Raw genomic sequence first — 288,358 nt, forward strand, 5'->3', positions numbered from 1 at the left:
AGTAAAAAAATTTTAAAAAATGTATATATATTTTAGGTTTATATTAAAACATTTGTTAAAAATCATATTTATTTTATTATTAAATTTTGTTAATATTTCAAATTTAAATAATAAATAAAATATAAATAATTTAATATCCATTCAAGATAAAAATAAAAATAAAAAATTAATAACTCCTATCTATTTGGTTAAGTGGACGGGTTTGAGCTTTGAAAATATTTTTAGGACTGAATTTGAGATAGCTAGATTAGACCTGAAGTTTTGTCGGGCCAGCATTAGGATGACACATATCATCTTGTTATATTGCATAAGCTCAGTCCGAACTTGGCCCAGCTCGGTTCGAGATTTGTTCATGCCTGCTTTTATTCCACATAGGCCCCTTTTATACCACATTTGAAAGATGTGTATTTTTAAGATTGTCATAATTGAGGGATTAATATGTACCGATTTATATTTGGAATGTTCTAAATAAGTGCACTTTTTGACTTTTTATGAAATAAGAGTTGGGTTTGAAGTGGCTATCCTAAGTTTGGCATCTTTAAAAAAAGCCAAAAAATCAAAAAGTCACTATCTTATTTAAGTCGCATCATCTTATTTAAATCACATCACCTCTCTACTACATCACATCACTTCAAACCCAACCCATATTTCATAAAAAGTCAAAAAGTACATTTATTTAGAACATCCCAAACAACCCCAGCCTAAATGAGATAAGTGATATTCGCTAATAGTTGAAGGGGGTCTTAGTGTAATTATTCTTAAACATATTAATGGCCTTAATGATTATTTATCTCAATTTATATATAAAAAATATTTGTAATATTTAAAAATAAAAAATTCTAAATACTCATAATTTAAATTTTACAATTCATTTATAATGACATGGCAATAGAATTGAGTCTTATATAATTAAATTTATAATAAAAAATAACATATATAGCTATGTTATTATTAATAGAATTATGAAATTTAAATTGTCAGTCTCAATTTCTTATGTAAGAACATGTAAAAGTATGTTTAATATATAAAAAGTATATTGAGTGTTTTTAATATTTTGTATTCCATCTACTTCATTAGCATGACTCATTCAAATTACTTACTCAAAAAAATGACTCATTTAAGTTTTCGTGGAAAAAAATTAATTATTCTAATTTTTTGATTAATTTAGCTTGATAAATTAGTTTTATTTGGGAATAACTTTTGGCTTTTTTTGGTTTGGATGTGATAGTTGTGAAAAAAAAGGTAAAATGATTATGATTTGGATGTGATATTTTATCTGATTAACTTATTTAGCCTATTTTATCTGTTTATATTTATTTAATCAATTTAACTCTTGTGAAACGAGGCTTAAATTGTATATACAAAATATAATAAATGAAGATTTTGTCAGATAAATAATCTTAAAATAATTAGAAAAAAATTAGTGATATGTTTTTGTTCAAAAGTATTTATAAGTATTTAAACTTTAGAAGTTTAAGATTCATCTTTAAGTAATTTTTAGTAGTGTTACTTTAATTAAAAAAATTAGTTTTATTTTTCAAACTCAATAATATAGTAGTCTATTAGAATATTTAAGGCAAACTCTCTTTCTTAGGTCTTTCTCTTTTCTAATTATCAACTAATCATTTTTTTTACACATCATTAAGTATAGCAAGTTATTTAAAAAGTAGATTTAATACCAATTTTCTTTTTTTCAATTTACATTTATAGCTCAATGTTTCACCACTTCTTATATATAAACACTACAGTTTTTTAGTTCATGAATTTAGAGAGGAATTTGAAAGTAAAAAGAGAAAAGTGTGTGAAACTTAAGTGAAATATAATTATATTTCACTCACATTTTACTTATTTTTTTTCTTTCTCTTTCCAAATTCATAAACCAAACTGTACGAGCACGTAATAATCTTCTCGTATAGTCTTGTTGATCAAGTTTGCACTCCTCCAAACGTTGTCGTTTTGTTACTTGAAAACACACGTGAGCTAGCCGACAGGTATGTGCAAGAAACCCTCTAATGCCTAAGTCAACAAGTAGACAATAGACAATAAGCTCTGTGTATTTGTGAGTGGGAATTGTCATACCTCAAACTAGATGTAGTAATGAGCTTTTATAGATTCCATGTGACACAATCCTAGTAGGACTCTAGCTCTCCTTAGCAGAGTCCTCATAGAAATCACATCTTTAAGGATAATGCCCATCATTAAAACACATTTCTCACTGCTTGCCAAGTGAGATGGAACAGTTCGCCCTGTTAGTTATACCTAACTGAGCTATTCTACTTCATTCCACAAGTGACCGGGCTAAATGTAGCTCGGCCTTCATCATTTACTTAACACGTTATCTCGACCCGCACACGGATAGAGGGGTCCAAACCCACTGACCGTCCTAACAACTGCCAGCCTAGGACTGAGCTAACTGGGAACCTTGCTCGGCCAAATGCGCGGCCCAACATCAAAAGACGACCTTTCCTAGCTCGGCCCAATTGGCAAACAAATTACCCTCTCAATTGCCCCTTAATTCTATCTGCATAGCATGATTGGGATTGTTATCCTCTCACCAAGCTAAGAATGCTCAAATCAGCTGAACTAGAAAAGTTGCTTGGTTTCATTGTTCAGTTCCAAGAAGTCATTGTCAACCGTACCACACATTCCTCCATTACGTTCCTCCATTTGCTTAGCACATTTGACACAACACCATGCCTGAGATACGTAGCACACCTCTGTTGGCGCCTTATCTCTATCACAGCCATCGAGCACTGGTCTCGAAAATTTGAACCGTCCCACCATTTGCCTCAATTACATATATACAACCCATATACTCGAATAGTCACACATACTGTTCATCATTTTCAAACCTCCCTGCAACTCAAACTTCACACTTCCATTTTCTGCAGGTTTCTTGTCTGACATTGCTGTTATGCCGGACTTTACTGTGGCACGAGCACCATCTTCGTCTACCCTAATGTGCTAGTGCACTCTCCCCATTAGGGCTTCCATAGTGAGGGTCGGCGTCATTATCACTGAATCCCTCAGTTTATGGCCTACTGGCAAACCCTGGTTATATCGCACGATAGCTAGGTTGATGGGGCAATCACTTATCTAGTTGAAGGTCTCCCAATATCTGTTATTATAGGCCTTCAATATTTCATTCTCGCCTATGTCGATGGTGAGCAATTGATCTATCTCAATAGGCATCTTGGTGTTTGTCTTAAACCTGGTAACAAACGCCTTCGCAAGTTGCGCCCAAGAAGCAATATTACCTTCTGGCAAATTTTCAAACCAAGTCAAGCCCAAATCCCCAAGGCTAGATGGAAACATAATGCATATCAGAGCCTCATTCCTTTGGTGTATGGTCATAACTTGGTGAAAGTAGCTTAAATGCATGTAAGGATTTGACTTCCCGTCTTAGATCGTGAACTTAGGCTGGTTGAAGCCCAAGGGCAGTGGTGCGTTCTCTATCGCCAGAACGAACTTCTAGCTATACAACATTGCCGATGCCTTATCGGATGGTCCGTAGGCAATGCGCGATACTGGCATTCTAATCTCGAAGCTTTCATGTGTCCTAGGTACCAATCGCTGCAGAGTCGAGATCCTTTGAGGGTCATGGATCTGGGCGTCTTCTCTACTTCGCGCCCTTCATTCTAGAACAAATCACAGATCCACTAATTTGGGTAGCTCAGTGTATCGAGAGGTGGTTTGGTGAATATGTGAGGGTCGGTAATTGCTTCCCTCCGTGCAAGACCTTTCAGTCCTTATTCTTTTAGACCTGGAGTAATGAGTCATCGAGGTCCTTGAGCGTGTATCGCTTGTCTAGAGGCTTCTCCTATTGGAATATATAGGTATGGCCTGTCTCTTTTGATCTCGGAGCGACAAGAACGAGTTCTTTCTTCTCGATTTTCCACCACTGTCGCACCATTACCCTTCATCTGGCGTTTCATGGCCTCCATGTTAGCTGTCATTCTCTTTATCAATTTGTCTTGCTCCCTTACATGATCCTTCAAAACCTGGGCATCCATCATTCCCACTATCCATTTGGGCTTTGAAAGCGACGAGAACTTAAGCCCCATTTTTCTCACATGCTCCTATGTGGGTTCCGTCGCTGGAGGTCCAAATCCATCATGGGTAGAACAAAAGGCAGATCATCGCGTCTCTTGTTCCCTTCAAGAGTTTGTCCATCGATGGCAGACTAAGGCAAGTTTTCGTTGTGCGCCATTGAACTTAGTTGAAGGAAAGCTCAATCAAAAGATTAGTTCTCTGTAAATCCTTTCCACGAACGGTGTCGATTGTACAAGCATGAAATAATCTTCTCGTATAATCCTGTTGACCAAGTTTGCACTCCTCCAAACGTCGTCACTTTGCTACCTGAAAACACACGTGAGCTAACTGGCGGGTATATGCTAGAAACCCCTCCGATGCCTAAGTCAGTAAATAGACAATAGACAATAGACAATAAGCTCTGTGTATTTGTAAATGAGAATTGCCATACCTCAAACTAGATGTAGTCATGAGCTTTTTATAAATTCTATGTGGCATAGTTCTAGTAAGACTTTAACTCTCCTTAGTAGAGTTCTCATAAGAATCACATCTTTAAGGATAATGCTCATCATTACACCTTTCTCACTGCTTGCCAACTGAGATAGAACACTCTGCCCTGTTAGTTATACCTAACTGAGCTACTTTACTTCGTTCCACAAGTGACCGGGCTAAATGTAGTTCGGCCTTCATCATTTACTTAACACGTTACCTCGGCCCGCACACGAATAAAGGGGCCCAAACCCACTGACTGTCCTAACAACTGCTAGCCTAGGACCGAGCTAACTAGGAACCTGGCTCGGCCCAATGCGCGGCCCAGCATCAGAAGATGACCTTTCCTAGCTCGACCCAATTTGCACACAAATTACCATCTCACAAACACACCTATTATTACAAGTTCTGCAACTTTCCAGTGTCCTTCTTTGAAGTAATCTCGTTTGTGTATGGACATTGAGTTCACCAACCAACACATATACAACATGCATAAATAACTCCAACAAACATTTTATAGCAACAACTATGATAATATAAAACTAGCGACTACTTGAGTTTTGATTTATGTTTGACTTGTTAAAAATTCATTTAATATTGACTCATTATGTAAACAAGTGATGCGTGAACACTATTTTAAATTTGTTAAGTTTCAAGCCAAAATTGAATAGCTTACTACTCGACTCAAGAAACTTATATGTACTATATAAAAATCAAGCTACTCAAATTCTACTTATATTTGACTCATTAAAAATTGACGTGCTTTGTGAAAAAACCAAACTCGAACATAATTTTAAGCCCAAGTTATCAAATCAAACTTAAATAACATATTACTTGACTCGACTCGACTCATTTTTTAGCCCTCTATAAAACTTGCAAACTTTAGTGATTTGAAAAAAATATGTAAAAGTAATCAAGGCATTTGGTCTAATGGTTGTGTAACATTTATTGTGGTATAAGATTTTGGATTCAACTCTTATAAAAAGGCAGTTTGATATTCTTATTTTGGTGGTGTAGTAGTAGAGAAAGTGTTAGGTTTAGGCTTACCTTAATTTGATATTCTTATTATGGTGGTGTAGTCGTGGAGAGAGTGTTAGGTTTAGGCTTACTTTTGTTGACTTTCGAGGTCATTTAGTTGCTCTTCTATTGATTTGACCTTAAAAAGAAAAAAAAAATTTAAAAAAAAGTGAAAGTGGATGGTTTTATTTTGTTGTCCTCAATTTTGTAATTTTTAAGTCATAAAAATTTATTTATTAGAAAATAGTGAAAGTTCATTACTTTGCACCAGTTAATTTTTTATTTTGTTGTTTCAAAGGCCTCAAATTGAAATTATTAGCTTTAAATCCAAAAAGTATCCCAATTTTGTAATTGGCCCTTAATTTTTCAATTATTAATTCTCAATTGAAATAGTGTTTTTAAAAAGGTGAAGCACTAATAAATGTTAAGTAATGATGATGAACTGTTTGGATCTCATTTTTTTTTTTATAGACTCAAATGTCTCATTCTAGTGTGAATTATATAAAGGCCAAACATAAATGCACATTTGAGTGTTATGTGTTGAGAGACAAATGTGAGTTTTCTTATAATATTGAAGTTACCAAACGTAATGCTTCAAAAAAAAAACTCATTATTGTACTTTTTCTAAACGTAACTCTCCAATGTAACACATTAAAAAACTCATTAGTGTACTTTTTTTCAAACATAACTCTCCAATGTAATACTCTAAAAACGTAACACTCTAATGTAACACACTAAAAAAATTCCTTAGTATACTTTTCCTAAACGTATCAACGTAACCTTCAAAAAAAAATTCTTAGTGTATTTTTTTCAAGCGTAACACTTCAATGTAACACGCTAAAAAAATTCCTTAATATACTTTTCTCAAACGTTACACTTCAATGTAACACACTAAAAAGCTCATTAATATACTTTTCTCAAATGTAAAAATGTAATATTTCAAAAAACTCTTTAGTATACTTTTTCCAAACGTAACATTCCAATCAATGTAACACACAAAAGCTCCTTAATGTACTTTTCTTAAACGTAATAACATAGCATTCCAAAAAAAATTTAGTATATTTTTTCTAAACGTAACACCCCAATCAATATAACATACAAAAACTTTTTAGTGTACTTTTTTCAAACATAGCACTGTAATGTAACATTCTAATATAACATTCTAATATAACATCAGAAAATCACATTAACAGAAATGTAGATTTTCACACTTAAAAACCAACACTTTAGTTACTAATCCCTCCAAAAAGAATCTTTCAAACCTTACCTTTCTATTTCCATCCCAAAAAATGAATGAAAAAATTGAAAAAAAATAAATCATAAAAGGATATTCACTTAAACTCAAATGACACAAAGTCAAATAAATATAACTTTCCAAAATAAAAGGGACTAATTGATTCATAAGAAAACTCTTAGGACTAAACATTCCCTCATATGGGATTTATGAATAAATTTTCTTTTTTAAAATAGTGAATTTCATTGTTTCAAATTAATGAATTTCACTATTCAAATATTGCAGATTCAGTCAAAAAAATAATTAAATTTTACATCTTATAATAATCTCAGACAAGAGAATTTCAAATATCTGAATTTTTTGAACAAAACATACATTTAGATTATAATTTATTAGTTTTTAAGTTTTAAAATCATCGAAAAATAACAAAACAATACTAATTATTAGTGTTAAGGGTATTTTGGTCTAAAAATGATCTCAGAAAATTTGGAGCACTTGAACTATGAAACTTTATACTAATAAAATCTTATATTGGAGATCTAACCTTATCTCTCAAATAATTATACATTTTTTTTAATGAAAAGAATCAGAAAAAAATGTAAAATATGTAAAATGCTTTTAAATTTTATTTAATCAATATTTTTTTTCACATGTATTTTAATCAATGTTTTAAGAATTCTTATTAACGATACATATATAATTAATTTTTTAAAAAATGGTATCATTGTATAAGGAAAATGCTTTTATTCACACGACACAATAAAAAAACACAGTAATACTAACACTCACAAATTCAAACAATTTGAGTAAACTGTGAATGATTATTTTTCAAAAAATCATTACACTGAATTATTTGAGATTTACAAAGCCACCCATTAATAGTAATGGAACTATATGAACAAAATTGCAAAGTTTCTTTATGTTATATGAGTTATTGTTTTCTGATCATACTGTCTAAACATCTTATAACATTTTCTAACTAAAATATATTGCATTTTTTGTTCAAAAAAAAAATTACATTTTCTAATTTTTTTAATATTTTAAGTAATTTTTAAAATTTTTAGACACACTTAACATAAATATACTTAAAAAGTATAATATTTGTAAAAAGAATCTTTAAAAAAATCCACTAAATACCAAAAATACAAAAAATACGAAAATTCAGTATACTTTTCATATTTTTATGTATTTATTAATTTTTTAAAATATTTTTTTACAAATATTTTACTATTTAGATACATTTAAGTAGAGTACATCTAAAAAAGTAAAAAAATTACTTAAAATTTTAAAAATATTCACTAAAAACAAAAAAATACGAAAAGTAAAAAACTTAATTTTTAAAAAATTGAAACCAAACACACTTAATATTATTACCGAAATTGCATCCTACATTCAGAATAATCACATAATAGTCACATGACATATTTTCCCTCCTCCAAGTTCAAGGAAAACAAAAATCAAGATTGCTTCATCCCGTATCAAACAAAAATTGGCCAATTTATTGGTTAATATTAGAAAAATAATTGATACACCAAATTTGAACTCGCCCAAATAGCTTGGATTATATAATTCAGATGATCGTTCGGATGACTGGAGTTACCCTTGTCAACCAACATGTCAATTAGCATCTGACAGATGACCGGTCGGATGACTGACATGCACAAAATTAAAAGCTTCGGGTAAGTCCAAATTCGGTGATTTAGCATTGATGTTAATATTATATGCATAAACTCTGTAATTGTTCATAAAATATAAGGTTAATCACATCAATATTTCATCAACTATTAGTGACTATTACTAGACTCATGAGCGTATTTGTATAATTTTTAAAATTAAAAAAATTAAGTTATCTGAATTCATAAATAATAATAATAAAATAATATTTATTAATAATTGAAAGGGTCTTGATATAATTATTTCTAAACTATATACATATATTAAGTTTGGAATATATACTCCATGCGATGCACCGAAAGTATGAGGATATGGTATCGGACAACACAAAGGAGGATGCTTTAGAAATTGGAGTTATAGATTAGATGATTGGGAATATAAATTAACATCACATTCCTTATTTTTCGAATATGTAAAACAAAAAGATGATGGATATATATAAATTAGACTTTTTTTTTTTTTGTTTATATGTACACTTTAATACACAATTTTAATTTTTTTTATTGAATGTGTTCAGGGTCCAGATTGATTGGGGTATGTGGAGGGGAATATATTATTTTGATCGGATATATAAGGATAAAACAAAATTATGTGGGTCTCTATGTGTATCCACATTTTTCACACTATAGCCTTTTAGGGTTATTTTAGGAATTGTCATTTTAATTAATTTTTTGACTTTTGCCAAGGGAAATACTATTTGCACATGATACAAATTCTCAATACACATTACAAGTATGTTTGGATATAAATTTCTAAACAAATATCAAATGTTCAGATTTAAAGTTATAAACAAAAATAAATTATTCAAATATATAACCCATTTAATTATTTATATCTAAACAATTGCTTTATGTTCATAAATCTAAATCCGAACATTTGATATTTGTTTGAAAATTTATATCCGAAAATATTTGTGTGTGTACTGAAATCTTGTATGATGTGCAAATAGAATTATCTTTTTACTAAAAAACATATAAAAAATAAAGAAAAAAATTAATTTTTTCATAATAATTTTTTAAAAATTATTTTATCCTATTGCCATAACATGTCTCAGTGTGCTGAGCCCACATTTGGCCAATTAATGGCTTTGATTAAGCCAAGTATTTAGTGGAGCTATGGTAGAGGTGTAGTGCTTGGCAAAATTATTTGGTGGGTCTGAGATAACTTTATATGGTGTTCTAATTTAATATTTATTGATTAAAATAATAAGGCTTGATATTTTTTGTTAAATTTTTTTGGAGTAACTTAACTCGTATCAAGTATAAATAACATGAAATATAGTTTCAAGGTTATCAAATAACTTTTAGTAGATACTGCTACTTCAAGTCCAATTCAGATCCTTTGTAGTATATTGCCTATAGTATACATTGTAATGTCCTAAAATAATGTGTTTTGGGACAGAAGTTTAAAAAAAAAATGAAAGAAAAGAACTTGTTGCTTTTTCCTTTTAAATTTTGCCTCAAAATAACGAAGTTTTGAAACATTACATAATGCAATACAAGCAATACACGGTCATGTTTGATTCACAAGACTAATAGTGAAATATTAATAATCCTATTAAATTAGTGTGACATTCATTATCCAATTTGATTAATATTCATTAGATTAATAATTTCACCCCTACCCTATTACTAATATCTTACAAATTTGTTGGATTAATTATCCATTGGATTAATAATCCTAAACCAAAATGTTAAAACAAATATAGGATAATTGGCCCACAGATTAATAATCCCAATCCCATACTCTAATCCACCCAATCAAACATGCCATATGAGAATTCCTTCAAGTTTTGCTCACAATTTTCCACCTCCACAATTACCTTGTGTAAATCCAAAGCTCCTTTTTTCTTTTCTTAGAATGTAATACAGACAACACACTACAGATGATCAGAATTCTTTCAAGTCTTCCCCTCAATTTTCCACCTCCACAATTAACTTGTGCCAAAGCTCTTTTTTCCTTTTTCTTTTTTTTTTTTCCTTTTTTTTAAATTTTTTCTTTTTTCTCTTCTAAACTTTTTTGCAATAGACAATATTATATCTATAATCTGTTCAACTTTAACTAAGAAAAATAATAATGAAAAGTTCTCTTGTACCATACTGAAAATGTAAATTTCTAATTTATCTCCTAAGAGTAACTCCAAGACTCTTCCAATGAAATTTACTAATTAAATTAACCAACCCTTAACATTCTTTTTCCGACTCCAATAGAACTCTAAAAGGATTGAAATTTTGCATATTGTCAATTTGACTAGTTACATTTGATTAGTTGTTAAAGACTAGCTAAATTGATTAGTCAACTCCCGCCTTTGATTGTCACTGTCGCCACCTTTCGACCACCAACCTCTTATCATTTCCCACTCTACTGACAACCTTCATCCCTTGTTGTGACTCCATTTCTTGTTGGGGTATATCTCCTTATTGGAGTTTGAGACCCAATTGGTTTGTTAAAAAAATTTTAATTTGGTTTGGTTTAGGTATAATATATTTTATATATTATATCTAATTTGTGGAGACCCAATTTAATTTGGTAACAACTAAGGTTTTGATAAAAACCTAAGATTCAATAATTATATATATACATATATATATTGGTTTTAATTCTTCGAAAAAATAGCGGCAGCAAATTGATTTCTGGGAGATAGTGCTTCGGGTGTAACTTTTCGATGAGACAATGGTTGCTGTATGGATTCAATTTCCAAGGGTTTGTTCTTGAACCATAGCATCTCTGATGTGATGCTAGTTTGATTTAGATTTTGGGTCTATTATTTTGGATCTTCTACATTCTGTTTTAAAGATTTTTGTTCATCTATTTGGTGAGGTCTTTCCTTTTGTTTATTTGTGATTATTTGAAATTCACTTAAGGGTGGTTTTGTGAGACCGTTCGTGTCTCGTTTGTAATCGTTTGGAAACTCTTTGGTTAATAGTGGAATCGGATTTCGATCCCGTGGACGTACCTCACATTGAGGGAACCACGTAAAAATTCTTGTGTTGCTTTTGATTTAATTTTTCCCCATTAATTTTTATTTTCATTGATTGATCTACTTGTGGGAAATCATATTTTCCCTAACACTTCCCAACTTCTATCCCTACTAGTGGCTCTCATTCCTCACAATGACCCCCACTTTGCAACCCCCTACTCCAACCCCCCTCCTCTATTACAACCCTATCCCTAGCCCCCGCCACTACGATCCCCCTCCCCAAATCAAGGTTTTGAACACTTTTTTTTTAATTAAAATTAAATTTGATGGGAAAAAAATGAATAATTAAAAATGCTCTAGAAATTGAAAAATAATATACAAGCTCACTTCTTAGATTTAATGATGTGTAAGTGATATGATTGATTAATAATTGGAGAAAATATGAGAGAGAGTGCAATTTCCTAATTGATTGTCATATTACTTGGCTTAAAAGTTGAGTATAACTTTTAAAAGTTGAGTATAATTTTTAATCTTGAATAACAATGCTCTAAGTTTATTCCTATTTTTATTTGCATTTATTTATTTATTTTGAATTGCAAATTAGGAGGATCGTGGATTTCAAAGTAAAAGTTGACATTTTGGATAGAAAGAAAATGAAGGGACCATAACCCTTTTATTAGTGGAGGAGGGTTGTCCCAATGTTGAATGCAGGCAAAATTCCAATTAGTTGTTAATAGAATATTATTATTACCTATATATATTGATTGGATTTGTGTACTTATTGGCATGGTGGCCTCTAAACCTAACTTAGAAGAAACAGATGCATGTGCAAGTTGGTTACCATCCAATGAACACCAGACTTGGCCAGAGACTAGTGTAATTAATTGATAATTGAATTAGAAGAACTTTTGTAAGTTGAGGGGTAGGCAAATATAGGTCTGACCCGGGTTAAGACTGTATTTAGATTATGCAATAAGAGGACGTGTATTATTTGAAATTTGGCCTAATTTAACCATTTAAAGTTGAATTTTATTTTATTTTTTTAATTTCAAACTTGACCACAAAACTCAATAGATATGAGCTATTATTATTATTATTATTAAATTATACTGAATTTATTAGAAAATAAATAAATCATACAAGTTTTGTATAATTATATAAACTTCTCTATTAATAAAACTAAAACAATCAAAACTAATATAAATAATGGATACATATATGGATAAATAAAAAATATATATATCAGCGTAAAAAATATAATAATATTATTTTTTCATCTGTAAGACTAAGAAAATACTAATGAAAAGTTAATTAATTATTATGTGAATTAAAAACTTAATAAAATTCAATATAATTATGTTAATCGTGTGAGATATAATGCATTTTTTCTAACTCTTATTGGAAGTTGATGTAATTTAATTTTTTGGTCAATCTATTTATTTGCAAGTTTTTTTCTTAAAAAACGTACATTACAAAATAAATGGAATTAATGTTGGAAATGTGAAATTGGATGGATATTGATATAGATGGTAGAGTTTGATATGCATTATCACTCACCTTGAAATTCAGAAAGTTTATCTGTCTTGGAGATTTTATATATTTGTTTAGAAATATCTGTTTTGGGCTATCGATGGTGGATAACTATGATTGTTGTAGAAATTGCATGAGAATTAGATGAATTGAAACTAATTTCTCATCCTTGTGCTTTGAACATTGTTGCTCATTTAATACATTGCATATGTAAATGAAATTGAGAAAATGGCTGAATGTTGGAAAGGTGCGTGTATCACCAAACTAAGTTGGCCTATGTGTCAAGGGTGAAAGTCTTAAAAAATGCGCGTATACATGGATGTCAATTCCCCCAGACGAAATGTCCGTAAAATGGTAATAGTAGTACTTGTATAGACTATGTTTACATGGGTGCCGCTTGACGGTTTTCCACGGACGAAATATCCATGAAAGGTTGTACCGATTTGAGAATTCCCCCTTGTTTTCTATTGTAAAGAGCATGACTTTGAGAATTTTGATATAAATTGAACATGGCATTGTTTTTGGAAAGAAAATGTAAAACATTTTGGTCATGAGCATTGTAGATGCGTTTTACCCTTATATCTTTGTTAAGATTCATATATTGTGTTAGATTATTTATATTGGATTTTGGCTCACCCTATTTGGGGAAAACCATTTTCAGGTACTGGTGACATGCCTCCACCAAGGCAATAGCTTGGGAGGAGTTGGAGCAAGTGCTTCTTTTGTTGCATTCATTTTGTACAGCCAAGGGCTTTAAATATATTGGACCTAAAGTCCACTTTTGTGTAACCAAGAACTATCTTGGAAAGTTATAAGCCTTTAAGGCATTTCTTATCTGTTTAACTTCCGTTCTTTTCTGTCTAACATATGCTATATATTCAGGGTTAGCCATTATGAATGTATACTGCATATGTTTCCCTTTTGTAATCCCAATTAGATTCAATAGAAGATAATTACTCTATTATTATTGTCGTTTATGAATATTGTGGAGTGATTATGGTAATAAATTTTGGGGCGCTACAATAATAATATTATTTTTTCATTTGTAAGATTAACAAAATACTAATGAAAAGATAATTAATTATTATGTGAATTAAAAACTTAATAAAATTCAATATAATTATGTTAATCGTGTGAGATTTAATGCATTTTTTCTAACTCTTATTGGAAGTTAGTGTAATTTAATTTTTTGTCAATTTATTTATTTGTAAGTTTTTTTCTTAAAAAACGTAAATTACACTAACCTACCTTAAGGTTTGGAGAAAATATTGCAAGTCTTATAATTTTTGCATAATTATCATGACTTTCTTTTTAATAAGGACAAAAGGGATCGGAAAACTTACCCAAAAGAAAAGAAGATTGGAAATGATTCAGATGGTGTGAAAACACAAAGATGAATAATAAAAAAATAAATATTTAAACGTAATATAACAATATTATTTTTTTCATTTATATGATTAATGAATTCTTGATGAAATGTGAATTAAAACCTTAAAGGAATCTAATATAGTTATATCAAAATTGTGAGACTTTATGTATCTTCTTTAAACTTCAAGGGGGTCAATTTAATTTACCCATTAAAAAAATAAAAATAAAATAAGCATAAGCTTCTATCTAGTCTTGATCTAGACTAGAAAGCACTACAGGAAATTACACTTTTGGCGACTAACTTTGTTGATTAAAATAAATTTAATCACCAAAAGTTGTACAATCAACAACTAAAAATTACTTTGGTCGGCGTTATTTACGGTTTTAGCTACTAATTTTTTTTAGTAGCCAAAAAATTATTATTGGAAACTACGAATAAATTTAGTCGCTAAATATGCCACAATAGGCGACTACAAAAATATTGGTCGGTGGTAATTTTGGTTTTAGGCTACTAAAATTTATTTTAGTCATGGTGTACTATTTTTTGCCAACTACAATAAATTTAGTAGCCAAATAACTAGCTTAATGTTTGGGTCCGTGAGACTTATCATGGGTTGCATTTCAATTAAGGGTGAGAATTTTCAATACAACTTGAACTATATATAAAGTTAGCATGTTACGGTTGACCATTTCCAACAGACACGTATATAATACTATCTGATATCACAAAATATTAAATAGGTCGGGTTAGTGTCAATTCTATATAATACAAAATTGACACAGATAACATGTACAATGAAGAATTAATTACATATTTTAATATTAACTTTTATGTAACTCCATCAAATTTGTTAAAAAGTATATAAAATAAGATTTTAAGACTAATATAAATTTTGTTGAATAGATTATTTTAATAACTTTTTGATTTTTTATGAAAATATATAAAGAAAAGTAAAGAGATGATGTGACCTAAAAAAATATATATATATATATATATTATTTTATGTTAACCCAAACAAAGTGTAATTGAAGATAATATATTTTGTCTACTATTTGAGTTAACTTAGTAAAAAATAATAATAATATATCATTTTTATAAAATAAAATTGAGTTTAAATCAAATATTCTTATGAATAACTTTATTAAATAGAAATTAGTTGTATTGAATTTAACTTGAGATGAAAAAAATAATTTTTTATACACTTGATTTTTTTAGTTGATAGATTTTTAAAATTTTTTTTGACATAACATGTTAAAACGATAAAAATTGGACCAAGACTGAAAATGATTTGATATGAAATAATAAACGATTTGAAATGTTGAGGTAATTCTAATATGAATCCAAAATGAACATGATCCAACACAACATGACACGACACCCACTCCTAATTTCAATGATCTATTATTTTGGGCACTCAGGTTAAAAGTCCATTTCTGAAATTCTTGGGCCAATAGGTTGAAGCTTTTCTTCTTTTTCTTTTTCTTTTTTTTTTTTGGGGGGGTGTGGCCAACATGACATTATTTGTTCAAAAGAATATCTATTTGTTCAAACTTTACCTGTCTATTTATCTGTTCAAATGTCACTTATCTATACACGTGTCACCTATATGTGCAAATTATCTATTCAAATGTCACTTATCTATACACGTGTTTAAATTTTTAACTATTTGTATATGTGTCACCTATCTGTTCAAATTATTGCCACTTACTATTGCCGCTAACTATCACCACCGACGATTTTTCCGATGCTAATGATTTTTCTAATAACTTTTCAATGGGTGTCCTTATTACAAGGAAAAAAAAAAAAAGGTTTAAACTTTAGACTAAATGACATATGGCCGGAATAACCCATTATTTTGTAAGATCTTTAGTATGTATCATTATTAAAAAAGTTAAATTTCAATAAGAACACTCGGGTGATAGATTTAAATTTGAATTTTAGTTTCCCAAAGGTCTACACACTAAAATATCATGTATATAAGGACAAGTTTCTACAAAATGATGAAAATACTCATTCATACAGATCTGTTGAAATTGATGTTGTTTGTCCACTCTCTCTCTCTCTCTCTCTCCCTCCCTCCAAACCCTTTTCCTCTCTTTACCTCTACTTCTCTCTCTCTCTCTCTTCAAACCCTAGACCCGACGAAAACACCATTGTAGCCCAACTGTATTATCAAAGTGGCGTTAGTGGAGATGGCAACGTCGCCGACGATGAAGTGGGCCACCGAAAAATGCCACAGTAAGTAGACCCTCTCTGTCTCGGAAATGACGAAGAAGATGAGGAGAAGAGTACCAGAGGTTCTATGGAGGCTATCCACAACCGCAGTCGCACTCTTGCCGATACCATCATCTTTTTGATTCCACCATCTCTGTCGTCGCCTGAGTGTCGTTACCAAGGATGGCAATGCCTCGGTTGTAGTGGCGATTGTAACGCCCTCCAAATAACACATAATACCCATCAATCAGAAATGCAGTAATATAAGAAAACCAACACATTTCCATTCATCAGAGTAGTTCTTACAACAGTATTACATGTTAACAACAAAAGCAAATGCCCTACGGGCTTACACCTTTCCAAGTCAACACTTGGTTACACAAAAGAAGAGTACTAACTCTATACAAAATAAGCCCTTGGCTTGATATACATGTAATACAAACAAAATAATCAAAAGGAGTCTTCAACTCTCATAACCTTCCAAGCTATGTCCCTGGAGGTGGCATGCTACCTGTACCTGAAAATAATGTCCCATATTGGGTGAGCCAACGCCCAGTAGAGATATGCTAAACACAATATGAGTAGTAACTAAGACATTAGCAATTGATAAATGTTTAACTCCCATAAATCAATTCATAAACCATTTCCATTACGTGACCACAATGTCTATGTTTCATTTCATTTTCCATTTTTTATCCAATTTCCAAATTTATACCCGAGGCTCAGAACATGGCCACACACACTCTAAACGAAATAATATTTCATATTAAACGTTTCCCATTTCGCAATAGATAAGCATACAAGCTGTCTCAACACCTCATCAGATAAGCATATGAGCTGTATAAACACTTCAATAGATAAGCATATGAGCTGTATAAACACTTCAATAGATAAGCATATAAGCTGTATAAACACTTCAATAGATAAGCATATGAGCTGTATAAACACTTCAATAGATAAGCATATGAGCTGTATCAACGTAACACAATTTCCGGTCTAAAGGTCCAGCCCCTTTCTTCCAATAGACCTTCCGGTTTAGAGGTCCAGCCCCTTTCTTCCAATAAACCGTTCGGTTTAGAGGTCCAGCCCCTTTCTTCCAATAAACCGTGGAGTACAGCCCCTTTCTCCTCCCACACAAAACAATGTATATACACATAGATCCTATACACAATCAATCAACACATAACGTTAATATATTCTATCAGCCATCATAGTCTATGACACATCCAATTGATTAGTTTTAGTTTACCTAATCATCATGCATTATCTATAACAATCATAGCTACCCTCCACCGGTAGCCCAAAGCATTTATTTCTAAACAGATAATAAAAGCCTCAACAGATAAAATATCAATGTTCTCAAAAGTGAGCGATTTATAAATCCAACTCCACTATTTCACAATATAATGAATCTATTTCATTAATTCCAACTCAATTTCATATAATCACAACCTTTTTCAAATTAATTATACCAATTAATTCATATAACAACTTAGCGTTCTTTACCCCAATTCCCAACATTGACCCAATGGTGTAAATATCAACAACCAACAACAATAACCTCATTTTGAAACCCAATATACATTTTCAAGAATCAAAATGACAAAACCCCCATTTAACATTTTGAAACCCTAAGTCCCAAAATGCCCAACTTCAACACTTTATCAAAATAACCAAAAATCTATATCAAATACCATAGGAGTGAGTAGGAATCCCTACCTCAAAAGTTGACACCCAACGAAGAAGATGATGAAAACGAAAATGCTCTAAATCACAAGTTTCTCGGATCAAAAGATAACCCTCGACGATCAACCCAACTCTTACAAAGGCCGAAGGAAAGGGAAACACTCTAACTAGATCAAACCCTAGAGAGAAGGGAGTTTCTAGATAGAGGAACTCTCAAAAAGTCTTTTTAGAAAGTAAAAGAGAGAGAGAGAATGTAAAAAGTGATTTTAAAAAGCCCAGCTGCCAACTGATATACGACATTCTCGCTCGAGCGGAGAACACAACGCTCGAGCGTCAAGAACAAAAAACTAGGTTCGCTCGAGCGCAATAAGGCCCGCTCGAGCGCCAAGACACATGAAAAAAGTACATCCACTCGAACGTGAAAACCAGTCCGCTCGAGCGTAGATTTCCCCCTCCCAGAACTTACACCCAAAAGTACTACCCGCTCGAGCGCCACCGCTCGAGCGTAAAAATCACACCTGCAGAAGTTTTGCAGGGACACGAAAAACTGGGAGCGTGCAATCTCCGCTCGAGCGCAAGAAGACCCGCTCGAGCGGACCTCCTAAAAACTGGGCAACAAAGAATTGAAACCAAAGCCTAACCAACCTGTAACAACTCTGCCCAATACATCCTAAAACTCAATCAAGTGGAATTAAAGGATGACAACAAGGTATACTACCACCAACATCACGGAACCGAGTCCGGAATACAACAGAACAGAAAAGGGACAACCGGGATCGCTATAACCTCCTCCCCTTAAAGAATTTCGTCCCCGAAATTAAACACAAGTTTTTCAGAAACAAGATTTTTCTCAATTCCTAACATTAACACAACATAATATTAAACAACCCGGCCAATTACCGGCCAATCACATCTCTTTTCAAGAGGCATAACACATTATTCATAACAACCTGCATTATCAACATGCATTCTTTTGAAATTTAGCAATTTCAACTCATTTTCCACAATTCCATAATACATGCAACATTATCATCATGCTTGCATTTCCACAATATACTTAACATACACAATGCTAAAACAAACTTCCATTAACCAAAACATTCACAATGTTTTACAACTTAAGACACATACAATATTCTTAAAGTTCAACGATATTACAAAATTACCAATACATGGTTACACATCAACAAACAAGTCTGGATATTTCTCGCGGACTTCCAACTCACGTTCCCAAGTGGCTTCCTCCACTTCGTGATGTTTCCACAAAACCTTCACCAAAGGAATGGTCTTGCCACGCAGGACTTGATCCCGCTTATCCAAGACCCGAACCGGTCTCTCCTCATACGAGGCATCCTCATCTACCTCCAAGTCGGTCTAATCTAACACATGGGATGGATCCGGCTCATACTTCTGAAGCATACTCACATGAAACACGTCATGCAGTCCGGACAACTGCGGCGGTAAAGCTAAACGATAAGCAACCTCACCAATCCTCTCAAGGATCACAAAGGGACCAATAAACCGAGGGGATAACTTCCCACTCTTCCTGAACCTCATCAAACCTTGCCTAGGTGATATTTTAAAGAAGACATGATCACCTACCTTAAACGCCAAAGGCCTCCTCCTACGGTCGGCATAACTCTTTTGGCGACTCTAGGCTGTAACAAGCCTCCTACAGATAAGCTCAACTTTCTCCATCGTCTCCCTAACCAACTCCGGACCCAACAAAGGTGCATCACCCACCTCGGCCCAACACACTGGAGACTTACACGGTCGGCTATACAAGGCCTCAAACGGTGCCATACCGATACTAGACTGAAAACTGTTGTTGTAGGCAAACTCCACCAAGGGCAAGTGCTTCTCCCACATCCCACTGAAGTCAAGGACACAACCTCGAAGCATATCCTCAAGGATTTGAATGGTACGCTCGAACTACCCGTCAGTCTGAGGATGATAAGCCGTACTAAAGGTCAACCTAGTGCCCAAGGCACTCTGCAAACTCAGCCACAACCTAGCAGTAAAATAAGGATCACTATTTGAGACGATCGTCACTGGGACCCCGTACAATCTCACTATGTCCCGAATATACAAGTCGGCAAGATGATCTACCGAATCTCTCATGCGCATAGGAATGAAGTGCGCCGACTTAGTCAACCGGTCTACAACCACCCAAATGGCATCATTACCCCGCTGAGTCCTCGGAAGACCTACAATGAAGTCCATAGTGACATGCTCCCACTTTCACTCGGCAATAGGCAAGGGTTGCAACAAACCCGCTGGCCTCTGATGCTAGGCCTTCACTTGCTGGCAAGTAAGGCACTTCGATACGAAAACAGCCACATCTCTCTTCATACCTCGCCACCAAAACTGGCAACCCAAATCCCGATACATCTTAGTGCCTCTCGGATGCACTGCAAGACGTAAATGATGGAACTCTCGGAGTACTTCCTCTCGGCAAGACTCCGGCACAAACAAACGGTCTCGGTATCTCACACTCAGGTCGGGATACACCGTCAAACCCTTCTCAACCTTCCCATTTGAGATTTTCTCTCGGAGGGATTCTACCTCAAGGTCACCTCTCTATGCCTCTAACACTCGGGTCACAAGTGTAGGCTGCGCAACAACAGAAAACAAGGCCGCAGCCTCAGCTGATTCACTTAGAAGCAAGTCAAACTCGCCAAGTGCACTCAACATCTCCCATTCTCGGATGGCTATACAAGCTACATCACTAATTTCCTACTAAGGGCATCGGCCACAACATTGGCCTTTCCCGGGTGATAGTGCAACTCAAAATCATAGTCCTCAATGAACTCCATCCATCTCCTCTGCCTCAAATTCAAGTCTCTCTGTGTAAACAGATACTTCAAACTCTTGTGGTCCGAGAACACCTCGAACCTCTCACCATAAAGGTAGTGTCTCCAAATCTTCAAGGCAAAGATCACTGCTGCTAACTCTAAGTCGTGTGTAGGGTAATTCTTCTCGTGTACTTTCAACTGACGTGAGCCATAAGCTACCACTTTCCCCTCTTGCATCAACACACAACCCAAACCCTCTCGTGAGGCATCACAATAAACCGCATAACCCAACCCTCTCTCCGGAATAATCAAAACCGGAGCGGGGGTCAATCTAACCTTCAACTCTTGGAACGACTTTTCACAAGTCTCACTCCACACAAACTTGACCACTTTTCGCGTCAATCTAGTCAACGGCGCAGCTAGCCTGGAGAAATCTTTCACAAACCGACGGTAATACCCAGCTAATCCCAGAAAACTGCGGATCTCAAACACACTCTTAGGCTGTGCCCAATCTTGCACTGCCTCTACCTTGGATGTATCAACAGACACCCCTTCACCAGATACCACATGGCCTAAGAATTTGACCTCTCCTAGCCAGAACTCACACTTTCCAAACTTGGCATACAGCCTATGGGCTCTAAGCAATTCAAGCACCACTCTCAAGTTTTCCTTGTGCTCCTCCTCAGAAGGCGAATAGATAAGAATGTCGTCCACGAAAACGACTACAAATCGATCCAAAAATTCCCGGAAGATCCGGTTCATCAAGTCCATAAAGACTGCCGGTGCATTGGTAAGCCCGAATGGCATCACCAGAAACTCATAATGGCCATACCGCGTACGGAATGCCGTTTTAGGAATATCCTCCTCCCTGACCCTCAACTGGTGGTAACCCGATAACCCTTCAACTGGTCAAACAAATCATCTATACGAGGCATAGAGTACTTATTCTTGACCGTAGCTCGATTCAACCTCCGGTAGTCTATACACAATCTCAAGGCACCATCTTTCTTTTTAGCAAAGAGGGCCGGTGCTCCCCACGGCGAAGCACTAGGGCGAACAAAACCCTTATCTAGCAATTCCTGGAGCTGAATCTTCAACTCACTCAACTCGGCTGGGGCAAAACGATAAGGTGCCATAGAAATCGGCGCTGTGCCGGGCACTAAATCAATAGAGAACTCTATCTCTCGGTGAGGTGGCAAACTAACGAGATCCTCGGGAAAAACATCCGAATACTCACAAACCACCCTCGGCAATACAATCTGGGTCTCGTCACAGTCACCACTCATAAAGCTAGCAAGTAGACCACTAAGCTTATTCCGCCCTCACGGATCATACATCGGTGGCAACACACTACCAACCCGATCCCCCAAGAAATGGAAACACTCCCTGCTCAAGGTACAAACTGTGACCCTCTGGCGGTAGCAATCAATAACTGCCCAGTATGACGATAGCTAGTCCATACCCAAAATAACATCAAAACCCTTCATGGGCATGACCACAAATGGAAAAGGAAGCCTATGGTCGGCGACCTCTATATCACAACCTCTAACACCTTGTTTCAAGATCAACTCACCACCAATAGGCGATACCACACATATAGGAGATGCTAACTGTGCTAACTCCAATTCCAAAACAGATGCAAATGCAGCAGACACAAAAGAATGAGATGCACCCGTATCAATCAATACACTAGCAACTGAGTTACAAAACAGAAAGGTACCTCTCACTACTGATGGAGCCGGTACTAGATCCTGCGTGGTAACAGCATACACGCGCCCTGTAGGCCCCTGATCTACCTGCTTACCTCTAGGAGCAAAAGATTGCTGCATTGACTGGGATGACGAAGCTCCCGGATTGGCCCTTGAGGCCTGCACAGACTGAGCTGGCTGAAAACCCTGCGTCTGCCTAGAACCAGACGCTCCTAAAGTGGCACTCAACTGTGGGCAATACCTCTTCAGGTGCCCAGGCTGACCACACTGATAGCAAGACAAAGGCTGGCCCCTGCCATGACTTTGGCCCTGAGGTCTAGCTGAAGAAGAAGCAGCTCTCTGACCCCCTCCCTTCTGCAGGCAAACCGAAGACTTGTGACCCAGCTGGCCACACGCAAAACAAGTCAGGCCTCCCTGACTACCTCTCCCAGAGCCCGCGCTCGGTACTGGAAAGGTCGATCTAGCCAAACCACCTTGAGACTGCTAAGGGTTAGAACCCCTCTGTCTCCTGCCGTCACCCTGACCATCTTAGCTCCTCTTGGAACCTCTCTGCCCCTCGTCTTCCTCCTGCATCATAATCTCCATATGAGCAGCAGCATCAACCAAACGCCTGTACTCTCGAATAAAGGACCCTCCAACCCTCAACTTGAGTCCACACCTCAACTTCCGCTCAAACTCAAAACAACGGCGTTCCTCGGACGTCACCAGTTCAGGTGCAAATCTGGACAGACTAGTAAAAGTAGCCTCAAACTCGGCCACTGACAAGCCTTGCTGTCTAAGCTGGCAAAACTGCTCCCTCAGCTTCTCCCTAGTAGCTGAAGATAAAAACTTCTCCTGGAAAACATTCACAAATGTTAATCATATTATTTAATTTTGATGATGTCTAAAATATTATTTGTAACAATTTGGATTTTTTTAATATACATATTATTTGACACAAAATATTATCTTTTTAAATATATATATATTTGTTAAATATTATAATAAAAATATTTTTGAAAACTTTACTATTCACTTTTTGAAAATTTAGGTTGATCACTATTCACTTTTTGACAAAATTAAAATAAAAATATTTTTGAAAACTTTACTATTCACTTTTTGAAAATTTAGGGTGATCACTATTCACTTTTTGACAAAATTAAAATTGATTAAAATTTTTGATTAATTATATTATTTTGACAAATTTAATATTGATGGGTTGTCTTGTGTTGACAAAATTAATATGGAGTGGTAGAATATATTTAGTTTAAAATCTCTACAACTTATACAATATTTTAAAGAAGGCATATATTTTCAGATTCATCATAAATATTATTAAAGAGATTTTTTTATGCAAATATTTGATTAGAACATTATATATATATATATATATATATATTGCATATAATATAAATAGAATACATCACGTGCGCTATTAAAGTTTTTACATTACATTGATTATATCATATTATAATCAAACAAGAAGAAAAAGATGGAGTTATATATATATATTATAAACTAGATGGAGAAAATTATTTGTTTGTTTGAAAGTTGTGAACTTTGTATTAAATTGTCTACAAAAATAGTGGCTCTATGTTTGAAAAAAACAAAAAGAAAAAATCAGTCTTATTTTTTATCTTTTTACTGACTATTCAAAATCAAGGAGTGTGCTTATGTAAGCGATGACATCAAAAGTGTGCTTATGTAAGCCATGACATCAGGAGCGTGCTTATGTAAGCCATGACGTCAGGAGCGTGCTTATGTAAGCCATGACGTCAGCAAGGAGCGTCCAACGGGTATATTTTTGTGTATAAATAGAAGTGTTGTGTGTGGAGAAAAAATAAAGAACTTGAAGAGAAAATATTTCTGTGAGCTCCAAAATTCTGAGTATTCTGCTCTTCCACTTTCAGATCTAAGTCTAGCTTTTGTTCTTACACTTTCATATCTACTCTTTGTGAGAGAATTATTGTAAAAGTGGGTTCAATTACCACTTATTCTTATTCCTTATTTTTGTGAGAGATTTTGTAAGGGTAAGGCATTTATTGTTGACTGAGGCTCAATAGATAAGAGTAAGTCCTGTGCCAAATCCACAAGCTTGGTGGTGTATTTATTCAATTGATAGTAAAGAAATTCTCAAGGAGGTTCCTTGGGGAGTGGACGTAGGCCTGGCGTGCCGAACCACTATAAATCGCAGTGTTTGATTTTCTCTCTCTATCTCTTCTACTTTTATATTGATAATTATTATTCTGTTTTTATTTATTTATTAAAATCTGAATATTGTATTATTTTTAATATTGTGAAATTTTTAATAACCCAATTCACCCCCCCTCTTGGGTTGCCTATCTGAGATAATAACAAACGCCTCCCATGCACCACCAACACTGCCCTTCTCGTACTTCCACCACTGACCCGCATCTCCCTTCAGCTGGAAGGATGCCAAGGTCACCTTCAAAGCCCCGTCCTCGATGCCAAGCATCTCGAACGTCTTCTCCATCCGTTCCAACCACTCGTCAGCCTTAAGTGGCTCCTTCGGATCCCCAACAAATTCGTCCGGATTGGGCCGGAAGAATTCCCTCTTCAAGAAGGAAGGCCCTGCCTCAACAACCTGGGCCTGAACTAGAGCCTGAGCTCGGAAAATACCCACAGACTCCCTCAAAGCATCGGCTATCCCTCGGGCTAAAGCGCCCATAGCCTCCTGACCTGCTGGCTCGGCCACATTGGCCTGGCCAACCCCTTCTTGCTGTGCCGGAATATCATCCGGTAAAGGCATCTCCTGCCTACCACGTCTGCCTCGTCTACCACGTCCTCGTCTTGACATTCTAATAAAGGTAACGAAGAACGTTAGCACATTCATAAATGTGCCAAAACTAAACACTCGCGTCCTAATACATGGACAACTGTAATTCACTCCACGTAAGCACATAAACACATAAGCACTTACGAATTTCATTTCTGGATAATTATAGTCCCGAGGCGTTACTAGAGTTTCGGTTATAAACAGCATTGATCAAGTGATTTTCCAACAAGACTCCTAGAAACCCAAGGATCCAATCAACATCCTAGAAACTAAATCCCATACCTATATAGTCACATAAGCATGTTATCAATTCAGCACATAGCATATGACACTACATCTAAGTCTCAATCAAGCGAGACAAACCCATTGTGATCCCAATCACTTCCCACGTACCCAAAGTATTCGAACCCGGTACGCTCTGATACCAAGTTGTAACGCCCTCAAAATAACACGTAATACCCATCAATCAGAAATGCAATAATATAAGAAAACCAACACATTTCCATTCATCAGAGTAGTTCTTATAACAGTATTACATGTTAACAACAAAAGCAAATGCCCTACGGGCTTACACCTTTCCAAGTCAACACTTGGTTACACAAAAGAAGAGTACTAACTCTATACAAAATAAGCCCTTGGCTTGATATACATGTAATACAAACAAAATAATCAAAAGGAGTCTTCAACTCTCATAACCTTCCAAGCTATGTCCCTGGAGGTGGCATGCTACCTGTACCTGAAAATAATGTCCCATATTGGGTGAGCCAACGCCCAGTAGAGATATGCTAAACACAATATGAGTAGTAACTAAGACATTAGCAATTGATAAATGTTTAACTCCCATAAATCAATTCATAAACCATTTCCATTACGTGACCACAATGTCTATGTTTCATTTCATTTTCCATTTTTTATCCAATTTCCAAATTTATACCCGAGGCTCAGAACATGGCCACACACACTCTAAACGAAATAATATTTCATATTAAACGTTTCCCATTTCGCAATAGATAAGCATACAAGCTGTCTCAACACCTCATCAGATAAGCATATGAGCTGTATAAACACTTCAATAGATAAGCATATGAGCTGTATAAACACTTCAATAGATAAGCATATAAGCTGTATAAACACTTCAATAGATAAGCATATGAGCTGTATAAACACTTCAATAGATAAGCATATGAGCTGTATCAACGTAACACAATTTCCGGTCTAAAGGTCCAGCCCCTTTCTTCCAATAGACCTTCCGGTTTAGAGGTCCAGCCCCTTTCTTCCAATAAACCGTTCGGTTTAGAGGTCCAGCCCCTTTCTTCCAATAAACCGTGGAGTACAGCCCCTTTCTCCTCCCACACAAAACAATGTATATACACATAGATCCTATACACAATCAATCAACACATAACGTTAATATATTCTATCAGCCATCATAGTCTATGACACATCCAATTGATTAGTTTTAGTTTACCTAATCATCATGCATTATCTATAACAATCATAGCTACCCTCCACCGGTAGCCCAAAGCATTTATTTCTAAACAGATAATAAAAGCCTCAACAGATAAAATATCAATGTTCTCAAAAGTGAGCGATTTATAAATCCAACTCCACTATTTCACAATATAATGAATCTATTTCATTAATTCCAACTCAATTTCATATAATCACAACCTTTTTCAAATTAATTATACCAATTAATTCATATAACAACTTAGCGTTCTTTACCCCAATTCCCAACATTGACCCAATGGTGTAAATATCAACAACCAACAACAATAACCTCATTTTGAAACCCAATATACATTTTCAAGAATCAAAATGACAAAACCCCCATTTAACATTTTGAAACCCTAAGTCCCAAAATGCCCAACTTCAACACTTTATCAAAATAACCAAAAATCTATATCAAATACCATAGGAGTGAGTAGGAATCCCTACCTCAAAAGTTGACACCCAACGAAGAAGATGATGAAAACGAAAATGCTCTAAATCACAAGTTTCTCGGATCAAAAGATAACCCTCGACGATCAACCCAACTCTTACAAAGGCCGAAGGAAAGGGAAACACTCTAACTAGATCAAACCCTAGAGAGAAGGGAGTTTCTAGATAGAGGAACTCTCAAAAAGTCTTTTTAGAAAGTAAAAGAGAGAGAGAGAATGTAAAAAGTGATTTTAAAAAGCCCAGCTGCCAACTGATATACGACATTCTCGCTCGAGCGGAGAACACAACGCTCGAGCGTCAAGAACAAAAAACTAGGTTCGCTCGAGCGCAATAAGGCCCGCTCGAGCGCCAAGACACATGAAAAAAGTACATCCACTCGAACGTGAAAACCAGTCCGCTCGAGCGTAGATTTCCCCCTCCCAGAACTTACACCCAAAAGTACTACCCGCTCGAGCGCCAAAGTACCCGCTCAAGCGCCACCGCTTGAGCGTAAAGAAACTCGCTCGAGCGTAAAAATCACACCTGCAGAAGTTTTGCAGGGACACGAAAAACTGAGAGCGTGCAATCTCCGTTCGAGCGCAAGAAGACCCGCTCGAGCGGACCTCCTAAAAACTAGGCAACAAAGAATTGAAACCAAAGCCTAACGAACCTATAACAACTCTGCCCAATACATCCTAAAACTCAATCAAGTGGAATTAAAGGATGACAACAAGGTATACCACCACCAACATCACGGAACTGAGTCCGGAATACAACAGAACAGAAAAGGGACAACCGAGATCGCTATAGCGATGACGCTATGTCATTTTTTCTTAGGCTAGATGACCCTTCTAACTATCGCAAACTTTTAACTCAAAGGGTCGTTGTCATCTCTAACAATGTTCGTCCTCTCTCAACTTTCCATCTCTACTATTGTTTCCAAGACGAGGTCTCTCTCTACCTTTACTCTATCACGTGAAGCTTTGGATCTTTTTCGACGGCATAAGTCACATCCACCACTGCTGCCGCTGCAAAGAAGTTTCTGGCAAACGGAGATCTGTATACTGGCAGATCTGAGAAAAAAAAAGTAGGATATATTTGTACACTAGCAAATCTGTATATACAACATATGTGTGTGTGTGTGTGTGTAGAGAGAAAGATAGAGCAGAGAGAGAAATAAGGAGAGTCAAAAAGAAAAAAAATTCAAATAAGATGATGAGATTTGAAGAAGTGATTGTTTCTCTTTCTCTACTCTCTCACTATATTACATAGATAGAATCAATCTCTATTATTTGTACAAATAAAAAAAAAAGTATAGATAAAAGATTGGATAGATAAAATTTGAACAAATAAGAGAAAAAATTAAACATATAGGAAAAAAATTAAACATCCAAAACGACCAAATGACTTCTCACCAAACTATTTCATAAAATGTGGGCTTCTCACAAACAAAAAATATTCACTAGATTTAATGTATTAAACAATTGTTAGATTAGACTTTTCAACAGTTTTCTCTTTAAATAAAAAAAAATACTCATAAAAATCAACCCATAATCGATCCTATAAAAAATAAATAAATAAAAAGAAGGATTAATTTCATTTTATCCCTTTATCATTTAGCTCAAATACACGTTACCCCTTTCAAGTTTAGAAATATACACATAACCTACTTGTGTTTTGAGGTAAATTGCAAAATTTAACTCTGTTAATGATTTTTGCACAAGTCAATATTACCTTTATTTTTATTCCCAATTTTCTTCATATGCCATTATCACCATAACTTTCTCTCTCTAAAATTGGACTACACACCCCTTCTAACTGTTGGAAAATTGGTTTTATATAGGCTTATTTTAGGCCATCTTTGAGCCTAATTTTGAATGGGCCCCAAACGTCTTTCGGGGTGGGTCCGAAGAAGTGACGTGTTCCTTACTGCATGGTAAGTCACATGGTGAAGATGATTCGTCAAAACCATTTATGAGTGAATGAGAACTTGACGTCGTTTTCGGGTTCATGGAATAGACATTTAAAGAATTAAATGTGGGTTTCCTTAGAATGGGTTGTCCCATATTGAAACTTTAAGACAGCTTGTGTATGTATATAAGCTCTAGATTGCAACACTTGGGTTGGACCCCAAGGGGCATCCCAAGTTTGTAGAAGGGAAGAGTTATGGACAAAGTGAACCTTAGCCTAAACCACTATACGCACACGCGCCGCCGCCATCCGACCGGCCGAGCCGTACCGTGCGGGGTGTGGGTTGGGTCGGTTCTAATATTAATTTTTTGGACAAAATTTATTTGATTTTTTTTTTTCCAAAAATTCTTAATGAAATTAAATTTCAATTTTTGTGCCATAATTGAATTAAATTTTCTGTCCAGATTATTACCTTCTTCAGTCCGAAAATTCCTAATAGATCCAAACTGTTTTACAGTTTTAAAACTGCTAGAAACTGCCTAGCAGTTACAGATTTAATCCAGCAGCAGTTATCTGTTTGAATCTGCCTTAGATCTGTTTGAATAGAAACTGCATCTGTTCAATTCAAAATTACACCTGTTCAGGTTGGTTTCATACCTGTTCGGGCAGTTTGGTTGCCTATAAATAGAGTCATTTTCCAACAGTCTAGTACATCTGAAAATTGACTGAAAATTTTATTTTGCTATCCTATTTTGCTTCTTTGCATAAATTATCTACATATTAGTTTTAAGGAAAATTAAAGAGAGTATAGAACATAAGGTTTTTGTTTGCTGTACAAATTGTTTGGAGTGCTACTACAATTTGTGAAGATCATTGTATCTTGGGAGATAGACGCCTTTTATCCGTAAGCATCGTAGCGAGGCGAATCTGTCTTAAGAACAGAGTGTCACACACTCAACTTGATCTTTTAATTATTTATTTGGTTCGGTAAAATAAATTCGGTAAGTATTTATTTTATTTGTTTGATTTGGTTTCAATTATTTATTTTACACAGAAGATTGTTCCAACAATCTTAAGACAGATTCGAATTATTCTGTTTACAGAATTTTTCGTTTGTTTCATTTTCTCTTTCTTCTTCTTACATAAATTTTTTTCTGTAATTTTATAAAATAATATTCTGGTTGGAAAACAAATAGTAGTAATATACTGTTTGATAGATAGTAGTAATATACTGTCTATTTTCTTTGACAACTAGTAGTAATATACTGGTGTCATTAACAATTCAAAATATTTATTTGTGAAATTTGTCAGAAATTAATTTTGGTTTTCAGAAATAATTTATGAGTGTTCATTAATTAAAATTCTGTTTCAGTATTTTAATTATTGAAGTGTTATTGAAATTTAATTTTTTGTGTAGAATTAATTTGGTTAAATAAAATTTTATTTTATTTTCAAATTAATTGAAAATAAAAGTTACAATTTCAGTTGCTTTTATTTTACATAATTTAATTCTGTGATCTTGGTTTAAATTTTTTGTATAGTATAAAATTCTAATTATAATTTTGTTTTATAATTTAGAATTCATGGCTACCGAAACAGGGCAAACTAATGCCGAAACAAGTACTAGTATGGTGGTTGCAACTACGTCAACCCCTCCTCCTGTTGTGACTGTACCAGTCAATTATGGTGAAAAACCAGAGAAGTTCGGAGGAACTAATTTTAAAAGATGGCAAAAGAAAATGCTATCTAAAGGAGGGGAAACTAAGAAGTACAAGTTTAATGGCAAGTGTTACATTTATGACAAAGAGGGACATCGGGCCAAAGATTGCCATTGCAAACGCAAAGGCAAAGAAAGATCAAACAAGAAGCTTACTCAAGCCTATATGACTGAAATTGACAAAATTTTCAATAGAGATGACATAAATCTTTCTGCAGTTGTTTCCGAAGAAAATCTTGTCGAAAATCCTAAAGAATGGTGGGTGGACACTGGTGCTACTCGCTATATCTGTGCTGACAAAAAGATATTTACATCTTATTCTATAATTGACAACGGTGAATAACTTTTTGTGGGCAACTCTTTGACTTCTAAAGTTGAAGGATAAAGAAAGATTATTCTAGAGATGACATATGGAAAGGAACTCACTCTCAACAATGTGCTGCATGTACTGGACATTCACAAGAACCTTGTTTCCGGATCTTTGTTGAGTAAGAATGGGTTTATGCTAGTTTTTGATAGTGACAAGTTTGTATTTACCAAAAACGGGATGTATATAGGAAAATGTTACATGTCTGATGGCCTTTTCAAAATGAATGTAATGATTGTTGTACCCTCTGTTATTAATAAAAATACATTTTCTTCTTACTTACTTGAGTCTTAAAATTTATGGCATGGTAGACTTGGACATGTTAATTATAGATCTTTGCGTAGATTAATTAATATGGAATGTTTACCTAAATTTGACATTGATTCAAATCATAAATGTGAAATTTGCGTTGAGCCAAAATTATCCAAAACTCTTTTTCATTCAATTGAAAGGAGTACGGAACCACTTTAATTAATTTATAGTGATATTTGTGATTTCAAATCAATTCAAACTAGAGGTGGGAAAAAATATTTAATCACTTTTATAGATGACTATATTAGATATAGTTATGTTTATTTAATTCGAACTAAGGATGAAGCTTTGAAAACTTTCATTCAATATAAGAATGAAGTTGAAAATCAACTTGGTAAGAAAATTAAAAAACTTAGAAACAATAGAGGTGGTGAATATGAATCACATTTTGGTGAATTTTGTAAAGAACATGAAATAATTCATCAAACCACCGCTCCTTACTCACCTCAGCAAAATGGAATTGCTAAAAGGAAAAATAGGACATTAAAAGAAATGATACATGCCATGTTAATAAGTTCTGTATTACCTCAAAACTTGTGGGGGGAGTAATACTTTCTGCTAATTATATACTTAACAAAGTACCCTGAAAGAAAGTGAATCAAACATCTTATGAATTGTGGCATGGGAGAGTATCATCCTACAAATACTTAAAAGTGTGGGGGTGTTTGGCTAAAGTGACTATTCCTAGTCCTAAAAAGACTAAGATAGGTCCTAAAACTGTTGATTGCATTTTCATTGGTTATGCCAAGAATAGTAGTGCATATCGGTTTTTGATTCATAAATCAGAACATTCTGAAATGCATGTAAATACTATTATTAAATCTCGGAATGCATCTTTCTTTGGACATGTGTTTCCAAATAAAATTGGACAAGAGACTAGTAATAATAAAAGATCTCATGATGCTATTACTAGTCAAGATCAAAAACATGATCAAGAACAAGAGCAAGAGATAGATCAAAATGAGGAAGAGGAACTTAGGCGTAGTAAACGTGCTAGAACCTCAAAATCTTTTGGTCTAAATTTTTTAACATTTTTGTTAGAAAATGAGCTCTTAACTTTTAAAGAGGCTATGTCTAGTCCTAAGGCTTCTTTATGGAAAGAAGCTGTCAATAGTGAAGTTGAGTCCATCTTACAAAATCACACTTGGGAATTGGTGGACTTACTACCAGGTTATAAACCTCTTGGGCACAAGTGGATTTTCAAGATAAAGATGAAAGCGGATGGATCAATTGACAAATACAAGGCAAGACTTGTGGTCAAAGGTTTTAGACAAAACGAAAGTCTTGATTACTTTGACACATACTCACCGGTTATTAGAATAACATCCATTAGAATGCTAATTGCTATTGCATCTTTGTATAATCTATAAATTCAACAAATGGATGTGAAAACCACTTTCTTATATGATGAGTTAGATGAAGAAATTTACATGGAACAACCAGAAGGGTTTTCTATTCCAAGAAAAGAAAAGAAAGTGTGTAAATTGGTTAAATCATTATATGGTTTAAAACAAGTGCCAAAGCAATGGCATGAGAAATTTGACAAGGCAATTATACCAAATGGATTCAAAATCAATGAGTGCGACAAATGTGTTTATATTAAAAACACAGACAAAGGTTATGTCATTGTATGTCTTTATGTATATGATATGCTTATCAAATGTAGTAATAATGAAATAAGTAAAACTACCAAGAAAATGTTGAATAAACATTTTGACATGAAAGACATGGAGATTGCTGATGTAATACTTGGTATGAAAATTACCAAAACATCAGAAGGTTATGCTTTGTTATAATCTCATTACATTGGAAAATACTTAACAAATTCAGCAAAGATGATGATCATCTTGCTAGAACACTTGTGAATGTTAATTTGTTTCTTTTTAAGAATGTACAGGAAAGTATTTCAATCTTAATGTACTTGATGAACTGCACTCACCCAGATATAGCTTATGCAGTAAGTAAATTAAATAGATATACAAGTAATCCAGGAGTAGAACACTGGAAAAGCTATCATAAGGGTTTTAAGATATCTCTGATTTACTCGTAACATTGGGCTGAATTATACTAGATATCCAGCAGTACTTAAAGGATACTGTGATGCAAACTGGATATCGAATACTAGAGACTCAAAATCCACCAGTGGGTATGTCTTTACTCTTGGTGGGGCGACTGTATCTTGGAAATCTTCTAAATAGACTTGCATTGCTAGGTCTACTATAGAATCAGAATTCATAACTTTAGATAAAGCTGGGGAAGAAGCAAAATGGCTTCGCCACTTCCTTGAAAATATTCCAATGTGGCCAAAACCGGTGCCTGCTATATGCATACATTGTGATAGTCAATCAGCAATTGGTAGAGTACAGAGTCATATGTATAACGGTAAGTCACGACACATTCGTCGTCGACATAACACTGTGAGACAACTACTCTCTAATGGAATTATTTCCATTGAATATGTGAAATCTAAAGACAAAGTAGCGGATCCACTAACCAAAGGGTTAGAAAGAGAGTTATTTGAAAATTCATCGAGGGGAATAGGATTTAAGCCTATTAAATAACAGTTATCACAACAGCAACCCAACCTAGTTGACTGGAGATCCCAAGATCTAGGTTCAATGGGACAACCGAGTTGTGTATGACTCAGAAGGATCACTGAGAAGTCCAACTCCTATCCATTTCTATTATGAAATAGTGATGTCTACAGTGTTTTAGGTTAAGTAAAATTTTAATGATTCTTATATCTAGGTAAACCTAGTGGAGTATGGCAGGATACTCTTCATAAGAATCACCTACATGAGTGTGAACTGGGCCGGTTCTATAAGATTTGTGAAGGGCTACAAGTCTTTAAAGCACTCATGAAAGACTAGCTTATTCAAGGCCAAAATGAACACAATAGTGAGAACTAAACTGCGTTTGGTGTGTGAGTTCTATTGTTTTGGTTTACACAAACGGCCGAACAGTTCAAGACATCATGTTCACTGGTTAGCTAGTAAATCCGATAGTGTCTCACAAGGAAAGGTGCAAAGCCAAAAGCTACCTATCCTTTGCAGAATATTTTCAATTTCTGTACTCTCTGTAATTAGATCATGTTGTTGCATTTTCTCTCCGTCAAATTCCATTGATGTGGGGGATTGTTGGAAAATTGGTTTTATATAGGCTTATTTTAGGCCATCTTTGAGCCTAATTTTGAGTGGGCCCCAAACGTCTTTTGGGGTGGGTTTGAAGAGGTGACGTGTTCCTTGCTGCACGATAAGTCATACGGTGAATATGGTTCATCAAAACCATTTATGAGCAAATGGGAAATTGACGTCGTTTTCGGGTTCATGGAATGGACATTTAAAGAATTAAATGTGGGTTTCCTTGGAATGGGTTGTCCCACATTGAAACTTTAAGAGAGCTTGTGTATGTATATAAGCTCTAGATTGCAACACTTGGGTTGGGTCCCAAGGGGCACCCCAAGTTTGTAGAAGGGAGGAGTTATGGATAAAGTGAACCTCAGCCTAAACCACCACATATGCGTGCACGCGCTGCCACCGCCGTCCGACCGGCTGAGCCGAGCCATGTCGGGCGCGGGTATGTGGGGATGGGTCGGGTCGGTTCAAATATTAATTTTTTTGACAAAATTTATTTGATTTTTTTTTTCCAGAAATTCTTAATGAAATTAAATTCCAATTTTTGTGCCATAATTGAATTTAATTTTTTGTCCAGATTATTACCTCATTTAGTCCGAAAATTCCTAACAGATCCAAACTGTTTTACAGTTTTAAATCTGCTAGAAACTGCCCAGTAGTTACAGATTTAAACCAGTAACAGTTATCTGTTTGAATCTGCCTCAAATCTGTTTGAATAAAAACTACATCTGTTCAATTCAAAATTACACCTGTTCAGGTTGGTTTCATGCCTGTTCAGGCAGTTTGGTTGCCTATAAATAGAGTCATTTTCCAACAGCCTAGTACATCCGAAAATTGACTGAAAATTTCAGTTTGCTATCCTATTTTGCTCATTTGCATAAATTCTCTACATATTAGTTTTAAGGAAAATTAAACAGAGTATAGAACAAAAGGTTTTTGTTTGCTGTATAAATTGTTTGGAGTGCTACTACAATTTGTGAAGATCATTGTATCCTGGGAGATAGACGCATTTTATCCGTAAACATCGTAACGGGGCGAATCTGTCTTAAGGATAAAATGTCACACATTCGACTTGATCTTTTAATTATTTATTCAGTTTGGTAAAATAAATTCGGTAAGTATTTATTTATTTGTTTGATTTGGTTTCAATTATTTATTTTACACAGAAGATTGTTTCAACACTAACATACCACCATAACTCACGACAACAATCCAACCCCTTTACACTGTTTCCCTTCTAAACCAAGACATCCACTTTATGCCTGCTCCAAAGCAACCATCATCATCTTCAAACGTACAACCCTTTCAACAGTGAAGATTTGTAGATTTGATTCACAAGTAAATGTAATTTTTGAAGAAAACATAAAGCCCATTGTTGTATTATATATAAATATAATTTTTTGTATGCATACATATAATTTTTTTCTTCTTCCAGTAAAACTGTCTGTGTTATTAATTTTGTCAAATTATTTTATTATTTGCATTATGAAGCTTTGACCGAAGTACTTCTTGGAATATGTCTTCAATTATAAAATTCAAACCAATTACTCTCTTTTGTAATTTTTGAAGAAAACATGAAGCCCATTGTTCTGTTATATATATATATATAAATATAATTTTTTGTATGTATGCGTATAATTTTTTTCTTCTTCCAATAAAGCTGTCAATGTTATTAATTTTGTCAAATTAGTTTGTTATTTGCATTATGAATCTTTGACTGAAATACTTCTATTGGAATATGTCTTCAATTATAAAGTTCAAACCAATTACTCTCTTTTGTTTTGGTTGGAATCTGATGAGCATTACAACAATTATAATTTGGGAACTTGACTAAAAGTTAATTATTTTAGGTCATATTACCTTTTTATTTTTTTACATATTTAAAAAAAAAAAAACCTTAAAAAATTAACTTTTAACTAACTTCTTAAAACAAGCCAAATCACTAATTTATTTGAATGAAAGAAGGTTATGAAAAAAATAATTTTGTGGCCACCATGTGGTGACTGTTTCTTCCAATTTATATATATATATATATGTGTGTGTGTGTATATGTGTATGACTGTGTTGTGTTAATAGGAAATTGTGGGGAGTGATGATGGTAGTGTTTTGATGGCTCATTTTGGGAAGTGGATTAAAAGCCATTTCCTAACTTTTAATCCATTTCTATCTCTTACAAAAAAGTTAAAAATTAACTTTTAATTATATTCCCAAAGCACCCCGATGAGCGGGGATGTGGCCATGGGTTGTGTGGCGGCGGTGTTAGAGCAATTGTGGTTTTGGGTTGGGTTCTTTGTGATGACATGCAATACACACATTTGATGTCATGATACACACAAATTGTTGGTGATTTCAAATTATATCCCTAATAATGTCACCGCGCTTCTTAACTAATATTGAGCTACATGCACGCACTACAATATTTTCTTATTTAGTGACATCTGAAAGTGCCACAAAATTATTCTTTTAATAACATTTTTTAGTCTTGTGGCATTTTAAACAAATGTCATTTATACCAGTGTCACGGTAAGTGCTAGCGGCACCTCAGTGACATTGCAAGTGCCACTACACCATCATGGCTAAAGACTTTCAATGACATTTGATGTCATGATAGACACTATTTGTAACACTATCAAGTGCCATTAAAAAAAAGATTTAGTGGCACTTGACACTTGTCAGTGTCATTACACCATCGAGGCTAAAGACTTTCAGTGACACTTTAAAGTCATGGTAGACACTATTCGTGACGCTATCAAGTGCCATTAAAGAAGACTTACAATCTAAAAAATGCCACTATATAGATTTTTAATGGTGCTTGTTATGCCACAACTGATATTTTTAACAACTTCATAAATGCCACCAAATCCAATTCATTTGTGCCATTAAATGGATATAAGTGTCATTGGAACTTATTCTAGTGATACTTTGCAAAGTGACTACCACTACTACGACATGTCACTTATATGTTCTTTCCATTAACACTTTATTGAAATGCCATTAGAGCATTACATGTGTGTGGTTCTGTGATATTTTTCTAAAACGTGTCACTAAATATTATTTTTGTGGCATTTTCTAAAAACATGCCAATAGTGTAGTGCCATTAAAGTGTATTTTTGTTGTAGTGACGGTTATCTATAACAGTTTCCGTTAATTTTACACTTTTTTCCAAATTATGAGAGATTTATGTGTATATTTATGAACTAGAAAGAGATTAGTTTGTTTGGTTTCACTTTTCAGAATTTATTTTTCAAAAAATTGAAATTTTTTATTTTTCGTGTGTGTGTTTTTTTTTAAAATTTTTTTTATTGAATTTTTAAAAATATTTTAAGTAAATTTTTTTAAAATAAATTTTTAGATACATTTATCATAAATACATTTTAAAAGTATAATATTTGTAGGGGTGTAATCATGTCGGGCCTTGCGGGCTCTCGCAAAAAATCTGGCCGGCCCCACCCGGCCTACGGGCTAGAAAAAAATAAGCCCAGGCCCAAGCTCAGGCCTAGAGGTATTCAGGCTTTGGGACGAGCCAGTGGGTCGGGCCCCTGATCTTAGGCTCGGGCTTTGGGCAGGTTTGGGCAGGCCTAAACAAATTTTTTTAATTTTTTTAAAATTTTTTCTACTAAAATTTTATTATTTTTCATTAAAAATAACACTGCGCCTCGGGTGGGCCGGGCTTCAAAACGATGGCCCTGGCCCTGGCCCAAGGCCTTGGGCTGAGTTTGGGCTTGGGTCTAAACAGGCTGGGCCCACCTCGGGCCGTGGGCAGGCTTTGGGCAACCCGCGGGCCAAAATTACACCCCTAAATATTTGTGAAAAAATCTTTAAAAAATTCATCAAATATAAAAAATAAAAATATAAAAATATAATATACTTTTATATTCTTATATATTTATTAATTTTTTAAAAAATTGACACTAAACACAATAAATATATTTTTGAGTTAAATTAAACTAAAACGGGTAGAATATAGGGCCAATTTGAAAACTTAATTAAAAACAAAATTTTAACTTTGAACTTATTTTGAATCACATTACTTATCAATTTTTTTTTTTTTATAAATTTAAAAAAATAAAAATAACAGATCAACTTTTAACCCAACCCTCAAAAACAATCCATAATTAAACCAAATAAAAATGGAGTTGATTTTTATTGTAGGTAAAAACTGAAAAAATACGTGAAATCAATCTACCGACGATCTAACCAAACCAACTGTTAGACCAGCCTGCAGTTTCATTTCATTCCTTTTGCAAAGCCAGCTGTGTCTCCTCCCCACAACTCCTCAGAAATAAAAAAAGGGCAAATTACATATACCCCTCGAGGTTTCGCTAAATTACAGATACCCCCTGAGGTTTCGGAAATTACATCCCGCCCCCTGAGGTTTGTATTTTCATAACAATTTGCCCCTTGAGGTTTATATTTCATAACAAATTACCCCCTAATTTCTTATGCAAATATAGCATTCAGGGGGGAATTCGTAATTTCTCAAACCTCAGGGGGTATCTGTAATTTAGCCAAACCTCGAGGGGTATATGTAATTTGCCCTAAAAAAAACAAAGAACTTTCTCTCTCTCACTAGCTAACCTTCATTTTCTCTCTCCTCCCATCTCCGTGATCCTCAACAATCCATCAGCTAGTAAACAAGAAACACAGAGAGAGACAGAGAGAGAAAGAAGCACAAGTCAAAAAGAGAAACCAGAGAGATGAGTGTGATTGAAATCCTAACGAGAGTCGACGCGATCTGCAAGAAATACGACAAGTACGACTTCGACAAGCAGCAACATCTCAACCTCTCCGCCGCTGACGACGCCTTCGCCCGCCTCTACGCCGCCGTCGACTCCGACATCGACGCCGCTCTTCAGGTCTCTCTCAAAAAGTTCTATTTTCTAGGGCTTGCGTTTGATTTTTTTTTTTTTTTTTTTTTTTTTTTTTTTTTTTTTGCAGTTGGAGGTTTTTATTTTTTGATTTTGTAGAAAGCGGAGGCGGCATCGAACGAGAAAAGTAGGGCCTCTGCGGTTGCTATCAATGCCGAGATTCGACGCACCAAAGCTCGGTTGCTTGAGGAAGTCCCTAAATTGGAGAGATTGGCTATAAAAAAGGTTCGATCTTTTTGAAATTATTCTATTGATTTTATAGTAGAAATGTTTAATTTGATAATTTAGTTTGACTTTATTGAATTTGAATTTTGTGGTTATGTGATATTTTTGAAACCATAGAACTGAGGTTGACTTCAGCTGATTGTTCAACAGTTAGGGGAACTTATGATTCTAAGTTTATGTTAGAATGTTCTAAATTTGGTTGGGTTTCAAAAGTGACAGCTTCTTGAATTTTTTAAGCTTGATTTGTTAGGGTTTTGGGGTTGAAATATCCATTTCGAGGACTGTGAACAGTGATCTGTGAATTCTAACTTTTAAGTTTTGTGAAAATAAGGAGGAGGAGGAAGAAAAGTAGAGGAAGCAAGAAAAGTTTACCCTGATAAGGGTGAAGCAAAACACATAAAAAATATATAATCTCCAGTTCTCTAGAGCTCAGCTCCATTGAATTGAGGAATTACAATAGTATTTGTAGGATTTTAATAAAGTTTGATTATTTATCAAAAAAATAAAAATAAAAAAGAACAAAGTATTTGTAAGATGCTGTATTTCTCATGTTTCCATTATGAATGTTGACTCACAACTAAGAATGATAAACCTTACTGATTAAAATATTGTAAACCAACTGAAAACTATAGGAAAGACCCAAAAACATAACTTCAACCATAATACGACTCATTGGTGACCCTCGTGACCTGTGTTCAGGAAAACTGAAAACTACGGAAGTACGCTCAACTCGACCCTTAGAACCTAATAAATTACATGTAAATGTTTTCTTTTCTTTTCTTCTTCTTTTTTTATATTTTATTATATATATATGTAACGGGTCAGCTTGCGCGTAGCTTGACTAATTCTGGAGCTCTGAAATTAATGACCAGGCAAATCTCCAGTAGCCCCTTAGAGTGACTCAAGCTCGAGACCTTGAATCTTATCCTCAAGTCTTTACTTTTCGGTCAATCCCTTGGGATTTAAATTACATGTAGATCTGTCCAGCTACTTCCAAACAAACTTCATATTATTATAATTGGAGACTTTCAAAACTTCCATGGGTCCCTTCCTTTTGACTGAAAAAGCATCTTGATAACCGTGGCACCCATGGCCTTCGTCTTAAGCTTCTAAAGCCTATTAGATTTGTTTAACCATTTGACAGATGTTGCATCAATAATAAATCTTACTTTCAGGTTAAGGGGCTTTCGACAGAAGAACTTGCTGCCCGTAATGATTTGGTCCTTGCTCTGCCAGATAGGATTCAAGCCATACCAGATGGGAGTGCAGCTGCTCCCAAACAATCTGGAGGCTGGACAGGTTCAGCTTCCCGCACAGAAATCAAGTTTGATTCAGGTGATTGGTTGCCTTTATTCTACTCTTTTTCTCCCTCCTTTTTTCTTTTTTTTGGGAGGCTCTTACTTGAGATTTGTTGTTCAATTATTTGTTTCATTTGGATCATAGATGGACAGTTCAAGAGTGAGTACTTCCAGCAAACAGAAGAGTCCAGCCAATTCAGGCAAGAATATGAAATGCGGAAAATGAAGCAGGCATGCAATTCTTTAGAGTTGAATGCCTTTCTTTTTTTAATTGGAGGGAAATATGATTTTTTTCTTTCTGATGAGGATTTGTTCTTTTGTGGTTTCTACATTCATTGTTCTATTGATTCCAAATAAAAAATAAAAATAATTTGTTTTACTTTGATGTTCACACAGGACCAAGGATTGGAAGTGATATCAGAAGGTTTGGATACATTGAAAAACATGGCCCATGATTTGAATGAGGTTTGCTGCTGCCTTGTGCATTTGTATCTGTTGCTTTGTCCCATTTTGTGCACATCAATTTATGACTTTGCAATTCATACAGGAAATGGATCGGCAAGTTCCTTTAATGGACGAGATTGACACTAAGGTTTGAGAACTCGTCCTGTCCTGTTAATATCTAAAGCTACGAGTATTCTTAAATTATTAATGGTGTATTTCTTCACATCCTACAGGTTGACAAGGCCGCATCTGATCTTAAGAACACCAATGTGAGACTAAAGGATACTGTTAACCAGGTGATTGAGCTGCCACTGTATTTTCTGTAGATTTGCATCACTTTGTGTGTTGTAGAGCTGTGCTATGTCGTAGATCTCTTTGCTGGATTTGACAGAAAGTTTTGATTTGTTTCAGTTGAGGTCCAGTCGAAATTTCTGTATTGATATTATACTGTTGTGCATAATTCTTGGGATTGCTGCCTATCTATATAAGTAAGTTTCACTTTCTCTAAAAAAATGGAAAGAAAATGTTTTATCTAATTCTTGGTAATAGCTGACTTGCTTAATGGACTCTAGAAAATAATTTCATGCATGGGTGAACTTATAGTTAGAAGCCAATAATTGAACTTATAAACTAGAGCTGAGTGCATGGTTATTCTGGTTGAATCTTCTTTTTGCTTGGTTCAGTTTCTCCTGTTAATCTCTTTCTTTTCACTACCTTAGTGCATTTCAATGAAATAACAATTGTCGGATTGATTCTCCTACTTGTATGGGCTGAAATTTGATTGATTGGTCGACATTTGATTTTTCAAATTTCCTTCTCTTTTGGTTTAGTATTTTAAGCAGTCATTCTGATGGTTGTTGTACCTGCAGTGTATTGAAGAATTAAGATGATCGATCGGCTACTGTTTCTGCTCGTGATATTGGCTTTGTCTGGTATTGTTTTGCGTTGATTGAGGCCTTGTTATGTGCTTATTTTGGAGATGATTTGTTTTTCCGGTGTGTGTATGTCTTTTCTCATACTTTTGACTACTAATAATGTATATTTGTTCCAGCTTTCATTTTGTCTCCTTAATTTAAGGTATTATATTTCTATGCATATGATTAATGTTGTGACTCCTGTAAACACCACTTATGGTATTTGTGCAACCTATAGAGGGAAGAACCAAATTTGGATGAATTTGTAGGCTAGGGTTGCATCAACCGAAACTCCTATAAAAACTGATCTTGAAAAATCTGCAATTAAAGTCTAGGATATTTGCTGTTAGGATTAAACTAGGGATTGGCCCAGCTGAATGTTAAAAAAATGAATTTGTGCTGGTACTAAAGAGCAAGAGTTCAGGATTTTATTGAGTTGATTTACAACAAAAATTTGTTCTGCATCACTTTTTCATAGAAATCTCCTTGTGGTTTTAATTTCTTCTCGTAACTTTTTTTTTCTTCTGAAATATTATTAAAGTTGACCTTTCAGTTATAGCTGGGTTGTTGTGTCAACAATTTCGTGTTATGGTCGTCAAACTTACATCATATGATACCGTGATATTGTAGACATGCTATTTACTGCAGACAACAAAGTAGTAGAACGAGTGATATTTGGTGCTTTATGCTACAACATCCACCTTACCATAGAAAAGTTGTAAAATCGATCAGAATACTAGTAGCATAGGATGTGGCCAGCATTCAACAGTATAAGCGTTTTTCTTTTTTTAAAACCTAAGAATAGTTGTAAATTCAATCTGAATAATATTAGCATAGGATGTAGCTAGCATTCAGTGGTGTTTGCCCACTTTTCTAGTTGAAAAAAAATGATCGTCTCTTGGGTCTTCTTTTCCCTCTTGTTTGTGGCATTTAATGGCTATTAGATGTTCCAAGGAATTAGCCTTTTCTATGTTTCTTGGTGTAGAGGGTCCAAATGTAAGCATTGGAGATATGGATACTGCAAACGTTTAGTTGGAGATGATGGAGATTACCGTGAGTAAAGAGCAATGCAACCCAAAGGAATAGGTGGTGAATATATGATCCAAATGAGGAGGGGAGCCTTTTATGAAGTAGAGGAGATTGAGGTAAAGTACACTTATCAGAAAAAAAAGAAAAAGAAAAAGAGATTGAGAAAAAGTTGAAGTCCTTTTAGTATGTAAGTGGGCCTTGTGTTGCAATTGAAATAGAAATTATTTGTGATCAAGTTAGGATTCTTCTCTATGATAATCTGATAAGGATCTTATGATGTCGATGATATGAAGATAAGTGACTGTCGACGATTGGTCTAGGTGAAGACATCATCCACACCCGGATGAGACTTTGCTCTTAGCCACTAAGCCACATGATTCCCAATTCTCAGAATGGATCATAACACTACTCGAAGATCACACCCTGGACACAATATTGGCCATGAAACTATCTGAAAACCACACTATGGCTTCATACCAAGCTGCAAGAGGCCCCCAAGTTTTGCTAGTCAATTTTGGCAGACATCAGTTTGGGTGTGTGAGAGGTGAGGAAGAGGTTCTAGTCTAGCAGGAGATCCTCACTCTTCTGAAAGATAGGAGAAAGTGGCCCCTACCGAAGGGTCTCACTCTTTTTGAGGTTAAGAGTCAAGATAAATGTTTTTGTTTTGTCCTTATGGTACCGTTGGAGATGTGGACACTCTTTCAGAAAACCTCACCTAAAACATATGATGACCCCCTAGTCCAACATCAGTTCTATAAAATGGCACATAAACTGATTCGTGTTAGCGCCCTTCCTTCAGCTAGCTCTGCTTGATCTATACATCTTTTTTCTTCTTCTAATAGATACTAGTCATATAATTGATCTTTCGGTTTTTGAATTGTGTGGTTTAGTTCAGGTTGTTTTATGAGGTTGGTAATTCAAACCCAAATTCCAACATCAGTTGACATAACTAGGTTATGTATTTCACTGATTCAACCAATTTGCATAGAAAGTTTCAATTTTACAAATCAAACCTGAATTCCATTTCCCCAAAATTCAACTTAAATAGTGAATATCAGAACAAAACAATTTTAGAATTCTAATTTGATAATCATACTTCATAAAAAATACCAACAAAAAATTCCATTCTAAACTTGACTATGCCACCTACCTGAAGATCTCCACGAATGACTATGATTCTACCATTGATGGACTGAAATAGTAGCATTGCAGACACCCATCGTCCAATGAGGAAGAGGGAGAGAAGAGCAGAGGGAAGTGAGAGAGAGAGAGAGAGAGAGAGGGAGGGAGGGAGGGATAAGTTTTACCGTATATTATGACAGATCTGGCAAGGACTTTATGTATAATCATGCACTAATGCATTAAATAATAGATTTTAAATGGGTAAATGGGATTTCTGTTGGTTTTGATTCACTCTGTGTCCAAAATACAAAAGCAGGATACCAAACCAAAACTGATAAAAAACCTATCGGTTGGTCGGCTATTTTACACCCCTACTTCCTACGGTATCTCGACCGCCAATAATACATGGCAGTTCGAGTACATAGAATGAAATGGGTTATCTTAAAAAACTGATCAACCACCAGCATAATTGAATTGTGCTAGGTGCTATGCCTACTCACATGATCACAATTAACAGTTGCAATTGGGAAGTCACTCTCTTGTGACTGGCCCGTAGCTAGCTGATGAGTGTGACACCTATTGCTGGTCTGTCCAATATCCCTCCATATACTAGGCCTATAACATTTGTCTTCCAAGAAGAGAACAACTTTATCTTGCCTAAGATGGATTATACCCCTTCCATTTAGCTCCTGGATTAGAAAATTTCCATCTTCCCCATATTTGATTCGCTACGAGTTTGAAAAGTATTCTGTGAATAAACACCTTTAATAGCATCAGATTCAATTACCTCAACCAATAAAGTATTAAATCATTCTACAACTCAATGCATTTGCAACATGGTTTTGTGAACTATCCTCATGCTTAAGGACAAAATTGTAAGCTTCAATACTTGCACCACATAAAATTCTACATTAATACAATTTCCTTGTGTCGTTAACTTCTTGCTTAAAATGCTATAGGTTTACTCCGTTGGCTAAGATTCTACCAAACTGGCTTGAGAAACATCACATTCCACTTCAAGTGCTAGGTTGAAATCCTCCCCGTTGCAGGCAGGAAATGGAGATTTCTACATCATAATCAATGATTGTGAGAGAGCCACATTAATACATTAGTATTTTAAAACTCATAATGATGTGGCAATTTATACTCTAAATTTTGAATTTTGATGATGTTCCACAAAATAGACCTAGGTGGTGGCCTCTCTTCTTCCTCATGGAATGAGCTTATCTCTACTTTTTTGGACATTGAAGCATGTATATCATATCCTTAACTGAATCGTAGCTCCTTTTGCAAGTTTTTGCACTTCCTATGCAAGGGTGCCACTTGCTGGGTCAAATCTACTAAAAAGTGTTAATTTTTGTCAAGCTGCCCTCTCTTTGCCTTGAAGTATAAAAGCAGTTTCTAAGGACTTGAAACATACTTTAATGTAAAAAAGTAGCAAAGAGAAAAAAAATAGAAAAAATAAACACAGTAGAGTATTGAGAAAAAGACTTGATAATTCACAAAAGCAAGCATCAATAGTGGTAGATGAACAAAAATCCCGAAGTGGTTGTGTTTCTAACAATCTCTATACATACTAACAATTGAGTACCAAATCCTTATTTTGTCATCCTTAAGAATACCATTAAATCCATGACTACAGTTACAAAATCCTTTTCCGTTAATCCTATACGGTAAAAGCATAATAAAACACTCACTTAAATCATCAAACAAAACTCTAATGCTCTCTAAGATTAAGAATAAGAATAAGATCAATTAATTGGTCACTTCGTTTGGTCTTGAAACTCCTCTTTTAACTTCGGCATTGCTGCCTGTTTGGTAACGTTTACGTTTTCAATTTATATTTACAAAAATTTTATAAACTGGTTTTTGTTTATTTTTTATTTATTTTTAGAAAAACATAAATTACAAACGCGTTTGGTTTAGACAAAATATTTTTAAAAATTTAAAAATATAAAAAAGAGTGAGAAATGGCAAGTGGTGGCGGGTGGTGACGAGTGGTGGCGGCGGAAGACGGTGGTGGAAAATGATGGCGGGTGGTGGTGGCGGCGGAAGGCGGTGGTGGAAAATGGTGGCAGGTGGTGGGTGATGGTGGCAAAAGACGGTGGTGGCAAGTGGCGGGTGGGTGGGTGGTGGTGGCGGCGGCGGCGGCGAAAGACGATGGTGGAAAGTGGCGGGTGGTGGCGGCGGAAGACGGTGGTGGAAAGCGATGACGGGTGGGTGGATGGTGGTGGCAGGTGAGTGGTGGTGGCGGGTAGGTGGTGGTGGTGGTGGTGAGTGGGTGGGTGACGGTGGCGGGTGGTGGCGGCGGCGGCGGGTGGGGGGTGGCGGTGGCGGTGGCGGTGGCGGGCGGTGGGTGGCGGTGGCGAGTGGGTGGTGGGTGGTGGTGGTGGAAGACTGTGGTGGTAGCGGGGGGTGGGTGGCTGGCGGGTGGTGGTGGTGGTGGCGGGTGGTGGTGAGTGGTGGTGGGGGGTGGGTGGTGGTGGTGGAAGACGGTGGTGGAAAATGGTGGCGGGTGGTGGCTAGTGTTGGGTGGGAAAAAAAAAAAAACTGAAAACTCAAAACGGAAACACATTTTTTGAGTTTATATTTTTTGGCCAAATTTATAAACTGAAACCATTAATTTATAAATCAAAAATTTACCAAGCAAGTTTTTATTTGAGTTTTTTAAATTTTTGTAAATATAAATTAAAAACTGAAAATGTAAGTGTTGCCAAACGGAAACTTTTACCAGATGCTTCTCCTGAGCTGTATCACATAAGTAAACATACATAACAACATTAATCACATTCTAGCTCAAACAAATCCAGTATTTGGAAATATAAGTTTACATACATAAGTTTGCACCACAATTTAATTTCAATAAAAAATGCCTTAACCACGAACACATTTTCTAAATTAACCTAAATTCATTTCAATTGCAAAAAAATTGTTAGTCACCAAATATGAGATCATGCCTTGGACATAAAATTAAATTTACACAATGTCTAGAACTCTAGCATATACACAAATTTCTTAACTCATCCTAGCAACTAAAAGTTAACATACTCAACATAAAATCTAAGAACAAATTTATGCACTTACATATTTATAGCATGTGAATTTATAAAAAATGAAGTTTTGGGGTGTGAAAACCTTACTCGAAGCAAGTCTTTATTAATAGAGCTGAAAGGAGTACAAAGAGCTTACAAGCTTGCACTCATCAACAACACCCTCAATGTCGATGATGCCACTTTTTATCATTTGTGTAGTTACCAGTAATGGTCAAACCATTCGAACTTACGTTCACCTAGTTTATTTTTATATTGCTCTTCTTGTTTATTACATTTTTGTCTTATTTATCTCAGATTCTCAGTTTTGTTCTGTGTGTGCGTGGTAAGTGAGCAATTTTATTACTAGAACAGAGAGATGTAATGAGGCTTTGGACATGACCCTAAGTGTCTGTAAAAAATAAACCTTCGAGGCAACACAACTCTTAGGCAACATAAAAACAGGATCTAACCAAACAAAGAAAGTAAAATGCTCACAGCTCGAGGGACTAGGCTAAAGCACAAAAACCAAAATATAGATAAACAAACCGCACTCATCCAGAACACTTCTTCTCACAAGCCAGAGGCTCAGTAGTAGGCATATATAACTCAAGAACTATACAATAAACAAATAGAACCATTATCCCACGTCTCCTTATATCAATTAGAGTGTGAACTCTTACTAGAAGGCTTTGGGCATGACTTCTTTTCCCTTGCAATTTGTTTGGTTGAGTTTTCAGAATCTGCTTTTGTAATTTTTTTTTTTTCAAAAAATTACAAATTAGTTTGACAAAAATAAACCCCAAACTAGTTTATTTTTGAATTTTCTAAAATTATTTTCGTCCCCAAAAAGAGAAAACTATATGAAAATAATATTTTTCTTTTCTTTCACCAAACTAGTTTTTGTAAATTTTCAAAAATAGATTTTGAAAACACAACCAAACATTAGAATTTGAATTTCTCTATAAGTTTCCTTTTGTTCTCATCTTTGAAAGGAGTGGCATCCATAATCCTTTTAGTTTCATCCTTGGCTTCTTTTTTATTATTATTATTATTTTTTTTATTATTAGCAATAAAAGGAGTGTTTTGTGGCTAGAGGGCCATCCATCTCTCCTCGAAGCTTGTATTCTGTAGTTCTTGTGTGCTAAATAAAATCCTGTCTTTGTATTCTCCTCAGGGATCTTGTTTTCTCCTTTGTGATTGTACTTCCTTTTGTGGCTGCTTATTTGGTATTAGAGCAGTGGAAGCTTTAACATCTGTTTTTCTAGTTTTTCCAACTTCAAGTTATAATCCATTTCCTTTTTCTACTCTTGGACTTAACACATAAAGAGTATGCTTTGTGACTGTCGCTATTTGTGGATCATATCATCTGTAGCATCTTCCTTTTAAGAAATACTCACATCTTTCCTCTCTTTTTTTTCCCCTTTACTCTTCATCTCAACCCCTGGAATCTCATTGGGAACACATGCTGATAACACATCAAAAATATTTGATGAAGTTGGATAAGTTGACGTAGAGGTCACCTCAAGCTTTTTCTTTGGGCAAGCATGCATGACATCCTTACCATTTCTCTTTTTGGCCTTCTGCCCATTCACTGGGTTTTGTTTCCCCTTTATCCTTTTTAACTAACCATTCTTGTTTGGTTGAGAAACTAGAAACCATGAGCTTTTGGTCAATGACTAAAAGCCTCGCACTCATCACATTTTTGGGGTTTCCTTGACACTTCAACTTTAATTTGATAAGGGTCCTCATAACCTAAATTAAGTATGAAGGAATTTGGAATCTCCTTATTTGCTTAAATTTCAATACACACGCTTTGGCAAAATAAGCCTACAATGAGATCGAGTATACTGCCAATCACATTCGCCACATAGCTGAAACCATCTTCTATCCAAAGCTTAAATGGAACATCAAAAAACTTCCCGCAAACCAGCACACTAGAGAATTCACTCCTAAATAATTTCATACCAGGGTGACATCTTTTTACAATTGCATACATCTCAACTTCCACAATTCAAGTATGTTTGTCTTACTATATCATGTTAAGTATCTTCCAAACATTTTCTATTATAAGAATTGGTTGGTCTAATAGTTCTTACATTTCACCCTTGGCGTTGTAATATACATTATCAAATTTTATTTATCAAAAAAAAAAAATAAAAAAAATATACATTTTCAAATTTCTCTCATTAATGATTTGACTATAGATAACAAAATGGTACCCTTTTAAAATCTATGGGGTTGTGATATTCATTATTTTTAATTTATGTATGTTTTTGTTAAGTTATATTTCATCTATTTGATTGTAGTCTTATATATTCAAAACCTCTTAATCTAGAACTGTTCTCTACTCTTAAAACATTTATTCTACTATAATTTCGTTGATCAATACTTTTAACAATTAACATATCTCATGTAATCTTGTCTTCCAACATGTCTAGCCACTTCATTCATTAATTGCAAAGAAAACATTCAATAATTTATAAGCTTGTAACAGTTTCATTTAACCCAAAGATTCACATGCTTGGAGAGTGAACTTTTAGTTGCAATATGTGTATATATATTACACAGATATCTACAACATACCCATTTATGTACATTGTATTTATGAAAAAAGTAGTGATTTACAAACAGAAATTATAACTAGAAATTCACTAGTAGAACATGGCATGTTAGTTTCTAATTATTTCATAAAAAATATCCATCATCATTGTTATTATTTTCTGAAGTAATAGTGCCGTGTCATTCTAGTTAGAAATTCTTTTTATGAAGCATTCCCAGTGAAATAAATCACTGTATTTGCTTTGGCCCACTACCTTGTTGTACAAGACTTATTTGACACATTCCAACTTCTTTAAAAATATGAAACATACATTCACTTCCAGAAAAGCACCTAGATGTTATATCCATATGGTTTCCTGAATACTTCACTCACCTTCTGCGAAGTCCAAGTGATTAAACTCTTGATATTGGATTATAGAATTCCACTGGTTGGTGTTGAAGTTGTTACCTTCAAACTGGTTTGTACTACATAATTATTCGATTCAGTTCTGTCGTCGCTCCATTGATCATCTCTGTCAGTTACCTTCTTCTTGGGTTGGATGATATTCTCATACTGAGTTCCTTCAGTGGGCTGCTTTCTCTTCTGTCCATTGATTGAATTGTCAAAAGGTGGGACCGAGTATTGTGAATAGTTTGTGTCAGAATAGCCTTCACAGACTGTAGTAGAGTTTTTGCTAGCTTCAAAGCTTATGCTAGAAAACCGTGTCTATGGAAGACCCAATGATTAATGGTAACACCAGGCAATCTCTGTACAGAAATTCTCTGACCATTTCAAGTTTGGCATTGACGTTAGTCCGGAAAACGTTTTCCGCCCAAATAGGCTTCTTTTCCATTGACCACTGAAACATTTTCCGTTGACTTTTGTTTTCCGTTATGCCAAACACCAGCGCAAACAAATGGAGTGTTAACAAGAAGTGGACGTTCTTATGAATCACTAGATCCAACATGAGGGCTTAACCTTCCTTGCCACTTCTTGCATTGGCATAGTCTACAACAAGCTCTAAGCAGCTCTTCTTCTCCTGAGTTTCCATTAACACATGCAGACACAATACACATTTCATATATCAACTCAATACCAGCACAAGAATATATACTCCCTCCGTCCCAAAATAATGGTCCCTTTTGGGGAATCCAACTTTTTTTGGTAGTGCAATTATTGCATTTGAAAAAAGTTGATTTTCCAAAATTATCCTTTTGATAGTACATTTTTTGAGAATATCAATACATAATTGTACTTTTTATGTTGTTTATTAATTTAAAAGAAGGGTAAAATAGGAAATTTATATTATTTTTGTACTTGATTTTTTAAGAAGGACTAATATTTTGGGACAATAAAAAATGGAATAAGGGACTAATATTTTGGGACGGAGGGAGTATAATTTTTCTACTTTTTTACACTAAGCAGAGATTGATCGAAATGCTTTTCTTCCTAACAGTTAGGTGATCGGGTGGCACTGCACTGCACTACCACCGCTACCATTACCTTCACCACCACCATCACCATTGCGGCCACCACTGTCGCCCCACCACCACCACTAATACAACCATTAGTTTATTGATTTCAAGGATGCAGCCAAACATAGGAAAGTGTTTTCTCTGAAACTTTCCCGCTGAAGCAAATGGAACGTAAATGAAAGCTAGATATCATGCAAAACAACTTACCCTCATGCATCTTTTTCGCTTGGAAGTCAGCCTCGTTGCTTCAGGCAATCTGTACTCCTGCATGTTCCTGTCCGTCTTGATTCCTCTTGGAGGGCGTCCTCTATAGAACACCAGAGCTTTTTTCACTCCAAATATCCTTGCTCCACATGAACTGAGAATTGGTTTATCAGTTCCCGCAGCCTTCCAATAACCTGAAGCTGCCATCCTATTAGGCCTCACTCCGTTGGGCTACTTTCTATCCCTTGGGGTGAAGAAGTACCATTCCTCCTCGCCAAACAAAGCTTCCCTGTTTAAAAGAGAAAAAAAAAATTTATTTTTCGCTTAGTTAGTTTGACCATCAAAAGAATAAAAGAAGATTTCTAGAACAAAGTGTTGGGTGCAACAACACAGACTAGGTAGCTCCCAAGGTTTGCACTTGTAGAGATCAACTTCAGCAATGATAGCTGCTGGCAGTGAACTTGAGGTTGCTTTGTTTCTCAAATAGTGCACGATGAGCTCCTCGTCAGTTGGGTGGAACCTAAAACCAGGTGGAAGTTGAATATTTGAGTTGGGTTTTTCTCCATGGAAGAGGGCTTTCTTCTTTTTGTTGGAGGAACCTAGGATGAATTAACTACCGATGTTATCAAGTGAGGTCGATGTGAATTAGAGAGCAGTGTACTGGTTATATTATATATGGTGTACTCATGCAGGTTAGGTCATTGATGTTGGCTAATTAAATAGGATTAAATCAATTACATGTGGGTGGTTTTATGAAATAGAAAGGAAAGCAACCCTTTGTCTTAACTATAGACTTATTTGTGTGGACAATGATGGGTCTTTGTATATACCATATTTAGAAGTGTGAGATAGTATTGTAGCCTCTTGCTAGAATTATGACCAGTATAATGATTGTGGAGATTCAATATGAAGTCTACTAATTGAATGGCTTGGATCATCTAAGTATAACCAATCTATGACTGATTTTGAGTTGGCGCAGCATGGAAGTAATGTGTGAAATGTGACAATGTGGTCAGGTTGCATTATGCTTCCATAAAATAAAAATTGAATGGCTTGAATTATGACCAGTACCATGTTTGTGGGAAATAATTTTCAGTTGGATCGAAGTACTATGTTTGTTTTTCAGAGTCGATCAGAAATTTGATGCTAGCCTTGATTTATTCTCTTATGTTACATATATGAACTGACTGATCAAACATCTTCCTGAGAGAACTAGGAGTTATTTTCTGCATTCTTTGGTCAAACATCCATTAAAAAGCAGGCATTGAGGAGGAAGTTTCCGAACCAACATGGCTAGCTTGTTGGCCAAGAGTCTCTATACCTTGTTAGGATGTACGAGGTTTGACTCTTCTCACCTTTTGTTTGAGTGATTTTTCCGTTATATTTGTTTGGAGTTTTCTGGTATTTGTTTGGTTTGATGAGGTTGTTGTATGATTGTGGCTACATGTTTGACTTTATTTTTCCAGTTTGATGTAATTTTCTTGTTATTTATCTCCTCCTACCTATTGACCAAAAATAAAGAGTTTCTTTTGCTATTGATTTGATGTGAAATGCTAGGTTATATAAAAGCAGCTGGCTTGAATTAGTCTTGGCAATATTTTTTATTTGTAAAATATTTCAAAATTGAAAGCTTCAAAAAAATTTGCTTCAAATTCAATTATTGAATTCATCAAAATAAGATTTTCAGAGCATATGAGAGGGTTTGATCCTTTTAATGCCAACATAGCAAGATAGGAATAAATCACCTTATGATTATTATTATTGTGATTGGTTATATATGTCTTTTTTTTGCCTACTAGTATAGAATAAAATATAGTCAATAGAAAATTAAAGCTAATTAAAAGTGAGGAGTCAAAGACCTGGATTAACCCCCCAGTTTGATTACGGAAATAAGGAAAATATTAAACATAAATATTTTCTTTATACAAAAAAAAAAAAAAAAAACTCGTACAAAATCTCGTAGGGTGTCATTTTTTTACAATCATGAACCGCAAAATGATAGATTTTCTATTTTTCAATGGATGAATATTATTTTATATATATAAAAAATTCAATATATAAATTATTATTATTTTTTGTTTGTACAAGGTTGCTGTACAAATGCTGCCCTTTGGCTCCATCCATGCCATGTCATGACCTAGCTTTGTCCGTACAAAATTCCAAAAGGGGGAACCCTGTATAAACCCTGCTGTGAAGTTGAACTGGAGAAAAGAATTCTTTCGAAAACTACAAAATCTTTTGATACCGAATTTTGATTTTGCATGCAAATGAAATGTACCATGTGAGGTCATTGTGTGTAGGATTGTAAATGAACTGAGCCGTTAATGAATAATACAGCTTAGCTTGTTTAAAACTTATTTGAGTTTGACTTATTTACTGAATAAACAATTTCAAATCAAATTTTTAGACTTGGTTTAGTATTGAGCCGAGATTGAGTAGACTCAAACTCAACTCGATTAAGCTTGTGAATAGTTACATAAATTAATATTTATTTTTAATGATATATCAAATATGTTCTATTTGTCTATTTGTGTTTGGTGTTTGTACAAATTTAAATATTTGATTGATAAAATTTATTAATAACATGTTTTTTTTGGGTGCTCATAATGTTTTCTTTTTTCTCTTAATGTGCATTAGAGTTTAGTGTTCTTTTTTCTTTTTTTTTTTTTAAAAAATTCTTTTCGAACTTGAGTTTGACTCTTTTATATAATTGAGTTGACTCGAACTAAACTCAAGCCTAAGCTTGGGTTTTTTAAGTTTGTTGTGCTCATCTTGAGCTTGAGTTTGACAAATTTTTAACGAGCCTTCTTTAAAATATGTGTCGATTCGATTGACTCGACTCGGTTCACTCAGCCAAGAAACGTGTTGTGAGGTTGTTCATACCAATGCTTCCTTGTCAGGTTCTGTAGATATGAACATTGAACCCTAAGAGAGGTTTTGTTTGGGAGTCTGTAAAAGATATGGATGTTCTTTGGGGGCTCAAAATCTTGGCAGCTAGCAGAGTCTTTGTATTGACAGAACAAACAATCATTTTACTAGTGATGATGAAATTGTTTTTGAGGTTGGTTTTTGACGAGGTTAGTGTGTTCGGTTCTGTTTGGTGCAAGTTCGGATATGTTTTTCAGAATTTGTTAGTGTTTGGTGCAATTTTGCTAATATTTAAAAAAGGTAAAAAAAAAACTTAAAGCCGAGTAGGGATTGTTTTTAGCTTTTGCCTTTAGATTTGTAAACCAACAAATTATAGTAATTTAGCTATCTATTGTTTTACAAAATAAAGAAAAAAAAATGCCTTTAATGTATATTGGTTTTTGTTTTTGGACAACTACAAAAGAAATCCAAAGATTTGAGTCTTTTAACAAAATAAATTATGAGTTTCCAATTTTATCAATTTAAACTCTAATCTTTTGATTTGTTTTTAATCTAAACCATTAATTTATTTTTATTAACTAAAATTAATGAAAAAAAAGTATTTTAGTCATTAAACTCAATATAAGTATACATAAAACGTCTAAAATATAGTTTTTATTTGAGTTTAAAGGCTAAAATATCATTTTTGTAGTTGTTTTTACGTAATAAAAATAGACAAATGATTTAGATTGAAAACAAATTAAAAGTTTAAGGTTTAAATTGACAAAATTAAAAATTTAGGATTTATTTTGATATAATTGTCCCTTTTGTTATTTTTTATTGCAATGCATTAATTTATAGTTTAAATTTGGTTTCTACTGAACCCTGCCCCAGTTTTGATATGTAATTGTGTAACCTCTTGAATAAGAGATGTCAAATGGGTTTCTCACTTGCGAGGAAATCTTCTAGACCGAACTATTACTAAGAACTATAGGTGACAAATGGATTTTCAATGTTATGGTCCCAGACTTATCAGCTTATATTTTTTTAATGTTATATTTGTGTGGTAGAGGTTGAATTGATGTAGTGTATGACCTACTTATAAATGAATTTGAGCCATAGATTGATGTTTCTGGAGAAAATTCGGGATAAAAATTCCAAATTCATAGTATTACTGAAAATGGATAGGTATAGGGCTCAACATGGTTCGGACTAAATCACTATTTACAGTTTTATAAAATTTAGAATCAAACTAAATTATGAAGATTATGGAACTGAAGGTACTATTTGTGCAATGATCCAATTTTTTTTTATATTTAAAATAGTCAGTGTATAAATTAATTGAGTAATATTTGGATTGAAGTGTTGTGTAAAGTTATGTGCGAAAATGGTTTAATTTTGTAATCATTTTTTTTTAAAATATAATTTTCAATCTCAGAAATTATGAAAATTTTATTATATTATTCCCATATGAGTATAGCACGTTGGATAAAAATTTCAAAAATAAATTGATGAGTATTTATTTTATAAAAAATTTGCGGACTGATTGATGTTCAATTTAATTTATAGTGGACTTTGAAATTAAGTTTTGGGTGTTTAGACCATGATTTGAGATAAATTTGTTGGGTCTATTTTGGTATATAATTGGACCATGTTTGGCTTATAGGTGGGGTTTATGACTTAAATTTAATTTAAATTGAATTTGTTTAATGACTCATGTTTAACTGTTTGGTCATTTTTAATTAGGTGATTGGTAATAACTATTTTGGGAGTCATTATTTATTATGTAAGATTATAATAAATATTTGATATTTGATTTTATAGTGTGTACTATATGGTGAAAAATTATATATTTTTGTAGTGAATAAAATAGGTATATATTTTGTGGTGAGCAAAATATTATATTTTGTAGTGAAAAAAATTATATTATTTTATAATTTATGCAGTAAAATTTTGAAATATTATTATAAAATTATATATTTAGGGAAAACAAACCTTGGAAGCAAACCCACGTGGGTTGCCTCCCACTTTTTCCATCTTTCCAATCCCTTTCCCATTCATTTATTTTCGGCTTGGAGCAGAGAGCTCCTCCTTCTCTCTCTCCCTTCTTCCCTCTCTGTCTCTGTCTCTGTCTCTGTCTCTCTCCCCCTCTTTTTTCTCCATTATTGGCTGAAGCTTTAAGTTTAGAGTGAGAGTCTTTAGAGTGAGATTTTACAAAAATGTTGTAAATGAAAGTCGGAAAGCTCGTTGTGATCTTCCCAATGGTGGTCTCGGATCCATAATCGGGCGATATTTACATTTTCAGATTTGCTTTTCTTCATATTTGAGGTTGGCACTTTCTGCATATCATTACATTAAAACTATGTTAGGGTTATTTTGAAAAAAATATGTCATTTTAAGAGGTATTGCATATATATATATATTTCAGATTTTTGTTTGGTAATTTTTGAAAGAAAAATTATGTTGAAATGTTAAGAATGTTGGCATTTTGAGATTGATTTGAAAAATCATTTTTGTGTTGATAATTTTGTAAAAAAAAAATTCCGAAAATAAAATTTAAAAGTTGTAGGAATTGTATCTACATCATATTATGATTAGATGATTTATTTTGAGAAATATAAAGTTGAAATATATATTTTTTTATCTTTGATTTGGAATTTATTTTTGAGAAAAATAAATTGATATTGAGGAATATTGTGTAGATTGTTAAGTTGGGATTATACAGTTGTTTTGAGATTAAAAAACTTTAAAAGTGTTATATTCATGAAACTTTATGGAAGGTGTTATGTTGATGATTAAGTTGTGTTCATTTTTTTTTTTTTTTTTTTTTTTTTTTTTTTTTTTTTGTGAAAATGGAAAATGTGAAATGTGGACTTTTGAACTCATAACCTTGAAAATGTTACTCTTGGGCATATTTTATAATTTTAAGGTAAATATCATGTCGATTAAGTAATTTTAGAAAAAGTTGTGAAATTGTTGTTTGTAGAGATTTAGGAAAAATTGGGTAGACATGAAATGTGAGTGTATTTGAGAGATGAGACATGTGAGGTTAAGTTGGGTGTTATTAATTTGGAAGATGGTGAAAATAATGGACTAAATAATTTGATGAATTAAATTAGTTTAGTTAATATTTTAAATCCTTCGTAAGTAAAGGGGCATTATTGGGTTTAATTCATAACTTCAATATTATGAGATTAAAAGTGACGAAGTTGACCAAGTATGACATTGGAGAAATAAGCGAGATTAAGATGATGTGGTATGGTATTGGGTTCCTAGTTTTACAAGTTGAGTAATGTTATAATAATAATTTCACACTTCAAAATTTTTATGAGATATTTAAATTGTTTCGTGGTTTTTGACAAGAAAAGAATAGAATGTGATTTTTAGCTTATTTGGAGCAAATGGATGAATTGGATTAAAACAAAAATGAGTTATCGAGACTTTTATTTATTTATTTATTTATTTTCCCTTGGTTTAATTTGATGGGGGTTAATGTTGATAATTGGAAAGTGAACACTCGTGTTATAATTTATAATTATAGTCAAGAGGAGATTTTGATATAATTGATTAAGTGTTGGAATATTCACTTGTGTTTAGTGAGAATTATGATTGAAATTGAAGATCCCGATATTTCACTTGCATGAGAAAAATGCGAATTTGATTCTATTTAATGTTTGGGATAGGGATGAGTTTTGGAAAGATTGTAATTACATTTCATTGATAAAGTATGTGAATTAGAAATTGATGAAACCTTGAACCCACCTTGATGTTATATGCTATTGTTGATGATGAACCTATTATTTAAAAGTTTTGATTTTGGTAACCGGTAGAGGATTTCCATATTGGTATTTAAATGAGATTCTTGGAAAGATAAGAAAATGTTTGATTTTGGAAGTTGTTTTATATAAAGAATATTGTTCAATTGTCTTGAAGAGACTAAGTTGGAAGTTGTTGATTTACATGTGGTAAATACATGAACATTGACATTATTATATTTTCTCTTGGGATTGTATCATGGTATTACATTGATAAAGATATGAAAATTGATCACAATGGAACATTGTATGGAACATTGTGTGGTGGAATTGAAATTGGAACTATTCTAATGCATTGTTACATATTGCATTGCCATTCCATTTCATTGTTATTATGGATTTCGAATTGCAATTGAAAACTATTGTTTTGAGAAGTGAATTGTTTTTGGGAAATAAGATCATTTGGATTTGTTTTGGGTAAATACGTTGGTAAGTCCGGATAAGGAGTGTAGTTTGATGTTGGCTAAGTTGGCCTGAGTGTCCAGGGTGAAAAACCGAAAACACGAGCGGAGGAGGTACCACTGCCTTTCTGGTGAGAGACCAATAAAGTGGGAATTTAGTAGTGCTCGATATGCCTACTTACAGACACCAGCCTAGGGATTACCTGAGTCGTATTTACTTCTTTAAAATTTTATTGAAATGGTTGGATTAACGTGTTTTCAAATTGGCATTGTGCACGAGATTTTCAAAAGATGAGAAAAATATTTTGAGCATGACATAGCATATGCATTCATCTCATAAGACCGTATACAAATTTATTTGATACTTTGTTAGATGTCATTATGAATGCTTTAATTATTTGATTCAATTGGCAATGGGATAATTAAATGAATTGGGAAAGGATGTCCTATTACTGCTGAAGCATGTTTATTTATTTAAGTTAACTAGTTGTGGTTAATTAAATAAATTGGATTTAGGAGATTATGTAATAAAGTCCTATGGTTTAACATGATATGATTTCACGTATATGTATGAGTATCTTTGTACCCGCATATCTTCTAATGTTTTAATATGAGATTGTTTGGTGAGCTGGTGGTTGCTTACCCCCTGCCTGTACATGTGTACAGGGAATGCTTTTCAGATTTGAAGATCAAACAATGAGTTTTATCATTTCATAAGTGTAATGTATTGATAGATTGTACTACTTCATTTGTTTGTTTGGCTAAATGCTATCTTTTTGTAAGGAGTGGTGTTCTTTTTTTTATTCTAAGCCTCTGGGCAATTCTTTTATTTGTATGTAAATGTCCTTGCTGTATAACGAGAGGGAACATGTATATTTAATTATTCATCTTTTCATCCAAGGATGAATTGTCATTTGTAAATGGACTTAATTAATGAATATTGATAATGTTATCCGAGTAATAAAATACAGGGTGTGACAACTTGGTATCAGAGCGAACCGAGTTTGAATACCTTGGCTCGTGGGAAGTGGTTTTGACCATAGTTGGGTTTACCTTGGGATTGTGAACGACTTTTGCATTTTATGTGATAATATGCTTATGTGCTAAGATGTTATATGTTTATGTGGGCATGGGGTTGAGTCTCGAAGATGTTGTGTCGGGTCCATAAATTTTCTTAGAAATCTCATTGGAAATGCGGCTGATCAACGTGATTTCTAATAGGAGGTCTAAAAGGATTTTGGCACGCCCCTACTTTTTATTACTTGGATTACTATTACCAAACCATTATTATACATTCAATTTCAGAGTTAGCATACAGAAGCTCATTATATTTACAAGGAATACATAAGTAAGAATTCTCTCATTCGAATATAAGAATGAATGCAACATATACATAACTAAATAAAGTGCCCGCAGGCTTACATCATTTAAATTAAGAGGAAGGGTTTAACCCTTTTACATTAATGGCATACCGCCTATACATAAAAAGGTCCCGTGACCAACAATTAAGAAAGATCCACGATCTTGTAGCACATCTCGATATTCACCTGAAAAAGATTTAACAACGTAGGATGAACATAAAGTCTAGTAGGGATCTCAACATGATCCTCAACAATAACAACTTACAGATAGCTATGATCATGAATGCTAACCAAATATACATACATAAATACTTATCTAAAAAAAAAGACGTTCAATTATTTCAACAACACCAAGGTTCTTTTTTTTTTTTTTTTTACTACCCATTTCCCATTAAACAATTATTATACGATGACCACATTTTCCATTTGTGACAAAACACCACATAATAGCCATTTTATTTCTTTTGAAAGCATGTTCACCAAGTCCGATTTCTTTACATTATTAATAATCCGATACAAAACCCAGGTCCTTTTTCCACACGTTCATCGTATTCTCAATCTTAAGTTCAAATTTAATGAGACATTTCCAACAAATAGTTCATGGTAAGAATTCCCCTCAACCACTCTCTAGCATGTTCAAATACACACAGGCACATCTACACATCACTTAAGACAATTCAACCTCACCGAATCATGATCATCATAACACGTAACACATAACCAAATAAGACAACAACAATAAATAATCTCCGCTCTACTTGTCAAAAGTACAGTAAGCCAATGATACATCTTTCCACAATAACATGCCAATTTACCAGACACCAGCTGGAAGGGAATGGTACCTCTGCTAATTTTCCATGCGCTAGCTGTAAGGAAATGGTACCTCTGATTCTTAGTGCAGCACACATAGCCAATTCTCTAGGTGCTAGCTGGAAGGAAATGGTACCTCTGATTCTCAGTGCAGCCAATTCTCCAGGCGCTAGCTGGAAGGGAATAGTACCTGTGATTCTCAGCGCAACACACGTAACCAACCATCAAAGCATGAATAGATACAACCAACAAGTGTAATGCATACACACAACTAATCAACACAACAATGTCATCCTCCACTGATGACCAAGAACAAAACCTCTAAGCAAACGTATTCGACTTACACATTAACAATAATCCAACTTTCATAAAACTTTGGATCCAATCTCAAGTAAAGTGTTAGCGTCTCATTCCTTCCATTCCAAAACCAATTACCTTATTCACCCATGTTAATATTCTCCACCTTATGCCTCAATCCAATTTATTTCATTCCACAATAATATGACCAATTCAATTTCCTTCATTTTCAATGGGGGAATTTCTATCAAGGGTGACAAGTTATAATTTACTTTATTTCCATTTAATGGTGGTGTAAATCAATAATATTTTAATCTCATGATTTAATTCCCTTTTTGACCATTAACGACTTATCGAATCACCACATTTAAGTGTAATCAATCCAACACAAGTTTAAGTACCGAAATTTATGAAAACCCGGTTTAATCACAAGTTATTATCAATCCAATAATCAAATTTCTTAATTCAAAGCACGATAAATTCATCACTTAATTCCCTATATTCATGACATGCTTAACCCAAAATTAAAACCCTTTTTATCAATGAGCATTATTATTAAAAATAAGGGCTTTATTTCTCTAATCATGAATATAGTGAATCACCCCCAAATTTAACCCAACATCAATCCATCTCATGAAATTTCAATCTTAACACCCAAATATTATGCCCTCTATCATGATTTTCGAAAATAAATCCACACCACATGGTTTTTATGCAATAAGAACCTACCACATGTCTATCTATAATAGAGGTATTGAAAAGAATCAAGGAAATCCCTACCTCAAGAGAGAAGAGGTGAAAAAGCTCAAAAGTCAACCTCGCCGGAATACGATCTCCACCGGTCAAAACGAAGCCCTTGACACGCTCATCATTTGGTATAAGGGAGTAGCACCAAAATCTCAATGGATTTCTTGAGATCAAAGAAGATACAAGATTTTGAGGGTTTGGGTAGAGAGAGATGAGAGAAAAAGAGAGAAAATATTGTAGAGAGAGAGTGATATAATTTGAAATGGGAGGAAAAGGAGCAAAAGTGCAAAATATAGCTGAAAAGCACAAAAAATTAGGCTGAAACGCGCTTGGCCGCATGTGCGGCGCTCACTCCCGCACGTGTGGAGTGCCTCTCCCGCACATGCGACTATCACCCCCGCACGTGCGGTCTCTCCCGCACCTCCCCTCACGCACCTGCCTTTTAAGCAGTGTGCACATGGCCCCTCCTCCCAGCTTCCTGCACATGCGGCCTAATCTCTCGCATGTGCGGTCCAAGGCCCCGCACGTGCGGCCCTGGCCCTCCAGTCCGGAAAAATCTCGGTTTCTTCCCCGACCCTCCGAAACGAATAAAAACTCTGATTCGAAACAACCACAACAGAAAATATTTAAGAAAGAAATTTCCAACACAACTCACCCGACATCTTAACAACGATAATTCTAACATAATTCAAAAGAGTAAAGCAAAATGCGCACAGGTCATCACAGATTTCTAGAACGACTAACCATCTTCATAGTGGCAACTCGTTATTTGTTATGTGGTTATGTGATTTTATACTACTTGGTGTGCATATGTTGAGTTTCGTATTAGAACATGAGAATGTATCTCGGTGGGAGGTGTTCTTGCTAAATGTTATGAATGGTATATATATGACCTTGCATGATTGTGAAATTGTTCTAGTCAGTTGATTATATGTGGAGTTGTTCTTGAAAGCTTGGGTTGTATACTCTTGTGTGTTTTTGGGAAGAGGTGTGGCCTCGACATGATAAAGATTGTGAATAGTGGTAAGGGGTGTATTTTCCAAAAGATATTGACTGTTTGGAGATTTGGTTGTAAAATTTATAAAGTGCAAACTAAGTAAGGTTTAAAGATGAGATTTGAAATGGACAATATTCATAATTGTTGTTGCCTTTATTTGTTTAATTGTTTTGTCCTTGGGTGTCAAGGGAGGGAGTGTCCAACACTCGTTGGTAATAGAATTATCTTAAAGGGAATGAGTTGTGTTTTGAGCCATGGTTGTATTTTCCTTTGGGGACATCTTGTGTCTAGTTGGTTAGTCTAGTGATTTCCAAATAGAGTCTTGGAATGACTCTACAAGTATGATAGTTTGGCAGTATAATCTAGATTTTTGATTGTTTTGGCCGTGTAATTTGGGTAGCTTCGAGAACTAGACTCTCTTTTTCTTGCAATTGGGTGAGTTGGAATGAAATATAAACACCACAAACTTCTCTGCAAGGCACAATTCGGGTTGGATTCGCATCTAAATATTTATAGCCTCATTGAAATAAAAAAATGAATAAAATTACAACTGAAAGGAGTTTTGTCAAACGAGATTGCCAAGAATAAAAACCTAACACAGAGAAAGAAAGAAAGATAAAAAAAACTAAGTAAAATCTAGTTACATCTTCTTTCGTGGAAAGAATGATTGCATTTAGCATATGTTTGAATTGGATAATCCTTTGTGATATGTTTAAAGGCGAACATATTGAAATAGGAAGAAGAACATTAATTGATGCAGGGAAATGCATGCAAGTTATGTCATTTGTGAGTTTGATTATTATAAATGGCATAACTCAATACCATGGCAGATATAGGTATAAAAAAAAATTGAGTTATAACCAAACATTACATGAAGTATAACCAAACAATTCTTGGATCATAAGTAAATAATGTCATAATCAACATCATAATGTGTCATAACTAACAACACTATAGATCATAACAAATGACACAAAAATCGTAACTAAAAGTGCATATAGTACACTACCATAAAATTTCCGTGGTTAGCATTCCTCAAAAATAAAGTTAATTGGTAAAAACAAGAAGAACTAACATTTTGTGCAATAACATTTTTTTTGTGTGTGTGTGTGTGTGTGTGTATCAATAGGATTTGTATGCATAAACCTTTCCTCTAAAGAGTTGATAATCTGTGATTGTTAATACCTGACAACATTGTTAATTGTCATCGTCGTCAAAGTTGTCAGAGCGAAGGTGAAAAGGCAATGTGAAACTCAAGATCCTCAGAGTCAACTCCATCCTCATTGCCTATGTAGTAATTAAAGAGAAACTAATGTTAATATTTGGCAATGTTGAAGTAAAAATCAATTTGTTTGTAAAATAATGAACCTAGCCACATCTTCTATACTGTAAACAATTGGCGGTGGCATGAAGCATATTAGAAGCAGTGGAGGAGCCAAAATTTTGGTTCAGAGGGGGCAATAGTAAAGTAAAATATTATGCCTATAATAGTGTTATCTAGGGGTGCTCACAGATCGATTTTTGACGGTTCGATTTGTGGTTTGGACCCGCTCACATGTCTGTGGTTTGGGAAAAATTGAACTCGCAACCGCCAACAATGCGGGTTGCGATTTGTGTGAATAAGATTTGCGAATGTGCAGGCCGTTGCGGGCGGTTTGCGGATTGAGCTTTTTTCTTTAAAAATTTATTTTTTGGCTTGTTTTTTCCCATTTTTAAATATTTTGATTACGGGAGATTCAACACTATCCTCTATTAAAACTGGATTACAAAAAATTAGAACGAAAATTAAAATAAAAACTAACATAGAAAAAAAATCGCATAACTAGATTTGCAAAAAATTGAAAAAAATTCCAATTGAAAAATAAGTATTTCAGACAAGGCAGTGTGTGATATTATTATAATGTTATAATGTTAGAGCCTACATGTTTGATAATCATATTAAAGTGAGTGAGAGAAGAGAAGATTGGAGTTACATACTTACAAAACTTACAAGAAATTCTAATGGTCCAGATTTAAAAAATAAAATAAAATTGTATATAAATGTGGGTGGGTGGGTGCAAGTGCAGGTAAAACCTGTGACTTGCCCACAACCCGCAAAATAGGAAAATCCTAAACTGCATCCGACCCTAACAATTTTGCGAAACCACCCAAATAGGCGTGGGTGGTTCGGATTGGGATGTTTTCGCTGGTCAGATAACCCTATGCCTAGCCCTAGTGTTACCCACCCCGCTGCGCTTTGACCCTAATAAACTTAACCCTCATTTCTAATCATGACATTAACTTAGACTGTAATGATCGTCTCCAAACAAAATAAAATATTTTATTGAGAGACTTCATCAAAAAAATAAATAATCATTCTACATATTTGTATATATATATATATTTGTCACAAAAGGGGGAAAAAATACCAATAAGAACTAACTAGCAAATATTATAAAAAATAATAGAAAACAAACATTTAAAGATAGACTTTATAACATCATAAAGGTGATTTCTGTCATAAAATAAACATCTGAATAGTGCAAATTATAAGAACTATTTTAAAATAAAGAAAAAAAGAGAGAGTATATAATCAAATTTAGAGGGGAAAAATTGAAAGAACTATTTATAAACCTATACTAAAACATAGATTTTAGAAAGTTGAAGAGGGGCATGTGCCCCTCTTGGGCCCATACTCCCTCCGTCCCTGATGTAAAGAGAGAAATTCTATAATTCACACAATAAAAATGATGTGTATCATATGTTTAATTATTCCGTTCAAAAGAAAAAGGGCAAACTTCACTTTATCCCTTGTAGTTTGGGTTATATGCAGTTTACCTCCTTAATATTTAGAAATGACTACATAACCCCTTTGTAGTTTATGAACTGAAGCACACCATTAAACCCGTCAACGATTTAATAAAAAAAACTAAAATACCATTGTATTTTCTTCATTTGTTTGAAAGGTAAGTGAACTTTAGCCCCTTGTGTGCTTTATTCCATGTGCGATTTGCCACCTTGAAATTTGAAAATAAGCATATAACCCTCTTATGTCTGCTACATGTTTTACACTTGCTGTTAAGTTGGACGGAATATTTAATGGTACACTTTAGTCCACAAACTACGTGGGGGTTATGTGGTTATTTTCAAACGTTAGGATGTAAACTGTACATGACTCAAACCATAGGAGGTAAAGTGAAGTTTGCCCAAAACAAAATGTTTAATTATGAATTTTGTGGTCCTTAGTTATAATCAAATAGTGATGTTTGTTATGATTGAGGCATGATTCATTATAGTGTTGATTATGATTTAGTTATGACTTATTGTAATTACTATTTTGGTTATGATTGAAATTTTTTTAGTTATACCTCAAATGATATTTGGTTTATGACTTATTGTGATATTGGTTATGGCATATTGTGGTTACTATTTTAATTATGACCAGTGAGGTCTTTAGTTATGTCTTAAGTGAATTTTCGTTATGATCCATTGTTTTTTTGTTTTTATTTTAATTATGACTGAAAGTGATTTAATTATGATATTTGCAATATTAGTACCACAATTATCATAATTTGCATATAGTACACACTCTAAAAATAAGTGTGTATTGTATGACCCATCTTAAGAATATATGTATACTATTAATTCTTAAATACAAAGTTCATTGCAGCTAACATCATTTGTATCTCAAACATGGGATAGGGTGTGTATCATATGCATCTTTTTATATATTTTTTTCGTATATATTATGACAATTTGTGACAATTGTTACGTAATTTTCTGATAGAATTACGAGAGTTTATTATTAAAAAATAAAGTTAAACATTACAAAAATGCCTAATTTTATTTTTGAATCACAAATTATTGTAATTTTATTAAAATATTACATAATATTTACTATAAAAATATATTTAAAAAAATACTTGCACCACCTCCGGAAGGGATTTCCCTTGTTGTTGGACACTAATAATTATATGAACCCCACTTAACTACGCCGAATTTACCTATAATGAGAATGTGTAGTTGAGATTGAATTTGTGTAGTGTGTGATTCATATGTAAAATAAATTTGAACCATAAAATGATAAATCTAAATAGTTAAATCTAAATTTATAGTATTACTGTGTTGGACACACCATGGTTGTTAGTGAGGTAGCTGTGTGGTTAGGTTTCGTACCTTGTTTCACCCTTTTGACTGACTAGTATGTGCCTTGTGAAAATATTTTTAGAAGTTAATTTTATTTTTCACTTTTATAATTTGACTCAAATTTTATTTTGGTCCCTACATTTTAATTCTAGTTTCAATTTGATTCTCTCATCCAAATTTTCGTTAAATTTTTTTCTATGTATAGATTTCAAATCATTAATTTTAACTTCCAACTTGAATAGAAGGACCAAACTAAAACTAGATTTAAAGTATAGAGATCAAATTGTTCAATTTGAAATCATAGGGACCAAAGTGGAACTTGGGTTAAACTATAAGAGTTAAAAGTGCAATTAACCCTAATCTAATTACTAATTTGCTAATTTCCTAACTTTGTCCAAAAATAAAATAAAAATAACAATTAAAAAATAAATAAATATTATCATTTAAGCACCTAATTGTAATTTTGCCTAAAGTTTAACCATAGTCATTAGTAATGTGGTAAAATATTTGGAATTCCAAACATTGTCCAATTATCATTGGACATGCCATAAGTTTGTGTTCCTCTATCTTATGTTTGGTTCATTGGAATTAAATGAAACAGAATGGTCATTCCATTAGAAAATATATTTTCATATTTGGTGTACTAAAAATAAAATATAAAATATATTATAAATAGAATTATCATTTACTATTGTAAAAGAATTATCATTTCATAAAGATGTTAAGAAATGATTATTCCATTTTTATCTTTTATTTCAGTGCATCACATACTGCCTTATCATAACTACTTTTTTCTTAGCCGTAAGATGTATAGCTAAAAAATTGAGCAGTGAAGTTGCCTTCTTGAGTTCGTCAAAAACTTGCAAATATATAATTAGAGTTTTACCTGGAAATTTGGGGCAGAAGCTTACATCGGATGTTCTTGCTGGAATTTTAGTATTATTTACATCCGGGCCAAAACACACGAGACTTGGAAGATTTGAAAGGTTGACAAAGTTAATTTCTCGCGAAAAGATTTCTTCTTCGTTTTCCCTGGTGACAATCTTATCTACCTTCTCGCAATGTTCAACTGTTAGATCTTCTAGATTCACAAGGACGTTGGCCATGGAAATTGTGAATATATATCTCAGGTTGTCACAGTGCTCCACTGCCAGAAATCTTAGATTTTCGAAACAATGAGTTTGTTGGGAAATATTCTTCCATATGTGCGTCAACTTGGGCAAATACTTCAATTTCAATTCGCTTAACTGAGTGATTAATGTTTCTTTCTCAGCAACATCAGCACATACACCCTCTTGGAGATCAAATATCATTTCCAGTGAATCACACCACCATACTTTTAGCCCTTGTATATTGTGCAGCCTTTGCATTAACTTGGACGAGACAACACTTGATAATCTTTCACAACACTGGACCCGCATGAATCTTACTTTGTCAAGGCATCCGACTTCAAGTTGGTTGTGCCATATCTCAGTTGGCTCATCTATTCCTGTGACATCAAGTATGCCCTTGGTGCTTAAACTAAACTGCAATTGTTATCACCTCAACTGTGTTAGTGACATATTTACTAATCCATTGTTTGGTTAAAAAATAAGATCGGATTAATAGTCAAATACACATCATTTCTAACAAAATAGTTGAGGGACTAATTATTTAGGACTAACAGTTCATTGTATTGTAATCCACTCCTATCTAGTCCGTTCAAACAAATACTCCCTTAGTGTTAACACCATTTATTTGGGAGTTGGGAACAATTGACAAAAGAATAATAATATACAAATAGAAAAAACATATAACATTTGTATACAGACGGATGTGGTTGCAGTAAGACTTATCCTTTTAAAATCATGTGCCCATTAAAATGACATTTAATTACAAAAAATACCACCATTAAATCATTCTAGAAAAAAATTAGGGAAAATATCATATTAGTAGAGTTTTGAAAAAAAATTTAACAATTAGTGAGAAACTTTATAAAATTAATAATCAAAATTGTAAATTACTTTTCCACGGACTTGTATTTTTTGTCCTTCTGACATCCACTGGGATGTAATAAGACCATCTCCAACGCTTCACCAAACCTTACATCAGATTTGAAATTTGGTGAAAAAGTCACTTTTTGCAGCTCCAATGGTTTCATCAAATTGGTATCAAAACGAGAATTCACCAAATTTTTCATCAAAGTGAGAACAAGGGGAAGATTTCACCAATTTACTGTGCGTGACCATTGAGGGAGACCAACCGGTCAACCAGCCGGTTGACCAACCAGTCGACCGGTTCCCTTACAAATAAGTTGGTTCAAACAGGTCAAAAGGTTCAAAGAGGTAAAAAAAAATAAAATAAAATACACTAACCAGTCGACCTGCCGGTCGATCGGTCGACCCCTACTTTGATGACAACCATTGGAGCAGTCTGTATCAGATTGAGAAAATAGTCTTTTTTTTAAGCAGATTTAGTGAAAAATTTGGTGAACCCTTGGAGATGCTCTAACCCCAAAAAATTATGTCTAATTTTTTATTTTTATTTTTATAGAATGGATTAATTTTCTTGACAAAATCTTTGACCGCATCAATGCTAAAGAGTTTATTCTCCTTGATTTTGTGTACCCAACAATTCTTTCCTTTTCAAACATTTAGAGGTTTATCCTTAGTTTAATGGATATTGGAAATATTTTCTTTGAAAGAATGGGTTGTTAATGTTGAATACTATAATTTTAAGACAACTCACTTACCTTTCTATCCGAGAGATGGTGTTGAGCTGAGTTAAAAAATTCCACTTCTCGAACATTGCTCTCTTGTAGCTCTAGCATGCGCTGCAATGCTGAAGGGAATGCCCTCATGTTGGGACAGTTGATTACTTTTATCTTCTTGAAGAATGATCCTTCAAATGTGTAAGCTTGGGGACATAAACTCTTGAGGTTTGGCAGATGACAGAGTTTGAGACTATTTAGTCGAGGGAACATGATTATATTTGTTACGACTTCATCATCTACTTTTGGTTCCTCATTAACAATCGCTTCCAACACACCACATTCAGTCACAGTTATTTCTTGTAGTTTCCCAAGAAGTCTGGCATGAGAAGATGAGAATATATATCTCAAGCTGCTACAACCCACTACTGTCAATGATGTCAGGTTCTGAAAGCTTGGAATTCTTAGTAAGTTGTTCTTCCAAACATGTGTCAACTTTGGTAGATAAAGTAGGACCAATTTTGTTAATGAAGGGAGTACGATATCTAGATAGCCTTCCCTAACAATTATTCCTTCAAGATCAAATGCTACTTCCACAGATTGACACCACCCCACCATAAGTCGTTCAACACTCTGCATGCCCTCAATCACATTGGATGGAAAAAGAATATGCGATAGCTTACGACACTGCCAAATAATCATGTTGCCCACTTTAAGTTGAAGTTCCCTAGGCCATATCTCTATCACGTTATCCATTCCAACGATCGCCAATTTCTCAATGGTAATTAATTTAACCTACAAAGTTCATTCACAGGGTTACAAATATAGTTAAACACAACATATTTTATTTCCATTAAAAAAAATCTATTAAATATCATTCATTTAATGAGAAAATAACATAGCAGAATTTTTGATTCTGTTTGTGTTGAGTGTGGTTTAGATAATGAAGTTGCTAACCACTTGGTCATGATCTTAAGTGAATTTCATTGTTTTTAAAATTAAAATTATTTTCTTCAAAAACTATAAAATTGGAGTATTGCTCTATACAATTTTAAAAATTAGACCCACTTTTTAAGTTCAATGACGTGTCAATCAATTAAAATATCTAAGGCAACATTCTCTCTCATATCTTCTCTAATTATCAACCAATCATATTATTTACATATCATTGGATCTAAAAAATGAGTCTAAAAAGTGGACTTGTATATCGTTTTTCATAAAATTATACATGTTTTCTAATGCAAGCTCACTATTCTTGAAAATCATTGATTTTGTCATTTCATAGCAAGATAAGGTTAACAAGAAAAAATAGAATATTTTTTTGAGTTTAATAAAATATTAGCCTCCAAACACGTTTTACAATGTAAATAAGATTTTTGACAATTTAAGTAAATATGAGCAACTAAAATGATTGACTGGGATCCTTGTTTGTTGTTTTTTTGTGTTTTGTTTTTCCTTTGATTGGTCCCTCTCCAATTCTTGGGTCAAGTGCTAGCATATGATTGCGCTTACTTTTTGGTACCAATCTAGTTGGAATCATTGAGTCTAGTTATGATACATTGTGCACTTTCCTCCTTTGTTGATGCAAGTTATAGTTGGAATTTTACTTCTTCATCAATAAAGTCTTTTCTTTGTTGATTCAAAAAAAATAAAAATATATATATATATATATATTAATATTGTAATTAAGTTTTACCACAGTAGAATATTTTTATTGATGGCTTTCTTGGCGACCACTCTTACTTGGTGACCAATCTTCCTTGCTTATATATAGGCCTCTCATTGTATTGTAAAAAGACACATTATTGAATACACTTTTGGGTAAATTATGCAATTGGTCCCTGTAGTTTACACGATGTCTCAATTTGGTCCCTATTGTTTTAATTTGCTCAATTTTTCCCTTTAATTTAACGGATTGTGTCATATTGGTCCAATAAATAACGGCAGTTAGGTTTGGTGGACAGAAACTTAAACGATGTGTCAATTTGGCCCTGTTGTTTTAATTTACTCGATTTTGACAAGGATCAAATTGATACATCGTGAAAACTACATGGACCAAATTAACACATCGTTTGAGTTTCTGTCCACCAAACCTAACGGTTGTTATTTATTGGACCAATATGACACAATCTATTAAATTAAGAGGCAAAATCAAGCAAATTAAAACAATAGGGACCAAATTGACACATCGTGTAAACTATAGGGCCCATTTGCATAATTTACCCTACACTTTTCTATTTCTTTAATACTGTTAACATGGTATCAAAGTTATATGTGAAGCTCTAGGTGTTCTTCGCCTTACTGGAGGGTGACAACCTTGCCTTGGCTGCTCGCCGGATCTCAGTCCTATCTGTTGTCTTTGCATCCCAAACCCCTCAGTCCTTGAACCTGAGTATCTTATTCGCTGGACCAAATTGGCACATTCGTCTCTTTCTTCAACCATTGCCGCCATTACTCACCGCAGCTTCGGCCATGCCTCCACCTCGGACGTCTGTTCCATCACACCATCTACAACTTCAGCCATCTCTGCCGTCCTTTGCCGTTGCTCAACCACCAGCCTACATTTAAGATCTTTCCTCTCCCTCTCTCGGATTTACCGGTCTCTCTAATCTACACTCCCATTTTTTTAAAAATTCTCTCTCTCTCTCTCTCTCTCTCTCTCTTGGGTACAATTTTTCTTCTATTCAAACAAAACAATATATTTTTCAACTCAATCACATGGGCTTGTCCCACAATTAAAATAAAAATTCCCTTCTACAATTTTTTTTTTTAGAACATGATCTCTCTCTTCCGCTCTACTAGGTCTTTCCTTCTATTTCAATTTTAAATAGGTTTCTAACTTCAAACCTATTTGAGTTTTAGGAGGGGAATCTGCCCATAACATGGGGAGCAAGGTGATACACCATGCGAACCACCCAAGCTGTCCATTGGCGCACCACCCAAGTCGCCCTCTGGCGCATTACCCAAGTAGCCCCTTGGCGTACTACCTAAGTCGCCCCTTGGCACATTCTGTCTTAAGCTACCCCTTGGCACACTCAGTTCCTACAATGGTTTGGCACGACCATAAAGTGTCATCTGGCATTCGCTCCGATCGCTCCTACAATGATCCGGCATTAGTTCTGGTTGCTCCTACAACAGTTCAGCACGACCATAAACTGTCTCCAGCATTAGTTTTGGTTGCTCCTACAACGGTCTAGCACAACCACAAACTGTCTTCCAACATTATTATTTTTATTTTATTTTCTCTAGTTTCTCTTTCCAAACTCCAGTTGATCTCTTTGCAACCACCTTTAGTATGAGGGGGACTGTTAACGAATATTGTGTATATATATATTATATTAACTATATATATTAGATACTTTAATTAGGTTTAACCATATTAGGATATTTCTATTGTTAGCTTTCTTGGTGACCGTTCTTACTTGGTCACCACTCTTTCTTGCCTATATATAGGCCTCTCATTGTATTTTAAAGAGACATATTATTGAATACACTTTCCTATTTCTTCAATACTATTAACATTGAGAAACAATAAGGTTAACAAGAATGTTTTCTATTAAAATATCAAGCTTAGATTAATTAATTTTTGGTTAATTAATATTTTGAAAATTTGGGAAATGACAGATTAGAGGCGAACTTATAAATTTCCTCTACTTTATCTAGGGCAAACTCACCTAAAAACAAAGTAAGTTTATCATAGAGAGAGAGAGAGAGAGAGAGAGAGATCAGGGTGGCTTACGGAGGTAGAGGTAGGGCCAGCCTTGAAATTTATGAGACCTTAGGCAAACTATGAAATGAGGCCCTCTTACATATACTTTTTTAGATAAATTACAAATACATCATATGAAGTTTGCTTAAAATATGAATTGCCTATTGTGGTTTTGAAAATTACATCATGTCTCTTGAAGTTTCTAATTTCATAATACATAGTCTTTATTATTAATAAATCAACCAATTAACAGTTTTTAATAATGTCAGAAATTTATTTCAATTAATAATTCAGGTAATTTTATTATTGTATAGGAGAGCAGTTAGAAATTTTATTTTTTCAATTAATTCAGTTAAATAATTTTTTTTGACAATGAGATATTTGTAATTTTCTAAACCACAGGGGTAATCCATATTTTAAGCAAATCTCAAGGGGTATTTGTAATTTACCCTACTTTTTCTTTTAATAAAAATTTTATAGATAAAATGATAGTACTAATAATTTTTTTATTTGTTAGTAGTCACCAAAAAAGTTTACTTGCACAAATAATCGTTAAAATTATAATAAATTTACTTCCATATATTAAGATAAAAAGAAATCATTGCAAAGACTCAAAAAGATAAAAATTTGATGTTGTTATTTTATAATTTAGCAATATACAGTTTACAATTGACCCAACTATCATATTTTAGCGGCAAAATCACTAATTAAATTTGCATAATCTAATTTATTTACCAAATCTTTTTCAATAGATAATATAACTAATCCATTCAATATTTCTTGTAACATTGTTGATCAAAGGAAAGATTTATTCAATATATATATATATTCAATTTGGCCCAACAACACATATATGAAAAAATAAAAAATTTCAATTGTAGATTGTTCGCCATTGCTACAAGATTTTTTTTTAAGTGCCCTTTAGATTGGGCCTCAATAAATAAAAAAAAATTAAGGTAAATTACAAATACATCTTTTAAAATTTTCTTAAAATATGGATTCTCCTTGTGATTTGGAAAATTATAAGTATTCTCAATTTTATTTTATTAATTAATTCTTATAATTTTATTATTGTATGAGAGAATAGTTAAGAATTTTATTTTTTCAGTTAATTTTGATAAATAAAAAATTCCGCTTAATAAAATAAAAAAAATTCAGCCCCAATGTTTTTTGGGTGTATTTGAATAATATAGTATAAGGGATTAATGAATTGGGTTATCTACTAGCCGGTCCTGTTTTTGGACTTTATTAGCCATTAGGTTCTGACTTATAGTCTTATGCATAGATAAGTCCTGACCCATCTATTATTTTTCCTTTTTTTACCCTTGAGTGTTTTATGTTGCCTTAAACAGTCTTTTGCTCTCTTCCTCCACCATTTGTGCAGACTCTCTCTCACAAAGAAGACACATCTTTCACTACCATTTCTGTAAAGAGTTTCATCGCCGCACCACCACCGTTGCCATGGTTGTTCACCCACTATGGCCACTGTCATCGACCACTGACGCCTTTGCCGACCACCACCACCATCATTGTTCACCAACCATCTCTGCTATTCTCCTCCGTTGCCGTCAACGTCACTACGACCACCACTACGGTCGTCGTCAAACCATCACCAGCATTGCCACCATCATCTTCCACTCACTACCGTTGTCATCCATTCACTACCACCATCGATCTATAATCCATCATCACGAATCCACCACCTCATTCACCAAATACATCAACTATGACTGATCTACACTCTACATCTCTAATCTTCAATCTATTGTTGCCGATTCATCGATTTAGTTGTAGATCTACATCGATCTAGTTGTTTCAATAGTGAAATCGACTCCAAATGATTCCAAACAGTCGTATTATAACAGTTACAATTTAGACCCGACCATTTTCTTATCGTATATATGAAATTCCATATCTTTAACTGTTGTTTATAACCTCCTACTCTTATTGCTAGTTGAGTTTGGTTGTTTGGGAGTTATGATTATGTTTGAAATAGGTTGGGAGTTAGTTTTTCAAAAGAGTTGTTTTCTGCTTGTTCGCTCGAGCAATGTTTTGGTCACTCGAGCGGTCTTTAAGATCTCCCAGTATTTCTGCAGGTCAGCAAAACTTCTGGGAGTATGGTGATCTTTGCTCTAGCAGCCTTCTTTCGCTCGAGCAGTCTCTGTTGTCTACAAAACTTCTAGAAGGGGGTTATTGTATGCTCGACCAGTGTTTTGGTCGCTCGAACGATCTCACTTATTTTATCTAATGCTCGACCAGTGTTTTGGTCGCTCGAGCGGTCTGCGCGTATATTAATTTAGAAAATGGTCCAAACCCTAATTTCTCCACTTTCTCTCTAATTCTCGCTTAAAACCTTAAATACTCCATCATCCATTGCTTTCTCCACCATTTCTCTTTGGGAAGAAAGGCAAAGCACATCGAGAGCTTCAATATAATCGGAGAGGATATCATTTTTGGCTCTGCCAAAGTTTCACTCTTGCTCTCTTCCTCTTCTACTCTTAAGGTAGGGATTTATTAAACCTCTTGTATGATTTTTAGCTTAGTTATTTTCTCTTAGAAAGGGTTTGTTGATTTGGAAATTTTGGGTTAAATCTAGGGTTTGATTTTGAAATGTAAAAGAGAGGTTTTCAAATGGGTGCTTGAGAAAGGTTTTGGGGATATGTTTATGGTTTAAGATATGTGAAATGTTGGAATTTTTTTACTCAAATGTGATTTTGAAAGTAAATGAGGTTTTGTTCAAAAATCATTAGTATTTGGTTTTATGAAAGAAAAAGGGAAAAGATGTTTGGTGTTGAAAAGACAAAATGAATGTATCTGTTGATAATGAGGGTAGAGTTGGATATGTAATATCGTTCCCATTTTGAAAATAATGAGATTATATCTTTCGTTGGAAATTATCTGTTGAATAGAAATATCTGTTTTGGGCTATCGATGGAGGATAGCTTTGATTGTTGTACAAATTGCATGAGGATTAGGTGAATTGAAACTAATTACTCATATATCTTGCATCGAGCATTCTATAATACTTGATTATTGAAAATAGATTCTTTTGAGAAAAAAAAGGTGTATACCTTGGTGAATTTGGTTAAGGGGTATGGTTGTGGTTTATATTATTGGCCTGTGTGTCCTTGGTGAAAGTCTAGAAACCCGCGCGGTTAGGTGTCAATCCTTCTGGTTAGTACTAGTAAAATGGCTTTGGTAGTGCTTGTATAGCCTATTGGCAGACACGTACCTAGAGATTCCTAGTGACGTATGTATTTGTTGTGGCATCACGGTAGGGGTGATGGGTGTTGTGAGATGACGGTTGTTGGGCATGATTTGGAAAATGAATGTTCTTGATGTTATAGCCTCGGATGGCTTTGTAAAGCAAAAATGTTGTGGAGTAAATCTAAGTTGTAATGAGTAATTTCACTAAATAGTTCTATACAACTTACTTGTGGATGATTATGTGTATCGATTAACACCTTTGTTTTCAGAGAATGTTTATAAAACTTTTAAGTTTTGCTTGAAGAGCAGAAAATGTATTTTGGCTTATGATCGGTGTGAGTTTTGGGTAGTTGTGGGAAGTGTTTCACATTCAAGAGAATGATTTTCAAAGAATCGAGAAAATGATGCAAATTTTCTTTTTAACCAAGTTCTGTAATCATTTGTTTTACCTAGAATGATGGATGTTGTGTAGTGACTTAGCTTGAATTGCTAATTTTGGGTTGGGTGTTTGGTTTAAGGAGGGCTTTGGTGTTATTGAGGCTTGTATATAGGGGTGTTGTCTCTGACATTATTTTGTTATAAGTTTTCTTTTTCTACGTGAGTTCACCAAAACTTTTATTGTGGGGATTTCCTTCTGTGTTCTAGTGCGGAGCACTCGGGGTGTGTTTAGGCGTGTGTTGTCGTAGTTGTTGCGTGGTTGATGCCTCTGGTTTGCATGTGGTTGTTGTCTTTGTTCTTGTCTCATAGGCCCAATGAATTTTATGGGTAGAGGAGGCATTCGTGATTTGTTCCTTGAGTTTCATTGTTCGGGTGTCTTTGGGGCCCTGAAATGTTGAATCAAGATCCGGGAATTTATCCCAAGTATGGATCCAATCTTAAGTTGGTGGTTGTGCTTTCGATTGTGATTGAGTTGCCTTTGATTCGGCCGTATCTTTAATTTCGGAGACAAAATTTCCTAAGGTGGGGAGGTTGTAGCATTCTGAGAATTTTCTTCATCGCTCGAGCAATGGATTGGTCACTCGAGCGGTCTGGCGTGTTGTCCAGTACTTTTGCAGGTTTGTGATTATGGTTGCTGCTGAAGTTTGCTCGAGCGCAAGATTGGTCACTCGAGCGGTGTGCCTTGTATTGTCTAAGCTTTTGCGAGTTTGTATTCTTAGCTCGAGCAATGGTTTCTTCACTCGGGCAATGGTTTCATCGCTCGAGCGGTCTGTTCAAATTCAGCATCTTTAAAAAGCCATTTTAGTCCACTTTTCTACATTCTTTTCTCTTTCTTCTTCTTCTCTTCCACCATTTTTGTGGGTTTCAAGCTTTATAGCTTGGTTTTCATCTTTTTCTAGTCACTTTCTACCCATAGTTCTTTAGATCAAAATGTAGAGGATCGCGAGAGCTTCATTTTAATCTGAGCGGATCGTGTTTTCATCGCCATGGATTTTTTGGCTTTCTCCTCGTTGCTTCAAGAGGTAGGGATTTCTTTGTTCTTCTTTAACACCTTGTCTATAGATAGACATGTGGTAGACTTTATTGTATAAAAATCATATCCATTATGGATTTCTTTGAAAATCATGAAAGGAGATCTGGGGTTTGAATGTATGGAGTTGAAATTGTTAAATTGATTGTAGTTTGGGTTAATTGGGGAGTAGTTTAACATGTTTATGTTGAGAGGAAGAAAAATCCCTAATTTAATATTTTGACTTAGTGAATTAAAAAATGGTAAAGTTGAATAATGTTTGTGTTTTGTTAATACGGATTATGAAATTGTGTTAATAGCGAAAAAGGAAAATTAACCATGGTATTGGAATTGTTTTGGATTAATTATATTAAGTTGAGTTGGGTTATGGCTTTGATATCCATGGATTTAGTTTTGTGAAATAAAGAAAATGGATTTTGGATAAAGATTTGAGTATGTTGACGTGGAAAACAAGAGAATTGATTGTTGAAAAGACAAAGAAACCATAACGTTTTGCAAATTCAGAAACGAACTTGAGGTTGGATTTTGAACACTTTAATTATTGTTATTATTATTGGACTTAAGGTCTTGTGAGAATTGGATTATGGTTTTACGGGTATTAAATATATATGCTTAGAGGTTTTGTCCTTGGTCATTGGTGGAGGATGACATTGTGATGTTGAATAGATTTTGTGTATGTAATACACTCGAGTTATTTATGTTTGTTGTATATTGTGATGGTTGGAAATGTGCCTACCCTGAGAATAAGAGGTACCATTACCTTCCAGCTAGCGCCTGGAGAATTTGTTGCACTTAGAATGAGAGGTAACAATACCTTCCAGCTAGCACCTGGAGAATTTGGCGGAGGTACGATTACTTTCCAACAGGTGTCTAGTAAATTGGTAAAGGTCCCATTCCTTTCCAGCTGGTGACTGGTAAATTGGCTTGTGTTATGGAAAGGTGTATCCTTGGCTTACCGTGCTTAAGGCAGGTAGAGTAAAGTTTTATTTATTATTATTGTCCTAGCATATCTGTGTAGATCATGTGGTTTAGGAAGACCGAGTTGTCTTATATGTTGAGTAGGTAGTTGTTGGGTGTTTGTTGTTTTCATTTTTTGTAATAGATGTTTATGTATACATGTGAGCATATCAAATTAATTGTTGAGAGTATCTTTTTAACTTTGGACTTAAGGCCCGGAAATGTGATGAAGGTGTTAGGGATGGACGTAGGTTATGTATAGAGTTTGTAAGTAATATGAGGAAATCAAATTTTTTTTCTTTTTCTTTTGTGAACACATTTCAAAAGCAAATGGTTGTTACATGATATATTTGTTTTTTCAAATGGAAAATGAGAAAGAAATGTGAACAGTCTATACTGTTGAATAAATTGGATGATTTTGGGAAAGGTAATTATGTAAATATATTTTGGGCATAACCATCACATTATTTATATAGTATGAGATGAAGCGTTCATGATCGTAACTATCTGTAAGTTGTTATTGTTTAGGATCATGTTAGGATCCCTACTAGACTTTATGTTCATCCTACGTTGCTAATCTTTTTTAGGTGAATGTCAAGAAGTGGTTCGAGATCGAGGATCTTCTTTATCTGGTGGCCACGGGGCGTTTTAATCGTTGGTAGATCGCCATTGCGTAGAAAGGGTTGAACCTTTTCTCTTTTATGTAATGATGTAAGCCTGCGAGTAATTTATTAAATTTTGTCACATGTTGCATCCATTATGTATCTAAATTCTTTTATTTATTTTGTTAATGTATAGAACTTTCGTTTGTTATTTCTAAAATTGTATTATAATAATGGTTTTGGTAATGTTATACGTGAAAAGAAAGTGGGGCATTACAACTTGGTATCAGAGTGAACTGGGTTTGAATACTTTGAGCTTGTGGGAAGTGAATTTTACCACACTGGGTTTGCTATGCTTGGTGAGGACGTTTTCATATAGGTAGGATAAGTATTACAACTTTATGTGAGCATGGGGTCAAGTTTCCTGGATAGTGCTTGTAACCAATGAACTTACTTTGAGGTTTATTGGAAACACGTCTGATCAACGTGGTTTCTGATAGGAATTCCTTGAGAGTTCTGGGTGAGTAGTTATCTGGTGGACTTGATTTGATTATGTGGTTAAGTGTTTAATTGTTTATATGTAGTAGAATTGTGTTTTTGGGAACTAAGTGTGTCTTGTAGCCTAGCGGTGGTGAGTGTGTGCCTCGGGGAAGGCTATTGTGTTGTGCATTAAGTTTGGTTTTTTTTTTGGGTTTTATAGGATGTCTACACTAGGGAATAAAGGACGAATTGGAAATAGAAGTGTTGGTAGAGGCATGACGGTTCCTTTAGCACCTGCCGTTGCAACATCGGCTATCAACTAAGAAGTTGCACGTGAGATTGTGAGAGCAGTGCAAGGTGATCAAGCTCACAATGAGGGTGACAACAGGCATACCCTCAAGCTTACTAAGGAGTTTCTTCACTCCAATCCACCAAAGTTTTTGCGGGAGGCTAAACCATTAGAGGTAGATGATTGGTTGGAACAGACTACCAAGCTCTGGATATGCTCAAAGTTAAGGATGAGGGGTTGAGGATTTCTTTGGTGAGTTTTCAATTGAAAGGAGACATGGGTTATTGGTGGAAGTATGCTAAGAACATTGTAGGTAACATGTGGGTTGCTTTCATGGCGGCCTTTTTGGCCAAGTGCTTCCCTCCCTTAGCTCGGGAAAAGTTGAGGGAGCATTTTGTCAAGTTGCACCAGGATGCTACTCCTTTGGCATAGTTTAAGATACAGTTTACTAATTTGTCAAGGTTTGCTCCAGAGTTGGTGGCAACAGAGGAGTGTCGTTGTTTTGAGTTTGAGGTAACATGTGAGCCCTGTTTCGTTTGGGAGTAAATTGTTAAGAACGGGAAATTTGTGGGTTACTGTGATCGGTGGGGTTGCGTTGTGAGAGCCGAGTTATAAGGCTCGAATGTGTTAAGAGTAATGGAGTATGAGACTTTAGGGTTTTGTAGAATTGGCAGGTTAGGTGAGAATGTTTCGAGGGAGTGTGAAACTCATATTTAGGGATAGTAAGAATGGTACTTGTGTGTGTTGTTTAGTGTTATGGTTTTGGTGGTCAGTGAGTTCGTTGTGGTCCTATCGATTGTGATAAGGGTAGATCGTGGTATTATTAGATATTGGATGGAGTTTATGAAAGTGGGAGGAGAATTTCGTGGGTAGATGCTAGAAGTATTTCTTGGAATGAAGAATGGTTGTGTTCTCGGGTGACGAGTGTGCCATTGGTGAAGATTCTTTTGTGTCTGGAATTATGTGATTGCCGTTGACCAAATCGGTCTTACGTTCGAGATGTAAAAAGGGTGTTTGCCATGTAGGCATATGAGTGGTGATTTCCTTGAAAACAATAGTGGTATGGCCAAATCTGGAAGAATCTGGGGGTGATTCAAGGAGTATGGGGGAATTTGTGTATGGAACTCCACATAGAGTAATGGTATTGGGTAGCATGTCAGTGTTTGGTGTCAAGTGGAAAGTTTTACTGAGTTGGTTAATCGATTAGTTGATGTCAGAATATGGTTGACAAATAGTCACATTTGGTCTAGCTTGGAGTTTGGTAAAGAGGGTTGTAACTCTGTAAGTGCCTTAGAGTGGTTTAGCAAGAGTGGAGTCTTGTGTCTGCAGTTGGAAAGCTTGTTTGGAGCTACTTGTGAATTATTGGAACTCCTCGGGTTGGAGAAGTGAGTGTAGGGTCATTGTTTTACATGTGCATTATGCCTCATGTGGGTGATAACTTATGATAATGTTTATGATGGAAGAGAATTTCAAGATGGTGAACTTTCTTGTGTTTTGTTGCGTTGATAACGCGGTTGTTATTTCTATTAAGGGTTGTTTTATAAATGTTACGTATGTATTTGTCGTGGCATCACGGTAGGGGTGATGCGTGTTGTGAGATGACAGTTGTCGAGCATGATTTGGAAAATGAATTTTCCTAGTGTTATAGCCTCAGAAGGCTTTGTTAAGCAGAAATGTTGTGGAGTTAATCTAAATTGTAATGAGGAATTTCACTAAACAGTTCTGTACAACTTACTTGTGGATGATTATGTGTACCGATTAACACCTTTGTTTTCAGAGAATGTTTATAAAACTTTTAAGTTTTGCTTGAAGGGTAGAAAATGTATTTTGGCTTACGATTGGTGTGAGTTTTGGGCATTTGTGGGAAATGTTTCACATTTAGGAGAATGATTTTTAAAGAATCGAGAAAATGATGAAAATTTTCTTTTTAACCAAGTTTTGTTGTCATTTGTTTTACTTGGAATGATGGATGTTGTGTAGTGACTTAGCTTAAATTACTAATTTTGGGTTGGGTGTTTGGTTTGAGGAGTGTTTTGGTGTTATTCGAGGCTTGTATACAGGGGTGTTGTCTCTGACCTTATTTTGTTGTAAGTTTTCTTTTTCTACTTGAGTTCACCGAGACTTTTATTGTGGGGATTTCCTTCTGTGTTCTAGTGCGAAGCACTTGGGGTGTGTTTAGGCGTGTTGTGGTAGTTGTCGCGTGGTTGATGCCTTTGGTTTGCATGTGGTTGTTGTCTTTGTTCTTGCCTCATAGGCCCAATGAATTTTATGGGTAGAGGTGGCATCCGTGATTTGTTCCTTGAGTTTCATTGTTCGGGTGTCTTTGGGGCCCTGAAATGTTGAATTAGGACCCGGGAATTTATCCCAAGTATTGATCCAATCTTAAGTTGGTGGTTGTGCTTTCGGTTGAGATTGAGTTGCCTTTGATTCGGCCGTATCTTTAATTTCGGAGACAAAATTTCCTAAGGTGGGGAGGTTGTAGCATTCTGAGAATTTTCTTCATCACTCGAGCAATGGATTGGTCGCTCGAGCGGTCTAGCGTGTCGTCCAGTACTTTTGCAGGTTTGTGATTATGGTTGCTGTTGAAGTTCGCTCGAGCGCAAGATTGGTCACTCGAACAGTCTGCCGTGTATAGTCTGAACTTCTGGGAGTTTGCATTCTTTGCTTGAGCGAAAGTTTCATCGCTCGAGTGGTCTGTTCGAATTCAACATCTTTAAAGTCCACTTTTGTCTATTATTTTATCTCATCTTCTTCCCTTCCATCATTTTTGTGGGTTTCAAGCTTTATAGCTTGGTTTTCATCTATTTCTACTCACTTTCTACCCATAGTTCTTTAGATCAAAACGTAGAGGATTGCAAGAGCTTCATTTTAATTTGAGCAGATCGTGTTTTTGTCGCCATGGATTTTTCATCTTTCTCTTCGTCGCTTCAAGAGGTAGGGATTTCTTTGTTCTTCTTCAATACCTCGTCTACAGATTGACACGAGGTAGATTTTATTGCATAAAAATCATATCCATGATGGATTTCTTTGAAAATCATGGAAAGGGATCTAGGGTTTGAATGTTTGGAGTTGAAATTGTTAAATTGATTGTTGTTTGGGTTAATTAGGGAGTAGTTTAACATGTTTATGTTGAGAGGAATAAAAATCCCTAATTTAATATTTTGACTTAGTGAATTAAAAAATGGTAAAGTTGAATAATGTTTGTGTTTTGTTAATACGAATTGTGGAATTGTGTTAATAGCTAAAAGGAAAATTAACCATGGTATTGGAATTATTTTGGATTAATCATGTTAAGTTGAGTTGGGTTATGGCTTTGATATCCATGGATTTAGTTTTGTGAAATAAAGAGAATGAATTTTGGATAAAGATTTGAGTATGTTAACTTGGAAAATAAGAGAATTGATTGTTGAAAAGACAAAGAAACCATAACATTTTGTAAATTCAAAAACGAACTCGAGGTTGGATTTTGAACACTTTAATTATTATTATTATTGTTGGACTTAAGGTCTCGTGAGAATTGGATTATGGTTTTACGGGTATTAAATATATATGCTTCGAGGTTTTGTCCTTTGTCATTGGTAGAGAATGACATTGTGATGTTGAATAGATTTTGTGTATGTAATATACTCAAGTTATTTATGCTTGTTGTATATTCTGAAATTGTATTATAATAATGGTTTTGGTAATGTTATCCGTGAAAAGAAAAGAAGGGGCGAAATCGGTAGAGAGAGAGAGATTTGTGGGGGTTACAACAGCTGTGCATCGCGGCGGTGTGGGTTGCGATGGTGGTGGGGTAGTGGTGGTATAGGTGAAGATGAGTGTTGCGACAAGGATGGGAGAGGGGTGGAGGTTGGTGTCTAACGACCATCGATAGGCAAGGGTTTAGGTTAGGGTTAGGGTTAGAGTTAGGGTTGGAGAAAATAAGAGTAAGTTGGTATTATTTAAAAATTAGTAGTGTGTATTGAGACAAAATTAAAAGCTTTAATTTGTGTGTGATGTGAACTGAGTAAGTGATGTGTAGTGAAAGGATTTGTGGGGTGTAAATAGAATCATCCTAAAAAAAGAGAAGGAGGACTTAATGGAATATCAACTTTATCCATAGGACTTTTAGGAAGTTGACACTACAAAATAACACTGTAAAACTAATCATTTCAAAATTTCTTCCCAAGAATTCTAAGTAAAACAAAAACCTTATAAAAATCTCTATGGAACCGCTACTCAAACAATCCTTGTAGTTTTTGTGTGGTGCACCAAAATGGCGTCGTTTTGGTGCACGCACAAAAAAAAAAAAAAATGAAATGAAATGAAATGAAACCCAAAAGAGAAGAAAAAGCCAGAGAGAAAGACCTATAGTGCAAACAAAGCACTTATTCACCTTCTCTTCTCACAATTAACCACCATGACCACCTCTGGCGACCTCCCCTCCCTTTCCTTTTCCAAAATCTGTCTTCAATAACATATCTCGTGACCCCCTACTTGCAAAATCCACCTCACCTTCCTATCGTAGTCCCACCCCTACTAATCCTTTCCCCATCTCAACTCCAATGAGCCTCTATAGCCCATCCCTACCCTCACACGCCCTTTCCCAGTAGCCATTGCTGCCACAAGCTCTCTCTATCTCTATCTCGATCTCGCCAGCGTTGGTGTTAGTGAGGGGTAGTAGGGTGGTCGAATAGTGGAGGGGTAGTATAGATCAAGCCCCTTCTTCTTCTTCTTCTTCTTCTTCTCTCTTTCTCCCTCTCTCTTTCGATCTCCCATTTGTGGGTCTTCTTTCTGGTGCTTCTATGCTTTGGTCTTGCATTTCGCTTCAAAATTATTTTTTTGGGGGGTGTGCTACAAAATGACGTTAGTTTATTTTTTCATGTGGCATTTATCCATGCAAAATTCTAGCGGGGAATGATAACGAGACCACATTGGAACAAATTGAAAATATAGGGTTTAAATTGAAACTAAGGTGACTAAACTGACATTTCATTTAAACTATAGGGACTAATGGTTGTTCCTTAATCTCAAAACCCTTTATTTTAAATTCTTGGGATAATTACAAAAAAAAAAAAAAAAAACACCTCCAATATTTGACCCTTGCAATGTTATAAACTTTGAGTTTTCGATTTTATCAGTTTAAACCTTAATTTTTTTAATTTGTTTTCAATAAAAATCATTTGTCTATTTTTCTTAACTAAAATTCATGAAAAAATAATATTTTAGTCATTAAACTCAATATAAGTATACATAAATGTCTGAAATACCCATTTTCATTGAATTTAATGAGTAACATACCCATTTTCTATTGATGTTATTTAACAAAAATAGGCAAATGATTCAGATTGAAAACAAATCAAAAATTTAGATTTTAAATTGACAAAATTAAAACTCAGGGTTTATTTTGTTGTAATTTCCCCTAAATTCTTCCATCCAAAATGCAATATTAATATTTTTAAATAAGGGGACTGACGTGTAGGTCCTAATAGATGGACTTATTGTCCATTAGGTCCTATGAGAATTAATGACTTTTTTATTTTTTTATCAAAACACTATTAAAAAACGTCACGAATTGTTAATTTTCAGCGACAGATTGAAAATTTTGTCAAAAAAAATGTCACTAATTATAAGTTTATCGTCACAAAAGTCACTAATTTTCAACTTTTAGTGACAGTTTGAAAAATTCATCATAGAAAAACGTCACTAATTATAAGTTTTAGCGATAGTTTATAAAAACCCGTGACAAAAAAAAGTCACTAATTGTCACTTTTTAGCAATATATGCAAAAAATCGTCACAAAATTATATTTACTGACGATTTTACTAAGACTTATTTTCAATAGTACTTTATTGGAATTAAGCCTAATTATTAAGACCAATTGGTAGTTTACCGTATAAATAAGTTGGTCAAAGTTCGCAAAACTACAGCCCAATTCATATTAGTTTAGCTAATTTTTAAGTCAAAAGAAATAGGGCAAACTATACCTATAGTCTCCATACTTGCCTCTCATGTCAATTTGGTATCTGTAATATTAATTTTAGCGTTTAATTTTTCAAATTGTGTCAATCTAGTCCAAGTGATAATAGCGGTTAAAAAATTGAATAAAAATCAAAGGCAAAATGATCTATTAAAAAGGAAATGAATCATTTAAAATTCAATGTGAATCCTTCAATTACTTTGAAGGGAATTAAAAAACCATTTTGTCCCTTAATTTTAGTCCAATTTCTAAATGAAATATTATCAATTGGGCTAAATTGATACGATGTGCAAAATTTATAGCGATCCCAATTTTTTCCCTTCAGTTATTGTATTCCGGACTCGAGTTCCGTGGTTATTGTGTTGTCTATATCTTTTTTCCCTCCTTTAATTTGTTGTGTTTGAGTTTTGGGATGTGTTGGTTGAGTTTGTAACAGGTTGGTATTGAGTTGAAATAAGTGGTTGTTGCCCAGGTTTTGCCCTCTTCGCTCGAGCGAGCCTTCTTGCGCTCAAGCGAGCCCTGGGTGTTTGCTTCTTTGCTCGAGTGAGCATTCTTGCGCTCGAGTGAGCTATGTGGGTTCTCAGGTTTCTTTTCAAACGCAGCTTCAGCTTGAGCGAGCTTCTTTGCGCTCGAGCGAGTCTCGCGTGGTGTGTCTTTTCGCTCGAGCGAGCATTCTTGCGCTCAAGCATGCGTCTGCGTTTCTGTAAGACCTGAAGGTTGGTATTCTCCGCTCGAGTGAGAACTCTTGTGCTCGAGTGAGCCTTGTGTTATGGTGTTCCTTCGCTTGAGCGAGAACTCTTGCGCTCGAAAGTGCTTCTGCGTTGCAGACCTGAAGCTTTGCATTGTTCGCTCGAGCGACGCTTGTTACGCTCGAGCGAGGTCTTTTTTTGTCTAGTCGCTCGAGCGACCACTCCTTCGCTCGAGCAAGCCCTGTATATACCAGTTCGTAGCAGCGGGTTTTCACATCACTTTTTCATCTTCTTCTCATTCCAAACCCTAAATTCGGCTGTCTCTCTTTCTAATTCTCTCTCTCTCTACAAATACACCTTGTTCTTGGGTCTCTCTACCCTAGCCTCTTTGTAAGAAAGCTAGAGCATTGCGTGGGCTTCACTTTGATCCGAAAAAGTGTGGATTTGAAGCATCTTGAGTTTCCTTCTCCTTCTCCTTTGAGCTTCTCTATTTGAGGTAGGGATAAACTACTCATTTTTATGAGTTTTAACATAAATATTAGTCATTTTGTGTAAATGGTGAGATTGGGAAATTTTGGGAAGTTAGGTTTGAAATTTGAAATGTTTGAAAGAGGGGTTTTCTATGTTGGGTTCCATTGTGTATGTGAGGCCTTGAAATGGGGTTTATTTGTGTATCATTGATGAAATTGAGCCTTAGGGTTGAAGTTTGAGAAAAAGGGGAAAAATGCCCTAATTGGGATTAAATAAATTGTTCGTAGAAATAATGAAATAAATTATGAAATTATGAAATTATGAAATTGATTTGAGAATCATGAAATTGGGAGAAATTGTGATTACATGGTGTAGTTGGATCAATGAATCACTCACCTATGGAAAATATGATGACATATCTGTTGAGAAATTTATTTATCTGTTTAGATATATCTGTTTGGGCTATCGGTGGAGGATAGCCATGATTGTTGTAGAAATTGCATGTTAATTAGGTGAATTGAAACTAATCAATTGGAATATGTCATTGAATATGACGGTCGGATATAAACATTGAAAATGTGATTGAATTGGTCATTGTATATGACAATTTGTTTAAATACATTGTATATGTATATTGTTTAGGAGGAGATAGGGGATGTATTCCATTGTTTGGGTGGAGATAGGGGATGGACTCCATGGATAATTAAGTTGGCCGGAGTGTCCAGGGTGAAAGTCCTGAAATCTTATATATATTTGGGTGCTGGTTCCCTCGGACTTAGTTCCGTAAAATGGCAAGAAAATAAAAGTGTTGAATGATGTTTGTTATTGAAGTGTTGATATATGAGTTGTAGCCTCATTTTCTTAATTGTTTGGATAACATTGGACTATGTCAATGAACTGATTTGGATAAATAATGGGAAGGGAATTGAATATGATGTAAACGTTGATTGGTCATGGAGATGATGTAAATGGTTTACTAGTGTTAAGCATTTATCAGATGCTAATGTTTTAGTTAATTCTCATATTTTGTTTAGCATATCTCTACTGGGCTTTGGCTCAACCTATTTGGGACATCATTTTTCAGGAACAGGGGACATGCCGCCTCCAAGGTCTTAGCTTGGGAGGTTTTGGAGTTGAAGACTCTCTTTTTTTTTTTATCTTGTTTTGATATTAAATGTAAATTCAAGCCAAGGGCTTTATATGTAAAGAGTTAGAACTCTTCTTTTGTTGTAACCAAGTGTTCACTTGAAAAGTTGTAAGCCCGTAGGGCATCTATTTTGTTGATTAATATGTACCATCTTTTGTATAGAACACTCTGACGAATGAAATATAATGTTTCATTTATGATTATGGATCTCATGGTTAATTGATTTGTATTGTAATTTTGAGGGCGTTACAAAATTGAAATGTAAACTTGATGCAATTAAAATTACAAGAACCAAATTGATATAAATCAAACTACAAGAATTAAATGTAATTTGCCTAAAGAAATAGAACACATAACAGAAATTTGTTCCTAAATACTAATTAATTTCGAGTATAGTTTGACGTTCTTATTTTTGCATCCAACAACATATTCAATCCAAAATATGTTGTGTTCTGATTATGGCCCAAAAGGTCAAATGAAAATAGCGAAATAATAAATAAAATTTATAGACACCTTATAGCAATGAAATCTTAAATAAATAAATAAATAAGCTTAAGTCAAAGAAGCTTACCTTATTGAAGAGAGGTTGAATAGTATTGTAATTTCTATCCGAAGTATTGCAAAAACTATTGAGCTTTGGTATCCCCCAGAGATACAGCTTGTTCAATTGCAGTAGCTCAATTTCATTTATTTCCTTACAGATAGCAATAAAACTTGGCAGGCCTCCAAGACATAATTCCATTAGTTTAGGAAGCACAATTTCATCTATTGTTTCTGTTGTTATTGATGCTATCTCATTTTGATCTCCGTCTTCTTCACTCGAAATAAGTACTTCCTCCTTACGACAATCAGATACATTAAGTATCTGTAGTTGCATCAGATCTCTGGCTATGGATAATGAGAACATGCTTTCCAGTTTATCACATCTCTTCAGTTCTAGAGAAGTGAGGTTGCGGAGCTGTACAAGTTGAGTAGGACCCTTCCACAAATGTGTCACTGCAGGCAAGTCCCGTAGTTCTAGCCTTTTCAATGCACTGAAGGCCACCTGTAATGCCCCAATTTTCATAAAATCCAATGAAACAAATCAAAATCGTATTCGTTATCTATTTTCAAATCAAATTAAATTAACCTGCAGAAGTCAATAATCTTATCAAGATTCAACAATAATCATAAACAAAATAATTCTCTTTTCCTATTATACTTTATTTCATTATAGTTTGAGGTTTACAAAAGAGATTACGTACGATTACACATACACAATTTCCAAAGCATGGATCTATAACATGTGATACAATACTCCGTAACTATTCAAAATTTAAATGCCTTAATAGATTACAAGTTACAATGGTTATAACCCTATTAGAAAAAGAATGGGTCTCTACCCAAACATATAAACCAATGCTTTACAAAAATAAGCAAACAAAATAAAGGAGCATTTGTGCTTCAAAAATCGTATCACGAGCCTTCAACGAGACAAAGGGAAATCACCAACACCTAAAAATGATTTTCCACAAAGGGATGAACACTAATGCCTAGTGAATATAGTATTAACAATGTATATGAGATTAATATGATTATGATCATGAATGCAATGATATGCTATGCTTAAAATATAAGGGGTTTTTTTTTTTTTTTTTTCCCAATAGGATGCTCAATGCACAACTTTCAAAACAATATTCATTTCAAAACATCGGGGCAGTAAATAAGACATTGAAATTTCCTGGTATGTGTCCGCAAGTAGGTTCTCAAGCACTACCAAATATCACTTTAACGGCTACTAACTGGAAAGAAATTGATACCTACTCCGCTCGTGTTCTAGGACTTTCACCACGACCCTCAAACCAACTTAATTCTCAAATCCACAATTACATCCTCTATCCAAATTTACCACGTGATCAACATTCCCAACATTTTCAAAATAATAGCACAGTCTCAATGTAAGGCCGTGGAAGTGCAATGGATGCATGAAACAGTAATCTATAACAAAATATTCCAATAAGAAATATATTTAGAGCAAAACTCAACATTCTCAATAATTCCAAAATAGTATGAGATTCTAATAAACTCATCAGTTCTTAACATATAGCCCATATTTCATAATTTCTGTTATTTCCAATAAATCCAACAAATTCAAGATAACTAATATCTCCAAGGAAATTAACAATCTCCATAATAAATCACCAATTTTCACATTATTCCAACAATTTAATCCTATTCAAAATCACATTTTTTCATTTCTCAAATTTTCTAGGGTTTGAATTTTTTTTAAAGTTTTCTCAAATTTAAATATAACCAAGGTTTTAAATAACGGTCTCGGTTACTAAAATGGTAGCGGTAATGCAGACGTGGTTGCGAGGTGTAACTGCCGTAGCGTAATGGTGGCTACAGTCGGAGCCGTGAATTTTTTAATTCTTCGCACAACTTTAAGAAAACATACCGATACACACGTTTTTATTTCAGAATCAAATTTAGTGAGGCTCGAAAATGATTTTAATATATTTTTTTTTTAGTTCAAAACATGATCCAATATATTAACTAATTTTTATATTAGTTTTAAGATGCTATGAAAATTTTCACTATTGTTGAATTTATTTAATTTTCTTTACTTTACTAATTATAATTATGGATAACTTTTCCGATTTGTTAAAAAAAATGAATTTTAAAAACAATAGTCTCATAAATAAAAATTCAAAATACAAAATGTCAAACGTAATAATGCAAAAGTACGTAACAAGAAATCTAAATTTTGTTCAATAAATTTAACATAAGAGAAATATATTAAGTTCATATTCAAATATAATTAAGTAAAAAAGTAATGAAATCTTGTAGAACTTGAAGATTGGACATTCAAAACATATATAGATAAGATTTTTACTTAAGTTTTATGTAACTAGAAAATAAAAAGAGAAAATAGCAATATATACAAAATTTAAATTAAAATATATATATAGATGTGTAAAAGTTGTAACGGCTGTAACGGTGTTGTAGCGGCAATGTAACGGCCGCTACGGCCTTTACGTAACGGTGGCGGCCATTACGGTCATGAATTTTTATCACACCGCTGTAGCAACCGTAACGGGTAGCGATAACCGCCACAATCGTTACATAACGACGTTAGTAACAGTTGTGGCCGTTTTTTAAAATCTTGAATATGACACTATGAAATTTATGTACCATAAATCATTTTGGGAAGCGAATTTTAAACATTTGATAAAATATGAGCAAATCCTAATTTTTATACAATATATATATATATACATATATATATATATAATAAAAAAGCCTCAATTTCTTCAGAATCATAACTAACAGAAAATGCCACACAATCAAGGTAAAAGAAATATACGAAGATAATATAATCCCAACCTCAAACTAAAAGAGGAGAAGAAAAGTCTCAAAATTGAATGCATCGAAAACACGATCGGCTCCGGTCAAAACGAAGCCCTCAACACGCTCTATATTTCGTATCAAAGTAGCAAGTTGAGATTCTAACTCTTGATATGGTGGATCGAAAGTTTTGTGTTTTTTTATTTAAAAAAGGGAGAGACAGAAGAGAGGAAAAGAAAGAGAGACGGAAGGAGAAGAACAAAATGGAAGGAAAGAAAGAAATTATTGGATCTGTGAACTTCACATTATTTGGCAAAAAAATGCCCGCATCAATCTACACAACAAGAGTTTCTTCAACACCATTCAGCTTGTTTGGTTCCACTGAAATTCATTTTTCAAAAAATTGAAATTTTTTGTTTTTCATTTTTTTTTTTTTTTTACTGAATTTTTTAAATATTTTAAGTAATTTTTTTTTTTAAATTTTTAGACACACCTAACATAAATACACTTAAAAAGTAAAATATTTGTGAAAAAAATCTTTAAAAAATTTACTAAATACCAAAAACATTTTTTTAAAAAAATACGAAAATTCAGTACATTTTTGTATTCTTGTGTATTTATTGATTTTTTTAAGGATAATTTATTTTTTAGATACATCTAAGTAAGATAAATCCAAAAAAGTATTAAAAAAAATGTTCAGAATTTTAAAAATATTCACTGAAAAAAAACAAAAACGAAGAAAACAAAAATCTCAATTTTCAAAAAATTAAATTCAGAAAATTGAAACCAAATACAGTAATTAGGTCTCGTTTGGCAAGTGGTGATTTTAGTCAAAAAGTCACTAAAAAAATCAAAAAATCAACAACTTATACCAAAAAGTCAAAGATTTCATTTTCATCTCTATTTATTGCACATCTTTTCATAAAAAAACCAAAAACTCATCCCAAACATTCTAGTTTTTTTTATGTCATATTTTAGCCAAAAAGTCAAAAATTACTAAAAAAGCTTGTTCCCAAACGAGGCTTTAGCTTTGTCTAGTTTGATTGATGGGAGATAAGCAAGTTTGTTTGTTTGATCTCTCTAGTAGTTATTTGTTAGCTTTTGTTTGTTTGTTTGTTTGTTTTTTTTTTTTTTGAACTAAGCTTTTGTTTTCTTGGCTTCGGTCCTATCTTACCAAAAAAAATAAAATAAAAATAAAAACGTAAATTACACTGATACCCCCTAATGTTTCTATTTCATACAAATCCCCTTTACATTTGAAAAATTACATTCTCCTTCGTGAGATTTGTAATCTCATTACAAAATGCTCCATGCATTGCTTATGTCATACCATAAAATTTTCTATGTTAATGTATATTAGATTTATACTTATCTATCTGCATTGTAGATATATCTCATCTCTATCTCCTTGTATCTCTATCTCTATCTTCTTTTATCTCTATCTCATTTTATACTGATCTAGGTTTCCTCAGCCTATATATATAGGCTTCCCCTATTGTATGATTTATTTAATTTAATAATACAGATACACAATTCTAACATGGTATCAGAGCTATAGATCCTAAAATTATAGCCTTATTTCTTTTCTTTTTCTGTTTAGTCTCGTACATAGTGGTACTACAACATTTTATTCAATCATGCAAAAACAAATCGAACTATTTCGCCATATTTTTTTTTCCCAACTTTTTTTCCCTCAGAATCAAACTGATCGGAATCTTTTTAGGATTCCACCGACAACAATCTCATCACCAGCAAGTTGCTTACGTGCCACTTTTATGCTCGGCGCGTCATCTTATTCCGACATCACTCGCATACACTTTTCCACGCGTCAGCTACGCCATCTGCTCAGCCGTTCAGCCGTCCGCTGCTTCGCCGTCAGCTGGTCAACCGTTAGCCACTTCATCTCAGCTACTGACGTCATCCACCTAACGTCAGCCCTACACGCTCGTTTGGCCCAGCCGCGTGGGTGCCTGTGATGTCAGCCTTACGCATGTTCTGGCTTAGCCACGTGCACATCCCACATGCTGACGTCAGCCCTAACCCTTCAGCATCTGTTTTTGTTCATTTATCCAATTTCATCCTATTTTTTTTCCGTTCACCTTGGTTCCCACCTAATTTGGACCTTATGAATCCATTGGCGCACTTCGTTTTTACAGATTTTGCTCTTATAGCATTGTTTTCCTCTATTTACTTCACCAAACAACAGTTATGGATCGTCATGATCATATCTCTGTTATCTTTGATGGCTCCAACTACATGTTATGGGCCCAGGCCATGTCTGATTTTTTGAAAGGGAAGAAACTTTGGCGCATTATCACTGGGGATGTGGCTCAACCAGTGAAAGAGGCTAATGAAACAATTGCCATATATGAAGATCGTTTAGAGGACTAGGACAATAAAAACTACCAGATCATTCCCTGGCTTCGAAATACTTCTGTTACCTCTATCAGTTCACAGTTTGGGTGTTTTCAACTTGCCTTCGTGACTACTCCTGCCAAAGACATTTGGGATTTTTTAAAAGAACATTATCAGACTACTAGTCTTGCTCATTAGTATCAACTTCAAATTCAACTTCATCGCTTACGTCAAGAGCCTGGTTAGTCTGTTAATGATTTTTTCTCTCAGATATATTCTATTAGGACCAGCTTGCTCTCTCTGAACCTGATTGGCCTAATATTGAAGATGTTGCTTTATTCACTAAGTATCATAATCAGTAACAAGTGGTTTAGTTTCTCATGGCTCTCACTACCTAGTTTGAGCCAGTGCATGCATCTCTCATTCATCGTACTCCACTGCTCACTCTTGAGCAGGTTATTTCCAAGCTATTATCTGAGGAGACTCGTCTTGGCACTCTGAAGACTCATCATGTGGATACTGTTCTTGCCACTCCTCAATGACTGAGTTCCTCTTCACCAAACACCCAGCGGACCACTACTTGCAATTATTGTCAGAATCGAGGCCTTCTTTCTACTCATCCTCTACTTCATTGCCCGGTCAGATCCTGTCGGTACTGCAACAAGATTAGTCCTGGTCATTGCAGCAAGATTGCTTTCGCAATCCAAATCGCTCATCTATGACTCACTCCTCTCGTGATGCTTCTTCACGAGGTCATTCACAACATCCTGGGAATCAATCTAGATCTCTGCCTGCTCATTGCACTGCTCCTGCTGCCTCTGAGGAGTTTTCTGAGCCTTTAGATCCCGCTGCTCCTGTCTTTTCCCAAACTGATGTTGAAGCCATGTTCAAACAGTTTTTCACCACCTCTGGTACACCTCCTTCTACTGCTCTATCTGTGACTTCAGGTACATCTCCCTGGTAGTTTGACTCAGCATGTTGCAATCATATGACTTCCAGTTCTACTATATTTTCTTCTATCTCTTCCTTTCCTCATATTTCCTCCATTCATACTGTTAATGGTTCTTTTATTTTTGTAAGTCATATTGGTTCTGTTTCCACCTCTCATCTATCCTTATCAAATGTTTATCTTATTCCTGCTCTCACTTTAAATCTTATCTCTATTAGTCAATTATGTGAGCTTGGTCTAACTGTCACATTTTCTACTAATGGTTGTTTGGTACAGGACCCTTAGATAGGACAGACTCTTAGGATCGACCGTAAGTATGGACATCTTTATGAGCTCTTTCATATTCATGTTCCAGACTTCTACATCTGCTTCCAGCGTGCCTCCTTTTAATATTTGGCATTGCCATTTAGGATATATTCCTGTTAGTCAGTTGAAATCTTTAGTTTCTACTAGTCAGTTAGGTCATGTAATTCCCGATACTTTGGATTGTTTATCTTGTTAACTAGCAAAACAACCTACTTTATCATTTAATACAAGTACTTCTGTTTCTCATGCACCATTTGATCTTATACATTCTGATATTTGGGGACCATCATCTACTACCACTATGGAGGGATCATGTTACTTTGTTGTTTTTGTTGATGATTTTTCACATTTTACATGATTGTTTCTCATGAAAAGTTGATTAGAACTCAAACAACTTTATTACAATTTTGCAAACATGGTCCAAACCCAATTTTCTAAAACCATTAAAAATTTTTGATCTGATAATGCTATGAAATATAGGGATCTTAATTTTCTCTCCTTTCTTCAGCGTCACGGTACTTAGCCTCATCACTCCTGTGTTGGCACGTTCTAACAAAAATAGACGTGCTGAACAGAAGCATAGGCATATTCTTGACACTACTTGAGCTTTTCTTATCTCTTCCTCGTGTCCTGAATATTTTTAAGGGGAAGCTGCTCTTATTGCTGTTTACACTATTAACTGTGTTCCCACTCCTACTATCCATAACCAAACCCCTTATGAACGTTTAAATGGTACTAGTCCTCCATATACAAATCTTTTGGTTGTTGGGTTAGCATGTTTTGTTCTCCTCCAACCTTATGAACGCACCAAACTCGAACCCCGTTCTCGTCTTTTTGGCTTTCTCGAGTATGGATTGAACATAAAGGCTATCGTTGCTGGGATCGTATCTCTAAATGTCTTCGTGTCTCTCGTCATGTGGTTTTCTAGGAGCATAAAATGTTTTCATCCTTATCCTCGTTCCACTTATCATCATCTTCTACTTCCATTCTGTTTACTAATCCTTTTATTGATCTCTTCTCTAAAGACTGTGATGCAGGTTCCTCCTCTCTAGAGACGTCTTTGCTTACACCTAATCTTATCCCGATTGCTCCCTCTAATGGTCCTTCTGTGTTCGTTCCGGCGCCTCAAACTCTCATTGAGTGCCCCGTTGAGTCTCCTATCACCCTACCAAATCCTCCTCCCACAGGTCGTCTAAGTCGGGTAACTCTCCAACCTACTTATCTTCGTTATTATATCATTGGATCCACTGCCTTTCCACTCATGAAACTACATCCTATCGTGAGGCTTGCACTAATCCTTTTTGGTAGCAAGCTATGACTGATGATCTTCAGGCTCTAAACAAAACTCATACTTGAGACATTGTTGATCTTCTTTCTAGAAAGACTGCGATTGGTTGCAAATGGTTCTACAAAATCAAGATTGACTCTAATGGTTCTATGGAGCGGTACAAAGCTCGCCTTGTTACAAAATGCTTTGCCTAGGAATATGGTATTGATTATGAGGAGCCTTTTGCTCCGGTTGCTAGGCTTACCTTTGTTCGCAGCCTGAGAGTTGTTACTGTTTCTCGCCACTGGAACCTTTTCCAATTGGATGTCAAAAATGCCTTTCTTAATGGTAATCTTCTTGAGGAAGTTTATATGCAACCTCCACCTGCATCTACTTATCCGACTAATAGAGTTTGCAAACTTCAACATGCTCTCTATGGTCTCAAACAAGCCCCTTGTGCTTGGTTTGCTAAGTTGAGTTCCACCATTCATGATCTTGGCTTCACCTCCAGCTCGTATGACTCTGCTCTTTTATTCGGAAGACTACTCATAGCACCACTCTTCTCCTCTATGTAGATGATATGATTATCACCGGTGATGCTGTGGCTGGTATTCTTAGCCTCAAACAATCTCTTAGTCGACATTTTGAGATGAAAGATCTTGGTACTCTCAATTATTTATTGGGTCTTGAAGTCTCCAATGATTCTACTATTTATTATTTATCATAGGTCGAATATACATCCGATCTTTTGGCTCATGTTGCTCTTACGAATTGCAAGATTGCCTCTACTCCAATTGATACTTGGACTCGTCTCACTTCGCTTGAAGGGGATCTTCTCTCAGATGCTACTCTTTATCGCCAGCTAGTAGGTAGTCTTGCTATCTCACTGTGACACGTCTTGACATTGCTTATCCTGTACATCTTGTTAGTCAGTACATGTCAGCTCCTCGCACCCCTCATTACATTGCCCTGCTTCGCATACTTCGCTACCGCAAAGGCACCATGTTCCATGGACTCCATGATTCTGCTCACTCCTTTCTTGAGCTTCATGCCTTTTCTGATGCTGATGGGGCTGGGGATCCTACAAATCGCCGCTCCACCACGGGTTTTTGTTTCTTCTTTGGGGATTCACTTCTTGCTTGGCGTAGTAAGATAGTACTGAAGTTGAATATCGTGCTCTTGCTAACACTACCCAGGAACTTCTGTGGCTTCACTGGCTTCTTACTGACATGAGTGTTTCCTTCTCTGGTGCTACCTCTCTCCATTGTGACAATCAGAGTGCCATTCAGATTGCTCATAATGATGTCTTCCATGATTGTACCAAACATATTGAGATTGATTGTCATTTCATTCGGCAGCATGTTTCACGTGGCACTGTTTATCTTCTTCCTATTTCTTCTGCTGATCAACTTGCTGATATTTTCACCAAGGCTCATCCTCTTGGTCGATTTAGCGATCTAGTTTCCAAACTCAAGTTGGTTAATGCTTACCTACCTTGAGTTTGAGGGGGCCTGTTAATGTATATTAGATTTATACATATCTATCTGTATTGTAGATATGTCTCATCTCTATCTCCTTGTACCTCTATCTTATTCTATACTGATCTCGGTTTCCTCAGCCTATATATATAGGCTTCTCCTATTATATGATTTATTCAATTCAATAATATAGATACACAATTCTAACATTCTAAATGACCATCTTTCCCTTTTTCCTACAATTTCTTCTTCCTTTCACCATGACTACATTCTACAACTTTCCATCATTAAATTCTACCTGAACATATTCTTATTCAGTGATGATATACAAACATAAATTTTATATAGAACTTTCAAACACAATGATAGCTTAATGGTGGCCTTTCACTTTAAAACAAAACATCCATAAACATGATATATATTAACAACAATATCACTATCATCACATTTTTATGATTTTTTTTGTATAAATTTTTATATATGAATATAATTTTTCATTTTTATTTCTACCATTATAGCTAGATTAGATCAATTTAATCTAGATATATTTAAAAAGTATAAAATTTGTATAAAAAACTTTTAAAAAATCCATTGAATACAACAAAATAAGATAATATATTGAATTTTTGTTTTGTTTTGTTTTTTTTTTGTATTTGGTGAATTTAAAAAAAAAACCACAAAATATTATATTTCTTAAGTATATCTAGATTAGGTGTATCTAAAAAATAAAAAAATTGCTTAAAATGTGAAAAAAAATTAGTAAAAATAAAAAAAATAGGAAAAAAAAAAATTAAAAAACTCAATTTATTTTTATTTTTATTTTTATTTTTATTTTTTATGTAAGTTAAACAAAACAAGATGATTGTTATTTCCCTTGAAATGACATGAATAAAATATCTGTATTATTTTATTATTTAATATGTATAAAGGTTAAGGAGCAAATATGTCATTTTAATTTGACAGGGAGGTAAGTGTAATTTTTCAAATGTGAGTAAGGATTTGTATTAAATAGAAACCACAGGAGTGTCAGTGTAATTTACCCCCCCCCCAAAAAAAGGGGGAGGACCACCCCACGTGGTCTCTTCTGTCCCATCAAAACTTTATTTATTTATTAATTATTATTATTTTTCATAATATCTATCTCAATATCTATATCTATATCTATATGTACCTATATATATATATATATTAACAAATACAATTTTAGTAACACTATAATATCTTGTGACATAAATAATAAAACGGTATAATTATTTCCTCACTACAAAATATATTTTGTTTAATGGTACACATTATAAATATTTATAATTCTCTCATAATAATAATAATAATAATAATAATAATAATAATAATAATAATAATAATAATAAATCTAGGGAGCCTCCTAATTTTATTCCAAAATTTATCATAATCCACTTGGCAGCAACCTTGGGGGCTATTTTATTTTATTTTATTTTTTAAAAAATAAATAAATAAAGTGCTCCATATAAGGCATTGCTCTTGCGTTTGGTTTCAAAATTAATTTTTTGGGTGTGCAACAAAACGCCATTAGTTTAGTTTGGCATGTTGCATTAGTCCATGCAAAATTTTAACAGTGAGTGATAGCGAGACCACATTGCAATAAAATTAAAAATATAGCGTTTAAATTAAAATTACAGTAACTAAATTGACATTTCATTTAAACTTTAGGGACTAATGGTTGTTCCTTAACCTCAAAACCCTTTATTTTAAATTCTAGGAATAATTACCAAAAAAAAAAAGAAAAAAGAAACTCTAATGTTTGACCCTTGCAACAATATAAACTCTGAGTTTTTAATTTTATCAATTTAAACCTTAATTTTTTAATTTGTTTTCAATCTAAATCATTTGTCTACTTTTGTTAACTAAAATTGACCCCCCCACCCCCCCAAAAAAAGTATTTTAGTTATTAAACTCAATATATGTATACATAAAATATCCAAAATACTCATTTTTATTGAGTTTAATGACTAACATACCCATTTTTCTATCGATTTTACTTAACAAAAATAGGCAAATGATTTAGATTGAAAACATATCAAAATTCAGGTTTAAATTGACAAAATTAAAACTCATGGTTTCTTTTGTTACAAGGGTTAAAAAAAAAAATTTGTGTGTGTAATTTCCCCCAAATTCTTCCATCCAAAATACAATCTTAGTCTTTTTAAAAAAGAGGATTTTCGTGTAAATCCTAATATGTAGACTTCTTGTCCAATACGTCCTGTGAGAATTAATGCATGTTTTTATCAACCACTATTAAAAAATGTTACTAGTTAATTTTCAGCGACAACTTGAAAAATTTATTAGAAAAAATGTCTGGCTTGTTTTGTTTGCTTTTGGGAGAGTTGTTTTTGATTTTTTTTTTCAAAATTTTGTTTGGTTTGTGGTTTTTCTCAAAAGAATTCCAAAATCATTTTCTCTCTCTTATACATCAATCAATTACTTTTTCTCTCTCATCTCTCATTCTCAATCACTTTTTCTCTCACACACATCTACTTAATTACAACAAATTATCAAATCATCCCAAGCTCTCAAACTCCAAAACTAATTTCAAAATATACAACCAAACAAACTAAAAAAATTTCTAAACTCTCTCCCCAATTTTTTGTTGAAAATACTCTCTCAAAAGCAAACCAAACACACCCGTCATAATTATAAGTTATAACAACAGTTTAAAAAAATCAATAGAAAAAAAAGTCACTAATTTTCAACTTTCAGCCACAGTTTGAAAAATTCATCACAGAGAAATGTCACTAATTGTAAGTTTTAGCGACAATGTATCAAAATCGTAACAAAAAAAGAAAAAGGTCGGTAATTGTTGATTTTTAGAGACATGTAACAAATCGTCACAAAAATTTATTTTTAGCGACGATTTTACTAGGACATGATGGGAATTAAGTCCAACTATTATGACCTATTGGTAGTTTACCGTTCAAATAATTTGTTCAAAGCTCAAAAATTACTGTCCAATTCATATTAGTTCAACTAAACTTTTAGTCAAAAGAAATGAGGCAAATTATACCTGTAGTTTCTATACTTGCTTCTCATGTCAATTTGGTTTCTGTAATATTAATTTTGCCCTTTAATTTTTCAAATTGTGTCAATCTAGTCCAAGTGATAATAGCTGTTAAAAATCTGAATAAAAATCAAAGGCAAAATGATCTATTAAAAAGGGAATGAATCATTTCAAATTGAATACGAATCTTTCAATAACTTTGAAGGGAATTAAAAAACCATTTTGTTCTTTTATTTTAGTCCAATTTCTAAACGAAATATTATCAATTAGACTAAATTGATACAATAAATTAAAATTGATGCAATTAAAATTACAAGAACCAAATTGATATAAGACAAACTACAAGAATTACATGTAATTTATAGCGATCCCGGTTTTCCCTTTCGTGCTTAACTGTAATCCGGATTCGGTTTCATGAGGGTGCTGTTGTCTTATCCTCTTTCTATCCCTTTCTCTTTGTGTTCGAGCTTCGGGTTGTGTTGGGCAAGTTGGGAATAAGTTGGTTGTGTTTTAAAACGTAAAATCTTTGCCCAGTTTTTGGTCCTTCCGCTCGAGCGGCGCTTTTGACGCTCGAGCGGGACTCTGTTGTTGCTTGTCCGCTCGAGCGGGGGGTGTTGGCGCTCGAGCGGGGAAATCACCCATCCAGTTTGTTGTCTGCAGTGGTATACGCTCGAGCGGGGAGTTTGACGCTCGAGTGGGACTCTGTTGTTGCTTGTCCGCTCGAGCGGGGGATGTTGGCGCTCGAGCGGGGAAATCACCCATCCAGTTTGTTGTCTGCAGTGGTATACGCTCGAGCGGGCATCATGTCTGTAAAAGTTCTGGGAGCGTGCATCCGCCGCTCGAGCGGGGAATTGGACGCTCGAGCGGGGATCTGTGAGTGACGCTCAAGTGGGGAGTTCGACGCTCGAGCGGGGCGACCTTTATATAAAGCCGAGATCCGACCTTTTTGTTCATTTTTCAACATCCTTTCTATAGCGACCCCGGTCTTTTCCCATTTGATTATTGTATCCGGACTTAGGTTCCGTAGATTCTGTCATTGTATAATTGTTGTTGTTGTCTTTTTTTTTTCTCATTTGGAATTATAGGATGTGTTGGGCAGGGTTGTTTCAGGTTGGTTGGGTTTAGAAACCAAGTGTTGCTGTCCAGAATTTTGGATCTTCGCTCGAGCGAGGAGTTTGTCGCTCGAGCGAGATGTTATTTTTGGTTCTTTGCTCGAGCCGGGGTTTGGTAGCTCGAGCGAGAGTTTGCGTCTGGTTTGGGCCTGTAGCTTTGCATTCTTGGCTCGAGCGAGCTTTTCTTCGCTCGAGCGAGTTAGTTCGTTCTTCGCTCGAGCTATAGTTCCTTCGCTCGAGCGTGTGTCTGGTTATAGACCTGAGGGTTTGAGTTCTTCGCTCGATCGAGTTTTCTTTCGCTCGAGCGAGCTTTTGGGTTGTTGGCTCGAGCAAGGCTTCCTTGGCTCGAGCGTAGTTTTTCTGTGTCTGGTCGCTCGAGCGACCAAGTCTTCGCTCGAGCGAGCCTGTCAGGTTTAAATAGGCAGCAGCGTGTTTCAGATCTGTTTTTCATGCACTTTCATATTCCAAAACCCTAGTTACGAGTTCTCTCTCTCTCTACACACCTTCTCTCTTAGGATTGATCTACTTAGAGTAAGTTTCTACCTTAGATCCTTTATTAAAAAGATAGAGTGGGTCGAGGGCTTCCATTTAATCTGAACATTTGGCGATTTGGAGCACATTGGTATTTGGGCACTCATCTCTGTCTTCACCTTTTGGGTTGTTTTCTTCGAGGTAGGGATTTCCTACTCCATTCTATAGGTTTTGTTCTAAGTTTTGGTATTTTGATATGTTGGGGATACTTTGGTAATTTTGGGAAAACCCTAGTTGTATTAATAAATTAATTTGTATAATTAATTCATGGAATTGGGAAAATATGGTTAAACTCATGGAATTGGGGAATTCATTGATTAAATGGCGTAGTTGGTTAATTTAGATCACTCGTCTATTGAATTGTTGGTATATTTATTTCCAAGTCTAGAAATAACTGTTTTGGGGCTATCGGTGGAGGATAGTCGTGCTTGTTGTAGACACTGCATGTGGATTAGGGATAACTGAAACTAATCATTGATTAAGTCATCAATTTTGACTGCTGAATTAATACAGACATTATGTGTATTGATTGTGTGTTGTATATGTTATGTGTTTGCATACATTGTTTTGTGTGGGAGGAGATAGGGGATGTACTCCACGGTTTAGGGGAAGATAGGGGATGGACCTCTAAACCGGATTTTGTTTGGGAGGAGATAGGGGACGGACTCCATTAGCATCACTTTTATGTGTGCTTATTTATATTGAAGTGTTTTTATTGATACAGCACTAAAATGTGTATCAAACTGGAAGTATGAAGTGTTTTGATTTGAGCCTGAGTCTCATCTGTTTGTTGACATTGGAAGAATATGAATTTGATATATATATATAGTTCACTGTTGTAAGTTTGGCCAGGTTCTGAGCCATAGTGATAATGTTGGAAAGTAAAACGTGTTTTAGACATTAGTGTCATGAGACTGTATAAAGAGGTAATTGAATATCCTGGTTAACCATCTATTGAATGCTATTGCTTTATTCATTGCTTATATGTGGTTTAGTATATTTCTACTGGGCTGTGGCTCACCCTTTATGGGAACATCATTTTCAGGTCCAGGTGATAAGCTACCTCCCAGGACTTAGCTTGGAAGGATTTGGAGTTTGAAGACTATCTTTAGTAGTTTGTTTTTAGTTGATAAATAATCAAGCCTAGGGCTTTATTTGTATTCGAGTTAGAACTCATATTTTGTGTCCAAGTGTAGGCTTGGAAAGATGTAAGCCCATAGGGCATTTAATTTGATGTTACATGTAATGTTTTTATTTAGTAATACTCTGATGAATGAATTAATAAATTGTTTTCTTTAAATAATGCATGTCGATGATATACGTATAATGGGTTTATTTTGAGGGCGTTACAACTTGGTATCAGAGCGTATCGGGTTTGAATACTTTGGGTACGTGGGAAGTGATTAGTATCACAATGGGTTCGTCTCGTTTGATAGAGACTTAGTGTAACGTTATATGCTTATGTGATAACATGTTTATGTGATTATGTGGGTATGGAATGTAGTTTCTAGGATGTTGATTGGACCCTTGAGTTTCTAGTAGTCTTGTTGGAAAGGCACTTGATCACTACTGCTTCCAACCGGAACTATAGTAACGCATTGGGACTATCATTATCCGGGAATGAAATTCGTAGGTGCTTATGTGATTATGTGCTTACGTGGATTGAATTATTGTTGTCCAATGCTTTAGGACGCGAGTGTTTAGTTTCGGCACATTTATTAATGTGCTAACGTTTTTGTTTTCTTTATTAGGATGTAAGGACGTGGACGAGGACGCGGTAGGCGTGGTAGGCCGGGTAGGCAGGAGGTGCCTGTGCCTGAAGAGATTTCGGTAGTTCAGAAAGGAATTGGCCAGGCCAATGTGGCCGAGCCAGTAGGCCAGCAGGCTATGGACGCTCTAGCCCGAGAGATAGCAGGGGCATTCAGGGAGTCAGTAGGCATTCTCAGAGCTGAGAATCAAGCTCAGGTTGTTGTTGCGGATGCAGGACCTTCCTTTCTGAAGAGGGAGTTCTTCCGGTCTAATCCGGAGGAATTTGTGGGTGATCCTAAAGAGCTGCTTAAGGCAGATGAATGGCTCGAACAGACAACGAAAACGTTTGAGATGCTTGGCATCGAAGACGAGGGGTTGAAAGTGACCTTGGCATCTTTTCAGTTGAAGGGGGATGCGGGTCAGTGGTGGAAGTTCACTAAGGGTCGTATAGGAGGGACATGGGAGGCTTTTGTGAATGCTTTCCAGGAGAAGTTCTTATCTCCAGCAGTTAGGGAGAAGCTGAGAGACCAGTTCTGCCAGCTTAAGCAGTTGAGTTCTTCAGTGGCCGAGTTTGAGGCTGCATTTACTAGTTTGTCCAGGTTTGCACCTGAGTTAGTGGCGTCTGAGGAACGCCGTTGTATCGAGTTTGAGAAGAAGTTGAGGCGTGGTCTCAAGCTGCGAGTTGGGGGAACTATGATTCGGGATTATGGGCGTATGGTTGATGCTGCAGCCCATATGGAGATCATGATGCAAGAGGAGGAGGAAGGACAGAAGGGCTCCAAGAGGAGTCAGGATGGTCAGAGTGATGGTAGGAGACAGAAGGGTTTTAATCCCCAGCAGTCTCAGGGTAGCTTTTCTAGATCGACTTTTCCTGTGCCGAGTGCTAGTTCGGGGAAAGGCAGTCAGGGAGACATTACCTGTTTCAAGTGTGGCCAGCTGGGCCACAAGTCTCCAGTTTGTCCTCAGAGGGGAGGAGTGTAGAGAGCAGCGTCATCTTCGGCTCGATCTCAGAGCCAGAGTCAGGGTAGAGGCCAGCCACTCTCGTGTTATCAGTGTGGTCAGCCAGGGCATATGAAGAGGTATTGCCCTCAGTTGGGTGGCACACCTGGTGCATCTGGTTTGCGGCAGATTCAGGGTCTGCAGCCAGCTCAGTCGGGTAAGGCCTCGAGGGCCAATCAGGGGGCTTCATCGTCCCAGTCAGTGCAGCAATCTTATGCTCCTAGGGGTGAGTAGGTTGATCAGAGGTCGTCTGGGCGCGTGTACTATAGCGATCCCGGGTTTACCCTTGTTGTACAGTGATCCGGACATGTGTCCGTGGATGTTGGTAGTTGGTTGTTATTGTGTTTACATTCCTTTTTCTTCGTATTTGAGTTATAGGATGTGTTGGGCGGATTTGTTTCAGGTTGGTTGAGTTTAAAAAACCAAAACTAGTTGCCCAGATTTTTGGCCTGTCCGCTCGAGCGGAGGTGTTGGCGCTCGAGCGGGGAATACACCCATCCAGTATTTCCTGTGCAGTGTTGTACGCTCGAGCGTGGGATTGGCCGCTCGAGCGGGGTTGTGTGAGTGCCGCTCGAGCGGGGAGTTGGGAGCTCGAGCGGAGGCCTGGTTCTGCAAAAGTGCTGGGCGAGTGCATTCTGCGCTCGAGCGGGATGTTGGCCGCTCGAGCGGAAGTCTGTGAGTGGACGCTCGAGCGGGGTGTTTTACGCTCGAGCGGAAGACTGGGTTTAAGTTTCGAAGTTGTGACTTTTCAAATCACTTTTTCACTTTCTCTTCTCTCTCTTACTTTTCCAAAATCACCATTGTTGAGCCTCTCACTCTAGACTCTACCTTCTTTCTAGGTTTTGATCTAGTAGGAGTGATTTACTCACCTTTGGCCTTTACAAAAAAGTTGTTGATCGTCGAGGGCTTCATTTTAATCTGAAAATCTCGGGTTTTGGAGCACGTTGGGTTTTGTCGTCTTCTCCTTTGGGACTCCGAATTTGAGGTAGGGATAACCTACTCCTCTCTATGGGTTTTGTCTTTAAATTTTGGTATTTTGAGATGTTGGGCTTGGTTTGGTAATTTTGTGAAAGATTGGGACTTTTGTGTAATTTTACAAAAGTTGGGGTTTTATTCTTAAGAAACCTAGATGCATGTTTGGCATAGAAAAATGGAATTAATGTTGAATCATTGATGAAAATGGGACCTAAGGGTTGAAATAGTAATTATGGAAAATGGCCTAATTACATTGTTTAATTAATTGAGATAATTAATTGTGAGAAATGAGGAATGAAATGTTGATTGAATATCCATTTGTGCATTTATTTTCTGTTTAGAAATAACTGCTTTGGGCTATCGGTGGAGGATAGTCGTGATTGTTGTAGACAATGCTTGATGATTAAGTAAACTGAAACTAATCAATGAAATGTGTCATGGAACTTGACGGTTGATAGAACACATTAATTATATGTATTGTGTGATTGTATATAGAACCTTTGTGTTTGTATACGTTATGTGTAGAGGAGGAGATAGGGGATGTACTCCGCGGTTTAGGGGAAGATAGGGGATGTACCTCTAAACCGGATAGGTATTGGGAGGAGATAGGGGATGAACTCCGTAGACAGAGCTCATATGCTTGTCTAGAGAAGTGAAGATAGAGCTCATATGCTTATCTTTGTGAAGTGTGGATACAGCTTGTATGCTTATCTGTGGATATTGTTGATATACATATCTGTTGTGAAGTGTGGATACAGCTTGTATGCTTATCTGTGGATATTGTTGATATACATATCTGTTGAGAATGTGGATATAGCTTTTATGCTTATCTGAATGTGAGATATAGTTTTTATACATATCTGTTGAAATGATGATAGAGCTGACATGCTTATCGGTTGAAAAAGGGAAAATGAAAGGTAACTTAGACTCATAAGTTGTAAGACATAAATATGAAATTTATGTGATTGTATCAGTGTTGGCCATCTATCAATTGCTAATGTTTTAGTCATTGTTCATGGTTGGTTTAGTGTATTTCTACTGGGCTGTGGCTCACCCTATATGGGAACATCATTTTCAGGTACAGGAAGCATGCCACCTCCAAGGACATAGCTGGGAGGCTAGAGGCGGACATGTTTGTTGTTTTACTTTTGATGTATTGCATGTAACTTCAAGCCAAGGGCTTAATGTGTATCGAGTTAGTACTCTTTGTTGTAACCAAGTGTTAACTTGGAAAGCTGTAAGCCCGTAGGGCATTTTGTTATGATGTTAACATGTAATACTTATGTAATGAGACACTAATGAATAATAGAAGGTGGTTTGTTTATACGTCAACGCAATGTCTTATTTGATGGGTTTAATGTTATTATTTTGAGGACGTTACAACTTGGTATCAGAGCGTACCGGGTTCGAATACTTTGGGTACGTGGGAAGTAATTAGTATCACAATGGGTTTGTCTCGCTTGATAGAGACTTAGATGTAGTATCATATGTGATGTGCTTAAATGCTAACATGCTTATGTGACTATGTGGGTATGGGATTTAATTTCTAGGATGTTGATTGGATCCTTGAGTTTCTGGGAGTCTTGTTGGAAAAGCACTTGATCAATGCTGTTTCTAACCGAAACTCTAGTAACGTCTCGGGACTATCATTATCCGGAAATGAAATTCGTAAGTGCTTATGTGTTTATGTGCTTATGTGGAGTGAATTACAGTTGTCCATGTATTAGGACGTGAGTGTTTAGTTTTGGCACACTTATGAATGTGTTAACGTTCTGTGTTGCCTTTATTAGGATGTCAGGACGAGGAAGAGGTGCTAGACGTGGTAGACCTGCGAGGCAGGAAGTACCGTTACAGGGTGAGATTCCGGCAGTGCAGGAGGGGGTTGGGCAGGCCACTGTGGCCGAGCCAGTGGGTCAGCAGGCTATGGGTGCCTTGGCCAGAGAGTTAGCAGGAGCTTTGGGTATTCTTAGGGCTGAGAATCAGGCAGTTGAGGCAGGGCCTTCCTTCTTGAAGAGGGAGTTCTTTCGGTGTAATCCGGACGAGTTTATCGGGGATCCTAAAGAGCCGCTTAAGGCAGATGAATGGCTCGAACAGACAACGAAGACGTTTGAGATGCTTGGCATCGAGGACGGAGCACTGAAAGTGACCTTGGCATCCTTCCAGCTGAAGGGAGATGCGGGTCAATGGTGGAAATACGAGAAGGCTCGTGTTGGTGGGACTTGGGAGGCATTTGTGAATGCTTTTCAGGAGAGGTTTTTGTCTGCAGTAGCTAGAGAGAAGCTGAGGGATCAGTTTAGCCGGCTTAATCAGCAGGGCTTGTCAGTGGCCGAGTTTGAGGCTACTTTTACCAGTTTGTCCAGGTTTGCACCTGAACTGGTGGCGTCTGAGGAACGCCGTTGCTATGAGTTTGAGCGGAAGTTGAGGCGGGGCCTCAAGTTGAGAGTTGGTGGGTCTTATATCCGAGAGTATAGACACCTGGTAGATGCTGCAGCTCATATGGAGCTTATGATGCAGGAGGAGGATGAGGGGCAGAGAGGCTCCAAGAGGAGCCAGGATAGTCAGAGTGATGGCAGAAGGCAGAGGGGTTCTAACCCTCAGCAGTCGCTGGGTGGTGTTGCTAGATCGACCTTCCCAGTGCCGAGTGTGGGCTCAGGGAGAGGTGGTCAGGGGGACTTCACTTGTTACAAATGTGGCCAGGTGGGTCACAAGGTTTCTGTTTGCCCGCAGAAGGGTGGAGGTCAGAAAGCTGCTTCTTCTTCAGCTAGACCGCAGAGTCAGAGTTTGGGCAGGGGGTAGCTCTTGACTTGTTATCAGTGTGGACAACCTGGGCACATGAAGAGATTTTGCCCACAGTTGAGTGCCACTTCGGGAGCGTCTGGTTCTAGGCAGACGCAGGGTTTTCAGCCAGCTCAGTCTGTGCAGGCCTCGAGGGCCAATCCGGGAGTTTCGTCATCCCAGTCTGTGCAGCAGTCTTTTGCTCCGAGAGGTGAGCAGGTAGACCAGGGGCCTACGGGGCGCGTGTATGCTGTTACCGCGCAGGATTTAGTACCGGCTCCATCAGTGGTGAGAGGTACTTTTCTGTTTTGCAACTCAGTTGCTAATGTGTTGATAGACACGGGTGCATCTCATTCTTTTGTATCTGCTGCATTTGCATCTGTTTTGGAATTGGAGTTAGCACAGTTAGCATCTCCTATTTGTGTGGTATCGCCTTTGGGTGGTGAATTGATTCTGAAACAGGGTGTTAGAGGATGTGATATAGAGGTCGCCGACTATAGGCTTCCTTTTCCGTTTGTTGTCATGCCCATGAAGGGTTTTGATGTTATTTTGGGTATGGACTGGCTATCGTCATACCGGGCTGTTATTGATTGCTACCGCCAGAGGGTTACATTGTGTACCTTGAGCGGGGAGTGGTTCCATTTCTTGGGAGACCGGGTTGGTAGTGTTTTGCCACCGGGGTATGATTCGCGAGGGCGAAGTGAGCTTAGTGGTTTACTTGCTAGCTTTGAGAGTAGCGAGTGTGTTGAGACTCGGATTGTGTTGCCGAGGGTGGTTTGTGAGTATTCGGATGTCTTTCCCGAAGATCTTGTTAGTTTGCCACCTCACCGAGAGATAGAGTTCTCTATTGATTTAGTGCCTGGTACGGCGCCGATTTCTATGGCACCTTACCGTTTTGCTCCAGCAGAGTTGGTTGAGTTGAAAGTTCAGCTCCAGGAATTGCTAGATAAGGGCTTTGTTCGCCCTAGCGTTTCACCGTGGGGAGCGCCGGCCCTCTTTGTTAAAAAGAAAGATGGTGCCTTGAGATTGTGTATTGACTATCGGAAGTTGAATCGGGCTACGGTTAAGAATAAGTACCCTATGCCCCGTATAGATGATTTGTTTGACCAGTTGAAGGGTTCCCGTTGTTTCTCTAAGATAGACTTGAGATCGGGTTACCACCAGTTGAGGGTCAGGGAGGAGGATATTCCGAAAACGGCATTCCGTACGCGGTATGGCCATTATGAGTTTCTGGTGATGCCATTTGGGCTTACCAATGCACCGGCAGTCTTTATGGACTTGATGAATCGGATTTTCCGGGAGTTCTTAGACCGATTTGTGGTTGTCTTCGTGGACGACATTCTTATCTATTCGTCTTCTGAGGAGGAGCACGAGGCACACTTGAGAGTGGTGCTTGAGTTACTTAGAGCCCATAAGCTGTATGCCAAGTTTGGGAAGTGTGAGTTCTGGCTGAGGGAAGTCAAATTCTTAGGCCACGTGGTATCCGGGGAAGGGGTGTCTGTTGATACATCCAAGGTTGAGGCAGTGCAAGATTGGGCACAGCCTAAGAGTGTGTTTGAAATCCGCAGTTTTCTGGGATTGGCTGGGTATTACCGTCGGTTTGTGAAAGATTTCTCCAGATTAGCGTCACCGTTGACTAGACTGACTCGGAAGGGAGTCAAGTTTGAGTGGAGTGAGACTTGTGAAAAGTCGTTCCAAGAGTTGAAAGTTAGATTGACCACCGCTCCGGTGTTGATTATTCTGGAGAGAGGGTTGGGTTATGCGGTTTATTGTGATGCCTCACGAGAGGGTTTGGGCTGTGTGTTGATGCAAGAGGGGAAGGTGGTAGCTTATGGCTCACGTCAGTTGAAATTACACGAGAAGAATTACCCCACACACGACCTAGAGTTAGCAGCTGTGATCTTTGCCTTGAAAATCTGGAGGCACTACCTTTATGGTGAGAGGTTCGAGGTATTCTCGGATCATAAGAGTTTGAAGTATCTGTTTACACAGAAAGACTTGAATTTGAGGCAGAGGAGATGGATGGAGTTCATCGAGGATTATGATTTTGAGTTGCATTATCATCCGGGAAAGGCCAATGTTGTGGCCGATGCCCTTAGTAGGAAGACCATTGGTGATGTAGCTAGTATAGCCATCAGGGAATGGGAGATGTTGGGAGCACTTGGCGAGTTTGATTTGCTACTGGGCGAATCTGTTGAGGCTGCGGCCTTGTTTTCTGTTGTTGCGCAGCCTACACTTGTGACTAGAGTGTTAGAGGCACAGAGAGGTGACCTTGAGGTAGAATCCCTCCGAGAGAAGATCTCCAGTGGGAAAGTTGAGAAGGGTTTGACGGTGTATCCCGACCTGAGTGTGAGATACCGAAACCGTTTGTTTGTACCGGAGTCTTGCCGAGAGGAAGTACTCCGAGAGTTTCACCATTCGCGCCTTGCGGTGCATCCGGGAGGTACTAAGATGTATCAGGATTTGGGTCGCCAGTTTTGGTGGCGGGGTATGAAGAGAGATGTGGCTGTTTTCGTATCGAAGTGTCTTACTTGCCAGCAAGTGAAGGCCGAGCATCAGAGGCCAGCGGGTTTGTTGCAACCCTTGCCTATTGCCGAGTGGAAGTGGGAGCATGTCACTATGGACTTCGTTGTAGGTCTTCCGAGGACTCAACGGGGTAGTGATGCTATTTGGGTGGTTGTAGACCGGTTGACTAAGTCGGCGCACTTTATTCCTATGCGCGTGAGAGATTCGGTAGATCATCTTGCCGACCTGTATATTCGGGACGTAGTGAGATTGCACGGGGTCCCAGTGACGATCGTCTCAGATAGAGATCCTCGTTTTACTGCTAGGTTGTGGCAGAGCTTGCAGAGTGCCTTGGGCACTAAGTTGACCTTTAGTACGGCTTATCATCCTCAGACTGACGGGCAGTCCGAGCGTACTATTTAGATCCTCGAGGATATGCTTCGGGGTTGTGTCCTTGATTTCAGTGGGACGTGGGAGAGGCACTTGCCATTGGTAGAGTTTGCCTACAACAACAGTTTTCAGTCTAGCATCGGTATGGCACCGTTTGAGGCCTTGTATGGCCGACCGTGTAGGTCTCCAGTTTGTTGGGCCGAGGTGGGTGATGCACCTTTGTGGGGTCCGGAGTTGGTTAGGGAGACGACGGAGAAAGTTGAGCTTATCCGTAGGAGGCTTGTTACAGCCCAGAGTCGACAAAAGAGTTATGCCGACCGTAGGAGGAGACCTTTGGCGTTTGAGGTAGGTGATCATGTCTTTCTGAAGATATCACCTAGACGAGGTCTGATGAGGTTTGGGAAGAGTGGGAAGTTATCCCCTCGGTTTATTGGTCCTTTTGAGATCCTTGAGAGGATTGGTGAGGTTGCTTATCGCTTAGCCTTACCGCCGCAGTTGTCCGGAGTACATGACGTGTTTCATGTGAGTATACTTCGGAAGTATGAGCCAGATCCATCACATGTGTTGGATTGGACCGATTTAGAGGTAGATGAGGATGCCTCGTATGAGGAGAGACCGGTTCGGGTCTTGGATAGGCGGGATCAGGTCCTGCGTGGCAAGACCATTCCTTTGGTGAAAGTCTTGTGGAAACATCACGGAGTGGAGGAGGCCACTTGGGAACGTGAGTTGGAAGTCCGAGAGAAATATCCGGACTTGTTTGTTGATATGTAATCTTGTATTTAAAGTTTGCATGTTGTTGAACTTAAGAGCTTTTATATATGTCTTAAGTTGTGAAACATTGAAAATGTTTTGATTATTGGAAGTATGTTTGGAACTTGCCTCATATGGAAGTTGAATGTGACACTATATGTGTTGAATATATTGTTAAAATTGGAAAGATAGTGCATAATGTTAATGCATGTTGAAAATACATATGTTGTTTACATATTGTGTTATCTCTTGTTAAAGGGATGGGATGACCGGTAATGGGTCGAATTGTTGAATGTTCAAGTGTAACATTGTTTAAATGGAGAAAAACTTGTTTTTGAAAATTTGTGCTTAATTTCGGGGACGAAATTCTTTAAGGGGGGAGGTTATAGCGATCCCGGGTTTACCCTTGTTGTACAGTGATCCGGACATGTGTCCGTGGATGTTGGTAGTTGGTTGTTATTGTGTTTACATTCCTTTTTCTTCGTATTTGAGTTATAGGATGTGTTGGGCGGATTTGTTTCAGGTTGGTTGAGTTTAAAAAACCAAAACTAGTTGCCCAGATTTTTGGCCTGTCCGCTCGAGCGGAGGTGTTGGCGCTCGAGCGGGGAATACACCCATCCAGTATTTCCTGTGCAGTGTTGTACGCTCGAGCGTGGGATTGGCCGCTCGAGCGGGGTTGTGTGAGTGCCGCTCGAGCGGGGAGTTGGGAGCTCGAGCGGAGGCCTGGTTCTGCAAAAGTGCTGGGCGAGTGCATTCTGCGCTCGAGCGGGATGTTGGCCGCTCGAGCGGAAGTCTGTGAGTGGACGCTCGAGCGGGGTGTTTTACGCTCGAGCGGAAGACTGGGTTTAAGTTTCGAAGTTGTGACTTTTCAAATCACTTTTTCACTTTCTCTTCTCTCTCTTACTTTTCCAAAATCACCATTGTTGAGCCTCTCACTCTAGACTCTACCTTCTTTCTAGGTTTTGATCTAGTAGGAGTGATTTACTCACCTTTGGCCTTTACAAAAAAGTTGTTGATCGTCGAGGGCTTCATTTTAATCTGAAAATCTCGGGTTTTGGAGCACGTTGGGTTTTGTCGTCTTCTCCTTTGGGACTCCGAATTTGAGGTAGGGATAACCTACTCCTCTCTATGGGTTTTGTCTTTAAATTTTGGTATTTTGAGATGTTGGGCTTGGTTTGGTAATTTTGTGAAAGATTGGGACTTTTGTGTAATTTTACAAAAGTTGGGGTTTTATTCTTAAGAAACCTAGATGCATGTTTGGCATAGAAAAATGGAATTAATGTTGAATCATTGATGAAAATGGGACCTAAGGGTTGAAATAGTAATTATGGAAAATGGCCTAATTACATTGTTTAATTAATTGAGATAATTAATTGTGAGAAATGAGGAATGAAATGTTGATTGAATATCCATTTGTGCATTTATTTTCTGTTTAGAAATAACTGCTTTGGGCTATCGGTGGAGGATAGTCGTGATTGTTGTAGACAATGCTTGATGATTAAGTAAACTGAAACTAATCAATGAAATGTGTCATGGAACTTGACGGTTGATAGAACACATTAATTATATGTATTGTGTGATTGTATATAGAACCTTTGTGTTTGTATACGTTATGTGTAGAGGAGGAGATAGGGGATGTACTCTGCGGTTTAGGGGAAGATAGGGGATGTACCTCTAAACCGGATAGGTATTGGGAGGAGATAGGGGATGAACTCCGTAGACAGAGCTCATATGCTTGTCTAGAGAAGTGAAGATAGAGCTCATATGCTTATCTTTGTGAAGTGTGGATACAGCTTGTATGCTTATCTGTGGATATTGTTGATATACATATCTGTTGTGAAGTGTGGATACAGCTTGTATGCTTATCTGTGGATATTGTTGATATACATATCTGTTGAGAATGTGGATATAGCTTTTATGCTTATCTGAATGTGAGATATAGTTTTTATACATATCTGTTGAAATGATGATAGAGCTGACATGCTTATCGGTTGAAAAAGGGAAAATGAAAGGTAACTTAGACTCATAAGTTGTAAGACATAAATATGAAATTTATGTGATTGTATCAGTGTTGGCCATCTATCAATTGCTAATGTTTTAGTCATTGTTCATGGTTGGTTTAGTGTATTTCTACTGGGCTGTGGCTCACCCTATATGGGAACATCATTTTCAGGTACAGGAAGCATGCCACCTCCAAGGACATAGCTGGGAGGCTAGAGGCGGACATGTTTGTTGTTTTACTTTTGATGTATTGCATGTAACTTCAAGCCAAGGGCTTAATGTGTATCGAGTTAGTACTCTTTGTTGTAACCAAGTGTTAACTTGGAAAGCTGTAAGCCCGTAGGGCATTTTGTTATGATGTTAACATGTAATACTTATGTAATGAGACACTAATGAATAATAGAAGGTGGTTTGTTTATACGTCAACGCAATGTCTTATTTGATGGGTTTAATGTTATTATTTTGAGGACGTTACATGTACGCTGTTACCGCGCAGGATCTTGTGCCAGCACCATCAGTTGTGAGAGGTACCTTTTTGTTTTGCAACTCGGTTGCTAATGTTTTGATTGATACGGGTGCATCCCATTCCTTTGTGTCTGCTGCATTTGCATCTGTTTTGGAGTTGGAGTTAGCACAGTTAGCATCTCCTATATGTGTAGTGTCACCTCTTGGGGGTGAATTGATTTTGAAACAAGGTGTTAGGGGTTGTGATATAGAGGTTGATTACCATAGAGTCCCATTTTCCTTTGTCGTTATGCCTATGAGGGGCTTTGATGTTATTTTGGGTATGGACTGGTTATCGTCATACCGGGCAGTTATTGATTGCTACCGCCAGAGGGTCACTTGTTGTACCGTGAGCGGAGAGTATTTTCATTTTCTGGGAGACCGGGTTGGTAATGTGTTGCCACTGGGGTATGTTCCGCGAGGACGGAGTGAGCTTAGTGGTCTACTTGCTAACCTTTCGATTAGTGAGGATGATGAGACTCAGACTGTGTTGCCAAGGGTGGTTTGTGAGTACTCGGACGTCTTTCCCGAGGATCTTATTGGTTTGCCACCGCATCGGGAGATTGAGTTCTCTATTGACCTAGTGCCCGGCACGGCGCCGATTTCTATGTCACCTTATCGTTTTGCCCCAGCCGAGTTAGTTGAGTTGAAGATTCAGCTCCAGGAGTTGCTAGATAAGGGCTTTATACGTCTTAGTGTTTCACCGTGGGGAGCACCAGCTCTCTTTGTTAAAAAGAAAGGTGGTGCTTTGAGACTTTGCATAGATTACCGGAAATTGAATCGGGCTACGGTTAAGAATAAGTACCCTATGCCTCGTATAGATGATCTGTTCGATCAGTTGAAGGGTTCCCGTTGTTTCTCGAAGATAGATTTGAGATCGGGTTATCATCAGTTAAGAGTCAGGGAGGAGGATATTTCGAAGACGGCATTCCGTATGCGGTATGGCCACTATGAGTTTCTGGTGATGCCATTTGGGCTCACCAATGCACCAACAGTTTTTATGGATTTGATGAACCGGATATTCCGGGAATTTTTAGACCGTTTTGTAGTCGTCTTTGTGGACGACATCCTTATCTATTCACCTTCTGAGGAGAAGCACGAGGAACACTTGAGAGTGGTGCTTGAGTTACTTAGAGCCCATAAGCTTTATGCTAAGTTTGGGAAGTGTGAGTTCTGGCTAGAAGAGGTCAAGTTTTTAGGCCATGTAGTTTCTGGGGAAGGAGTGTCTGTTGATACATCCAAGATTGAGGCGGTGCAAGATTGGGCACAGCCTAAGAGTGTGATTGAGATCCGCAGTTTTCTGGGGTTAGCTGGGTATTATCGTCGGTTTGTGAAAGATTTCTCTAGACTAGCTTCGCCTTTGACTAGATTGACTCGGAAGGGAGTCAAATTTGTATGGAGTGAGACCTGTGAAAGGTCGTTTCAGGAGTTGAAAGTTAGACTGACCACCGCTCCAGTATTGATTATTCCAGAGAGAGGGTTCGGTTATGCAGTCTATTGTGACGCCTCACGAGAGGGTCTGGGTTGTGTGTTAATGCAAGAAGGGAAAGTAGTTGCCTATGGCTCACGTCAGTTGAAAATTCACGAGCAGAATTACCCTACGCATGATCTAGAGTTAGCAGCTGTGATATTTGCCTTGAAGATTTGGAGGCATTATCTTTATGGTGAGAGGTTCGAGGTGTTCTCGGATCATAAGAGTCTGAAATATTTGTTTACACAGAAAGACTTGAACTTGAGGCAGAGGAGGTGGATGGAGTTCATAGAGGATTATGACTTTGAGTTGCATTATCATCCGGGAAAGGCCAATGTGGTGGCCGATGCCCTTAGCAGAAAACCTGTTGGTGTCATAGCTAGTATAGCCATCCGAGAATGGGAGATGTTGGGTACACTTGGGGAGTTTGACTTACTTCTGGGCGAGTCCGTTGAGGCTGCGGCCTTGTTTTCTGTTGTTGCACAGCCTACACTGGTGACTCGAGTGTTAGAGGCTCAGGGGGGTGACCTTGAGGTAGAATCCCTCCGTGAGAAGATTTCCAGTGGGAAGGTTGAGAAGGGTTTGACGGTGTATCCCGACCTCAGTGTGAGATACCGAGACTGTCTGTTTGTGCCAGAGTCTTGTCGAGAGGAGGTACTCCGAGAGTTCCATCATTCACGCCTTGCGGTGCATCCGGGGGGCACTAAGATGTATCGGGATTTGGGTCGCCAGTTCTGGTGGCGGGGTATGAAGAGAGATGTGGCAGCTTTCGTATCTAAGTGCCTTACTTGTCAGCAAGTGAAGGCCGAACATCAGAGGCCGGCGGGTTTGTTGTAACCCTTGCCTATTGCCGAGTGGAAGTGGGAACACATCACTATGGACTTCATTGTGGGTCTTCCGAGGACTCAGCGGGGTAGTGATGCTATTTGGGTGGTTGTAGACCGGTTGACTAAGTCGGCGCACTTCATTCCTATGCGCGTGAGAGATTCGGTAGATCATCTTGCCGACTTGTATATTCGGGACATAGTGAGGTTACACGGGGTTCCAGTGACGATCGTCTCAGATAGAGATCCTCGTTTTACTGCCAGGTTGTGGCAGAGTTTGCAGAGTGCCTTAGGCACTAAGTTGACCTTTAGCACGGCTTACCATCCTCAAACTGACGGGCAGTCCGAGCGTACTATTCAGATCCTTGAGGATATGCTTCGGGGTTGTGTTCTAGACTTTAGTGGGTCATGGGAGAGGCACTTGCCGTTGGTGGAGTTTGCCTACAACAACAGTTTCTAGTCTAGTATCGGTATGGCACCGTTTGAGGCCTTGTATGGCCGACCGTGTAGATCTCCTGTTTGTTGGGCCGAGGTGGGTGATGCACCTCTGTTGGGTCTGGAGTTGGTGAGGGAAACGACGGAGAAAGTTGAGCTTATCCGTAAGAGGCTTGTTACAGCACAGAGTCGTCAAAAATCTTATGCAGACCGTAGGAGGAGACCTTTGGTGTTTGAGGTGGGTGATCATATCTTTCTGAAGATATCACCTAGGCGGGGTTTGATGAGGTTTGGGAAGAGCGGGAAGTTGTTCCCTCGGTTCATTGGTCCTTTTGAGATCCTTGAGAGGATTGGCGAGGCTGCTTATCGTCTAGCTTTACCGCTGCAGCTGTCCGGAGTACATAACGTGTTTCATGTGAGTATGCTTCGGAAGTATGAGCCGGATCCATCACATGTGTTGGATTGGACTGATTTAGTGGTTGATGAGGATGTCTCGTATGAGGAGAGACCGGTTCGGGTATTGGATAGGCGGGATCAAGTTTTGCGAGGCAAAACCATCCCTTTGGTGAAAGTTTTGTGGAAACATCACGGAGTGGAGGAAGCCACTTGGGAACGTGAATTGGAAGTCCGCCAGAAATATCCGGACATGTTTGTTGATTTGTAATCTTATAATTAGATTCTGTTATATTGTTGAACTTAAGAACTTTATATATGTTTTAGATTGTAAAACGTTAAGTTTGTATTGGTAAATGGGTGTATCTTGAAACTTGCATCATTATGGAAGTTTAGTGTAACATTGCACCTGTTGAGTACATTGTTGAATGTGTTGTATATATATCATGCGATGGAATATGATATGGGAATTGTTAACATTGAAAGGAATAATGTATAATAATGATATAGGTTGAAATATATGTTGTTTTTTATATATTGTGAGATGCCTCTTGATAAAGAGATGAAATGACCAGTTTTGGGTCAAGATGTTTACTAATGAATTGTCATATTATAAAAAAAAAGAAAAAGGGGAATCTGTTTTTCAAAAACTTATGCTTAATTTCGGGGACGAAATTCTTTGAAGGGGGGGAGGTTATAGCGACCCCGGTCTTTTCCCATTTGATTATTGTATCCGGACTTAGGTTCCGTAGATTCTGTCATTGTATAATTGTTGTTGTTGTCTTTTTTTTTCTCATTTGGAATTATAGGATGTGTTGGGCAGGTTTGTTTCAGGTTGGTTGGGTTTAGAAACCAAGTGTTGCTGTCCAGAATTTTGGATCTTCGCTCGAGCGAGGAGTTTGTCGCTTGAGCGAGATGTTGTTTTTGGTTCTTTGCTCGAGCCGGGGTTTGGTAGCTCGAGCGAGAGTTTGCGTCTGGTTTGGGCCTGTAGCTTTGCATTCTTGGCTCGAGCGAGCTTTTCTTCGCTCGAGCGAGTTAGTTCGTTCTTCGCTCGAGCTATAGTTCCTTCGCTCGAGCGTGTGTCTGGTTACAGACCTGAGGGTTTGAGTTCTTCGCTCGATCGAGTTTTCTTTCGCTCGAGCGAGCTTTTGGGTTGTTGGCTCGAGCAAGGCTTCCTTGGCTCGAGCGTAGTTTTTCTGTGTCTGGTCGCTCGAGCGACCAAGTCTTCGCTCGAGCGAGCCTGTCAGGTTTAAATAGGCAGCAGCGTGTTTCAGATCTGTTTTTCATGCACTTTCATATTCCAAAACCCTAGTTACGAGTTCTCTCTCCCTCTACACACCTTCTCTCTTAGGATTGATCTACTTAGAGTAAGTTTCTACCTTAGATCCTTTATTAAAAAGATAGAGTGGGTCGAGGGCTTCCATTTAATCTGAACATTTGGCGATTTGGAGCACATTGGTATTTGGGCACTCATCTCTGTCTTCACCTTTTGGGTTGTTTTCTTCGAGGTAGGGATTTCCTACTCCATTCTATAGGTTTTGCTCTAAGTTTTGGTATTTTGATATGTTGGGGATACTTTGGTAATTTTAGGAAAACCCTAGTTGTATTAATAAATTAATTTGTATAATTAATTCATGGAATTGGGAAAATATGGTTAAACTCATGGAATTGGGGAATTCATTGATTAAATGGCGTAGTTGGTTAATTTAAATCACTCGTCTATTGAATTGTTGGTATATTTATTTCCAAGTCTAGAAATAACTGTTTTGGGGCTATCGGTGGAGGATAGTCGTGCTTGTTGTAGACACTACATGTGGATTAGGGATAACTGAAACTAATCATTGATTAAGTCATCAATTTTGACTGCTGAATTAATACAGACATTATGTGTATTGATTGTGTGTTGTATATGTTATGTGTTTGCATACATTGTTTTGTGTGGGAGGAGATAGGGGATGTACTCCACGGTTTAGGGGAAGATAGGGGATGGACCTCTAAACCGGATTTTGTTTGGGAGGAGATAGGGGATGGACTCCATTAGCATCACTTTTATGTGTGCTTATTTATATTGAAGTGTTTTTATTGATACAACACTAAAATGTGTATCAAACTGGAAGTATGAAGTGTTTTGATTTGAGCCTGAGTCTCATCTGTTTGTTGACATTGGAAGAATGTGAATTTGATATATATATATAGTTCACTGTTGTAAGTTTGGCCAGGTTCTGAGCCATAGTGATAATGTTGGAAAGTAAAACGTGTTTTAGACATTAGTGTCATGAGACTGTATAAAGAGGTAATTGAATATCCTGGTTAACCATCTATTGAATGCTATTGCTTTATTCATTGCTTATATGTGGTTTAGTATATTTCTACTGGGCTGTGGCTCACCCTTTATGGGAACATCATTTTCAGGTCCTGGTGATAAGCTACCTCCCAGGACTTAGCTTGGAAGGATTTGGAGTTTGAAGACTATCTTTAGTAGTTTGTTTTTAGTTGATAAATAATCAAGCCTAGGGCTTTATTTGTATTCGAGTTAGAACTCATATTTTGTGTCCAAGTGTTGGCTTGGAAAGATGTAAGCCCATAGGGCATTTAATTTGATGTTACATGTAATGTTTTTATTTAGTAATACTCTGATGAATGAATTAATAAATTGTTTTCTTTAAATAATGCATGTTGATGATATACGTATAATGGGTTTATTTTGAGGGCTTTACACTTTCTCTCTCTTACTTTTCCAAAAAGCTATTTTGACAGCTCCTCTCACTAAAACCCTAACTTCTCTCTTAGGATTGATCTAGTAGGAGTTGTTTTCTCACCTTGGGCCTTTACAAAAGTTGTGTTGATCGTCGAGGGCTATCTTTTAATGTGAAAATTTCGAGATTTGGAGTATTTCCGTTTCTTCATCTCCTTCGTTGAGCCCCATCATTCGAGGTAGGGATAACCTACTCTATCTTATGAGCTTTGTCTTTGAATTTTAGCATTTTGATAGGTTGGGAGTTGTTGGTTAGTTTTGAGAAAGTTTGGGCCTTTGTGTAATTTTACCAAAGTTGGGGTTTTAAATATATAAACCTATATGCATGTTGGGCATAGAGAAATGAGATTAATGTTGGGACATTGGTGGAAATGGAACCTTAGGGTTGTTTTGTGAATTATGGTAATTTGCCTTAATTGGTTTAATTAATTAATGCATATAATTAATTGAAGAAAACGAGGAATTGAATTGAAAATGTTGAAATTGGGAATGTATGGGACTAAAGAGTGTAGTTAAATCTTTTATTGCTCATCTAATTGAATGTTGATATATTATCCATTTGTGCATTTATTTTCTGCTTAGAAATAATTGCTTTGGGCTACCGGTGGAGGGTAGTGTTGATTATTGTAGACAATGCATGATGATTAGGTAAACTAAAACTAATCAATTGGATGTGTCATAGAGTATGACGGTTGATAGAATACACTAACTTTATGTGTTGGTTGATTGTGCATATGGCCAATGTGTTTATATGCATTATGTGTAGACAGTTGATAGAATACATTAACTTCATGTATTGATTGATTGCGTATGTGATTCTGTGTTTATATGCATTACTTGTGTATGGGAGGAGATAGGGGATGTACTCCACGGTTTAGAGGAAGATGGGGGATGTACCTCTAAGCTGGTTAATGGTTTAGGGGAAGATAGGGGATGTACCTCTAAACCGGTCAATGGTTAAGGGAAGATGGGGGATGGACCCTGGGATGCAGCTCATATGCTCACCCATTGAAGTGTTGATATAGCTCATATGCTTATCTGTTGTAGTAGTGATATAGCTCATATGCTTATCTATTGGAATGTTGATATAGCTCATACGCTTATCTGTTGTGGTAGTGATATAGCTCACATGCCTGTCTGTTGAAGTATTGATATAGCTCATATGCTTATCTGTTGTAGTGGTGATATAGGTCATATGCTTATCTATTGAAAGATTTGTTTGATTTGATATAACACTAAAATGTATGTCATCATCGTTTGTGAAATATGGAAGTAGTTTACGTGTTATTGATACAACACCAAAATGTGTATTCACCTTGAATTTCAAAAATGTTCTAGTGATGAACTATAATCTCATCAAAATGTTTTGGCCAGAATACTGAACCTTGTTTTCTAATTCAAAGTTGAATAAGAACTGGAAAGTGAATTGTAACATAAACTTGACTATCCTGGAATTTTTATAAGATGTAAATGGAAGTGTAAGTGTTAACCATCTACCAGTTGCTAATCTCTTAGTCATTGTTCATAGTTGGTTTAGTTTTTTCTACTGGGCTGTGGCTCACCCTATATGGGGACATCATTTTTAGGTACAGGTAGCTTGCCACCTCTAAGGACATAGCTTGGGAGGCTAGAGGCGGACATACTTTGGTTGTCTTATTTTTTTGTATTATATATAGTTTCAAGCCAAGGGCGTAAGGTGTAATTGAGTTAGCATTCTCTTTTGTAACCAAGTGTTAACTTGGAAAGCTGTAAGCCCGTAGGGCATTTGTTTTGTTGTAAACATGTAATACTTTTGTAATAAAGTACTCTGATGGATAGATGAATGTGGATCTTTATGTATCTATGCATGTCTTTATTGAGGGGTTTAATGTTATTATTTTGAGGGCGCTACATAATTTGTCTAAAGAAATAAAACACAAAAACGGAAATTTGTTCCTAAATACTAATTAATTTCAAGTGCAGTTTTATGTTCTTATTTTTGCATCCAACAACATATTCAATCCAAAATATGTTGTGTTCTCATTATTGCCCAAAAGGTCAAATGAAAATAGCAAAATATTAAATAAAATTTATAGACGCAGCAATGAAGCTTAAATAAATAAATAAATAAGCTTAAGTCAAAGAAGCATACCTTATTGAAGAGAGGTTGAATAGTATGGTAATTGCTATCCGAAGTATTGCAAAAACTATTGAGCTTTGGCATCAACCTGAGTGTCAGCACGTCCAATTGCAGCAGCTCAATTCCATTCATAGCCTTGCAGATAGCAGTAAAACTTGGCAGGCCTCCAAGATACAATTCCTTTAGTTTAGGAAACACAATTTTATCTATTGTTTCTATTGTTGTTGATGCTATCTCATTTTGATCTCCTTCTTCGTCACTCAAAATAAGTACTTCCATCTTAAGACAATCAGATACATTAAGTGTTTGTAGTTGAATCAGATCTCTGGCTATGGATAATGAGAACATGCTTTCTAGTTTATCACATCTCTTCAGTTCTAGAGAAGTGAGGTTGCGGAGCTGTACAAGTTGAGTAGGACCCTTCCACAAATGTGTCACTGCAGGCAAGTCCCGTAGTTCTAGCCTTTCCAATGCACTAAAGGCCCCCTATAACGCCCCAATTTTCATAAAATTTGATGAAACAAATCAAACTCGTATTCGTTATCTATTTTCAAAGCAAATTAAATTAATATGCAGAAGTCAATAATCTTATCAAGATTCAACAATAATCTTAAACAAACTAATTCTCTTTTCTTGTTATACTTCATTTCATTGTAGTTTGAGATTTACAAAAGAGATTACGTACGATTACACATACACAATTTCCAAAGCATGGATCTATAACATGTGATACAATACTCCATAAATATTCAAAATTTAAAAGCCATAACGAATTACAAGTTACAATGGTTAGAACCCTATTACAAAAAGAATGGGTCTCTACCCAAAAATATAAACCAATGCTTTACGAAAATAAGCAAACAAAATAAAGGAGCGTTCATGCTCCAAAAATCATATCACAGGCCTTCAACGAGGCGGAGGCAAATCACCAACACCTAAAAATGATTTACCATGAAGGAATGAACACTAATGCCCAGTAGATATAATATTAACAATGTATATGAGATTAACATGATTATGATCATGAATGCAATGATGTGATATGCTTAAAATATAAGGTTTTTTTTTTTGTCTTCTTTTCAATAGGATGCTCAATGCATAACTTTCAAAACAATATTCATTTCAACATTTTCATTTAAAAACATCAGGGCAGTAAAAAAGACATTGGAATTCCCTGGTATGTGTCTGCAAATAGGTTCTCAAGCACTACCAAATATTACTTTAACGGCTACTAACTGGAAAGAAATTGATACCTACTCCGCTCGTGTTTTAGGTATAGCGATTCTGGTTTAGACCCAAACCATTTTGTATTCTAGACTTGGGTTTCGTGGTCTTGTATTGTTATTCTTGTCTTATTCTTTTTCCCTTTGTTGAGTTTGGATATGGGATTGTTTTGGTTGCGTTTGGAACAGGTTGGTAGCTTAGTTTTCAAACTTTTGTTGCCCATAATTTTACTCTTCCGCTCGAGCGGGTTTTGTGAACTCTTAGTACTTTTGCAGGTCTGTAAAACTACTACGAGGGTGTATTCTACGCTCAAGCGGTGTTTTCTATGCTTGAGCGGCCATTTTTGGGCTCAAACGATGGTCTGTCCTCTGCAAAACTACTGGGAGTGTGTATTTTGCGCTCGAGCGTCAATTCTTGGGCTCGAGCGGTGCTACCCTTTGTCATTGTGTCTTTACACTCGAGCATCACTTCTTGCGCTTGAGCGGACTATGCGTATATCAGTTCATAAAAAAGTCATTTTACATCATTTTTTCAGATCTATTTCTCTCCAAACCCTAGAGTTGAGACTCTCTCTCTCTCTCTCTCTAAAACCTACATTCTCTCTACTCTTTTATCTAGATCTAGTGATTTCTCCACCCTTGTGCCTTTGTTAAAAAGGTATAGCACATCGTGGGTTCTCTTTTCATTTGAACAAAAGTGCGTTTCGTTGTCTTTGAAGTTTTCCCTTTGCTTTGCTCGCCTTCTACCTTTGAGGTGGGGACTTTCTACACTCTCCTATGATGTTTAACTTAGTTATTTGTTGTTATGTAAATAAATGTTGGGATTTGGAGGATTTTAGACAAATCTAGGGACTTAGGTTTAAAATCAAAAGTGGGGTTTTCAAGTGAAAGTATTGAAAATGATTGTGGGTATAGATATGAGAATGTGTTGTCTTAAAATTGTTGATTTTGACACATGGATTGGATTTTGGGAGAAAATGAAGCTTTGCCCTAATTTGTTCCTAATAATTATTTAGTATAAATAATGGAATTGGCATTGGAAATGTGAAATTGGATAGATGTTTATATAAATAATGGAGTTGGATATGTATTATCCCTTACTCATGGAAATTTAGATAATTTATCTATCTTAGAGATTGTATATTTGTTTAGAAATATTTGTTTTTTTTGGGCTATTGATGAAGGATAGCTATGATTGTTGTAGACATTGCATGGGGATTAGGTGAATTGAAACTAATCTCTTATTGGTTGTCATTGAACATGACTGTGTTTTAATACATTGTATATGTATGATGTTTGGGAGGAGAAAGGGATGTACTTCAAGTTTGGGAGGAGAAAAGGGATGGACTCTAGTGAATTAAGTTGGCCTGTGTATCCAGGGTGAAAGTCCCGAAAATCATTTGTATACATGGGTGCCGATCCCACGGACGAAATTTCCGTAAAATGGCAAATGAATGAATTTGTATGATAACTATACAGATTTGAGACTCAATGAGTTGTATCCTCAGTAGTCATTGATTGAATGAAATGGATATGAACAATGAAATGAGATAAAGCTTGGAAAATTATGATCTTGTGGATTATGAATGATTTTATCACGAGTATTGTTTATGCACATTACACTTATACCTTTGTTAAAATTCATATATTATGTTAGGTTGTTTCTACTGGGATTTGCCTCACCTTACTTGGGAAAAACCATTTTCAAGTGCTAGAGATATGCCTCCGCCAAGGACTTAGCTTGGGAGGACTATGGTGCTGTTATTTTGTGTTTAACTTTTGTACAAGCCTAGAGCTTTATTTGTATTGAGTTTCTAACTCATTTTGTTGTAACCAAACATGGTCTTGGAAAGATGCAAGCCTTTAGGGCATATGAATATCTATCTAGCTTTCATTTTTTATTACTACTTGTAACACATGTTGTAGATTCAGGATGGATTATTTATAAATGTATACCGCATGTGTCACCTTTTGTACAACAACTTTGATTAATGAAAGATCACTATTTTGTTTCTATCAATGTGTATATATTGTTGGGAGTTGGGTTATGGTATTTATTTTGGGGCGTCACATTAGGACTTTCACCATGTGACATTTTGTTTTCAGGGCTGCTCAAGTGGGGAAATTGCCGCTCGAGCGTAGAATTGTTGCTCCCAGCATTTTGTTGCACTTCAAGCGTGTCTGCTCAAGTGTGAAATGCCCCGCTCGAGCGTGAAATGTTAGCTTCCAGTAGTTTCACTGTAGCGCTGCAAAACTTCTGGAGTTTCTCTTTCTCCGCTTGAGCGAAGAAGTTGTCGCTCGAGCAGACCCTCTTGATTGTGTCTGGACACTCGAGCTTGGGAAGTCACGCTCGAGCGGGGAGCGCGATATCAGCTTTTTTAAATATGGTGATTCTAGATCATTCTCTTATCTCTTTTGTTCCATCTTCCATCTCCTCTTCCTCTCTCTATGGAACCCTAGATTTCTACCCCCTAATACCTCTCACACCTTTGAATTCCACTCAAAATCGCTTGCTAGAGGTGAAGAACACTGGAAGATTGTCATTATCTGCTGATTGGATTGTGGGTTTGCGATAGATTCGTGAAGAAGCTTGGATTTTGGGCTTGATAGTTGAGGTAGGAGTACTTTTATCCTTGTATGTCTTCATTTTTGAAGAGATTTCATGGTATTGTGTGTGATTTGTGAACTAATTGAAGATTTTGTTGGATTGAACCCTCATTTCACATGTTTACTCATTTGCTTAATATTTTGTTCGAAGTCTCTCAATTCCTTCTTTAAAATATGAATGTAAATGTGGTTAAAATCTAGATTGGTGATAAAGAATAGAAACCCCCAAATTTGGTGAAACCCTAAGTTCCCAAATTGAGTAGAAAATACTAAACTCAATGGAATTTCTTTTGATTCATAAAACTTTGAGAACAAAGGAGAGATGGGAAAAGTAGATATTGATGTAACTAAAAGAATTGTGGCTTGTATGCTATTGTTCTTTGAGTCTTATGTGATGTTCATATATGGTAATGTTTGATGTTTGATTTTGGGATTGAAATGTGAATTAATTGTTAAGCATGCATGAGTCCAATGTGTGAGTCGGTTTTGGGTAAACGTGGTGTTGTGTTGGTGCCCGCGCAGGGAATTTAAAAAGGTGCCCAAATGCCATATCTAGGCTTATCGCTGGACGAATGTGGGAAAATGTTTTGGGGTGTCCACACAGTCCCGCCATATAATAGCCGACAAAAGTGGAAAAACGGATGGTTTTCCTTAGGGTGCCCACCTCCCGCAGTATGATAGTCGACAAATGTAGGGGTTGTTTGCTAAAAGTGAAAGTAAGGATTGTTCTCTATTGGACTCATGTAGGTGAATGGGTGACATGATTTCCATGGTTGTGGATGTTTAATTGTTTTACATGAAGACATGAATTGCAATTGTTTGTGCTATATTATTACGGTTCACTGGGAATTGTTGATGATTATCTATGAAGACGAATTTTATTGTATCGTCTTATCACATAAATACCATAAACTAGTTCAAAGGATTAGATACCAGGATAAATGTATTCCTACTGGGCATATAGCTCAACCCTAATTTATTTTTCAAGAATTGATGAAGTTCAACTTCACTGAAGGATTGGTTCAAGCATTGGCTCCATTTCCTTTTTGGGAAAAGTTGAAGTCAGGAGCATTTTGGTTGTTTCCTTTAAATTTGGGATTTTGTAACAGAATTACTGTATGTACTTTGTGATGTTGTACGCCTAAAGGGCTTATATTTTGTTAAGTCATCTAGTTCATTGAATTGAAAAGCAAAATTGAAACATTGTGGGAATGTATTCATTAAATTGTAATCAATTGATTATTAGTTCAATGAAAAAAATGACCTTTTGGAATTTAATGGCATCATGTTATTATTGTTCTTTATTGTATGAATTTCCAGGCTATTACACACCATAACTCTCAAACCAACTAAATTCTCAAATCCACAATTACATCCACTCTCCAGATTTTACCACGTTATCAACATTCCCAACATTTTCAAATAATAGCACAATCTCAATGTGAGGCCATGGGAGTGCAATGGATGCATGAAACAGTAATTTGTAACAAAATATTCCAATAAGAAATATATTTAGAGCATAACTCAACATTCTCAATAATTCCAAAATAGTATGAGATTCTAATAAACTCATCAATTCTCAACATATATCCCATATTTCATAATTTCTATTATTTCCAATAAATCCAACAAATTCTAGATAACTAATATCTCCAAGGAAATTAACAATCTTCATAATAAATCACCATTTTTCACATTATTCCAACAATTTAATCCTATTCAAAACCACATTTTTCATTTCTCAAATTTTCTAGGGTTTGAAAAAAATTAGAGTTTTCTCAATTTAAATATAACCAAGGTTTTAAATAACGGTCGCGGTTACTAAAATGGTAGCGGTAATGCAGACGTGGCTACGGAGTGTAACTGTCGTACCGTAACGATGGCTGCAACCGGAGCCATGAATTTTTTAATTCTTCGCACAACTTTAAGAACACATACTGACACGCATGTTTTTATTTCAGAATCACATCTAGTGAGTCTCAAAATGATTTTTAGTATTTTTTTTTGTTTAAAACATGATCCAATATAAAAACTAATTTTTATATTAGTTTTAAGTTGCTATGAAATTTTTTTACTATTGTTGAATTTATTTAATTTTCTTTACTTTACTAATTATAACTATGGGTAACTTTTCCGAATTGTTAAAAAAAATGAATATTAAAAACAAATAGTCTCATAAATAGAAATTCAAAATACAAAATGTCAAACATAATAATGTAAAAGTACGTAACATGAAATCTAAATTTTGTTCAATAAATTTAACATAAGAGAAATAGATTATGTTCAAATTCAAATATAATTAAGTAAAAAAGTGATAAAATCTTGTAGAACTTGAAGATTGGACATTCAAAACATATATAGATCAGAAAATAGCAAATAAAAATTTATATAAATATATACATAGATGTGTGACGGTGCTATAGTGGCCATGTAATGGCCGCTACAACCTTTATGTAATGGTGGCAGTCGTTGCGGTCATGAATTTCTGTCACACCGCTATAGCGGCCAAAACGGGTAGCGATAACCGCCACAACTGTTACATAACGATAGTAACGGTTGCGACCGCTTTTTAAAACCTTGAATATGACACTTCGAAATTTATATGCCATAAACCATTTTGGGAAGAGAATTTTAAACATTTGATAAAATAATCCTTATTTTTATACAATATATATATATATATATATAAAATAAAAAAACCTCAATTTCTTCAAAATCATAACTAACAGAAAATACCACACAGTCAAGGTAAAACAAATATACAAAGATAATATAATCCCTACCTCAAACTAAAAGATCAAAATCGAATGCATCGAAAACACGATCGGCCCCGGTCAAAACGAAACCCTCAACACGCTCTATATTCCGAATCAAAGTAGCAAGGTGAGATTCTAACTCTAGATTTGGTGGATTCAAAGTTTTGTGTTTTTTTATCTAAAAAAGGGAGAGATAGAAGAGAGGAAGAGAAAGAGAGACGGAAGGAGAAGAACAAAACGGAAGGAAAGAAAGAAATGATTGGATTTGTGAACTTCACATTATTTGGAAAAAAAATGGCCCTCATCGATCTACACAGCAAGAGTTTCTTTCTTCAGCACCATTTAGCTTGTTTGGTTCCACTGAAATTCACTTTTCAAAAAATTGAAATTTTTTGTTTTTCATTTTTTTTGCTTTCACTAAATTTTTTAATATTTTAAGTAATTTTTTTAATTTTTAGATACACCTAACATAAATATACTTAAAAAGTAAAATATTTGTGAAAAAAATCTTTAAGAAATTCACTAAATACCAAAAATATTTTTTTAAAAAAATACGAAAATTCAATACATTTTTGTATTCTTGTGTGTTTATTGATTTTTTAAATATTTTTTTAAAAATATTTTATTTTTAAAATACATCTAAGTAAGATAAATCTAAAAAAGTATTGAAAAAATTGTTTAAAATTTTAAAAATATTCACTAAAAACAAAGAAAATAAAAAAAAAAACTCAATTTTCAAAAAATTAAATTCAAAAAATTGAAACTAAACACAGTGATTAGATTTGTCTAGTTTGATTGAGGGGGGATGAGCAAGTTTGTTTGTTTGATCTCTCTAGTAGTTATTTGTTAGCTTTTGTTTTTTTTGGCTTCGGCCCTGTCTTACCAAAAAAAAGTGTAAATTACACTAACACCCTCTGATGTTTCTGTTTAATATAAATTCCTTTCACATTTAAAAAATTACATTCTCCTTTGTGAGATTTATAATCTCATCATAAATTGCTCCATGCATTGCTGATATCATACCATAAAATTTTCTAAATGACCATCTTTCCCTTTTTCCTACAATTTATTCTTCCTATCATCATGATTATATTCTACAACTTTCAATCATTAAATTCTACCTGAACATATTCTTATTCAGTGAAAATATACAAACATAATGATAGCTTAATAGTGACCTTTCACTTTAAAACAAAACACCCATAAACATGATTTATATTTACAACGATATCACTATCACAACATTTTTATGATTTTTTTTTGTATAAATTTTTATATATGAATATAATTTTTCATTTTTATTTCCACCATTATACCTAGATTAGATGAATTTAATATAGATATATTTAAAAAGTATAAAATTTGTATAAAAAACTTTAAAAAAGTCCATTGAATACAACAAAATAAGATAATATATTTAATTTTTTTATTTTTTTTTAATTTTATTCTTTTGTATTTGGTGAATTTAAAAAAAAAAATACAAAATATCATATTTCTGAAGTATATCTAGATTAGGTGTATCTAAAAAATAAAAAAAAAATGCTTAAAATGTTAAAAAAAAATTAGTAAAAATAAAAAAAATAAAAATAAAAACTTAATTTTTTTAATGTAAGTTAAACCAAACAAGATGATTTTTAATTCCCTTGAAATGACATGAATAAAATATCTGTATTATTTTATTATTTTATATGTATAAAGGTTAAGGAGCAAATATGTCATTTTAATTTGACAGGGAGATAACTATAATTTTTCAAATGTGAAGAAAGATCTGTATTAAATAAAAACCTCAGGAGTATCAGTGTAATTTATCCAAAAAAAAAAAAAACGGAGGGACCACCCCACGTGGTCTTTGCTCTCCCATCAAAACTATTTATTTATTAATTATTATTATTTTTCATAATATCTATCTCAATATCTATATCTATATCTAATGTACCTATATATATAATAACAAATACAATTTTAGTTACACTATAATATTTTGTGTCATAAATAACAAAATGGTATAATTATTTCCTCACTACAAAATATATTTTGTCTGATGGTACACTATAAATATTCGTAACTCTCTCATAGTAGTAACATAAATAATAATAATACAATAAATCTAGGGAGCCTCCTAATTTTATTCAAAAATTTATCATAGTCCACTTGGCAGCAACCTTGGGGCTATTTTATTTAATAATAATAAAAAAATTGCTCCATAAGGCTTTGCTCTTGCGTTTGGTTTCAAAATTATTTTTTGGGGGTGTGCAACAAAATGACATTAGTTTAGTTTTGCATGTTGCATTTATCCGTACAAAATTTTAACAATGAATGATAGCGAAATCACATTGCAACAAAAATGACTAAACTGACATTTCATTTAAACTTTAGGGACTAATGGTTGTTCCTTGACTTCAAAACCCTTTATTTTAAATTCTAGGTATAATTACAAAAAAAAAAAAAAAAAAACTCTAATGTTTGACCCTTGCAACAATATAAACTCTGTGTTGGGTATACCTCCTTATTGGAGTGTGGGACCCAATTGGTTTATTAAAAATTTTTAACTTGGCTTGGTTTAGGTATAATATATTTTTATATATTATATTTATGGAGACCCAATTCAATTTGGAAACAACTAAGGTTTGATAAAAAACCCTAGATTCACAATACATATTTTTTGGTATTGGTTTTCACCAAAAAGAAGAAGTACTGCGGCAGCCACACAGATTCCAGAGCCAACATTGATTGTTGGGGCTTAAGTTCAATTGATGTTCCATTGTTGCTGTGCATCATTGGTTAGTGGGTGAAATTGATTTGGGTTGTTATTTCGGATCTTCTTCGACTCTAATTCTGAAGATTTTGGTTCATCTATTTGATGAGGTTTTTCCTCTTGTTTATTTGTGATTATTTGGAATTCACCTAAGGGTGGTTTTGTGAGACCATTGGTGTCTCGTTTGTAATCGTTTGGAACTTATTTGGTTGATAGTGGAATCGGATTTCGATCCCGTGGACGTACCTCACATTGAGGGAACCACGTAAAAATTCTTGTGTTGCCTTTGATTTAATTTTTCCGCATTAGTTTTTATTCCCATTGATTGATTTACTTGTAGGGAATCACATCGATTTTCCCTAACAACTGGTATCAGAGCTTACGGTTTATTTGGATTTAATTATTTGTGTAAATCAATAGAGGGGAATGTGGGTTCAATGGAAGCAATTGGGTAACTTGAAAAACTAAAATGGAGGACCTATTATTTTGTAAAAATTTATATGGACCCATTGAGGGTGATAGTGGCAAACCCGAAGGTATGAAAGATGATGAATGGAATAGGCTTAATCGAAAAGCCGTTGGTGTTATCCGTCAATGGATTGATGACAGTGTGTTTCATCATATTGCTACTGAAACTTCAGCACATGATTTATGGAAAAAATTAGGGTCTTTATGACAGAAAATCAGCCACAAATAAAGCTTTTCTATTTCGTAAGTTGGTTAATTTAAAATATAAAGATGGCAGCCCCATTCCGGAACATTTGAATGAAATAAAGAGTATTGTTAACCAACTTGCTTCTATGAAAATTATTTTTGATGATGAGTTGCAGGCTTTGATGCTACTTAGTTCTTTGCCCGAAAGTTGAGAGACCTTGGTTGTGACCGTTAGTAATTCAGCGCCCGATGGAGTTGTTACAATGGGCCAAGTCACTAGTAGCCTGTTGAATGAAGAAACTAGAAGAAAATCAGTGGGTTTCTCTCATTCAGAAGCATTTGTTGTGAGAGGCCGAAGCAAAACAAGGGGGAGGAGTAAGACTCCTCATGGTCGTGATCAAAGCTGTGACAAATCAAAAGATGGTTCTTTTTCAAAGAAAGACATTGAGTGCCATTATTGCCATGAGAAAGGGCACATGAAGCGGGAATGCCGAAAGCTCAAGAATAAGGAGAAAAGGCGTGACAAAAGTGTGGACAAGAAGCAAGAAGACACAACAGCAGTTACTACTGATGATCTCATGGTCGTTTGTGAAGATGATTGTATCAATTTTGTGGGCCAAGAGAGCAATTGGGTGATTGATTCGGGTGCTTCTTTTTATGTGACTTCTCGAGTTGATTTCTTCACTACCTACACCGAAGGAGATTACGGTTCTGTTCGAATGGGTAATGAAGGTTTGTCCAAGATTATTGGCATGGGTGATGTTTGCTTGGAAACAAATTTGGGTTGCAAGTTGTTGCTTAAAGATGTGAGGCATGTTCCCGACATTCGCCTCAATTTGATCTCTACTGGAAAGCTAGATGATGAAGGCTTCAACAACAAATTTGGTAATGGAATATGGAAGCTCACAAAGAGTTCTTTGGTGGTGGCTAAGTGCAAGAAGACTCATACACTTTATTCGATGTAAGGAAAAATTTGTAAAGGTGTTATCAATGCACTTGAAGATGATACTTCTACCGAATTGTGGCACAAGCGGCTTGGCCATATGAGTGAAAAGGGGCTGCAAGTTTTATTCAAGAAAGAGCTTCTGCCCGGTTTGAAAGGTACACATCTTAAAACTTGTGTTCATTGTTTGGCGGGTAAACAACATAGAGTTTCTTTTCATAAAAATGTTGCTTCTTGAAAAGAAAATGTGTTGGAGTTGATTCATTCGGATGTTTGTGGTCCTTTAAAAGTTAGAACACATAGTGGTGCACTTTATTTTGTTACTTTCATTGATGATTATTCGAGGAAAGTTTGGGTTTTTCTACTAAAAACTAAAGATCAAGTTCTAGAAGTATTTAAGCATTTTCAGGCCATGGTTGAAAGAGAAACAGGGCAGAAATTAAAGTGCATCCGATCAGACAATGGTGGTGAATACATTGGGCCATTTGATGAGTATTGTCACAGCCAAGGTATTCGGCATCAAAAGACAGTTAAGAAGACTCCTCAACAAAATGGAGTTGCCGAGAGGATGAACCGCACCATTGTAGAAAGAACAAGGTGTTTGCTTTCACAAGCTAAATTGCCAAGATCCTTTTGGGGTGAGGCATTGAAGACAGCGGTTGACGTGATCAATTTGTCTCCTTCCTATCCTTTGAACGGTGATGTTCCAGAAAGAGTTTGGACCAGTAAAGATGTGTCTTATGAGCACTTGAGAGTGTTTGGTTGCCGAGCTTTTGTTCACATTCCAAAAGATGAGAGGTCCAAGCTTGATAGCAAGTCAAGACAATGTATTTTTCTTGGCTATGGACGTGATGAGTTTGGTTATAGATTGTGGGATCCGGTCGACAAGAAAATCATTCGAAGCCGTGATGTTGTGTTTCTTGAAGACCAAACGATTGAAGACTTTGACAAAGGTGATCAACCGGAGCCAAAAACTAGTGATCTCATTGACATGGATCCATCTCCTTCATCTTCGGTGGATGATGAAAATCGGAGAGATGTGCAGCCACCTATTGAAGATGTAGAGGATGATGCTAATCCTAATGAAGTTGAGCCAGAAATTGAGGAAGAGCATCCAACTCAAGAACCGCCACCACAACTTGAGTTGAGGAAATCTACAAGGAACCGACAACCTTCAAGAAAGTATCCTCCCAATGAATTTGTGTTGATTTCTGATCAAGGAGAGCCTGAGAGCTACCAAGAAGCAATTGAGCATGCAAAGAAAGGTGATTGGAAAAAGGCCATGGAAGAGGAGATGAACTCCTTACTTGAAAATCACACCTATGATTTAGTGAAGTTGCCTAAGGGGAGGAAAATTTTAAAAAATAAGTGGGTCTTCAAATTGAAGAATGATGGCAAGAATCTGAGGTACAAGGCACGTCTTGTTGTGAAAGGCTTTGGGAAAAAGAAAGGTATTGACTTTGACGAGATTTTCTCGCCGGTTGTAAAGATGTCTTCTATTCGGGTTGTACTTGGCATGGCTGCAAGTATGAACCTTGAAGTTGAGCAACTTGATGTGAAGACCGCATTTCTTCACAGTGATCTTGAAGAAGAAATTTACATGGAGCAACCAGAAGGTTTTGTGAAAAAAGGGAAAGAGAAATTTGTTTGCAAATTGAAGAAAAGTTTGTATGGTCTCAAGCAAGCCCCGCGGCAATGGTACAAAAAATTTGGCTCTTTCATGATGAATAATGGTTTTTCTAAAACCACTTCAGACCATTGTGTGTTTGTGAAAAATTTCCCAGATGGTAAATTTATTATTCTTTTGCTTTATGTTGATGACATGTTAATTGTGGGTCAAGATTCTACCATGATAAACAGGCTGAAATTGGAGTTGAGCAAGTCTTTTGCTATGAAAGATTTGGGACCGGCAAAGCAAATACTTGGTATGAAAATTGTTCATGATCGTAAAGAGGGGCTGATTTGGTTGTCTCAAGAAAGCTACATTGAGAAAGTTTTTGAGAGGTTCAACATGAATAAAGCAAAGCCGGTTGGTTGTCCACTTGCAGGTCACTTCAAGCTTAGTTCGAATCAATGTCCTACAAGTGAGAAAGACAAGGAAGATATGTTGAAAGTTCCTTATGCTTCAGCAGTTGGTTCTTTGATGTACGCCATGGTTTGTACAAGGCCGGATATTGCTCACGCTGTTGGTGTGGTGAGTCGTTTTCTCTCTAATCCGGGTAAAGAACATTGGGCAACGGTAAAATGGATTCTAAGGTATCTTCGAGGGACTTCGAAGGTGTGTTTGTGTTTTGGGGATGGTAAGCCGATGCTTGATGGGTTCACAGATTCTGACATGGCCGGTGATATTGATTCTAGGAAATCTACTTCGGGGTATTTGATGACTTTTGCAGGGGGAGCTGTGGCATGGTAATCTAAATTACAAAAATGTGTTGCTCTCTCAACTACCGAAACTGAATTTATTGCCATTACGGAAGCTTGTAAAGAAGAGTTATGGTTGAAGAAATTTTTGCAAGAGTTGGGTTTGAAGCAAGAAAAGTATGTACTTTATTGTGATAGTCAAAGTGCTATTCATTTGAGTAAAAATTCTATGTTTCATTCGAGATCGAAACACATTGATATGAGATACCATTGGATTCGTGATGTGCTAGATTCGAAATTGTTACAACTCGAAAAGGTTCACACAGATGATAATATTTCGGATATGTTGACAAAGACTTTGTCGAAGGACAAACATTTAAAGTGTCAAACTTTGGCGGATATGGTTGATCTCTCCACCTAAGTCGGTAGGGGGAGAATTGTTGGATATACCTCCTTATTGGAGTGTGGGACCCAATTGGTTTATTAAAGAATTTTAACTTGGCTTGGTTTAGGTATAATATATTTTTATATATTATATTTATGGAGACCCAATTCAATTTGGAAACAACTAAGGTTTGATAAAAAACCCTAGATTCACAATACATATTTTTTGGTATTGGTTTTCACCAAAAAGAAGTACTGCGGCAGCCACACAGATTCCAGAGCCAACATTGATTGTTGGGGCTTAAGTTCAATTGATGTTCCATTGTTGCTGTGCATCATTGGTTAGTGGGTGAAATTGATTTGGGTTGTTATTTCGGATCTTCTTTGACTCTAATTCTGAGGATTTTGATTCATCTATTTGGTGAGGTTTTTCCTCTTGTTTATTTGTGATTATTTGGAATTCACCTAAGGGTGGTTTTGTGAGACCATTAGTGTCTCGTTTGTAATCGTTTGGAACTTATTTGGTTGATAGTGGAATCGGATTTCGATCCCGTGGACGTACCTCACATTGAGGGAACCACGTAAAAATTCTTGTGTTGCCTTTGATTTAATTTTTCCGCATTAGTTTTTATTCCCATTGATTGATTTACTTGTGGAGAATCACATCGATTTTCCCTAACACTCTGAGTTTTTAATGTTATCAATTTAAACCTTAATCTTTTGATTTGTTTTCAATCTAAATGATTTGTCTACTTTTGTTAACTAAAATTGACCCCCCCCAAAAAAAAGAAAAAAGAAAAATAGTATTTCAGTTATTAAACTCAATATATATACATAAAATGTCCAAAATACGCATTTTCATTGAGTGTAATGACTAACATAGCCATTTTTTTTTATCAATTTTACTTAACAAAAATAAGCAAATCATTCAAAATGAAAACAAATCAAAAATTCAGGTTTTAAATTGACAAATTAAAACTCATGGTTTCTATTGTTACAAAGTTTAATTTTTTTTTTTGTTGTTGTTGTTGTTGTTGTTGTGTGTGTGTAATTTCCCCCATATTTTTCCATCCAAAATACAATTTAGTATTTTTAAATAAGAGGGCTTACGTGTAAATCCTAATATGTAGACTTCTTGCCCAACATGTCCTGTGAGAATTAATGCATTTTTTTAACAATTACTATTAAAAAATGTTACTAATTGTTAATTTTTAGCGATAGTTTGAAAATTTTGTCATAAAAAATGTCATAATTATAAGTTATAACGGTTTAAAAAATCAGCACAAAAAAGTCACTAATTTTCAACTTTTAGTGACAGTTTGAAAAATTCATCACAGAAAAATGTCACTAATTGCAAGTTTTAGCGACAATTTATAAAAATCGTAACAAAAAAAAGATCAGTAATAGTTAATTTTTAGCGACATGCAAATAATCGTCACAAAAAATTATTTTTAGCGACGATTTTACTAGGACTTGATAGAAATTAAGTAAAACTATTATGACCGATTGGTAGTTTACCCTTCAAATAATTTGGTCAAAGTTCGCAAAATTATAGGCTAATTCATATTAGTTCAGCTAAATTTTTAGTCAAAAGAAATAGGGCAAATTATACCTATAGTCTCTACACTTGGCTCTCATGTCAATTTGGTTTCTATAATATTAATTTTGCCCTTTAATTTTTCAAATTGTGTCAATCTAGTCCAAATGATAATAGGCGTTAAAAATTTGAATAAAAATCAAAGGCAAAATGATCTATTAAAAAGGGGAATGAATCATTTCAAATTGAATGCGAATCCTTCAATAACTTTGAAGGGAATTAAAAAACCATTTTGTTCCTTAATTTTAGTCCAATTTCTAATGAAATATTATCAATTAGACTAAATTGATAGATGTGCAAAATTGAAAGGTAATTGATGCAATTAAAATTACAAGAACCAAATTGATATAAAACAAACTACAAGAATTAAATGTAATTTGTCTAAAGAAATACAACACATAAAAACGGAAATTTATTCCTAAATACTAATTAATTTCAAGTGTAGTTTGACATTCTTATTTTTGCATCCAACAGCATATTCAATCCAAAATATGTTGTGTTCTCATTATAGCCCAAAAGGTCAAATGAAAATAGCAAAATAATAAATAAAAATTGTAGACGCCCCACAGCAATGAAGCTTAAATAAATAAATAAATAAGCTCAAGTCAAAGAAGCATACCTCATTGAAGAGAGGTTGAATAGTATGGTAACTGCTATCCGAAGTATTGCAAAAACTATTGAGCTTTGGTATCCCCCAGAGTTTCAGCTTGTTCAATTGCAGCAGCTCAATTCCATTCATAGCCTTGCACAGAGCAGTAAAACTTGGCAGGCATGCAAGATACAATTCCTTTAGTTTAGGGAACACAATTTTATCTGTTGTTTCTGTTGTTGTTGATGCTATCTCATTTTGATCTCCTTCTTCTTCACTCGAAATAAGTACTTCCATCTTACGACAATTAGATACATAAAGTTTCTGTAGTGGCATCAGATCTCTAGCTATGGATAATGAGAACAAGCTTTCCAGTTCATCACAATTAGTCAATATTAGAGAAGTGAGGTTGCGGAGCCGTACAAGTTGCGTAGGACCCTTCCACAAATGTGTCACTGCAGGCAAGTCCCGTAGTTCTAGACTTTTCAACGCACTGAAGGCCACCTATAACGCCCCAGTTTTCATAAAATCCAACGAAACAAATCAAACTCGTATTCGTTATCTATTTTCAAATCAAATTAAATTAACATGCAGAAGTCAATAATCTTATCAAGATTCAGCAATAATCATAAACAAAATAATTCTCTTTTCCTGTTATACTTCATTTCATTATAGTTTGAGATTTATCAAAGAGATTACGTACGATTACACACACAATTTCCAAAGCATGGATCTATAACATGTGATACAATACTACATAAATATTCAAAACTTAAATGCCGTAATGGATTACAAGTTACAATGGTTAGAACCCTATTACAAAAAGAATGGGTCTCCACCCAAACATATAAACCAATGCTTTATGAAAATAAGCAAACAAAATAAAGGAGCATTCGTGCTCCAAAAATCACATCACAAGCCTTCAATGAGGCGGAGGCAAATCACCAACACCTAAAAATGATTTACCATGAAGGGATGAACACTAATGCCCAGTAGATATAATTTTAACAATGTATATGAGATTAACATGATTATGATCATGAATGCAATGATGTGCTATGCTTAAAATATGAGTTTTTTTTTTTTCCCAATAGGATGCTCATTGCACAACTTTCAAAACAATATTCATTTCAAAACATCAGGGCAATAAATAAGACATTAGTTGTGTCTGCAAATAGGTTCTCAAGCACTACCAAATATCACTTTAGCAGCTACTAAATGGAAATAAATTGATACCTACTCCGCTCATGTTTTAGGACTTTCACCATGACTCTCAAACCAACTAAATTCTCAAATCCACAATTACATCCTCTATCCAGATTTACCACGTTATCAACATTACCAACATTTCCAAAATAATAGCACAATCTCAATGTAAGGCCATGGGAGTGCAATGGATGCATGAAACAGTAATCTGCAACAAAATATTCCAATAAAAAATATATTTAGAGCATAACTCAACATTCTCAATAATTCCAAAATAGTATGAGATTTCTAATAAATTCATCAATTCTCAACATATATCCCATATTTCATAATTTCTATTATTCCAATAAATCCAACAAATTCTAGATAACTAATATCTCCAAGGAAATTAACAATCTCCATAATAAATCACCAATTTTCACATTATTCCAACAATTTAATCCTATTCAAAATCACATTTTTCATTTTGTCAAATTTTCTAGGGTTTGAAAAAAATTTAGAGTGTTCTCAATTAAAATATAACCAAGGTTTTAAATAACGGTCGCGGCTACTAAAATGGTAGTGGTAATGTAGACATGGTTGCTGGGTGTAACTGCTGTAGCATAACGATGGCTGCAACCGGAGCCGTTAAATTTTTAATTCTTCGCACAACTTTAAGAAAGCATACTGATACGCAAGTTTTTATTTCAGAATCACATTTAGTGAGGCTCAAAATGATTTTTAGTATTTTTTATTTTATTTTAGAACATGATCCAATATACAAACTAATTTTTATATTAGTTTTAAGTTGCTATGAAAAATTTTACTATTGTTGAATTTATTTAATTTTCTTTACTTTACTAATTATAATCTTGGATAACTTTTCCGATTTGTTAAAAAAAATAAATATTAAAAACAATAGTCTCATAAATAGAAATTCAAAATACAAAATGTCAAATATAATAATGTAGAAGTACATAACATGAAATCTAAATTTTGTTCAATAAATTTAACATAAGAGAAATAAAAGTTCATATTCAAATATAATTAAGTAAAAAGTAATGAAATCTTGTAGAACTTGAAGATTGGACATTCAAAACATATATAGATCAGATTTTAACTTAAGGTTTATGTAACTAGAAAATAAAAAGAGAAAATAGTAATGTATACAAAATTTATATAAATATACATATATATAGATGTGTAACGGTCGTAACAGCTGTAACGGTGCTGTAGCGGCAATGTAACGGCCGCTACAACCTTTACGTAACGGTGGTGGCCATTGTGATCATGAATTTGTGTCACACCGCAATAGCGGCAATGTAACTTGAAGATTGGACATTCAAAACATATATAGATCAGATTTTAACTTAAGGTTTATGTAACTAGAAAATAAAAAGAGAAAATAGTAATGTATACAAAATTTATATAAATATACATATATATAGATGTGTAACGGTCGTAACAGCTGTAACGGCAAGGTAACGGCTGCTACAACCTTTACGTAACGGTGGTGGCCGTTGTGATCATGAATTTGTGTCACACCGCAATAGCAGCCGTGTTATGCCCTGAATGTTTATTACTCGGATAATCTTACCAATATTCATTAATTAAGTCCATTTACAAATAACATTTCATCCTTGGATGAAATGATGAATAATTAAATATACATATTCTCTCTCGTTATACAACAATGACATCTACATACAAATAAAAAAAAAAAATGCCCTGAGGCTTATAATAAAAGAGAGGACACTACTCTTTACAAAAAGATAACACTCAGCCAAATAACAAATGAAGTAGTACAATCCATCACTACATTACACTTATGAAATGGTAAAACCCATTGTTTGATCTTCAAATTCGAAAAGCATTCTTTGTACACATGTACAAGTAGGGGGTGAGCAAAACTCACCGAGCAATCTCATATTAAAACATTAAAAGATATGCGAGTACAAAGATACTCATACATATTCGTGAAATCATATCATGTCAAAATCATAAGGTTTTATCACATAATCTCTTAATCCAATTTATTTAATTAACCACAACCAATTAACTTAAATAAATAAACATGCTTCAATAGTAACATGACATCATTTTTAATCCATTCAATTATCTCATTATCAATTGAATCAAATAATTAAACAATTCATCAAATCCATTTTAAACAGTCTTATGAGATGAATGCATATGCTATGCCATGCTATGTCCTTTTTGAAGATAAATCACATTTTCATCCTTTGAAAACTATCATGCTCAATGATGTCATGCAATTTCAATTGTTCAAAACTTAACAATTTATTTCAAGGGTAGTAAATACGTCTCTGGTAATCCCTAGGCTGGTGTCTGCAAGTAGACTATACGAGTACTACCAAATTGTCATTTTTATCGGTATTTACCGGAAGGCTGGACACTTGTCCACGCAGATTTTTTGGTCTTTCACTCCGGACCCATAGGCCAACTTATTCAATATCATTTTTACCACATATCAAGACTTACCAACATATTTACCCCAAAATCTGTAACGCCCTCAAAATAATAACATTAAACCCATCAATATAAACATACATTTATATACAAAAGATCTATATTTCCTCAATTCATCAGAGTACCTCATTACAAAAGTATTACATGTCAACAACAAAAGTAAATGCCCTACGGGCTTACAGCTTTCCAAGTTAACACTTGGTTACAAAAGAGAGTATTGACTCGGTTACACATTAAGCCCTTGGCATTGAATTTTCATGTAATACATCAAAAGGAGATAGGAGAACAAAAGTCTGTCCGCCTCTAGCCTCCCAAGTTATGTCCTTGGAAGTGGCAAGTTACCTGTACCTGAAATGATGTTCCCATATAGGGTGAGCCACAGCCCAGCAGAGATATACTAAACCAACTATAAACAATGCCTAAAAGATTAGCAACTGAAAGATGGTCGATACTTACATCTCTATTTACATCTTATTTCAATTCCATGACAACCAAGTCTATGTTACAATTCACTTTTCATTTCTTATTCAACTTTGAGTTTGAAAACAAGGCTCAGTACTCTGGCCAAAACATTTGATGAGGTTATAGTTCATCACTAGAACACTTTCGAAATTCACGGTGGATACACATTTTGATGTTGTATCAATAACACATGAACTACTTCCATACTTTACAAACGATGATGATATACATTTTAGCGCTATATCAAATCAAACAAACTTTTCAATAGATAAGCATGTGAGCTACATCACTACTACAACAGATAAGCATATGAGCTATATCAACATTTCAATAGATAAGCATATGAACTATATCAATACCACAACAGATAAGCATATGAGCTATATCAACATTCCAATAGATAAGCATATGAGCTATATCATACCATAACAGATAAGCATATGAGCTATATCAATACCACAACAGACAAGCATGTTACACATCAACAGATAAGCATATTAGCTGTATCCACACTTCACTAGACAAGCATATTAGCTGTATCTACACTTCACTAGACAAGCATATGAGCTGTATCTACACTTCACTAGACAAGCATATGAGCTGTATCTACACTTCTCAAAGATAAGCATATGAGCTGTATCTTCACTTCTCTAGACAAGCATATGAGCTGTATCTACGGAGTTCATCCCCCATCTCCTCCCAATCCTATCCGGTTTAGAGGTACATCCCCCATCTTCCCCTAAACCGTGGAGTACATCCCCCATCTCCTCCTCCACACAAAGCATATAAACACAAAGGTTCTATACACAATATAACGCATGTAAACACAGAATCACATACGCAATCAATCAATACATAAAGTTAATGTATTCTACCAACCGTCTACACATAATGCATATAAACACATTGGTCATATACACAATCACTCAATACATACAGTTAATGTATTCTATCAACCGTCATACTCTATGACACATCCGATTGATTAGTTTTAGTTTGCCTAATCATCATGCATTGTCTACAACAATCAACACTACCCTCCACCGGTAGCCCAAAGCAATTATTTCTAAGCAGGAAATAAATGCACAAATGGATAATAGATCAACATTTCAACTAGATGAGCAATAAAAGATTCGTCTACACTCTTTAATCCCATACATTCCCAATTTCAATATTCTCAATTCGATTCCTCGCTTTCTTCAATTAATTATATGCATTAATTAATTAAACCAATTAGGGCAAATTACCATAATTCACAAAACAACCCTAAGGTTCCATTTCCATCAATGTCCCAACATTAATCTCGTTTCTCTATGCCTAACATGCATATGGGTTTATATATTTAAAACCCGACTTTTGTAAAATTACACAAAGGCCCAAACTTTCTCAAAATTACCCAACAACCCCCAACATATCAAAATGCTAAAATTCAAAGACAAAGCTCATAAGATGGAGTAGGTTATTCCTACCTCGAATGATGGGACCCAACAAAGGAGATGAAGAAACAGAAATGCTCCAAATCCCGAAATTTTCAGATTAGAAGATAGCCCTCGACGATCAACACAACTTTTGTAAAGGCCCAAGGTGAGAAAACAACTCCTACTAGATCAATCCTAAGAGAGAAGTTAGGGTTTTAGTGAGAGGAGCTCTCAAAATAGCTTTTTGGAAAAGTAGGAGAGAGAAAGGATGTTGAAAAGTGAACAAAAAGGTCGGATCTCAGCTTTATATAAAAGTCGCCCCGTTCGAGCGTCTAACTCCCCGCTCGAGCGTCACTCACAGATCTCCGCTCGAGCGTCCAATCCCCTGCTCGAGCGGCGGATGCACGCTCCCAGAACTTTTACAGACATGATGCCCGCTCGAGCGTAAAATTCCCCGCTCGAGCGTCAGACACGTACTCCCGCTCGAGCGTCCAATCCCCTGCTCGAGCGTATACCACTGCAGACGAAATACTGGATGGGTGATTTCCCCGCTCGAGCGCCAACACCCCCGCTCGAGCGGGAAGACCAAAAACTGGGCAAAGACTTTACGTTTTAAAACACAACCAACTTATTCCCAACTTGCCCAACACAACCCAAAGCTCGAACACAAAGAGAAAGGGATAGAAAGAGGATAAGACAACAGCACCCTCACGAAACCGAATCCGGATTACAGTTAAGCACGAAAGGGAAAACCGGGATCGCTATAACCTCCCCCCCTTAAAGAATTTCGTCCCCGAAATTAAGGGTACGCCAAAGCACAAGGTCAATTGATCACAGAGTATTCAACAACCGAGCCCCAAGGAAAGAAACTACTTTCACAACAAACCTCCGACTCACTCTTACCAAGGAAGAGACTAACCATGGGAACACATTCTAAACGACAACACCTTAGGTACGCAAGCCTCAACAAACCAAACCTCCCCCGAAACAATTCACCAATAACCGATTAGTGCTTCAAGCTAAGTCACTACTCAACAACACGACCAAAGCAAATCTTTAGAGTAGATAATAAGAAAACATTTTTCACAAATACGGCGTTACCCAAAACGCAGAGTCATCCACGGTTTATTTGCCCAAAGATTAATCTGGAATTCTTTAAAATCCTTGAATTAAATCAATTTTTTTTCAACAACGCATTCAGATGGTCCCAAACACTAGGAAAATTTTGTTTTCCATTTCTTTCCAAAATAACACTATCAACAATATCACTCGCATGGTGATGCCACACCCAACACGGAATACAACATTTCTATAATGATAGTTAATAGAAATAACAACAGTACTATCAACACATAAGGTATAAGAAATTCATGGTTTTGCAATTTCATCCCGCATCCTTTTACAAAAAAAGTCATAAATACAGCTCAGGACCTGGCCAACAACCAAATGAGATCACATCTCATCCCCACAATACCCCCTTTTAACACACAAATGATACACATATTAGTGCCGTATCAATATCAAACCAAACATCATACATACATAATGTATAAAAGCCAATCCTTCACAATGATCAATCCAAAACTCGATACCGACAAGCTGACTAATCAACTCAATAAACTCTACACCCAGTAACCCACACACTGACGTGCCACTAAAACCACTAACCCCAACCACGGAGTTTTCTACACAAACCACAAATTTTGGAATCTCTCCGGATCTCCTAAAACTGAACCGCATCAACACTGCGTCTAAAGGAATTACCATTCCCTGCCATGGCTATCTGGCAAGCCTGCTCACTTCCTTGACCGAAGACCGACATGGTCAACCTCAATCACAACAACCCGAACACGAAGGACCACTTTGACCAACGCTATACTCATTACTTTAGAACATGAACTGCTCTTCCTTCAAAGAATGCGGCCAGCATCCACTCACAACCCAAACCCAACAATTGATAACCAATCACAATACGAACACTACCCTTATACAACCGATGGGGTCACCACGGACTCACTGACTGGCAAGACCCAAAACACGAACCAACATACAGGTACCATTTCCACTAACTCGAGATACAAATCTCACGTTCCCTCGAACATTCTCACATAATCTTGCCAACACCGCGCAACTCTCGAAACCATCACATCTAACCATCACATCAAATCTCCACATCTTACTTGCCACTCATCCCGAGAATACCCTCCAGAGGCCCGGCCTCCGTGCTAAGCCACTAGTCAAAACTACCGCTAGGCAACCATCATGAACCAAACCTCGACACCGTTACAAGTCGCCGACAAGGCTTTCAAAGATTCATTCTTCTAATTTTCCAGAGGAGTAAAAGTCCTCACCTCCCTCGTCATTAACCCACATCTTCATCCACAAACACTATACCACTGTGACTCGATCCAGGGGTCACTCACTAACCACGGGCTATATGCCCAATTAACCCTTCTGATAACATCCTCTGACCCGACCAGTGCTAAGGTACGAACCTATCACATTCGATCCAAATAAAGAAATTTGGAAACTTAGGGAAACACTCATTATACTACTGCCCGAGATATAGTACCAGCTACCCACAACACATCGCTCTCGATACAACAATCACAACCTTATATAGAGACTAACATCCCCTCACTTAAAACGGTCAATCAGTACACTTGCAATCTCGGTAACATTACTCACCACGAAGGTACAAGTCCAACCTTAACAAAATTATGCGCTATGCCCCCAAAGGACACCATATTAAATACGTGCTACATCTAGTATTAATCGTACACTTCACATCCTCTCGAGTTCTCCCGACAGTAGACCAAAAGGTATACCACGCACAAAAATTTTAAATGGGTAATACCCATGAAATTCCACACACTCGGCAAGTAAAACAGTTCTCGCTCCAATATTGCCTTGGCTAGGACACGCACCCCTCGGTGGTTCCTTCAAATTTTGAAAATATGGCTCCCCAGCCCTCATCTTTCCCAAATCAAGCCACACGCATAATAATAATAAAAATAATGCATTACTACCAATTTTTTTTTTTTTTTTTTTTTTGTGGTTTTACAGCAACTTTATACATTAATAAAACTTTAGAGTTACAACAGGCTCCAATTCACCCATTCCAGGGAAATTAACAAACAAAGCATATATGTATATATATATGGATAAACAAACAGTTTAGATGTTTCAACATTCCCAAAACACATTGGTTACACAACGGAACCCAATGATCACAAAACAATAATCCACTGATTACAAAACGGATTAGTCAAAACAAAACCATCCCATCAGTATTACTACTACTACCGTCCCTCGCTGGACCGCCAAACTTGGTCATCTCCAAACACAAGACAACCTACGAGTTTACAAGCCATGGACAAGAACTACTGACGTGCCCCCTCTGTCCACACCTGGAACAACTACAGACTTCCCCAACTGGGGCTTGGGAACTCGACTCTACTGAGGCCCTCGCAATCTGGCCTGCTAGTCCCCCGAAACGATACTGTTCCTGCCTAGTCGAATGAAACTGAGCCTGGCTAGGTTGCAAAACCCCTAAAGAAGCCCCCGGCTGAGTACAGAAACGTCGAATATGACCCGGCCGATTACACAACCAACAAGTAGGCGGTGCCTGAGCACGAGATTGGTTCAGAATCTGGGCTAATGAAGACCCCAACAACTGCCTCCCCACTGAGCATTTGATCGGCCCAAAACCCGGCTGGTTAGATGATCCTGGTGGTACGACTACTGGTTGAACTGCTAACCCTGCCCTCTTCCTCCGTGGGCAACCCAAAACCATGTGGCCCGGTAGACCACATTTGAAACAACAGACACCCTTCTGCTTACGTTCTCCCGAATCCAAATCCGACATTGGAAGGGTAGTTCTAGCCCGACCTCCCTGTTGCGGGTTTAAACCCCTCTGCCTCTTAAAAGGCCTACCAGCACCCTGAGTCATGGGAGTTGCCGAGATGGCTCCCTCCCCACTCTGCCCCATTGCTAGCACCGCAACCTCTACATGGGCAGCTGCCTCAACAAGCACACTATATCTTTTATGCCAAGACCCTGCTATCCTTACACGGATGTCGTCACGCAACTTACTCTCAAACTCGAAACAGCGCGAGTCCTCCGTCTCCACCAATTCTGGAGCAAACCTCGACAGGTTAGCGAACCATCTTTCGAACCGCACCAAAGGTGTAGTACCTTGGCGTAACTCCACAAACTGTTTCCGCAACTCTTCCCGAGCGGAAGGAGGGAAATCGCAACTTTCTTGCCTAGTCATCCTAATAAAGTAACAGAGACTCGTTAGCACACTCACAAATGTGCCGAAGCTATAACACTCGTGCCCTAATACATGGACAACTGTAATTCACTCCACGTAAGCACATAAACACATAAGCACTCACGAATTTCATTTCCGGATAATGATGGTCCCGAGGCGTTACTAGAGCTCCGGTTAGAAACAGCATTGATCAAGTGCCTTTCCAACAAGACTCACAGAAACCCAAGGATCCAATCAACATCCAAGAAACTACATTCCATACCCAAATAATCACATAAACATGTTATCACAAAAGTACGTAACATTACGTCTAAGTCTCTAACAAGCGAGACAAACCCATTGCGATACTAATCACTTCCCACGTACCCAAAGCATTTGAACCCGGTACGCTCTGATACCAAGTTGTAACGCCCTCAAAATAATAACATTAAACCCATCAATATAAACATACATTTATATACAAAAGATCTATATTTCCTCAATTCATCAGAGTACCTCATTACAAAAGTATTACATGTCAACAACAAAAGTAAATGCCCTACGGGCTTACAGCTTTCCAAGTTAACACTTGGTTACAAAAGAGAGTATTGACTCGGTTACACATTAAGCCCTTGGCATTGAATTTTCATGTAATACATCAAAAGGAGATAGGAGAACAAAAGTCTGTCCGCCTCTAGCCTCCCAAGTTATGTCCTTGGAAGTGGCAAGTTACCTGTACCTGAAATGATGTTCCCATATAGGGTGAGCCACAGCCCAGCAGCGATATACTAAACCAACTATAAACAATGCCTAAAAGATTAGCAACTGAAAGATGGTCGATACTTACATCTCTATTTACATCTTATTTCAATTCCATGACAACCAAGTCTATGTTACAATTCACTTTTCATTTCTTATTCAACTTTGAGTTTGAAAACAAGGCTCAGTACTCTGGCCAAAACATTTGATGAGGTTATAGTTCATCACTAGAACACTTTCGAAATTCACGGTGGATACACATTTTGATGTTGTATCAATAACACATGAACTACTTCCATACTTCACAAACGATGATGATATACATTTTAGCGCTATATCAAATCAAACAAACTTTTCAATAGATAAGCATGTGAGCTACATCACTACTACAACAGATAAGCATATGAGCTATATCAACATTTCAATAGATAAGCATATGAACTATATCAATACCACAACAGATAAGCATATGAGCTATATCAACATTCCAATAGATAAGCATATGAGCTATATCATACCATAACAGATAAGCATATGAGCTATATCAATACCACAACAGACAAGCATGTTACACATCAACAGATAAGCATATTAGCTGTATCCACACTTCACTAGACAAGCATATTAGCTGTATCTACACTTCACTAGACAAGCATATGAGCTGTATCTACACTTCACTAGACAAGCATATGAGCTGTATCTACACTTCTCAAAGATAAGCATATGAGCTGTATCTTCACTTCTCTAGACAAGCATATGAGCTGTATCTACGGAGTTCATCCCCCATCTCCTCCCAATCCTATCCGGTTTAGAGGTACATCCCCCATCTTCCCCTAAACCGTGGAGTACATCCCCCATCTCCTCCTCTACACAAAGCATATAAACACAAAGGTTCTATACACAATATAACGCATGTAAACACAGAATCACATACGCAATCAATCAATACATAAAGTTAATGTATTCTACCAACCGTCTACACATAATGCATATAAACACATTGGTCATATACACAATCACTCAATACATACAGTTAATGTATTCTATCAACTGTCATACTCTATGACACATCCGATTGATTAGTTTTAGTTTGCCTAATCATCATGCATTGTCTACAACAATCAACACTACCCTCCACCGGTAGCCCAAAGCAATTATTTCTAAGCAGGAAATAAATGCACAAATGGATAATAGATCAACATTTCAACTAGATGAGCAATAAAAGATTCGTCTACACTCTTTAATCCCATACATTCCCAATTTCAACATTCTCAATTCGATTCCTCGCTTTCTTCAATTAATTATATGCATTAATTAATTAAACCAATTAGGGCAAATTACCATAATTCACAAAACAACCCTAAGGTTCCATTTCCATCAATGTCCCAACATTAATCTCGTTTCTCTATGCCTAACATGCATATGGGTTTATATATTTAAAACCCGACTTTTGTAAAATTACACAAAGGCCTATACTTTCTCAAAATTACCCAACAACCCCCAACATATCAAAATGCTAAAATTCAAAGACAAAGCTCATAAGATGGAGTAGGTTATCCCTACCTCGAATGATGGGACCCAACGAAGGAGATGAAGAAATGGAAATGCTCCAAATCCCGAAATTTTCAGATTAGAAGATAGCCCTCGATGATCAACACAACTTTTGTAAAGGCCCAAGGTGAGAAAACAACTCCTACTAGATCAATCCTAAGAGAGAAGTTAGGGTTTTAGTGAGAGGAGCTCTCAAAATAGCTTTTTGGAAAAGTAGGAGAGAGAAAGGATGTTGAAAAGTGAACAAAAAGGTCGGATCTCGGCTTTATATAAAAGTCTCCTCGCTCGAGCGTCTAACTCCCCGTTCGAGCGTCACTCACAGATCTCCGCTCGAGCGTCCAATCCCCCGCTCGAGCAGCGGATGCACGCTCCCAGAACTTTTATAGACATGATGCCCGCTCGAGCGTAAAATTCCTCGCTCGAGCGTCAGACATGTACTCCCGCTCGAGCGTCCAATCCCCTGCTCGAGCGTATACCACTGCAGACGAAATACTGGATGGGTGATTTCCCCGCTCGAGCGCCAACACCCCCGCTCGAGTGGGAAGACCAAAAACTGGGCAAAGACTTTACGTTTTAAAACACAACCAACTTATTCCCAACTTGCCCAACACAACCCAAAGCTCGAACACAAAGAGAAAGGGATAGAAAGAGAATAAGACAACAACACCCTCACGAAACCGAATTCGGATTACAGTTAAGCACGAAAGGGAAAATCGGGATCGCTATAAAATCATTTCATGAAAACTTATTTCTCAACATTCTTTTCTCAATGCAAGTTTTCAAATCAACCTTCAAAGTCTAATGTAATGAAACGAAATGATATGCCAATTTCACAAGATGAACATAAATACTTTTATTCCAATTCATCATCCAAGGAATAACACAATTTTCTCTACAAGACTTGCATATCCATAGGCCACTAAGACCAACCTTATTCCATTTTCCTTCAATTCTTTTCCAGTTCATATATGCTACTCAATTCATGAGTTAAATTCTTTATCTTTCAACAACCAAAATGAGATTACAACTCAGTGATTTTCCAATTATACAGAACTCACATAAACACTTCAAACTTGCCATTTTACGAATATTTCATCCGAAGGAATCGGCGCCCATTTATATATAAAATTTCGAGTCTTTCACCCAGGACACTCCGGCCAACTTGCCTTAAATGAAGTCCATCCCCTTTCTCCTCCCAAACAAACATATATATGCAATTTATTATAAACATAATCACATATGGAGTACATCCCCTTTCTCCTCCCAAACAAATATACATATGCAATGTATTTGTAAACATAATCACATATGGAGTACATCCACTTTCTCCTCTCAATAAACGTACATATACAATGTATTTATAACATGGTCATATTCAATGACACCAACAATGGATTAGCATTAAATCGCCTAACTCTCATGTAATTTCTACAACAATCATAGCTATCCTTCACCGATAGCCCAAAACAGATATTTCTAAACGGATATTTAAACAATTAAATTTCATAAAAATTCTGATAAATACAATCTATTCCGCATCTCATCAAATATGAACAACTACACTAGTTTTCATATTACAATCATGTCCTGTAACCTCTCAAGTTCGATTTCTAACTATGTTGGTTCTATTCCAACAGATACATTAAGCAAAATAATACCGTTAATGCCCAAGAAAGTATCATTTTCTTTCCAAACTCATTCTCCAAGCATTATTCAACTATGACATCATATTTTGATCAAAAGCCCCCAAAATTAAATGCAATTCCTTTGTTTTCTTTAAAAATGCTCTTTTAGTCACAAACCGGTAAAAATTTCAAAACCAATCGAATTGAAGTACATTTTTGTTCAAATTTAAAACATAGCTCTTTCATAACCTTACAAACATATTCCAAGTTTACACTTTCGCAATTTGGGTATCAACTCTTTATTTTTCTCAAAATTTCCCTTTTAAGCAAATAAATCACGAATTTTAAAAAAAATTCTAATTAATTTATATGCAACTCTAAACTCCATATAATCAAGTAAAAGTGCATAAAGAAGTGTAGGAAAAATCCCTACTTAACAATTTACACAATATTCCTCAATATCAATTTATTTTTCTCAAAAATAAATTCCAAAACTCAATGATGAGATAAATATTTCAACTAATTTCTCAAATAAATCATCTAATTATAATATAATGTAGATACAATCCATACAACTATTAAATTCTATTTTCGGATTTCTTTTTACAAAATTAACAACACAAAATGATTTTTCCAAAATCAATCTCAAAATACCAACATTCTTAACATTTCAACATAATTTTTCTTCCAAAAATTACCAAACAAAAATTTGAAAATATATCTATATGCAATACCTCTTATAATGATATATTTTCTCAAAATAACCCTAATATAGCTTTAATGTAAAAATATGAAGAAAGTCCCTACCTTAAATATGAAGAAAAATAAATCTGAAAATGCAAACATCGCCCGATCATGAATCCGAGAACACTATTGCAAAGATTACGACGAGCTCTCCAACTTTTATTTACAACACTTTTGCAAAATCTCACTCTAAACACTCCCACTCTAAGCTTAGAGCTTATGTCAACAATGAAGGAAAGAAAAAAAAAGAAGAGAGAGAAATAGAGACGGAGGGGGAACCTCGGTCAACAAAAAGGGAAAAGATGAAATGAAAAGGAATTTTCTGATCCTTGGAGGGAAGCTTAGGATCCTTAGACCCTTTGGCATTTTGCATTTGCTGTTGGTGGAATTGTTGGCCACCCATTCTTCTTTTCCTTTTTTTTTTATATTAATTCTTTAATCACACTCATGTTCCCCACTATCAACATACCCACCATTTTTCTTTTGAATTTCCAGGCATCCCACGTGACTCCTCAGATAATCCAACACCAAAAATTAATATATAATACATTATAAAATATCTAAAAATTTTATAATACAAATTATAAAATGATATAATTTTTTTTCTCATCACAAAATATAACAGTTTTGTACATCGCAAAATATAGTATTTTGTTCACTACTAAAAATATATCCAATTTTATTCTTTATAAAATATATAATTTTTCACCATATGGTACACACCATAAAATAAATAATCCTATATAATAAATAATAACAACTCTTAGTTACTATCAATCACCTAATTAAAAATGACCAAACAGTTAAACATGAGTCATTTAACAAACTCAAATTAAATTAAATCTAAATCATGGATCTCACCCATAAGTCAAACGTGGTCCAATTATATAGGAAAATAGTCCCAACAAATTTATCTCAAATCCTAGTCCAAACACCAAAAACTCAATTTCAAATTCTACTATAAATTAAACTGAATACCAATCAGTCTGTGAATTTTCATAAAATAAATACTCATCATTAAATTCTGAACTTTTTACCCAGCGTGCTAGACTCATATGGGAACAACATATAAAAATTGCATAATTTTCTGAGATCGAAAACTATTTAAAAAAAACTACAAAGCCGATCTTTTTTTGCACAGAATTAGACAGTAATCAAATTCAAAAATTTGCTTAATTAAATTATGCACTAGCAAATATAAAAAAAATTGGGTCATTACAGGCCGTAATGTGTAGCGATAACCACCACAATTGTTACATAATGACAGTAACGGTTGCGTCGCTTTTTAAAACCTTGAATATGACACTCTGAAATTATATACCATAAACCATTTTGGGAAGAGAATTTTAAACATTTGATAAAATATGTGCAAATCCTAATTTTTATACAATATATATATATAGATATAAAATAAAAAAATCTCAATTTCTTCAAAATCATAACTAATAGAAAAGACCACACAATCAAGGTAAGACAAATATACAAAGATCATATAATCCCCACCTCAAACTAAACTAAAAGAGGAGAAGAAAAGTCTCAAAATCGAATGCATCAAAAACACGATCAGCTCCAATCAAAACGAAACCCTCAACACGCTCTATATTCCGTATCAAAGTAGCAAGGTGAGATTCTAACTCTAGATATGGTGAATTGAAAGTTTTGTATTTTTTTATTAAAAAATGGAGAGATAGAAAAGAAGAAGAGAAAGAGAGACGGAAGGAGAAGAACAAAATGGAAGGAAAGAAGAAATGATTGGATTTGTGAACTTCACATTATTTGGCAAAAAAATACCCCTCATCGATCTACACAACAGGAGTTTCTTTCTTCAGCACCATTCAGCTTGATTGGTTCCACCGAAATTCATTTTTCAAAAAATTGAAAATTTTTGTTTTTCATTTTTTTTGTTTTCACTAAATTTTTTTTAATACTTTAAGTATTTTTTTAAAATTTTTAGATACACCTAACATAAATATACTTAAAAAGTAAAATATTTGTGAAAAAAAACCTTTAAAAAATTCAGTAAATACTAAAAATATATTTTTTAAAAATACGAAAATTCAATACATTTTTGTATTTTGTGTGTTTATTGATTTTTAAAAAAAATATTTTATTTTTTAGATATATCTAAGTAAGATAAATCTAAAAAAGTTTAAAAAAAATTGTTTAAAATTTTAAAAATATTCACTAAAAACAAAAAAAAAAAAAAAACAAAAACAAAAACAAAAAGGAAAACAAGGAAAACAAAAACTAAATTTTCAAAAAAATAAAATTCAGAAAATTAAAACCAAACACAGTGATTAGCTTTGTCTAGTTTGATTGAGGGGGGATAAGCAAGTTTGTTTGTTTGATCTCTCTACTAGTTATTTGTTAGCTATTTTATTTTATTTTATTTTTTTAACTAAGCTTTTGTTTTCTTGGCTTCGGCCTATCTTACCAAAAAAAAAAAAGAAAAAGAAAAACGTAAATTACATTGACACCCTCGATGTTTCTATTTAATACAAATCTCTTTCACATTTGAAAAATTACATTCTCCTTAGTGAGATTTGTAATCTTATTATAAATTGCTCCATGCATTGCTGATGTCATGCCATAAAATTTCTAAATGACCATCTTTCCCTTTATCCTACAATTTCTTCTTCCTATCATCATGACTGCATTCTACAACTTTCAATCATTAAATTCTACCTGAACATATTCTTATTCAGTGATGATATACAATGTAACGAGTTGAATCAAATTGAATTTATATAGCGATTCCGGGTTTTACCCTTGTTGAATAGTGATCCGGACATGTGTCCGTGGATGTTAGTTGTGGTTTATTATTTTGTTTACATCCTTTTTACTTCGTAATTGAGTTATAGGATGTGTTGGGCAGGTTTGTGTCAGGTTGGTTGAGTTTAGAAACCAAGACTAGTTGTCCAGATTTTGGCCTGTCCGCTCGAGCGGGGGTTTGGGCGCTCGAGCGGGGAATACACCCGTCCAGTATTTCCTGTACAGAGTTGGACGCTCGAGCGTGGGATCGGTCGCTCGAGCGGGAGTGTTGTGTGTGACGCTCGAGCGAGGGAGTTGGCGCTCGAGCGGAGACCTAGTTCTGCAAAAGTTCTGGGAGTGAGTATCCGGCGCTCGAGCTGGAGTTTGGTCGCTCGAGCGGGAGTCTGTGAGTGACGCTCGAGCGGGGGTTTTGACGCTCGAGCGGAGAGATTTTTATATAAATCCGAGATCCGACTTTTGGATCACTTTTTCAAGATCTTTTCTCTCTCCTACTTTTCCAAAAAGCCATTTTCAGAGCTTCTCACTCTAAACCGGCCCTTCTCTCTTAGATTTGATCTAGTAAGGATCGTTTGCTCACCTTTTGTCTTCACGAAAGTTGTGTTGATCGTCGAGGGCTTCCTTTTGATCTGAAAATTTCGAGGTTTGGAGCGTTTTGGTTTTGGTCTTCATCTTCTTTGGGGCTCCGAGTTTGAGGTAGGGATATCCTACTCCTCTCTATGGATTTTGTCTTTAAATTTTGGTATTTTGAGATGTTGGGGTTGGTTTTGTCATTTTGTGAGAGTTTGGGGCTTTTGTGCTATTTTACAAAAGTTGGGGTTTTACTCATAATAAACCTAGATGCATGTTTGGCTTAGAGAAATGGAATGAGTGTTAAATCATTGATGAAAATGGGACCTAAGGGTTGAAATGTTAATTATGGGAATTGACCTAATTACATTGTTTAATTCATTGGGATAATTAATTGTGAAGAATAAGGAAATGAAATGTTGATTGAATATCCATTGTGCAATTATTTTCTGTTTAGAAATAACTGCTTTGGGCTATCGGTGGAGGATAGTCGTGATTGTTGTAGACAATGCATGATGATTAGGCAAACTGAAACTAATCAATGAAATGTGTCATGGAACTTGACGGTTGATAGAATACATTAACTGTATGTATTGGGTGATTGTATATAGAACCATTGTGTTTGTATACGTTATGTGTAGAGGAGGAGATAGGGGATGTACTCCGCGGTTTAAGGGAAGATAGGGGATGTACCTCTAAACCGGATAGCGTTGGGAGAAGATAGGGGATGAACTCCGTAGATACAGCTCATATGCTTGTCTAGAGAAGTGGAGATAGAGCTCATATGCTTATCTTTGTGAAGTGTGGATATAGCTTATATGCTTATCTGTGGATATTGTTGTTATACATATCTGTTGTAGATTGTGGATATAGCTTATTTGCTTATCTGAGAATGTGGATATTGTTGTTATACATATCTGTTGAATGTGGGTAGTGCTTATATGCCTATCTGTTGAAAAAGGGAAAATGAAAAGTAACTTGGACTTGTAAGTCGTATGGCATAAACATGTGATTTATGTGAATGTATCAGCGTTGACCATCTATCAATTGCTAATGTTTTAGGCAATGTTCATGGTTGGTTTAGTATATTTCTACTGGGCTGTGGCTCACCCTATATGGGAATATCATTTTCAGGTGCAGGAAGCATGCCACCTCCAAGGACATAGCTTGGGAGGCTTGAGGCGGACATAATGATGTCGTTTTACTTTTTGATGTATTACATGTAAATACAAGCCAAGGGCTTAATGTGTATGAGTTAGTACTCTTTTGTTGTAACCAAGTGATAACTTGGAAAGCTGTAAGCCCGTAGGGCATTTTGCTTTTATTGTTAACATGTAATACTTTTTGTAATGAAACACTGATGAATAGAAGAATGTGGTTATTTCATATGTTAATGAATGTGTTATTTGATGGGTTTATTGTTATTATTTTGAGGGCGTTACAATTTATACTTTAATCTCAGTTGGGGATTTATTTTAAATTATTAAATTCCATTCATTTTGGACCCAATTGATTGAATCTTGACCCGTTAGTAACCATATAATATTGTTGTGGTTTTATTATTATTATTTGATTACCATAAAAGAGTTGAGAATATTTATGGTTTGTACCATTAAACAAAATATATTTTTGTGGTGAGAAAATATTATATTTACTTTTGTCATTAAAGATGTTGAAATGTATTTTTAAATTGATATATATATATATATATATGGTTAGATATTTGTTGTGGTTAGATATTTTTAAATTGATATATATAAATATTTGTTTAGTTAGATATTTGTTTAGATTTCTATTTTCAACTTTTGGGAGATTGTCGAGAGGAACGAAGAAAAAAAGGGGTTCCAAGTTGGTTTTTCATGGGTTTGATCTTGTATAAGTCATTTTTGACGCATAATGCTTTGGATCAAAACGTAAAGGGTGGAAAGGGCGTCGTTTGGCTCCGAACAGATTTAATTTCTGTTGCCAAAAAATTTGAAAGCTTCTTGGCTTGAGGTAGGGATTTTTCCTATACTTCTTTATGCACGTTTACTTGATTATATGGAGCTTAGAGTTGTGTATAATTTAATTAGAATTTTTGGAAAATTTGTGATTTATTTGCTTAAAAGAGAAATTTTGAGAAAAATAAAAAGTTGATGCCCAAATTGTGAAAGCGTAAACTTGGAATATGTTTGTAAGGTTATGAAAGAACTATGTTTTAAATTTGAACAAAAACGGACTTCGATTCGATTGGTTTTAAAATTTTTACCAATTTGCGACCAAAAGAGCATTTTTAAAGAAAACAAAGGAATTATGTTTAACTTTTGAGACTTTTGATCAAAATAAGATATCATAGTTGAATAATGCTTGGAGAATGAGTTTGGAAAGAAAATGTAAGAACCCGAATATAAAAATCAAGTAAATAATTAAATAATAATAATTTCACAATCTCCAATATTTTGATGGTGAATCCTAAAGTGCAAATTAATTATTATTGAATGATCTTTTAATTAATTTTAAACTTAAAATAAATTTATGGTGAAAGTCCTTAGTTTAGAGGCAAGATTTATTATAATATATATATAGAGAGAGAGGAGGGTATAACTTGAACTCTAGACCACAAGGTTAATATATAAGACTGTTACCATTTGAGTTGCATATAACTTATATATATGTTTTGTAACAACCCGACCCTCATATATGCTTGTGATGTATGTCCGTCCTTTATTCTGTGCTATTAAGTGACTAAGGTGAAGCTGTATAAGAGAATGGGGTCAAGTAGCTATGTTGTAATGCTTAGTCGAATGAATTGTATCTGTTAGGAAAGAAATGTATCTGTTACTATTCGAACGATAAAGTAGAAATTGAGGGCCTTAGCGGATTAATAAGTCAAAATTGATCACATATTTGGAACCAGCATAATTTTTAGGTAATATTAAGCACTTCTGTGAAATTTCAATTTTCGAATGTGTAAACGATTGATTTTTGTCTCATTCTCTTTTCATGGAAATATAAGAGTGTTCTTGGTCATTTGATAAGTTAAGGAAACATAACACTAAGCTTGGGAGTTGAAGAGGTAGAGAGAAAAGGTTCTCAAGAAGGGTGAGATTGGGCTTAAGGTATGTAATTGTTTGTTTAATTTTCATCTACAACCCCTCTTGTCATAATTTATGTGAAGATGTTTCTATAATCTTGTCCCTAAGAGTTTGAAGTTGTAATGATGTGAGTATGAGAACTAAATTAGCAAAATGATCTTACCTTGTATGTGTTGATTCAATTTGAAGTATCTAAGAGAAACTTTACTCTATTTCTTCAATTGGCTTGTTTGAATTTAAGTATGTGGCATGGTTCTAAGTTTATGAGTTGAGATATGAGAACAAATAGAAATTTTGTGACTTGGAGTGAATTTGAGTTGTGGATTCATGATTGATTCTTACTCAAATGAAATGTGTAATTTGATCCTTGTTCACATGTAATTGCATGCTTTGAACTTGTATATTAGTAATTGAAAGTTAGATTTTTGAGGCCTAAACATGTTTATAAGAAGAAGAAAATTGTGCAAAAATTTCGGACCTTTAGTGCAGAATCGCCGCACGTGCGGGGCCTAAGGCCGCACGTGCGGGAACCTCAGCCGCACGTGCGGGAGTCACTGCCGCACGTGCGGGAAAATGGCAAATTGTTGGACTTCAACACTACAAAAACCGCACGTGCGGGGCCTCAATGCCGTACGTGCGGGAGGTGTGCCGCACGTGCGGGAGATCCTAGCCGCACGTGCGGCCCAGGGCAGAAAAGTCGGGATGCTCCGTTTTGCATGTTGGGTCCTCTAATGTGGTCAAAACCTACAGTTTATATTGTTTGAATATTCGTTAATTTAATCAAAGTAAGTGAACCGAATGTTGGTTTAACAAGAAAAAGGGGCTAATGTAATCTTTTATATGTTCATGTGTGTAGGGAACACCTCAAAAGGAAGTGCACCGCCACAACACAGTGAGTAATAGTGCTTCAATGTATCCCTACTCTGTAATTATAATTAACGACGTTGTGATCTTGTAGAAAGTAGCATCGCATGATATACTGACGTTATATCTTGACGTTATGAATGTCACTATTAAACTTGTGTTGGCATGAGATGATTGGTATGAAATGACATATCTGCTATAGATAATTTGATACGAAATTGTGAAAACATTGAAAAGGTTGTGAAGTTGTACGCATCCTATATGAAAGTTGTGACTACCGGAAAGTATCAAGGCAACATGAATTTGTGAACCAATGTGGCTTAGTGCCATTTGTGACTCAATGTGGCCTAGAGCCAATTGTGAATTAAGGTGGCTAAGAATCTTGATGTGAAACTACGTAACCAATGGTCAATTGTGAATTGTGAACTAATGGGGCCAAGGGCCATTTGTGAATAAAGAAATAATGAGGCCAAGGGCCATTTGTGAATAAAGAAATTATGAGGCCAAGGGCCGATGTGTGAAATATGAATGTCCCTATTGTGAGCTTGTGGATTGAACAGAACCAAAGGTTTATGTGAGGAATTGTAAATTGTGAACCCAAAAAAAAAACTCTTTCCGAACGTATAAAGTGTTTAGGCCAGGGGCCACATTATGATAATTATAAACCGATTATGTTGTCCCTACAAGTCGTACAGAGACAGACTAATGGCATGATTACAGCAATAAATATATTTACTAGCATATTAGTACTATTATTCACTGAGCTTGGCTCACCCTATGTTATGTCCGTTTCTGTAGGTAATCAACCAGGAGGTCGATCTTAACTCGGCATCGTCATACTTTTGTCAGCCTAGGCACAGCCAAGCTTGAAGTCGGGACCCTACTTTTGTTGAGTCGTTAGATGGAGATTCACACTTTTGTTAATGGCCTAAGTGGTTACACACTTAATGGTTTTGTTATACACCCCCCTCGGGGTTGGTTTTGTATATGCCTGTAAATAACTAACTCTTAAGTGTACTTTGGCTTTTGTTGTGCTTGACCTGTGAAATGTGTTGATCCTGGCATGACTTAGTAGCTCAATGGATGTCATACTTTCTGGTTTTTATCAATTTTATTTTATAGCTTCCGGGCAGGCCCCTCTATGTAACCAGGTTAAGCGTCATCTTCTGTTCAGGTCACGCCCAAACTTCTAGGGGCAAGATAGGGGTGTGACATGTTTTGTATATTTTATCTTTTTATTTGGCCTATGTGTGCCCACCACTAGTATAAAATAAAATAAACACAAACCCTACTCTATTATTTGTTCACTACATGGGGTAACAACACAGCAACCACGGGAGATATAGCGATCCCAGTTTTCCTCCATTGTTTATTGTATTCTAGACTCAGTTCCGTGGATGTTTGTTGTTGTCTATATTGCATTTCCGTCATTTAATTCTTTGTATTTGAGTTTTGGGATGCGTTGGGTGAGTTTGGAACAGGTTGGGTGTGTTTTGAAACAAATGGTTGCTGTCTAGATTTTGGTTTCTTCGCTCGAGCAACCTTTCCTTCGCTCGAGCGAGCGAGCTCTATGTTTTGGATTTCTTCGCTTGAGCGAGGACTCCTGCGCTCGAGCGTGCTTCTGGGTTGCAGACCTAAAGCTTCGCTTTGTTCGCTCAAGCGACGCTTCTTGCACTCGAGTGAGGTTTTTTTGTGTCTGGTCGCTCGAGCAACCAATCCTTCGCTCGAGTGAGCTTTGAGTATATTAGATCGCAGCAGCGGGTTCCTTCTACACTTTTGATCTCCTTTTCTTATCAAACCCTAAATTCGACACACTCTCTCTCTATACATTCCTTCTCTCTACAAATACACTTAATCTAGAGTGTCTCTACCCTAGTCCCTTTGTTAAAAAGGTGGAGTATCACGTGGGCTACATTTTGATCCAAAAAAGCTTGTGTTTGGAGCATCTCCGAATTTCCTCTCTTTCTCCTTTGAGCTCCTAACTTTGAGGTAGGGATAAACTACTCGTCTTTATGAGTTTTAACATAAATTTTAGTCATTTTGTATAAATGGTGAAATATGGAGATTTTAGAAGGTTAGGGTTTGAATTTGAAATTATAGAAAGGGGGTTTTCAATTGTTGAGCTTCATGTATATGTGAGACCTTGGAAAATGGGATTATTGGTATAAAATTGAGGAAATTGAGCCTTAGGGCTAAAGTTGAGAAAAGGGGGAAAGTGCACTAATTAAATGTAATTGATTAATTTGTATAATTAATTTGGTAATTGTGGGAATATGAAAATGATTTGAAAATCATGAAATTGGATAGAATTGGGATTAAATGGTGTAGTTGGATTGATTAATCACTCACCTATGAAAATGTTGATAATTTATCTGTTTGATAAATTTATTATCTGTTTAGAAATAATTATTTTGGGCTATCGGTGGAGGATAGTATTGATTGTTGTAGGCACTGCATGATGATTAGGTAAACTGAAACTAATCACCTAGAATATGTCATTGAATATGACGGTTGAAATAACACATTGAATATGTACATTAAATGATCATTGTATATGATAAAGTGTTTAAATACATTGCATATGTATCTTTGTTTGGGAGGAGATAGGGGATGTACTCCATGGTTTGGGAGGAGATAGGGGATGTACTCCATTGTTTGGGAGGAGATAGGGGATGGACTCCACTGATAATTAAGTTGGTCGGAGTGCCCAGGGTGAAAGTCCCGAAACCTTATATACATCTAAATGATGTTGATGAATTGAAGTGTTGTCTTTATGAGTTGTAGTCTCATTTGAAATTGTTGATGATAGAAGTGTTGATAATATGAGTTGTAGTCTCATTTTGAATTGCTTGGATAAATAATGTATTATGTTGTTGATTTGATTGAGATAAAGAAATGGGAATGAATTGAAACACGGTTGTAAATGTAAATAAATGTATGGAAATCTATGTTGATCGATTATGAAAAAGGGGGTTGAGATAGTTTCGAGCTATTAAACATTTATCGAATGCTAATGTTTTAGTTATTTCTCATATTATGTTTAGCGTATTTCTATTGGGCTTTGGGTCACCCTATATGGGACATTATTTTCAGGTTCAGGTGATATGCCATCCCCAAGGATCTAGCTTGGATAGTTTAGAGGCTGCAAGTTTCCTTTTGTTGTTACTTTTCTGTATTACATGTTTTATTTCCAAGCCGAGGGCTTTAATTGTAAAAGGGCTTCTGACCCTCTTTTGTTGTAACCAAGTGTTGACTTGGAAAGTTGTAAGCCCGTAGGGCATTTACTTTTGTTGTCAACATGTAATACCTTTTGTAGAAAATACTCTGATGAATGGAAATATAATACCTTTTTCATGATTTTGGAATCTTATAAATGATTGATTTATGTATTATCTTGAGGGCGTTACAACTTGGTATCAGAGCATACCGGGTTTGAATACTTTGGGTACGTGGGAAGTGGTTAGTACCACAATGGGTTTGTCTCGCTTGTTAGAGACTTAAGTGTAATATTATGTGGTTATGTGATAACATGCTTATGTGACTAAATGGGTATGGAATTTAGTTTCTAGGATGTTGATTGGATATTTCAGCTTCTAGGAGTCCCATTGGAAACGCACTTGATCACTGCCGTTTCTAACTGGAACTCCAGCAATGCCACGGGACGGTCACTATCCAGAATGAAATTCGTAAGTGCTTATGTGATTATGTGCTTATGTGGAGTGAATTACAGTTGTCCATTGTATTAGGACGCGAGTGAAATAGCTTCAGCACATTTGTGAATGTGCTAATGTCTTTGTTACCTTTATTAGGATGTCAGGACGAGGACGTGGTGGTAGGCGTGGTAGGCCTAGAAGGCAGGAGATGCCTATACCGGATGATATTCCGACACAGGAGAAGGGTGTTGGTCAGGCCAACGTGGCCGAGCTAGTAGGTCAGCAGGCCATGGGCGCCTTAGCCCGTGAGATGGCAGGAGTATTGAGGGAATCCATGGACATTCTCAGGGCTGAGAATCAAGTCCAGGCCCATGTAGCTGAGGCAAGGCCGTCTTTTTTGAAGAGGGAGTTTTCCGGTCGAATTTGGACGAGTTTTTGGGTGATCCAAAAGAGCCACTGAAGGCTGATGAATGGCTTGAATAGATGACAAAGAAGTTTGAGATGCTAGGCATCGAAGACGGAAGTTTGAAGGTGACCTTGGCGTCTTTCCAATTGAAGGGGGATGCAGGTCAGTGGTGGAAGTTTGTTCGAGGGCGCATTGGAGGGACTTGGGATGCTTTCGTTGATGCCTTTTAGGAGAAGTTTTTGCCTCCTACTATTAGGGAGAAGTTGAGGGATCAGTTCTGTCAGCTCAAGTAGCTGAATACGCTAGTGGCGGAGTTTGAGGCCACCTTTACCAGCTTATCTAGGTTTGCACCCAAGTTGGTGGCGATCGAAGAGCATAGGTGCTTGGAGTTTAAGAAGAAATTAAGGACCGGACTCATGTTTCGAGTGGCCAGGTCCATGATTAGGGAGTATTGGCGTTTTGTGCAAGTTGTAGCCCATCTTGAGACTATTATGCAGGTGGAGGAGGAGAGGATGAGGGGCTCCAGGAGGAGTCAGGATGGCCAGGGGGACAGTAAGAGGCAGAGAGGTTCTAACCCTCAGCAGTCCCAGAGAGCACATTCTAGATCTACCTTTCCAGTACCGAGTTCGGGTTCTGGGAGAGGCGGGCAGGGAGACGTTACTCATTACAAATGTGGTCAGCTGGGTCACAAGTCTCCAGCTTGCCCGCATAAGGGAGTAGGGCAGAGAGCAGCTTTTTCTTCGGCTCGTCCTCAGAGCCAGAGTCAGGACAGAGGTCAGCCGCTCATTTTTTATCAATGTGGGTAGGCGGGGCACCTGAAAAGGTTTTTCCCACAGTTGAGTGGCACATCTGGTGCATCTGGTTTGAGGCAGACGTAGAGTTATCAGCCAGTGCAGTCAGTTCAGACCTCGAGGGCCAATCAGGGAGCCTCTTCGGCTCAGTCTGTGCAGTAGTCATATGCTCCGAGGGGTGAGCAGGGAGACCAGAGACCTACGGGGCGCGTGTATGCTGTTATCGCAACGGATCTTGTACCGGCTCCATCTGTTGTGAGAGGTATCTTTTTGTTTTGCAACTCGGTTGCTAATGTGTTGATTGATACGGGTGCATCCCATTCATTTATATCTTCTACTTTTGCATCTGTTTTGGGATTGGAGTTGGCGCAGTTAACATCTCCTATTTGTGTTGTGTCACCCATTGGGGGTGAGTTGATTTTGAAACAGGAGTGTCAGGGCTGTGATATAGAGGTTGCTGATCATCGGCTTCCCTTTTCTTTTGTGTTGATGGATATGTCTGGGTTTGATGTGATTTTGGGTATGGACTGGTTATCGTCATATCGAGCTGCTATAGATTGCTACCGTCAGAGGGTTACTGTATGTACCTTGAACGGGAATTATTTTCATTTCTTGGGAGATCGAGTTGGTAGGGTGTTACCACCCGTGTATGATCCGCGATGGCGGAGGTAGCTTAGTTGTCTTCTCGCTAGCTGTATGAGTAGTGAGTGTGATGAGACCCGGACTGAGTTGCCCAGAGTGGTTTGTGAGTACTCGGATGTCTTTCCTAAGGATCTTGTTAGTTTACGACCCCACTAAGAAATCGAGTTCTCTGTTGACTTAGTGCCTGGCACGGCATCGATTTCTATGGCACCATATCGTTTTGCCCCAGCCGAGTTGAGTGAGTTGAAAATTCAACTCCAGGAGTTATTGATTCAACTCCAGGAGTTATTAGATAAGGGCTTTATCCGCCCTAGTACTTCGCCTTGGGGAGCACTAGCCTTCTTTGCTAAAAAGAAAGATGGGGCTTTTGAGACTTTGCATTGATTACCGAAAATTGAACCGGGCTACGGTTAAGAACAAGTACCCCATGCCTCGTATAGATGATCTGTTTGACCAGTTGAAAGGATCCAGTTGTTTCTCTAAGATAGACTTGAGATCGAGTTACCATCAGTTGAGGGTCAGGGAGAAGGATATCCCGAAGACGGCATTCCGTACGCAGCATGGCCATTATGAGTTTCTGGTGATGCCTTTTGGGCTCACCAATGCACCGACTGTGTTTATGGACTTGATAAACCGGATTTTCCGAGAATTCTTAGATCGTTTTGTAGTCATTTTTGTGGACGACATTCTGATTTATTCACCATCTAAGGAGGAGCAGGGGGAACACTTGCGAGTGGTGCTCGAGTTGCTTGGAGCCCATAAGTTGTATGCTAAGTTTGGGAAGTGTGAGTTCTAGCTAAGAGAGGTTAAGTTCTTAGGCCACGTGGTATTCGGGGAATGGGTGTCTGTTGATTCATCCAAGATAGAGGCAGTGCAAGATTGGGCACAGCCTAAGAGTGTCTTTAAGATCCGTAGTTTTTTGGGATTGGCCGGGTATTACCGTCAGTTTGTAAAGGATTTCTCTAGGCTAGCTTCGCCGTTGACTAGATTGACGCGAAAAGGGATCAAGTTTGTATGGAGTGAGACTTGTGAGAAGTCGTTCCAAGAGCTTAAAGTTAGACTTACCACTGCTCCAGTCTTGACTATTCCGGAGAGAGGTTTGGGTTATACAGTGTATTGTGATGCCTCACGAGAGGGTTTAGGTTGTGTATTGATGAAGGAGGGGAAAGTAGTAGCCTATGGCTCGCGGCAGTTGAAAACACACCAGAGAAATTACCCTACTCACGACTTAGAGTTAGCAGCTGTGATATTTGCCTTGAAGATTTGGAGGCACTATCTTTATGGTGAGAGATTCGAGGTGTTCTCTGATCATAAGAGTTTGAAATATCTGTTTACACAGAAGGACTTGAATTTGAGGCAAAGAAAGTGGCTAGAGTTCATAGAAGATTATGACTTTGAGTTGCATCATCATCCGGGGAAGGCCAATGTGCTGGCCAATGCCCTAAGCAGGAAATCCATTAGTGATGTAGCTTGTATTGCTATCCGGGAATAGGAGATGTTGGGTGCTTTTGGTGAGTTTGACTTGCTTCTGGGTGAGTCCGTTGAGTCTGCGGCCTTGTTTTCTGTGGTTGCACAACCTACACTTGTGAATCGAGTATTAGAGGCACAGACGGGTGACTTTGAGGTAGAATCTCTCCAGGAGAAGATCTCTAGTGGGAAGGTAGAGAAGGATTTGACTGTGTATCCTGACCTGAGTGTGAGGTACCGAGACCGTTTGTTTGTGCCAGAATCTTGCCGAGAGGAAGTACTCCAAGAGTTTCCCCATTCGCGCCTTGCGGTGCATCCGGGAGGCACTAAGATATATCGTGATTTGAGTCGCCAGTTTTGGTGGAGGGGTATAAAGAAAGATGTGGCAGTATTTGTGTCGAAGTGCTTTACTTGTCAACAAGTGAAGGCCGAGCATCAGAGGCTAGCGGGTTTGTTACAGCCGTTGCCTATTGCCGAGTGGAAATGGGAGCATGTAATGATGGATTTTGTCGTGGGTCTTCCGAGGACTCAACAGGGTAGTGATGCCATTTGGGTGGTGGTTGACCGGTTGACTAGGAATGCGCGTGAGAGATTCAGTAGATCATCTTGCCGTCGTGTATATTCGAGACATAGTGAGGTTGCACGGGGTTCCAGTGTCGATTGTCTCAGATAGAGATCCGCGTTTTACTGCTAGGTTGTGGCAGAGTTTGCAGAGTGCCTTGAGTACTAGATTGACTTTTAGTGTGGCTAACCATCCTCAGACTGACGGGCAGTCCGAGCGTACCATTTAGATCCTTGAGGATATGCTTCAAGGTTGTGTCCTTGATTTTAGGGGGTCGCGAGAGAGGCACTTGCCCTTAGTGGAGTTTGCCTACAACAACGGTTTCCAATCGAGTATTGGCATGGCACCATTTGAGGCCTTGTATGGCCGACCGTGTAGATCTCCAGTGTGTTGAGCCGAGGTGGGTGATGCACCTTTGTTGGGCCTGGAGTTGGTTTAGGAAATGACGGAGAAAGTAGCACTTATCCGTAAGAAACTAGTTACAGCCCAAAGTCACCAAAAGAGTTATGCTGACCGTAGGAGGAGACCTTTGTCATTTGAGGTGGGTGATCACATCTTTTTGAAAATATCACCTAAGCAGGGCTTGATGAGTTTGGTAAAAGTGGGATGTTGTCCCCTCAGTTTATTGGCCCTTTCGAGATCCTTGAGAAGATTGGTGAGGTTGCCTACCGTTTAGCTTTGCCGCTACAGTTGTCCGGAGTGCATGACGTGTTTCATGTTAGTATGCTTCGAAAATACGAGTCGGATCCGTCACATGTATTGGATTGGACCGACTTAGAGGTTGATGAGGACGCCTCATATGAGGAGAGACCGGTGAGGGTCTTGGACAGATGGGACCAAGTCTTGCAAGGCAAGACGATACCCTTGGTAAAAGTTTTGTGAAAACATCACGGGGTTGAGGAAGCCACTTGGGAACGGGAGTTGGATGTCCGTGAGAAATATACGGACCTGTTTGTTAATGTTTGAGCATATGTGGAAAAATTTTGTTTTTTAATCCAAGAACATTGTATATGTTTAGTTTGTAAAACATTGTATATGTTTTGAGGACATAAGAGTTATGAGAATGATACAAGTTTAGTTAACATTGTATATGTTGAATGTGTTTTAGAAATGCAAATATGTTATTAACATTGAATATGTTATGAAATTATGGGATATATGTTTTGAAGTTGATGAATTTCAAAGAATGCATGTCGATAATGCATAATGAACTATATTTTGTAATGTTGTTCTCTTGAAAAGAGATGGAATGACCGGTGAATGGGTCATGGTGGTGGATGTTGAATTATAATGTTGTTGAGAATTGAAAAATCACAATTTTGAAACTTATATCTAATTTCGGGGACGAAATTCTTTAAGGGGGGGAGGTTATAGCGATCCCAGTTTTCCCTACATTGTTTATTGTATTCCGGACTCGGTTTCGTGGATGTTTGTTATTGTCTATATTGCATTTCCGTCCTTTAATTCTTTGTATTTGAGTTTTGGGATGTGTTAGGTGAGTTTGGAACAGGTTGGGTGTGTTTTGAAACAACTGGTTGCTGTCCAGATTTTGGTTTCTTCGCTCGAGCGAGCTTTCCTTTGCTTGAGCGAGCGAGCTCTATGTTTTGGATTTCTTCGCTCGAGTGAGGACTCCTGCGCTCGAGCGTGCTTCTGGGTTGCTGTCATGACCCGAACCCGTCCCCATGGGTTAAAGACATAACCGGCCAGTAATCACGAGATTACCTACGGTCTTGAACCAAACCAGACATAACTCATCAGAGTAAAGGGGGCTAAACGGAAGCAATTTCAAACTTTTGTCCATAGAGTTGTGCTTACATGGCATGTCATAACAAACCACATGCACATATGTTAATAACTCACATCAAAATATGCAATAACATAAAGTTCTGTACATACAAGATCATCAAAGTCCTAGTCAGCCTAACCAAAATTTATATACAATTGTAGTCCAAAGTCCTCGCCAACATGACAAAATATAACCAAATAGCAAAAAGGTGAAGACGAGTCTCGTGCATGAGACGTATGGGCTGACTCTTCAAAACCTTGGTGGTTCCGCACAAACTTCACTGAGGCTGGGTTTGGACCTCCCTTGGCTCACCTACAGACACATGAATGAGCGTGAGCAAAAGCCTAGTGAATAACATCAAATAAAGAAGTTACACGAACGGTACTTAGAACAATATGCACCAAACGGTCTTGGGCCCAATTCCTATTTCTATCTAATATATATATGGGTCACGTAACTGCGGTTCTAGACACATTGAACGGCCTCGGGCCCAATCCATTCATGTTAAATAGCCTTCGGCCCATTCATTCTTTCATTCATGTCAGACTAGCCTTTGGCCCATCCATTCTTTCATTCATGTCAGACTGACCTTTGGTCCAACCATTCTTTCATTCAGGTCAAACTGGCCTTTGGCCCATTCTTACTTTCATTTATGTCAAACTGGCCTTTGGCCTATTCATACTTTCATTCATGTCAAATTGGCCTTTGGCCCATTCATTTGAATTAACGAACTTATAAGATTTACATTGTCACGACCCGAACCCGCCCCTATGGGTTAAGGCCATAACCGGCCAGTAATCGCGAGATTACCTACGGCCTCAACTCAATTAAAACAAAATTTATCAGAGTAAAGGGGCCAAACAGAAGCAAATTAAAACTTTGTCCATAGAGCTGTGCTTATATGCACACCATAACATTCCAAACATCTATATGTTAATAACTCACATCGAAATATGTACTAACACAAAACACTGTACATACAGGATCATACAAGTTAAAGTCAGTCGAATCCAAGACTTATATACAAAAGTAGTCCAATGCTTTCGCCAACATAACAAAACTATAAACAAAGGACAAAAGCGAAGACAGTCTCGTGCGTGAGACGTTTGGGTTGACTCCTCAAAACTTTGACTGTTTCTCATAATTTCACCGAGGCTGGTTCTGGACGTCCCTTGGCTTACCTACATGTACATGAATGTGCATGAGCGAAAGCCCAGTGAATAATATCAAATAAAGTGGATACAGAAGCAATCTTTGAAATAGTTACAGCAGATGGCCTTTGGCCCAATCACTCAGATCAATCGGCCTTCGGCCAAATCATTCATATCAATCGGCCTTCGGCCTAATCATTTATGTCCATCGGCCTTCGGCCCAATCATTCATATCAATTGGCCTTCGGCCCAATCATTCGTATCAATCGGCCTTCGGCCCAATCATTCGTATCAATCGGCCTACGGCCCAATCATTCATGTCAATCGTTGTCCACCATTCAAATTAATGAACTTACAAAACTTACATAGAAGTAAATAATTGGACAACAGCATATTTCAAATATCTTGTTGGGATATTACTCACAGTGATCGGTTTGTGGATTTGCCCTGGAGCTTGACCCTACATATCACATAACACATATGGGTCACAAATAATTCAATCCGTTCTTTAATTCACATATTCCTCTTTAGGCCTCATTCTTATCTCTTTAACTCAATTACAATGCTCAATGCATGTCTAAGAGTACTTAGAAGTGAAAGAGAACGGAAAACGAAACTCAGAATGCATAAACAAAATTTCAGAAAACAGGGTCCCTGCTCGAGTGGAGCGTGAACTTCCCCGCTCGAGCGGACCCATGAGGTCTGCAAAAGTACTGGTTATGTCATTTTTACGCTCGAGCGTGCATTCTGGCGCTCGAGTAGAAGTCCATCCTATATAGCTCCCCGCTCGAGCGGACATCATGCCTGCACAAAAATACTGGGAGCACGAAATTCACGCTCGAGCGGCGGTTTCCCCGCTCGAACGGACATCAAATTTCTGGAAAATCCAGAATGTGTTCTTGAGCTCCAACTTCGAATTCAAAGGCTCTAAATGCATGATTTTGGCTCAAACTTCATATATATGTGTGCTAACATGATACAAACACTAAATTACAACATTTTGAAGCTCAATTTCATAAATCAAATCCATGCATGGCTCATTTTCCACCAAATTCATCACTAACATAACAACTTCATGCATTCAAAGCTTCTACTCCCATGGATTGTACATGCATGTGACATATAACCCTCATTCTCACCCCATATGATGAAAAAATGGTCAAATACATGGATTTCAACCAAGATTTAACATGAGTTATGTAATTCAAGCTCAATTATGTAAATTCAAGACAATTATATACATGCATGCATACATTGACTTTCAATTCAACATAAACAACTCAATTCCACTTCAATCCTTACTCTTGATCATTAATCCACCTTGAATACACAAAATTACACATTAAGCTTATGGATTTACTTACGTAGAGGCTCAATTCTTCCAATCTATAGCAAATTCTTGAGTAATCTTCCAAAATCTCCAAGCCTCAAGACCAAAACTTCAATCTCCTACACTCTCTCCCTCTATGGCCGGCCCTATCTTCTTTTCTTTGAGTTTATGATCAGCCAAAATAAACTAAAAGAGGGAATTTGAGGGTGTAGTGACTCAATACAACTAATCCCACTAAGTCCAATATAGTAATAATAAATAATTGGGTACTAATTCTCCAATTTAATCAACTTAATCTGGTCTGAATCAAATTTTCAATTAAACTTCACCGTAGGCTCTAAAAATTATGCCAATCACAATGGCGCAATCAATTTGATTTCGATGGCCGTTAAGGCCTTCAATTTAATTTTGGAAGCAGATAATCAAACAGATATTCCTACGGTAAACAGATAGAAATTCAAAACCACATATTTTCACATACTTGCACACAAAATCATATTAAACACATAATCATACTCATTTTAAGGACCAATTAACACATTACAGAACAGGGATATCACATACATAGAAGTAAGTAATTGGACAAATAACATACTTCAGATATCTTTATTAAGATATTACTCATAGTGATCGGCGGGATGATTTGCCTTGGAGCTCGACTCTACACATTCCATGAACACAATGGGTCACAAACAATTCAATCCGTTCTTAATTCTCACATTCTTCTTTAGGCTTCATTCTTATCCCTTTTAACTTTTTTACAATGCTTAATGCATGCCTAAGAGTACTTAGAAATGAAAGAGAACGGAAAATGAAACACAGAACACATTTACAAAATTTCAGAAACAAGGGTCCTCGCTCGAGCGTGGACTTTCCCGCTCGAGCGGACCCATTAGGTCTGCAAAAGTACTGGTTGCCTCGTTTCTACGCTCGAGCGTGAACTGGGACGCTTGAGCTGAAGGTCATTCTACATAGCTCCCCGCTCGTGCGGACATCATGTCTGCAAAAAGTTATGGGAGCTCGCATTTTCCGCTCGAGCGGCGCCTTCCCCGCTCGAGCGAACATGCCAAATTCTGGAAAATCTAGAATTGTTCTTCAAGTTCAAACTCGACCTCCAAAGGTTCAAAACTCATAATTTTGATTCCAAAACATGCAATTACATTACATATCATGAGTATACAAGCTAGATGAGGTCAATTGCTCAAAATCGTGGTCCAATTCTTCCAAATTAATCAACATTTCTTTGTATACTCAAGGCTCATGCATTCAAACTTTACATAAGCCCCTTACCTACAATAATCAAACATGCATGTCAAGAATATGGTGCAAATGGTGTTCACTCTCATGAAGCTCAACTAAAACCATGCTTGCATGTATGATCCAACCCACAATCTTTCATAATTCATATATTACATGTTAGATTATGTAATTTCATAGGAATTCTCTACATGCATGCACACATGGACTTCAGTCTCAACTTAATCAACTCAATTCATGATCTAACTCACCATTTAATCTTCAATTCACAAAATCACAACTCAAACTTATGAATTAAGGGTTGATTACTCACCTAGGAGCTTTAATCTTCCAAACTTATGCTTAATTCTTGAGTTGGTCTTCAAATTATTCAAGCTTCAAGATCAAAACTTCAATTTGAGCTCCCTCTCTCTCTATCCGACCCTCACCCTCTCTCTCTAGAGTGATTTTCGGTTTTGAGCTCAAACAAGTGAATAAAGGTATACTAGAGCCCTTTATGAGCTCTCTCTCTCAACCACATTTCATTAATATAAAATAATAAGGCTTAATTAATCGTTCTGAATCTAATTATTTTGATCCAAATCAATTTTCAATCGAATTTTACCGTAGGCTCTAAAAATTACGCTAATCACAATGGCGTAATCAATTTCGGGTTTTGTGGCCGATAAGGCCTTCGATTTAATTCCAAAGTAGAGAGTCAAACAGATTTTCCTACGGTGAACAGATAGAAATTCAAAACCACATATATTCACATAAATGACACATAAAATTATATCAGACACATAATCACATTCATAATAAAGACCGATTAGCATGGTACGGAATAGGGTTATCATAGTTGTAGACCTAAAGCTTTGCTTTGTTCGCTCGAGCGACGCTTCTTGCGCTCGAGCGAGGTTCTGTTGTGTCTGGTCCCTCGAGCGACCAATCCTTCGCTCGATTCGCTCGAGCGAGCTTCGAGAATATTAGATCGCAGCAGCGGGTTCCTTATACACTTTTGATCTCCTTTTCTTCTCAAACCCTAAATTCGACACACTCTCTCTCCATACATTCCTTCTCTCTATAAATACACTTAATCTAGAGTGTCTCTACCCTAGTCCCTTTGTTAAAAAGGTGGAGTATCACGTGGGCTACATTTTGATCCAAAAAAGCTTGTGTTTGGAGCATCTCCGAATTTCCTCTCTTTCTCCTTTGAGCTCCTAACTTTGAGGTAGGGATAAACTACTCGTCTTTATGAGTTTTAACATAAATTTTAGTCATTTTGTATAAATGGTGAAATATGGAGATTTTGGAAGGTTAGGGTTTGAATTTGAAATTATAGAAAGGGGGTTTTCAATTGTTGAGCTTCATGTCTATGTGAGACCTTGGAAAATGGGATTATTGGTATAAAATTGGGGAAATTGAGCCTTAGGGCTAAAGTTGAGAAAAAGGGGAAAGTGCCTTAATTAAATGTAATTGATTAATTTGTATAATTAATTTGGTAATTGTGGGAATATGAAATTGATTTGAAAATCATGAAATTGGATGGAATTGGGATTAAATGGTGTAGTTGGATTGATTAATCACTCACCTATGAAAATGTTGATAATTTATCTGTTTGATAAATTTATTATCTGTTTAGAAATAATTGTTTTGGGCTATCGATGGAGGATAGTCTTGATTGTTGTAGGCACTGCATGATGAATAGGTAAACTGAAACTAATCACCTGGAATATGTCATTGAATATGACGATTGGAATAACACATTGAATACGTACATTAAATGATCATTGTATATGATAAAGTGTTTAAATACATTGCATATGTATCTTTGTTAGGGAGGAGATAGGGGATGTACTCCATTGTTTGAGAGGAGATAGGGGATGGAATCCACTGATAATTAAGTTGGCCGAAGTGTCCAAGGTGAAAATCTCGAAATCTTATATACATCTGAATGATGTTGATGAATTGAAGTGTTGTCTTTATGAGTTGTAGTCTCATTTGAAATTGTTGATGATAGAAGTGTTGATAATATGAGTTGTAGTCTCATTTTGAATTGCTTGGATAAATAATGTACTATGTTGTTGATTTGATTGAGATAAAGAAATGAGAATGAATTGAAACACGGTTGTAAACGTAAATGGATGTATGAAAATCTATGTTGATCGATTATGAAAAAGGGGGTTGAGATAGTTTCGAGCTGTTAAACATTTATCGAATGCTAATATTTTAGTTATTTCTTATATTATGTTTAGCATATCTCTACTGGGCTTTGGCTCACCCTATATGAGACATCATTTCAGGTTCAGGTGATATGCCACCCCCAAGGATCTAGCTTGGATAGTTTAGAGGCTGCAGGCTTCCTTTTGTTGTTACTTTTCTGTACTACATGTTTTATTTCCAAGCCGAGGGCTTTAATTGTAAAAGGGCTTCTGACCCTCTTTTGTTGTAACCAAGTATTGACTTAAAAAGTTGTAAGCCCATAAAGCATTTACTTTTGTTGTCAACATGTAATACCTTTTGTAGAAAATACTCTGATGAATGGAAATATAATACCTTTTTTATGATTTTGGAATCTTATAAATGATTGATTTATGTATTATCTTGAGGGCGTTACAGGAGAGGGTTTGAGAGAAGGAAAAAAAAAGAAGTTACAATCAAAGAACTTTTGGGTGTGTGGTAGGGTTTTAACTTTCTTCTTTATTTTATATTTGTTCTTTATCCTTATTCTATTTTATGATTTAATTCATTGATGGGGAGGTTGTAGGTGTATGTAATTTGTGTATATATATATACTGTTAAGAAATCTGAGGAATTAAATTCTTGTATAAAGAATGGTGTAATTCTTAGTCCAAAAATTCCGTACAGAATCACAAACTTTAAAAATCAAGAAACCATATCAAACGAATGAATTTTGAACTGAAATTTTTATAGTAGATTAATTACATATTGAGTTGCATATCTAAATTTTCTCATAATTTTTGGGAGTCGCAATCTATATTAACTGGTGCGTTCAAATCTGTCCAGAAAACTGGTTTAAAACAGTAACTTCGGAAGTGTCGTTCTCTTCGGGTATAAATCAAAAAATTATCAAATCAGCGTCATTAGAACCGGTTACGAGTCTATTTTCTTACATTTTTGGCCTTGCATCGATTGCTCGTGCATACTAAGAGAACTATTAATTTCTTTAAAGTGCCGCAGAAAATAAGCTGTTTAGATATAATTAATTGTAGATAATTATTTTGAAAGAAAATCAAGTAAAACCAATTGGGTTTGAAACTTAGGATATATTAGTTGATATCTGGAGGATTTTGGAATTTTTCGAACAGTGTAGAGTGGGTTTTGTAATTTTCAAGGTGAGCGAATAGATTGGGAAAACTTGTTTAAAACTCTGTTTTATCTTAAACTTACTTTTAGTTAAGTTTCGATCGGAACCCATGTCTTAGGTAATTTTAGACCTTGAAGAACATTAACTTAGGTATTATTTAAGAGTAACGGTGAGTGGGGTTGAGCTATGTTAGTGCGCTTTAGTGTGGGGTACTTAGTTTATTATTCTTTTTAGTATTTTTAAATTAGTAGTGACGTGTAGTCTTCATACTTGGTTCAGGACACTAGTTGGACTTTCATACTCTATTCGAGGATTATATTATTTCATTTTTAGGTGAGTAGTCTCATGCTTCATATTCTTTTATAAATGTTCCCCTATCCTGAACTGTTGGAAAATTTAATTGTTATTTCAGGACTAAACTGTTTTGATAAATTATTATATTATCAATGGAATCAAATTATTTCTGAAACATGTATAAACTTGGCATATTGTGAATTATTTGTTTTAGTCTCATATTTATAATGGTGAACTACCATGTTTTGCGAAACTGACGTATATTGATTAATAGGACCATCTGTATACTTTACTCCAGTGAAATTATTCCACTATGTGTGGTGACTCTGGCCACTAGGGAATAGATCTGGGTTGGGCCATGATGACTCTAGTGCTCAACGATTGTAAGGAAAAGACCTGGGTTAAGCTAGATGACCTTCAATCGGATCGTCTTAGAGAAAAGGCCCGGGTTGCCACCCTGAGGATGACTCTTAGTTCGGTATTGCATCCAACGGGGCTTATAGCCTTGAGAACTGTGTGGCATGTTGCTCGTTATTTCTTGGTACTCAGAAAATTATTGGTGTTCATGTTGCAATCTGTTTTAAGTGAAAAATGTCATTTATCATGTTTTTAAGAGACATGAGTATTTTAATTGTTGAACTGTGGAACCTTCTTTTTGAAACAGATTATCTTTATCAAAAGTGTATGTCAATCTAGTTTCTGTAATATATATCTTATTTTGGAATTGATCCCTGTTTTAAAAAATGTATATACTATCCGTGTTGCTACTCACTGAGCTATCAGCTGACTTAGTTGTTTCACTTTCAGGAGTTAGAGAACTTAGAGTGGACTTATGGCGTAGCGGGGACTCAATTGCATGGACCTCTAGGACATTCATTTATTTTGTTTTAACTTGTTATGTTGGGTTTTGTGCATACATTGTGGTTGGATTTTTATTTAGAATTATTTTATTTTGTGGGCGATTTGTGTTCCATTTAGTATATATTTTTGGAAGTTGGTTATGGTTGGTTTTACCATTTATACTTGTGACTTGTCATTGGATTAGGTTTTGATTTATTTATTTATGGGCTATCATCACATTTATTCTTTGTGATTTTGGATTCATGTTTAGGCTTACGTGAGCCTTGGGCTGAGTCCCTGTGGGCCACGGCTGGTCATGCTTGGATTTGGAGTGTGACAAAAAATGATGTTTTCTTGGGCATTAACGGTATTATTTTGCTTAATGCATCTATTGAAATAAAACCAACACGGTTAGAAATGGACCTTGAGAGGTTACCGGACGTGATTGTGATATGAAAACTAGTGTAGTTGTTCATATTTGATGAGATGTGGAATAAATTGTATTTATTGAAATTTTTAGAATTTAATTGTTTAAGTATCTATTTAGAAATATCTGTTTTGGGCAATTGGTGGAGGATAGCCATGATTGTTGTAGAAATGCGTGAGGCTTAGGTAAATTGAACCACATTCCTCATTTGTTACATTGGACATTGCATTACATTCATTTCATTAGAAATGTATCTGTTTTTGATAAATGTTTGGAAATGTATCTGTTTGTGAAAAGATGAATACTTGGTGAATCTAGATAGGGGGTGTAGAACCGCGTGGTTAGGTGTCATGCCTTCTAGTTTACTGGTAAAAATGACAGTGGTAGTGCATTAGGGCCTATTTGCAGACACTCACCTAGAGATTCACAGAGCCTGTATTCATGTAACAAGATATGGTTTAAAATGGAAATGGTTTTATATCAGTTGTTGCATCTTAGCATTGCATGCTTTATAAAAAGAGAGATAAACTGTTTTATCATGAGCATGGCATGAGCATCCTCCTCTTTAGTCTTGTCATGGTCCATATGTTGTGTAGTACATCTCTACTGGGTTGTGGCTCATCCTATAAGGAAAATCGTTTCAAGTACAGGTGCTATGCCTTCACCAAGGCATTGACTTGGGAGGACTCGGAGCTGAGACTTCATTTTTGTTTTATGGTTATTTATTGAATGTAAGTCTAGAGATGTATTTGCGTTGAGTTAAAACTCCATTTTGTGTAACCAAGAATGTTCTTGGATAAGTTTGTAAGTCTGTAAAACACTAATTATTTGTTTGGCTTCCATTTCATACTTGTTGTAAAATGCATGCTTGGGATTGGAACTGGGGCATTGAGATGTGAACAACATGTATTTGGCATTTGGGATTAAATGGAAATGGATGTATGAAATAGTTAGCTATATATATGTGTTTGTCTATCAGATGGGTTTGTTGTATAAATATATATACCCTGCCCAATTGTTCGGGGCATTACATGCAAACATAAATTTTATATAGAACTTTCAAACACAATGATAGCTTAATGGTGACCTTTCACTTTAAAACAAAACACCCATAAACATGATTTATGTTTATAACAATATCACTATCACAACATTTTTATGATATTTTTTTGTATAAATTTTTATATATGAATATAATTTTTCATTTTTATTTTCACCATTATACCTAGATTAGATTAATTTAATATAGATATATTTAAAAAGTACAAAAATTTGTATAAAAAACTTTAAAAAATCCATTGAATACAACAAAATAAGATAACATATTGAATTTTTGTGTTTTTTATTTTATTTTTTTGTATTGGTGAATTTAAGAAAAATCAAAAAATATTACATTTCTGAAGTATATCTAGATTAGGTGTATCTATAAAATAAAAAAAATTGCTTACAATGTTAAAAAAAATACGAAAAATAAAAAAACTTAATTTTTTAATGTAAGTTAAACCGAACAAGATGACTATTATTTCCCTCGAAATGACCTGAATAAAATATCTGTATTATTTTATTATTTTATATGTATAAAGGTTAAGGAGCTAATATGTCATTTTAATTTGACAGGGAGGTAAGTGTAATTTTTCAAATGTGAAGAAGGATCTGTATTAAATAGAAACCTCATGAGTATCAGTGTAATTTACTCCCCAAAAAAAGGAGACCACCCCATGTGGTCACTGCTCTCCCATCAAAACTTTGGTAACGTTTAGTAGAATTTTAGAATTATGATTTGAGAATAAAATTATATTTTGAGTTCATGAGTTTTGGAATTATGATTTGAGTGTAAAAAAATTGTTTGGTTATGAGTTTTGATATTTGAAAAGAGTTTTGATGTGACATATGATATTTGATTAAGAAACGTACAACTCATGACCAAACACACGACCCAAAATTTTATTCAAAGCTCATAAAAAAATTTTAAAAAATTTTGAAAATATTTCTTATTTAAAATATAAAAATAACAGTAGCCACAAAAAAAAAAAAACAAAAAACCGAACACTGTTCCGGTCAACCGTCCGAACGTCTGGGAGGATGACCGGGTAGACGTGTTTTGAAAAGTGGGTGTAGAATCAATTTTGAAAAGTGTAACCAAATGCCACACTCAAAGCGAGGGGGTAGAAACGAGATTTGAAAACCCCACCAAACAAAACCTTTATTTATTTGTTAATTATTATTATTTTTCATAATATCTATCTCAATATCTAAATCCAAATCTATATCTATATCTACCTGCATATATATAATAACAAATACAATTTTAGCAACACTATAATATTTTATGACATAAATAATAAAATGGTATAATTATTTCCTGACTACAAAATATATTTTGTTTGATGGTACACATTATAAATATTCATAACTGTCTCATAGTAGTAAAATAATAATAATAATAATAATAATAATAATAATAATAATAATAATAATAATAATAATAATAATAATAATAATAATAACACAATAAATCTAGGGAGACTTCTAATTGTATTCGAAAATTTATCATAATCCACTTGGCAGCAACCTTGGGGGCTATTTTATTTAAAAAGGCTCCACAAGGCTTTGGTCTTGCGTTTGCTTTCAAAATTATTTTTTTGGGGTGTGCAACAAATTGACGTTAGTGTAGTTTTGCATGTTGCGTCTATCCATACAAAATTTTAACAGTGAATGATAGCCAGATCATATTACAACAAAATTAAAAATATAATGTTTAAATTGAAATTACAATAACTAAACTGACATTTCATTTAAACGTTAGGGACTAATGGTTGCTCCTTAACCTCAAAACCCTTCATTTTAAATTCTAGGAATAATTACAAAAAAAAAAAAACTCTAATGTTTGACCCTTGCAACAGTATAAACTCTGAGTTTTTAATTTTATCAATTTAAATCTTAATCTTTTAATTTGTTTTCAATCTAAATCATTTGTCTACTTTTGTTAACTAAAATTGACCCCCCCAAAAAATATAGTATTTTAGTTATTAAACTCAATATAGGTATACAAAAATGTCCAAAATATCCATTTTCATTGAGTTTAATAACTAACATACCCATTTTTCTATTGATTTTACTTAACAAAAATAAGCAAATGATTCAGATTGAAAACAAATCGAAAATTTAGGTTTTAAATTGATGAAATTAATAATAAAAAAATTTTTGTGTGTGTAATTTCCCCCAAATTCTTCAATCCAAAATACAATCTTAGCATTTTTAAATAAGAGGAGTTACGTGTAAGTCTTAATATGTAGACTTCTTGTTTAATATGTCCTGTGAGAATTAATGCGTTTTTCATCAATCACTATTAAAAAAATGTCACTAATTGTTAATTTTCAGCGACAGTTTGAAAATTTTGTCATAAAAAATGTCAAAATTATAAGTTATGACGACTGTTTAAAAAAATCATCACAAAAAGTCGCTAATTTTCAACTTTCAGCGACAGCTTGAAAAATTCATCACAGAAAAATATCACTAATGGTAAGTTTTAGCAACAATTTATAAAAATAGTAACAAAAAAAAAAGGTCAGTAATAGTTAATTTTTTGTGACATATGCAAAAAATCGTTACAAAAAATTATTTTTAGCGACGATTTTAACAGGACTCGATGGGAATTAAATCCAACTATTATGACCTATTGATAGTTTATCCATCAAATAATTTGGTCAAAGTTCGCAAAATTACAGTCCAATTCATATTAGTTCAACCAAATTTTTAGTCAAAAGAAATAGGGCAAATTATACCTGTAGTCTCTATACTTGCCTCTCATGTCAATTTGGTTTCTATAATATTAATTTTGCCCTTTAATTTTTCAAATTGCGTCAATCTAGTCCAAGTGATAATAGCCGTTAAAAATTTGAATAAAAATCAAAGGCAAAATGATCTATTAAAAAGAGGAATGAATCATTTCAAATTGAATGTGAATCCTTCAATAACTTCGAAAGCAATCAAAAAAACCATTTTGTTCCTTAATTTTAGTCCAATTTCTAATGAAATACTATCAATTAGACTAAATTGATACGATGTGCAAAATTGAAAGGTAAAATTGATGCAATTAAAATTACAAGAACCAATTGATATAACACAAACTACAAGAATTACATGTAATTTGTATAAAGAAATACAACACATAAAAACGGAAATTTGTTCCTAAATACTAATTAATTTCAAGTGTAGTTTGACGTTCTTATTTTTGCACCCAACAACGTATTCAATCCAAATATATGTTGTGTTCTCATTATAGCCCAAAAGGTCGAATAAAAATAGCAAAATAACAAATAAAATTTATAGACGCCCCACAGCAATGAAGCTTAAATAAATAAATAAATAAATAAGCTTAAGTCAAAGAAGCATACCTTATTGAAGAGAGGTTGAATAGTTTCGTAATTGCTATCTGAGGTATTGCAAAAACTATTGAGCTTTGGCATCAGCCTGAGTGTCAGCATGTTCAATTGCAACAGCTCAATTCCATTCATAGCCTTGCAGATAGCAGTAAAACTTGGCAAGACTCCAAGACACAATTCCATTAGTTTAGGAAACACAATTTTATCTGTTGTTTCTGTTGTTGTTGATGCTATCTCATTTTGATCACCTTCTTCTTCACTTGAAATAAGTACTTCCATCTTACGACAATCAGATACATTAAGTATCTGTAGTTGCATCAGATCTCTGGCTATGGATAATGAGAACATGCTTTTCAGTTTATCACATCTCTTCAGTTCTAGAGAAGTGAGGTTGCGGAGCCATACAAGTTGAGTAGGACCCTTCCACAAATGTGTCACTGCTGGCAAGTCCCGTAGTTCTAGCCTTTTCAATGCACTGAAGGCCACCTGTAACGCCCCATTTTTCATTAAAGCCGATGAAACAAATCAAACTCGTATTCGTTATCTATTTTCAAATCAAATTAAATTAACATGCAGAAGTCAATAATCTTATCAAGATTCAACAATAATCATAAACAAAATAATTCTCTTTTCCTGTTATACATCATTCCAGTATAGTTTGAGATTTACAAAAGAAATTACGTACGATTACACATACACAATTTCCAAAGCACGGATCTATAACATGTGATACAATACTACATAAATATTCAAAATTTAAATGCCCTAATAGATTACAAGTTACAATGGTTAGAACCCTATTACAAAAAGAATGGGTCTCTACCCAAACAAATAAACCAATGCTTAGTGCTCCAAAAATCACATCCTGAGCCTTCAACGAGATGGAGGCAAATCACCAACACCTAAAAATGATTTTCCACGAAGGGATGAACACTAATGCCCAGTAGATATAATATTAACAATGTATATGACATTAATATGATTATGATCATGAATGCAATGATGTGCTACGCTAAAAATATAAGGGTTTTTTTTTTTTTTTTTTCCCCAATAGGATGCTCAATGCACAAATTTCAAAACAATATTCATTTCAACATTTTCACTTCAAAACATCGGGCAATAAATAGGACATTGGAATTCCTTGGTACGTGTCTGCAAGTAGGCTCTCAAGCACTACCAAATACCACTTTAATGGCTACTGACCGGGAAGGAAATTAATACCTACACTGCTCGTGTTTTCGGACTTTCACCATGACTCTCAAACCAACTTAGTTCTCAAATTCCTAATTTCATCCCCTATCTAGATTTACCACGTTATCAACATTTCCAACATTTTCAAAATAATAGAACAATCTCAATGTAGGGCCACGGGAGTGCGATGGATACATGAAACAATAATTTGTAACAAAATATTCCAATAAGAAAATATATTTACAGCATAACTCAACATTCTTAGTAATTCCAAAATATTATGAGATTCCAATAAACTCATCAGTTCTCAACATATATCCCATATTTCATAATTTCTATTATTTCCAATAAATTCAAGATAACTAATATCTCCAAGAAAATTCCCAATCTCCATAATAAATCACCAATTTTCACATTATTCCAACAATTTAATCCTATTCAAAATCACATTTTTCATTTCTCAAATTTTCTAGGGTTTGAATAAAATTTAGAGTTTTCTCAATTTAAATATAACTAAGGTTTTAAATAACGGTGGCGGTTACTGAAATGGTAGCAGTAATGCAGACTTGGTTGCGGGGTGTAACTACCGTAGCATAACAGTGGCGGCAACCGGAACCGTGAATTTTTTAATTCTTCACACAACTTAAAAAAGAATACCGATACGCATGTTTTTATTTCAGAATCACATTTAGTGAGGCTCAAAATGATTTTTAGTATTTTTGTTTAGTTTGAAAACATGATCCAATATATAAACTAATGTTTATATTAGTTTTAAGTTGCTATGAAAATTTTTCCTATTGTTGAATTTATTTAATTTTCTTTACTTTACTAATTATGATTATGGATAACTTTTCCTATTTGTTAAAAAATATATATTAAAAACAATAGTCTCATAAATAGAAGTTCAAAATACAAAATTTCAAACATAATAATGTAAAAGTAAATAACACGAAATCTAAATTTTGTTCAATAAATTTAACATAGGAGAAATAGATTAAGTTCATATCCAAATATAATTAAGTAAAAAAGTAATGAAATCTCGTAGAACTTGAAGATTGAACATTCAAAACATATATAGATAAGATTTTTACTTAAGTTCTATGTAACTGAAAAATAAAAAGAGAAAATAGCAATATATACAAAATTTATATAAAAAAAAATATATAGGTGTGTAATGGTCATAATGGCTATAACAGTGCTATAGCGGCAATGTGATGGCTGCTACAGCCTTTACGTAATGGTGGCGGCCGTTGCGGTCATGAGTTTCTGTCACACTGCTATAACGGCCGTAAAGGGTAGTGATAATCAGCACAATCGTTACATAACGACGTTAGTAATGGTTGTGGCTGCTTTTTAAAACCTTGAATATGACACTATGAAATTTATATACCATAAATCATTTTAGGAAGAGAGTTTTGAACATTTGATAAAATAAGAGCAAATCCTAATTTTTATAATATATATATATATATAATAAAAAAAACCTCAATTTCTTCAAAATCATAACTAACAAAAAAATACCACACAATCAAGGTAAAACAAATATACAAAGATAATATCATCCCTACCTCAAACTAATAGAGGAGAAGAAAAGTCTCAAAATCGAATGCATTGAAAACGCAATCGGCCCCGGTCAAATGAAACCCTCTCTATATTTCGTATCAAAGTAGCAAGGTGATATTCTAACTTTAGATATGGTAGATCGAAAGTTTTGCCTTTTTTTATTTAAAAAAAGGAGAGACAGAAGAGAGGAAGAGAAAGATAGGCGGAAGGAGAAGAAAAAAAATGGAAGGAAAGAAAGAAAGAAATGATTGGATTTGTGAACTTCACATTATTTGGTAAAAAAATGCCCCTCATCAATCTACAAAACAAGAGTTTCTTTCTTCCGCACCATTCAGCTTGTTTGGTTCCATTGAAATTCATTTTTCAAAAAATTGAAATTTTTTGTTTTTTAATTTTTTTTTGTTTTCACTGAATTTTTTTAATATTTTAAGTAATTTTTTAATTTTTAGATACATCTAACATAAATACACTTAAAAAATAAAATATTTGTGAAAAATATCTTCAAAAAATTCATTAAATACCAAAAATATTTTTTTTAAAAATACAAAAATTCAGTACATTTTTGTATTCTTGTGTATTTATTGATTTTTAAAAATATTTTATTTTTTAGATACATCTAAGTAAGATACATATAAAAAAGTAAAAAAAATAAAATTTTAAAAAATTCATTAAAAACAAAAAAAAATACGGAAAAAAAAAATCATTTTTCAAAAAATTGAATTTAGAAAATTGAAATCAAACACTGTAATTAGCTTTGTCTAGTTTGTTATAGGGAGGATAAGCAAGTTTGTTTGCTTGATCTCTCTAGTAGTTAATTGTCAGCTTTTATTTTGTTTTGTTTTTTTTTTTTTTAACTAAGCTTTTGTTTTCTTGGCTTTGGCCCTATCTCACCCAAAAAAAAAAAAAGAAAAAAAAAAAAGAAGGGTTAATTACACTGACACCCTCTAATATTCCTGTTTAATACAAATTCATCTCTCACATTTGATGTGATGACCAGGTACGTAACCCGTCTTACTTTTCTTTTGTGCGCGTTGGGTTCAACACTTTTGAAATCTATTTCTCAAAATTTTCATCTCTATTAATTTCAATTCTGAGTTCCACTTGTTTCGGGAGGCTTAAAGTTGAATCCGGGGGTTTTACACTTGAGCTGGAAAATTTTATAGGCTGAAGGCTGAGCCATACGTGCTGGGGGCCTTGGGTCGCATGTGCGGGATGGGGCAGCACTTGTGGGAGATGAGGCCACACGTGCGGAAAACAGGGGAAGTTCTGGGTTGGTCACTGCAATATATGCAGGTGCGGGAATGGAAGTGCGGAGGAAGGGGCTGCACGTGCGGGGATGAAGGCCGCACGTGCGGGAGTGAGTGCCGCACGTGTGGGAGACGCTGAGCCCGAAAATTTTCTTTTTCTTCCTTCCTTGGGCTGAGTGCATATCATTTTATACACCTCTCTCTCTCTCTCTCTCTCTCTCTCTAAAAACCCTTTTCTCCTCATTCTCTCTATATTTCCTACATCAACACTCACTAAATTTTTGATTTCTCCAAATCTATAAACATTTTGACCCTTGTCTCTTGATCAAAGTTGGAAAACTCTTCGAGAGCTTTGTTGTGTGCGGTGGAGATTGGAGTTCAACGCCGCCAAATTTAGGGCTTTCATCTATTTTCTTTCAACAAGATTGAGGTAGGGCCTTCTTTGAGTTATATATGCGTTTTTGCAAGGTTGATGTTGATTTTGGAGTTTTCTTGATGAAGGTTTTGATTTTTGGCTCAAGAATGATAGGATTTTCAAAAGTGGGTTTAAATCTCAAATTTTTCTAAGTTAATCCTTGAGGGTTTCACCTTCATTGTGTGAGAAAGGATGTTCTGTGTGAGTGTCTTTTTAAAAAGGGTGAAGAGATACCTATTTTTAGCCAAAAGACCAAAAATTTATGGATTTTTGAAATGGGTTGAGGATCTATGAAATTAGTCAATTTGTTGATATGTCATAATGGAAGAATGAAATAGAAAATATCTTTTGCCATTTGTGGAAATGATGTCATGGAATGAGTGAAATGTGGAGATGGAAACTTATAGTTGAAATTGTAGACAAAGTTATGAAGTAACAAATTGATGGTTTAACATGAAATGTGAAAAGTGTTTATTTGTTGATGACTTTAAATGAAAATGTGGTTATCATGCTAGATAGTGTTGAAAGCGGAGTGGAAAGTTTGATTATGATGAACTATCGTTGAGATATTTGAAGATGGAGGAATGTTATGTAGTAATGATAATTATTGCATTGCATATTCATTTAATTGATTATTACACATTTTAAAATTGAGCTTGGGAAACTTTTGCTTTGAGAAAGGTAAGTTTGTGAATGAATTTATTGAAAGGTTTTGGGGTAAATACGTTGGTAAGTCCGGATAAGAGGTGTAGATGAAATTGATTAAGTTGGCCTGAGTGTCCGGGGTGAAAGACTGAAAACACGCACGGAGGAGGTACCACTTCCCTTCCAATTAGCAACTGATAAAGTGAGGTTTTGATAGTGCTAGTTATACCTACTTGCAGACACCAATCTATGGATTACCTGAGTCGTATTTACCACCACTTGAATTAAAATTGTAAATTTTAAATTGTTGAGATTGCAAGTTATCATTGAACATGATGTTTTTTTTTAAGGATGAGCAAAAGTGATTTTCTTTTAAAAGGCATAGCGTGGCATGTGCATTTCAGATCAGAAGTCTTGCATAAAATGTATATACTTTGTTAATAATTCTCTATTGAGCTTTATGCTCACCCCTATGGGATTTTGATGTAGGAAAAGACGTGGTGAATCCGCCAAATTAGGGCGTGGATGCATGCATTGAGAGCATGAGACTCTATTTTGTTGTGACCATATTTTTTGTAAACCAAGGGTTATATATGTGTGGGTTCGAGAAACCATCTTTTGTGTAACCAGGCTTAAGCCTTAGAATTTGTAAGCCCCTTGAGGGCATTTATTTATTTTTGATTAAATGTTCTACATGCTATCAATTCATGTACTAGAATTCATTGAATGTATAACCGCATGTGGGATTATTTTGTTTAAACTTTGAGATCATGTAATGGAATGTATTGGGGATAATTCCGGTATCTCCTAAGTGCCTTTGTTATTATTATATCTATTGTATTTCTTTTTTTTTTTTGGGGGGGGGGGGGGGGACGTTACATTTGAAAAATTACATTCTCCTCCTTGAGATTTGTAATCTCATTACAAATTGCCTCTGGATTGCTGATGTCATACCATAAAATTTTTAAATGACCATCTTGCCCTTTTTCCTATAATTTCTTCTTCCTACCATCATGATTACATTCTACAACTTTTTATCATTGAATTCTACCTGAACACATTCTTATTCAGTGGTGATATACAAACATAAATTTTATATAGAATTTTCAAATACAATGATAGCTTAATGGTGGCCTTTCACTTTAAAACAAAACAACCATAAACATGATTTATATTTACAACACTATCATTATCACAACATTTTTATGATTTTTTTTTGTATAAATTTTTATATATGAATATAATTTTTTTTTATTTCCACCATTATACCTAGATCAGATCAATTTAATCTAGATATATTTAACAAGTATAAAATTTGTATATACAAACTTCAAAAAAATTCATTGAATACAACAAAATAAGATAATGTACTGAATTTTTTTTTTTTTTTTTTTTGGTATTTGGTGAATTTAAAAAAAAATCAAAAAATATTATATTTCTCAAGTATCAGGTGTATCTAAAAAATAAAAATAAAAAATTGCTTAAAATGTTAAAAAAAATTAGTAAAAATACAAAAAAAATGAAAAAAAAAACTCATTTTTTTATGTGAGTTAAACCAAAAAAGATGATCGTTAGTTCCTTAAAATGACATGAACAAAATATCTATGTTATTTTAAATGTATAAAGGTTAAAGGGAAAATATGTCATTTTAATCGGACAGGGGGATAAGTGTAATTTTTCAAATGTAAGGGAGGATCTATATTAAACAAAAACTTTAGGGGTATCAATGTAGTTTACCCAAAAAAAGGGAGGCACCCCACGTGGTCTCTGCTCTCCCATCAAAACTTTATTTATTTATTAATTATTATTATTATTTATATATCTATCTCAATATCTATATCTATATGTACCTATATATATATATATATAATAACAAATACAATTTTAGTAACACTACAATATTTTGTGACATAAATAATAAAATAGTATAATTATTTCCTCACTACAAAATATATTTTGTTTGACGGTACGAATTATAAATATTCATAACTCTCATAGTAGTAAAATAAATAATAATAATAATAAATCTAGGGAGCCTCCCAATTTTATTTAAAACTTTATCATAATCCACTTGGCAGCAACCTTGGGGCCTATTTTATTTAAAAAGGAAAAAAAAAAAAAGAAAAAAAAAGAAAAGTGCTCCATGAGGCTTTGCTCTTGCGTTTGGTTTCAAAATTAGTTTTGCATGTGGCATTTATCCGTGCAAAATTCAAACTGTGAATGATAGTGAGACCACATTGTAACAAAATTAAAAATACAGGGTTTAAATTAAAATTACAGTGGCTAAACTGACATTTCATTTAAAGACTAATGGTTGTTCCTTAACCTCAAAACCCTTTATTTTAAATTCTATGGATAATTACCAAAAAAAAAAAACTCCAACGTTTGACCCTTACAATAAGAGAAATTTTGAGTTTTCAATTTTATTAATTTAAACCTTAATCTTTTAATTTGTTTTCAATCTAAATCATTTGTTTTAATTATTAAACTCAATATAGGTATACATAAAATGTCCAAAATACCCATTTTCATTGAGTTTAATGAATAACATACCCATTTTTCTGTTAATTTTACTTAACAAAAATAGGCAAATGATTCAGATTGAAAACAAATAAAAAATTCAGGTTTTAAATTGACAAAATTAAAACTCATGGTTTATTTTGTTACAAGGGTTTAAAAAAAAAATTGTGTGTAATTTCCCCCAAATTCTTCCAGCCAAAATACAGTCTTAGTATTTTTAAATAAGAGGAGTTGCGTGTAAATCCTAATATGTAGATTTATTATCCAATATGTCCTATGAGAATTAATGGTGTTTTTCATTAATCACTATTAAAAAAACGTCACTAATTGTTAATTTTCAGCGAAAATTTGAAAATTGTCACAAAAAATGTCATAATTATAAGGTGTAAGACAGTTTAAAAAAATTATCACAAAAAAAGTCACTAATTTTCAACTTTCAGTAACAATTTGAAAATTTTGTCATAGAAAAATGTATTGTAAGTTTTAGCGACAATTTATAAAAACCTAAACAAAAAAAATCACTAATTGTTAATTTTTAGTTACATGCAAAAAATTGTTACAAAAAATTATTGTTAGTGATGATTATAGCGATCCCGGTTATCCCTTTACTGTTCTGTTGTATTCCGGACTCGGTTCCGTGAAGTTGGTAGTGGTATCTATCTTGTTGTGTCCTTTAATTCCACATGATTGAGTTTTAGGATGTTTTGAACAGGGTCGTTACAGGTTGGTTAGGCCTTGGTTTCAATTCCTTGCTGTTCAGTTTTTAGGCGTTCCGCTCGAGCGGGTCTTCTTGCGCTCGAGCGGGTATTGCACACCTTCAATATTTCGGGTTCCTGCAAAACTTCTGCAGATATGATTTCTGCGCTCGAGCGGGTTTTTTTACACTCGAGCGGTGGCGCTCGAGCAGGTCGTTTGGCGCTCGAGCGGGTAGTACTTTCTGGGTGTAAGTTCTGGGAGGTGGAAATCTGCGCTCGAGCGGACTGGTTTTCGCGCTCGAGCGGAAGTGCTTTGTTTTTGTGTCTTGGTGCTCGAGCGGGCCTTATTGCGCTCGAGCGTGTCCAGATTTTTGTTCTTGGCGCTCGAGCGTCGTGTTCTCCGCTCAAGCGGGTCATACGTATATGAGTTATCCGCGGGTTGATTTCAAATCACTTTTTGCTTTTCTTTCTCTCTCCTACTTTTTCTAAAAACCGTTTTGAGAGCCTCTCTCTCTAGATACTCCCTTCTCTCTAGGGTTTGATCTAGTTAGAGTGTCCTTTTCCCTTCGGCCTTTGTAAAAGTTGTGTCGATCGTCGATGACGTCATTTTAATCTGAAAATTTCGGGATTTGGAGCATTTTGGTTTTGGTCTTCATCTCCATTGGAGCTCAAACTTTGAGGTAGGGATAACCTACTCCGTTCTATGAACTTTGTCTTTAAATTTTGGTATTTTGAGATGTTGGGGTTGGTTTGGTAATTTGGTAAAAATTTTGGGACGTTTGTGTAAATTTACAAAAGGTTGGGGTTTTAGCTAAATAAAGCCTACATGCATGTTTGGCATGGAAAAAGTGAAATTAATGTTAAAACATTAATGAAAATGGAACCTAAGGGTTGTAATGTTAATTATGGAAAATGCCCTAATTACATTGATTGATTAATTGGTATAATTAATTGTTGGAAATGAGGAATTGAATTGAGAATGTGGGGATTGAAAAGGGAAGGGGTTAAAGGGTGTAGTTGGATTATTTATCGCTCACCTAGTTGAAATGTTGATTATATATCCATTGTTGCATTTATTTTCCGTATAGAAATAACTGCTTTGGGCTATCGGTGGAGGATAGTCGTGATTGTTGTAGACAATGCATGATGATTAGGCAAACTGAAACTAATCACTGGAATGTGTCATTGAGATTGACGATTGAAAGAATACATTAAATTTATGTGTTGTGTGATGATGTGTATAATTGTTGTTTATATGCATTGTGTTGTGTTGGAGGAGATAGGGGATGTACTCCACGGTTTAGGGGAAGATAGGGGATGGACCTCTAAACCGGATGTGTTGGGAGGAGATAGGGGATGGACTCCATAGATAGAGCTCGTATGCTTATCTATTAATGTGTTGACAGAGCTCATATGCTTGTCATTGGAAGTGTGATAGTGCTCATATGCATATCTGTGGAAGTGATGATATAGCTTGTATGCTTATCTATTGTTGTGTGATATAGCTAGTATGCTTATCTATTATGAAATGGGAAGTGTTTGATATGAGTCATCATCTCATATGAGTTGTTTGGCCAGGTTCTAAGCCATGGTTGTAAATTGAGAATTGAAAGAAATTGGAAAATGGATTGTAATATGGACTTGTATGTCATGAAACCTGGAAGTGTGATAAGGGAAAGTATCTGTGTTGGCCATCTATTAATTGCTAATCTTTTAGTCATTGTTCATATTTGGTTTAGTGTATTTTTACTGTGCTGTGGCTCACCCTATATGGGAACATCATTTTCAGGTACAGGTAGCATGCCACCTCCAAGGACGTAGCTTGGGAGGCTAGAGGCGGACACACTTTTGTTGTCTTATTTTGATGTATTACATGTATATTCAAGCCAAGAGCTTAAAGTGTAAATGAGTTAGCACTCTTTTGTTGTAACCAAGTGTTAACTTAGAAAGCTGTAAGCCTCTAGGGCATTTGCTTTTATTGTTAACATGTAATACTTTTTGTAAAGAAACTCTGATTAATGGAAGGATGTGGAACTTTTGTAATCAATGCATGTCTATATTGATGGGTTTTATGTTATTATTTTGGGGGCGTGACAATGATTTTACTAGGACTTGATAGAATTTAAGTCTAATAATATATTAGGACCTATTGGTAGTTTACCCTTTAAATAATTTGGTCAAAGTTCACAAAATTACAGTCCAATTCATATTAGTTTAGCTAAATTTTTAGTCAAGAGAAATAGGGCAAATTATACCTGCAGTCTCTATACTTGCCTCTCATGTCAATTTGGTTTCTGTAATATTAATTTTGCTCTTTAATTTTTTAAATTGTGTCAATCTAGTCCAAGTGATAATAGCCATGGAAAATTGAATAAAAATCAAAGGCAAAATGATCTATTAAAAAGGGAATGAATCATTTGAAATTGGATGCGAATCTTCAATAACTTTGAAGGGAAAAAGGCATCTTGTCCCGTAATTTTAATCAAATTTCTAATGAAATATTATCAATTAGATTAAATTGATACCATGTGCAAAATTGAAAGGTAAAATAGATGCAATTAAAATGATAAGAACCAAATTGATATAAAACAAACTACAAGAATGAAATGTAATTTGTCTAAAGAAATACAACACATAAAAACGAAAATTTGTTCCTAAATACTAATTAATTTCAAGTGTAGTTTGACGTTCTTATTTTTTCATCCAACAACATATTCAATCCAAAATATGTTGTGCTCTCATTATAGCCCAAAAGGTCAAATGAAAATAGCAAAATAATAAATAAAATTTATAGACGCCCCACAACAATGAAGCTTAAATAAATAAATAAATAAATAAGCTTAAGTCAAAGAAGCATACCTTATTGAAGAGAGGTTGAATAGTATCGTAATTGCTATCCGAAGTATTGCAAAAACTATTGAGCTTTGGCATCTGGCTGAGTGTCAGCTCGTTCAATTGCAGCAGCTCCATTCCATTCATAGCCTTACAGAGAGCAGTAAAACTTGCCAGGTCTCGAAGATACAAAACCTTTAGTTTAGGAAACACAATTTTATCTGTTGTTTCTGTTGTTGTTGATGCTATCTCATTTTGATCTCCTTCTTCACTCGAAATAAGTACTTCCATCTTACGACATTCAGATACATGAAGTTTCTGGAGTTGCATCAGATCTCTGGCTATGGATAATGAGAACATGCTTTCCAGTTTATGACATCTCTTCAGTCCTAGAGAAGTCAGGTTGCGGAGCCGTACAAGTTGAGTAGGACCCTTCCACAAATGGCCATGACAAATCTCTTTCAATTTATCTAAATTATTGAGATATAGCGACTGCAACACAGGGAAGGCTATTTGTGGAACTAGAACCCCATCTGTTGTGTCAATGACATATTCCAGATCCTGACAATCGTCCAAGGACAATTCTATTAATTTTTTGAAACCATCTTTGTCTAAATCATAGCCAACATTCTTCACACCTACTGCTCGTGTTATTTCTAAAATTTTAGTGATCTTGAGAAGTTTCTTGAACTCACTCTCCATAATATCGCTCTCGTGAAGATCCTCGAGACTCAACTGGTTTTGTAACTGATAATCACGACAATCTCTAGTACTGATCATAGGGCTAATGGTTATAGCGAATGCTCTTAGATTCGTAAGGACCAAGTCTCTTGGCCAGTATGCAAAATGTCGTAGGTGAATGACCAAAGTTGTAAAATTTGACAACCCACACAGCTCAGTCAAAGTCGCTTTAGCTTCTTCTATCCTGTTTTCATCATTAAAGCTAGACCCAAGATACAACTCTTCTAGCTTTGATAAGCTCGACAAAACACCTGGGCAAATCCTCTTCACACCACATCGCAACAAATCCAGTAGCTTCAAGTGACTAAGCCGACCTATTTCTTTTGGCAACTCCTCGATTTTGGTGCGTTCCAAACTCAAAATTTCTAGATTCTCTAATGCTCCTATTACAGATACATCATTGATCAGTCTGCATTCGTATAGTGACAAGCTTCGGAGGTTGGTCAACCATCGCAGGGATGTCAGCAATGATCCTTGTAAGTACACATTCAACATGCTTAAAGCTTTGAGTTCCTTCATCCCTCCGTAGAAACTATCAGGAAGTTTTGATGCATAACTGCCCTCCAGCCGCAAAAGATGGAGTCTTGGAAATTCTAGATTATCAGGCAGCTGGCTCATACCAGTGCATCGCAATGAAATTACAGCGTGATTTTTGTGTCGTTCTTTCTCCGGCCATTCTTTCAATGTTTCGTCACATCTTACCATAAATGAATGCTCCTCCCTAGATGCTATTGATATAGTAACATCACGAACTACATCATGCATTTTAACACAACCTCCTCCTTCACCATCCATCAAGAGATAGCTTTTTTTTAACTCATCGACAAAGGCATGTACTCTGTCTCTTGCTTCCTTGACGCTATCAATGGCCTCAAACAACTCTATCCCAACTCCATATCTAACAAGATCTTCAATTGGAATATTAAAATCTTCTGCATATAAGGAGCAAAGCAAAAAGCATTCCTTAATTTCTCTACTTCCTAAGAAGTTGTAACTCAACTCCAGAGATTTGAACACCTTTTCTTCTACTCCCCTGATGTTTTTTACCATGGACTTGCGTAACTGTAGAAGGGCTGAATTCCATGAATGCCTATCTTTATCTTTGAGTGCCCTCGCAACTGTAACAATAGCAATCGGCAAACATCCGCATTCATCTGCAACTTTCTTCTGTGTGATATACAAATCAGTACTTGTGTGACTTGTGTCATTGGAAATTCCAGCCATCTCCTCAAAGAGATTCCATGCTTCTTCTTCAGTTAAGACTTCAACTGTAAATTTCTTTTGAGCATCCATATCATTGCATACATTATCAAATCTAGAAGTCAGCAAAATTTTGCAACCTCTATGATCATATCCAAATGGAATTCCTATGTCATTCAGTTTGAGACGCTCCCAAACATCGTCCAATATGACAAGGATTCTCTTGGTGCGCCTTAGTCTTTCACGCAGTCGATTTGCTCTTCCACGTTCAGTCTCCTCCCCATATTCCAAACCCAATTTATCTCCAATTTCACCTTGAATCTTCCTTTCATTAGGACTTTGGGACACTACAGCCATCACAACGTCATCGAACAATTTCTCTTCTTTTGCTCTTTTGGCAACTTCTTTCACCATTGTTGTCTTACCAACACCTCCCATCCCACATATGGCAATCATGTGGAATCCATCATACTTCAGTGCCCCCATGACATCGTTCATAATCAATCTTCTAGATTCAAAAACCTTAATACCTTCAGTGGATGTGGATTCTATCCCTGGTGGAGGCTCCTTGTAGGCCACTTCTGTCAGTTTCCTCTCTTCGTGCAACTTAGCCACCTCTTTTGCCTTGTTGGTTGCTTTCTTACCGAGCGAGTAACGTAACTTCAGGTTTGGACACCACCCATATAGACACCCTTTGTTTGCTTCAACTTCATCTTTTAGAATTTCTCTGGCCTCTTCGCTGCATTTATCAACCCTTTCCAGCCACCCCTTAACATCAGGTCCAATAACTTTTACATTTCTTTCTGCTTCATCGACTGATAGCTGCATTGCACCTCTTTTCTCATCCAACTTCTCGACTTCTTCTTTCAGATTCTTGACCTCGCTTTTATAGGAAAATAGATAACCAAAATGACGGCCAACTGGAGCCATTAGAAATTCTCCAATCTTGCCTACAATCGGACCAACAAAACCAACCCAACCAGTAGCCATTTCTCAATTCTATTTCAGTTATGTACCTCTCTCTCTGTTTCTTTTCTTTTTCTTCCAACACCCCCCCCCCCCCCCCCTTTCTGCAATGCAATATGTAAAACTAGAAGAAAACAAACAACTACTGAAAACAGAATGGTAATTGTTGAACACAAAGTTAAAATAGAGTGGCAGAGGAAGAGATTACAAAGATTTCTAAAACAAAAGAAGATATACAGAGATTTCTTTATCCTGGTAAGTAACAGTTGAACGAAGAGAAATACAATTTTGTAGAGGATATGAAGATATCAAAGGAACACTTTGCAAGAGGGGATCTAAAGATTTTTTTTTTCGTTTTGACAAGCTAGGTTGAATATAGAGAATTACAATATAATTGGACAAAGAGAACTTGTGTTGTAAAACAGAAATTGCAAAGAAGAAAGTGAGCTTAGTAAAATGAAAGCAGAATGCAGAGTATACTGATTTGGTAATTGTTCAACGCAGAGTTAATAAAATAGAGTTGCAGAGGAGAAGATCACAAAGTTTCCTAAAATCAAAAGAGAATACAGGGATTTTTTTTTTTTTTTTTTTTCTGGTAAGCAACAGTGGAACACAGAGATTTATAATAAAACTGAAGACAGTAAGTTGAGATCAGTCGACAGTGAAGAAAAATAATAGAATTGAAGTGGCAGTGGAAGTGGAAGTAAAGAAAGAAAAACCTTGGAAACTTTCCAGAGTGTCTTAGAGATGAAACATGCACAGCCTTAACAACTCACGGTCGACAGGGAAGAGAAAAGCTTTTCACCAAAAACAAACAAGACCATTAACATCCATCAAAGAGAAACAATTAGATTCAGAGAGGTTTTGAAGGAGAGTTTGAGGAGGAGAGAATATTTTGAGATCAGACCAATACCTAATCCCTGCACCATCTGATGCTCTTACATCTAAAATTAATTTTTTATTGATTACTATGAGGATATTTTGTGAATATTCGTTGCTCCCTTGCGTGTGTTTTGCTTTGTGATATTTTTTATTAAAAAAAAAATGTTTTTTTAGAATGGTGTATTATTGACCGCACTACAATCTAATTTAGCGAAGGGAAGTTCAGTAATGGCGGACACAGGGCCGGCAAGGGGGGGCCACTGCCCTTGCAAATTATTTCCAAATTTTAGGTAATATTATGCATTTTCCCCTCTAGTCTACAATTTGTGAAAAAAATAAAAAATAAAAAAATATTTTTCAAAGCCTCAAATTACTTCCAGTCTTCGATTAGAGTTATCTTACAATACTATATATAGTATGTAAATTATGATCTAAATTGATGTTAGTTACAAGTTATTGTATCTATGAGACTAACAAATTATCAAATCAAATTAGTTACAAGTCATTGTATCTATTAGTTACGATTCATTGTGATTTTTGGTTATTACTAAAATAATTTTTAATTATGACTCAAATTGGTGTTAGTTATGATTCATATCGTATGTTATCATTTTTAAAAGGCAACAACTCTTAGTAAAAAAATAGAAAAAATTCTATTTAAAAAAAAAAATAAAGCAAATGAAAGAGAGAAAAAACAAAAAACTAAAGTTAGAAAAGTGCGAGTGTATGAATTCAATATTTTTATTCGATCTAAATAATTATAATGATTAGAGGATTAATGAAAATTTTTAAATATCAAAAAATAATAAGTATTAAACATAAATATCAAAAGTGTACGGGTAAGTTACCCATGAGAAAAATAAAAATACTAAACCCAAGCTCTTTGGATTGAGATGCTTAACATTGTTCAAACACATTATTTTAATCTCTATCTCTATCCATCGGACAAAGCTAGATGCTTTTATGCTTTCATGCTTTCATGGACCACATTCCATGTGATGCAACTGTCCCACTTTGCTTTTCCTTTTGGTCAGCAATGACTGGGGCCGAGTAAGGTTTAATTTGGTTGGGTTTAAGAATAAAAATTTGTTTGTGAATATATTATTTTAATAAATTTTTAATTTTTATAAAAAGATATATAAAAAAAGAAAAGTAAAGAAATGATATGATTTAAAAAAGATGGAAAGACAATAAGCATGTTATTTTAAGTTGTTCCCAAACAACCTGTAAATTAAAATTAAAATCAAATTATTATTGATGATTTTAGAAAATTTAAAATTAAATTAGATTATGAAAATTTTATAATCAAATTAGATCGAATAATACTATGTTGATTGTTTCAACTTAAAATCACGAATTTTTATAACATTGTCATTATTCATAAAATGATTATAAAATTTATTTATAATTTGTTCAAACATTAATATATCATCATTTTACAAATAAAAATATTTGAGATAATTATTTTAGAATTAATTTTATTAGTATACAAAACACACTTATAAGAGTAAAACGTTAACAACTTATGTATAAAAATGAGATACTAATAAGATATTTAAGTAACTTATGTTAAATAAAAAACTATATATATATATATAAAGAAAAATGATTTGGCTTTTCTCACGTTGTCATCTTAACTTGAGAAAGTGTATGGATTTGGTAGGTCTATTTTGAGACCAATTTTGGTGATTCAAACCATTCACTTTTTTGGATTTGTTGAGTAGAATATTCATCGAAAAAATTCAAGATAATTGGATATCGATAGCTATAAGTTTTATATCATATTTGTTTTACAAAATGAATGATAAATATAATTTTAAGAATAGCCATTCATTTTTTTTAATTCAAATTTGATTCAAACATATAACTAACGATATTCGATAATCTTGGATTTTTGTATAAATATTTTACTCAACGAGTTTTAAAAAATAAATAGTTTGGATTATTGAAATCGTTCTTAAAATGATTTTACTAAGTTCAAACGCTCTCTTAAATTTGTGAAAAGTCCATCCCTAAGATATTTAGATCAAAGGTAAAAACTTGTTTGATGATTATTGATTCATATTTGAAAAATAAACTAGAAAACCCCTAGATGTTGATTTGTGATTATGTAACAAATTTAAGCAGAATAAAACAATCCTAATCAAACAATCAAGACAAAGAGACAACGATTTTAACGTGGAAAAAACCACAATTGGACACCTCCAATTGTGATAAAAAAACCTCGGGCAACAGCCACAAGAACAATCCACTAAGAAGATTTAAAGGAATTGCACAGGTATACTCTCAATTACCTAGCGAATCCACAACGCCTAATTGAACCAACCTCTATGTGCCTCTTCCAAACCCATCTTCACCACGGAATTGTCTTTCTGATGAGCCACTCTGGATTCCACCACAGCTTCAGGCTCGAATTCTTCAGAATACACAACTGAAGAACAACACTCTCTTTTGTAGAACAAAACACAACCTTTGATGTACTCTCTTTAGAACATGAGTTGAATACTCAATAAAACATCAAAGAAAACAAACAAAATATCTCCAGATATAAACCTTAAGATCCAAAAAATAAGATCTGGAGAACTTCAATCAATGCCTTAGTTTTGGGAGAAAACTAAGTATTTATAGAGAACCAAAAGTAATCCTAGATTGGGAAGAAAACAAACTCCTTGAGAAATCCGGATTCTGAGGCTCGCTCGAGCGAAGATTTGCTGGCTCGAGCGAGGAGTGTATTTTTCATGATTTCTACTAGTGCCTTGGCTCGAGCGACGGATCCTTGGCTCGAGCGAGGAATACACTCTTTCAGGTTTTTGTATGGACGCAATCCTTGGCTCGAGCAAGAACTCCTTGGCTCGAGCGAGAAAGCCTTGGCTCGAGCGAACATGGGCGGACATGCAATTTTGAATGCAATTTTGCAATTTGCTTCGGCCGCGAGCTCGACCCCGTAATAATCAGCGAAGTGGCAATCTTGAAAGCATTAACATCACAAACTTCTCTTAACGGCACAATTCGGATTGGATTCGCATCTAATAAACTCATAGCCTCACTGAAATAAAAAAGAGCGAATAAAATTACAACTCAAAGGAGTTTTGTCAAACAGGATTGCCAAGAAATAAAACCTAACAATATTGGTTATCTCAACTTGAGAGAACGTTTGGACTTAGTATGTCTATTTTGACACCGATTTCGATTATTCGAACCGTTTACTTTTTAGGATTTGTTAAGTAGAATATTCATGTAAAAAATCATGATAATCAGAAATTAGTAACTATATGTTTAAATCAAATTTGTATTATAAAAAATGAATGGTTATTTTTGAAATTATATTTATCATCTATTTTTTAAAAACAAATATGATTCAAACATATAGTTACCGATGTTCAATTATCTTGATTTTCTGCATAAATATTCTACTAAACTACTTTTAAAGAGTCAACGGTTCGGATCACCAAAACCTATTAAAAAATTAGCCTACCAAGCCTAAACATTTTTTGAAGTGGTCATCTTAATGTGAGAGAAGCCAAACCCTTGTTTGAAATGGGTTATGATTTAGTTCTCTCTTACCATAGTAGAAATTCAATTAAATTATGCTTTTGACTTTGATTCATTTAAGAGTAAATTGGCGATAAATCCAAACTAAGGAGGGTGTAAGGCATTAGGTTTAGTGAATATTTTTTGTTAGTGAGAAATCCACCATTTGTGAAATAGTTTAGTGAGAAGTCTTTGTTTGTTTTAAAAGACATTTTGTTTTTAATTTTATCCCTTAATTTATCTATTGACTTTTGTTGACTATCAGTTCAAAAAAATTTCCTTTATGTTAAATTTTTTTCCTTATCTGTTCAAAAATTTTCCCTATCTGTTTAATTATTTTCCTATGTGTTCAATTTTTTAACCCTATCTATTTAATTTTTTTCCTTGTATATTTAAAATCTGTGGATTTCTCTCTATTTGTTTAAAATATGTAGATTTCTCTCTATCTGTTCAAATTATCTTATTCAAAAAATCTATTTGTTGAAATTATTTGTTGAAAAAATCTATCTATTTCAATCTATCTGTTCAAATTCTTTTTATCTCTCTTCTCACTATTTGTACAAATAAAATTCAAATTCCACAACAATAGCAAATCTCTATGTTTTGAAAATCTATCTGTTTAAATTCAACAACAACCACAACATCTCTCTCCTCAAGATCAAAAACAACAAAAAATATAAATAATAAATAAAAACTTGTACAATAGACACATAAACTAGCCAACACCTCAATATGATAGTAGTAAAATAGAGTAATATGTAAAACAGAAAAAATACTATGATCTAAGGAGAATATCGACTTTAAATCACACTAGTATCATGTATTTTGTTGAATATGTTCTGTTGAAAAGAGTTTTCAACTCGAATATATTTTTTGAATTGAAAAAAAATAAATATATTATTTATCTATTTTTTTGATTTTTAAATCTAACTCTAAAAATAATAAATAAAAAAGATGATATATGCTGGTTGGTTTTTATTTTCAAAAATATATATAGATGTAACAATACATAGGCATACAATCTCTACTACTGCTATGTTCATGGTCTTGGTGGTTTGAATTGTTTTTATATTTTAAGTACTTTATCTGGATGAGGTATGTTGTGATTGTAATATGTAGATAAGACATGTAGTGATTATAATAATTTTTTTTTTTTTGAGGAAGTGCACAAGTTGAATTATGTTGAAAATTTATAAAATTTTAAATCGCCAAACCAATTCGCATCTATCAGTCAATCTATCAATCCGCTTAATCCACATCCGCCGGATTGGCAGACGGATGCGGATTGATTTTCTCCAATCTGCCAATCTGGCGGACGGATGGCGGATTGGAAGTTCCGTGGCCGCAATCGATCCACGCCCATACCTATTGGTTACGTCTTATTATGATGTTTGATTATATATGGAAGTGGGATTGGTTATGATTTATTGTGATTTTTGGTTACTACTAAAGTAATCTTTAATTATGACTCAAATTGGTGTTAGTTATGATCCATATTTGTATGTTATCATTTTTAATTTTTTTTATTTTGTACAAGTGTAAAAGTACTTTATAATCCAATTTTGATACTTTTTTGTTTTATTAATGATTATTAGATATTGATTAAAAAATTTATTTACAAATTTAATGATAACGTTCAATTTTTATGTTTATAAAGTGAATTATTTAATATAACACGTATGAAACTTTGGTTAGAATGTACTAAAACTAGTGTAGAGTCAATTTTTAATTGTATGGAATTTGGCCTCCTCTGCTCCTGCTGATGAGACTCAAAACCTACATCTGGGGTCGTATAGGGGGTCTTTACCACTTGGGCTACCCTGTCTCTGAAGGAAATAGAATAAAAAAAGTTTTACTATAATGACATTCTATCAATAAAAATCAGAGTGTTAAAATATTTATGATCCCTCCTTATGTTATAATTTTTATTATATAAACATATTATAAAATAAAATAACAAATAAATTCTAAATAGTATGATAAATTATAGGAACATTCACACACAAGTCATAATTTTTGAACTTATACTCTATTACCTCGTTTGGGAACAGACTAATTTAGTAACTTTTTAGCTATTTGGTTAAAATATGAGCTAAAAAAAACTAGTATGTTTGGAATGACTTTTTGACTTTTTACGAAAAGATGTGCAAAAAGTAGAGGGAAAAGAGACTCTTTGACTTTTTAGTATGGGTTGTTGGCTTTTTATTTTTTTAGTGACTTTTTGACTTTTTGGCTAAATGGGTCGCTTCCCAAACGAGGTAAGAGCATCCACTTCAGCCTCTTCAAATTTTTAGTCAAATTATAACTAAAAAAACTATTTTACTATTTTAGCTAAGTACCTACTGTATCAAACTCTCTATTCTAACTTAACTATATTAAAATATTATTTTCTTATTATGTTTGTTATTCTTTCTTTTTTTATTAAGTTGATGAGTTACCAATCAAATAATTCTTAAAAAATGCCAAAAAAAATAAAAAAAAATTGGCCGTTGACCGGTTGGCCGGCCGGACTTCCGAGCAGACATTCGGTAACACAAATCTCCATGTTGTAGTGATGAACAGTACCTCACTTGTTGTAGCGAGGTACTGTAACACACGTAAATTAGCGATGAACAGTAGCGAGACTGATGCAGTCCATTTTTGATGAACAGTATCACTAATTTAGCTAAAAAACGATTTTAGCTAGTTTGATGCGGATGTTTTAAGTCTTAACTAGATTTTTTGAATCTTTAAGTCCTATTAAATTTTTAATAATCGAAATTACCCTTCAAATAATGATTGTTCATCATTTATAATTATCTATAAAGGAACATGATGATTTGACATTTATTTTAATTTTCAAAACTTTAAAATATCAACTTTCAAATTGAAAAAATTAAAAAAAATTATGTGCAAAAAAAAGAACTAATGTTTTTCTTTTAAAAAATTGAAAAAACTAAATTATTTTTTGTATAGAACTGAAAATTTTGTGTCTATGAGGAAGCATGATGATAGAACATTGATGTGCAAAAATGAAAATAAATAAATAACTAAATAAATAAATAACTTTAAAAAAAATGATAATGTTCTCAGTTTTAAAATTGGAAAAAATTGATAATGTTTTCGATTTTATTAAATAGTTGAATCAAACCAATAAGTAGAAGGGCAAAAACGTTTAATGGCATGCTCTATTTTTTTCATCAGTTAGTGAAACAACTATCTAAAACATTACTATATAAAATTGATAATATTCTTAGTTTTAAAAATTGAAAAAAACTAATAATATTTTCAATTTTACCATTGGTTTAAAAAATCTTAAATAGGGCCTAAGCTACTATAATATTTGTAAATAAAACATTTAGATAATTAACTCTAAATTATACATTGACCTATTTGAGACATAAAAAAATAAAAATCCTAAACCGAGACTCTTTGGATTGAGATGCTTTGAATGGTTCAAAAACATTATTGGAATCTCTGTCCATCGGACAAAGGCAGATAGATGCTTTTATGCTTTCATGGACCACATCCCATGTGATGCGAGTGTCCCACTCTGCTTTTCCTTTTGGTCAATTATTACAGCAATGACTGGGGCCGAGTATGGTTTAATTTGGTTGAATTTAAGAATAAAAGGTTGTTTGACAATAAATTATTTTGATAATTTTTTAATTTTTATAAAATAATATGTAAATAAGTAAAGAAATTATATGATCTAAAAAGATAATAAATATGTTATTTTAGTTTGTTCCAAAACAACTTGTAAGTTAAAATTAAAATCAAATTATTATTGATGATTTTAGGAAATTTAGAATTAAAACCAGGCTCTTTGGATTGAGATGCTTTGCAAACACATTATTTTAATCTCTATCCATCGGACAAAGGCAGATTCTTTTATTCTTTCATGAACCACATCCCATATGATGCGAGTGTCCCACTTTTCTTTTCCTTTCCCTTTGGGTCAATTATTACAGCAATGACTGGCCTAGTATGGTTTAATTTTGTTGAATTTAAGCCTTCGTCTGGGATATGGATTGATTTTTTAACTTTTTAATTTTAATTATTTTCGTTTACGGTTAAAAAGCCTAATTTAAGATAGAATTTTTAATTTTTTTCACTTTTATAAAATTAAAAAAAATAATAATTATGATTTAGATATAATATTTTATCTTATTGACTTTTTAACTTATTTTGTCTTTTTTGTGATTATTTTAGCCTAAAAAATTTATGCCAAACACAACCTAAGAATAAAAAGTTCTTTGACAATATGTTATTTTAGTAATTTTTTAATTTTTATAAAAAGATATGTAAAAAAATAAAAAAATAATATGATATAAGAAGATAATAAATATGTTATTTTAGTTTGTTCCCAAACAATTCGTAAATTAAAATTAAAATTAAATTATTATTGATAATTTTAGGAAATTTATAATTAAACGCATGGATTGAGATGCTTTGCAAACGTATCATTTTAATCTCTATCCATCAGATAAAGGCAGATGCTTTTATGCTTCCATGGACCACATCCCATGTGATGCAAGTGTCCCACTTTGCTTTTTGATCAAATATTAAAGGAATGACGGGGGCCGAGTGTCGTTCAATTTGGTAATACGTTATTTTAATAATTTTTTAAATTTTATGAAAAGATTTATAAAAAAAGTAAGAAATGATATGATTTAAAAAGATAAAAAGATAATAAATATGTTATTTTAGTTTGTTTCCAAACAATCCGTAAATTAAAATTAAAATCAAATTATTATTGATAATTTTAGAAAATTCTTAGAATTAAATCAGATTATGAAAATTTCCTAATCAAATCAGTTCGAATCAATACTATGTTGTTTGTTTCAGTTTAAAATCACTAATTTTTATAACATTTTCATTATTGACGTCATGATTATAAAATATTTTTTTTAATTTGTTCAAACATTAATATACTATTTTACAAACAAAAATGTTTTAGAAAATTATTTTAGAATTAATTTTACTACTATACGAGATCACACTTATTTGAATTATATATATACATATATAAAGAAAAATGGTTTGCCTTCTCTCATGTTGTCATCTCAAGGGTTTGAGTTTGGTAAGCCTATTTCGATGCTAATTTTAGTGATTCGAACCGTTTATTTTTTAGAATTTACTGAGTAGAATATTCATAAAAAAAAATTAAGATAATTAGATATCGATAGCTTTAAGTTTTATAATATTTTTTTTGCAAACTAGACGATAGATATAATTTCAAGAATATCCATTCATTTTTTTGTAATTCAAATCCGATTCAAATATATAATTAACGATATCTGATAATCTTGATTTTTTTACATAAATATTCTACTCAACGATTTCTAAAAAATAAATAGTTTGGATCATTAAAATCGGTCTTACAATGGGTCTACTAAGTCTAAACGCTCTCTCAGGTTGAGATGGCCAACTTGAGAGAAGCCAAACCCAAAGAAAATAAATTGGTGAAAAGTCCATCCCAAAGAGAGTATAAGACATTAGATCAAAGGTAAAAACTTGTTTGGTGATTATTGATAAGGGCACATCGAAAAAATTGAGCTTCTCTTACATTGGTTATCTCAACTTGAGATAGCGTTTAGGCTTAGTACGTCTATTTTGGCACCGACTTCGATTATTCGAACCATTTACTTTTTAAGATTCGTTAAGTAGAATATTCATATAAAAAATTAAGATGATCGAAAATCAGTAACTATATGTTTGAATCAAATTCATATTACAAAAAATGGATGGCTATTTTTGAAATTATATTTGTCGCCTATTTTTTAAAAACAAATATTATTTAAACATATAGCTATCGATGTCCAATTATCTTGAATTTTTGTATGAATATTCTACTAAACTACTTTTAAAAAGGAAACGGTTCGAATTACCAAAATCAATCCAAAAATTAGCCTACCAAGCCCAAATGTTCTTTGAAGTTGTAATCTTAACATAAGAGAAGCCAAATCTTTTTTGAAATGGGTTATGATTTAGTTCTCTCTTGCCATAGCATAAATTCAATTAAATTAAGTCTTTGACTTTGATTCATTTAAAAGTAAATTGGTGATAAATCCAAGTTAATGAGGGTATAAGGCATTAGGTCCAGTGGATATTTTTTTGTTGGTAAGAAGTCCATCTTTTGTGAAATAGTTTGGTGAGAAATCCTTTTGTTTATGTTGAAAGACGTTTTGTTTCCAATTTTTACCCTTAATTTATCTATTGACTATCTATTCAAGAATTTTCCTATATGTTCAAAAATTTTCCTCATCTGTTTAATTTTTTCCCTATCTGTTTAAAATCCATGGATTTCTCTCTATCTATTTAAAATATGTGGATTTCTCTCTCTATTTGTTCAAATTATCTTATCAAAAAATCTATTTGTTGAAATTGTTTGTTGAAAAAATCTATCTATTGCAATCTATCTGTTCAAATTCTCTCTGTCTCTCTTCATACTATATGTACAAACAAAATTCAAATTCAACAACAACAACAAATCTTTATGTTTTAAAAATCTATTTGTTTAAATTCAACAACAACAACATCTCTTTCTCCTCAAGATAAAAAACAACAAAAAATATAAATAATAAATAAAATCTTGTGCAATAGGCTCATAAACTAGCCAACACCTCATAATAGCAGTGAAATAGATTGATTTGTAAAATAGAAAAATACTATGATCTAAGAAGAATATCGACTTTGAATCACACTAAGTGTTATGTATTGACAACCTTGCATGTTTGGTTGCTGAGAAAAACACATAAACATAATAAGAAAACCAAATATAGTCTTATTCTCATTGTTGCTTTGATGTTCAAATGATCAATTTCTCCACTTTTCCAAGAGAAAATAACATCAAAATCAACAATCAACAAACACAGAACTTTGAAACACATATATATTCACATGCAACCGATACACATGTAAATAGAGAAATATATAGACACACACACACATATATAGTATAAAACCAAATGTCTAGATCTCCTTTTCCTTCTCGACTATTTTAGGATCCAAACCCAATCTCTTTGACTGTATAAAACTACATCATCGTCGAACTATTCATCTTCGTCTTCATATTCGCAGCCAGACCACGGTGGTGGTATAGATCTAGGGTTAGGGTAGGCGGATCTACAGATCTATATATGTTGGCGTCGGATCAGCGACAAGAAGAATACAATGTGAAGACAATGGTGCAGAGAGTCATAGGTGAGCTTTAGATCTTTTTCTTCTTCAGGCCTTTGCGACGTTAGTGGTCTCCGAAGGCTGTGACAAATGAGCCGCAAACCACCGTTGAATCGGTAGTGTAGTACCAATTGTCGGAGTGAAAGCAGAGACGAATGCGAGATCTAGAGAGAGGGTGAGAGGGTTTTGTGTTTTAAGCACACAGAGAGAGAGAGAGAGAGAGAGGACATGACATCTAAATCGTATGAGATAACGGAGGTAATGTAGGGGTATTTTGGTCATTGTGTAATAGATTGTCCTTGTAGGCATAATAAATTAGCTTCTGGACCTATGCACAAGGAAAATCCAAAAATCCAAAATTGGATTTTTCAACAGAGCGCTCTTGATTTAATTTCTTTCACACTTTTATGGAAATCCATCAAGTGTACTCCTGATTCTAAAATCATGCTTTAGCTCATAATGTAAATCTAGTGTTACTTATGATATAATAAGAAAGAAAATCCCTAAATACCTCAAGGAAGCACTTTTTGGGAAAAGCCAACCATGATATGATCTGCTACTAGTTTCTGGGTTTATTTATTTTTGGTTGTAATAAGGCTTGTATTAATGAGACTAAAAGTTTTTTGGCACAAATTTTGACATTAAAGACTTAGGTCTTGTTGATGTTATTTTGGGTGTTAAAGTTACTAAAAAGAATAATGGATTTGTTTTGACTCAATCTCATTTTATGGAAAAAGTGTTAAGGGAATTTAATCACTTTGATTATAAATCTAGTAAAACTCCTATTAATTCTAGCAATAAATTGGCCACATTTAGGCTCTTCTGTTAATCAAGAAGAGTATGCCTGTATTATAGGAAGTTTAATGTATGCTATGAATTATATTAGATCTGATATTGCATGTGCAGTTGGTATGGTAAGTATGTTTACTAGTAATCCTAGCAGTGAGCATTGGAAGGAATTTAGTAGAGTTTTGAGATAATTGAAATATACAATAAATTATGGTTTACGTTAGTTTTGAACAAATCCTATTCTTAAATGTTATAGTGATGCTAATTGGGCTTCTTAATTCATAGCATACTAGTGAATGGTTATTTACTGTTGGTGGTATAGTTGCATGGTCTTCTTAAAAACAATCATGTATTGCTTTGTCTTCTATGGAATATGAATTTGGATGAAAAATTTCATGACATGTATTCCATTTATTGAAGTGCCTAGAGGGCCTATTACTTTGTATTGTGACAATCAAGTGGCAATTCACAATACGAAAAATATGAGAATCTCAAATAATAGCAGACATATTGCTATGAGATATAATCACATAAGAAAACTTGTGAAGAAAGGTAAAATATTATTTGAATATTTACCTATTGATTAAATGCTTGCGGACCCTTTGAAATGCCACATAGTGGTGAAAGGATCAAAAAAATTATGAGAGATATGAGACTTTTACCGATTACTTAAAAATAGATTTTTATTGTAGCCTACTCTCTGTATAACTCAGATAAACACTATTTTAGAGTTCAAAGGTTTTTAATTAAAATCTATAATATGAAATATAATGAGAGATTATATTTCAAGTGCATTTATAAACTTGTGAATAGTGAGGGTTAATGCTATTCCAAACAAAGTTCCATATCTAATTAATGCATTTAATATTCCACAATTAGAAGGTTAGATTTTTAATTCTTAACATAACTCATAGTTTCGGTGGGACGATAGAGAAGTTGTGAAGCGTCCTAGATGAGTTTTCCTTTTCAAGTATAGAAGTAAGGGCCGCTTCTTAAGCATTACCGGTTTAATCCTAGAGTACTTGCTAATCGGGATTAGTGCAAGGCCGATTAATGAGCTGCCATTGTGAACTATGAACCTATGTATGGTGTGAATATGGTTGTTTTTAGTTTTTGAATTCACTAAGATCAAGACTTAGCTCTCTTAGCTATTTGAAACTTCACTAAGATCAAGACTTAGTTCTCTTAGTTGTTTGAAACTCAAATGTCATATTCAGCTCTAAGCGGCATTTTCTTGAGCTCGAGCGTTGGTCTGGTGTCTGCAAAACTACTAGATGTATGTATTCTGCGCTTGAGCATCATTTTTTGCGTTTGAGCAGAACAACTTATTCTGTCTAATGCTCGAGCTTCAACTCTTACGCTCGAACGAACTGTGCGTATATCAGTTCGTAAAAAGGTCATTTTACATCACTTTTTTACTACTCTCTTTCTCTCTACTTTTCAAAAACCCTAGATCTGGAGTCTCCCTCTCTAAAACTCGCCTTCTCTCTACATTTTCACCTAGATCTAGTGATCTCTATACCTGTGTGCCTTTGTTAAAAAGGTAGTGCGCATCAAGAGCTCTCTTTTTGTCCGATTAAAGTTTGGTTTTGGCGTCTTTGAAGTTTCTCCATCTCTTCCTTTGGTCTTCTAAGCTTGAGGTAAGGATTTTCTACACTTTCATATGACTTTTAACTTAGTTATGAGTTGTTGTGTAACAATGGTGGAAATTTGGGTGTACTATGAACAAAACCTAGGGTTTGGGTATTAATTCAAAAAAGGGGTTTTAAGTAAATGAGTTATAAATAGTTATGGAGTTGAATATAAGGTTATATTGTGACAAAATAGTTGATTTTGGCATTTGGGTTGATGTTTGGGAAAGAGAGAGTTTGCCCTAAAATGTTTCAAATATTTATTTTGTATAAACAAATATAATTGGGATTGAAAATGTGGAATTGAATGGATGTTGACATAAACGGTAGAGAATGATATGTATTATCACCCATCTTTGAAATTTTGAATAAATTATTTGTCTTGAGATTAAATATCTGTTTAGAAATATCTGTATTGGGCTATCGGTAGAGGATAGCTATGATTGTTATAGAAATTGAATGAGGACTAGGTAAATTGAAACTAATCTCTTGTTGGTTGCCATTGAATATGACTGTGTTTTAAGTACATTGTCTATCTATGATGTTTGGGAGGAGCAAGGGAATGTACTCCATGTTTAGGAGGAGAAAGAGAATGGACTCCATTGAATTAAGTTGGCTTATGTATCCAGGGTGAAAGTCCCAAAACCACGCATATACATGGGTGCTGATTCCCGCATATGAAATTTTCATAAAATGGCAAATTGAAGTATTTGTATGATTGTTGTGTTGATTTGAGAACCACTGAGTTGTAGTCTTAGTTGGGTTGTCTGGAAAATAATGAAATTGCTCATGGGTTGAGATGAAATGAATTGACGTGAATGAAATTGAGATACCAAGAATTGGGATACAATACTTGGCATATTGTGATTTTGTAAAACTTAAATGATTTTACTACGAACATTGTATATGTACACTTTACTTATATCTTTGTTAAGACTCATATATTGTATTAGATTGTTTCTACTAGGCTTTGGCTCACCTTATTTGGGAAAAACTATTTTCAGGTGTTGATGATATGCCTCCGCCAGGGCAATAGCTTGAAGGGATTTGGAGCAAGAGCTTATGTTTTTGTTGTATCTATTTTGTATAGCCAAGGGCTTAAATTTGTGTCGAGCTAGGTTCATTTTTGTTGTAAGCAAGTAGCGACTTGGAAAGATGTAAGCCATTAGGGCAAATAAATATCTGTGTAACTTTCATTCTTTCGTGTATCTATCTCTCATGAATATTTACTCTGATGAACCAAAGCATGATAATTCAATTATATTTCTACTTATGAGATGAGTTTGTGTATTTATTTCTAGGGGCGTTATAATAAAAGAGAGAAAAGAGAGTAGGTTCTAAAGAATGAAGATGAAGATCTCAAAAGAGAGTTGATCAGGGTAGCTCGGTGGTGTGAGTACTTGTGTCAATTCTCGCCAAAAGTGTTAGACTTTTCCAATGAGTTCTGGTATAGCGATCCCGGTTGTCCCTTTACTATTCTGTTGTATTCCGGGCTCGGTTCCGTGAAGTTAGTAGTGGTATCTATCTTGTTGTCGTCCTTTAATTCCACTTGATTGAGTTTTAGGATGTTTTGGGCAGGGTTGTTACAGGTTGGTTAGGCCTTGGTTTCAATTCCTTGTTGCCCAGTTTTTAGGCGATCCGCTCGAGTGGGTCTTCTTGCGCTCGAGCGGGGATTGCACACCTCCAGTATTTCGTGTCTCTGCAAAACTTCTGCAGATGTGATTTTTACGCTCGAGCGGGTTTGTTTACGCTCGAGCGGTAGCGCTCGAGCGGGTCTGGTGACGCTCGAGCGGGTAGTACTTTCTGGGTTTGAGTTCTGAAAGGTGGAAATCTACGCTCGAGCGGACTGGTTTTCGCGCTCGAGCGGAAGTGCTTTATTCTTGTGTCTTGGCGCTCGAGCGGGCATTATTGTGCTCGAGCATGTCCAGATTTTTGTTCTTGGCGCTCGAGCGTCGTGTTCTCCGCTCGAGCGGGTCATACGTATATGAGTTATCCGCTGGGTGATTTTAAATCACTTTTTGCTTTTCTTTCTCTCTCTTACTTTTTTTAAAAACCATTTTTGAGAGCCTCTCTCTCTAGAAACTCCCTTCTCTCTAGGGTTTGATCTAGTTAGAGTGTCCTCCTTCTCTTCGGCCTTTGTAAAAGTTGTGTTGATCGTCGAGGGCGTCGTTTTGATCCGAAAATCTTGGTCTTTGGAGCACTTTGGTTTTGGTCTCTTCTCCATCCGAGCTCTAACTTCGAGGTAGGGACATCCTACTCCTCTTTATGAGCTTTGTCTTTAAATTTTAGTATTTTGAGATGTTAGAGTTGGTTTGGTAATTTTGTGAAAGTTTGGGGCTTTTGTGTAAATTTACAAAAGTTGGGGTTTTAGCTATATAAAACCTAGATGTATGTTTGGCATGGAAAAGTGAAATTAATGTTAAAACATTAATGAAAATGGAACCTAAGGGTTGTAATGTTAATTATGGAGAATGCCCTAATTACATGGGTTAATTAATTTGCATAATTAATTATGAGAAATGAGGGATTGATTTAGAAAGTTGTGGGATTAAAGGGTGTAGTTGGATTATTTATCACTCACTTAGTTGGAATGTTGATTATATATCCATTGTTGCATTTATTTTCTGTATAGAAATAACTGCTTTGGGCTATCGGTGGAGGATAGTCTTGATTGTTGTAGACAATGCGTGATGATTAGGCAAACTGAAACTAATCACTGGAATGTGTCATTGAGTTTGACAATTGAAAGAATACATTAAATTTATGTGTTGTGTGATGATGTGTATAATTGTTGTTTATATGCATTGTGTTGTGTTGGAGGAGATAGGGGATGTACTCCACGGTTTAGGGGAAGATAGGGGATGGACCTCTAAACCGGATGTTGTTGGGAGGAGATAGGGGATGGACTCCATAGATAGAGCTCATATGCTTATCTAGTAATGTGTTGACAGAGCTCATATGTTTGTCATTGGAAGTGTGATAGTGCTCTTATGCATATCTGTGGAAGTGATGATATAGCTTGTATGCTTATCTGTTGGTATGTGATATAGCTAGTATGCTTATTTATTATGAAATGGGGAAATGCTTGATATGATGTCTCATATGAGTTGTTTGGCCAGGTTCTGAGCCATGGTTATGAATGGAAAATTGAAAAGAATTGGAAAATGAACTGTAATATGGACTTGTATGTCATGAAACCGTAAGATGTGATAAGGGAAAGTATCAGTGTTGGCCATCTATCAACTGCTAACCTTTTAGTCATTGTTCATATTTGGTTTAGTATATCTCTACTGGGCTGTGGCTCACCCTATATGGGAATATCATTTTCAGGTACAAGTAGCATGCCACCTCCAAGGACGTAGCTTGGGAGGCTAGAGACAGGCGGACTTTTGTTGTTTTGTTTCTAGATGTATTACATGTATATTCAAGCCAAGGGCTTAATGTGTAAATGAGTTAGTACTCTTTTGTTGTAACCAAGTGTTAACTTGGAAAGCTGTAAGCCTCTAGGGCATTTTCTTTTATTGTTAACATGTAATACTTTTGGTTATGGAACTCTGATGAATAAAAGAATGTGGAACTTTTATATATCAATGCATGCCTATATTGATGGGTTTGATGTTATTATTTTGAGGGAGTTACAACTTGGTATCAGAGCGTACCGGGTTCAAATACTTTGGGTACGTGGGAAGTGATTAGGATCACAATGGGTTTGTCTCGCTTGATAGAGGCTTAGATGTAGTGTCATATGCTATGTGCTTAATTGATAACATGCTTATGTGACTATGTGGGTATGGAATGTAGTTTCTAGGATGTTGATTGGATCCTTGGGTTTCTGGGAGTCTTGTTGGAAAAGCACTTGATCAATGCTGTTTCTAACCGGAACTCTAGTAACGCCTCGGGACTATCATTATCCGGAAATGAAATTCCTAAATGGTTATGTGCTTATGTGCTTACGTGGAGTGAATTACAGTTGTCCATGCATTAGGACGCAAGTGTTATAGCTTCGGCACATTTATGAATGTACTAATAGTCTTGGTTACCTTTATTAGGATGTCGGGACGAGGACGCGGTAAGCGTGGCAGGCGTGGTAGGCAGGAGATGCCTTTACCGGAGGAGGTTCCGGCAGTGTAGGAAGGAGTTGGTCAGGCCAACGTGGCCAAGCCGGCGGGCCAGCAGGCTATGAGTGCCTTGGCACGAGAGATAGCTGGAGCTTTGGGTATTCTTAGAGCTGGGAATCAGGCAGCTGAGGTAGGGCCTTCTTTCTTGAAGAGGGAGTTCTTCTGGTCTAACCCGGATGAGTTTGTTGGGGATCCAAAGGAGCCACTGAAGGCTGACGAGTGGTTGGAACAAATGAGTAAGACGTTCGAGATGCTTAGCATCGAGGACGGGGCACTGAAAGTGACCTTGGCATCCTTCCAACTGAAGGGAGATGCGGGTCAATGGTGGAAGTACGAGAAGGCTCGTGTTGGTGGTACATGGGAGGCGTTTGTAAATGCTTTCCAGGAGAGGTTCTTATCTGCAGTGGCTAGGGAGAAGTTGAGGGATCAGTTTAGCCGGCTTAATCAGCAGGGTATGTCTGTGGCAGAGTTTGATGCCACTTTCACTAGTTTGTCCAGGTTTGCACCTGAGTTGGTGGCGTCCGAAGAACGCCGTTGCTATGAGTTTGAGCGGAAGTTGAGGCGAGGCCTCAAGTTGAGGGTTGGTGGGTTGTTCATCCGAGAGTATAGACATTTAGTGGATGCTGCAGCTCATATGGAGCTCATGATGCAGGAGGAGGATGAGGGGCAGAGAGGCTCCAAGAGGAGCCAAGATGGTCAGGGTGACGGCAGGAGACAGAGGGGTCCTAATCCTCAACAGCCTCAGGGTGGTTTGGCTAGGTTAACCTTTCCAGTGCCGAGTGCAGGCTTCGGAAGAGGTAGTCAGGGGGATTTTACCTGTTACAAGTGTGGCCAGCTGGGTCACAAAGTTTCGGTTTGCCCGCAGAAGGGAGGGGGTCAGCGAGCTGCTTCTTTTTCAGCTAGACCTCAGGGCCAGAGTCAGGGCAGGGGCCAGCCTTTGTCTTGCTATCAGTGTGGTCAGCCTGGGCACCTGAAGAGGTATTGCCCACAGTTGAGTGCTACTTCGGGAGCGTCTGGTTCTAGGCAGACGCAGAGTTATCAGCCAGCTCAGTCTGTGCAGGCCTCGAGGGCCAATCCGGGAGCATCGTCGTCCCAGTCAGTGCAGCAGTCGTATGCTCCGAGGGGTGAGCAGGTGGATCAGGGGCCTACAGGATGCGTGTATGCTGCTACCGCGCAGGATCTAGTACCGGCTCCATCAGTAGTGAGAGGTACTTTTCTGTTTTGCAACTCGGTTGCTAGTATGTTGATTGACACGGGTGCATCTCATTCTTTTGTATCTGCTGCATTTGCATCTGTTTTGGAATTGGAGTTGACACAGTTAGCATCTCCTATTTGTGTGGTATCGCTTATTGGTGGTGAGTTGATCTTGAAACAAGGTGTTAGAGGTTGTGATATAGAGGTCGCCGACCATAGGCTTCCTTTTTCTTTTGTTGTCACGCCCATGAAGGGTTTTGATGTTATTTTGGGTATGGACTGGCTATCGTCATACCGGGCTATTATCGATTGCTACCGCCAGAGGGTTACGTTATGTACCTTGAGCGGGGAGTGGTTCCATTTCTTGGGAGACCGGGTTGGTAGTGTTTTGCCACCGGGGTATGATTCGCGAGGGCGGAGTGAGCTTAGTGGTCTACTTGCTAGCTTTGAGAGTAGTGAGAGTGATGAGACCCAGCTTGTGTTGCCGAGGGTGGTTTGTGAGTATTTGGATGTCTTTCCCGAAGACCTCGTTAGTTTGCCACCTCACCGGGAGATAGAGTTCTCTATTGATTTAGTGCCCGGCGCAGCGCCGATTTCTATGGCACCTTATCGTTTTGCCCCAACCGAGTTGAATGAGTTGAAAATTCAGCTCCAGGAATTGTTAGATAAGGGTTTCGTTCGCCCTAGTGTTTCACCGTGGGGAGCACCGGCCCTCTTTGCTAAAAAGAAAGATGGTGCCTTGAGATTGTGTATAGACTACCGGAAGCTGAATCGGGCTACGGTCAAGAATAAGTACCCTATGCCCCGTATAGATGATCTGTTGGACCAGTTGAAGGGTTCCCGTTGTTTCTCTAAGATAGACTTGAGATCGGGTTACCACCAGTTGATGGTCAGGGAGGAGGATATTCCTAAGACGGCATTCCGTACGCGGTATGGCCATTATGAGTTTCTGGTGATGCCATTCGGGCTTACCAATGCACCGGCAGTCTTTATGGACTTGATGAACCGGATCTTCCGGGAATTCTTGGATCGATTTGTAGTCGTTTTCGTGGACGAAATTCTTATCTATTCGCCTTCTGAGGAGGAGCACGAGGAACACTTGAGAGTGGTGCTTGAGTTACTTAGAGCCCATAGGCTGTATGCCAAGTTTGGGAAGTGTGAGTTCTGGCTAGGAGAGGTGAAATTCTTAGGCCATATGGTATCCAGGGAAGGGGTGTCTGTTGATACATCCAAGGTAGAGGCAGTGCAAGACTGGGCACAGCCTAAGAGTGTGTTTGAGATCCGCAGTTTTCTGGGATTAGCTGGGTATTACCGACGGTTTGTGAAAGATTTCTCCAGGCTAGCTTCGCCGTTGACTAGATTGACGCGGAAAGGGGTCAAGTTTGTATGGAGTGAGACTTGTGAAAAGTCGTTCAAAGAGCTGAAGGTTAGATTGACCACCGCTCCGGTTTTGATTATTCTGGAGAGAGGGTTGGGTTATGCGGTTTATTGTGATGCCTCACGAGAGGGTTTGGGTTGTGTGTTGATGCAAGAGGGGAAGGTGGTAGCCTATGGCTCACGTCAATTGAAAATTCACGAGAAGAACTACCCTACACACGACCTAGAGTTAGCAGCAGTGATCTTTGCTTTGAAAATTTGGAGGCACTACCTTTATGGTGAGAGGTTCGAGGTGTTCTCGGACCACAAGAGTTTGAAGCATCTGTTTATGTCACGACCCAAACCCGGCCCTATGGGTTTAGCACCGTAACCGGCCAGTAATCCGAGATTACCGAAGGCCTGCTTAATAGTAGCACAGTAAAACAGAGTACAGGGCCTGGCGGAAGCCAATACAGTAAATAAATAATGTCCATTGAGCTGTGACAGTCTGTATGCCAAAAAGATTTTTCATGCATTCACATATACAAACAGTACAGTCTATACAAAATTCACAGTCACACAGTACAGGGACCTAATCCCTTGATAACAGTACAGTTAGTAGCTGACAGTCTATACAGTAATCCAAACAGTATGGAGACAGACGGGGGAAAAACAAGACACCCCAAAGCCAAAGCATGGCAACTCGGAACCTCGCAGTGAGGCACAAAGGCTGACTTGACAAAACTGGAGTCTAACCCGCGCTCCTAGCTCCGATCTGGTGGCTGAGCACCTACATATATATATAAACAGTGAGCTAAAGCCCAGTGAATAACATAATGCGTAAAGAGGTTAAGAATGAAATGTCCTTACAGTAATGAAAGCAGTTCATTAAACAATACTTCAGTCTTTCAGTCAGAACAGTTATTCAGTCATATGTGGTACATCCATTAGCATAGCAGTAAACAGTAGGTCTTAAAGACCGAACAGTAATGATGGTCATCAATCAGTAAACAGTAGTGGTTCCACGAGAGAACCGACAGAGATCTCAGTAACAGTAACAGTAACAGTAGATGCCAAGGATGCCACAGTACAGTTTAGAATATAGGACATACATTCATTCAGTAAACAATATCAGTTCGGTAAACAGTTCAGTTCAGTATTCAGAAGATAATCATTTGAACATATCTTTACACAATTGTTACTCACAGAGTTTGGGCTACAGTATGCTAGAGCGTGCCTCCCCAGTTGCCAACCCTACACAATTCACAGGTTGAACACACACTAAGCTACACAGTTGGGAAATATCATAACTTAATCCCTAATTTGCCTTGGTGTGTTCCACATCTATATCCTCAACAAGATGTCTTAAACTAGGTCTAAGAATGCCTAGAATGGGATGAGGATGCAAAGATGTGATCAGAAGACAGTTCCAGAATATTCAGAAAAATAGAGTCCCGCTCGAGCACAGGTTTCCCCGCTCGAGCGGACATGCAACAAAGGTACACGCTCGAGCGTCAACTTTCCCGCTCGAGCGTACTGTAAAAGTACTGGATGGGTGAAATCTCCGCTCAACGGACGCTCAACGCCCGCTCGAGCTTGAGACACACGACCCCGCTCGAGCGCCCAATCCTCCGCTCGAGCGGACTGTAAAACAGTGCAGAGATACTGGATGCTCGGATTCCACGCTCGAGCGGCACTTCCCCCGCTCGAGCGGAAGTGCAAAATCTGGAAATTCCGGATTGTACCTCCAAGCCAAAAACCAAGTTTTAACAACTCAAAACTCGACCTCTTGGGCTGAATTTCCTGAAAACATTTGTAAACCCATAGTTAAACATGATTCAAAACTCAATTTGAGAAATCAAAGCCCAAGGGTGTTTAATTCAAACCCAATTCCAAACCAATTTCACGAACAAGAAGAACATGCAAACATGCATGAATTCAAACCATTTCAAAGCTTCAATTTGATGCTCTAAGGAGCCAATTGTTTCCAAAACATGATGAAATCATGGACTTAAACATACTTATGTACATGCATGTAACCTTTTGCCACGAAAATAACTCAAACTTCTACATTACAAACATGCATGCATGAATTATGCTCTATATCAACATGTATGAACTAAAACATGGCTTAACTCTACAATTGAAGCATGAATCATGCAAGAATTAACTCAAACACAAAATCAAAAAGATGAAATTCATACCTAGGTTCCTTGAATGCAAGTCTAGAGGTTCAATTAGGCACTCAACCTTCAAGTTCTTCAATTAGCAAGCAAAACTCAAGATGGAAGACAAGTTCTCTCACTCTCTCCCTCTCTTGGTCGGCTAGAGCAAGAAAAGGCTGAGGAAAATGTTTGTTCAAGTATGCAAAGGCTCTAATATGTTATAATAAGAGGCCCACTAACAATGGCAATATGGTGAATAAATCAACTCATGCACTCTAACTCATTTTAATCTAATTTAATCATACCTAATCAGTTTTCAGATAATTATACCATAAAATCCTATGAATTCTAATGAACACAGAACATTAATCAAGTCCAGGTCCGGCCGCCGATAAGGCCTTCAATTAGCAGTTTAAACACTAAAATACGAACAGATCAAATAAACAATCAACAGATAGAACGCAATTCAAACGTACATACTCAGTCAATTCAGTTCCAGTTTTCAGTCAGTCAGTTCAGGACTTTAATCAGTTCAATTACCAGTCATAATCAGTTCAGTTTAACGGTAATCAATGTTTATCGGTAAGCAGTGGTGAGGGTTATTACAGTCTCCCCTCCTTATAAAGAGTTTAGTCCTCTAAACTCGAGTTACCTTCATTCTGGAAGAAAACAGGATTCAGTGGAAATAGTTCAGGATATCTTTTAGCTATGTCATCTTCCCTTTCCCAAGTGGCATACATGCCACCATGGTTCTGCCAGTCGACTTTCACCAATGGGATCTCTTTGTGTCACAGTTTCTTGATCCGTCTGTTCACAATCTGTGTAGGCCGTTCCTCGTAAGTGTAGTCATCACTCAACACTACCCGAGTAGGCTCAATTACATGAAAGGGATCCCGGAGATAATCTCTTAACATCGAAACGTGGAAAACGTTATGCATGTGCTCCATTTCAGGAGGGAGCGCAACTTGATACGCCACCGGATTAATTTTCTCAATATTCTCATATGGTCCGACAAATCTTGGCGCTAACTTGCTTTTGACTCCAAAACGAGTCTGGCCTTTCATCGGTGTCACTTTCACAAAAACGTGATCACCCACTTCATACTCTCTGTCCCGTCTTCTGACATCCGCATAACTCTTCTGTCGGCTCTGTGCAGTTTTTAATCTCTGTTGTATCAGTTTCACTTTCTCAGTTGTTTCAGAAACAATCTCGAGCCCAAGCAAAGGCCCATCTCCAACTTCTGCCCAGCAAATCGGAGATCTACATTTTCTGCCATACAATGCCTCGAAAGGCGCCATACCAATACTCGAATGGTAGCTATTGTTGTAGGCGAATTCAGCCAAAGGTAAATGGCTTTCCCAGTTTCCCTGAAAGTCAAGGACACACATTCTCAGTAAATCCTCCAGAGTTTGGATGGTCCTTTCTGACTGTCCATCTGTCTGAGGATGATAGGCACTACTCAGCCTCAATTCAGTACCCAATGCAGTCTGTAGACTTTGCCAAAACCTCGATGTAAACTTCGAATCCCTGTCAGAAACAATAGACACAGGCACTCCATGCAGTCTCACAATTTCATCAATATAGATAACGGCCAATTTGTCCGCATTATAGATTGTCTTGACAGGTAAGAAGTGAGCAGATTTGGTTAGTCTATCAACAATAACCCAAATTAAATCCATACCTGTTCTGGAACGAGGCAATCCCACAATAAAATCCATGGTGATATGCTCCCATTTCCACTCTGGTATGGGTAGGGGTTGCAATAATCTGGCCGGTCGTTGATGTTCAGCTTTGACTTGTTGGCAATGAAGGCATTTGGACACAAAGTCGGCAATTTCTTTCTTCATTCCCGGCCACCAGAAATTCTGTTTCAGATCTTGGTACATTTTCGTATTCCCCGGGTGGATAGACAATTTTGAATTGTGGCCCTCTTGCAGAACTCTTCTTTTTAGTTCAGTGTCATTCGGCACACACAGTCTCTCTTGAAATTTCAGTACATTGTTCTCGAATTTGAAACCCGGTCTCGGCTTAGACTCTCTTTCTTCGATGATCTTTTTCAAGAAGTCATCCTGTTGCTGTTTCTCTTTAATTTCTTCTATCAAGGCTGGTTGAGCAGAAATAGCAGCTAGCGTTCCACCTTGTTCTCTCAAAACAACTTCAATTTCAAATTTTTCAAGGTCACCAAGCAGCTCTTTCTGTCCGGTGAGCAAACAAGCTAAGTTGGCAATTGACTTTCGGCTCAATGCATCGGCAACAGTATTGGCTTTTCCCGGATGGTACAGAATCTGTAGGTCGTAGTCTTTAATCAGTTCCAGCCATCTCCGCTGTCTCATATTTAGTTCTTTCTGTGTGAAGAAATATTTCAAACTCTTGTGGTCGGTATATACTTCACATGTCACCCCGTATAGATAGTGACGCCAGATTTTCAGTGCAAATACTACTGCAGCAAGTTCCAGATCATGGGTCGGGTAGTTCTTTTCATGCGGTCTCAGTTGACGGGAAACATAGGCAATTACTCTCCCATTCTGCATTAAAACACATCCCAAACCCGTCTGAGAAGCATCACTAAATACAGTATAACCATCCATACCTGAAGGTAAAGTCAAAACCGGTGCAGTCACAAGTCGAGTTTTCAACTCTTGGAATGCTGATTCCCTTTGGTCAGTCCAGTCAAATGATGTCCCCTTCTGAGTTAACTGAGTCAATGGTAGGGCAATTTTGGAGAAATCTTTGACAAATCTTCTGTAATATCCAGCCAATCCCAAAAAGCTTCGGACTTCAGTCACATTTGTTGGTCTAGGCCAGTTCACTACAGCTTCAATTTTCTGCGGATCAACAGAAATTCCATTTTTGCTAACAACATGCCCCAAAAACATAACATGGTCAAGCCAAAATTCACATTTAGACAGTTTAGCATATAGTTTCTGTTCTCTTAGGGTTTGTAGGGCAAGTCTCAGATGGTGTTCATGTTCTTCTATACTTTTGGAGTAAATCAGTATGTCATCAATGAATACAACAATAAAATTGTCAAGGTACGGTTTAAAGATTCTGTTCATGAGGTCCATAAATGCAGCTGGTGCATTCGTGACTCCGAAAGGCATAACTAAAAATTCGTAATGTCCATACCTCGTTCTAAAAGCAGTTTTATCAATGTCATCTGATTTAACTTTCACCTGATGGTATCCGGATCTGAGATCAATCTTCGAAAATACTTTGGCACCCTGTAACTGATCAAACAGGTCATCAATACGCGGTAATGGGTATTTATTCTTTACAGTTACGTTATTCAGTTCACGATAGTCAATGCACAGTCTCAGTGAGCCGTCTTTCTTCTTTACAAACAAAACAGGAGCGCCCCATGGCGAAGTGCTAGGCCTGATGAACTTCTTATCCAGCAGTTCCTGCAGTTGCACTTTCAGTTCTTTCAGTTCAGTTGGGGCCATTCTGTAAGGAGCTTTCGATATTGGCTGTGTACCCGGAATCACATCAACGGTAAATTCAATTTCCCTGTCAATCAAATCCCCTGGCAGATCATCTGGAAATACATCTGGGAATTCCCTGACTATAGGAATACAATTCACATCAGTTTTAACACTATCATCAGTAGACACAGTCAGCACAGAACACAGATATCCCTTACACCCCTTTCTAATCAATTTTACAGCTTTCACAGATGAAATCAAATACGGAGGAGGTACTACTCCACTCCCATTAAACACGAATTCAGGCAAACCAGGTGGACGGAAAACAACTTGCTTGGTCACACAATCAATAGTGGCATGATATTTTTGTAACCAATCCATCCCCAATATTACATCAAAATGATCAATGTTCAATGGTAGTATATCAATAAACAGATGCATATCCCCAACAATGATTTCACATGCGGGGTACATATAAGCACATGTCATGGATCCTCCTACGGGTGATGATACGGCTAGCAGATAGTTCATGGGTTCTAAGGGTCTATTCAATTTCCGTGAGAAAGCATGCGATACATAAGAATGTGTAGACCCCGAATCAATCAATACATATGCATTTTGTGTACAAATAGAGAGGATACCTGACACAACGGTTTCAGTATTTTGCACGTCTCCCGGTACTAGGGCGAATACTCGGCCCTGCCTCATGGGCTGCTGCGCTTGGTGCAGCTTTACTACTGGCTTGTGGAGCAGAGGGACAGTCTTTAACCATGTGGCCCACTTTGCCACACCTGTAACAAGCTCCAGATATTCTGTAGCAGACCCCTTTGTGCTTCTTGCCACACTCAGAACACGGTGGTATGAAATCACTCCCTTGGCTGGGGCTAGTTATTGACCCCGTATTCTGTTTCTTGTTCGCTAGGTTATGCTTTCCCTTCTTAAATTTGAAACCCTGCCTTTTACCATGCCATTCAGACGCTGGTGATTCGGTTTTCAGTGCTTCAATGTTTGATTCAGCCATCAAGGCTCGGTCAAGAACATTTACATAGTTCGGTAGCTTCAAAACATTTATTCTGTCGAGAATTGCAACATTAAGGCCGCCTTCAAATTTCCTGGCCTTCTTATATTCAGTATCCACCATATGCGGTGCATATCTAGCAAGCTCGGTGAATTTCGTCTCATATTCCGCAACGGACATTGTGCCCTGCTTCAGCTGTTCAAATTCAGTCACTTTTCTATCCCTGACACACTGAGGGAAGTACTTTTCAAAGAAGGATTCCTTGAACTGAGCCCAGGTCATAACAGTATTTGTATCGCGGATCAACATCCACCACCTTCTAGCTTCTTCTTGTAGGGTGAAGGTAGCTAACAATACTTTATTCGCTTCTGAGCACGGAAACACCTCAAATAGTTTTTCTATTTCAAGCACCCACGCTTCAGCCTTTAGCGGTTCCAGTCCTCCCTGAAAGGATGACGGTTTCATCTTGCTGAATTTATGGGTGAGAGCAATAATATCCCCATCATTCACATTCGCATTAGGTTCCGGCTGTACCGGAGGAGGAGGAGGTGGGGGCTGTTGGTTCTGTTGTTGTTCAAGTCTAGCAGTTATCAGTTCCATCATTCTTTCCATTCTTGCCTCAGTAGATGAGGATTCAGGTTCATTTGCATTGTCCATTTCACTATAAGCAGTTATAACAGTTATAGTAATTGTAACATAAACAGTTGCATATTTAGACAATTATCACATCAACATGTATTAACATAGCCACACACTTTTCAAGTTCATGAAATGCCCTAATCACTTTTCTAGGACACCCTATAGCTCATTTGGACACGTGCGTGCGGTATGACTCGTGGTTAAGTATCGCTCTGATACCACTCTGTCACGACCCAAACCCGACCCTATGGGTTTAGCACCGTAACCGGCCAGTAATCCGAGATTACCGAAGGCCTGCTTAACAGTAGCACAGTAAAACAGAGTACAGGGCCTGGCGGAAGCCAATACAGTAAATAAATAATGTCCATTGAGCTGTGACAGTCTGTATGCCAAAAAGATTTTTCATGCATTCACATATACAAACAGTACAGTCTATACAAAATTCACAGTCACACAGTACAGGGACCTAATCCCTTGATAACAGTACAGTTAGTAGCTGACAGTCTATACAGTAATCCAAACAGTATGGAGACAGACGGGGGAAAAACAAGACACCCCAAAGCCAAAGCATGGCAACTCGGAACCTCGCAGTGAGGCACAAAGGCTGACTTGACAAAACTGGAGTCTAACCCGCGCTCCTAGCTCCGATCTGGTGGCTGAGCACCTACATATATATATAAACAGTGAGCTAAAGCCCAGTGAATAACATAATGCGTAAAGAGGTTAAGAATGAAATGTCCTTACAGTAATGAAAGCAGTTCATTAAACAATACTTCAGTGTTTCAGTCAGAACAGTTATTCAGTCATATGTGGTACATCCATTAGCATAGCAGTAAACAGTAGGTCTTAAAGACCGAACAGTAATGATGGCCATCAATCAGTAAACAGTAGTGGTTCCACGAGGGAACCGACAGAGATCTCTGTAACAGTAACAGTAACAGTAACAGTAACAGTAGATGCCAAGGATGCCACAGTACAGTTTAGAATATAGGACATACATTCATTCAGTAAACAATATCAGTTCGGTAAACAGTTCAATTCAGTATTCAGAAGATAATCATTTGAACATATCTTTACACGATTGTTACTCACAGAGTTTGGGCTACAGTATGCTAGAGCGTGCCTCCCCAGTTGCCAACCCTACACAGTTCACAGGTTGAACACACACTAAGCTACACAGTTGGGAAATATCATAACTTAATCCCTAATTTACCTTGGTGTGTTCCACATCTATATCCTCAACAAGATGTCTTAAACTAGGTCTAAGAATGCCTAGAATGGGATGAGGATGCAAAGATGTGATCAGAAGACAGTTCCAAAATATTCAGAAAAATAGAGTCCCGCTCGAGCGCAGGTTTCCCCGCTCGAGCGGACATGCAACAAAGGTATACGCTCGAGCGTCAACTTTCCCGCTCGAGCGTACTGTAAAAGTACTGGATGGGTGAAATCTCCGCTCGACGGACGCTCGACGCCCGCTCGAGCTTGAGACACACGACCCCACTCGAGCGCCCAATCCTCCGCTCGAGCGGACTGTAAAACAGTGCAGAGATACTGGATGCTCGGATTCCACGCTCAAGCGGCACTTCCCCCGCTCGAGCGGAAGTGCAAAATCTGGAAATTCCGGATTGCACCTCCAAGCCAAAAACCAAGTTTTAACAACTCAAAACTCGACCTCTTGGGCTGAATTTCCAGAAAACATTTGTAAACCCATAGTTAAACATGATTCAAAACTCAATTTGAGAAATCAAAGCCCAAGGGTGTTTAATTCAAACCCAATTCCAAACCAATTTCACGAACAAGAAGAACATGCAAACATGCATGAATTCAAACCATTTCAAAGCTTCAATTTGATGCTCTAAGGAGCCAATTGTTTCCAAAACATGATGAAATCATGGACTTAAACATACTTATGTACATGCATGTAACCTTTTGCCACGAAAACAACTCAAACTTCTACATTACAAACATGCATGCATGAATTATGCTCTATATCAACATGTATGAACTAAAACATGACTTAACTCTACAATTGAAGCATGAATCATGCAAGAATTAACTCAAACACAAAATCAAAAAGATGAAATTCATACCTAGGTTCCTTGAATGCAAGTCTAGAGGTTCAATTAGGCACTCAACCTTCAAGTTCTTCAATTAGCAAGCAAAACTCAAGATGGAAGACAAGTTCTCTCACTCTCTCCCTCTCTTGGTCGGCTAGAGCAAGAAAAGGCTGAGGAAAATGTTTGTTCAAGTATGCAAAGGCTCTAATATGTTATAATAAGAGGCCCACTAACAATGGCAATATGGTGAATAAATCAACTCATGCACTCTAACTCATTTTAATCTAATTTAATCATACCTAAACAGTTTTCAGATAATTATACCATAAAATCCTATGAATTCTAATGAACACAGAACATTAATCAAGTCCAGGTCCGGCCGCCGATAAGGCCTTCAATTAGCAGTTTAAACACTAAAATACGAACAGATCAAATAAACAATCAACAGATAGAACGCAATTCAAACGTACATACTCAGTCAATTCAGTTCCAGTTTTCAGTCAGTCAGTTCAGGACTTTAATCAGTTCAATTACCAGTCATAATCAGTTCAGTTTAACGGTAATCAATGTTTATCGGTAAGCAGTGGTGAGGGTTATTATAGTTTACACAGAGAGACTTGAATTTGAGGCAAAGGAGATGGATGGAGTTCATTGAGGACTATGATTATGAGTTGCAGTATCACCCGGGAAAAACCAATGTTGTGGTCGATGCCCTTAGTAGGAAATCCATTAGTGATGTAGCTTGTATAGCCATCCGGGAATGGGAGATGTTGGGTGTACTTGGCGAGTTTGATTTGCATCTAGGAGAATCTGTTGAGGCTGCGGCCTTGTTTTCTGTTGTTGCGTAGCCTACACTTGTGACTAGAGTGTTAGAGGCACAGAGAGGTGACCTTGAGGTAGAGTCCTTCCGAGAGAAGATCTCCAGTGGGAAAGTTGAGAAGGGTTTGACGGTGTATCCCGACCTGAGTGTGAGATACCGAGACCGTTTGTTTGTGCCGGAGTCTTGCCGAGAGGAAGTACTCCGAAAGTTTCATCATTCACGTCTTGCAGTGCATCCCGGAGGTACTAAGATGTATCGGGATTTGGGTCGCCAGTTTTGGTGGCGGGATATGAAGAGAGATGTGGCAGTTTTCGTGTCTAAGTGCCTTACTTGCCAGCAAGTGAAGGCCGAGCATCAGAGGCCAGCGGGTTTGTTGCAACCCTTGCCTATTGCCGAGTGGAAGTGGGAGCATGTCACTATGGACTTCGTTGTAGGTCTTCCGAGGACTTAGCGGGGTAGTGATGCCATTTGGGTGGTTGTAGACCGGTTGACTAAGTCGGCGCACTTCATTCCTATGCGCGTGAGAGATTCGGTAGATCATCTCGCCGACTTGTATATTCGGGACATAGTGAGATTGCACGGGGTCCCAGTGACGATCGTCTGAGATAGAGATCCTCGTTTTACTGCTAGGTTGTGGCAGAGTTTGCAGAGTGCCATGGGTACTAAGTTGACCTTTAGTACGGCTTATCACCCTCAGACTGACGGGCAGTCCGAGCGTACTATTCAGATCCTTGAGGATATGCTTCGAGGTTGTGTCCTTGACTTTAGTGGGACGTGGGAGAGACACTTACCATTGGTAGAGTTTGCCTACAACAACAACTTTCCGTCTAGTATCGGTATGGCACCGTTTGAGGCCTTATATGGCCGACCGTGTAGGTCTCCATTGTGTTGGGCCGAGGTGGGTGATGCACCTTTGTTGGGTCCGGAGTTGGTTAGGGAGACGACGGAGAAAGTTGAGCTTATCCGTAGGAGGCTTGTTACAGCCCAGAGTCGCCAAAAGAGTTATGCCGACCGTAGGAGGAGGCCTTTGGCGTTTGAGGTAGGTGATCATGTTTTCTTGAAAATATCACCTAGGCGAGGTTTGATGAGGTTTGGGAAGAGTGAGAAGTTATCCCCTCGGTTTATTGGTCCCTTTGAGATCCTTGAGAGGATTGGCGAGGTTGCTTATCGTTTAGCGTTGCCGCTACAGTTGTCCGGAGTTCATGACGTGTTTCATGTGAGTATGCTTCGGAAGTATGAACCGGATCCATCGCATGTGTTAGATTGGACCGACTTAGAGGTAGATGAGGATGCCTCGTATGAGGAGAGACCGGTTCGGGTCTTGGATAGGCGGGATCAAGTCCTGCGTGGCAAGACCATTCCTTTGGTAAAGGTTTTGTAGAAACATCACGGAGTGGAGGAAGCCACTTGGGAACGTGAGTTGGAGGTCCACGAGAAATATCCGGACTTGTTTGTTGATGAGTAATCTTGTATTTAAACTTTGTAATGTTGTTGGACTTAAGAGCTTTATATATGTCTTAAGTTGTAAAACATTGGTAATGTTTTGGCTTAATGGAAGTGTGTTGTAGAACTCACCTTGACATGGGAGTTGATTATGATATTGCATATGTTGGCTATATTGTAGAATTGGAGTTGTATCATGTATATTGATTATGATATGAACTGTGAACCATGCATGTTGAAAATGGTTAGAAATGGAAGAAAATTGCATGATAATAATGCACTTGTAATATATGTGTGAAATGCCTCTTGAAAAGAGATGGGATTGACTGGTAATGGGTCGGGCTATTTAATATTATGCTGTAATATTGTTGAGAATGGAGAAAACCTGTTTCTGAAAAATTTGTGTTTAATTTCGGGGACGAAATTCTTTAAGGGGGGGAGGTTATAGCGATCCCGGTTGTCCCTTTACTGTTCTGTTGTATTCCGGGCTCGGTTCCGTGAAGTTAGTAGTGGTATCTATCTTGTTGTCGTCCTTTAATTCCACTTGATTGAGTTTTAGGATGTTTTGGGTAGGGTTGTTACAGGTTGGTTAGGCCTTGGTTTCAATTCCTTGTTGCCCAGTTTTTAGGCGATCCGCTCGAGCGGGTCTTCTTGCGCTCGAGCGAGGATTGCACACCTCCAGTATTTCGTGTCTCTGCAAAACTTCTGCAGATGTGATTTTTACGCTCGAGCGGGTTTGTTTACGCTCGAGCGGTAGCGCTCGAGCGGGTCTGGTGACGCTCGAGCGGGTAGTACTTTCTAGGTTTGAGTTCTGGAAGGTGGAAATCTACGCTCGAGCGGATTGGTTTTCGCGCTCGAGCGGAAGTGCTTTATTCTTGTGTCTTGGCGCTCGAGCGGGCATTATTGCGCTCGAGCGTGTCCAGATTTTTGTTCTTGGCGCTCGAGCGTCGTGTTCTCTGCTCGAGCGGGTCATACGTATATGAGTTATCCGCTGGGTGATTTTAAATCACTTTTTCCTTTTCTTTCTCTCTCTTACTTTTTCTAAAAACCATTTTTGAGAGCCTCTCTCTCTAGAAACTCCCTTCTCTCTGGGGTTTGATCTAGTTAGAGTGTCCTCCTTCTCTTCGGCCTTTGTAAAAGTTGTGTTGATCGTCGAGGGCGTCGTTTTGATCCGAAAATCTTAGTCTTTGGAGCACTTTGGTTTTGGTCTCTTCTCCATCCGAGCTCTAACTTCAAGGTAGGGACATCCTACTCCTCTTTATGAGCTTTGTCTTTAAATTTTAGTATTTTGAGATGTTGGAGTTGGTTTGGTAATTTTGTGAAAGTTTGGGGCTTTTGTGTAAATTTACAAAAGTTGGGGTTTTAGCTATATAAAACCTTGATGTATGTTTGGCATGGAAAAGTGAAATTAATGTTAAAACATTAATGAAAATGGAACCTAAGGGTTGTAATGTTAATTATGGAGAATGCCCTAATTACATGGGTTAATTAATTTGCATAATTAATTATGAGAAATGAGGGATTGATTTGGAAAGTTGTGGGATTAAAGGGTGTAGTTGGATTATTTATCACTCACCTAGTTGGAATGTTGATTATATATCCATTGTTGCATTTATTTTCTGTATAGAAATAACTTCTTTGGGCTATCGGTGGAGGATAGTCTTGATTGTTGTAGACAATGCATGATGATTAGGCAAACTGAAACTAATCACTGGAATGTGTCATTGAGTTTGACGATTGAAAGAATACATTAAATTTATGTGTTGTGTGATGATGTGTATAATTGTTGTTTACATACATTGTGTTGTGTTGGAGGAGATAGGGGATGTACTCCACGGTTTAGGGGAAGATAGGGGATGGACCTCTAAACCGGATGTTGTTGGGAGGAGATAGGGGATGGACTCCATAGATAGAGCTCATATGCTTATCTAGTAATGTGTTGACAGAGCTCATATGCTTGTCATTGGAAGTGTGATAGTCCTCTTATGCATATCTGTGGAAGTGATGATATAGCTTGTATGCTTATCTGTTGGTATGTGATATAGCTAGTATGCTTATCTATTATGAAATGGGGAAATGCTTGATATGATGTCTCATATGAGTTGTTTGGCCAGGTTCTGAGCCATGGTTATGAATGGAAAATTGAAAAGAATTGGAAAATGAACTGTAATATGGACTTGTATGTCATGAAACCGTAAGATGTGATAAAGGAAAGTATCCGTGTTGGCCATCTATCAACTGCTAACCTTTTAGTCATTGTTCATATTTGGTTTAGGATATCTCTACTGGGCTATGGCTCACCCTATATGGGAATATCATTTTGAGGTACAGGTAGCATGCCACCTCCAACGACGTAGCTTGGGAGGCTAGAGACAGGCGGACTTTTGTTGTTTTATTTCTTGATGTATTACATGTATATTCAAGCCAAGGGCTTAATGTGTAAATGAGTTAGTACTCTTTTGTTGTAACCAAGTGTTAACTTGGAAAGCTGTAAGCCTCTAGGGCATTTGCTTTTATTGTTAACATGTAATACTTTTGGTTATGAATCTCTGATAAATAAAAGAATGTGGAACTTTTATATATCAATGCATGCCTATATTGATGGGTTTGATATTATTATTTTGAGGGCGTTACATCTGGAATATGCCATTCACAACTTTATTACTACACCTAGCAACAAATGAAGTAGAGATAAACCAATAAAGGTCATTGGGGAGCAAAAGATCTAGATTTTTGTATGTTTCTGTATGTAATGGTCGATTTTGTCATGGATTCCATCAATGTAGAAGTAAACAGATCGTGATCAACTAGAGCAAGAATTTTCAAAAACCCTAGATCATAACCGGAGGCTTTTGGTGGAAGTGGAAGTGGTAGTGGGTTGGTCACCAGAGGATGTCAGCGGGAGTAGAAGTGGTAGTGGGATTAGGGTTACGGTTAGACTTAAGAGAATAGGGATGGGGACAAAATTGGAATTTGAAGTTAGGATAAAATTGTAATAAAATAAGATTAAAAAAAATAAGGGATCCAAAGTAAAAAGGTATGGGCATTTAGCAGCCCTTTTTATGCTTATCCTTAAGAGTAATGTTAGGAATCCCAAATATTTTATCAACATTTCTACTAAATGTCTTACATGTAAGATATTTAGTAAAAATGTTAGTAAAACATTTGAGATTTCTAAACTTTTTTCTATCTTTAATACATGAAAGTTTTTATTATGAGAAGACTTTGATCTTTTGTTTTGGGTAAAGAATTATTAAATAGTGTTAGGAGTATTAATTTATGTAACAATTTATATAGAGATTTTTAAATTAGGATTTTAATTTTGGGGCAAGACATCTTCATCAATCAAGATCGGTGGAGATAATTTGAGACTTAAAACAATAATGATAAATGACAATTTATATATATATATATATATATTTTAATATTGTTACAATCTTTTTATTTCAATTTTTTTGGTCACTTTTTCCAATGAAAAATAACTACAAATAATATTTAAAAATAATCTTTACAATAACTCCTCCCTTTTAAACATTTAAAGTTATGCAGTTTTGGCTTACTTTTCCTTTTCATCATCTATGTATTTTGGTTATTAGAATCTATTTTCAGAAATTTTTTATAAAATATTAAAGATTAATTTAGTGCAAAAAATAAAAATAAAATCAAAAGCACTCATTTTTATATAGTTTTATTTCTTTGGATGGTAGAAATATTTTTAAAAATTTTAAAATATATTTTGATATTTATTTCTATTAAGTTATTTTTTATTTTCTTTAAAAAAATTTAAAATTTCCGAAAAAATAAAACCTCTTTCGAAGCTTCAAGTTACAATGAGTTGTCAAACAGAAACTGATCAGCCACATATACATATTTGGGAAAATTACAGGTAAATGGGTTTTGAAAATTTATTTATAAATATATAAAAAAAAATTAGAATTTTAATTATTGATATTTATAAACTTTACCATTAATGTATAATTTTTTTAGGAAAATTAGTCTAACATCCCTTTCCAACTTTTAGTTATGGGAGAGGTCCACAATACTTTTTTTATAATCTGAGGTCCCTCGCCCACACTCATATATCACACCCTCTCGCTCTCTCTGTATATATATACATATACCAAATCTCTCTTTCTCTCTCTCTCTCTCTATATATATATATATCTATACATATACCAATTTTCCATCTCTATATTTTCTATTTGAAATTTCAATAAAGAAAGGCCACCGATTACTACAACTATTAGGAATCATGTGATTTTGATTGATACATTGTGCCTTTGGTTCATGGGTGACACATAAATTTTAGATTATGGTTGGGTTGGGTTTGGGTTTGGGATTGGAATTGGGATTGGGCAAAGAAAGGGGTTGCAGGGGGGATTTTGTTGTGGAAATATGTCAAATTGTTTCAGATCTTAAGCCCAAACCTTCGTAAGAGGGGCTCGTTTTGCTCCCCTCAGAATGTTCTGCATACTTGTAGCAAAACTATATGACATTAGAAGAAAATAGGAAAACAAATTGTCCTTTTTTTTGGCAATTTCCTCCATTAATCTTTGTCTACATTTCCTGGTTCTGATGAAAATTTTCTTTCTTTCTTTTTTTTTTTCCAGAGTTTTAAAAAGAGAAAAACTTGGTAACAAAAGGATTGTGAGTCAACTTAAAAGATGTTAAAGATGAGGTATAATTTTGGAAAATAGTCAAACAATGAATTTTCTCTGATGATATTAGATTCACTTTACTTTATGTGCTTGCTTGATCTTGTTGAAGCTAGTAGTTTGGTTGAGATGAATTTCTCTACAATTTCTTTGCTATTTGTTTGGTTGAGATGAATTTTCTCTGGCATTTCAATTTATATTGCTTGTTTGATTTTTACTGGTCAATTTATTCCATGTGATGAATTTTTTCTTGAATCTTAATTTTCTCTTATCACAATTATAATCATATTAACTTGTGTGTCTTGATTGATTTTCTTTGGTATCTGAATTTTTCTTGACCCATCAAATTATGTTGCTTGTTTGATTTTCACTGGTTAGTTGTCTCCTTGTGTGTAATTTTTCCCTTCAGATGAATTTTCTCTGCCATCACAATTTTTTCTGAACGCATTGGATTCACTTTGTTCTATTTGCCTTGATTTTCTATGGCTAGTTGCCTCTTTGATTTTCTCTCCAATTTTCTTTGACATGTTAATTTTCCCTAACTACATTAAACTCCCACTAATTTGTGTCGTTTGTTTGATTTTCACTGGTTAGTTGTTCCTTGAGCTGAATTTTCTTTGGCATTTGAATTTTTCCTGAAAACATTAAAGTCTCACTAATTTAGGTTATTTGTTTGATTTTCACTAATTAGTTGTCTCCTAGTGTGTAATTTTCCCTTTGAGATGAATTTTCTCTAGCACTAAGATATCCCCTTTAGATTAATTTTCTCTGAACACATTTGACTCTCTTTCTCTATGTACCTTGCTTGATTTTCTCTAGCTAGTTGTCTCTTTGATTTTCTCTCGAATGTTCTATGGCATTTGAATTTTCCCTGCCCACATTAAACTCCTACTAATTTATGTTGCTTGTTTGATTTTCACTGGATTTCTAACTTTGAATTTTATTTTTGATCTTTTGATGTGTAATGTTTGCTATTTTTTAAACAGTAATTAGATTTTGTATTTTAAGTTCTTTGATGAACTTAGCATGGTGTTTTCTTGTAAAAAATTATGGAAAAATTGGTTTATGAGTAGCTCAATTTTCTCTAGTTTGTTTAAAACACGGAGAAAATTGTGAGTAAATCAAACAAAATTGGTCAAAATACAAAGAAATTTGTGAGCAAACTAGAGAAATTTTATTTCGAAATTTCTCTGTAAAAATTAGAGGGATCCCAACTACTATGAAAATATTTTATATCCTTTATAATATAAAATCTTAAAATGAGGGATCTTAAAAAAAAATTTCCAAATTTGTTTTCTAATCTTACATTGAATTATTATATCCCCTACATATTTCAACACCGCATTCCATGATGGAAAACCTTAGAATCCTTTGCATGAAAGCAGTTCTAAATTTATTAAGATCAATCACATCCCACAAAATATTCACCAGTTTAATCACTTCGGTTTGAAATTTAAAAATATATATATATATATATATAGAGATTTTTAAATTTTAATTTATAGTTCTTTTAGTTAATTTTTTTAATATTTTAGGTTTAATTTTTTTTTTTAATTTTAGATCTACTTTGTTTGGATATACTTAAAAAGTAAAAATTTTGTAATTTTTTTTTTTAAAATTCACTAAATACAAAAACGTACAAAAATTCAATATAATTTTTTTTGAATTATTGAAAATAAATTTAGATTTATTCATAAATATTTTATCTTTTAAATACATCTAGGTTAGGTGTATTTAAAAAAAAAAATAAAATTTCACTAAAATATAAAAAAGTCAACTGAAAAACAACAAAACCGGAATGACAAAAACTCAAAAACATCAAATAGGATTTCACTCTTCAAATAGGAGTCTATTTTATGAAAGATTCTCTGGATTTCATTCTTTGATGGGTCTCCAAGATCTATGTTTGTTGAAGAGATATTTATATAATCCGATAGATTGCGTAAAGGGCATGGTAGCAATGGAATTGGGAAAGAGATTAATTTCTATTCTATTAGTATGTTTTATTAGATTAGTATTAATTAGTGATCCCAAGACTATTAAATCACTGCAAATGCTAATAATGTTTTCCTCAAAAAAAAAAAGAAAAAGAAAAAAAACTTCATTACGTAGGTAGATTGTTTACCTATCTTGCCAGATCATGAATTAAATTAATTACAGATCTTGATAATATCCTTAATAACTGAAATCACATTCCAATCCGAATCACCTTGTTTTGTAACATATCAGTCAAAATTCGGCAATTTGTAAAAATGGATATCCATTTGAGCTTTTGTTTGCTGGCTAATGGATTGCATCTAAACAAGCTCTTGCCTCTGTAAACAAGGGTGAAGAAAGATGTAGATGAGAAGCACCTTGGGAAAAGGTCCAAACTTGAAAATCTGAATTATCTGTAAGTGAATTCGCAAGCACACAGCTATCATTATCTTGATCTAAATTAATGTTTATGACATTTTTTTCTATCGATAAATTTGCAAAAGCACCTAAAAAAAAAGTCATTTTGGTTTGAGTTTGTTAGATTAAGTTTTTTGAAAACTGAATTTTTTAGTTTTTGTGTTTTTTTTTTATTTTTAGTGAATATTTTTGAAATTTTAAACATTTTTTTTTTTACTTTTTAAGACACACCTTATTTAGATGTATTCAAAAAATAAAAAATTTGTGAAAAAATATTTTTACTATTGAGAAGATGAACAATTAAAAGGACAATGCAATTTTCACTACATAAATAAAAAAATGACAAAACAAATAAATAAATAAGACAGTAAAGTTTTGGGTATAAATTTACAAAAAGCATACAAAGTAAAGTAGGATAAATTACAATTATAGTCCTTAAAGTTTAAGAGGACTTACGTATAAGTCATAATAGGTGGACTTAATGTCTAATATGTCTTATGATAATTAATGACCGTTTTTTATCAAACACTATTAAAAAAAAGTTATTAATTGTTAATTTTCAGCAACAATTTGAAAATTTCGTTACAAAAAAAGTCATTAATTGTGAGTTTTAGCAACAATTTATAAAAACCTTAACAAAAAAAAGAAGTCACTAATTATCAATATTTAGCGACATATGCAAAAAAACATCTATCACGCCTCACTTTTTATTACTCGAATTCCATTACTAAAACCATTATATTAGATTCAATTTCAAAGATAGCATGCAGAAGCCCGTTATATAAACAAGGAATACATAAGTAAGGATTCTCTCATTCGAATATTAAATGAATGCAACATGAATTCATATCTAAATAAATTGCCCGTAGGCTTACATCATTGAAAATCAAGAGGAAGGGTTTAACCCTTTACAACAATGGCATTCCGCCTACACATAAATAGGCCCCGTGGCCAACAAATAAGGAAGATCCGAAATCCTGTTGCACAACTTGATAATCACCTGAAAAAGATTTAACAACGTGTGATGAATATAAAGTATAGTAGGGATCTCAACATGATCCTCAACAATAATAACTTACAGATAGCTATGATCATGAATGCTAGTCTCATACCATATAAATAATGTGACATTTTGTAGCCAAAGTATACTTACATAATACTTTTCTAAAAAACATTCAGTTTATACATTAATACCAGGTTTCGCCTTCCTTACTTATTTCCCATTTAAACAAGTATGAGTCGATAGCCATATTTTCCATTTGTGACAAAACACCACATAATATCTATTTTATTTCTCTTAAAAACATGTTCACCCAATTTAACTTTCATCACATTAATTATACTCAATATATGACAAGATCTGTCTCCACACGTTCATTACATTTACAACCCTTAACTCAAAATTTAATGAGGCGCCTTGACAAAATAATTCATGGTAGGGAACTCCACAACAACTCTCTAGCATGACCAAATATACATGAACACATCTTCTCAACTTATAGACAGTTCAACCTTACAAAATCATACTCATCTTATTGCAAGACACACACAACCAAACCGAACACAAAATAAATAACCTCTGCTCTACCTGCCTGAAGCACAGTAAGCCAAATGATGCATCTCTCCACAATAACATGCCAATTTACCAGACACCAGCTGGAAGGGAATGGTACCTCTGCTCCATTTCTCCAAGTGCTAGCTGGAAGGGAATGGTACCTCTAATTTTCAGCGCTACCAATTCTCCAGACGCTAGCTGGAAGGTAATGGTACCTCTGATTCTCAGCACAATACACACTTTCCAACCATCACCTTAAACCACATTCATAGATAACACAAGTGTACTACGGACACATAAACATTTCAACATACACAATGTCATCCCCCACCGATGACCAAGGACAAAACCTCTAAACAATATATATAAACATGTAATACCATTAACCACTTCTCATGAATCTTTGAGTCTAATTACACAATAAATAAAATAAAATATATTTGTGAACAATCCCAAGTAAATTTTCAAAATTTACACAATGTTAATCTTCCATTCTTCGATTTCAAAATCAATTACCTTGTTCCTTCACATTAATGTTCCCCACCCTTTGCCTCAATCCATTTATTTCATTACACCGAAACATAACCAACTTAATTTTCTTCATTTAAAATAAGGGATTTCAATCATGGCTAACAAGGTTATAATTTACACAATTTCTATTTAACGGTAGTGCACCCAAAGATATTCTAATCTCATGATTAAAATTTCCTTTTTAACAAATAATAAAAACATCAATTTATCGTGCTTAAACATAATCAATCCAATACAAGTCAACATTTCAATCCTTAAAACCCAATTTATTCTTAATTCAATTTCCAAATCATTAGTCACATTCCTTAAACTCATGATAACATTATTCTACAATGTTAACCCCCTTTTTATCTAATAGGCATTACTACAAAATTTAGGGCTTTGTCTCTCCAATCATGAATATATTGCATCACACCCCAAGTTTAACCCAACATTAACCCCTCTCATGAACTTTCCATCTCAACACCCCAATCTTATATCCTCTACCATGATTTTTGAAAATAAACCCATACTACATGGTTTTTATGCAATAATAACCTACCACATGTCTATCTATAGAAGAGATATTGAAAAGAATCAAAGAAATCCCTACCTTAAGAGAGAAGTGGAGAAAAAGCTCAAAAATTAACTTTGCCGAAATACGATCTCCACCGGTCAAGACGAAGCCCTCGACACGCCCATCATTTTGATATAAGGAACTACTACCAAAACCCCAATGGATTCTTGGGATCTAAAGGAAATATGAAGATTTGAGGGTTTGAGTAGAGAGAGATGAGAGGAAATGAGAGATGAGAGGAAATGAGAGAAAATATTGTAGAGAGAGAGTGATATAATCTGAAAATGAAAGCAAAAGGAACAAAATATCAAAATATAGTTGAAAGCACGAAAATCAGAGCACTTCACGTGTCTGGCCGCATGTGCGGCGTCTACTCCCGCACGTGCAAAGCGGTCTCTCGCATGTACGGCTCCTACCCCCACAAGTACGGCTTCCCCCGCACCTCAGCTCACGCACTTGCCTTTTAAGCAGTGTGCTCACAGCCTAAGCCCCAGCTTCCTGCACGTGCAGCCTGATCTCCAGTACGTGCGGCCCCCTCCCCGCACGTGCAGCCCAAGGCCCTGTACGTGCGGCCCTGGCCCTCTAGTCTGGAAAAACTCCGGCTTCTCCCCCAACCCTCCGGTGCCGACCCCGCACCCTTTGAAACGAATGAGAACTCTGGTTCGAAACAACCACAACAGAAAATATTTAAGAAAGAAATTCCAACATAACTTACTCGGTATTCTAAACAACGAAAATTCCAACATGATTCAAGAGTAAAGCAAAATGCGCACAGGTCATCACATCATCACAAAAAATTATTTTTAGCGACGATTTTACTAGGACTTATTTTTAATAAGATTTGATGGGAATTAAATTCAATTATTAAGGCCCATTGGTAGTTTACCCTAAAGGGGGTTTAACATTTTTTTTGTTTAAGACATTAAAGTTTCGATTTTGTCAATTAAATCTCTAAAGTACTAAATTAAAATTAATTTAGTCTTGAAGACAATATAAAAACAAAACATAAGCCCAAAGGTTATATAAGATTGATATAAGACACAAATTTAAATTTATTATTAACTTAATTATTCTTCACGCATATATTTTTAGAGTTGGTATATTTCTCCCAAACTGATTAATCCTAATTGCTTACATTGGTCTTCCGCTATTTCTATTATACTATTATCTATTTATTCTAATACACAATTATCCATTTTATCCAAAATTTTGACTATTTTTTATATTTAATTTCATTATATTTTTCTTGTTCCACAATTATTTCTAATTCTTCTAAACTATGATTACTTAGATCTATTTTTTTTTTAATTTTTTTTTTCTAATGGTATTAATTCAAAAGGTTCATTTGGAGAGTTTTCCTGTAAAGATAAGGATAATTATCTATATTATTTTCTTACTTATTTTTTACAGAGCTAATTGCTTACCTTTATCTAATAATACATGTTGAATTTCATGTATAGTTTTTAGTTGATTTTTGTTAAATACTTTTAATAATGCAAGGAAATCGACTTTTAGTGGCGTTTCAAAAATGCTGCTATAAGCTTGAAAAATACCGCTATAGGTTTTTACAACGTTTAATATTTTCATCACTGATGCGGCCATCACAATAGCTTTACAACATTTCAAAAATGTTGCTAAAAATATTACGCGGCGGTTTTCAAAGCGCTGCAAAATCTTGAACTCCGGCTTATATTTCCATCACAATTAACGTATGACATCAGGTGACATCATCTTAGTGGCGCCCTTCCTCTTTTTACTAGAGTAGCTGGACATGATGTCATGATTACATCATTTGGTGTTCTGTTTTTTCAGAAACGCCATTTTTTTTGTTTATTACTTTACATCATGTGGTACCTATTGTGCATATGAACACAAAACCACAATTTTGAATTACAAATTAATACCAAGAATATGACCCATCAATGGCTCAAATTTGAATTATACCTGCTGTGCATATGAGCACAAAAATGTTTTATCAATCCTAATGAACAAATGCCAAAAATAAGATGTGGCAAAATATATATGCTTCATCAACCACAATTTTTATATTTGCTTCATCAAAATAAAAATATAGTGTACTCAATCCTTGCTTTTAGAAATGTGCAATAAAAAATAAGAAACAAGCCTAGAACTTTGCATTTCAAAAATCTAAAACAGAAATAACCAGATCATCAGTATGTGATCTAAGTAAACAGAAAACAGTTATATTGAATCATCTGCAACAACAACTCCACTTTGAAAATCCATTATTAAGCACATCTGTTTATCTACCAAGGCTGTCATTGTAAGATTTCTGAATAGCTTTCTGTATCTCATATATTCAATGTGTATCAATTACAATCAGACCTTAGAATATATATAGCCCTAACTCCTAAACCAAAAAGGAAAATAGAAATACAATACGACCATGACTCTAATAGGACTCTAAGTTAATTTGTAAGACTCACAATATATTTCACAATATATTCTCACACCCCCGCTCAAACTCAAGGTGTTTTGGCAGAAAACACTGAGAGTTTGCTTAGAAGAAACTGAAATCGAGTAATAGTGTGAGCCTTGGTGAAGAAGTCCGCAAGTTGCAAAGCTAAAGGGATGAAAGGAAGTGAGATAGAGGCAGACTGCAAATGTTGGCGAACAAAGTGACAATCAATCTCAATGCGTTTTGTCCGCTCATGGAAGACAGTATTGTGGGCAATCTGAACAGCATTGCGGTTGTCACAATAGAGAGAGGTTGGAGAAGACTGAGAGACACCCAAATCAGACAAAAGACAACGAAGCCAAACAATCTCAGCAGTGACATGAGCCATAGCACGATACTCAGCTTCGGCAGAAGAGCGGGCAACGACTGATTGTTTCTTACTTTTCCAAGAGATCAAGGAATCACCAAGAAACATACAGAAACCAGACATAGACTTGCGATCAGTAACATCACCAGTCCAACCAGAGTCAACATAGGCCACCAAGTCTAAAGAAGAAGTAGAGGACAATAGTAAGCCTTGAAATATGGTACCTCTGAGTTAGCGAAGAATGCGAACCAAAGCAGTCCAATGGGTAGAGCGAGGAGCAGAGACGAACTGACTAACCACATGAACAGCATAAGCAAGATCAGGGTGAGTGACAGTCAGATAAACTAAACAACCTACAAGCTCGCGATATAAAGTAGGATCATCCAGAGGGACACCATCAGTAGAATTAAGCTTCACATTAAGCTCAATAGGTGTATCAGAAACCTTAGTATCGGTAAGACCAGCACGGTGAATGACTTCATTAGCATATTTAGCTTGAGACAGAAAATAGCCCTTTGGAGAAGAAGCAACCTCAATACCAAGAAAATACCGTAATGGACCTAGATCTTTCATTTCGAAGGTGCGGAAGAGATGCTGCTTGACCTCAGAGATAGCAGAAGAGTCAGAGCCAGTGATGATCATATCATCCACATAGAGTAAGAGAGCAACAAAACCAGCCGATGTATGTCTCAGAAATAAAGCAGAGTCTGAAGCAGAAGAATGAAACCCAAGCTCGGTAACAGTAGTCTGAAAGCGATCATACCAAGTATGAGAAGACTGCTTCTGACCATATAGAGCACGTCGAAGACAACAAACTTGGCCAGAGGAATGGGGAAGACCAGGAGGAGGATGCATGTAAACCTTCTCAGTGAGATGGCCATTAAGAAAAGGATTCTTAACATCCATCTGATAAAGAGGCCAAGAATGAATAGCAGCGACAGAGATCAAAGTACGGACAATAGTCATCTTGGCAACAGGAGCAAATGTTTCCTCATAATCAATACCATACTCCTGAGAGAAACTTTTGGCAACCAGACGAGCTTTGTAGCGTTCAAGAGACCTATCAGAATGAGTCTTGACTTTGTAGACCCATTTACAACCAACCAAGTTCTTACTAGCAGGTAAAGGAACCAGTTCCCAAGTACTATTTTTTTGTAGAGCAAACAACTCATCTTCGATAGCGTGAACTCAATGAGGGTCCTGACATGCCTCTTTGCAAGACTGAGGTTCTGAAAAAGAGTGAATAACAGACAAAAAGTACGATAGGAAGCAAAAAAACATGTATTAGACCAACCTAACCTGTTTGGAGGATGACGCGCTCAAGTAGAATATCGGTGTGCAGCAGGATCAGAGTCAGCAGCATCAGGAGGATCAGCAGTAGGAGTAGAGACAACTGGTGGAGGAGCGAGAATATACTAACAACAGAGAAGGAGAACAAACTGAAGGAGGAGAAGCAGCCAGAGGTGAACCAGGAGTAGAAGATGAAACAAGCTCAGGAGGAACTGTGGAGATGTACTCATCAGACGGTACCTCAGAAGGAAATGGGTCAATGTGAACCAAATCCTCTTTGGAAACTGGAGTAGTGACAGGAGGAAGCTGAAAGTAAAGCAGACGTTCGAGAAAAGAAAGATGACGAGAGACATAAAGACGACGGGAAACAGGGTCGTAACATCGATAGCCTTTCTGAGTAGGACTATAACCCCAAAAGACACAGAGGACAGACCGGGCACTAAGTTTGGTCCTATCTTTGCCGGGAAGAAGGACAAAACAGGCAGACCCAAACACACGAAGGAGAGAGTAGTTAGGAAGTTGGGAGAACAAAGCCTCATAAGAAGACTGACCAGAAAGAATAGGAGTAGGCATGTGATCGACAAGAAAAGCAGCAGTAAGAACTGCCTCCCCCCCAGAATGGAGTCGGAACTGAGGCCGAGAGAAGAAGAGACCTAGCTGTCTCAAGGAGATGACGCTATTTACGCTCAGCGCTATGGGTATCCGACATCAAAGTGAACAAAAGTTATAGAATTTTGGGGTCAAATTATAACCACTATCTCAGTACTTAGAACACACAGGGGAGTGAGCCAGTCCAAGTGTAATAGTCAATGAAATTTTGGGGTCAAAGTGTAAATACCAACAAATCGGTTATATGTATCACAGGGGACTGATTGCGAACCAGAGATGATTCAAAAGATAGGACGGAGTCACAATGGCGCGATGGCTGTGGATGACGACAGAAGACGATCGCGACCTGAATCAGAAGCACGGTGATGACGTTTGCAAACCAGAGGGATTGAGTTCGCGAACCAGAAGGACCGGAACTGAGCCACGACGAAGCACGGGCTTAAGCTGATCTCGAGTTGCTGATGCTGACTAAAGACGTGACCCATGAACCAGAGAGCCTTGTTCGAAACCCTAAGTCCATGCCTATTGTTTGAAGTTGTTGCTGATTATTCGAAGTTGTCTCTGTTCTTTGGTCTTCTTCACAGTCGCGACTTAGTTTGACTGGCTGTCTTAAGACGGGTTTCCTCGGAGAGGAGCTCACGAACAATAGCATCCACAGAAGGAAGAGGAGATAGGTGAAGGATGCCACCTCGAATAGCCTCATACTGAGGGGAGAGAGCCGTTAAGAACTGCACTAAACGACCTTCCTCCTGAAACTCAAGATAAGCGTCCAGTATCTTGAGACTAGGTGGTTCCATAAGAGCCAATTGATCTCAAAGACTTGTCATCTCAATATAGAAGTCCTGAATAGTCTGATCCCGCTGACGAGCACTCTGAATAGCTGTTTCCAACTCATAACACTTGGCAAAGTTGGACTGCTGATAAACATCTAGCAAATAATCCCACACCTCCTTGGTAGTACTGTACTTAGAAAACATCATTCCAATACAGTCATCCACAGAATTATGAAACCAGGTCTGAACTTGGGCATTATCACAATCCCAAGTATCACAGGAAGTCAGATACCCTTCCGCCTTTGGGTCCGATGGACGAGGAACAGAACCAGAAACATAGCCCCATTTTTTCTAACCAAGAATAAAATTTTTCATAGCACTGGCTCAATAGGCATAATTGCCACCAGTGAGTTTGCATTTGATGGCTTGGATTTTAGTATCTGACATTGTAGTAAAGCAAAGTTTGTGGTGTCCAAGTATAAAATAAATTTAATCAGAGGGGTCAAATTGTAATAATCCTAAAGTTAACATAGCTGGGTCAAATACTTAGATACCAATAACAATACTAGACATAGAGAGAGAGAGAGAGAGAGAGAGAGAGAGTTAACCAGAGAGCTCAATATGAGAGAGAGAGAGAGCGAGAGAGAAAGAGATAACCAGAGAGCTCAATGATGATGTCGAAGCCCTAAGGAGAACCAGCGAGACAGAGAGAGACAGTGAACCAAAGCAGACTCTCGCAAGAGAGTGCGAGTCACGAATCAGAGGAGAAGAACCACGATCCAGCGATGCAGAGAGATGCGCCAGAGATGACTCACACAGAACCACGGATCAAAGGTGACAGAGACCTAGTCGTGAGGGAGAACCAGTCACGAAACAAAGGGAAGAACTACGAACCAAACCCCAGAAGCCGTTTTCTATCTGCTGACTTTGAGTTGGCTTTGATACCATGTAAGATTTCTGAATAGCTTTCTGTATCTCATATATTCAATGTGTATCAATTACAATTAGACCTTAGAATACATATAGCCCTAACTCCTAAACCAAAAAGGAAAATACAAATATAATACGACCATGACTCTAATAGGACTCTAATACAATCATGCCTCTAATAGGACTCTAATTTAATTTGTAAGACTCACAATATATTTCACAATATATTCTCACAGTTATGTCATCAGAACCTTCATTTTCCAGAGAAAAAATGTCATGAAACTGGAATGATCTTGTACCACTGCCAAAAATAAATTAACAAATTTTTAATTTTAAAAAATAGGTGAATCAAACAGTATGCTCCAAGAAAATCAGAACGACTATAATAAGGCACCAAGAAATGTTCTTTCCTAAATCACTATGTATTGAAAAAACAAAAAATGTAACATATGCAAATCAAGAAGATAAAATAGAAGCGGTTGACTACTTTCAACAATTAATCCATTGTTCTGTTATCAATCCTTATTATTTCGAAACATATAAAAATATCTAAGCATGATTTGAGTTTTGTATTGTTGCCTGACCAAAATTCAACAACCTATGGAAAGAGGTCTCACTTAAAAGTTAGAAATGGTCAACCTTCAAAGCCTTCTTCATTTTTAAATGCTAAATGTTGAGAAACTATAAAAACAAAACACGATACCTCCCAAGAATATCCATTTATAGAATGTCATGGTCAAGATGGAACTTGAGATTTTTGCACACATTTTAATTCATATTTCACATAACCAAAAACTCATACGCTCTTCTATTTTTTTCTTTTTCATTTTTCATATATATATATATATATAATCAATAACCCATCCTAAGCAAAGTCTTGTGGATCCTCCTCAGAAGCTATTTGTAGTTACTTGCATAAGATCAGTATGAAAAAAACTCATCAATCACATACATATATGAAGCTGGTGGCAAAATAGATTACATTATCATAATTATATAAATGAGATATGTATTGTTTATCTAAAAAAAAAAAGAACTGCAAGATTCTAGAAGAGAAAAAAGAATTGATACTAGATTCTTAAGTAAGTTTAAGCAAACTTACAGCAAAAAGAGCCCCTTTGACATTGAGTTTGTCCTATTTACGTCTTCTTCTTCTTCTTTTTCTTTCCTTTCTTTGATATTTGAACCTACATTTGACAAGAACAAATAACATGAACCCGGAACTACTAATTACAATATAGACTCGTGCTCCTGAACTGTCCAAATTGGACAATCCAAGAAGAACTTCATCAAAGATGACTACATATCCCAAATGAATATTCTTGGACGGGTCTAAGGCTATTTATGCATGCATGGATCATTACTTGCTAAATTAACAACTATCATGGTTTTTGCGTCCCGGTGGTGCAATCTAAATCAGAACTATTAAGCATACTAGAAGCACTTCTAGCATGAAGCATATTAATGAAGAAACTAAAAATTTCTACAATGCTCTTGATAGATTATGATATATTCAAGCAATGCATTACTTTCTTTAAAAAAAAAATAATAATCAGAGAACCTAGCAATAGGGTTCAAAAGTCACAAGAACCAGATTGTTCTGATTGATCACAAAGCAGAAAATTCTATGATTGCAGTTGATAGAACTGTGATATCCCTGTTCCGTAATATGTTAATTGGTCCTTAATATGAGTATGATTATGTGTTTAATCTGTGGTTTTGAATTTCTATCTATTCACCGTAAGAATATCTGTTTGATTATCTGCTTTGGAAATTAAATTGAAGGCCTTATCGGCCACAAAATCCAAATTTGATTGCGCCATTGTGATTAGTGTAATTTTTAGAGCCTACAGTGAAATTTAATTGAAAATTTATTCAGATCAGATTAAATTGATAAAATTAGTAAATTGGTACTCAATTATTTTAATATTAAGAATTTTGATTAAAAAAGCTTTTAGTGGGCCACTTTCACTCAAATTCCTTCTTTAGTTTATTTTGGCTGATTTTTGACTCTAAGAGTAGAGAGAGGGTCGGCTAGAGAGGGTGAGACAAGAAGAATTGTGTTTTGGCTCAAGGTTTGTGAGTTTGGGAAGTTAAACTCAAGATTCAACTAGAAATTGGGAAGATTAAGGCTCCTAGGTGAGTAATCAACCCTTGACTCATGGATTTTTGTTTGTAATTTGTAAATTCAAGTTTGATTAATGGCCAAGAACATGAGTTAGTTTGACTATAAGGAAATTGAGTGGTTTTGTTGAATTTGAAGTCTTAGAACACATGCATGTAAGAAATTACTATGAATTTCCATATTTGAGCACAATGTGTATGATCCATGTTGAAATTTTGGTTTTAGACCATGTACTTAATCATCTCTTCACCAATTAAGTTGAGGATATTGTGTATATTTTTCATGCAAGTGAAAATCATGGGAGTTTGAGTCTTGCATGTTTGAATCTAATGTGTTGGTCATGAGTTTGAGTTAATTTGAGACATGCATGTGTTTGATTCATGAAATTGAGCTTCATTGGGTTGTAATTTGGGGTTTATACCATGTTAGTACAAGTATATTTGAAGTTTGAGCTATTGCATGCAAGAAATGTTGGATGGAATGTCTAATTGAAGCTCAAGAACATGTTTTGGGTTTTCCAGAATTTTGATGTCCACTTGAGCGGGGAAACCGCCGCACGAGCGTGAATTTCGTGCTCCCAGTATTTTTGCAGACTTGGATGTCCGCTCGAGCGGGTAAGTTTACGCTCGAGCGGGGAACTATATAGACAGATCTCCAGCTCGAGCGCCAGAGTTCGCAATCGAGCGTAATTTTGATGCATCTAGCACTTTTTGCAGACATGGTGTCTGCTCGAGCGGGAGCCAGGTAGAGAGACCTTTCGCTCGAGTGCCAGAGTTTGCGATCGAGTGTAAATTTGACATATCCAGTACTTTTGCAGGCCTTAAGGGTCCGCTCGAGCGGGGACCCTGTTTTCTGAAATTTTGAAAATGTATTCTGTGTTTCGTTTTCCGTTCTCTTTCGCTTGCAAGCACTCTTAGGCATACATTGAGCATTATAAATGAGTTAAAGAGATAAGAATGAAGCCTAAAGAGGAATATGTGGATTTAAGAACGGATTGAATTGTTTGTGACCCTTTTGTGTTCATGGAATGTGTAGGGTCGAGCTCAAGGGCAAACCAACCAACCGATCACTATGAGTAATATCTTAACAGAGATATCTGAAATATGTTGTTGTCTAATTGCTTACTTCTATGTAAGTTTTATAAGTTCATTGATTCGATTGGTGGACAATATTTTCCATACCAAATGAGGAGACCGTTTTGACATGAATGAATGGGCCGGAGGCCGTTTTGACATGAATGAATGGGCCGGAGGCTGTTTTGACATGAATGGATGGGCCGACATGAATGGATGGGCCAGAGGCTATTTTGACATAAATGAATGGGCCAGAGGCCGTTTCGACATGAACGAGTGAATGGGCCAAAAGCCAGTCTGTCATCTGAATAGGCCAAAGGCCGTTTCGACACAAATGAAAGTTTGAATGGGCCAAAGGCCAGTTTGTTTGGAACCGCAGTCACTTGACCTAAATTGTGTATATATGTTAAATAGAAATATGAATTGGGCCCAAGGCCATTTCAAGCATGTTGTTCTACATATCGTTTGTATAACTTCTGTATTTGATATTATTCACTGGGTTATCGCTCACGCTCATTCATGTGTTTGTAGGTGAGCCCAGAGATGTCCAAACCTAGCCCCAATGAGGTCTATGTGGAACAACAAAGGTTTTGGGAGAGTCAGCCCTTGTGCCTCACGCACGAGACCGTCTTTGCCCTTTTGTTATGTATTCATATTTTGTCAGGTTGGCGAAGACTTTGCATATGTTGTATATGGTCGTGATGGGTTGACTTAGACTTATATGATCCTGTATGTCCAAAACCTTATGTAGTACATATTTTGTTGTGAGTTATTAATATGTATATGTATGGTTTGTTATGATGTGCCATGTAAGCACAGCTCTATGGACAAAGTTTTAAATTGCTTCCGTTTGGCCCCCATTAACTTTGTTAAAATACGTTTGGTTTGGTTTGAGGCAGTAGGTAATCTCATGATTACTGGCCGGTTATGTCCTTAACCCACGGGGGCGGGTTCGGGTCATGACAGGAACATTACAATGGCAAGTACTTAACAGGGATGTCATGTGGTGTCGGATGAAAAATTCAGAAAAATCATGCGAATCATATAGCACTGCTCTTACTTTTACTATAGTTTTACTTGGTGTTAGAATTTTCCTTTCATTGGCTTCAAGAAAAACCTAATATATATATATATATATACACATTAAACTGTTCATTATTTTATTTCTAATTTTTCTTTAAGCTCTCATGCTTTTCAGTTTCTTCATTTCCTTTATCTAAATTTATGATTTTAATAAAATTCAAGGTAGCATTATTTGATACATTAGTGAAGCATATGCCTATGTAAAGTTAGTATTGGTTATGAACTTTGGGTATGTTTGAGTAATGCTTTTAAAAAGAACTATTAGTTTTAGATAAATTTATGCTTTTAACAAATCTAGCTGGCATGCTTCTCACCTCGCTGCCTAGCTAATATAGGCTTAGGTTCTTTTCATTTAATCTTTTCATGTTTGTGTGTACACAATTCTATGTGCGCTTAACTATTCCCTTCTTAGAAATGTACACAATTCTATGTGTTCTAAACTATTCCCTTCTTAGAAATTCATCATTGGTTTCTTTATATTCTGTATTAGTTTGTATATATAGATATATCTATATATATAACCTCTTGTACTCATATCAGGATGCTTTTGGTTTAGGGTTTAGGGCTGAGACAAGGTGATCCATTATCACTATTCCTGTTTAATATTGTAGCTGAGGGTCTCAATGTTCTATTGGAGAGAGCTTTGCAGAGGGGATTGATTAAAGGGGCAGTGGTAGGCTCTAATGAGGTTAGGATCATCCATCTCCAGTTGCAGATGGCATAATTTTATTTTGTGAGGCAAAATGGGAGGAGATTGTTGCTATCAAAAGGATCCGGAGGTGTTTCGAAGTATTATCTGGGCTGCAGATTAATTATTATAAGAGTGGTACGTGGGGTTGGGATTGATGAGGAGCTCACTAAAGAGTTTGCTAACAAATTGAATTGTCTTCATCAGAGTCAGCCATTAAAATACTTGGGGCTGCCATTGAGAGCTAATCCAAGGAAAAGGAGGACATGGCAGCCAGTGATTGATAAATGCAAACAAAAGTTGGCTTCTTGGAAGAGAAGGTTCCTATCCTTTGCTAGTAGATTGACCTTGATAAAATCTGTGCTATCTTACCTATCCTTGTTTAAGATGCCATAAGGGGTTGCAAAGGAAATAGACAAAATGCAATCTAGATTCCTATAAGGCGGTGATAAGCTTAGAAGAAAAAAATCATCTAGTCAACTGGGAGGTGATTTCACAAAGTAAAAGTCAAGAGGGCTTAGGAGTTAAGAGACTCAGACTTGTGAATGATTATCTTCTTTTGAAGTGGTGGTGGAGGTTTGGGTCTAACTATGATGCTTTGTGGAAGCATGTGATCTGCAGCAAATACAGTGAAGCTGGATGGGAGTGGTGGCCACTACCAGTTGTAAATCTCAGGTCTTCTCAGATTTGCAAAGGTATAGACCTGAATTGGTCAACGTAGGTCTAGTTATTGGGGATGGGAGGAGAACACAATTTTGGGTGGACAAATGGATTGGCTATGTTTGTTTGAAAGAGGAATTTCCTAGACTTTTTTCTTTGTCAATGGACAAAACTGAATCTGTGAATTTGGTGCTGAGTAGGAGGAATGAGCTTGAGGAGGGAAATCTTAGGTTCAGAAGATCTCTATTTCAGTGGGAGGTGGAGGAATTGAGGAGGCTGGATGAGATGTTACTCAATGCACCTGCTCTTAGGGAAGAGAGGAGTGATAGTATAGCGATCCTGGATTTACCCTTGTTGTACAGTGACCCGGACATGTGTCCGTGGATGTTGGTAGTTGATAATTATCTTGTTTACATCTTTTTGACTTTGTGTTTGAGTTATGGGATGTGTTGGGTAGGTTTGTTACAGGTTGGTTGAGTTTAGAAACCAAAACTAGTTGCCCAGATTTCGACCTGTCCGCTCGAGCGGGGGTTTTGGCGCTCGAGCGGGAATTGCACCCATCCAGTATTTGCTGTGCAGTGTTGGACGCTCGAGCGTGGGATTAGCCGCTCGAGCGGGGTTGTGAGAGTACCGCTCGAGCGGGGAGTTGGAAGCTCGAGCGGAGACCTAGTTCTGTAAAAGTTCTGGGAGTGTGCATCCGCCGCTCAAGCGGGACCGTTGACGCTCGAGCGGGAGTCTGTGAGTGACGCTCGAGCGGGGTGTTTGACGCTCGAGCGGGGCGACTGGGTTAAAGCTCCGTGTTTTGTCTTTTCAAATCACTTTTTCACTTTCTCTTCTCTCTCCTACTTTTCCAAAAACACCATTGTTGAGCCTCTCACTCTAGAACTCTACATTCTCTCTAGGTTTTGATCTAGTAGGAGTGATTTGCTCACCTTTGGCCTTTACAAAAAGGTTGTTGGTCGTCGAGGGCTACATTTTAATCTAAAAATTTCAGGTTTTGGAGCACGTTGGGTTTTGTCATCTTCTCCCTTGGGGCTCCGGATTTGAGGTAGGGATATCCTACTCCTCTCTATGGATTTTGTCTTTAAATTTTGGTATTTTGAGATGTTGGGGTTGGTTTGGTAATTTTGTGAAAGTTTGGGGCTTTTGTGTTATTTTACAAAAGTTGGGGTTTTATTTATAATAAACCTAGATGCATGTTTGGCATAGAGAAATGGAATAGATGTTGAATCATTGATGAAAATGGAACCTAAGGGTTGAAATGTTAATTAAGGAAAATGACCTAATTACATTGTTTGATTAATTGGGATAATTAATTGTGAGAAATGAGGAAATGAAATGGAATTGTTGAGATTGGGAATGTATGGGGTTAAAGGGTGTAGTTGAATTATTTATCACTCACCGAAATGAAATGTTGATTGAATATCCATTTGTGCATTTATTTTCTGTTTAGAAATAACTGCTTGGGCTATCGGTGGAGGATAGTCGTGATTGTTGTAGACAATGCATGATGATTAGGCAAACGAAAACTAATCAATGGAATGTGTCATGGAATTTGACGGTTGACAAAATATATTAACTGTATGTATTGAGTGATTGTATATAGAACCAATGTGTTTGTATACGTTATGTGTAGAGGAGGAGATGGGGGATGTACTCCGCGGTTTAGGGGAAGATGGGGGATGTACCTCTAAATCGGATAGTGTTGGGAGAAGATAGGGGATGAACTCCGTAGATACAGCTCATATGCTTGTCTAGAGAAGTGAAGATAGAGCTCATATGCTTATCTTTGTGAAGTGTAGATACATCTTATATGCTTATCTGTGAATGTGGGATATAGTTGTTATACATATCTGTTGAGAATGTGGATATAGCTTGTATGCTTATCTGTGAATGTGGGATATAGTTTTTATACATATCTGTTGAGATGATGATAGAGCTAATATGCTTATCTGTTGAAAAAGGGAAAATGAAAAGTAATGTGGACTTATAAGTCGTATGACATAAAATGTGGTTTATGTGGATGTATCAGTTTGGCCATCTATCAATTGCTAATCTTTTAGTCATTGTTCATGGTTGGTTTAGTGTATTTCTACTGGGCTGTGGCTCACCCTATATGGGAATATCATTTTCAGGTGCAGGTAGCATGCCACCTCCAAGGACATAGCTTGGGAGGCTAGATGCGAGCAGATTTTTTCTTGTTGTTTAGTTTCTTTTGAGGTATTACATGTATATTCAAGCCAAGGGCTTAATGTGTAGATGAGTTAGCACTCTTTTGTTGTAACCAAGTGTTAACTTGGAAAGCTGTAAGCCCGTAGGGCATTTTGCTTTTGTTGTTAACATGTAATACTTTTGTAATGAAACTTTGATTAATAGAAGAATGTGGGTATTTTGCATGTCAATGAATGTCTCAATTGAGGGTTTAATGTTATTATTTTGAGGGCGTTACAACTTGGTATCATAGCGTACCGGGTTCGAATACTTTGGGTACGTGGGAAGTGATTAGGATCACAATGGGTTTGCCTCGCTTGATAGAGACTTAGGTGTAGTGTCATATGCTATGTGCTTAATTGATAACATGCTTATGTGACTATGTGGGTATGGGATTTAGTTTCTAGGATGTTGATTGGATCCTTGGATTTCTGGGAGTCTTGTTGGAAAAGCACTTGATCAATGCTGTTTCTAATCGGAACTCTAGTAACGCCTCGGGACTATCATTATCCGGAGATGAAATTCGTAAATGCTTATGTGTTTATGTGCTTACGTGGAGTGAATTACAGTTGTCCATACATTAGGACGTGAGTGTTTAGTTTCGGCACATTTGTGAATGTGCTAACATTCTGTATTACCTTTATTAGGATGTCAGGACGAGGAAGAGGTGCTAGGCATGGCAGGCCTGCGAGGCAGGAAGTACCGTTACCGGAAGAGGTTCCGGCAGTGCAGGAGGGAGTTGGCCAGGCCAATGTGGCCGAGCCAGTGGGTCAGCAGGCCATGGGTGCCTTGGCCAGAGAGATAGCAGGAGCTTTGGGTATTCTTAGAGCTGGGAATCAGGCAGCTGAGGCAGGGCCTTCTTTCTTGAAGAGGGAGTTTTTCCGGTCTAATCCGGATGAGTTTATCGGGGATCCGAAAGAGCCACTGAAGGCTGATGAGTGGCTAGAGCAAATGAGTAAGACGTTCGAGATGCTTGGCATCGAGGACGGAGCACTGAAAGTGACCTTGGCATCCTTCCAGCTGAAGGGAGATGCAGGTCAGTGGTGGAAGTACGAGAAGGCTCGTGTTGAGGGTACATGGGAGGCGTTTGTAAATGCTTTTCAGGGGAGGTTTTTGTTTGCAGCAGCTAGGGAGAAGCTGAGGGATCAGTTTAGTCGGCTTAAACAGCAGGGCTTGTCAGTGGCCGAGTTTGAGGCTACTTTTACCAGTCTGTCCAGGTTTGCACCTGAACTGGTGGCGTCCGAGGAACGCCGTTGCTATGAGTTTGAGCGGAAGTTGAGGCGGGGCCTCAAGTTGAGAGTTGGCGGGTCTTACATCCGTGAGTATAGACACCTGGTAGATACTGCTGCTCATATGGAAATTATGATGCAGGAAGAGGAGGAAGAGTAGAAGGGCTCCAAGAGGAGCCAGGATGGTCAGGGTGATGGCAGGAGGCAGAGGGGTTATAACCCTCAGCAGCCTCAGGGTACAGTTTCTAGATCGACCTTTCCAGTGCCGAGTGCAGGCTCGGGGAGAGGCAATCAGGGGGAGTTTGCTTGTTTCAAGTGTGGCCAGCTGGGTCACAAGGTTTCAGTTTGCCCGCAGAAGGGTGGGGGTCAGAGAGCTGCTTCTTCTTCAGCTAGACCGCAGAGTCAGAGTTTGGGCAGGGGGCAGCCCTTGTCTTGTTATCAGTGTGGACAGCCTGGGCACCTGAAGAGGTTTTGCCCACAGTTGAGTGCCACATCGGGAGCGTCTGGTTCTAGGCAGACGCAGGGATTTTAGCCAGTTCAGTCTGTGCAGGCCTCGAGGGCCAATCCGGGGGCTTCGTCGTCCCAGTCAGTGCAGCAGTCGTATGCTCCTAGAGGTGAGCAAGTAGATCAGGGGCCTACAGGGCGCGTGTATGCTGTTACCGCGCAAGATTTAGTACCGGCTCCATCGGTAGTGAGAGGTACTTTTCTATTTTGCAACTCGGTTGCTAGTGTGTTGATTGACATGGGTGCATCTCATTCTTTTGTATCTGCTGCATTTGCGTCTGTTTTGAAATTGGAGTTAGCACAGTTAGCATCTCCTATTTGTGTAGTGTCACCTCTTGGGGGTGAATTGATTTTGAAACAAGGTGTTAGAGGTTGTGATATAGAGGTCGCCGACCATAGGCTTCCTTTTCCGTTTGTTGTCATGCCCATGAAGGGCTTTGATGTTATTTTGGGTATGGACTGGCTATCGTCAAACCGGGCCGTTATCGATTGCTACCGCCAGAGGGTCACGTTATGTACCTTGAGCGGGGAGTGGTTCCATTTCTTGGGAGACCGGGTTGGTTGTGTTTTACCACCGGGGTATGATTCGCGAGGGCGAAGTGAGCTTAGTGGCCTACTTGCTAGCTTTGAGAGTGGTGAGAGTGGTGAGACCCAGCTTGTATTGCCGAGGGTGGTTTGTGAGTACTCGGACGTCTTTCCCGAGGATCTCGTTAGTCTGCCACCTCATCGGGAGATCGAGTTCTCCATTGATTTAGTGCCCGGCACGGTGCCGATTTCTATGGCACCTTACCGTTTTGCCCCAGCAGAGTTGGTTGAGTTGAAAGTTCAGCTCCAAGAATTGCTAGATAAGGGTTTTGTTCGCCCTAGTGTTTCATCGTGGGGAGCACCGGCCCTCTTTGCTAAAAAGAAAGATGGTGCCTTGAGATTGTGTATTGACTACCAGAAGTTGAATCGGGCTACGGTTAAGAATAAGTACCCTATGCCCCGTATAGATGATTTGTTTGACCAGTTGAAGGGTTCCCGTTGTTTCTCTAAGATAGACTTGAGATCGGGTTACCACCAGTTGAGGGTCAGGGAGGAGGATATTCCTAAGACGGCATTCCGTACGTGGTATGGCCATTATGAGTTTCTGGTGATGCCATTTGGGCTTACCAACGCACCGACAGTCTTTATGGACTTGATGAACCGGATCTTCCGGGAATTCTTGGATCGATTTGTAGTCGTTTTCGTGGACGACATTCTTATCTATTCGCCTTCAGAGGAGGAGCATGAGGAACACTTGAGAGTGGTGCTTGAGTTGCTTAGAACCCATAGGCTGTATGCCAAGTTTGGGAAGTGTGAGTTCTGGCTAGGGGAGGTGAAATTTTTAGGCCACGTGGTATCCGGGGAAGAGGTGTCTGTTGATGCATCCAAGGTAGAGGCAGTGCAAGATTGGGCACAGCCTAAGAGTGTGTTTGAGATCCGCAGTTTTCTGGGATTAGCTGGGTATTACCGCCGGTTTGTGAAAGATTTCTCCAGGTTAGCGTCACCGTTGACCAGACTGACGCGGAAAGGGGTTAAGCTTGTGTGGAATGAGACTTGTGAAAAGTCGTTCCAAGAGTTGAAAGTTAGATTGACCACCGCTCCGGTGTTGATTATTCCGGAGAGAGGGTTGGGTTATGCGGTTTATTGTGACGCCTCACGAGAGGGTTTGGGTTGTGTGTTGATGCAAGAGGGGAAAGTGGTAGCTTATGGCTCACGTCAGTTGAAAGTACACGAGAAGAATTACCCTACACATGACCTAGAGTTAGCGGCTGTGATCTTTGCCTTGAAAATCTGGAGGCACTACCTTTATGGTGAGAACTTCGAGGAGTTCTCGGACCACAAGAGTTTGAAGTATCTGTTTACACAGAGAGACTTGAATTTGAGGCAGAGGAGATGGATGGAGTTCATTGAGGACTATGATTTTGAGTTGCATTATCACCCGGGAAAGGCCAATGTTGTGGCCGATGCCCTTAGTAGAAAATCCATTAGTGATGTAGCTTGTATAGCCATCCGGGAATGGGAGATGTTGGGAGCACTTGGTGAGTTTGATTTGCTACTAGGCGAATCTGTTGAGGCTGCTTCCTTGTTTTCTGTTGTTGCGCAGCCTACACTTGTGACTAGAGTGTTAGAGGCGCAGAGAGGTGACCTTGAGGTAGAGTCCTTCCGAGAGAAGATCTCCGATGGGAAAGTTGAGAAGGGTTTGACGGTGTATCCCAACCAGAGTGTGAGATACCGAGACCGTTTGTTTGTGCCGGAGTCTTGCCGAGAGGAAGTACTCCGAGAGTTTCACTATTCACGTCTTGCGGTGCATCCGGGAGGCACTAAGATGTATCGGGATTTGGGTCACCAGTTTTGGTGGCGGGGTATGAAGAGAGATGTGGCTGTCTTCGTATCGAAGTGCCTTACTTGCCAGCAAGTGAAGGCCGAGCATCAGAGGCCAGCGGGTTTGTTGCAACCCTTGCCTATTGCCGAGTGGAAGTGGGAGCATGTCACTATGGACTTCGTTGTAGGTCTTCCGAGGACTCAGCGGGGTAGTGATGCTATTTGGGTGGTTGTAGACCGGTTGACTAAGTAGGCGCACTTCATTCCTATACGCGTGAGAGATTCGGTAGATCATCTTGCCGACTTGTATATTCGGGACATAGTGAGATTGCACGGGGTCCCAGTGACGATCGTCTCAGATAGAGATCCTCGTTTTACCGCCAGGTTGTGGCAGAGTTTGCAGAGTGCCTTGGGCACTAAGTTGACCTTTAGTACGGCTTATCACCCTCAGACTGACGGGCAGTCCGAGCGTACTATTCAGATCCTCGAGGATATGCTTCGGGGTTGTGTCCTGGACTTCAGTGGGACGTGGGAGAGGCACTTGCCATTGGTAGAGTTTGCCTACAACAACAGTTTTTAGTCTAGCATCGGTATGGCACCGTTTGAGGCCTTGTATGGCCAACCGTGTAGGTCTCCAGTTTGCTGGGCCGAGGTGGGTGATGCACCTTTGTTGGGTCCGGAGTTGGTTAGGGAGACGACGGAGAAGGTTGAGCTTATCCGTAGGAGGCTTGTTAGAGCCCAGAGTCGTCAGAAATCTTATGCTGACCGTAGGAGGAGGCCTTTGGTATTTGAGGTAGGTGATCATGTTTTCTTGAAAATATCACCTAGACGAGGCTTGATGAGATTTGGGAAGAGTGGGAAGTTATTCCCTCGGTTTATTGGTCCTTTCGAGATCCTTGAGAGGGTTGGCGAGGTTGCTTATCGGTTAGCTTTACCGCCACAGTTGTCCGGAGTACATGACGTGTTTCATGTGAGTATGCTTCGGAAGTATGAGCCAGATCCATCACATGTATTGGACTGGACTGATTTAGAGGTAGATGAGGATGCCTCGTATGAGGAGAGACCGGTTCGGGTCTTAGATAGGCGGGATCAGGTTCTGCGCGGCAAGACTATTCCTTTGGTGAAAGTCTTGTGGAAACATCACGGAGTGGAGGAAGCCACTTGGGATCGTGAGTTGGAAGTCCGTGAGAAATATCCGGACTTGTTTGTTGATATGTAATCTTGTATTTAAATTTTGAACTATTGTTGAACTTAAGAGCTTTTATATATGTCTTAAGTTGTGAAACATTGAAAATGTTTGGTTTATTGGAAGTATGTTTTGGGACTTGCCTCATAAGGAAGTTGAATGTAACATTATATATGTTGAATATATTGTTGAAATTGGAAAGGAAATGCGTAATGTTGATGCATGTTGAAAGTACATATGTTGTTTACATATTGTGAAATGCCTCTTGTTAAAGGGATGGGATAACCGGTAATGGGTTGAATTGTTGAATGTTAAAATGTAACATTGTTTAAAATGGAGGAAAACCTGTTATTGAAAACTTGTGCTTAATTTCGGGGACGAAATTCTTTAAGGGGGGAAGGTTATAGCGATCCCGGATTTACCCTTGTTGTACAGTGACCCGGACATGTGTCCGTGGATGTTGGTAGTTGATAATTATCTTGTTTACATCCTTTTTACTTTGTATTTGAGTTATGGGATGTGTTGGGCAGGTTTGTTACAGGTTGGTTGAGTTTAGAAACCAAAACTAGTTGCCCAGATTTTGACCTGTCCGCTCGAGCGGGGGTTTTGGCGCTCGAGCGGGAATTGCACCCATCCAGTATTTCCTGTGCAGTGTTGGACGCTCGAGCGTGGGATTGGCCGCTCGAGCGGGGTTGTGTGAGTACCGCTCGAGCGGGGAGTTGGAAGCTCGAGCGGAGACCTAGTTCTGTAAAAGTTCTGGGAGTGTGCATCCGCCGCTCGAGCGGGACCGTTGACGCTCGAGCGGGAGTCTGTGAGTGACGCTTGAGCGGGGTGCTTGACGCTCGAGCGGGGCGACTGGGTTAAAGCTCCGTGTTTTGTCTTTTCAAATCCCTTTTTCACTTTCTCTTCTCTCTCCTACTTTTCCAAAAACACCATTGTTGAGCCTCTCACTCTAGAACTCTACCTTCTCTCTAGGTTTTGATCTAGTAAGAGTGATTTGCTCACCTTTGGCCTTTACAAAAAGGTTGTTGATCGTCGAGGGTTACATTTTAATCTGAAAATTTTGGGTTTTGGAGCACGTTGGGTTTTGTCATCTTCTCCCGTGGGGCTCCGGATTTGAGGTAGGGATATCCTACTCCTCTCTATGGATTTTGTCTTTAAATTTTGGTATTTTGAGATGTTGGGGTTGGTTTGGTAATTTTGTGAAAGTTTGGGGCTTTTGTGTTATTTTACAAAAGTTGGGGTTTTATTTATAATAAACCTAGATGCATGTTTGGCATAGAGAAATGGAATAGATGTTGAATCATTGATGAAAATGGAACCTAAGGGTTGAAATGTTAATTAAGGAAAATGACCTAATTACATTGTTTGATTAATTGGGATAATTAATTGTGAGAAATGAGGAAATGAAATGGAATTGTTGAGATTGGGAATGTATGGGGTTAAAGGGTGTAGTTGAATTATTTATCACTCACCGAAATGAAATGTTGATTGAATATCCATTTGTGCATTTATTTTCTGTTTAGAAATAACTGCTTGGGCTATCGGTGGAGGATAGTCGTGATTGTTGTAGACAATGCATGATGATTAGGCAAACGAAAACTAATCAATGAAATGTGTCATGGAATTTGACGGTTGACAAAATACATTAACTGTATGTATTGAGTGATTGTATATAGAACCAATGTGTTTGTATACGTTATGTGTAGAGGAGGAGATGGGGGATGTACTCCGCGGTTTAGGGGAAGATGGGGGATGTACCTCTAAACCGGATAGTGTTGGGAGAAGATAGGGGATGAACTCCGTAGATACAGCTCATATGCTTGTCTAGAGAAGTGAAGATAGAGCTCATATGCCTATCTTTGTGAAGTGTAGATACAGCTTATATGCTTATCTGTGAATGTGGGATATAGTTGTTATACATATCTGTTGAGAATGTGGATATAGCTTGTATGCTTATCTGTGAATGTGGGATATAGTTTTTATACATATCTGTTGAGATGATGATAGAGCTAATATGCTTATCTGTTTAAAAAGGGAAAATGAAAAGTAATGTGGACTTATAAGTCGTATGACATAAAATGTGGTTTATGTGGATGTATCAGTTTGGCCATCTATCAATTGCTAATCTTTTAGTCATTGTTCATGGTTGGTTTAGTGTATTTCTACTGGGCTGTGGCTCACCCTATATGGGAATATCATTTTCAGGTGCAGGTAGCATGCCACCTCCAAGGACATAGCTTGGGAGGCTAGATGCGAGCAGATTTTTTCTTGTTGTTTAGTTTCTTTTGAGGTATTACATGTATATTCAAGCCAAGGGCTTAATGTGTAGATGAGTTAGCACTCTTTTGTTGTAACCAAGTGTTAACTTGGAAAGCTGTAAGCCCGTAGGGCATTTTGCTTTTGTTGTTAACATGTAATACTTTTGTAATGAAACTTTGATTAATAGAAGAATGTGGGTATTTTGCATGTCAATGAATGTCTCAATTGAGGGTTTAATGTTATTATTTTGAGGGCGTTACAGATAGGTTGAGATGGGATGCAGATGCATCAGGGTTTTTCTTTGTTGCCACAGCATACAAGTGGTGTGAGTTATGTGGCTAATAGAAAAATAGCAGATTTCATTTAGAAGAATGTCTCTGCACCCAAGGTTTAGTTTTTTGGTTGGTTAGCTTGGAAAGGTAGGATTAAGACAGCTAGCTATCTCCAAAGAATTGGAGCGCTCAGTGAAGATATAGAAGTTAAGTGTACTTTTTGTAAGGAGGACGCGGAGAGTGTCAACCATGTGCTACTGTTTTGCCCCTTTACTTAGAAGATTTAGGCCAGAATTATAAACTGGTGGGGTATACAGTGGCTAATGCTTGGGTTTGTGAGTAGCTTATTATGTTGGTGCACTGGTATTAAGCTCAAAAAATAGGAGATGATGATCTGGAGAGCACTCCTTCTGGCTGTGCAATGGTCGACTTGGAAGCAGAGAAATGATTGTATCTTCAACAGTTCACAGGTGGATCCGGATGGTCTGTGTGAATCCATTAAGATTAGGATTCTTTGTGGGTTAAAACCTGCTGCCCATCCTTCAATTACTCAGTCAATGACTTAGTTCATAATCTTCAACAAGTTAGACTTTGCACAAGGGGTGGGCCTTGAGTTTGTTTGGGTGGTTGCTTCTCCCCTGCATCACTGGAGGCTGCTGCAGTTGTTGGGTGTGTTTTATTTCTTCGTGGTCGTGCTAGCATCTGATTAAGTGTATCCTCCTTGGTGCCAACCTAGTTGGAATTGGGGTAGTTTACTCTGATGCTTTTTGCACTTCTTCTTCTTTATTGATGTAAACTCATATGAAATGTATGCTTCTTGTTCGCTGATAAAAAAAAAAGGATGCTTTTGGTTACGACGTGTCTTATTCATGTTTCTTGATTAAGTAACTAGCTATTTATTTTTATTTTATTTTGAGTTCTAGTAAAATAGGAATGAAACAACATATTTGCCAAGATGTGAGGACATATATGACCACAAGCACCATTTAAGAACTCAGACTGTTACTCTAAATTATATAATGCCAATTTATCATTTTTATTGAAAGATAGATGTTGACACCATAATAGGAAGATGATTACATCATTGAATTTCATTTAGTCCATCAGCACAGAAGATCATAGCAAAATTAATATAGAAATAAAGAAATATTTATCAAGCCTAAGAAAACCAAGCAGAAAGAAACAAAAACAAAAAAACACATTGTGATAGAACATAACAGTTTACAAAGATATATTCTACTCTCTAAGCACCAAAACCAAAAATTAAACATCACAGTATACTGAAGCGTTCAAAAAACTAAAAATTAAATAAATAGAAAATTACTTATTGAAAGAAATGGAAATCATTCTTTAAAGGTTGAGAAGCCCTTTGATTAACATATCAGACAACCTCATTCATCCACAACTTCTTTTATATACTCTGTTTTACCCTTTTTTTCACTGTAACCTCTTCAACTTAGGCAATTATTTATTTATTTATTTTTTATTATTGTTGAAAATTTGGTATGCCAAGTAAAAGCTTCAAAAACTTGGATAAATTCTTTCATAAAGTAGCATGGAGAAGCTATATATATATATATTATGCAACAGTTAATCAATCATCGTGTCCACTAAATTGAATTCAAACTCTCCTTTTATAAAACAACTTGCAGATTAATATCAGAGAAAGCGCACACACTCACACTTATATGTATATATATATATATATATCTCAAACAGGTCTGAAAAATAAAAAATCTAAGTTCATACAAAACAAATGCATATATACATGTTCGAAATTAAAGTTAAGCTTATAGATTTGAGTTCGAGTTTAGCAGCACAGAATGAATCGATCAATTAATGAATGATTAGATCTAATAAAAACAACAAATCAGAAGAGAGAAGCCAGATCTGAGTTAGAATGTACATAATCTATTAAATAAATAAATAAATAAAAACTAAATGAATTGAAACTCACAAAACCAGAAGAGAGAACTACAAATCTAGAGAATCAACCTTCAAATAATTATTTTGTTCGATAATTATTTATAGTGCAACACTAATATTTAGATTATTTTATTCGACTTCTTTGATGTATCTAATGCATATTTATTAATATTGGCAATGTTGAGAAATCAGACTCTACAATTCTAAACGCATGTGCGGATCCGGGCCTTATAACAATTTTATATAACCTTTATGCTTATATTTTATTTTGTACTGTCTTCAGGACTAAATTGATTTGAATTTAATACTTTAGGGACTTAATTGACAAAATAAAAACTTTAAGCACTTAAACACAAAATATATTAAATTGTAGGGAGTATAACTGTAGTTTATCTAGTAAAGTAATATCAACCTGGAAGTTTAGACGTGCAACTACCCATTTTTCAATCAATCAACCCACATTAAGATTAAAAGCAACTTCTTTGAGTCTCCTCTATAATTTATTCAATAATATTGACAATTACTCATGACATGAGTGCAATTGCACACAACACAAATTTCAAATTCACTTATAAATTATTACATGGCTAATAATAAAGTGTGTCCAGTGCACAAGGTTTTGCTAGCAGCATCACCAACCCAACAAACAAGAACACACACTACAAAGAGCAACTAGTAAGAGCTAATAGCTTATTCAAATTTAGACAGTAGTCCAATAAAACGTAATCATAACAACTAAATAGTTTCCATAGATATATGAGACCACCCTATAACCTTGGTTGGTTTCTCCAACTTATTGATCCTCATAGAATTTGAGAAAATCATGACTCAAAAATCACCTATGAAGAAAAAAGCCAAATCTAAATAGTTTATAGAGAAACTAGAGAGAAGAAAAATACTAAAAAAAGAACAAACAACATGGATGTCTCAACAACATATGCCATTTCTTAGTTGGTTTAGTTAACAAACCTAGAGATGCCAAAAAACAACAAAGCTAAATAGTTATTAGGTCAACCACAAAAGAAGAAGAAAATTATTAGAAAATCAGAAGGGATAAAAATGCTAAAACAGGAACAAAGTACAAACATATATATTCCGTCTATTTGTTTGTACTTTTATTTTAGCATAAATTTATGTCAAAATTTATCCCTTTCATTAAAAAGAAGCCTATTTACAAACTACTATGTACTATGCTTTGTCTGTTTTGAAGGGGAAACAAAAATCTATGAGATTTTTTGAAATATGTGTTCCATGGAACACATTGTCCTATATTTGGTTAGGACTCTAAAAATGATGATACTAATAGTCGTGGTAGCGGTGGTGTGAGTTGTGACAGTGGTGGGTGCTGGCTGTGACAATGGTAGTGGCAATGGTGGTTATAGGGTGGTTGGTGGTAGAGAGGTGATAATGGTATGGTGGATCGTTAAGAACACCAAAAATAAAGACTAAACTTTATCTAAATTCCGTAGAATAATGGCAAGTCTAGGTATCGATCCACAGGAACTAATGTGAAATTCAACTAATTTTAATAGCAAGATTCCTAGATTAATTTAGACGAGAATGATTGATGAGAATTAAATTAAAGTGAGAATTAAATTAAAATGAGAATTAAAATAACAACTAGAAAGTTAAATTAACACTAAAGATTCCACCACTAGTTGCATAAATAGGGTTTAACATTGGCATCTAATTGCAATATGGTTTGAACTACCCAATGTTTGGCAACTACAAGTTTAAAACATTTATCAAAAGGATTGTTGTGTTCAACGTATAGCCACGAATTATCTCAAGTAGTATGAGTCGTTCGCTCTAGACTACGGCATCAACACAACTTGTCTCTCCTAATATGACTTGCCTTGTACTTTGAGTACAACACATAGAAAACCATTGTATAAAAAACATTCAACAATCACAGAAAGTAGAAGCGTAGCCGCTCATGGAGGAATGGAAAAATGATGAAGAAGAAGCCGCCATGAAAGACCTCCAATCCTTCAACTCCAAAACCCTAGCCTCCATTGCCCTTTTTTCAGAGAATTTTCAAACCTGAGAATAGCCTTCTTTTCCTTCTCTTATACTTTCCTAGCAAAATAGGTGACTTTAGAAAGGGGGCAAAAAAATGTGCACAAAAATCGAGGTGCTCGTACATGCGGGAAATTTTGGCTACACGTGTGTGGCTCCACACATGTGGATTATGCAGTCCGTTTTGATCTTCAGGAAGGGAGCCGCATGTGCAGGAATGACCCTCCGCACGTGTAGTGCATGCTTTTCAGCTAAAACGTACAAACACATCCAACCTGATTCACATCAACACTAGTAAAACGTACAAAGTTACAACAACAAGAGGATTAGGAAATCTCAATTATCGGCCTCAATGGTATACATTTCGACCTCATTCACACCCCCCAACTTACAACTTGCTAGTCCTCGAGCGTGGAAAAAAAAGAAGAAGAAGCAAAATTAGCTACATTTTCGTGGGAAGAATGATTGCATTTTTTAAATGGATAATCCTTTGTGATATGTTTAAAGCTGAACATATCGGAATAGGAAGAAAAACATTATATGCAAGTTATGTCATTTATGATTTTGATTATCATAAATGGCATAACTCAATACCATGAGAGTCATAACTTCAAAAAAAAAATTGAGTTACAACCAAACGTCACATGAGATATAACCAAACAACTCTTGGATCATAAGTAAAATAATATCATAATCAACATCACAATGTGTCATAACTAACAACACTATAGGTCATAACAAATGACACATAAATCGTAACTAAAAATTCATATAGTACACACAACCATAAAATTTCCATGCTTAGCATTCCTCAAAAATAAAGTTAATTGGTAAAACAAGAAGAACTAACATTTTGTGCACTGACATTTTTTTTTTTTTGATCAATGGGGTATATGTATGCATAAACCTTGCCTCTAAAGAGTTGATAATCTGCAATTGTTAATACCTGACAACGTTGTTAATTGTCATCGTCGTGAAAGTCATCTTCTTCGACAAAGTCTTCAAAGTCATCTTCTTCAACAAAATTGTCAACGTCAAGATTTTGATAAAAAAAGGTCATTGTTGAGATACTTAAAGTCCAAGCCAACTCCATCCTCATTGCCTATGTAGTAATTAAAGAGAGAGTAATGTTAATGTTTGACAATGTTGTTGAAGTAAAAATCAATTTGTTTGTAAAATAATCAACCTAGCCACATCATCTATACTGTAAACAGTTGCAGGTGGCATGAAGCATATCTGAAGAGAGAAATTCCATAAATTATCCTGTTCAAAAGAAAAAGGGTAAACTTCACTTTACCTCCTATAGTTTAGGTTATGTTCGGTTTGCCCCTCTAACGTTTAGAAATGAAAACATAACCCCTTGTGGTTTGTGGACTAAAGTGCACCGTTAGAGCCGTTAACTATTTAATAAAAAAGATTAAAATACCCTTATATTTTCTTCATTTGTTTAGAAGGTAAAGTGCACTTTAATCCCCTATGCTTTTTTGCATGTGCGATTTGTCCCCTTGAAATTTGAAAATGAGCATATAACCCCCTTATGTCTTCCACGTGTTTCACACATGGTGTTAAGTTGGACAAAATGTTTAACGGTGCACTTTAGTCCACAAACTATGTGGAGGTTATGTGATTATTTCCAAATGTTAGAGGGTAAACTGCACATGACTCAAACTACAGGGAGTAAAGTGAAGTTTGTCCAAAACAAAATGTTTACTTATGAATTTTGTGGTTCTTAGTTATAATCAATAGTGATGTTTGTTATGATTTAGGTATGATTCATTGTTGTGCTGGTTACGATTTAATTATGACTTATTATAATCGTTATTTTGGTTATGATAGAAAAAAAATTTAGTTATACCTCAAATGATATTTGATTTATGATTTATTGTGGTGTTAATTATGACATATTGTGGTTACTATTTCAATTATGACCAATGAGATATGTAGTTATGTCTCAAGAGGTTTTTGGTTATGGCCCATTATTTTTCTTTTAATTATGACTAAAAGTGATTTAGTTATAATATTTGTAATATTAATACCATAATTATCATAATTTACATATAGTACATACTCCAAAAATAGGTGTGCATTGCATGACCCATCTTAAGAATATATATATACTATTAATTCTTAAATACAAAGTTCAGTGCTGCCAACATAATTTGTATCTCAAGTATGGGATAGAGTGTGTGCCATATGCACATTTTTATATAATTTTTTAGTATATATTATGACAGTTTGTGACAATTTTTACGTAATTTTTGGGTAGAATTACGAGAGTTTATTATTAAAAAATAAAGGTAAACATTACAAAAATATCTAATTTTGTTTTTGAATCACAAATTATTGTAATTTTACCAAAAAATTACATAATATTTACTATAAAAATATATTTAAAAAAATACTTGCACCACCTCCATAAGGGATTTTCCTTCTTGTTGGACACCAATAAGTATACGACTCCACTTAACTATGCCGAATTTACCTAGAATGAAAATGTGTAGTTGAGATTGAATTTGTGTAGTATGTGATCCATATGTGGAATATATCTGAATCACAAAATGATAAATGTATGTAGTTAAGTCTAAATTTGTAGTATCACCGTGTTAGATACACCATGGTCATTAGTGAGATAGCTATGCGGTTAGGTTTAGTACCTTATTTCACCCTTTTGACTGACTAGTATTTTACCTTGTAAAAATATTTTTAGAAGTTAATTTTATTTTTCATTTTTATAATTTGGCTCAAATTTGCTTTGGTCCCTACATCTTAATTCCAATTTTGTGTGTGTCAATTTCTGACCACACTGCCAAATTAGTACTTAACTGGAGAGCACTGGCAGAATAGATAAGTCCCAAACGACTTGCAACAGAAAGAAGAGATTCCGGCAGTAGTTCGTCCACCCGGGGACACTCCGATGATCAAGTCAGTTATCACTCAAAGATAGCAAAAGTGTTTAACTCACTATTAAGAATATAAATTGCGTACCTTAGGCCCATGGGGGTGCCTCTCTTTTATAGTCAATACAATCCTAATCCCAATAGAAGCCTAGCTCTAGTAGACTTAGGATTACTGCTAATCTTGGACTCCCAGTAGGATTGGGATAAACTCTCTAAGTGTCTTATCCTTACCCAAACTGAAGTCTTCTCTCATTTTAGGACTCTTGTCCCTTATCCGCTTATCCCGGACTCCGATATCTTCGGAGATAACCTCGGCCTAGCCGAGATTACCTCGGCATCATGTCCAGGACACGTGGCACCTCGGCTGACACTTCGGCGTCACCTTGGCCACGTGTTGGCACTCAGAAAATACGTCCCCACAATTGCCCCCTAGGTTCTATTACCTCGGCATCCTGAGGTGATGGAGCCTATATCGTTTCTTCCATTTAACGCATCGGCTAAGCTCACTTTATTCGTTTATTACCGAGGTCATGATACGTCGGCTCAATATGACCAGAAACTTAAGTTTCTCTGCCGAGATCATCCTACAAGCCGAGGTTAAACTTCGTTAAATCGAGAATTCTAAGAGCTTCAACACGCGTATGAGCTGTCACACATAACTACTCAACCATTCTTGCCACACGTCTCTCTCTCTGTGGGCCGTTCTCGATATGCATCACTAAGTCGCATTGCTCTCGCGTGCACCGTCTGACACGCACGTCATTTTTGGCACATTAATTGCCTTTTTGCCGCCGTTTTGTGTTTTAACAAAACTTTCTTCCTCTCTCTTCGTCTTTTCACCTTTGCATCCTCATTCCCGTGCAAGCTCTCTCTCTTCGCTCTCCTAAATCTGCCTTTGATTCAAGCGTTTGAGCTCTGCAACTTGCTCCGTTCACCTCCTCCAGCGAGTTTTTTACCATTCCGTCGCTTTTGCAACCATTGTTCGACTTCGGCTACCCTTACACCGGTCTCACTTTCTCTGGTAAGCCACTGTTCCTCTTGTATCAGTTTGTGTTTCTCTTCAAAAAGCTTTCATTACTTGTCACCATTGCTATTTTGCTCAAGTTCTTGATTTATGAATCACGTATCTGAGCACATTTACTTTACGATTTTGCTTTTACCCAATTCGTTTCTTGAATACACACACACTGCTCACAAATTTGTTCACTTTTGCCACTGTTCTTGGCCTCGCACCCTTGTGCACACTTTGTCACAGTGTTCTTGATGGTTCATCACTGTTCTTGATTCTGAAACACGTTCTTGTTTCTGTTTGCTGTGTTTTTTTTTCTAGATTCTTGCCTTCAATCTTCACTTGCCTAGACTTTAGGATTGGGATTTGTCTATAGAATTTACGAACCTTAGGAAAAACTGACACGAATTCCCTTTAGATCCATTCAAACTCTTACCATAGTACATTTTTTAGGTTTTAGCCGAGGTCCCTCAAACCCTTCCAAAACACTTCTTTCTGAAATCCAACTCCTCAAATTAAGCTGACGTCATGGGTATGTGGAAGCATAGGGTAGACACCCCAACTAGGTTAGAGTACGTTAGCGGGAGTTTTCCATTCCTGCCGACGTCCACCTCAAGTTGGCAGGGGAGGAGGATTCCATTATGCCCGACGTGAACCTCATGCCTTTCCCAGCAGTGGCCTTTATCGAGTGTGGATTTAGGTTTCCACTTGACACCCTTTTCCGAGAAATCCTTCATTACTATAAATTGAACCCAATGCCGCTTTCCATCAATTCTTACCGAGTTATCAACGGTATAATAGCCTTAGCCAAACAAGAGAATGCTAGGGTAACTTTATCCGATATCCAGTATTGCTACACCATGTGTGGCCTTAAATTAGAAAAAGGCTACATTTACTACCTTGAACCGAGGTCCACAGAGTACAAAATTGTTGCCGACCTCCCAGACTCCAACAAGGGAGCTGGGACTGATTACTTCATTGTCTCGGGGAACTGGGAGTTCGCTCCAGACGAGGACCTCTGCCTCTACCCTCTTAGCCAAACAGTTTTTGTAGAGGGTAATGGTAAGAACCTAGTGTTAATACCTGTCTTCAAAGTCTTCAATACTTTGTTCTTTATACATTCTAACGTTGGTTTTCCTTGCGGCTCTTTCTCAGCCAGCAAAGGATTTCCGTAAGTCCTTTTTCCCGAGCAAAGGTTTGAAGAAGCTACTGGATCTGCCAGTTCATAAGCGAAGAGCTCCCTTGCTTCTGAACTTCATCCCGACCTACAAGTCAGTTTTTCCTAACGTTCCAAAGAAGAAGAAGAGTCAGTCTCCTCCGTCCTCCACTACTCTTCCCACATCATCATCATCTTGGCCAGATCAGGGCTCAACCTCTGATCCAGTAGAGCATCCATCTACCTCGGCTCCACAACTGATCCTACCATCTCAACGCCGTTGACGACGCCGAACTATTTTTGCTACTGAGATGGGCTGCAAGCAAGTAATCGCTGAAGATCTCTTGGCCGACATCCCTACCACCGTTGACGCTCAACCAGCACCATCTCAGCCTCAACCGAAGCCGAAACAAAAAAGACTGAAGAAGGCTCAGCCAAAGGCAACGGTGACTCAGATTGATACTGAGGACACCTTGCCTATTTCAAAATTGGCTGAGAGTGAGAAGGCCCCTTCTGCTGTCGAGAAGAGGTCCGCCGAGGCCTAACCATCCCAATCTACTCGGTCAAAAAAGGCCAAGGTCTGAGTCGGCCACAACCTCGGGGCCAATGAAGCCAGATGCCCCCTGGGCCCCTCCGATCACCATCGATGACAAGCCGGTCAGAGCTGGTGATAGTGTAACTGATCTCGAAGTCGGCGTCGCCCTTTCTATGGCTTTGCTTCTTCCAAACGATCTTAACAGAAACGCCGAGATGGGTGAGTATGAAAACTTTGCTCTGATGCTCCAGCATTCTGTTCAAGTAAGTCTCTTATACTTGGTATTTTTCTTTCTCTATTCTTTTATACTTTTAGAATTTTTACTAACTTTTGTTCTGTCCATTTTCTTTCAGGCGATCCAGCACACCCACTCATTCTCAATGCAATCTTTTGAAAAGAGGAAGGAGTTGGCGGACAAGATCAGGGAGGTCTCTGGTTTCCAGAAGACTCTCAAAAGACCGAGGAAAAAATGAAGACTTTGGCCGACCAGGCTGAGGCAGCCATTAGGCCAAAGACGAGGCCGAGGAAAAAGCTGATGTTGCCGAGGCTATCGCCAAGGTCCTTATGGCTGAAAAGAAAGAGGCCAAGACAAAGATGGCTGAGGCCCAAAAAGAACTACAAGATGCCTTAGCCACAAAGGAGGCCGAGATCAAGGCTGCCGATGAGAGGGCATACGCAGAGGGGGCGGCCGACGTCAAGGAGGACTACAAAAAACAAGTGAAGCAAGCATGCAACAAGGGTTTCACCCTTGGTTGGATGGCTGCCCTAAAAAAGCTTGACGTCCCCAAGGACTCCCCCCTCAAGAATGCCGACGGCCTCCCCCTTCCATTCCCCCATACTCCAAGCCAATCTGAAGACGATTCTGAGTCTGAGGATGAAGCTTTAGTGAGGAAGAAGAAGGATGCTGAGATTGCTGGGGCCAAGTCCCCTACTCTGAATGAGCAAGTCTTGGACTTGACTTAGGATGAGGAGGGTGAGGCGGTCTCCAAAGACACTACTCCTGGGAAGACAACATCGGATGTGCCCATTGTCGACAAGAGCCTTGACCAAACTCTTCAAGAAATTGATACCGAGCTCGCGGTTGAGAGGGCCGCCCAGATGTCTTCTCAGCTGTCTTCTGAACTCTAGACCCAACCAGCCATAGACGCCGAAGAGTCTTAGTTTGATGCTTTTCTTCTTTTTTCTCTATACCTTGTACTTTTTTCGTTTTTTGAAACAATGTAAGCTTTCTGTCTGGCCGATGTGCCTTCTTTTGTAATTTCTAAACAATTACTCGTTTGGTAGGCCGAAGTGCCCTCTTCATTTTGAACTGCTTCTTCTGAATTCAAGTACAATTTCCTTTGTATGATTCTGTACTTAGAATAATTTTGCATGCTTTCAAGCATACGCCTTTATCTGTGCAATTTCCTCGGGGTCATATACCTCGGTTTATACAAACCAATGATTTACCTCGGCAAATACATAAGTACTTCTTTTAATACAACCTTGGTCTTAACTTGTAAATTTCAACATGTATTTAAACCAATCATTCTTTGTCATAACCTCGGTTTCAACTTTAGTTTAACTTCAACTCGTAATCTTAAGTTTCAACAAGCGTTAAACATAACCTTATTTTAACTTCAACTTGTAAACTTAAAATTTCAACAAGTGTTAAACATAACTTCGGTTTAACTTCAACTTGTTAACTTAAGTTTCAATAAGTGTTAAACATAACCTTGGTTTAACTTCAACTTGTAAACTTAAAATTTCAACAAGTGTTAAACATAACCTCGGTTTAACTTCAACTTGTAAACTTAAGTTTCAACAAGCGTTAAACATAACCTCAGTTTAACTTCAACTTGTAAACTTAAGCTTCAACAAGCGTTAAACATAACCTCAGTTTAACTTCAACTTGTAAACTTAAAATTTCAACAAGTGTTAAACATAACCTCGGTTTAACTTCAACTTGTAAACTTAAGTTTCAACAAGCGTTAAACATGTTTTAGTTTGTAAATTCTACCTTTCCAGGAACCATTTCCCAACTCTCTGCCCCCTAATGTGAACTTAAGTTCCACTTGAGTTCTCATTGTGCATGCGTTCCAAAGATATCGTCAAGTATCTTATCAGTCATAAGTGTAAAAAAATCAAGTTAAAACTTTATTATTACTTCGGTTAATAACAAAGAACAAGAAAGTCTAATGATAAAAAAATTTCAGATTGCAAGTATTCTAGGGTCTTGGTAGCTCTTTGCCTTCGCAATCCTCAAGCCGATATGCCCCGTTGCCCAAGACTGAGATGATTCTATAGGGTCCTTCCCAATTTGGGCCAAGCTTGCCTTCTCTGAGATCCTTCTTGTTGTCGATGACCTTTCTCAGGACGAGGTCACCAACTTGGAACTCTCGCGGGTTCACCTTTTTATTACAAGCCCTGGCAAGCTGCTGCTGGTATGCCTCTAGCTGAATTGCTGCTTTCTCTCTTCTCTCTTCTCTTTTCTAGAAAATCCAGATCTCGGGCTAAAAATACATCATTAGTTCCATTCTCCACTGCCTGGGTTCTGATCCCTGGGATGCCGACCTCTAGCGGAATGACTGCTTCTGTGCCATAAGCCATGGCAAACGGGGATTCCCTCGTTGATATTCTCGGCGTAGTTCAATATGCCCTGAGTACACTGGGTAATTCATCTACCCACTTTCCCTTTGCTACTTGTAGCCTTTTCTTTATCCCATCCAAGATAACTTTGTTGGACGCTTCTGCTTGTCCATTGCTTTGAGGAAAACTTGGAGTTGACAAGTAATTCTTGATTTTGAATTTTTCACAGAAGCTTTTGATTAGCTTACTGTCAAATTGTGTTCCATTGTTTGCAATTATTGCTCTTGGAATCCCAAACCTGGTAATGATGTTTTTCCAGATGAAGTTCTTCACATCAATGTCTCGAATCTTGGCAAGGGGTTCAGCTTCTACCCACTTGGTGAAGTAATCTGTTGCTACCAGCAGGTACTTCCTTTGTCCAGTTGCTTGGGGCAGGTTTCCAACAAGATCCGTGCCCCATTGGGCAAATGGCTAAGGGTTGGACACTGGGTTCAAGTCAGCTGCTGGTTGATGTATCAAAGGTGCAAACCTTTGGCACTTCTCACACTTCTTCACATAAGCTACGGCATCTTTCTGCATATAGGGCCACCAGTACCCCTGAGTAATGGCCCTGTGGGCACGTGACCTACCCCCAGCATGGCTTCCACATATTCCTTCATGTATTTCGTACAGAAAATCTTCAACCTGTGTACGATGCACACACCTCAGAAGGGGTCCAATGATTGATCTTCTGTAGAGGTGTCCTTCTGGGGTCAAACTGAATCTTGCCGACTTCAGTCTGATCTTGTGCGCTTCTTTTCGGTCATCGGGCAGCTTCTCGTCTTTAAGGAATGCTATTATTGCATCCATCCAGCTTGGTCCCATGTCCACACACATTGCTTCACGCTCTGTGGTCAGTGGTTCGATGCTCGGGCCCGACAAGTAGTCAATCATTATTGTCATTGCCTTTCCAGGTTGTATTGCACTAGCTAGGTTGGCCAGGGCATCAGCGTGACTGTTATCATATCGGCTAATCTGCTATAGTCGGCAGTTCTGAAACAGGGCCACCAATCTGCCGACCTCTTTTACATAGGTCGACATCCTTTCGTCTCGTGTTGCGAACTTACCTGTTATCTGGTTGACTATAAGCTGAGAGTCACAGAAGACTATCACCTCATCTACTTCTATTGCTACTGCCAGTTTCAGTCCTGCAATCAGTGCTTCATATTTTGCTTCATTGTTTGAGGCCTTGAACCCTAAACGAATGGATTGTTCTAGTATCTGTCCATCTGGAGATACCAGTACTACTCCTGCCCTCGCTCCTTGTCGGTTTGAACTCCCATCAACAAACAGTCGAAAGGAGTCGCCGATGTAAATACTGCAGGGTCTGAGTTTTTCACCCTTCCTCTATTCCGTTGCCCTCGACTGGGCTCCTCCTTGCTCGCTTGGACATCGTTCACCTCGGCTTAACGGAGCTCGATGTATGATGGATCCTGGTGTGAACTCGGCCATGAAGTCGGCCAAAACTTGGCCTTTGATTGCTGTTTTGGGTCTGTATTCCAGGTCATACTGGTCCAAGGCCACTGCCCATCTGGCTATTCTGCCTGTCAGATCTCGCTACTGCAGCAGGGACTTCAAAGGATGTGCAGTTAGCACCACAATTTTGTGGGCTTGAAAGTAATGGTTTAGTTTCTTTGAAGCCATTACTAAAGCCCTCGTTAACTTCTCCAAGGGTAAATACCTGGTTTCTGCATCAGCCAGGGTTTTGCTTACATAGTAAACAGTCCTTTGTTCCCCTTTTTCTTCTCAGATTACCACTGCACTTACCGCATGTTCTGAAACTGCCAAGTATAGGAACAGCTCCTCTCCAGGTTTTGGATTTGAGAGAACTGGAGCTGTGGTCAAATACCTCTTCAAGTTGGTCAAGGCGGCTTCGTATTCTTCGGTCCATAAAAAGTCTGTGGCTTTTTTCACTAAGCTGAAGAAAGGTTTACACTTGTCTGAGTTTCTGCTTATGAACCTATTCAGGGCTGTAGCCCTTTCAGTCAGCATCTGCACCTGTTTTGCCAATGTCAGGCTCTTTAGCTCTAGGAGGGCCTTGATCTGATCTGGGCTGGCCTCAATGCCCCTTCTGGTCACCAAGTATACTAAGAACTTACCAGATCCGACTCCAAATGCACATTTTGATGCATTGAGTAGGAGCCGATATGTTTTTAGGATGTCGAAGACTGCCCTCAGGTCTTCCAAATGATCCTTAGGTTCTTTGGTCTTCACGACCATGTCATCGATGTATACCTCTACTGTTCGGCCAATTACGGGTTTGAACATCTTAGTTACCAATCTCTGGTAAGTTACTCCTGCATTTTTCAACCCAAAAGGCATCACTCTGTAGCAATACAATCCTTTTGGGATGATAAACGCAGTCTTCTCCTCATCTAGATGGTACATGGCTATCTGATGGTACCCCTTGTAGGCATCCAGGAAGCTCATCCTTCTATGCCCTAAAGTGGCATCAACCAGTTGGTCAATCTTGGGTAAAGGAAAACTGTCTTTGGGACAGGCATTGTTTAGGCTGGTAAAGTCCACGCAGACCCTCCATTTACTATTCTTTTTCTTTACCACCACTGTATTCAATAGCCATGTCAGGTAATTTACCTCTTGAATGGCTTTGGCCTCTAGAAGTCTGTCTACTTCCTCTTCCACTGCCTCAACATGCAACAACGTCGGTCTTCTTGCCCGTTGGATTATAGGTTTAGCTGACCTGTCTACGTTCAGTTTATGGCAAGTGACCTCGGGTTCAATGCCAGACATTTCGTAAGGCGTCCAGGCAAACACCTCAATGTTTGCTCTCAAGAAAGCCTCTAGTTCTTTTTCCTCTTCTTCGGCTAAGCCTGAGCCGAAAAGAAAGAAGTGTTCCTCATCCCCTTGCTGGACAAGGATTTTCTTCAGGGCTTCTTCACTCTTCTTAGTTAGCTCTTTGCCGACGTCATCTAGGACTTCCACGTCCTCGTCTTCGATCTCTACTGTCTCTGGTTCTCGTATGCTGCAGGTGGACTTCCACCTCTTGGTTGCATTCTAGTATCCGGTTGAATACCTCATAGTACCTTTTGGCATAGGCCCTCAGGCTTTCGTCCTCGCCAATTTTCAAAGCCATCAGGGCATCCAACCTTAATGGCTGTAGTTTGTTTGTCACAAACCGAGCCACAAACATCTCAGCCAGACCTTCCTAGGTTTTCACAGTTCCTTTCGGCAACTTGTGAAACTAGTTTGATGCAATTTCTCCAAAGGATGAGGGGAACACCTTGCAAAGCAATGGCTCGTTCCCGGTGTATAACACCATCAAGTTTAGGTACAAACCGACGTGAAAGTTGGGGTCCGACTTCCCGTCGTAGATCTGGAATCTCGGCATGCTAAACCTCTTCGGGGCTTCGAATTTGTCCAATTCTACCGAGAATGGTGTTCTTGGCTTAACCGGGGAGGTTACCACGGCATCTTGTTGCCTTCTCTGTAGGTAATCCCTTAGGTCCTCTTTGGTCCGACCAGGAGCTCGGCTATCTCTTGACTTCAGCCTTTTAGGTGCACTACTCTCAGCTTCATTGTGAAACCTCTTCGACCTTTCTCCATTAGTTGCGTCAAAGCACAATTCCTGCCTTTGAACATGCCAATGTTCTCTGGGGTCTGCTTCCTTGGTGCGATGTGTCCTTCGAGATTCTTCCCTTCTCGACTCTCCTCGCCCGACCTCCCTGGAAGGCCGGTGAGAGTGTTTTTCACTCCTGGTGTGCTGGGGGCTACAGGGATTGTTTTCTGCCCTCCCTTCTGGGCATTGGCTGCTGGAATCGGCGTGTCCTGCAGCGGGAACGGTGGCTACATGATGTTGTTTTGCATTATGAAATTGACGATCGATTGCAGGTTTGCCAATTTGTTCGCCATCCCCTTCATCTCATCGTCCCTCCATAGGCATCTATCTTTCCATACCTGGAGGTTATCCACGTTATAGTACATGTTTTGGTCTGATTTCTTCGGTACGTCGCCCTCCAGGCAGACGTCCTTTCCTTCGTGATTCTTATCATGAGTCTCTTTGTTGCAGTTGTCTCCTTCGACGTCTAGGTCAATAGGTTTTCCACTCCCAGTAGGAGTGCCATTCCCAACCTTCTCTTTCTGTCCATCATTGGCCATCTATTCTCCTTTCATTCCCACAGACGGCGCCAAATTGTGTGTGTCAATTTCCGACCACACTACCAAATTAGTACTTAACTGGAGAGCGCTGACAGAATAGATAAGTCCCAAATGACCTGCAACAGAAAGAAGAGATTCCGGCGGTGGTTCGTCCACACGGGAGCACTTCGGTGATCAAGTTAGTTATCTCTCAAAGATAGCAAAAGTGCTTAACTCACTATTCAGAATATAAATTGCGTACCTTAGACCCATGGGGGTGCCTCTCTTTTATAGTCAATACAATCCGAGTCCCAATAGAAGCCTAGGTCTAGTAGACTTAGGATTACTACTAATCTTGGACTCCTAGTAGGATTAGGATAAACTCTCTAAGAGTCTTATCCTTACCCAAACTGAAGTCCTCTCATTTTAGGACTCTTGTCCCTTATCTGCTTATCCCGAACTCCGATATCTTCGGAGATAACCTCGGCCTAGCCGAGATCACCTCGGCATCATGTCCAGGACACGTGGCACCTCGGTTGACACTTCCGTGTCACCTTGGCCACGAGTTGGCACTTAGAAAATATGTCCCCACAAGTTTCAATTTGGTTCTCTCATCCAAATTTTCGTTAATTTTTTCTACGTGTACATTTAAAAGATTAACAAGTGTTCCAAAATCGTTAATTTTAACTTCCAATTTAAATAGAAGAACCAAACTAAAACTAGATTCAAAGTATAGAGATCAAATTTTTCAATTTGAAATCATAGGGACCAAAGTGAAATTTTAGTTAAAACTACAAGAGTTAAAACTGCAATTAACTCTAATTTAATTACTAACTTGATAATTTCCTAACTTTGTCAAAAATAAAATAAAATAAAAATAAATAAATAAATATTATCATTTTGCAAACTTATAAGCACCTAATTGTAATTTTCCCTAAAGTTTAACCATATTCATTAGTAATGTGAGAGATTGTGTAGAATATTATGTCCTAGCATTGTCCAATTATCATTGGACATGACATAGGTTTGTGTTCCTTTATCTTATGTTTGGTCATTTAAAATTAAATGAAATAGAATGGTCATTTAGAACATATATTTTCATATTTGGTGTACTAAAAATTTATTATAAATAAAATTATTGTTTACTATTATAAAAGAATGATCATTTCATAAAGAGGTTAAGAAATGATTATTCCATTTCAATCTTTTATTTCAGTGAATCAAATACTACCTTATCATAACTACTTTTTTCTAAGCTGTAAGATGTATAGCAAAAAATTGAGTAGTGAAGTTGCCTTCTGTAGACACCCCATTTTTGACCGTCCGCAAAGACTTGGACGTCACCGGTTGAACACTCGGTGATCATCCATGTCCGTGTTTGTTTTGAGTTCCCGGAGGTCTTGGCTGCGTGCCTTGCCTCGGGATCTCTCGACTTACTTGTTCTGTGCTTGGTTTTGCACCAAGGACTTGTGTGTTTTTGTACCTGAGGGTAGAAAGTAGTTTGTTAGCTACCCCTGACCCCCACCGGCCTCGGCTTGAGGCCACCGGCCGTGTCTTCTTTCTACCAGTCGTTGGTGAAATACACCATTGGCCGGTCGGCATTTGGTGTGGTCGGCCGACCATCTGTTTGGCCGATGGCCTCTTTTGCTGGCCGGTACCACCTTTTTTCCTTTTACAGGCATAATGCATGCCAGCTGTGCCAGCTGGAATGCATGGACCCTCCTCTCCATGCACGGGTGTGGCTGTTTTGCCCCTTTTGCACCTTTTTGGTCTAGCTTCTTGAGGAAGCTTGGACCTTTGTCTTAGCTTCCTCAAGAAGCTTGGACACCTGTCCCAGCTTCCTAAGGAAGCCTTGGCCCCTTTGCCTTGGCTTCTTTAGGAAGACTTGACCCTCTTTATTAGCTTCCCTTGGAAGCTTAGTCTTTGCATTGTCTATATAAGAAGCCTCCCCTCTCCTTTGTTTTGGTTCAACAAAAACCAGACCTAGAACATACATATATCTTATATACACCTTCTCTCTCTATATCTCCCTCTCTCTCTTCATTTTGTGTGTGTTTAAGGGCCTAAGAGAGTGTTTTGTTCTTAGTTTTACACTAAAACACACACCATTACACCATACTTCGACTTGGGAGGTCTTGAGGGTTTGTTCTTGAAGTTTTGGGTCGGTTTTGGACAGAAGAAGGTGGCTGACCTTGCTGTTCTTGAGGTGTTCTTCAAGGGTAACACTTTTGCTTTAGATTTCCCATTCTTGCATTAGCTTTTGACCTGCTTTGCATACTAATTTAGACTCTGTGTATAACATATAAAAGTCTTGTTTTTGCCTGCTCTAAATAGTTGTTTCAGAGTGTTTTGTTGTTTGAGGTCGTTTGACCTCTCTTAGGGCTTGTTTGGCTCCATTTTGCGCTATTTTGGGTGAGCTCCGGGACCACCTTATTTGGGCCTCCTCACCACTAAAATCTTGAGGGATATCAGTGGTGAGGATGGTGCCTTGGGGTCCTAAGAAGGAGAGGGCCACCCCTCTCCTTGTTGTCCTTGAGAAGGGCCATTTTTGCCTCATGTGTGAGCACCTAGTTTAGGTCCATGTTGGCCATGCCTTAACTGTTATTTGGTAATATTTTGCCATATATTACCTCTGTTTCATGTTGGTTTAGACACACCTTGCATGCCTTGCATACATGTCTTGTAATGCCATCATTTTGCCTTAACATGTACTTAGCATGTAGATTACCATGCTTGCTTGTTTTGGCCAAGCTTTGTGAAGCTTTTAGGCTTGTTTTGCCATGCTTAAGGTCTGATGTAGGTTGTCTTAGCCATGCTTGCCATACTTTGTATAGCCCCTTTGCATTTTAGCTTGTTGGCTTTAAGTGTATGAACCATGAGCATGCATTACTTGCATCATTTTTAGTGGTTTAGCACCATTTATCATGTCATTTCAGTCCACTTAACATGCTCGCATGCTTGCATTTAATGCTCCTTTGATGCTTTAAGAGGTTGTGTTGTATGCTCCATGTTTAAGCACTTGTGCGTGCCTCCATGTGTAGATCATTTAGATGCCATCTAAGTGGTTTTTGGGGCTTGCCTTAACATGATTTGGGACTGATTTGATTCATTTTGATCATTTGCTTCATGTGTCACATGATCATGATTTAAGCCCTTTGGCTTGTCTTGGATTTTGGGTTTTATTTGCATGCCATGTCTATATTGTTTACTTGGTTTGGCACCATTCTTAACATGATTTTCAAAGCTTAATGTGCATGCTATATGTCCATGTTTGCATCCTCTTAAGTGTGCTTGAGAGTTGCTCTTCAATGCTTAAGTGTTAGTCCTTGTGTGCATGCATGCTTGCATGTTATTTGGTCATCATTCTCTTAGCATTTGGCCATTGTTTTGGGCCTAGTATAAGGCTGTCCAAATCAGTTTAAGACCACCCCTTGAATGTTGATGCATGTTCACCTTGTGTGTTGTTGCATACTTGCGTGTGGTTGCATGATTGAATGAAGTCACATGCTTACTTGCATGCTTGAACATCCACATTGTATCTTGTATGCTTGTTGATTAGCATTGATGCCTCATACCTTGCAAGCTTGCTTGCATAGGTTGCATGCCTAATATGCATTGTACATTGCTTGTGCCCATGCTCATGTTGCATACTTAGCTCACATGCTTAGGTTGCATTTGGCATGCATGCCTTGCTTCTTGATCAAGTGATAGAGGTTGGGCCTCTTTGTTTGTTTATGTGCACTGCATTTCATTTGATATCAAAGTGCATACTTGGTTTCTCGGGCCATCACGCATTGAAATGCGCGATTGGTGGTCCGAGAATCAAGAACCATGTCCTTTTGAGTCATAAACATGATAGGGGATGCGTTGGTGCACACATTTGCTTGAAATGCATTGCCATGCCCTGTTTTGCCCTCTGCTGCTGTCAAAACAGGATTCTGCAGGAAGATTTGGCCGGCCGGCCATCTATACTGCCGACCGACCAAATATGGATGGCCGAGAGCTCAACAAATGGTCGGTGACCATCCTGCTATGGCCGGTGATGATTTATCTTAGCCGGTGGTGATCCACAATGTCCAGAGAGTGTTCCTTGAGAATTGTGCCGTTTTTAGAGGAGAAAAACAGTGGAAACAGAGGCAACTTGTGCATGGTGGTGGGTTTCTGAGCGGAACCGAGTGCGCATGCATTGGGCCCTCTTCCCGAGGTTGCTTTTACTGCCTTAGTAGATTAGTTAATTTGCTTAACTAGTTTAATTTGTCTGTAATAATCAATTAGCTTGTAGGTTAATTAATTGTATTATTCTTTTGGTCCCTCCGAGCGAGGGTGAACTTGTAATAAGTGTGGGTTTGTGTGTGCATGTTTTCCAATCCCCACTTCTTTCTTCCTTTTACTTACCTGCTTTGATGGTTAGTATTAGGACATATTTGATTTAGCATACCTTACGCTATGCATGCGTGCATCATTCATCAGTATTGCATGCACCGGGCTCGGCGCATCATGCTAACTGCATAAGTATTTCAATTCTAACTTGAATACGTGCATCAAATGGTTGCATTTCACATGCCATCCTAGGATTAGCCGAGCCCATCTTAGTTACATTTTGTATGCGTCGCATTAGGCACTTAACATGAACTAGGATCATGCATATGATTACTAACTAGTTTATTGTTTTGGCACGGAGTACTAGGTGAGCATTTATGCTTTAGCATCTCGCATGAGTGTGAATGTTAACATGACAACATGCTTACCATGAGGCTATTTGCTTATATGATATAACTGCTTGAGTGCTTGCGGATGGAGGTTGAATTACCTAAATTGGAATAATGCGCTAAAGCTGTGAGTTTTAAGCCCACTAGATAGTGGCAAAACCATCTTTTCTAAAGCCCACTTGAGGGTGGCAAAACCTGCATTTTAGCCTATTTGCGAGTAGCAAACATTTTCAAAACAAACATGCAATGTTTTGTTCCAATTTAGGCGATTTGGTCTATACTTGTTTGCTGTGCGCATAACATAGTAATTCTAGGCTACTAACCAGAATAGGAACACATAATGCTTTCAAAATAAGATATCACGGTTAGTAGAGGCCGATCTTTGATCGGGCGAGAGGGGGTGCTCATAGCTGACCTTCCCTAATCGTACCCAAGTTCCCGAGCCGAGGCAACTTTGGTGATGACGGACACGTGGCCTTTGGCACCGAGTCAGGGTTTCCTAAATTTTCCAAAATAAAATATTTAGGTGGCGAATCTGTATCTGGCAAAGCAGTCCACGTTTGGCACTTCTTTTCTAAAAAATCTGTTTTTCTCAAAACGATTTGCCGAATTTGGACTCTTTGGTTCAGATTAAGAACCGTGACAATTCGAGAGTCCGAACTGTAGTGAGCCCAATATGAACAGAATGGGACTCATCCTCCCAGGGCGTTCGGGGACGTCTACACCTTCTTGAGTTCGTCAAAAACTTGCAAATATATAAATTGGAGTTTTACCTGGAAATTTGGGACAGAATCTTGCTTTGGCTGTTATGACTGGAATTTTAGTATCATTTACATCCGGGCCAAAACACACAAGACTTGGAAGATTTCTAAGCTTGACATCCATATTTTCTCGCGAAAAGATTTCTTCTCGCAATGTTCAACTGTTAGATTTTGTAGATTCACAAGAGCGTTGGCCATGGAAATTGTGAATATATATCTCAGGTTGTCACAGTGCTGCACTGTTAGAAATCTTAGATTTTCGAAACAATGAGTTTGTTGGGAAATATTCTTCCATATGTGCGTCAACTTGGGAAAATACTTCAATTTCAATTTGCTTAACTGAGTGATTAATGTTTCTTTCTCAGCAACATCAGCACATACCCCTTCTTGGAGACCAAATATCATTTCCAGTGAATCACAGCACCATACTTTTAGCCCTTGTATATTGTGCAGCCTTCGCATTAACTTGAACAAGACAACACTTGATTAATTCCCACAAAACTGGACCCGCATGAATCTTACTTTGTCAAGGCATCCGACTTCAAGTTGATTTTGCCATAAATCAGTTGGCTCATCTATTCCTGTGACATCAAGTATTCCCTTGGTGCTTAAACTAAACTGCAATTGTTATCACCTCAATTGTGTTAGTGACATATTTACTAATCCATTGTTTGGTTGAAAATGAAGAAGTAACTAATAGTCAAATACACATCATTTTTAACAAAATAGTCCAGAGACTAATTATTTAGGACTAACAGTCCATTGTATTACAATCCATCCCTATCTATTTAGGACTAACAATCTATTGTATTGCAATTCACCCATATCTAGTCCGTCCAAACAAACACTCCTTTAGTGTTAACACCATTTATTTGGGAGCTGGGAACAATTAACAAAAGAATAATGATATACAAACATTGTTTTACAAAAAAAATGATTTACAAACAGAAAAAAATATAGCATTTGTATACAGAATGATGTGGTTGCATTGAGACTTGTCCTTTAAAATCATGTGCTCATTAAAATGACATTTAATTACAAAAAATACCACCGTTACATCATTCTAGAAAAAAAAATTAGGGAAAATATCATATCAATGGAGTTTTAAAAAATAATTACAAATTAGTGAGAAACTTTATAAATATTAATAATCAAAATTGTAAACTTTTTCATGAACTTTGTATTTTTTCCCCCCCTAACATCCACTGGGATGTAATAACCCCAAAAAATTATGTTTAATTTTTATTTTTTAAAAGAATGGATTATTTTTCTTCACAAAATCTTTGACCACATCAATGCTAAAGAGTTTATTCGCCTTGATTTTGTGTACCTAACAATTCATTCCTCTTCAAACATTTAGAGGTTTTTCCTTAATTTAATGGATATTGGAAATATTTTCTTTGAAAGAATGGGTTGTTAATGTTGAATACTATAATTTTAAGACAGCTCACTTACCTTTCTATCCAAGAGATGGTGTTGAGCTGAGTTAAAAAAGTACACTTTTCGAACATTGCTCTCTTGTAGCTCTAGCATGCCCTGCAATGCTGAAGGGAGTGCCCTCATGTTGGGACAGTTGATTACTTTTATCTTCTTGATGAACGATCCTTCAAATGTATAAGCTTGGGGACATAAACTCTTGAGGTTTGGCAGATGACAGAGTATGAGACTATTTAGTTGAGGGAACATGATTATATTTGTTGTGACTTCATCATCTACTTTTGGTTCCTCATTAACAATTGCTTCCAGCACACCACATTCAGTTACAGTTATTTCTTGTAGTTTCACAAGAAGTTTGGCTTGAGAAGATGAGAATATATATCTCAAACTGCTACAACCCAGTACTTTTAAGGATGTCAGGTTCTGAAAGCTTGGAATTCTTAGTAAGTTGTTCTTCCAAACAAGTGTCAACTTTGGTAGATAAAGTAGGATCAAAATTTTTAATGAAGGGAGTACGATATTTGGGTAGCCTTCCCTAACAATTATTCCTTCAAGATCAAATGCTACTTCCACAGATTGGCACCACCCCACCATAAGTCCTTCAAGACTCTGATTACAACACGGCCAAATAATCATGTCTCTCACTTTAGGTTGAAGTTCCCTAGGCCATGTCTCTGTCACGTTATCCATTCTAACGATCACCAAGTTCTCAATGGTAATTCATTTAACCTACAAAGTCCATTCACAGGGTTACAAATATAGTTAAACACAACATAATTTATTTTCATTACAAAAAAATCCATTAAATATCGTTCATTTATAATGTTGAAAATAACATAGCAGAATTTTTTGTTCTGTTTCTGTCGAGTGTGGTTTAGATAATGAAGTTGCTAACCACTCAGTCATGATCTTGAGTGAATTTCATTGTTTTTTAAATTAAAGTTATTTTCTTCAAAAATTATAAAATTAGAGCATTATTATACAAGTTCCAAAATTAGACCCACTTTTTAAGTTCAATGATGTGATAATCAATTAAGACATCTAAGGAATATTTTCTCTTATATCTTCTCTAATTATCAACCAATCATATTACTTATATATCATTGGATCTAAAAAGTAAATTTAAAAAGTGGACTTGTATATATTTTTTATAAAACTATACACATTTTCTAATGCAAGCTCACTATACTTGAAAATCATTGATTTTGTCATTTCATAGCAAGATAAGGTTAACAAGAAAAAATAGAATATATTTTTGACTTTAATAAAATATTGGCCTCCAAACACATTTTGCAATGTAAATCAGAATTTTGACAATTTAAGTAAATATGAGCAAGTAAAATGATTTAGTGGGATCCTTGTTTGTTGTTGTTTGTTTGTGTTTTGTTTATCCTTTGATTAATCCCACTCCAATTCTTGGGTCAAGTGCTAGTATACGATTGTGCTTGCATTTCAGTGCCAACCTTGTAACGCCCTCAAAATAAATCCATAATTTATCCAACAATAGCATGCTTAGACATAAGAGAATAAAGTATAAATATATTCCATCAGAGTAATCTTTACAAAAGTGTATTACATGTTGACATCAAAAGTAAATGCCCTAAAGGCTTACAACTTTCTAAGTCAACACTTGGTTACAAAAAGAGAGTGCTAGCTCTATACAAAGAAAGCCCTTGGCTTGATATACATGTAATACAACCAAAAACACAAAACAGTCCAATAGTCCCAAGCCTCCCAAGCTATGTCCTTGGAGGTGGCATGCTACCTGTACCTGAAAATGATGTCCCATATAGGGTGAGCCACAGCCCAGTAGAAATACACTAAACCAACCATAAACAATGACTAAAATAATATCATTCAATAGATGGTCCACACTTATATTCCAACTTATACTGTGTTACAGTTTAATGACAATCATGTCCATATTACATTTCACTTTCCATTTCTTATCCAATTCTCAATTCATAACTATGGCTCAAGACCTGGCCAAACACTTACATGAGATAGTAACTCATATTAAACATTTTTCATTTCACAATAGATAAGCATATGAGCTATATCAACACTTCGATAGATAAGCATATGAGCTATATCAACACTTCCATAGATAAGCATATGAGCTGTATCAACATTTCAACGGATAAGCATATGAGCTGTATCACCGGAGTCCATCCTCCATTTTCTCCCAAACATTAACCGGTTTAGAGGTCCATCCCCTATCTTCCCCTAAACGGTGGAGTACATCCCCTATCTCCTCCCATACAACACAATGAATATAAACAATTATCATATACATCAACAATCAATACATAAAGTTAATGTATTCTTTCAACCGTCATATTCGATGACACATTCCATTGATTAGTTTTAGTTTGCCTAATCATCATGCATTGTCTACAACAATCACGACTATCCTCCACCGATAGCCCAAAGCAGTTATTTCTAAATAGGAAATAAATGCACCAAATGGATAAAATATCAACATTATGTCTAGGTGAGCGATAAATTAATCCAACTACACCCTTTCATCCCATACCTTCCCAATTCCAATATTCTCAATTCAATTTCTCATATCCCGAAATTAATTATACAAATTAATTTACCAACAAATTAGGGCATTTTCCCATAATTCTCACAACAACCCTAAGATTCCATTTTCATCAATGATCTAACATTAATTCCTTTTCTCAATGTATTACACACATTTGGGTTTATAAATTTGAAAACCCCACTTTTGAAAATTACACAATGACCCCAAACTTTCTCAAAATTACCCAACAACCCCCAACATATCGAAATACTAAAATTCAAAGACAAAGCTCATAAGATGGAGTAGGATATCCCTACCTCGAAGTTAGAGCTCAAATGGAGAAGAGACCAAAACCAAAGTGCTCCAAACTCCAAACTTTTCGGATCAAAACGAAGCCCTCGACGATCAACACAACTTTTACAAAGGCCAAAGGAAAGGGAAGTACTCTAACTAGATCAAACCCTAGAGAGAAGGGAGTTTCTAAAGAGAGAGGCTCTCAAAATCGGTTTTGGGAAAGTAAGAGAGAGAGAGAGAGTGAATGTAAATAGTGATTCAAAAATGCCTAACTGCCTTCTGATATACGACATTCTCGCTCGAGCGTAGAACAGGACGCTCGAGCGTCAAGAACAAAAAACATGGTCAGTTCGAGCGCAAGAATGCCCGCTCGAGCTCCAAGACACAAAAACAAAACACACCCGTTCTAGCGTGAAAAACCAGTCCGCTCGAGCACAGATTTTCATCTCCCAGAACTTACACCA

At 36.5% G+C, this 288,358-nt stretch overlaps 3 protein-coding genes and 2 long non-coding RNA genes across 13 annotated transcripts; 3 read left to right on the forward strand and 2 right to left on the reverse strand.

Moving 5' to 3' along the window:
• Window positions 1-39,345: 39,345 nt before the first annotated feature.
• On the forward strand, window positions 39,346-54,356 carry LOC114277659 (syntaxin-71). Of its 7 annotated transcripts, none has more exons than XR_014342128.1 (10): window positions 39,346-39,662; window positions 39,774-39,899; window positions 41,075-41,234; window positions 41,343-41,428; window positions 41,594-41,662; window positions 41,745-41,789; window positions 41,875-41,937; window positions 42,053-42,129; window positions 42,511-42,636; window positions 45,666-46,070. XR_014342128.1 is itself a non-coding variant. In XM_082891558.1 (10 exons), the coding sequence occupies exons 1-9, from the start codon at window positions 39,504-39,506 to the stop codon at window positions 42,524-42,526; spliced, it is 801 nt and encodes a 266-aa protein (XP_082747684.1). In that variant the 5' UTR covers window positions 39,346-39,503; the 3' UTR covers window positions 42,527-42,573; window positions 54,045-54,356. The 7 variants fall into 7 exon arrangements, 5 of the variants coding, with proteins under 5 accessions (XP_082747684.1, XP_082747683.1, XP_082747686.1 ...); XM_082891558.1 differs by lacking the exon at window positions 45,666-46,070 and adding an exon at window positions 54,045-54,356 and having other exon boundaries at window positions 42,511-42,573; XM_082891557.1 differs by having other exon boundaries at window positions 42,511-42,573.
• A 2,453-nt stretch (window positions 54,357-56,809) lies between these two features.
• On the forward strand, window positions 56,810-59,985 carry LOC114277657 (uncharacterized). Its single transcript, XR_003634691.2, has 2 exons — window positions 56,810-57,131; window positions 59,686-59,985. It is a non-coding gene; the product is annotated as an uncharacterized LOC114277657 (long non-coding RNA).
• A 379-nt stretch (window positions 59,986-60,364) lies between these two features.
• Window positions 60,365-199,005, reverse strand: LOC114277656 (uncharacterized). Of its 3 annotated transcripts, none has more exons than XM_082891562.1 (10): window positions 195,096-199,005; window positions 183,973-184,446; window positions 139,927-140,400; window positions 124,040-124,513; window positions 89,595-90,068; window positions 70,088-70,840; window positions 68,243-68,882; window positions 64,417-64,518; window positions 61,264-61,380; window positions 60,365-60,566 (listed from the first exon to the last, which is right to left on the reverse strand). In XM_082891562.1, exons 1-8 carry the CDS (start codon window positions 197,997-197,999, stop codon window positions 64,454-64,456), a joined length of 6,258 nt encoding a protein of 2,085 aa, XP_082747688.1. In that variant the 5' UTR covers window positions 198,000-199,005; the 3' UTR covers window positions 60,365-60,566; window positions 61,264-61,380; window positions 64,417-64,453. The 3 variants fall into 3 exon arrangements, with proteins under 3 accessions (XP_082747688.1, XP_082747687.1, XP_082747689.1); XM_082891561.1 differs by having other exon boundaries at window positions 61,223-61,380; XM_082891563.1 differs by lacking the exon at window positions 89,595-90,068 and having other exon boundaries at window positions 61,223-61,380.
• LOC145801147 (uncharacterized) lies at window positions 143,318-156,287 on the reverse strand. Its single transcript, XM_082891564.1, has 2 exons — window positions 154,449-156,287; window positions 143,318-150,445 (listed from the first exon to the last, which is right to left on the reverse strand). The coding sequence occupies exon 2, from the start codon at window positions 149,725-149,727 to the stop codon at window positions 148,807-148,809; it is 921 nt and encodes a 306-aa protein (XP_082747690.1). The 5' UTR covers window positions 149,728-150,445; window positions 154,449-156,287; the 3' UTR covers window positions 143,318-148,806.
• Window positions 160,401-162,870, forward strand: LOC114321895 (uncharacterized). Its single transcript, XR_014343263.1, has 3 exons — window positions 160,401-160,822; window positions 161,655-161,690; window positions 162,461-162,870. It is a non-coding gene; the product is annotated as an uncharacterized LOC114321895 (long non-coding RNA).
• Window positions 199,006-288,358: the final 89,353 nt, after the last annotated feature.

Source organism: Camellia sinensis, chromosome 10 (assembly GCF_055761805.1).
Source record: "Camellia sinensis isolate YWXY chromosome 10, ASM5576180v1, whole genome shotgun sequence".
In the NCBI taxonomy this organism is placed as follows: Eukaryota; Viridiplantae; Streptophyta; class Magnoliopsida; order Ericales; family Theaceae; genus Camellia; species Camellia sinensis.

What these genes read in the sequence shown, in the direction of transcription:
- LOC114277659 (XM_082891558.1), top strand. Translation starts at nt 39,504, where the DNA reads ATGAGTGTGATTGAAATCCTAACGAGAGTCGACGCGATCTGCAAGAAA. An exon ending in AAATGCGGAAAATGAAGCAG is followed by an intron (nt 41,429 to 41,593) that starts GCATGCAATTCT and finishes ATGTTCACACAG; the next exon opens with GACCAAGGATTGGAAGTGAT. An exon ending in TAAAGGATACTGTTAACCAG is followed by an intron (nt 41,938 to 42,052) that starts GTGATTGAGCTG and finishes GATTTGTTTCAG; the next exon opens with TTGAGGTCCAGTCGAAATTT.
- LOC145801147 (XM_082891564.1), bottom strand. Translation starts at nt 149,727, where the DNA reads ATGACTAGGCAAGAAAGTTGCGATTTCCCTCCTTCCGCTCGGGAAGAG.
- LOC114277656 (XM_082891562.1), bottom strand. Translation starts at nt 197,999, where the DNA reads ATGGCTACTGGTTGGGTTGGTTTTGTTGGTCCGATTGTAGGCAAGATT. An exon ending in ACCATCTCTCGGATAGAAAG is followed by an intron (nt 68,883 to 70,087) that starts GTAAGTGAGTTG and finishes TAACAATTGCAG; the next exon opens with TTTAGTTTAAGCACCAAGGG. An exon ending in CTTCTGCCCCAAATTTCCAG is followed by an intron (nt 64,519 to 68,242) that starts GTAAAACTCTAA and finishes ATTACTACATAG; the next exon opens with GCAATGAGGATGGAGTTGAC.